We start from the raw sequence: 288,358 nt of genomic DNA on the forward strand, positions 1-288,358 counted from the left end.
CATTCTTTGAAGGACTTGAACTCTCCTCCCTCCCTAAACCAACGGCAAGCTTTTGCTTTCCAAAGTTCCTGAAAGTTTGTATTTTCTTCTGCTTCTAGAGAGGTACTTAGTCTTTAGATACTACGATCTAGATAATGGAGGAGTCCAGTCTGCGACATACTTGTGTGCTGACTGGGCACTGACACCGTCTAACATACTGTTCATTTAGAGCAGAAAATTTCCAACAGTCTTATACCCACAATACTTCCATTTGGTTCGGGGTAGGATGATTTTGCTCTGGGTCCTTTTTATTCTGAGATGAAAAGTTTCTCATTCTAGCCTGCCTACAAATTAAATTGCTTATTGGTACCTGGACGCATAGAAACAGAGCTTGCAGGGATGCTCCTTTAAAGTAAAGCTGCCCAGAGGATTCTCACAAGGGGAACAGGATTCTAAGGATAGAAATATTTTTCTTTTTTTTTTAAGTCCTACTTTTCCCTTCACAGTGGAAGCCACAAAGGAGCATGATCAAAGACTAAGTTTAGTCACAGGTATGACAGAAAAAAGCAGCATTTAAAAAAATATAGCTTGCCAAAGGCAGAACATTAATTTATGGTGGACTGAAAAAGAGAGAGAGATGAGTGAAAAGACAGTAAAACTTACAACAGAAAACACATCTCTAAATCAAGGAGTTCACTGTGCAAACCTGAAAAATGAAATCAAGAGCCTTAATGAATTGGAACAAGATTGCTTACACATTAATCATTTACAACATATATACTCAGGAAGCTACAAGCTCGTCTTCAAAAAAACTTGTAAAGAATGTTAGAGTTTTTACTTCAGCACAGAGTGTTACTTGCCTAAATTTGAAAGCTGGAGTTTCCTGCAAATTGTTTCTTAATATCACCTCTCCAAGAAAAGTGATTCAGTTTCTATTCCTTTCCTCTTTCTACCCCTTTCTTTCTCCAACATAAAAATAATTAGTTGATTGATTTCTAAAATGAACAAGCTAAAAAAAAAAACTTGTTTTGGAATTATAGTCTTGTGTTCCTCACTGTGGGAATACATTTTAATTTCACAGGCTATTCAATACAGAACTGGGAAAGTGACCTGACATAAGGATAGCCAAGTTGTATGTATGACAGTACAGAAGGTAAAGACAATGCATTAAAGACATGTGGAACTGCCTAGGGGCAGTTTAGAATTTAGGTTCAGCTATAATGCTATCACTGGACTGAGAAGTTATAGAGGAGTCTCACTTGGAGGCATAGCCTGTATTTTATCCTGATCAGTTTGTGAATTTGGCAGCCACAAAATCTATTGATTATCATGAGAGTGAAGTCTACCACAGTCACATTCATACCCTTGCATTCATATTCTGTGACCCACAATCCCAGTTACAGAAGGATGCAAGAGACTGACTGTTGTTCCAGAAGGGATGTTACTCTTATCTGTGGATATAAAGTGTTTTTCTCAGATACTCTTTCCTCTCTGTGGGCAGTTTAAATCAGATTAATGACTGAAAGACATGTATGGTAAAACTGAAGAAGCAGAAATAACTGGAAAAAAGATTAGCCTAGATAAATGAAAATCAGTATTACGCAGCCATTAAGCATTGAAAAAACAGTGTAAAGCACTGTAAAGTCTCCAAGCAAAGTTATCATATACCCACTAAAATCATAGAGAGGACATAGAGCTTCACCAATCCTCTAAATATCAAGAATTTACTGAAGATTGAAGACACAACAATCATCTATTCCTAAATTGCAATCTGAAGTTATTTTACTTGTTACAGAGAAAAAATTGTCTCAAAAGTTAAAAATACTATGCAAGAGCAGATAATATCCCAAATCAATACGTTATCACAATTAAATATTAGCAGTTCCATTTAAAGTAAATAGTGGACTTAAGTAACCAACAATTGCCCAGAGGCAATTGTTAGATTTAATAATGTGAAAAGTTTATTGGGTAGAATCAATAGTCTATGCCAATGACATTTAGAGCACTGAAAACGATGGACTACTTTATCTCAGATTGCCGAACCGCCTTTACAGGTGCATTCTTATTTTAGAACACAAAGTCTACTAACTACCTTTTTGTAATCCTTAAGGTTCTTTAAAAGTTGCAATAGGTTAGATTAAAAAAACAAGACTAAGAAATAGTAACAAAAGCAGATAAGCCATTACCCCTCCGCCCCTTTTAGAACCAGTGAATTTTTCAAAGCTGACCAGATCTGGTTTAACAGAAGGGTGACAAGTTTGGGTTCACCACCTTGCAAGGTTTTATCAACAAGGCTTTATATTAGTCACTATGTTAGCAAAACAGCTCTGTTCTGGGACATACGACTCAGACTTAACACCAGTTTTCTAATATGGTTCACTGCTGCAGATGCTAAAATCATTCACAGAGCTTAACCAGCTAAAATTTGGGTAAGATTTATTATAGTTTAGTAGTTCTTCAATAACTTAGACAATTTAGATAAAGATCTATTTCTCTTAAGCTATTATTACTATATATAATGCAAAAGGAATATATCTCACTGTGTTCACTTACGTAATTACACACTGAGTTCCATTTTAAAGGTTTTCAGTAAAAATTTTGTAAACTCATTTATTTGAAGGATTTGACTGGAGGAGAGGGCAAGTTTCTTATCTTTCCCTTTGCTTTCTGAACACATTTGGACACCAGCGCTATTCATGTGAATATGGCAAGCAAGATTTGGCTAGCAAAAGAATTCCATTAGCAGTGAAACGCCACAAAGATTATGTCTTAAAAAGGCTGCAGATAGAGAATTTCTCCCTTGTAATATACAGTGGTTTTTCCCAGTGTTTTCTTTGGTTCCTTCTTAGAATCTATTTTTCATGAATTTGTACATACTGTGGAAAGTTATTTTACAGTTTTAAGTTTAATGACTAATCCTTATTTACAGGTATTTTAATTATCTTAAAATCTTCATCAATACTGTTTACAATTCATAGCTTTAGCAAGTTCATTGATGAATGTGTCCCCACCTGTTTTTGTCTCAGACATGTTACACATATTTCATACCTTTACTCTCTCTTACTAAGTGTTAATTACCAATCATCTCCAAAATTGTGCCCATCTGTGTTCACAACAGACTGATAATGATATACCCAGGCTTAGCTACAATATTCTATCAGTGGTCTCAGAATTACTTTAAGGCAGCCACTACCCTGCTGCTGTTCAGTGATGCCCAGTCTTAAGTACATTGTCCTTTCCTTTGCCCTGTCACTAAGCAAAGGCACATCTAATTTGCTCTCTGCTTTCTCTCTCAGCTATTACTATTTTCCAAGTTTTCCCTTGTACTGAACTTCTCATTTTTTTCCAAGGACACATCAGTTTATATTTTTGCTCTCCATTCAGTTACATTCAATTTCCTGTTTCCAAGATTTTTAGATTATGTTGTATTATTTCTTCCTACTCAGTGTTTGTAACACCTAACTTAAGGGAATCTGCAAATGCTGTTAATATTTTTAATACAGCTTCTCTGAAATCATTGGTCTGGGATGTTCATCAAAACAGACAAGTTGCTTTCTTCCATACAAGAATAAATTAAACTAAATGCAAAATTAGCTTGGCCAAACTTGGACAGTAGAGTCAAACAAAAAACGTACATTAGAAGCTCTCACAAAAGAACCACCATAAAACAAGAACAGCAGATGCTCAATGAGAAGATGGACACTTAGGCAGGATTAGTTCTGCCATTTCTATAATGACATGAAGTGAGAGTGAGGACAGAACAAGTTCTCTACAATCCTTTCATTAGCCAAACATATTTCCTGGTCCTATCATGTCAATAATCATAGCATTAAGTTGGACACCTGCATGAGAAAGTGGGAACTACAAGGCATCTTTCCCTACTTTCAGGAGGAAGCTTTTGCAAAGAACACTGCATATGGTAAAGTAAAAACTCTGCAGTCATTACACTCTCCATGAAATGAATGGCTTGGGAAAGAGACCTTTAATGAAGAATGAGGTAGAGGCTGAAGCTGTTTACAATGACACTCATGACATTAACAGATCGTTTTAGCTGTGTGTTGCCCAGACATCCTTGGAAATTTACAGCTGGCAATTTCCTCCAAATGCCTCATTCCCTTCAGCCTCACTCAACACCTGCCTTCTCTTTCCCTTTGCCTTATTTCCTTTAGCTGTGTTTCTCTCCCTTCCCTGGTCTTTCTGTTTACAAATGCTGTATCACCCAATAAAGACATTATGACACTAACTTGATGTTTTTCTCTTCTTTGTATGACAACTCCTGCTTTCAGAACATCAGTTTTCTTAGGTGCACACCACCTAGCACTAGTACACCACCCAAGGAAACAGTCCTGCTTCTGAAAAGCCTCAGAAGACCAAATTAACCATAGCTAATGAAGATCTACTGCTAAAGAAAATTTATGGGAAGGGTGTCCAAAAACCCAAAAAGCTTCCAATAGGAAAACAATTATTTGCATAGAAGGTAAAAGGAAGGAAGAGCACTACATATCACTCTAGCTTCATGGTAAAAGCTAGTAAGCACTACTTGCCCATCCACATAACCTTTACTTTGTGACAATCCCAGACTACAGTGGCCCATTCCACCACCCATGAACAGTATGTTCAGGGATTAGACAAGCATTCAAAATGTATTAACTGCCACAAATTGTAGGGCCCTTGTGAAGAACAAGCAGACTACAAAAGCTTATTTATTTAATTCTGCCCCTACACTTTCTACCCCCACCCCCATCTTGGTTTTGTGGTTTTTGTGGGAAGCTAAGATTTCCTCAGAAAAGGTAGAAAATAGCTCCTTGCCCCTAGGGAGTAATATTGGTGATACTGGTATACATTCATCCACACTTGGAGAAAAAAAAAAAAGATCAGCTCCGAGGACCCAGATTTCAGAGACAGTTAAGTTACAAGGGTTTGAAGCGATGTGAAAGATCAGTGTATTAGATCTGTAAACACTTCTCCAATATGTCTCCATGATATAGTATGTAGTAGTACAGTACAAGACAGCTAATTATTTCAGCATGTATTTCACAGGCCACAAAACTTTCTTGACAGTACTTTTTAAAATAGAAATTAGTGATGTAAGTCAAATGAAGAAAATAATTTGATCGCATCAGGAGTTAAACTGCGTTCAAAGAGACCACAAGTAAGCAACTTTTTCACATACAAAAATACTAGTGAAGAATTACATACACTAATACGTAACTTCCAAGTTTTTTCAAACCACTCAGGTTGGAAGGGACCTTAGGACATGCCTGGTCCAACCTCCTACTCAAGGTAGGATAAACATTGAATTCAGAGAAAGTTGCTTGGGGCTTTGTTGTGCTTAGTTATCTTCACAGTAAAGAACAGCCTTCTCATCTCTAGGAGAGAGTACTTCAGTTTATGCCTATTCTCTCTTGTTGTCCTGGCCATGCTCTCAATACTGCTCACTCCGTCTTGTAAGCTCAACTTAGTGACTGGGGGCTGCTAGTAGGTCTCCCCTTCAGGCTGAAGAAGCCTGTCTTCCTCAGTCAATCCTCCATTTTGGTAGCTGGCCTCTGCTGGCCTCGCACAGAGTTTTCAACATCTTTCTTATACTGATGGACCAAAACCCAGGCACAGTGTTCCAGATGCAGCTAACGAGTGTCAAGTAGAGAGAAATAATCACTTCACTTGATTATGCTCCTGTTGATACAGCCTAGTATGCAGTTAGCTTTTATCACTACCAGGGCACACTGCTGACCTGAAACCCAAGCAAATTTTCCTATTGATTTCAGCAAGGCCTAAATACCAGACTGAACATCTAATAAAGGAGCCAACAGACGTGGAACAGTGGTAACAAAACAGCAAGCATCAGCTTACAACAACTACCGATAACACGTCGGTCAGAAAAGTTGAGATCCATATATACTCATCCTTTTAAAAAAACTGCTTTTTACATGATTGCCCTCAGTTTCTGAATGAGCCTTTACTGAGCTCCTTACAAAAGTGAGATTGGAAGTATTCTACTTTCTTATGCTACAGCATATTCAGCCACAGCTTGCATAAAGACAGGAGGATTTCTTAAAAAAGATTAAACTGTGTTATTTGAGATAAGCAGAGACAATGATACTGCTTCCTACTACAGAAGAGCTAGGAACTATCCCCCTACTCAAGCACAGGATTTAGCTAACAAACTTGCAAAACTAAGCCCCATTGTATTTGTTACTACTGCAATTTACTAAAAAACCATTTCATTCTGGGGCACGACCAACAGCTGATGAAAAGGAAAAGCTGCATCTACTCTTCTGTCTTAAAAGAGAAATGGTTAACATTCGGTTTAACAAAGTAATTTCAAGGATTTAAACTCTTTTCTCCTGCACAAAAAACAAACAAAAGAATAATAAAAAAAAAAGGTAAATGAATCTTCAGCACAAGCCAAAGGAGTTAAAAAAGAATGTGACTTTTTGGTCTCTTAGATCAGTTTGTTTTGAACACCAGGGCTAGCTAGAACATCAAAACATACATAGAGACACTGTTTATTCTAAGTGCTAGAGTTACAGTCCTGTTTTTAACCCATCAACAGCTTGCTATGTCTATCCATTCTATTTGAATCACTTTCAAATTCAATCCCATCAACTACAATGCTGTCTTCAATTATGTGTCACACTGCAAAAACTACAGATCTGTTAATTCTTACACAAGCCAACCCACCAGAGCAAGATAAACAAGGTGAGCTAAACAAAGCCCTTTGTTACCATTGTGACAAAGATGTTACAGGATGCAGTTATTTTCATGTATGATAAAAAAAGTGAGTGTTCATATTCCAGCTCTTCAAATTCTTAAATGCTGCAAAAATTTTCCCCAGAGATTTGACTTATGAATTAAGTACAGAAAAAAACCCCACAACCAAACAAGCAGCCCTCTGATGCGACTGCTCTAAAACAACTATTGCTTGTAGAGAAAAAAAGTCTCAAATTTACAGTTTCCATTTATAAAGAGCAGAGTAATTAATAATTTGTGAACTTACTAACTATGGAGACATCATATAAACATGGGTCACAAAGCTTCTACAAACACCTTCTTGAATTAAGACAGTGTCACCTGACATATGACTTTCCATCACACCTCCTCCTGCCCCCACCTCTCCAGCTGACCTGCTACTATCCTGGTGGCACGGCTATTTCTCCAGTAATACATCACACAGGACCTAAATTGGTATCACAGGGTCTTGCATCTCCTCAGCTTCTGCCTGAAACATAAATGTGTATTTGGATATAAGCGTTATTTCTCTAGCCTTCCCAGAATGATATGGCAAGAAACCCCATAACAAATCCCACAAAATGAAGACTGAGGAATTGGAATCCCCACAACCACCATAGTTATGAGAACAATGTAAGCACATGTAATTATAGCTTATTTATTGATGTTATCATTTGCATACTACTAGACATCTTTTGGTGATTAGTACAGAAGCTTAACCTTAAAAATGTTACTTTTCACAGAAGGAATGGATTAAAGAAACATAGGGAAAAAAATACAGGTTTTGAGCACAATCCAGTAGTTTCATGGCCACACACACGCTATGTGTAAATGTGGAAAGTTAACAGGCTTCAGAAATACACAGTTTAAGTTTCCTTTTGGTGACTTAGTAGCAACAGCACAGTCCCTGACTGTTGAGTTCCTTTCTGCTAGGGTACAAACTTCACACCAAAGGTAAGTTTATTTATACTAGTTGATATTTTCTGCATGATCCTGCCCTATGTCTTGCAGTATTAGTACTAGCGAAGGCAACTATACTGAAGCTAATTTTCCTATATAGAAGGAGCCTAGTGTTTCTACACTAAACTTTGATTTATTGATTTAGCTTTGACAGACTTTCCCTTTGGTGATTCTCTACCAGTGAGGAAGTGCCTGTTCAAACAGGAAACACATCACATCATTGCTCAATACCTAGTATTAATTATGTAAAATGTCCTCCTTTTTTGGACTGTGATCTCAAAAGCAGCCTCAGCTAAAGAAACAAACACCCTGGGGAACAAATAACCTCCTGCTACGGACAGTTTAAACCTTTCCAGAAGATCAGTACTTCCAGATCTTTGCTGCACTTCCATTTTGAAAAAAAACCCAACCAACCAACAACAAACAATCCACCCCCAAAAAACCCACCAGAGAAAACCCAAATATTTTGCCCAGTTTCTCAAAGACTACTGCAGGCTTAGTTTTTTCAGTTCAGGAAAGAGATGAGGACAATGTAAGAAGACTTTGGTTTTGTCATTTCAGCATTTCTGAAAGGATAGGCTTCTTGGTGAAGTCTCAAGCTTAACACACACAAGAACACACTATTTTTTTTCTTTTAAACTGTGCAAAAGGGCTTAAGACTAAGCTTCCTGCCCATACATCTGCCCATAACACAGGTGACCACCATCTCACAGTGCTACAGAGCAAGTTTGCTTTGGATGCTACCAAGAGGACATAGCATTCTACAGATCAGAATTATCATTTCTGTAACAAGTTTCCCTGACAGTGTGCTGCTGTCCTAAGATCATAATAAACCCCAAGGTTTTGCTTCAGACAAGGTGATGAAAACTGCAAAGCTTGTTCCTAGAAGGACATTTAGATACTTTGTAATATTACCCTCATCATAGAAACGTATCATTTTCATAAGATTTCTATAGCTCCTATTTTTTCAAATAAAAAAATAAGGTTTTGAAATGCACACACAGGTACCTAGTACCTTCACTGAACACCAACTGTATTACAACATATTTGTATATAATACACAACTCCTAGGAGTTTTTCCACGAGACAGTTGGTAAGCACATTCTTGTGCTCCTTTGGGTAGCAATGAGACACGCAACCACAGCCTGTCGAGTTTGTGCCACCGCTGAAAAGCCAGTCTCCGCCCTGGGATCATCTCTGTTCTCATCTGGTAGACGAGCATTCCTCACAGTTCAAGATTTCTCTTATCCATGGGCAAATCAGCCTTGCCTGAACCAGACCTTGGAAGGCAGCTGGGAAAGACTAAGGAACAGACCTGCTGCAGCAAGCTGCATACCCCTTGAACAGAGGCACCGTAGAGGAAGGGACACACACACCACCCTTCCAACCTGCCCAGGCCTTGGTGGCAGCAACAGGACCGCCTGGATAGGGCTAAGCCAGCACTCAAGCACTCACCCCTCGCTGTTGCCCATTCTGCCCACGCAACCCACTCGCTACAGCTGAGCATTTTTCCTCCCGCCAGCCTCGGGACACCAAAGCCCACACCCGTGGGCTCAGCATCCGCCTCACCGATCGCCCCCGCGCCAGAGGAGACCCGTGAGGTAAGGCCCGCCATTGCCACACGGCGCCACGCCGCCCCCTCAGACAGAGCCCTACCCGCCCGGCGGTTGCCCCCCTTTCTCATCGCCTCGGCGGTAACGGGACCTCCCCAACGGGGCGAAGGGCCCTTTTCCTCAGGGACCATCACCCCCCACCTCCCCCAGTGCCACTCAGGCACGGGCCCATGGCTCCCAACGGTCTGCCCGCGAGCTACCGCTGCCACTCCGCCCCTTCCCCCCCCCCGCCCCACCGCGCGCTCGTTCCCTCCACCCGTCCCGCAGCCCTAAAAGCCGCGCTCAGACACGCGCGTCACGCCGAGCCGCCGACCAACCAGAGCGCAGCAGCACCTGCGCCCGCGGTTTGCGAACTGAAGGCGGGCCCGTCTTTGAGTGACAACTCGACTCGGCCTGTCAGCCAGCAGCGATCCGCCCTCCCGTCCCCCCTCCCCTTTGCGCGCAAAACTCTGTCGGAGAGGGGGCGGATCCCTCTATTTTACAGCCCCCCCCCCCCCCCGCGACCGCTCGCTCCCTCCGCCCCTCCGAGGCACGCAGCGGATCGACAGGCTGTCCGCCCAATAAGCTCGGCGGCTGCTTGCGCGGCGGCATGGCTTGGGACCAATGAGAGCGACAGTTGGGCGGAGGCCCGAGGTTTCCAAACGCTCCGCGGCGCCATGGGCTGAAAACTAAACCGAGATGGAATCTCCCAGTCTGAACCGGTTTGAGCCGGTTCCGAGTCTGTGGCATTAGGAGGGGGAGAGGCGCCGCGCTCAGTCCCTGCTACCACCGCTGCCTCCGCCGCCGTGCGTGTGACCTGCTCGTACGGGAGCCCGCAGGGGGAACCGCCGGCGCGGCTGAGGGGGCAAAGTTTAGTGCGAGCCGGGGGGGGTGGGAATGGGGGTGAATTGAGCGCCGGCCAGGCCTAGGGGAGGGCGGCAGCAACAGGAGTAGCGAGAGACCCAGCCGCACGGGCCCGGGCCTGGGCAACCAGCGACGCGGGAGAGAGAGCCAGGGGCCCGCCGAGCCGGAGCCAGGGCAGCCAGGGCCACGAGGAAGGTAGAAGTTTCCTCCCCACCCCCTACCAGGGGCCTTGGGCGGCCGGAGCACCGCGCCGACCCCCGGGGCGAGAGGAGGGCAGCGCGCCCCGTCTCCTGCGCGCCCGGCGGCGGGCGGCCTTGCTCCAGGGCCGAGGGGAAGGCGCGGAGCAGTGCGCCGAGGGCAGCGCCCGCCCGGGCCGCAGGCTGCTGCTGGGCGCGGAGTGCAGTCAGGCCAGGGCACGCTTGCTAGGGGGTAGTGTGGGGAGGAGAGGAGTGGCGCTAATAATACGTACCCGACAGGGAGGAGGGTGCGCTCGTCTTCTTACCCCCCCCCCTTTCTTAGTGGATTTTTTTCTTTTTTGGGGGGAGGGTTATTTTTGGAGTTTTGGTGTTTTGTGGTTGTTTTTTTTTTTTTTGGCGTGTGGTTAGAAACTTCGCTCACCCACCCCTACTTTTTTGAAGGAAGAGGCTGTAAGAAACACCTAGGTAAGCAAGCGCGCCGGCTGCGGGGAGGGGGGGGGGGGCGTGTGTTGCTGCGATGAGTAGCGCGGTGGGGGGCAAAGGGGAAGCGGGAAGGCTACGGCTGTGCGGAGGGCGCAAAGTCTTTGCTGTGGAAGGAGAGGCGTCACGGGCTTCGGGAAGAAACCCTGGGGGGGAGTGTTTAAAACGGGGTTCGGGGCAGAAGCATCCTAGGCCTGGCCGAAGGGAGCGCAGAGGCTGCCGCTGATGCTGGGGCCGCGGGGAAGGCGGCAGGGGGGGCCGGGGTGCCGCTGCTGGGGCACACGACGGGGGCCCGCCCCTCGTTACGAGGGGGCCGGGAGGGGGGGTGGTTGGGATCGGGTAGGGACAAAACGAGGGACATAATCTGTAAATTATTAGGAGTGGAAGTTTCCAGAAATATTTTTGTGTGTCTGTGCAGCAGTATTGAAACGTCCGCCCGCATCACGTGGGGGCCCTGTATAGAGCGCAGGGCTGGAGCCGAGGGAGGGAGCGAAGGGAGGGGCTGCGCCGCCGCGGGCCCGCCGCGCTCCGCAGGGCCCCGGCCCGCCCGCCCGGGGCGCCGCCGCTCCTTCCTTCGGCACGGCGGTTCTGCCCCCTGCCCTGCGCCAGCCGGGGCGCTGCCCGGCGGGCACCCGTGGCCTTGCGGAGGGAGCAGGGGCAGGCCTCGGCGCTGGGTGGGTGCGAATTATTTCGGGGGCGCTCCGCGTCGGGCGGGGCCATGCCGAAAATGAATGCTGCGAGGCGTAGGGCAGATGTTGGCGGAGCTGTTTTACTTCATCTCGTACGCGTCACACACGTGCGTAAAGTGGCGGGGGAAGGAATCGTTTTCGTTGCGGTTGCTGGTGTGTGAAGTGTAGTGCGGATGCGCTGGTGATGTGCTCCGTTTCGTGTCGTGCAGCTGGAGGAATTTACAAGTGATGCAACTTAATTCGTTGGAAGAGGGTAGCGGGGCGGTAATTCACTTGCGTTGAGTAGCGGAATCACACGTTTAGGGATGGGGCAGAATGCCTCTCCTAGGTTGTTTTTTTTTAATAGCTTGCCCCCAATGAGCTTTAAGTAGCTGGGTTGAGGGTGCTCTAGGGTTCATTGTGAATATACAACATTTCTTACTATTACAGTCTATACTGTTATTCCTGTGCACTACTAATGCTTCAATTAATCGGGTATATCATAGTAAGATAACTGTTGTGTTAAACTTAAAGGTCCAGGGTCATCGACAGTTGGGATAAATATGTAAACAGCGCTGTAAATGCAGTTCTTTTGACCTTCGGTAGATGTCAGATTCATGCCATGTTGTAGTTGAGGTTATTTTCTTAAACTTTTTCCTCTTTTGTTTCTGTTTCCCTATTTATTGGCAGTGTTGAGGAATTAGCGGTGGCTCTTAGGCATGAGGTTTAAGCCTGTTCAGGCGTGATGGGGAAAATAGTATAGAAGTATAGTAAAACCGAGATTATAAGCTTCACGTGGGTACGTTGTTAGGGGTAGGAAATCGAGTTGATTGCAGTTGGTATTGACCATGAAGCCGCCATTTCTGTATTTCAGTTTGCGAGTAGGTAGGTCATTTTGAAGATAATGCTGGGAGTGGCGAAGGGCCCTATTCAAAACATTTCCTTTCTGCTTCCATGTGGTTAATAACTCCTCTTCGTCACGTGGCTCCTCGTTTGTGCTCTTAGGGCTGCGTAGAAAAACACCGAAAGAGGCTTAAATCTGAAGTGAATGGCCCTACCTGAGGAACGACTGATTTATGACGTTTATTGTAGTTTCAAAACTGCTTTCCCAGCTCACGGTTTAGCCATGGAGGCCAGATGTGAACAAAAAGGGGTGTGCCTGAAAGCACGCGTGTCTGGTGGGAGTTTTAACCGCTCTAAGCTGGAGAGCGTTATTAATTGGTGCAATTTCTCCCTGGTAGTGCTGCTCGCTGCCCCTCTGCGAGATGAAATTCTTCAAGTGTCCTTCTGAGTTAAAAGGTTGAAATCAGCCTGCCTTGCTGTTTTCTTTCTTGCTTTCATTCTTACCATTGCAATTTTGAAAACTTTAGGAGTTGGGACAGGGGAGGAAGGACAGATCGTGTTCGCTTTAATTTATTTCTGTTTCTGCTTGATGTTCATTTCCTTCTGTTTTTCCAGGTAGGTGTTGTAAAAAGACTGACTGCATGTTGAGATGGAGCCATCAAAATGATTACGTTAGCATAGTAACACTAACTAAATGAGTTTTTTTACTTCAAAATACAATTAAAATGTTTGTTTTCTGAAATTAATGTCTGTGTAGAGGTAAATGAAATTGCTTGACAGTACTTGCAAATACGCATTTCTAAACAAAGGTTTTCCTTGTCTGTATGCTGCTATAGGACTTTCACTTAATTAGTAATTACTTGGGTTGAGGCACAGGTTTGTCTTGCTCTTTACTTTTGACTGTGACTTAAAATATTTAAGGCATAAAACGAATTCTTACTTACACATGAAGTTATTTAGTAAGAGCAGATCTGACTTCTAGCTTACTATAATGAACGGGTTGGCTGGGCCTATTGGGGGTGTTTCTGGACGAGTTTCAGATTGTATCTTTCTGACTATACAGATAGCTCTAGTGTAACTTTTTGAGCGATCTTGCAATTTGTCCAGACTTCTGGCTATTATTCTAGTGAGCCAGTTTTACATGCAATTTGTAGCTTTACGAAAGATCCTGAAAAGGAGGGCGAATGGCAGGATAGCTGCTGTAGAGCAGAGGGAAGGAATATGTGTTACAGTTGCCAGTGACTGTGGGAAGAGGGCAATGCACTTGATCAGGTGCTTCCAACTTGGGGGGTGGTGTGAAAAGGCTAGTGTATAATTTACCATCCACGATTTTCTTGCTTTTTTTGCCATTGCCTTTATCTTTCATCGGTGTCTGACTGGTAAGCATCTTACATGCACACTCACAATCACACCTGGCTTCCTTTGCATAATATCGAGGCTGCTATATTTAGGACAAAGAGTTAATGCATGTGTGGCTGGTTTTGTGGGACCTGAAACTTCCAGTAGAATTCCATTTCCATTTGAGGTGATCTAACATGCTACATGGAGTAACCTGCTGACTTAACAGTCCCATTACTTCATTTTCTCAAAGTGCCTTCAAACAGTCAACTTTCTTATTTTCAATGATCATTTTTTGCTTATATGTAGTTAACTTGTAAGGTTTTTTTCACCAAGTATTTGAAAAATGCCCTCTGGCTCATTTCTTACCGTGTATGTAGATCACATTTCACTTCCGTAACCAACTTTTTTTAAGCTTTCTGATCTTCTAAATGTGCCCGTTGACCTCAGAAACTCAAAATTTGACTGATCTTCTAAATGTGCCCGTTGACCTCAGAAACTCAAAATTTGACTGAGATTGCAAGTATGGGCTTTAGTTGTAATGATGCTGGGTATTTCTACCAGCAAACTGGTTTTCACGTGTTTGGGGACTGGTACGGTTTGATACCTGCTTTGAAAAAAGTTTTAGTTGCTAATGATACAGACCATTGGCTAATCAGATTGTTATGTGTTATAGCTGCTGAAGACCCTGAAAATTTAGTTGGGGTAGTGATGTGTGAATTTTTCAGGAAGGGTTTGTCCTGCTACTTGCTTGACAATTGAAGGAGTGTTGTATTCAGTGCTATCTAGTACTGTTAACATAGCTCATCTCATTCAAATGAGATGCTGAAGTTGAAGCACTTGCTTTACAGCTACATCTGATAATAATTTCTTATTAATTGATCGAAAACTTTTTTATTTATTCTGCAGTAATCTATGCCAGCAATTATGACAATGTTAGCAGACCATGCAGCTCGTCAGCTGCTGGATTTTAACCAGAAACTGGATATCAATCTCTTGGACAATGTGGTGAACTGCTTGTACCATGGAGAAGGCGCGCAGGTAATGTGGACTTAGCACTTATGTTTAGCCTTGTAACAATCTGAGCAAAATTAATTTACTTCAATAAAGATTAGCAATATTAGTGAACTTACTCTGCTAGTGACTGGAATATCACTGGTAATTCACATGCCCTGGTTTAAAGGCAAGCCTCATGTAAGGAACATCGAAATGACACTTACAAAAATGTTAGTTCAGTGTGTGTTCCTTTCTAGCATGCCTTCTGCTGTTGAAAGGTATGGGCAAGTACAGTTTGGTAAGGGCACTTCTGCTTGCAGCTCCCCTTTTCTAACTTGGTTCTTCAGGAAGGTCTGAGTAAACTGTAATTTATTACCATGGATTGTGAAGCCATGAATTTAATGTTGGTTTCACTGAAGGATTGTATTTAAAAGAAAAATCTTGGTGATGTTATTACTGCATTTGTACTTATAAAGAAGCATGTCACACATTTAAGAGAACAGTTTGTCCTTTCTTGTGTCTAGGATTCCACACCCCCCCTTACTGTTTGTCTGCACAGGTTCTTCTCGCACTCTGGACTTAGTGTGGGCTGTGAAGTCTTAAGTTCAAATTGGGGGAAAGCGTGCATTTGTGTGTTTGCATATATTGTCTTGAAAGTGAATCTGGTATTGCTTTTATCTATTTCTTGAACTACTTTGGAAATAAGACTTAAATGTTGAAAGCAAGTATTGCTACAGGGGTGGTAGCATAGTTCCTCTTCTGGCAAATTTTAATTGTTCATGCTTAACAAATTGGGAGTTTCAGTGTCAGGCATCTTTTACTAAGATGTTCTTGCACAACAATAAGAAGTGAATTAAAATGAGGCAAAGTAGCTGATGCTTTTCTATTCCTTCCAGCTGTTAGAATAAACAATAATATACTTGCTTTGTGTATCTCTCTTTAAAAAAAAAAAAGCTTTTGTAAGGCTTATTAATGTGACTTCCTACAGGTTCTGAAATACCTAGCTGTTTCTTGAAATATTTGTGTTTTGAGTTTCCTAAATTCAAATAGTTACTAGCTGTAGTTTCTTAAATGTTCATATGACAGAAAACTGCTTGTAACTTTTGCCTTAAAAGTATGGACTTCTGAGTCCTTGTTTTGTAAGTGGTATGTTTGTGTACTGTACTGCCTTACCAAATAGATGGTGCTTACAGTACTGCTTGGTTTGAATGGAGTTTAAAAGGTTGGGAAGGTTTATAAGGGGAATAGAGGATTAACACTAAATATAATGATCAAATTGCCATTGTTCTAGTATTGTGAGAAATTGCTTCACTTTAAACAGCTGGGTATAGTCTCTGGTATTTAGCAAATTAATGCAATAAGAAGCAAAAATTCAAGAGGTGGTGCTTAACTGGTGAAAGTGCATTATGATATAAACCTGTTTCAAATAAATGTACTAATATTTGTCACTTTAATGAAAATTTGGTTTGCTATTTTAGTACTTTTCCAAAGTGGAGGCATATTTCAGTGAGCCTGTGAGCTCTCACCGCTTCCAAGAAGTTCAAAAGTTCCTGCAGGAAAACATGCATCTCTCTGGAGCCTGACAGCTCAAATCACGACTTAGTGTGACAGGAAAAATAGAAGTTGAGGAAACTAAATATTAAAATTAGGAAATGAGCTGTGGCTTGCCTGGAACAGATGAGGGTAGTGTTAGGGTAAAAAAGGTTTAGAATGCAGGCTGGATGACCCATGCTGAACTTGCTTTCAGATTCACCGGTTTCTTCCTCCTGCTTAATTCTTATCTCTGCTTGCAAAACTTTTATCTGCTAATCTTTATGAGGCAAGAAAGAGCTCTTTTCTGTCTTAGACTTCTAAAATTTTTTCTGTTCTTAGCTTTTTTTGGTATACTTCTGAAAAGATAGGATATCTCCAACCCCCCCAGTGAAACACATGACTAAGGAGACTTCAGACAACTTGTGGAAGTTTACCTGGACTCATCCCAGACTCTTAATTCCATTGGTCTGTTAGACCTTCATATGTCCAGAAGGATTATTTGCTAACTGATTTTCTTTTTGGTGGCAACCACACAGTGAGGTTTCAATCGTGATTAAGCATTACTGTTAAATTTATACTGTTTTTATGAAACTACAGGAATTGATGTTCAGAAAAGGAGTTAGTGGGTATGAGAGGAAAGTTTTCAGTGTTTGGGAGAAAGATATTGAGCATCTGTATTGTTGTTGGTGTTGAAATTTGGTCCTGTGATATGTCACCAGTATTAGAAGCAATAAGGAAGCCTGTATAAAAACACAGCCAGGTTGAACCTAAAGTAATATAACTGTTCTTTCCCTCTTACACTAAACTGCATCAAAAATCCTAGTGTGTTTTTTAAATTTTTTTTTTAAGCTCTGATGTCATACTGTGAGAATATGGTTGTACTGCTTTTGGACTTGAATATTTGTGTGGTACTCCTCCACATCAAATCTACAGGGACTTACTTGCTAGTCAAAGTCAGTATCAGACTGGGAACTGCTCCACTATGCTCAGCTATATTAAGTAGGGATGCCAGTATTACACAGGTATTTTAGACATCCTTGTTCTTTACTGTTGTAGCTTTCAATTTTAGTTTGGTAAATCCTATACCCAATTTGTCTTTCTTGCATTATGGGTATATAGATTTGGGGTCTTGATGGGGTTTCTGTCTTACTGAAAATACATGTTTTCTTATAGGTGATTAGCTCAAGTATTGTCTTATAGCAGACTAGAAATCTGCATAGCTGTAGCAAGTTGTAACTGATGAAGTTAATCCTACAGTAAAGCTTTAACTGCTTTGTAATTCCATTGAATTGGCTTTACAGTGCAGTGGATGAATGAACTAGGTTCTGTTAATTGTGATGTAAAATGTTCATCTTGTTGGCAAGACTGTCTGATACTTGTATGTGATATAATTTGCAGCAAGATTGGTGAATACACTGCATTTTTGGAAATGGCTAACATCATTTGGCTCCCTAAAAAAAAAAAGTGTATGGACAGCCAGGCTTTTGAAAAGGATAGCTGAAATGAATTCAGTTATTTCGGTGTTTAATTGCTTCAGATGAGGTTTTGCAAGTTACTGAAACCGTGGAAGAACAAACCATTAGCATGACCAAGTCCTTTCATCCCTCCCAGTCATGTGGAGGGGATGCATCAAGGGATTCCTCAGAAGCAGGGATTGGAGACCTCTAATGCTCTGCTCTGTGGTTCTTCAAAATAAAATCAACAGTTCGTACATCAAAAACTTCGCAGCATGATACAGTACTCTTCAAAGCTGTCATTTTATGTGAATGCTTTCAGTAGAACTAGAAAGTTCGGGTGCTCTTGAAAAATTTTATCTAGATGGCTTTATTGAATGGGAGAGAATGTCATTCCCTAGTGTGTTTTCCCTATAACGTGTGCTGTTCTCACATGTTCTTTGCTGGTCTAGACGAATCATTCGGTATGGAAAAGTGGCAGTAAGTAAATGACTGTCTTGCATCAAGGCCTTTTTGGAGTTTGATTGTTAACAAACTTTAATTGTCACACAGAGGCTTAAAGGACTTGTTGCTCCTTATTTGAGTTCTACCTAACTTGGATAAGTGATTTAAAGATGTGTTATATATTGGTGTCTTCACTGACAGTATATAATTTCTTAAATAATCCAATACTAATACTTTTTTTTAATCAAACTTGCTTTTAGCAAAGAATGGCACAGGAAGTCTTGACTCACTTAAAAGAACATCCTGATGCGTGGACAAGAGTTGATACTATTTTGGAGTTCTCTCAGAACATGAATACCAAAGTAAGAAAATTAACTTTTATTTATTTGGTTTTCCTCTTTCTTCCATTCATAAACTTTGAGGAAGGTATCTCATTTTTAGCCATACACTTTCTTGATTCAGGCCCCTCTTTTTTTTATTGTCTTATTCCCAAAGTTGGCTTTAAACAAGAACTGTAAATGGACAAAATACTTACACCTCCTTTTACATTGACAAGAAGTTCTCTCTCCTTTAAAAAAAAAAAGGAACAGCTAAATTGGAAATACAGGGTTTTTTCAAGGCACATACAAGTGTAATGCCAGTTCCAAAGGCTGGTGTGTGTCTGTATACATCTGAGTAATGAAAAGTCTCCTAGAGCCACTTTTTGTCCTTGGTTAAGTGCTTGGCTGTTTTTGATCACAAGAGCCATGTGCACACAACTGAGGAGAGGATTTGTCCCTAGGTATATTAAAGGAAAAATAGAAACCTTATTAGGCCAAGTTTTTTGAGCAGTCAATGAAAGTTAAGCACCCCAAACTCTTTGTAGTATGAGATTAGTCTTTAGTGATATGCAGAACACATTTGCTTTGTACTGCTGTTTTAAATTCTTCCATCATGATAGAGACTAAAAAGGGGCAGCATGATTTTTTTTTTTCTACAATTTTAAGTGCTTTACCTAAGACTTCTGAAGTTTGAACCAAAAAGTTGATCGAAATGTGTTTTCACTGTCTTTTTAAGTTGATGATTATTATCACAGATAACTGACATGCATGTTTTTCTGCTTGATACATGCTATGTTCGAACAGAACATAATCGTGTTCGGATAGTTTCTGGGATCAGGCGATACTCATGAAACAGTTCAATTTTTTTCATTGCTCTGAAGTTTAGGGAAAACCAGCTTAAAGAACTTCCTCAAAGTGCTAACCTTTAAGTAACAGTGTTTGCCTGTTTGCTTGCCTGGTAAACTTTGCTTTTTATACTGACAGACATTACTAATGTTTAAGTTGATTTATCAACAGTATTTTTAAAAACTCAAATTTGTCTTGTGAAAAATGAGATGATTAGAGGAACAGAAAGAAAGCAACAGGTAAAGAATTCTTCAATTTACATAAATTGCAAATGATTTGGTGCTAAATTTATGCACTATGACATTTGGCTTTTATGCAATCATATTTTTTCTTTAATTAAAGCTGTTAACACTACCTGATATTAATCATAATGTTCCATTATGTTGATTGCTTGTAATAGGAAGAAAAGGGGTGTCTTCCTGTGCAACTGACACAGCTAGGCTTTGACGGCAGGCCTCCACAAGGTCTACCCTTTTGATTCCCTTTAACTGAATTCTGTTCATCAATTGTTTTTGTTTCTTGGGCGGTGGGAGGGAAAGGGATTCGGTGCATAGAATAAGTAATAAGGGTACCATAGCAATTTCTACCATAGGGATCATTTCATACTTCTTTTCAGTCTTTGCTGTTACCTGTCCCTCATCTTCATAACTGAGCAGTGAATTGCTGTTAGACAATTAGAAATAAGCAAATCAAAAGCAAATGAATTTTGGAAGACTTCTATTTTGTGTGCAGTTTAAATGTGTTTGCATGCATTGTCGCAATAGTTACTTAAAAAGTATGCTTATGATAGTTCAGATGGCAAAGTTTGTAATTTGCATCAGTGACTCTTTTTGGGCTTGGTGTATGTTATCAGGGAAGTATCAAAAATTAGAACTATTGAATAAAATGAAGCTGAAAATCAAAATAAACCCAGAAAGACCCTTGCAGAGTATTCAGGCAAACTGATGAAGCCTTCAAACATAGTATGGCAAGAAAGATGTGTAGGTGAAGGTTGTATGCAGTGATTTTTACTGCTGCCATTTCATTTCATGTGTATTAGGAAGAATGAGTATTACTAGTACTGAGGAAGAGATGAACAAGACACTAGCAGAGGGCAGACTTGAAGTCATATACATACACAAGAATGAGTAGAAACCTAGACAGCATGAACCTCTTCATAGGTTAAGGCATGTGAATTATATATTTGAGCAGATAATGAGGGATAGGTGTGGCAAATTGCTAGAGGTGTCTGTCCTTTTCTTTGACTGTGTGGAAACAAAAAGGCTAAAGATGAGGTCTGACCTTAGTTTATGTCAGGATTTTCATTTAAGTTTTGTTTGGTCATCTGGCGCTTTTGTAAAATGAAAACAGACTTGCCATTCTGGTCTTAAAAGCCAAATAAGTTGACGCACGGAAAAAAGTTGGGAAGCAAAACTAATGTGTTTGGTTAGCTGTTACCTGGAAGAGCTACTAACACATGCGCCTGTAGAATTTAGAAATTTAACTAGAATTTAGATCTGGTTCAGGAAAGTTAGCACTGTGTGATATCAATGTTCATGCTTTCAACCTTGTTAGAAGCTTTTGTAAGTATGTTTTGTATTGTGAGCCTGGATCAGGTGCAGATGGTGTCTATAAATGCATAGCAGCGGCTGAAATCACTTCCTGTGAAGCATTTTGCTTAAGAATGTTTTCATACATTTTTCTATGTGAATATTCCCTTGATTTCATTTAGGTTTTATGTGAAGAAATTAAGTAAATTTACAGATGAAAGTCAAGTTGCTAAACTTCTGCTGCTCACCTTGAAGAAAAAAATACCATCCCAACTTTCTGTTAATGCATAATTATTCTTGGTACCCAAGATTTTGGAAGGTGACAGAATATTTTCCAAATGCAGGATGTACACGGGAAGCACATGGGAACTTGTGTTAGGTAGAGAAGCAAAGGGGTGTAGGTTATGCTAAGATGAGAACAGCAAAAAATGGTATTTTAATACAATGTAGTTTGGGACAGTCTACATTGTGTTTTTTAATTAAACTGAAGTTTATATGATCCCTTTGGTTGAAATACTAATGATCCTGTTTTGTATAACAACTAACCATTTTAAAGAGGAACTCTTATTCTCAGCCAAACTTTTGACTGTGAACACTTGAGTTTACCTTTCAGGCATTGATATGATTTTATTTTTTTTTTTCTTCCTAATCCACTGCAGATAAACGTAAAACTCCTCGTCCCTTTTCTCTCCTGTCTATTCATGCTAATGGGGCTTTACATATTAAAGTTCTTCGATCATACCATCACAAACTTCTTTCCCTGTTAATGTGAGTTGGCAGTAGGGACAAATGGGCAGAGGGACTGACCTTACCGATTACTTTGCAAACGTAACGGTTTCGGGTAAGAACATAGGAAGGAATTCCTGAAAGGTAAAAGGATTTCCAAGAGCTTATTCACATTTTTATTATGCTTTGACTGAGCACAAAAGTTCATCTTTAAATAGTAGAAGTAGTGGCCGTATTGGGGTGGGCACTGAAATTAAATAAACCTGTGGGTTGTCTTGCTGTTCCTAAAGTAATGCACCAGTGAAGTTTGTGAAATACTTTCTTTAGAAAGTGTCAGTGTCAGGACATGTGATGCTAAGACAACTAAGACAAATTTTTTTTTTTTCCAGCTCTTAGAGGAACGATAGTAAGCTTGAGACCATCCAAGCTGCTAAATATTTTAGGAGCCTGGTTGTGTTAATACTTGAACGTATGAGCAGTCATTTATGATGGCGAATCCATATCTGGCTGCTACTTTCTCTTCTCCAGATAGACAAAACTGTCTGCCAGAGGGCTTATTTTTTTTTTTGCCTCCCCCCTTCCCCCGGTGTGAGCATGATCAAACAGCAGGACTTAGTATAGTGAAGAATAAAACAAGAAAAAAAGAAATGCATGAAACCTCAGTAAATGGGTGAATAGACATAATTTTAATAAAACTGTTAGTTGAATAATCTTGAAGTCTTAGATGTTAAGTGTGAATGTCTGATTGAATGAGAGTCCTGAAAGTTAGTTACTTAGTCCTACAGTAATGTATTCACATTTTGTTCTTCTCCAATTTCAGTATTATGGACTGCAAATCTTGGAAAATGTGATAAAAACAAGATGGAAGATTCTTCCAAGGAACCAGTGTGAAGGTAGGGAGGGATTTTTGTCTTCTCTTAACTTTGTGGATTAACTGAGATTTAGACTGTCCCCATGTAAGTAATTTTCAGCTTCAAATTTAGACTAGTAACTTTTCATCATGTAGTAAGACCATCTGTGCTTTTCTGGATGATGAAACCATGTCTTTCCCTTTCATGATAATGGTCTCAGTGGGATGGTGAGCACCTGAAATTCTGTAAATATCATGGGAAGGTAGAAGGTGTGACTGATAAGTTTTGAAACATCATTGCTTAAGTGTTTACTGACTTACAAGCCAAACTTACCTGAAGAAGTCTAACCCTAGGCAGCTTCTGAAGTTAGCTCCTGGCTTTGAGGTAGAGGTTTTGATTCTCTGTATTTGGCACAGGAGGCTCTCTCCAGCCTATCTGGACTGCATGTGCTGCCCCACCAGTATGCTGTCATTTTTTTAGTAGACTCTGTGGTCCATGTGGTAGCATGAGTAGATTTTTGTGACTTTCTGAAATTGTAAGCTGTCAGTTACTTAAAAATAGTCTTACCTCTTAATGACCATTCATTCTTTTAGGCAGTGAGATACCACAAAGTCTGCTTTTAATTCATGTAAGTGTATATGAAGCTAGGTTGCTGGAACTGGAAGCTCAGTGTAGGGTAAACCCCAGTCTTCTGTCACTGCAAGGAACCTGGAAGTCTTAAAATAAATGCTATGTTTTGTTTTTGGTTTTTTCCTTTCCCTCCCTTATAGCTTGCACTGTGTGTTGAATTTTAGACGTTAGCTATAGGAAATGGAGGTACCCCTGTGGTGCAGGATTAGTGCTTGTTCACATAGCTCTCGGTCAAGTCATGATAACTTGGGCTTCAAAACATTAAGTACAACTACTTTAAATTCTTGACACTGAATGCTGTCACCATTCTATACTTGGCTTTTTACTAAAAGCTGGTTTTGGAACTCATTAAAGTTAATCCAAATTCCTGTGTTCTGCTGCGAGCTTTTATTAACAATGCTAAGACGTGCTTTAGATTTTTACTGCCAGTGCTTAGGTTCTGAAATTATATTGATTAAATCATAACTGTAAATGTGGATGAAGACACATGTGTAGAGGTAGACTTCCACATTTTTATGATTATTCTTCTCACCTTTCCCCTTACTCCTTCCAACTATAGGTTGACAGCCAAAGCATAGCTCGTCTTGAAAGTGGAAGTAAGGTTTCACGTTCATTCTGCTTTTGGAAACAGGCTTGCAGGCTTTTAGGGAGTAGCTTCAGCTAAGGCTCAAACACAGCTATGTCCTTTTAAGAAACTTAGAGCATACCCTGAAGTTGTCTTCTGTGTGCTTTTAATAATTTAATAAAAATAATAACTGTAAGCACTTAGTTTCATCATTTGGAAGTTGTTCTAGAGTTTTTTGGCTGTAGGAGCAGGGCAGGAAGAAAGTAAGGAGTCAGTAGTTTGAAGCTTACTACTGTCCACTGGTGAAGAGAGGTGTAGTAGAATAGGCGATATCACAGAGGTAGACTTGGTAGCTTGGAACTGAACAAGTGCCAAATACAGGATATAATTCAGTAATTATAAGTCTTAAAAAGTCATTGTCTTGGTGTAGGAGGGAGAATCAATGTTTTATCTCTAATCCATTTTCATCTGGTCTGTGGTGGTGGTGCTTGGTGGGTTTTTTTGGCTGATGACACTGGCTGGTGCAAAAGAACTGCTGCAGAGCTCATTCAGACAGTTTGATTACCTGGGAGAGAAGATGACTGGTTAAATTGAGGTTTCCTTGATTCTGACTCCAGTCATTCCTTTAGTTGACATGACTTTCCTGTGTGACATGTAACTAGTAAAATATGGGTGTGGAAAGCTGAAACTCAGTACAACAAAGTAATGCATCGTAACAAAGTAATGCATCGTGACAAAGCAATTCATGCAGGTTATAAATTGGTTAATTTTACCTTATATCTTACCTTATAAAACTTAACATGTCTAATTTGATTGTGTAGTTAGTAGAGCTGATAAATCTTAACTTTTGGTTAAGATGAAACTAAATCCATTTGTGAGAAACTACTGTGTTCCCTTTGTAGCAATAGCAGTGCTTAAGAGTTAAAGAGCAGACCTGAATTGAGCTGTCAGTGAATGAAGGTTTTTGAAACAACCTGCCTGAAAATTCTTGGAGAAATAAAACAATGTCATTAATTACAGAGCCTGAACTGTAACCTTTTTTGAGATTTTTTTTTTTTTTTTTTTTGTCCTAGCTGCACCTCAAGTTGTATGTATGAATGACTTGTTGGGCCTTGAGGTTAGCCAGGGTTTTGTTACAGCTTCTTTCTGAATGCTGGGAGGTTTTAGCTTCTGTCCTGGAATTCCAAATGGAATGGAATTTCCAAAGTAGGAGAATGCTTTCTTCAGACTTGAAACTCCATTCTTAAGTATGCTTTTATTTTAAAGTAACTTTTAGTCTTGAGCTCTTCTGGCCCTGGTACCTTTTAATGCGTAAAAAGTTCTGTTCCTCAGGTGTCATTGATTTTGAAAGTTAAGGATTGTAAGTGCTTTTGGAAAGTGCATCTGTATCTTCCCATAATTCTAAAGCAGGAATTGGGCAAAACAATTTACATTTCTAGAATACTTATATGATTATTCTGCTTTTTCTTGTTCTTGAATTTCTTTGTTTGCATTTGGAGTTAGCAGTTTGAACCAATTGCTGACCTAGTTATGTAGACAGAGGTGGAATTTATGGAACACAGAACTGGTAAAACTCAGTTGAATGGGATACCTGGCCTGTGTGTTCAACTTCAGACATGTTTAGCAGTAGACTATAGCAATAGGATAGACTTGCTCTTTGTAATGTGTTTGGTCTCCAAGAGAATGCTCTGGACTGCTCTTACATGTATACAAATGATGTAATGTGGTTACCATTCAAACCTTACTGAGGCTGCTTTAGTGAAAGGCGGGTAATATATTCCAGAACATCCCATACGGTGGTGAACTTGGCATATTACCAGAGTGGTGTACTATCATTCTCAAGAAAAAATTCTCAGTTTTTGAGGTGATACTAAATTGCTTTAAACTCTGGTACTCTGTAGAGATGATTGTTTAATAATGCTTATGAAGTATGTCATTTGATTAAAGTGCTATGGTCTCAATAGGATTTTCTTAGTGTGAAAACCTGCCTAGAATAAAGGCTTCTTGATCTTCCAATCCAGTGATACATTTCATTAATCCTGCAGTGTGAAATGAAATTATGTTCCCGTGAACAGAGCGAGCTTGTTTAGAGTGTTTTGAGTTGGAATGGTTAAGCACTTCTTCCTTATGAAACCTGAATTGCTTGTACAACTTCTCATTTTGAAATGGGGGAAAAGTGTTCAGAGAGATGCAGTTTAGTGGCTCACAGGAAGGCCCTGGAGTTAAGTATAAAGCTTCTGATGTACTGGAAGCTGCTGTAGAAGAGGTTGTTCTGTGGAGTGATCAGATATTTTAATGGAAACTTCTGGCCTGCTTCACAAAGAGATGGATGGGGTTTGGTTCTCTGTGTAATGAAGGGGGAATGAGTTAAATGGCATTTCTCTGTATGTGTGAAGCCAAGTTCTATGCCCCTTTTAAGAATTTTCGTGAGTTAGTATTTTTTTTTTTCTGCTGAAAAGCAAATAGATAATGGATTCATGGGGTTCACCACTAATGGGGAAAGATGATTCGTGGGACAATATGAGAAAACATTTTTTCTTAAGACTAAAAATAAGATTGTATTTTGACCATGTTTTGGGACTACTTAAACAGTTTAGTATAAGTGTGTATGCATACAAATATCCCTGGAGGGGACACTTCAGCTTTAGGATTTGAAAATCTAATTTTGGTTGCAAAATAATGTTAATTTGCTGAGTTACATTGCCCACCTGCTTCACTTATGCCTCTTATTCGTCAATATAAGGGGAGAATTTGCTAATTATTTATAAACTAGTGTAAACTTGCATCTGTAGCACCAGCTACAATAACTTTCAACACTTGTTAAATGTTAAATATGCTCTGTAACTGCACAAAAGGATGTGGTTGTATGTCTTAAGTACAAGAATTCATTTTGTCTACAGATGTATGGTGTCTGTGTATTCATGGTAGCATCCTGTACTTGGTCATGATAGGAACTCCTCTGAGCTCATGTTACACAGCCTAGATAAGACGTAATTGCTTCTAAAAGCAAATCCAAAGATTAAATTGTAGGATATTTCACACATCTCAAGTTTAGACTGCAGAATTTACTAATGTTGGCTAATGTGATGTTCCTCACTGTCCCAGTCCAGCTCTAACCATTGCATAGCTTGGGTCACCTGTGAAAATACTTTCCCTTCAGAAAGTGTTTCAATTTTACTGCCTGTCTGCCTCTCTGTAGAGGAGCAACTTTCATGTAAGGACTACAATACCTAATGTTCATCCAGAAATTTTCTAAAAGGCCTTGAATTAGTGTCCTTGCTCTACCCTCCTTTTTTTGTACTTTGTGCAAAAGTACTTTTTGTACTTTGCTTACCAGAAAAATGCTAACATGGCACTAGGCCAGGCCTTAGGACAGTGATGATGTCCAGCCTTTCTGATAGTTAGAACATAGTTTGAAGTTGGAGCTGGTTTGGTCTAACTGCTGTGGATAGATGCGTTCCTCACCTGTGCACTTTTCGATGTCTTTGAGCCAGCACTCAGTGCTTCTCTGGCTTTTTAGTGAACTGGTTCAGGGAGCTAAGCTGGCACAAGATAGTTTCAGAACAGTTTAAAAACTACTGAACTTTTTTGGTAACGCTGGTTTTCTACTAGCTCAGCCTCTGAACAAGTTCTTGAGCAGGTGCTAGGACTGCCAGTGCTGCCTCAGTGAAAATTTTGGAATGGAAAACAGGATCTGCTCTCTTTGGTCGCAGGTTGTAACGAGATCAGCATAGTTGTAATGTCGGATGGTCCTTGAAGAATGTTATGTGTTTCCTGGGTATTGTGGTAGTGTGTGTGTGGTTTTCCTTCTGTTTTATTGGAAGGTCTGTTTTCCAGGAATGTCTGTCTCTACCAGTTTGGCTCAGTGAAGGGTCTGAACTTGGCAACTGTGTTGTTGTCATCTTCAAGACTTGGTTCAGCTGCTTCTGTGATTGAAGGAGACCTTCTAGGCAGTTGTGTGGCTTGTGCATGTCCCGTGCCTGCCTCTTTAAAATAACAGTTCCCTTTAAGTTCTCAAAACACACTGATATTAGCAAATCCAATGGGCTGCTACCCTTGAACAGTTTCTTGGATGTGTTCTGTTGAAAAATGGTAACTAGCCTATGTGTTGATTTTTTGTCAGAATGCAGAGTTGAAATATCTTTGTTCTACTGAGAAAAGAAATGCTCTTTTAAATATGGAGCAGAAACAACAATACTTCTGTTAAAAAAAAAAAAAAAGCCATTTAAGCCAAAAAAATCATTAGAGAATTGAATGGCTTCTGCTTTTAAAGGATTAAGAATATGACTTTGTTCACTGGATGGAAGACCTTAGAAGCTTGCAGCATGATGTGTGACAACTAGCAAACTTTTTAGGTTGTCTTTTGAAGCGTGGTCACCATTTTTTTTTTTTTTTCTTCTTTGCCTCCAATGGAGAAGCTTTGGAGCAGAGCAGCTGTTTCACCTGCTGATGTCAAACCCAGATTGATGGTAGTGTAGCACCCAAATTGGAACTAAACAGCATAATACTATTGATGCAGCAAGATGGAAAATACGTAGCTGTGGAGTCGGAAGTCTAAGAATAATACTCATTTTTGCATTTCAAAAAGTAATTAGAAAGTTGTGAAAGTAGGCTTCCCTTACTGGTTTGGCAGACAGTTAAAATAGTTTGATTTCTGGCACTGCAAACCTGTTTCCATACTATTTTGGGGGCTTTCATATCTCATTTGTGAATTACTGTAAGGCTTCAGCAAAGTGTGTGTTTTTAGCTTTAAAATACTAGGCCAGGCCTATGATGTCAGACTAATGCTAGTGCTTGGTAATAACTCTTAGCCAGTGACTGACAGTGATACTTATTTTGTTAATAACCATTCTTCTGAAGTAGTGTGGATTGAACCCAGTTGATAATGATGAATAATTTAATTTGTAATTGGAACTACCTGTAGAACAGCTCCTGTCTAGTATGTATCTAATGGCTCAAAGTCTAGACCTAGTTTTTCCAGATTTCATGAGAACGCAAATACCAAACTGTTTCTTTTAAATCCTCAGGTCTGAAATAATATAAAAAAAAGACTAATTCTGATAAAGTCCTAGGAACATTTTAAAATTGAGAATAGTATCTAGGGGAAAACAAAATCTCTTCAACATAAGGCATTCTCTTCAGTAATGTGACAGCTTTTTGTAAAATCTTCAATGTATGTGTTTTGTCTGTATGAGTCAGTTGACTCTCTTGTTGAAGAAATGACTGAAACCAGATTTGGGGTTCATGAATTTGAGTAGCAAAACATACACCTATTCTAAAACTTCCCTATAACAGGAAAACACTTGCTCAGTTTGAAATATTTGATCCCCGATGTGCTCAGATCAGTTATCAATTCAAAGCTATGTTGCAGCAGAACTATTAGATATGTTCATCTATTTCATGACTCCAGATCCTCTGTGCATGTCTCTTCTTGGACTCAGATGTTTTTGTACAGAATAGATATGTATAGTGTGATGAAAAGTCACTTGCAAAGCCATTGGTTTCCTTGTCTTTAGTAATTGATATGTTAATGGTGAGGAGGGAGCTGAAGATTAGGTGGCAAAATGAAACTTTAGGCAGTACAGCTGCTGTAGTGTGTGGTGGGTTTTGGTTGCTTTTTTGTGTGGTAGAGCTGAGAATTCTGAAGTCATCTGAAAACATTTGTAGAAGAAATACCACAAAATGGGTGATTTAAGTACAGTTGACACACTGCTAATTTAAGAAAAAAAAAAAAGCAAAAGCAATAAACCTTTATTTATTAAGAGTTTTGTAATGCATAGCATTCATGTGTGCTGTAAAAGCACTCTAGTCCAAATCTAAGTGCATCATGCTATACTGGTGAATAAAGTTTTAAGTGTAAGATTTTCTTGTAAGATTGTGCTGGGAGAACTTTGCTAAGCTCTGGCATGGGGTTTTGCTCTCAAATGTTGTGCATAGAAATTCCTGTATTTAAAATGGAGCACTTAAACTGGAGCATCTCTGAACTTTACATACAGTGAAGGTGATGTATCAAAGCTTTCCATGCTATTCTAGCTAATTTGGCATTAAAACTGGAGTCATGCTTAGAAAGTTCTGCTTATTCTTGGAGTTTACTTTTTATTAGTAAAGCATTAGTCAAAGAAGATGGAGAACTCTCTTGTTTGTTTTTTTGTCCTGCCATTTTAAACATTTGGCTGAGGCAGTAAGAATATATCTGCCAACTTTGGAGTTGTTGGGTATAATCTGAAAGTGCATAATGGGTAGAAATGCAGTTGCCTGAGGGAGCTCTACAGTAGCATTTGTAAGTAGCTGTTGCAATATACGTCGGGGTCTGGACAATGCTGGATGCCATTTTCCCATCTTCAGCCCAATACAGTATAGTGCAGCACTACTAATGAAGAGTTTCTCAGTTTCTTGTAGCCTGTAGGAAGCTGATAGGTTGATCTGGTGCAAATTACTACAAATATGCTCTAATCCTTAGTCTGTTTTCCTTTTGTTTTACTGAAATAGCTTAAGTGTAAAGCCATTTTGTACACCTGAAATACCCTCTTGCAGAATAGATACAAAGGTGGGGGGTTTTTTTCCATATAGCACACAAGTCAAGAGCGATGCTCACAGACATATGCGTATATGTTCTTTAGAGGTGTTTTGTTTTAAAAAACATGAAGAATACGAATTCAAAAATATTTGTTACTACATTCATCATATTTGGTATAGTTGAAAATGAATTCCTAACTCTTCTGCAGGTATTAAAAAATACGTTGTTGGCCTAATTATCAAGACCTCATCTGATCCAACATGTGTAGAAGTAAGTGAATTCTTTTTGGGGGAGGAAAAGGGAGGGGAATATTATGCATAACCTGACTTCTCTTCTCTTCTCCAGAAGGAGAAGGTGTATATTGGGAAACTCAATATGATTCTTGTTCAGGTAAGCTAGAGTTTAATAAAGTTCTAAATCTTGTTATGAAGTGTTTGGCTTTGTGTATGTATCTAACATATGGATGCTTCGCTTTTCAGATACTGAAACAAGAATGGCCAAAGCACTGGCCAACTTTTATAAGTGATATTGTGGGAGCAAGCAGAACTAGTGAAAGCCTTTGTCAGAATAATATGGTGATCCTTAAACTATTGAGTGAAGAAGTGTTTGATTTTTCCAGTGGCCAGATTACTCAAGTAAAAGCTAAGCATTTGAAAGACAGGCAAGTATATATATTTAAATCTCAGTAAACAGGGTAGATGTCGTGCTTGCTGCTAAATGGCTGCTCTTGGTTTGAGCTTTTGAGTGAACACCTACAGCTGTCTAATTTTATTTCTGAGACTGGGTTGCTGATTTTCCTTTGAAGCACTACTGTTGGGTGATACCAAACTTGTACACACAGATATTTCTACCGTACTGCAAGTAGCATCTGTGGACTGATGGTCCTACCGTTCTAACAGAACATTCAGCATTGCTTGCATTTTCAAGCCAGAATTTGCAGACACAGGCTTTAAACTACTTCAAAATATGCATTATTACCATGGAAATTGGTAAAAGCCAGTTGGCCTGTGAATGCCTCTATGGACACAGGTCTTGAGGAGCTGTTTTGCGAGCATAGAAGTTTTATTAAAGTAGATAGAATTGTTTATGGAATGTGGAAATGCTGAATTTATAATTTTTTTTTACAGCATGTGCAATGAGTTCTCTCAGATATTTCAACTGTGTCAGTTTGTGATGGTAAGTGTTATATCTTTAATGATATTTTTAAAAATGCCTCCGATCATGCCTAACAATATCATAAACATTAATGTTTGTTTACAGGAAAACTCCCAAAATGCTCCCTTAGTTCATGCAACTTTGGAAACTTTGCTACGGTTTCTGAACTGGATTCCTCTGGGATATATATTTGAGACCAAGTTAATCAGCACACTAATATACAAGGTACTTACGCAAAAGTTGATGGCTCATAAATTTAAATATAAGTTGCAAAAAAGCTTAGCGTGCAACATGCTTGTAATACCTTTTTTTTTTCCCAATAGTTCTTAAATGTTCCCATGTTTCGAAACGTCTCTTTGAAGTGCCTCACAGAGATTGCAGGTGTCAGTGTAAGCCAGTATGAAGAACAGTTTGTAACGCTTTTTACATTGACCATGATGCAGTTAAAACAGGTAATGTTTTTAATAAAACTGTCTCTTCAGTGTTCCATTTTGCAGAATCAATTTCTGTAGAATCTAGTTTGGTTTACAAATCTATATGCATTATAGAGCTCTTGATAAGAAGTCTCTAATAAATATTGTTCTTCAGTGATATTTATGACTTGATCAGAAGATGCTAAGTGTATTTTCCTGACTCCAGGTCATAGCTGTATTTCTGCTGCACTAATTGGTTTTGATGAATTTAAGAGGTGTTCTGAGCACTCAGGCTGTGTGATGGGGACAGTTGAGAGAGGTGCAACAGAACATGTACTGCATGACTCAATAGGACCTAAACTGACTTAACTTCTGCAAGTTGCTATTTAATTTTTGAAACTGATCAAAATGTTTGTCGTACAAAGCTGTGCTTTAAATGTATGTAATTTGATGATTACCCTCTGAGCAGTTCAGATTCAGGTACATGACTTGTAGCTTTCCTCACTGTATTTGCATCTTGAGTGAAGAGTTTCAAGGGGGGGCGGTTTGATAATTTTTTCCTCTGTTTGCAATGTTGGTCCATTTTATAGGTTCTTTAGAACAGGCATGCTTCTTTTAATACCCCTGTTCCCCTCCAGTTTCAAGTGGTGCTATAGGATTTTTACTTAGTTATATTTAAGGGCAGATTTCTGAACACACCAAAGTTTTGTGTATTAGGCAGCTGAACATTATTTCCGCCGTTTTTACAGGTGATGCTCTTGATTCTAAATGCCAGTATATCTGGCCTAAGTTTTTCCTCAAAACATCAGTTGAATGCCAAGTTGGATATTTGGCCTGTTTTGCAACCTGCAGGTTTTTAGCATGACTATTGAGTATGAATTTGATGCTAACTGTTGCGTTTATTGCAAATATTTGACACTCAACTTCTATAAATGAAGTTGGAGAACAATCAAAAACACACAAAAGCTGGCAGCAGCAAAAGTGTTAAACTTTGTTTTCTCTGTTCTATAGCTTAATAGTGTTGACTTTAAAGGAGGAGGTCTGTCATGTTGTTTTAGTGTAATGTTTTGAAACTTAATGTTACTAGGGTCAGTTAACAAACACATTTTTTTTGAACATCTTTGGCCGATGCCAGTTGGAAATATCTGTGACAGAGCAGATATTTTCCTTGTTTACAGCTGCTGTTACAAGGGGTGGAAAAAGGTTTAGTTCATGAGAACTTTTGTTACCTGTGTGTGTTTTCACCTTACTGTGCATCTTGGGATCAAGCATGAAATGAAGGAGCTGTAAGACTCTTTTGTAAGAAAGCTCTGTAAAGAGGGGATGCCACGAAAAACATGGCGCTTTTTGCCAAAAGAGCAAAATATTTATTAATAAAGGGTAGTTCCACTTCTGTATGAAATGGGAAATTCTTGATTATGTCTCTTCTTTTTTTAGATGCTTCCTTTAAATACCAATATCCGACTTGCATACTCAAATGGAAAGGATGATGAACAGAACTTCATTCAGAATCTCAGTTTGTTTCTCTGCACGTTCCTCAAGGAACATGGCCAACTTATAGAAAAAAGATTAAATCTGAGGGAAACATTAATGGAGGTAAGTTGCTCAGTTTATCTGGTTTAAAAATGTAGCAAGTGTGTTCTCAATACTCAAAGGATGTGATACTAACATAATCTCTAGATCATTGTACTTCAGGTGGGTAAGAGGGGAAAAAAAAAATACGATTTTCTTCACATGATTAGTAAATCACATGAATACAAAAAACCTGTCAAAGTACTTGCTTCCTAGTATGCTACAACAGCAGTATTTTCAGTGATCCTATACTAATACAATGGTTGAAGAATATAGGTCCTTGTGTCTCCCTCTTCTTGCTTGTTCTTTCTTGAAAGTGTTAAATACAGCTTTAAAATAAATTAATACATTCTTTTTCCATGGTCTATATGTACTGTATTTTCTGTTTAATTTTCATTTAGAGAAGGTGTTGCTTTGACTTTCATCAGTCTGTGTGAAGCAGCTCAGTTACGTTTTTATTTGGCATCCAAAGCTGGTTTCTAGGTACAGTGCATGCTGTTAGTTCAGTGCTTCCATCCTGGTGCAGCTTCTTGCCTAACTTGGCATTTCCCAAAGTTAAACTGAAGGGCTTTAAATATAATCATCAAGGATGCTAGTCTGTTTCTATGTAATAAAGACGATGTATACCAGTAATGCTTAATGGCAGAGCTCTACCAAATGACTATGCATGATTTATTTTGTATTATTACTGGTTTCGGAGGAGGACCTGGGGGCTTCAGTTATCAGCTATCTTAGAGCAGTTGCTGAGAATAAGATTTACAGTTGCCCTTCCTCTCTGCTTATTCCTTTCTTTCTTTAAGACTGCTGCATTTGTCACAATTTTGACAGTAAAGTGCAACTTCACTGTCAAAAGTACTGGGATCTATGGAAATTCAGCTAAGAATGAAGGGTTGGAAAGGCTTAAATTCTAGGTGACTACTAAACGCTCAAGTACTGCCTCGTAGTGTAGTGAGGCTAGATCACAAAGTTAGATTTTTTTTTTTTTAGTTGTGTTTTTTAAATTGTGAATTAAAAAATTTGCTGAGGGTGAGCTGTTCTGTGGTGACTTTTTTGCTAGCTTCCTCCCACTGCTGAGCTCCAAGGGGATGAAACTGGCTCCATAGCCCCTTGAAGCACCACTTCCAGTGCCCAGCATCCAGCCCTCTGCAGGTATGGAGGCGATAGGGTGAGGAACTGCCCTGAGACAGAGGTAGAAAAACAATACCGCAGTTCAAGCCTGGAGACCAGGCTCCATTGGGAGGGGGAAGTACATCTTGCAGGTGGATTAGACAGACATGGTAGATTACAGCTGATTTCTAGTCTGTTTTCCAGCTAGTATTCTCAATACATTTCTTCTGGACATAGCCCTCTACAAAAAACATATATATATATTAATAAATTGGTTCTGAATATCAAATTGTACCTCATTTAGAAGATGGGCTTAAGAGGAGTATCACTTTTTTATTTTAAAAAGAACAACTATCAGCAGTTCCCCAATAGTTTCTGAACTTGTAAGTAGTAAGCTTTCAAAATAACTGTGAATTGGGGGAGCACAGCTCATGTCTGTACTTATATTGAGGCTTTCTTAGGAAGACCTGTGTAAACAGCTGAAGCTGTTGCATGTCCTGTGCAATTACATGTAAGTTGGCATGTGGTTTTTAGGTATTGGCTTCCTCTCTTGTCCAGCATAACTATGTGAAATTCTACTTTAAAAAAAGGCTTTTGTAAGAGTCAGTTCTGAATTACTTTCTGTCTTGTATAGAATGATGAAATGTTCAGCAAAGTTCTTAGGCTGGCCTAAAATGGTTGCAAATTTCACTCTGTGAGTTGTAGTGTAATAGAACGTAGTTATACAGGTACTTCAAAAAGTTCTGTGTCATTCTAACCTGTTTATTCCTGCGCTTTGGGTGTAGTAGATCATCTGAAATTGTTCCTCGGATTCATTGGAGCTGTGTAGGCTAGTGAAGGAAGCTACATAAATTATTGTAAGTGGAATTACCAAGAAAATTGATGTGTATAAGACTAATGTGTGGTTGTTTTTAATCCCTCTCTTGACGCTGTAGATACAGATGCTGAATCAGGTCTTTACCATCTAAAACACTCTGAGTTGCTGTAGTACCTAAGCTATGAACATGTCTTCAGATTTCTTTGTTTCTTTCTGTTTATTCACTGGTGGGTTTGATACTTTCCACCAGGGGACTGAAAATTAAGCTAGGCAAAAAATGTTTGGCTATGTAGTTCTAATTTCTGTGGTCGGTATCTCAGTCTGTCAGAATTGCATCAGTGGCCTTCCCTTCTCAGTCTGCTCTGGGTGTTCTGTCAGTGAAGAGGTTGAAAATGTTCTGGTAGATGACCTCTGTAGAAAGCAAGTGAGCAGTATGGCTTTGGTTGCCTTCAGTTCTTCAGGGTGTAAGGATCCAGAACGAAATAGCAGTAATAGTCTTGAGAATAGCAGTCATTTGAACTAGCTGTTGAAGGGTTTTTTGAGGCGCTCAGACAAAATGTGGAAGCTCCAGAGGCTGTGAGTTTGATACAAACAGGCTGATTTGGCTATGGGGTTCTTGAAGATGTCTTCAGGCTACTTTAGATTTAAGAATTGATACACACTTTGAAAACTCAGTAATTGACAGGGTGCTTTGTTTGAGTTGCTCCTCCGGTCAGAACTCTCTTGTAAGTAGTGTCATTGCAATGTTAATGCCTCTTTGTTCCTAACTTTTGTGTTAATTTGGCATTTTATCAGTATTTGAATAACAGGGCTTGAAGCAATGTGGTTTTATCTGCAGGAATAATTAGTAATCAGATGTTTAAACCACACTTTTTCCAGGCTCTTCATTACATGCTATTGGTATCAGAAGTTGAAGAAACAGAAATTTTCAAGATTTGTCTTGAATATTGGAATCATTTAGCTGCTGAGCTCTATAGGGAAAGTCCATTTTCAACATCTGCTTCTCCATTGCTTTCGGGAAGTCAACACTTCGATGTTCCTCCAAGGAGACAGCTTTATTTGCCTGTATTGTCCAAGGTAATCCATGCTTAAGTAAAAGTACTGTAATGATTTAGATACTGTTCCTGAATGTAAAGATTTTGCTTCATGTAAGGGATGACATCAGAAAACTTTTCTTGCTTTGAGTAGCTGGTAATGAATTCAACTCCACTTATTTAATGTGCTACAATTGTGAAAATACTTTAAGATGATACCAGTATATGGCAGGAGTATCAATATGGCGTTTCAGGTTTTTTTAAGATGCTTATTATGAATGTAAAACTAATTAAAAAAAAATCTGCATTAAACTGCTTTTTTAAACAGATAGACTGGAGTGTTACAGTTGGACAAAAATGTGTGTGTATGGAAAAAGTGATCTTCAAAAGACCCCTAATATTACATATGCATTTTGAAGCTCTAGAAAGTATGCTTCATAGGTTGCGGGTTTTTTGTTTGGGTTTTGGGTTTGTTTTTTTTCTTACTACTCAGCTTGTTCCTGGGGAGAGAGAAATCAGCAGGCTCTAATCTTAACGGCTTTTTTGTTAACATGCGTCTATAGAATCTTAATGTGAGCTAATCTCATGAAGTTCTGGATATATCCCTAATACGTGTCAGATCGCCTGACCAGGGTGCTTTGGAAACACTTGTGGAGCTATGAGTGTATTTTCATGTTACAGTCTGCCTCAATTTTAACTTTTCTTTGCAATGTACAGGTTCGATTGCTAATGGTTAGCCGTATGGCTAAACCTGAAGAAGTCCTAGTTGTGGAAAATGATCAAGGGGAAGTAGTACGAGAATTCATGAAGGATACAGATTCCATAAACTTGTATAAAAATATGAGAGAAACATTGGGTAAGTGTACTAGCTGGTATTCTTGTGCTATAGGTCTGTGCAGCTGCCTCAGCAGCATGTATGTTACAGAATGTTAGCCTATGATCTGAATTGTGTGTGGGTGAAATCATTAGCAGTGAGGAGTAGTATACAAACTTAAAAGAGAGGAGGCAGTGTTGGTCTGAATTTTTCTGTTTTAAGCATGTAGTGTTGTAGAAGTAGTTAATAGTAATACAGGTTAACAGTAATACAGGTCAAGTAGTAATACAGTTGGCTTTTCCCATTGAACAACACCTTTTGATATTCCTTTACCAAAATGTTTCAGATCCAATGAAACTTTGGTTTTGTCAGAAAGATGTTAAATTGGAAGGATTTTTCTAACTTGCAGGTTATTACTTCACTTGTAGTCTTGTGTAGACCAAGCACTCCGTAGCAAAACTGATTTCTTCTTTCATTAGGTCTTCAGAATACTTTTAAAAATTTTTATAGTGTTCTTAAACAAAATGGAAAATTCTAGCCTGAACTTAAGCTTCAAAAATCTTTTCCAAAGGTAGTGCTGAGGTCTTATAATGATCTTGCGTGAAAGTACAAAAGCTACAGTTAATTACATGTGTAGGAAAAAAAAAAAGGGAAAAATGCAAGTGCACTGAAAAACATCAGAATCGGTATTTCTATAGCATTTAATGTAGAAAGTATATTTTCTTTTTAGCATGTGTATGCTAGTATACTGTCTTCTTCAAAAGTCTCATGTTCAACTGTGACCATTTTGCCAGTGAATTGATAGTCCCTGTGGATTGTAGTGATAACTTATGGGTTTTCTGAGGCAAGAAAAAAATTTCAGTCTCATAACTGCAACTTGAAGAGGTAGAGGGGATTAGAATTGTCACATGTTTAGGACATCCAACCTTCAATACTAAATACTTTTCTATCAAACGCAAATGCTGTAAGGGAACACTGAGTGTTTAATAACGGGCTTATGAACTAGGAGTTGGAGGGGAAAAGCTGTGTGATGCAAAGTGGTTGTGGAACTTTTTTTATTCTCACCTTTGTACTTGTGATATAGGTACAGCTAGTGTTAGATTAATTGTTCTAGTGACTTCTCATATGGAACTTTTTTGTTTAATTTATTGTATTAAAATCACTACTGTACCTCCTGAGCCTTAATCATGCTTGCAGGTACAGGTTTGTTTATACAGAAATGCAGATTTAGTTAGTATTTGATTTCTGGTATTAACTATTGCTTATAATGTATTATCTTTAAGATTCACTTTAAAAAAATAATAAATGAGTGTGGTAGAAACTGTATGCTGTGGCACTGTAAAAATGTATTTCTTAATCTGGCCTTAAATCGCACTTGCTGGGATTTAGAATTTTATATTAGAGACACTAATCCTATTAAGGGCTGATGCAAGTATCGGAGTTGTGATACTTGAATCTTCCCACCTAGACTTGTTTAGGAGCACTGTCTCCACTTTAATGGTGGGTTATTGCAACCAGCAGACTTAATGACACTGAAATAAAGAGCAAAAGGAAATGGGTTGACTTCTTAGACACTGTATGTCTCCCATAGGTAGCCAATCCCGTATTCTCTATAGACCATGAGTATGTTTGCCTTTTGTTAATAATTTAACTTAGCAACTTTACTGATTCAATTCGTATGCGAGACCTTCATTGACTTAAACTTGCCACATCACTTGCATGTGGTGTTTTGCTGAGACCTCTTGGAACAAACAAAAATTCTCAAGAAAATTTATTGTCTGTCTTTAAAATACAGTTTTAACAAATATTTGTTTAAATTTTTAGCTTGTTCTGTCCATGAGTTCAGGGAAGAAGCATTGCACTTAACTGATAATTTAATTCTGGTGGTGGTGTTTTTAAAATAGAAGAATTTAACTTTGCCTGTGGAGTTGTGGTCCAGGTTGTTGCTTTAAAACATGTTGATGTCTTTCAGTTTACCTTACACATCTGGATTATGCAGACACGGAACGAATTATGACTGAAAAACTTCACAATCAAGTGAATGGAACAGAATGGTCGTGGAAAAATTTGAATACCCTCTGTTGGGCTATAGGCTCAATCAGTGGTGCAATGCATGAAGAAGATGAAAAAAGATTTCTTGTTACAGTAATTAAGGTATCATGTTGCAAAACTAATATCTTTGTCACCTGTCATAGTTTATGCTGAAGAAACTAAATTTACAAAAATACTGCTGTATGTTCCTAGTAAGCTACCTTGTATGGCAAGCAAGTTGATCAAGATTAATTTAAGGAATAATCTCGTATCTTGAATTTAAGGCTGGTAACTTCTTTAGCTGTGAACAGCACATTAATCCAAGTAGCCTCTTTGTGGTGAAAACTTTTAAGGGGTAAAATTTAGTTTATGGTAAAGTACTTTTCTTTGGGGGTGTGGAAGAGATGGAAAGGCATTGCTAATGAAATAAAGGAGAGTGGCAAAATAACCCACATTTTCAACTAGCTGGCACACTGCCACTCTGCCCTCTTCCAAATATTCATTGACCAAAATGAAGTTTTGGTAAAAATGTGCACAGAAGAGTGCAGGAAGAAAACATTCTTTACGAGAGTAAGTCGTACAAATTTGTGCAGAATATTTAGTTTAATTTCTTCTATTTGGTATGGAGTCTGTATTTTTATTGGTATCAACTGCTTGATCAGAATTCAATAGTGTGAGGCTTGTTGAAGTCCCTCCTGCAGAGATCTTTAGTTACATTTAATATGAGGATTCCATAGTTGAAAACACAGTGTTCCTGGTTTGGTTGAAACTTAAATAATTGCATTACCCCAATCTTAACCCATCTGGGTTTTTTGTTTGGTTTTTATTTAGACTTTGAACTTGAGGATGGCAACCACCTTCCTTTATACAGATCCTTGTAGGATTTTTATGCTTTGTCTTGTAGTGCTTTTAGTTTAACTGGACAAACTTGGAGATGAAACTGAAAGTATGTTATTTTGTAGGATCTCCTGGGACTCTGTGAACAAAAGCGAGGAAAAGACAATAAAGCCATTATTGCATCAAATATAATGTATATAGTAGGTCAATACCCACGGTTTTTGAGAGCTCACTGGAAATTTTTGAAGACTGTAGTCAACAAGCTGTTTGAATTTATGCATGGTAATTATCTGGGGTTTCCTTGCTGTTTCAATTACTAAAAAAAAAATTGCCTATACATGCACGTGTACAGGGGGAAAAATACAAAGCAGTAACTGAGTTGATTTAATTTAGAAACCCATGATGGCGTCCAGGATATGGCTTGTGATACCTTCATAAAAATAGCACAAAAATGCCGCCGACATTTCGTTCAGGTTCAAGTAGGAGAGGTCATGCCATTTATTGATGAAATCTTGAACAATATCAACACAATCATCTGTGACCTTCAGCCACAACAGGTATGTTTAATTCAGTATTGTGGATAGTTCTAAAGACTAATCAAGAGTTGTTTCATATTGAAAGGCAGTAGTGGTTTTCCAGGCTTGAATTGTATTTCGTAGTTTTTTGTTAGTGACGGTATTATGGTATCAATAGTATGATTGGGTTGCCTTACTGAGATCTTGGTCAGAATGCTTGGAAGGAGAATTAAAGTGCATTTAGTTGGAATTTCAATTGCTGGAATGTTTTAACAAGTAAATAAGATGGTGAATCTGGTTTTGTGGTTCTAATTGGAGAAATAGCAATATCCTACTATAATAGTATACCTGTAGCTGTGAAGGGGGGGGGGGGCAGGGAACAATCCAAAACTGCCTTTGTTGAGGAAGGGCACAGCTCGTGAAGTGCGAGGGTGGCGCACACATGCGAGACACACTGAGATGTTGCAATGATGTACTGAAACTTTGGGCAGAGTGGTTGTGGCATCTGGAAAAGGGTACTCAAACTTTGAGTGATGTAGTCGGTTCCACAGTTTAAACATGTCTGGTAATACGTAGTTAAATGGTGTGTGTCTGAGGTTCCTCACTTTGGGATATGATGGCAAAATGAGGAAAAATTAGGATGCATGTCCTGGCATTTGAAGGGAAGAGAATGGAGGTTTTTTTCATACATGATGGAAGTAAGGTGAGAACACAGAATCTTGTAAAGTCAGGAGAGGAAAAGGGTATTTAGACAGTGAAACCCATTTTCAGCCTTCACTATATGTTAGTTCAAAACAGTGTGAAATTTTCCTTACCTCTTTTTAACCTTGCTATTTAACTTCTTGTTGTTGCTTCAATCAGGTGCATACATTCTATGAAGCAGTAGGATACATGATTGGGGCACAGACAGACCAGACTGTGCAGGAGCATCTGATAGAAAAATACATGTTGCTACCTAATCAAGTATGGGACAGCATAATTCAACAGGCAACAAAAGTAAGCTCATAAATTTTAAGTGTGTGCTGTGTTCAGGTGAAGAAAACCTGCTAAATGTTTCTCTTACCCTGGGTTTATTTTTCACATGGCATGACGTTAAGTGTACATAGCTGTGGTGGACTTTATTAAATGATGGCTAAAGCAGTGATTGATGTGACAGTAAAAGTGTTGTTTTGAGAGAGGAGACTTAAATGACAAAATAAGTACTGGTTTTAATCTGATTTAAAGGACAATTTCCTGTTACTGTACAGAATATGTTTTAGTAGTTTTTTCCAAGGCTCCCTTTCATCTGACTTAGAAGTGGGTTGGTTTTCTGAATAACAGAAAAAATAAAATTCTAAACATACTGTTCACTCTTCTTCCTTTCTCCTCCATCATTCTCTTAAAGTACGCTGTTGTTTGTTTCTTTTATGCTTCATTTCTTTCACTCTCTTCAAAATATTTTACCTCCACACATAAAAGAACAACAGTCTTGCACTGCACAAGAGATCAGTCCATTTGGAGTTAACCTAACTAAGATCCTGAAACTTAAGCAAGCTTGAGTTAATGTTTCTTAATTCTGGCTTCCTTCTTAAAACAAGAACAGACTGCCTATCCTTTGGACCACTTCTGTCTGTTTTCATCTTGCTAATCTCTCCTTCTTAGTTTGTTTTCTTTCTTCAGCTAGAGTAATGCTTGTACCACCGTGGCAAAAATACTTCTGCAGAAGAGCAGAATTAAAATCAGTTGATGTTTTATCCTGACTGTTTGACGTAGTGCCAAGTGCCATGAAGTAAACTGCATTATATTTAAAGTCTGTAAACTTCAGTGATATGTTCTTTAATGCAGTGTGTAAGATAAATTATTGAAACTTACACTTTTATATTGAAAGCTCAAGGGCAATTTTATTCACTAAACAAAATGGACTTTTAACTTTTTTAACAGAATGTTGATATTCTAAAGGATCCTGAAACAGTTAAGCAGCTTGGTAGCATTCTGAAAACCAATGTAAGAGCGTGTAAAGCAGTTGGCCACCCCTTTGTGATTCAGCTTGGAAGAATTTATTTAGATATGCTGAATGTGTACAAGTGCCTAAGTGAAAATATTTCTGCAGCTATTCAGGCTAATGGTAAGAAATTCCATGTTCTTCCTGAAAATGGGGGTTAGCGCAGTGTATGTCATCAGGTTTCAGAGTGTGTTCCAACTAGGCTAATTTTACTGTCGTCACTTTATTGTTTGGGAAAGTGGAGAACGACTGAAAGTGCTTGCTTAGATCTTTTGTTAACCAGATGCTTTATTCAAATAAAGAACTCCTGATTTTAGAAGGAGAAAAAACACTATAAACAAGAAATTTTAGCAGTGATGCAAAACACTTTAGTTACTTAGAATTAATAGGCATCTTGCTGAGACAAAGTTGTAGCATGTATTCCTTCCGCTTACTCTAATTTTGAATATTAAAAGACTATCTTTAAATAGAAGCTCATTCATTTTTTCCCCAAAGATGTTGGCAGGGTTTTGGTATGATATTGTGCTACTAAATAGCTTTATTACAGAGAAGTAACTGTGCAGTGAAGGTGCCTGAAAGTCATGATAAACCAGGCTTGCAGTTACTGAGAAGGAATTATCAATTGCCTAACCTATTTTTACTAGATAAATTAGGGCCTAGGGTATCTCAGTAGAATGTACTTCTGTAGTAGTTCATTACAAGATGAAATGAGTCAGTTATTGAGTCCTGTGTTATGACCAGTTTTCTTGCTGGTGCAGATGATGATATTTGGAAATGTGAATGTTAAATAAAATCTGGTAATTGAGCAACTGGTTTACCTTGAAGTAGCTTCTCAGAATTCAGAATAAAATTGGCTGAGAAAACCATACCTTTTGATTCTGCAGCTCTAATGGCCAGAATTTGTCCTTGTCGGAAACAGTGAAGTTCAGGAAGCAGTTGCTAGGACTGTAGTCCTGATGTGCTTCTTGATCAGTAACTACTGTGACTGCAGCTGCCTCAGAGTATGTTTTTACAACTGCCAGGGATGGCCCTGATGCCAGCACGAGGGATGCCAACTTTCTTTTTCTGGCCGTGCTCATCGGCTTTTCCCGTGCATGTACTGTAGTGGTTGTATGGCTGTGCAGTTAATTAGATCAGGTTTTGCTGATGAGACGAGGTTGATTTAGGGTAAGAAACTGAATGAAGGATAAGGCTTCTTAAGGATAAGTGTGGAGTTGACACACAAAGATGAGTGGAAGGATTATTTCTCTTAGATGAAATCAGGAACTTTCTTGTTCTCCCCTGTCATCACTTAATGAGAACCAGATGTAAGCTCAGTCCACGTAGTTAAGTGAGTATGTGTGATTTCCCTAACTTGAAAAGTAAGTTGCAGCTTTGTTTTTGAACTCTAACTAGGGTACTGTCAATAGTAGTTTTGTAATGCTAAATAGCAACTTGGACCTATGGAGTTAGAACGGGGAGGTGGTAGTTTTTATTTGCACGATATGCATAAGAAGTCTTTAATAGCCTTTGTAGTCTGGATATAAAAATCAAGCATTCTCTGTAGCAATTTAAGTTAAGCTTTTTGTTACACTTTACCCAATTAACTGAAGCTTCAAAACTTTTCAGGTGAAATGGTAACAAAGCAGCCCTTGATTAGAAGTATGAGGACTGTAAAAAGGGAAACTTTAAAACTAATTTCTGGCTGGGTGAGCAGGTCCAATGATCCTCAGATGGTAAGTTACTCATTTTATACAAATAACTTGTAAGAGAGAATTAGGAAGAACTCTGGGTTTTGTTCTGTTGTTGACTGAATTGATTGGTCACAGGAACTTGCTTCAGGAGGTCTGTAAAATATAAAGGAGAAAGTGTGACCATACAGAGGTAAGCCTGAGCTATGTTTGAGATACTTCAGTTAACTTTAGCTGAGAGTAATCTTAAAGGGCATCAAGGAGGTTTAAGAGAACCCTACCAGAAGCCCTGCTGGATGGATACAGAGGGTGGGGGGGTTTAATGGAAGTATCATGTATTTCAACTTAGGAAAACTATCTCCTGTAAGTGAACGTTGCTATAAACTGTATGCTAGAGACTCTGTTCAATAACTGCATTGTTATAACCATGGCATGCTTTTTCAATTAGGTAGCTGAAAACTTCGTGCCTCCCTTGTTGGATGCCGTTCTCATTGACTACCAGAGAAATGTTCCAGCCGCTAGAGAACCTGAAGTACTTAGTACTATGGCTATAATTGTAAACAAGCTGGGTGGACACATTACTGCTGAAATACCTCAGATATTTGATGCTGTTTTTGAGTGTACATTAAATATGATCAACAAGGTATTTATATTTAAACTTTGGATAAGGCATCTCCCTACTGACTGAAGACCAAAAAAATGGGGTTTTACAAGAGTACTGGTCTTGGCTGTTGGTACATCTCTAAATGAAAGATCTCCTTTTCTTGCAATGAAGGGAAGCAGTACATAGTGAACGTAGAGTTACTACACAGTTTTCATCTTATGGAAACAAAGCGGGGGTTCATGCCTTCTTTCTGTGAATATCATTTCCATATGTGGTGTCTTGTGGTTCATCTCCCTGTGTTTTTGCAGTCACAAAATGCATTTGTGGCACTTGAAAAGATTTCTGCTCAAAGGAACATACTAGTTTTGAAATCTGGCTATCTAGTTGGATCTCTTAATCTCATTGCCTTAAATTTCTCTGCTTAGCTCTTGATTAAAGTCATTAGTGATTTTTCTGTTCTGCGGACTTGGAATGTCATGCTTCAGGAAGCATAAGTGTACTTCAGTTAAATGTCAGTGTAGGACTAACTGCTAAAATTAACAAATATTTAAAATTTATGAATGTAAGTACTGATCAGTCACTTGGAGTATTTCCTCACTAACGCACTTCGTATGCTATAGTGTGCAATATGTATTTGCGCAATACTTGGGCACTACCGGCTGAATTAGTGCTACTTTGCAATAGGGTGTAACCCGAAATTGTAGCCCTGTAGCAACGCAGGTTCTTAACCAGTGTTGAGACCATCTGTCTGTATCTGTGGACTGAGTAGTGATTAAGGTTGTGTACTGACAAAACGTGGCTTAGCCTGTCAATGTTGTGTAACTCTAGAAGATGGTCTTACTAAGCTTTGGTGGGGAAAACTGGGAGAGAAAGTGCTCTGAGGAATGTAAGCTTTGCTTTGCATTTAAGGTTATTTTAAACCTGGTATCTGAATGCTGCTCTATGTCAGCTATTGACTTGCTCTGCTTAACAGCAGATCTTATGATGGACCTTTAGGAAACTTGACTTTTCCCCCCGCCGCTCTCTTGTTCTAGGACTTTGAAGAATATCCTGAACACAGAACAAACTTCTTCTTGCTGCTCCAGGCTGTAAATTCTCATTGCTTCCCAGCGTTCCTGGCAATTCCACCCGCACAGTTCAAACTTGTTCTGGATTCTATTATTTGGGCTTTCAAACATACAATGAGAAATGTTGCAGATACAGGTAAATGGAAGTGTTTAATATGCAGACTTTGTTTGCAGTGTTGGATATCTTTCTGGTAGAACGACGTTTTCTTGCAGATTTTTCTTTAGTCAAACTTAGCATTCCAGTCATACGATACTGTACTGCATTTGCACAAGAATAATATTCTTCTGTCTCAGCTTCAAGTTGTCAGCCAGGTATCCATGAATGGGCTGAAATACTTGGATGCTGTTTCACTCCTGTAGCTGTAAGAGAGCACTGTTAAGAGTTTCTGCTTGCTTTCTTTTCCATGTGAGGGTTGGCATGTTTCTGAAATGGCTGAACTGATGCAATAACTCACTGCTGCTAGAGCTGGTGTTACAGCTCTACTTCTGTAGTGCTGCCTGCAGTGTTTGACTTAATACCTCAGTAAGACAGTTGCTCAGGAACTACTGAAATGTCCAGCAGAAAAGCAAATGTTTGGGGTGGGAGCTGACCTCACGGTCTGGGAGTGAGCCCACGGCATATGGAAAGGGAAACAAATGCCTTAGATTGTTAAGAAGTGGAATTATGCTTCCTTTAGACAGCAGCAAGCTGTTTAAACTTAAGATGAAACTTCATGGTGCAGCTGACAGACTTGAGTAATTAAAAAGCCCCCCAGAATGACAGTTATCAAGGGAGACTAGGAGAGGCTGTATAAAAGTCTTAAATTTGAAAACCATTCTTTTTTTTTAACATCTTGGGCTTGGTGCACTACCTTGACTACTGGATTAAAAAAAAATTGTTGTGCAGCCACTTAGGTTTTAGCCAATTGTCTTGTATCGGTGTTTGGAAGGGATGGGGATAAAAAGTACCTTTCAGTTGCATTTCACTGAATAAAGTAATTGAAGCTTTCATGGCATTCTAAAAACGAAAACATTTTCCCTTCTTGAATCAGCAAACACTTCTTTTGGTAGAGGGTTTCTCTCACCTTCATTGGTACCAATAGAGTGGTGCGATTGGTTCTTTATGCTTCTGTCATCTAATAATACAAATAAAATCGGCATGCTATGTAACTGTGGCTGTAGTCCTCTAGTGGCTACTTGAGGAAATGCCTGAGAAAACCATTACACAGGTAGTGCTTGTCTTTTCAGTGCCTATCAGAATTTCTTGGTATGCTTGTGTCATCGTGGAAACAGCAGAAATATGCACAGAGGTGTTCTAGTACTGTTCTGGTAGTAACCTAGTGTTTTAATGCATATTTTTCTAGGACTTCAGATACTTTATACTCTACTACAGAATGTTGCACAAGAAGAGACTGCTGCCCAGAGTTTCTATCAGACATATTTCTGTGATATCCTTCAGCACATTTTCTCGGTTGTAACAGACACCTCGCACACTGCTGGTAAGAATGCATATATGTGAGCCGGTTGATGAAAACAATCCTTTTGAACATCAAAATACTGTTACACACGCTGTTCTGAATAATAACTGCACACGTATGACTTTGATCTGTTCAGGTTTGACAATGCATGCATCAATCCTTGCATATATGTTCAACTTAGTAGAAGAAGGAAAAATAAGTACTCCATTAAACCCTGGAAATCCAGTGAGCAACCAAATGTTTATCCAGGAGTATGTCGCAAATCTTCTCAAATCTGCATTTCCTCACCTGCAAGAGTAAGTGTGCTTACTCTTTTTTAATTTTTAATTTTAAAAAATCTTTAAAAAGATTTTTTTTTATTTTTTTAGCACTTTGAAGTGGGTTCTTATGTTTTGAAATACTAACTGATGTTTTTACTGTTAGTGCCCAGGTTAAGCTGTTCGTAACAGGACTCTTCAGCCTAAACCAGGATATTCCTGCCTTTAAGGAACACCTAAGGGATTTCCTGGTCCAAATCAAGGTATGTTTGGTGTGCGTTTTTTCCTCAAGAAATGAAAAATGATTATTCAGCAGGATGATAAACTGTTGCAAAGTACTTGGGACAGTGTTCATTCAGTGTTTGCTTAGGAGATACAAGTTATTTTGCAGCTGTTTAAAATGTAGTGAGAACTGTCAAATGGCTTCCATGACTCTAGTGTATCATGTAATCTATTTCAGTGTGATTTTAATCCAGATTTTGTTTCAGTTCTGCTTGGGACATGTTTTGAAACTTGCTAGAGTTTATTTTTCTAAAGATGCTAGAATTCAGGAAGACTGTAGGAAAGAGTTTGTTAATTAGTTTTGAGACTGCAATCATCAGGTATTTCAAAATTGTAATGATACTGCTGTAATGGTGATACGCTCCAAACGCTGGGTTATTATAGCATCCCGTTCTGTAACACAGTGAAAATCTTTAAAATATTTTGCATTCCTTTATATTAATTCTGACCTTAGGAACAGAAAGCAAAACAAGCAAATAGGCTGGCAGGGAATGTGGAGGAAAGATGTTTTAAGTCGTTCTGGGTTTTGGAAACTTACTACTCCGCCTAAAGCATTTGACAATAAACTAATGATTTTATGTGAATTGTACAGGAATTTGCAGGTGAAGACACATCAGACTTATTCTTGGAGGAAAGAGAAACAGCCCTTCGGCAGGCTCAAGAGGAGAAACATAAACTTCAGATGTCTGTACCTGGCATCCTTAATCCACATGAAATTCCTGAGGAGATGTGCGATTAAAAAAAAATAAAATAAAACACGTTTTGCAGTTTTCTTTCTGTACAGCTACTTTGTTGTGATAGAAGAAAACAGCACTTGGATATTTGTTGACCAAAATGATGCCAATTTGTAAATTAAAATGTCACCTAGTGGCCCTTTTTCTTATGTGTTTTTTGTATAAGAAATTTTCTGTGAAATATCCTTCCATTGTTTAAGCTTTTGTTTGGTCATCTTTATTTAGATTTGCATGAAGTTGAAAATTAAGGCATTTTCAAAGTAAATACTTCATGCCCATTTTGTGGCTAAGGGGAAAATAGGCAAAACATAACTTGTAAAAGACTATATTGCAAAATAATACAATTTCCTGTAAGAGTATCAATTTTTAATTCGGGATCATTTTCTTTCTAGTCTGTCCTGCAGTCTAGGAGAAAAGGCAATGAGTAAAACAGATTGAATTAATTGTTAAGCAGAGGATTATAGTGCTGCATTTGTTTTGATCAGTTAGCAGCTTTTTGGACTGAGTGGTAAGGCTAGGCTACATGTATTTGCAAGTTGTATGGCAAGTCTGCAGCAAGATCATGTGCATATCATCCCATTGTAAAGCAACTTCTGAAGAGTATGGGAACACAGTACAGTTAGTTATTTTTACACAGTTCTTTTGTTTTTGTGTGTGTGCTGTCGCTTTGTCGACAACAGCTTTTTGTTTTCCTCAATGAGGAGTGTTGCTCATTTGTGAGCCTTCATTAACTCGAAGTGAAATGGTTAAAATATTTATCCTGTTAGAATAGGCTGCATCTTTTTAACAACTCATAAAATAAAAAAAAAAAAACCTCTGGCTTTTGAGATGACTTATACTAATTTACATTGTTTACCATGCTGTAGTGCTTAAAGAACACTACTTAAAAGCAAAATAAACTTGGTTTACATTTATTTTTCTTTCTTCGGCTTATTCTTTTATTGGATGAAAATGCTGTGATCATATTTAAGATTTGTATCCTGAAGGCGTAGGAGAAGTTCCTTGAGATCTAGATAACTGTTGCTTCTGGCTTGCCTCATCTCAAGGACTTTGGCTGTGCTTGAAGTTAACGTGAACTAAGTTGGGTTCCATTTGGAAGTACAGTAGCTGTTCTGACTTACCTCCGTGAATAAATATTCCATACTACGTTACTAAAAATGCCAGGAGTAAGGTACTCTTGCGCGCGCTCTCTCTCTCTCTGGACTCTTTGCAACTTATTTCAAAGAGGTATTGCACTGTATCTTGACTAAACAATTGATACTAGTACATGTTAACACATGTAGACAAGATCTACAGTTATTTTTCTACCTAAAGTTTTGTAGTTAAATGATTTTCACAGATTTATGAAGTATGGATATGAAAAGCAGTATGAACACTAAGATTGTGTACAGTTTTGGCTTCCCCATTTTTGTAACATCTTGTCTCTGTTTTCTAACAGTTGATGTTAAGCTCTCCCAAAGTTTTTCTGTTTATTTGGTCTCTAATCTTAAGGTTGTTACTATGATGCGAAGTATAGCCATTCCTGCAGAGCTGTAAAACAAGGTTAGATGGTTGTGGAGGTCTTTTATGTAAGTTTGGATACTGTAGTTAACTTTGTGCTGTGTATTCCTTTTGAAGTAGAAGTGCATGAGTTAGCAGTGTTCATGTAGAATTTATCTGTGACCAGAATGTTTCCAGTCTTAAGTATTGGTCCCTTTCTGTTGGTGAACATCTCTCCATTTGTTTTACTTGGCTGGCCCTAAAAAAGCATAGCTGCTCCTATATGAAGATCGTTTGGCAATATAAAAGTTGTGAGCTGGCAGTTGCTCTTCTGGAGAGAGGGTTCCTCAAACCCTGCATGGCTAGGACTTATAATGCAGCCTACCAAAATTATTAATTATTTTGATAGTTACAGAACTAATTTCTTTCTCTCCTTAAAGCTCACGGTTTAAGCTTTTTTTTATGTCTTCCTGTCCTGTTGATGTATAGCTTTCTGTTCCACTCTGTGAAGGCGGTATCAACTTTAGCAGGCAGCTTAAAGTAAAATATTTGAAGTACTGTTGAAGGACACATCCGGAATGGATGTTAAATGGCTTATGACCAGGCTGACTTGCAGCATTATAGAGCTACAGATTATCAAAAGCTGTGCAGAGAAGTAAGAAAATCTAATTAAAATGGAAATAAATACCACCAATAGTGTGATGTCAGAATGATCGTATCCCATGAGTCACAGAACTAAATATGGAATTGGTTCTGACATGCAGAGGCATTAACAGTGCATTGAAAATAGTTTTAAACATGCATTAAAAAAATGCATGTAAGCTTTTATGGACGTTACTACTTTCCATATTTAAGATTCAAGTTGGTCTGAGGCTCGTGGTCTAGTTGTTTACCGAAGAATTAAATCTGACCTCAAACAACAAATCTGAAATGTATTTTTAAAGTTGATTCAGAGAAGAGTTTGTCTCATTATTTTGAGAGCTTTTTGGGTTATCTAGTAACAAAATTTTAATCTTAGTTTTTGCTTCCCTTTTAGATCTAAAAACTTAACTGTGGTCTCGACTTGTTATCTTAAGAATTGGTGCCTTTCACTGATCTCTGCAGATGCTATAAAAATGCAGCTTATGCAGAGTTCTGGATACCATTAAAGATTTGACTTGTGTGTGTGTGTGTGCATATATCTAGTGCAGTTATCCTGAATGTGGAAAAAAAAATACAATAATGTACATCTAAGAAAGTTCTAGCTCTAATGCACACTCTGTAAATTAAAATATATGGATAAAAAGCATGAACCATCATATAAACATCTACGTAACTTGTAATTATATGTAAACCAATGTTTTGTGCATATTTCTATACAGATTTTTTTAAAAAAAACCCAACTATGTACTCCAGGTACATTCATAAATACAAATATTACAGGGTGTTTTCTGTGTTTACATGAATTGATTGCCTGTTAGCTGATGAAGACACCCCCAATTACTTGTTTCAGGCTGCCATGATGTGTTTGCTACTGTAACTGAAGAAGATTATTTTCCAAAGCATTTTAGGTTAGTTTGTTTTGTTGTTTTTTTTTTAACTAGAATAACTTGGTGTGTGTTAATCTGATTGGTTAAGTGAACTATTTTCCAATAAAGCTAATATTTATGCAAAAAAGCTTTAGAAACGCTCATCTCTCAAGGAAGCTTTAAGAGTTACTTTGAATTGCTTTTAGCACTGGAAAGGCAGTAAGACTTCAGCTGTGGGTTTCCTAATAGAAAAAAAAAATTAAGAAAATATGCTGAAAGTAATGCATTAAAATGTAGAGAGGCTGGCTAAAGTGGGGAACTTGCATTAGTGCTGTATTGTGACTAGGGTCCATGCTGTCCCATAGTCCATTTATCTTTGGATAAATGGTTATTACTGATCCAAGACTTCTGGTTCTGTTTGTATTTGCTGGCAGATACGTCTAGACGTTTTCCCTTTCTCCCCACTTACAGGTTTGTCTCCAACTGTTATGGAGCAAAATTGAAATGGAGATAGCTTTTTAAAAGCCATTTTGGTGCCAAAATTTAGTAAAAGAACATACCTCTCCCTTTGTCTGCTCTTCATGAATGCACTTTTGCACTTGGTTTCTTGAGACTGAATTATTTTTAGACTTTTGGATTTAGGAGACCCTTGCTTCATTGTCCAAGGCTGATTATGGCTGGCAGTGTTCCCTTGGGGAAAAAAAGTTTTTTTTTTTTAAAAACGAAGGATTCGTTTCTCGGGTAAGATTTCACATACAATGCACCTTAATATCCTAAAGCACATGAAATCACTGATTTCATACGGCTGCTTTTGGTCTTTGTACATGTTTCCCTAGCTGGGAGTGCTTGATTGTGCTGTTAAGCGGGTGCAAGAAGATAGAGTGCTAAGAAAAGACGGGATTGAGGAGGAATGTTTTGGGAGTTAAGAGTATGGATGAGAATGACAAGTCAAAGATGAAAATGAGACACGCTTTCACTTTTATTTACTCCTTTATGTTAAACAGCACTTTTTTGTAGGCAGTACATTGGGTAGTCTCTTCCAGGTTGCCCATCAAAAGATGTCAAGGGGCCTGCTGGGTTTTTTTTGATTTATCTATTATGAGCACCTTTTAAATCTTAGGTGTTTTTAAATACTGTCTCGGGTTTTTTTTTCTGAGTGTTGAGAAGTCTGTAGTCTTTCATGGATTGTGTAATTTCAGCAAAGACTGTCGGGAAGAATTGGCTGATTTAGGTTGGAGGATGGAGGGAGGAGTTGAAATTCTTTTCTCTGATGGGGACTACATAACAAGGTTAAGCGTCTATATGTGCTGCAGAGAGCTGACTGTAACCCACTTGTTAGTGCTGCTGGTTATCTTAACAATGTGTGTATTGATAACCAGGCAGTAATGACCAATTTTCTCTTGTGGCATCTCCTTAGTGTTAGATCTGGCTTGAGCATTTTTGCATCAACCTTCATAACTGGTTTTAAGAACTTCTCAAAGCTTTGCAATTAGCTTGTGAACTCTTGCCCCACCCCAAAAGCTTTACCTCGGAGCAGTTTGCTTTCAGGGTTCACTTGGAATTTGCAACTGTGCAATCATAAAAGCATAGTTCTCCAAAGGAACATTGTAAACTTATTTTACCAGTAAAAAGTCCAAAAAAGGTCCAAATGTACAAAAAAAAAAAAAGCTGTCTGCATTCTTTGACTGGTAAGATGGTTCAGTTGCTGATGGCACTGTCATGCTCAGAAAAGTAGCTGTTGTCTTGCTTTCAAATCAAAGGGATGACCAGTCATCTGACAACTACTTTATAGAATGAAATAATCAAAATGAAGATTGAAAACCCACTGTGAGAGGTATTATTACCCAAATGAGGTTGAGAATGTGGGTATAATCCTCAGACTGTTTCGTCTGGAAAAGGCAGTATTAGACTAGCAGCACTGAATCTCAAGCTAGTACAATCAAATCTCCATCAGACCTTCATATGTACAGAAGTACTCAAACAAGAAAACTTCAACTGAATTACTAACTCAGTTTACAATTTAAGAAACAGGCTCCAAGATGTGGTCTGAAACAACTCTAAAGTGGGAGCTTGCCCTGTTTACCTGGCTGTACGGTGTGATTCTTGACATATCCGATAGCTGGCGATAATGTTTGTTAGAAAGCAGACTATTGTCCTACTAAAGTGCTGAGCGGCCAGTTACCTGGATTTGGAGCAGTGTTTAACATAGCTTTGTGGTGTAGTGAGCATTATCTAATCTTGCATGATACGGTTTTGACTTAATAGGGCTATGAATTATTTTGAGTGTATTCTGTAATATCCGGGGTAAGTCAAACTTAACTGAATTTGTCTTCAGTGTGCTGTGATACCAAGTCTAGTTAGACCTGAACCTTGTTAAAAAGTTCAAAATGCTAATACAGCAATGAAAGTCAAGTGCTGAAACTTCAGCGTGTGTAAATGTAAACTGATTCTGTTGCACTTCAGCCAAGTTTCATTTGGTAATTTTACATTAATGCAGGCACAGACTGACTTCCCTTAGTGAAATTAAGGATTTCCTAGGCACTGGCTTCCAACCATTCCCAGCATCGTTCCAGACTAGAGGTCACTAACGGCTGGCTGGGGTTCACCCTTTTGACACCATTCTCTGTATAGCCGACATTACTTGCTTCCCAGCTGTCATGGCTCCCATCTCCTCTCAGCATCTGCAGAAATCACTGCTAGTTTACCTTTCACTGTAAACAGTGGCAGCAGAGGAGTAAGCATGTGATCCATTTGGCTATGGCTGCTACAGGAATGGGAACCTACAGCAGAGCAACAGAAAAGTTCAAACAAAAAATAATTCGGTCAACCCCCATCAGACAGCTCTGGTTAAATTAAGTTGACTGATATGTTAAAAAAAAAGTTTCAGTTAAGTCTTTCACATTCCACAATTAACTGTTCTGAGGTCAAATAACCAACCATATGTGTTCATATAGAAAATGAAGGCTTAAAAATACAAAGTATGAGCCAGGCTAGGAGAGGCTGAAGTGTCCCAAAGAAGGAACAGGGGCAGTGACCAGTCTTACTACTTCAACCCCTAATCAACATCAGGGTTGTTGGTTTTGTTCTGGTTGGTTGTTTTTTGTTTGTTTGTGTTTGTGGTTTGTTTTTTTTTTTTTCTGGTGAATGGTTAACTGCATCTTTACCTTAAAGAAGAACAGGACTACAGTATTAGTTCAGTGCCGGGACACAGTGCGATGCTAATTTTGGGAAGTATATGCACATATGTTCTCAAACTCTTAATCCAGTCCTAAGTTTGGATTTAGAATTTTAGTTTTGCTCAGGTCTTGCATTTATCTAACTTACTCTTCTAGAAAAACTGTGCTGGCAGTTTACCAGAGCAAATATCTCCAGATTAGGAGCGCTGCAGTTAAGGGAAGGAAGGAGGGCCTCCTGGGGATCAAACAACCTTGCAAAGATGGCACATGAGGGAGAAAATAAAAGTAAAGAGGGGGAGGAGGAAGAAAAAAAAAAAGGCAATGCATAGAAGAGCGGGAGGCTGCTGATCACTGTAACCAGGCCAGTGATAGCTCCTGTTCTCTTCTGCCTGGAAGGTAACATTTAATTTAAAAAAAAAAAAAAAAAGGGGCAATTTCATCTCTATTAAAAAATAAATCCTTGTGTGCAGTAAAAAGAATTTGGCTGGCAACATTCCAGTCTGCACAAAAGTAGGAGTGACTCAAGGTCACCCATACGCTCCTGTTGTATTCATTGAACTTGGCATGTGATACTATGCTTCAAAAGGCCCCTTCCTTGTGAAATAATCTCTGGTGTTTACGTGGCACTGCAATCAGATCAAAGAGCTGATTTGTCAGAAAAACAATCTTTTAAGATGTTTTTGCATTTAACTTTGGTACTGTTATAAAATGTACTGTAAGATCTGTATAAGGAGGGAAGTGGGGAAAGAGAAGTGCAAATTCAAATCAGATTATGCAGATTGTGGAACTGTGCTTTCTATCAAAAAAATGTAGTCTTTTTTCCAGATGCAGACAAGTCAGCTTGTATCATAAAGCCACTGATTCATTCCATGCTAGCGGGAATACCTGTGCCGTATGATGGTAAAGGTTAAGGAAGCGAATAAGCATGACTTCTTGGAGATACAGGGTTTGTATTATTTTGGCATCACAAAGTTAAGATGCTGTCTAAGCTTCTCTTTGTACAGCTCTGGCTTTCAACTTCAGTAATTTCAGTTTTAATAATGGTAAGAAGCAAACAATATTCCAGTAAATGAAGATTGATAGGATTCAGAAAATAGCATGTGGCATATTAGGAAGACCACTCATGAAAGCCATGGAAAAAATGACTTAGAAAAGGAAGATAGTTGAAATAATCTCAGACACATGAGAAGACAGCACAACATCAAGTGAAAACAGACACTGTATATACACAAGCTTTGAAAGCAGTGCTGTAGAAAAGAAAGGTGGTTGGTACTTTAAGTAAGGCATGAGCAGAATGTGAGAATTCAATTTTCTGGACTGCTCTTTCATTCTTCCATTATACAAGTTTTCAGGCCATCTGGAAGAGATCACACAACCAAAAAAAGCTTTATAGGGTCCGGTACATCTGTGCCATTTCAATAACTAAACCACCACAGCTATGTCTATCAAGAGAAAATACATTGTTTAGAAAAGATTATGACTGTCAGGAATTAAAACATCTTTAAGTTACACATAACATGAAAGATCAGTAAGAAGTTTCAGGGAAGTTTAGTTTGTTATTTATTTGCAGTTGTTCTCCTGTCTCTTGTCCTGGTATCTTTTGTTATTCTCAGAAATCCTGTTTGAAACCTATTAACATATGATGTGAATTAAAGTGACATAGAACAAGGAATCTATGTCTTGCATATCATCTCAAGGAAGTTAATTTTCTGTATTAGTTTAATTTAGTAAATGGGAATTTCAGCAGGGAATACTTCAGAAAAGTTATTCTTGTTGATATCCCTAACTTGAAAGTGTTTCAAAAACAAGCACTGACAAGAAGTCTGGATGAAGATCATTCTAGCATATTCCTGACTTGTCACAGTAGTTGTAGCTGAAGTGAGGTCTGCTGCTGACAATAACTGGTCTCATTTCTAAACAGCAGTGGAGGTCTTTGTCTTAGCTTAATCAACAGATGCCTTGAGGAGTGTTAGGAGGAGAGAATTCTGTGCACTTTAGTGTGAGGTTACATATACAGCCAGCAGTGGTGTTACCAGTCTGCATAAATATGCTTGTGGAAATGCAGTTCTGTATTTTTTAAATTTATTTCCATAATGACATCAGATTTCTATATTTTTTCTATTTAAGTCAGTCACTGGGGAACACAAAACAGCTGCGTTGTTTTCCTATTTTGGCAATTTTTATTTACTTTATACTTGGCTATACTGCATCTGCATTGCGGCTATTAATAGATTTGTTTCCTTAATCCCATGTACAAGTCCGTAAACTCGAAGCACGGGTAATAATACACTAACTTGCCACTGGGTGGTACTACAGAAGTAAAAAACACTACATGATACTAGAGAAGTACCTACTTTGAGGAGAAAAAGCAGCTTAGATCCATGTTCCAATTACATGTACAGATTGCAAAAAAAGAGGGTTTTCTTGTAGGGAAAACTGCTGTTTGCCTGAAAACTTGTCTTTCAGGGCTCTGAATTCTTGTTCAAAATGTGCCCAAGACAGTTATCTGAAGTGGTACTTGTAGTCAGCATAAATGATGTAACTTTAAGTGAAGTTCCTTCGTTTTATTTTTTAAGACAGACTGTGTCTTTTCAGGCAAATGCGGTATTTCCAGCTATTCACCAATGCGGCACTCGCCATAAGGCATTTATTCTATATAATAAGTACCTGTCCAAAGGGGAAGGAGAGGGAAAAAAAAGCATGAGGTAAAAATAATTTAATTATTTGCATACAACGCTACCGTAATACTCCAAACCGTTTTCGAGGAGGCCGGGCGAGGAAGGGCCCACGCGTGCCTGTCGCAGACTCAGCGCCAGCTCCCCTCAGCCGGGGCTGGGCGGGAAAGAGATGGCCGACGCCCCTTCCCTCCCGCGCCCCGCCGGCGGAAAACGCCGATAACTACCGAAAGACCTGAAAACCCGCCTCGAAATCGGAAGCTTCCCTTTGCTACGCTGCGTGCCCGGACGGCGCCCGCCGGAGCTCGGCGCCGTGCGCTAAGCGCTCCCTTCAGGCCGGAGGTCCCAAAGGGCCTGCGCGCCAGCCCGCCGCGCTCCCGGAGGCCGCCTCCAGCTGGGCCAACGCTTCCAAACAACGAGAAGGGAGTAACCGGGCAGCCCTCAAAGCCCGCGGCCCGCTCGGTGGCGAGACGGCCGGCTCGGCCGCGGGAGACGTCCTCCAGGAAGAGGCGAGCGCGGCGGGGAAGCGAGGCGCGGCGGCAGCTCGGCTCCAGGGCTGCTGAGGGGGCGGGCAGGGGGAGTCCTCCGCCGGCGGCCGCTCGCTTTAGGCCGGCGAGGCCGCTCCTCCGTCGCTGTCACGGCAGCGTGTGCGCGTTATTGGCGGAGATTTCCCCCCCCCCCCACTTCGCGGGAGGCGGGAAGAGGGCAGGGAAACGCGCTTCCCGCCCTACCCCGGGCGCGCGCGCGGAGCCGCAACGGCCGCCGCCATTTTACCCTCCCGGCCCCGGCTCCCGGCCCGCCCCCTTCCTCCTCCTCCCCGCTCGCTAGCCCGCCGCTCGGCCCGGGGTGGGAAGGCGGAGCGAGAGGAAAAGAAGGAGGGACTCGGCCACCTTCGCCTCCCGCCTGGTCGGAAACTGCCGAGCTGAGCCCGAGCGCCCTGTCCCCCCTCGCTCCCGTCCCCTCCTCCTCCTTCCCCCTCAGCAAAATGGCGGCGCGTGGAGTCACTGGGAGCCAGTGAGTGACTCGGCTTCTCCTCCCCGCCGCCGCCGCTACCGCCGCCGCCACAGGCTCATTTGCATTGATCAGCCGCCCCATCCCCCCCTCCCCCGGATCCCAGACCGGCCCCTGCCCCCCCCTTCTCTTCCTATTCCTTCCCGCCCCCTCCCTCCCCTCCCCCCCGCTGACCCCCGCCCCGGCCCCCATCAATCATCAATCAGCAGCACCGAGTGGATCAATCAATGGTCGGGAGGAGGCGGCGGCGGCGGCTGCTGCTGTTAATGAACAATGTGTGAGAGCTGCGCCGAGCTGCTGGAGGTGTTAAATGAGAGTAAGTGCGGCCGCCCTCCCCCGCTACCCTCCCCCCAACACTCCTCGCCCCGGGCCGGGACCCCACGTACCCTCCTCTACACGGGCTGGGTTATAACCCCGCTTCATCTCCTTCCTTACCCCCCCACCCCTTGCCTTCCCCCGCTCGCCGCCTGGCTCGGGCCTCCTAGGCGCGGGGTTACCTCTCTCCCTGCAGGGTGGCCTCTGAGGGAGAGCCTGCCCTGCTCTGCGGCTTCCTTCCCCCTTCCCTCCTCTCCCCACCGGGGCCGGGCGACTCGCGGCCTTGGGGAGGGTGCGCCGAGGGGCTGTCCCCTGCCGGGCCTTCCGCAGAGGCCCCCCCCTTCCCGCCTGCCCCCCGGGTGTCTGCGTGTGGGGCCGGGCAGGGACCTGACCCCGCCGTCGGCGTGAGGAGCCCGCTCCTCGCCCTGCATCCCCGGGAAGCCGCAGCGGGGCCTAGCAGGCTCCTCGCTCGGCTGAGGTGGTGCCTGCGAGCCGCTCCGGTAGCTGCTGAGCAGCTGGAGGCCGGGCCTGGGCTGGGTCCCTTTTAAGCAGCAGACAAGGCGGCTCTGAGTGATCCTGCCTCCCCCCTCCCCCTCGCCTGTCCGCGGTGTGCTGTGGCGGCGGGGGGGAAGGGACGCGGCGGAGGTGGGTTTCGGGTACCTATTTTTCCCGAGGCGAATGCTAGACTGTGAGGGGACCGGCGCCTCCAGGAGCCCAGCTCGGCTTTGCGAGGGCCGGGCTGGCGTGTGTGTGTGGGAAGGATCTCCCGGGTGTTTCGCATCGGGGGTGGTCTTTTGCTTCCTTCCGAAGTTTCCTCTTTACAGGTGTTGCTTAAACAGCCGTGAGGGTCGGAGGGGTAATACAGCAGGTATTCCCCTCAGCACCGCTGAAATCCGGTTGCATTTTGGGAACGAAATCCCCTTTACTCCTATGCAGCAGGCCTCGTGTATCCCTTGGAACCTACTCTCAGCTCTCCGTGGCAGGCAAGGTACCTTCCCTGCTTCACAGAGGCTTGTCTCTGTGCACTGCTTCATGAAACAAAGACTAAAAAACGCTATTTGTAGAGATGCTGAGGAATTTAACGAATTTACCAGCTGAAGTTTGTGATTAGCGGGAAATTTAGCTATCTCAAATCTTAAACATTTTGCCTGGTTGCATGCTGCAATCTGCTTAGAGGTAAATCGTGTTCCAATAAAGTGAAGCACAGAATGCTTCCTAGGACAGGATTTGGGTAGAGTTTTCTTTTTCGTAACTCTTGTGAGGCCCGAATGTATGTGATCGTTGTTGTTTCCTAAGATGTGTGAGTAGATACTGTGGTAGTTGAATGTTGGCCTCTTTCTTGCTAGGGAAATACGATATTCGTGATGGCCAGTGTTTTATTTGAAAGGTAAAAATGTATGTGTAAAATGAACGTTCAGGAGAGCCCAGAGGCTGGAATAAATCAGATTAAAAGGTTAACATCAGAGAACTGTTGGGTTGTTAAAATTGTTTGCCAAGTTTGCTAAGCTTGTAATTCCGATATCTTGTTTTGAACTATTGTTGTCATGTTTACTTAATTTAGCATTTATATCTTATCTTTCTCAACTGGATACGTGGGGAATATGTTGGTATTATAGACTGGATGCTTATTTAAACAGTAGGTTCAAAATAAGACTAAACTATCAGCAGTATACTGATGACAGCAGTTTGTTGGAGGAGATAATTTTGCTTGGTTTTGCTGGATTGATAGATAATAATTGTTTAAACTTGGTCAAGATCGGTAAGATCCAGTGGAAAAAAGTTGTAATGTTAAGCATGATGTATCAAGAAGTCTCTGAAATTCCATTGTTAATTTATTTTTAGAACCATTTTAAGGTAATTGGGATTTAGGCAGCTAGATATTCCCTTATAGGTAAAGCAATGTCCTAAATCATGTGAACAATTTTTTTTTTTCTTTAGGGTATGGCTAATTTAGTGGGTCTGTATAATTTAAGATACAAACTTGCTATTTATGAAAAATAATTTTGGCTTTTTTAGTCAAATTTGTTAGGGAAATTATGCACTGCTATTGCTATATAATTAACTTCCAAAAATGCTGTTCAAATAACATTAGGTTTGGTTTTCCATTCAGAGAAGCAAGCACACTTTAAGTAAACATAACTATTTTGTGTATGTGTTTGGATATGAAGGCATATATGATGGTGCATTGTGTGTGCTACCTACATTCTCACTGTATGAGACTGCGCTATGAGGGAGGTATGCTTTCTATTACAACTTCAAGTTGCGTTCTTTGCACTTCTTAAGTAATGATTAAAGGTAGCATACAAAAATAATGTCAAGCTTTGTTTTTTAAAGCACTGCAGCAAAAATGAAAAGTGGTAGTAAAGAATGAGGTCATGCCCAAAATGTGTGAGCCAGAGACTGCCAGCAGTTTCCTTTTCTGCCCGCTGAGCATTTGGGATCGCCTCTTCACTGAAACTACTGAAACAGTGTTTTGAAAGAGGTCCAGGAAGCATAATCTAGTTTGTTTTAGAAATTTCTTGCTAAACTAAACATTTTTACACAGAGCACATATTCCCCTTTGTCTTAGTTTACCCTAATGTTTACAAAATACTTACTTGGTATCAATTGTATGACAGGTCACTTAGTGACTTGACTAACAACTCTTAATGTATTATTTTGAAAAGAACATGTTGGAAGCTCCAATTTTCTTCAGAAGTAGCTACCAATTTATGGATGTCAGAAGGATGGAATTTAGCAATTCTGCAAACAGCCAGGCATATTCTTATTATAAGCACATTAGCCCCACTGTAAAGTGCTACGATATTAATCCACACCCCATACCAAGGTGCAGAGCTGGAGCTTTTTGTCTAGCAGTGACTCTTGTGTAGGCCCAGGGCTATGTCTTGCTAGAGCTCATTGCAGAAGTCCAGATCCTTAGGCCTTGTAACAGGTAGTCATTGGGCCTGCTTCTGTGGGTCTTGTAAGGGCTGCCTGACATCTTGTGGAACTAGAAACCTGTAGTTTGACAAACTTATTTTTTGGCCAAAGGGTCTGTATGTATGCATATATTTATATATATTTAACGCAAAACTTTGTCGCTATGCTCAAGTATGAGAAGCAGGCAATGTTTTTGGACAGAAGCAGCAAGATTTGTGTTTCTTTTTTTTTCCTCTTGCAGCGTCTTTATTTCCAGCGTTTGATCTAAGTATGAAACACAATGAATTCCCTGATCTTGAAGTTATTTCCTGAGAAGTAGTAGTAGTTTCAAGGTATGATTTGATCCAGGAACTCAGTAAAACACAAATTCCTCTATGAAATGCCTAGGCTTTAAAGCAGTCTTTGCATTGCAAGACAGAAAGTTATTCACTCAGTCTAATTTCTCAGTGAGTGCTCTGGGTATGTTAGCATCACTTAGTGTTTTCCCAGGCAGGGGTTTAATAGGAGTAAAGTCTGAGAAGTCTGGTCTGGTTTCTGAATTAATCTTCTACAACATAAACACTTTTAGTAGCCTTAAATAGAAAAGAAAAAAAGCCATAATTGTTTACCTTTTAAGATCAGGGCAATCTTATTTACAGAAGACTTAAGAACAGATTCTCATGGCGTTAATTATGGGGGCTCATTTAAATGTACACACTTTCTATAGGAAAAAATGCATGGAGGACATTATATGCTTTTATGTTAACTTACAGCATTCTGTATCCCAAAATGAACCCTGATACTGACACACTGTACATTCCTTGGTTTCTTCAGATGCCAGTTCTTGTCAGTCTAGGAGGGATTATATTGAGTTTCATTTGTTCTTTAGTAATATTTACATTACTGTGATGTCCAGGGGCCCCTGATTAGGATAGTTCTATTTTGCTAGGCATTGCACAGATATGCAGATAGTCTTAACCCTAAAGTAAGCCAGAAAATACAGAGAAGTAACATTAAACATGGATTTTTCTGTCTCAGGTCTTTTACACCACAGATTTGCAGGTCACTGTGCCACACCTGAAGCCATGGTAATAGTTTGAGCTACCTGTAGAACCATGCTGTCACTGGATGCTTGCACAGGCTTCACTTGAAAGTATAGAGTACATGATGCTCCATGCTAAGTGTTTCTTGAGTGTAAGGTGGTGGTTGTGTGCCTGGGACTGCCACTTCTTAGCTTAAAAGACTGGTCCCGAGTCAGTTGTGCTTGTAGTCCTGGCAGTGATGTGTCCCAGAGAGCCTGATGGGGCTTGGTTGCCTAAGAGGCTTCCCTTTGGGACTGCAACTGGTGTTGATGTACGTTGACTTAAAACTCCATAGATGATTTTGGTTTGTTTTGTTGTTCTTGTTTGGTTTGTGTTTTACAAAAGTAAGAAAAAAATCACAACATGGAAAAATAGGTTTTATTATATAGTGGCAGTCATGGGTTTGGGTAACGTTGGTAGGCCTAGGTTATTGCCAGTTCTTGGTTTCTGGGAACTACATTTGTTTTCTTCCAAGCGTTCTGCTTCACTTTCTTCAGTGATCACCTCTTTAGCCCAGATTTTTTTTTTTCCTAGCAGCTCTGAAACCTTGTAAAATCAGTTCACATTGGTGGGTAGAGGCTTCTAGGTATTATTCTACTACACAAGCTTACAGGCCATTTTTCTCATTACATTTTTCTCTTAAATCTGTAATAAAACACAAACCCAAAACAAAAAACCCACACAGTGTACTCAAGCATGAGAAATTGATGTCGACTAATAGTAGAGTTTTCTGTGAGTTATCACTGTCAGCTGGCTTATTTGAACTGCTCCAAATATGATCAGGTCCGCAAAACACTTGAGGTACTGGAGTGTTTCACTATTTGTATAGCTTCAGGATAGCCCTGAATTTAGATGCTGCAGATGCTTGACTCAACTCCTTGTCACGTAATTTTGGCATTTAGGAAGTACAAAGAGTAGACTTAGAGGTTGAGTGAGGCTATGTTTACCTCGAGGTAGGTAAAAAATTGAAGTATTCCAAAACATTGCAGCATTTGCTTTGCTCTTTGGGATCTGGAGAGGATTAATATTTTATGCTGTTAATATTCATGAGTTATTTTAGATATTGAGTATATGTTATAATAAGATTATTACAAATATTGCATAATTAACATCACTTGGTCTGCAAGAACTGCTGTCACTTGTTCAGTGGCTGCCTGTAAGCTTCAGTATTGATTATTTGACTACCCCTAGTGTTTTATGCAGATCTAGTATTACATTTGACTGTTTGATGATTCCTCTTGTGCAAAACTGCAAAAGTTGTCTCTGTTAACTTAAATTCAGTAATTGTTTCATGTTTACTTTTGTCTTTGACTCTTTTTAAAGGGATGAGCAGCCAGACTTAGAGGAAAGTTAAAATAACTTTCCCTTTATTGCCAAATTGCAATTAGCATGGACTGTGGTGAAGTGTTACTCCAAATGAATCAGAGTAACCAGAGGAAAAAAAAATGGGAGGAGGAACTTGTATCCTTTCTAATTGTGAACTTTCTAAATCCAAAATGAAGGTGACACTAAGAGCAGTTTTAACTTGTTTGTAACTGTAAAGCAGTTGAAGGAAAAACTCTGTGACTTTAATAGCTAAAAGACTTCTATTTTTAGAAAGGTATTTCGGCTTTTGTTCTGTAAAGTGATTTTTGTTCATGTTATTTGATGTGATCAAAAATGATTTTGTCCTGAAACTTCCTGTTCAGGCTGCTGAAGACTGGTTCTTTCTCATTGCTCAAGCTGCTTGATCACTGATGCTGAAGATTAGTTACATAAATCCCATTCTGCTGAGTTTTATTGTGAGTTATGGACTGTTGACATGTATTTACTGAGATCTTTGTATATAGGGAAGTCTTACGTGGGATAAGTACTTGTTACTGTGTCCTTAAAGCTTAAGAAAGCCATGGAAGCCAACATCCTTACATGAATTACCACATGTAATATTAAGGAAATTAGTCCCTTTGTTTCTATAGTAGAAATTCTCAAATTTTATGCTGTAGATGCTCTCCACCTGCCTAATAAGGGGCATGCACAGACTCTACAGTTACATTCCTGCTTAGTTATGTGAGTAACTTCAATGAAATTCAAGAAAAACATGCCTTGCCTTTTTATTATTTATTTTTTTAAAAGATATTTGACTGGTGTAGAACTTGAAGTCATGATTCCTTGTGTAGGAAAGCTTCCTGTTAGATTTTTTTTTTTTTTTTTTTTTTGGTCCCCCATACCTTTTTGGTGCTGTATGGCTTTTCCTCTGTAAGGATACTATTCAACTTATGGAAAACTCAAGCAATTCCTGAGATGTGTCCAGGATGATGTATTTTAGGCTATCCTGGCTGTTGTCAGTGTCAGTTCTTGGGAGAGACTAGCTGTTCTAACTGCTCTGAAGTGCGCAGGTGAAGAGGAGCGTGATGGGGCTTTGTCGGTAAGAGGGTGTTCGGGCTAGAAATTTCGAGCTGCGGTTGAAGGGGCAGTACCTTGGAGAGCAGACACTGGCCTTATTTCCCTCTGCCTGACTTGGAGGTGATGCTTTGGCTTTTGGAGGACCAAATTTTGTCTTGTGTGGAAGGGCTTGCATGGCTTCAGGGGGATTATGATATTCACCCTTTCTTTTAATATTGTACAATTCCTTTTTGCTTATTTTTCTTCCATGTAAAACAGATCTTTTCATTGCTAATACCGACTTTTCACTTTGTGGCTTTTAATTCCTTGCTACTTTGATTTCTCCACATCACTGCAGTTTATTTCTGTCTTCCTGTGTTCAAGTAACATTGACTCAGAAAAGCAGACCTTGCTTCCTGGAATCATGTTCTGTGGACAAGTGATGAGCCGTCTGCAATTTGGTGTTTTAGAGATTGGAAGGGGAAAGCAGTGTTTGCTATGTCGTTCTTATTATTTCTTGTATTTTTTTCTTTGAGTATTTAGTTTCGTCTAAATACTTGATCATATTCATAGTCTGTCCTGCACCTCATTTTTGTTGCAATTCCTCTGTTAGCTTTCAAAGTTGCTATTTTTCTGTGCTTGTGATTTTTTTTTTCCATTTCTCAGTTTCCGTTCTGCTTACTTGTATGCTCTTTCTGTTCTTGCCTCTATCCTCCACTCTGCTTAAGTCTTCAGTGTTGCTTTATGTATAATTCCGTGTCTTCATGCTATTCTGTTTCCTTTAACAGGCTTCCATATACATTTTATTTTTTGCCTTTCCAGTATTCTCTTGATGACTGTTCAGGTCTCATTCAGAAAAGATGAGAAATCACAGTCAGAAGTTGCCTGTGGATGTTGGCAATGCTGCACTGGTGTCTTGGTGCTTCCAGCAAGTCCTACTGAGGCTCCCGCTGTAGGAAAGAGAGTTTCTTAGGGAAAGAAGGATTCTCTGTATAGAATGGCTTTTATGATGTATGTACTTTTTAATTTTTTTTTTTTTAATGTAGCTCATCTGTTTTACCAGCTCAGGTAGCTACTAAGTAAAGATTTTTGCGGGCTCAGCTGTGTGTTTATAGTTGTCAAGATGCTGGGACAGCCTGAAAAATAATCTTACCATCTTCAGGAGCGATTGGTTGTGATGACTACTCAATGCTGCTTATACTAATAGCATGCTGCAATCAAACATAGTTGTGGCCATTTAATTTCTGTTGTTTAAGCATATGTTGTGGTAATTTTTTTTTTTTCATTTTGTGTAGCAAATAGGCAGTTTCTAGAAACTAATCTGTGAAGAGGTAAGAAGCCATTCTTTTCACTTTCTTCCATTCCTTGTATCAGAATTGATTTGCAATCTCAATGCTAAACATGGACATATAACTGTGAGGATCTCTGCGGTTTTCTTGACACTTGGTTAAAATACCCAGCTTATGTGTAGTTTTACAGAGTTTACTTTTGGTATTTTCCAGATCTGGCTTGTGTGATGAAAGGTGAACTTCTTGAGGAAATTTGGTGCAAATACATTTCAGCTATTTTCAGATAGTGTTAGAATAGGAAATAATTGCCCTTTTTATCTATAAGTAATTGTATGTGTACGTATAGAACTCCTCTGGGAGATTTAGTGCTGGGACAACTGGTTGAAGACGTTGAAACTTGTGAGAAAAAGTCCTCGTGGAAAAAGTGCTTTTGGTGTTGACCTTTATTTAGCTAATGTGTAGAAGTTCTGTAAATAAGACTTCAAAAAACACATGGCAATTGAGGCATGATTTCTACATCAGCATCCACGCAGATCATTGGGTTCCTGTCTGGGAAGTGAGTGGCAAAGCTTTTTTTGCATCTTTTCACACTAGATTGATGAAGCCACCATTTTATTAATTGACTTCACTTGAGAGGTTTTTAATCTATGTAATGGTGTACAAAACCAGGGAGAAGTTTAGGATGAAAACTAAAGCAAAGCAGGGCACTGTGGTCTTAAATATGTTAGCCCAAAGGCTAACAATATACACTGCTCTTAAGTAGTGTATACATTCCTTAGTAGGTGAGCATGTGCTGCTTCCATACCTGCTCTGCTAATGAGCAGGCAAGGATGATTTCTTGTAGTTGCTTTTTAGCAGCTTCATGAAAAGTAACTGAAGCACTGGAGCTTGAAAAATTTTGGTGACTTTGTTTTTCTTGCTTCTTCTAGCTATAGAAATGCATCACTTCTAATTTCTCATTTTGCATAAAACTAGTGCCCTAAAAACATGAAGTATTTCTCTACACTTACAAGAGTAGAAGTCCTGCTTTTTAAGCTGCAAGTGGATTTTCCCTGAGAAGGCAGACTGTTAGCCTCTTACCTCTTCCTCTGTAAGAAATCATGGGTACAAGAAGTGTATAAATTGGTGTAAGTGTGTGTGCGTTATGCTGTGTTGTGCAACATTCATTGTCTTTTATCTCTCTCCTGTGCTTCTCAATTTATTTTGGGGGGATTAGATAATTTTTAATGAGAGCTTAATTTCATTTTCAGGAAGTGGTCAGTTGCCAGTTCATTATTTGTGACACTTAACTATTAAATTCTTCCTAATTTAAGTTACAACACAAACCCCTTTGTTCTCACCGCTAGTGAAATTATTTAAGTGTATGTGTGCAAACTGAAAAACTAGTATTTTTTGGAGTTGTCTTCTGCTGGTAGTCTCTGCATTTTGCAAATCTAGTGATCAGTTTTCATTCTGGGCATCAACAAAACTGACGATGCTTTCACTTCTATGCTATTTCTGCTTATAGAAGCTTGAACAGTGCTGGAAATAGATAATGGCATGCTTTCAAGGGAGGACAACTCCAGAAAAGCTGAAGAAGGGCCAGAATATCAAAATCGACTGGGGAATTTGGGAAATGGTCTGTCTGTAAGTGTACATAGTACAGCTTATGCCACCCTTCTCAGTCGCCTGGTGTTTTCGGACAGGAGGGGTATGGTGGAATTACATTCCAGGCTAGCAGTCACTGGTCAATACAAGAGTCTGAACAACTTCATTTTTCCTTCTTGGAACTAGTATAGGAAAACACTGGGGAGTGTGAACTCAAAAGCTTGGGAAGAGTAAGTTCTTTTTCTTGGTTTAAGGATGGTTCAGTGCAGTAAATTCTTTTGCTGCATTGGCCACTCTCTGACTTCTTTCACAGTTAAGTAAACTAGCAATAGCGTATTTTTATGGTTGAACTAGTTTTTTGTTTTGTTTTTTTTTCTTCATCTTCAAAATTAAACTTTTACCACGAAGTATTTCAAGCCATAAGTCTCAATGCTTTATCTGCTCATGTAATATTTAAAGTAGATGCAGTCTGATCAAGTTGTTCAGATTTGAGATGGGTTGTCATCACTATCTTGGAAACTCACTAAGTCTTAACAACAGGGCCAGTTTGAATCTTTCCCAAGTGAGTTGGCTTCGTGCATTGTGTTTAGCCATAGTTCGAGACATTGACCCATGTGCGCTTGCTGATACGTGACTTGCAAGATACTAGTTTATATCAAAATGACATCTGTAAATATGTTTCCTGATTGTGGAGGGGGTGCTTGTCATGATATTTATCTGCAGTCTTGGAGATGCTTGCATAGACCATAGACATTGCCTTCAGCCATCTCTTATTTCTTCCCGTCTACTAGCTTTCAGAAGAAAACTTACATGATTATGCTTTAGCCAATAAATTACCGGCTACACCATGTGTTTCAGTGAATTATTAAATATACAATATCTAGCAAAAGTGAGTGCAAAATTTGAGCATATGCTTGAAAGTTCTGAGAGTATGCAACTTTGCTGCTTGCCTATCCTTTTTCAATATTTTACACTTTTTGTGAAGGAGGGTTGCTTGCATCTGTGTTGATGAAAACAAGTAGTGCCTTGGAGTTCAGGTGGTCAGCAAGCTTTTCTGGGGCTTTCAGTGAACTGCTTGAAGCTCCATTCAGTATAATAACCCTTGCCCATTTATCGATCTTACCTCCTTGTTTTACACAGGCTCAAATATACTTTGTAAGAAATAAATTAATTATACTAGCCTCTCACAGATTTTTGTCCCTAAAACCTGGCACAGAGTCATTAGGTGCTTTTGTTATAAATCTGCTGGTAATCTGTTGCTTCTTACTGGCTATGGTGGCTCGGTCGTGGGCTCTGGCCTTTTCTTTCTGGTTGTGGGGGAGAAGCTGTTGTTGTTTTCTGTAACTGATTCATAGTGTGCCAAGTAGTACAGCTGAACTAATTTGCAAGGTTCTCTCTTGAAAATAGAATGCTTCCTGGAGTACGTATTTTAATTTTTGCATTCCTTGCTACTTTTAATTAAGACTGATAGAAAACCTCTTTAGCTTTTGGAACCTTGTTCATGCAATTAAATCTTTGTTCTACTTAGAAAATAGTTTGGTAAACTTTGGGTTCTGTGTTTTCACCTTAAGTATTTTTAAGAAGTTCAGAGCTGGAGTATTTAGAGAAAAATAATTCAAAGCCAGAATCATTCAAGTAGTGATCTATTATTTTCAAAGTTAATATGTTATTAAAAGGAAAGAATGCAAGTACTCCATTTTAAACTGAAGGTTAAGCAATTCTTTATCAGAACAGTAGTTTCAGCATTGACAGCGTCAGCTCTAGCTTTGAAATTTACTTTGGGGTAATTAGCAATAGGAAATTCTGATTTTATGCAGTACTTGTCCAATCCTGTTTTGATTCCGTAATAAACTTGTAGTGGCCCTTGTCAAACTATTATGATGGGCAGCCTGACTTTGCATCTAGTAGATGTTTTGGTGATGTCAAGTGGACTTGATTGTGTGGAAATACTACTTAAATTGAGCTGATTTTTTTTTTTTAATTAGAAGAGGAACTATAACAACTTTATATTAAAGATTAAAGTGCAGTCTTCCCAAAATTGTAATGTCTTATCTTTGAGTCAAAGACAATTTTCAATACGGAGTTAAAATAGGACTCTGAAATAAGACTACTACTATGTGTTTTTTAACTCCAGTGAGTGGCATAAAAGCTTTGAAATGGCTTTATAGGTTTTTTCCTTAGTAAGTGTAACATTGCCTTTCCCTGGAGAGGGAGGGCTGCAATATCTTTATTGCTGAAAATCCCAAGATAATAGAAGCATTAAGAGGTACAGTACAAAGATACCATAGATCTTTTCATAGATGCCTTCCATCTGACATGACTAACATTGAACCAGAGCTGATAAACCCTGCTGGGCTCAGGCTCATCCATGCTGCACCGCCAGGCTGCTGCTCCGCTCACTCAGGCTTCCATGGAAATGCAACAGCCTGGAGATCACACTGGTCTTGAGCAGATTTTGTGCGTTCCTGCTGTGCAGTGCTGGGGTCAGAGAGCCCTTTCAGAAGCTGTTGAAAAGGGCAGTGCTGAGACTTCTGGTCTTTTTGGGCTAGCAAAGCCAGAGCAATGAGCAGGTTGGCCCATTTTTATAGCCATTCATAGCCACATCATCCACAAGCTGATCTTAGATCGCTTTATACCAATGTTTGATCACAAAAGCCATACCTGCGTTACAGACTATTTAACTGATATAAGCTCATTCTGCTTGTTAAATTTTTCATGGTAGTCTTACACTTTTCTGTATCCATGCCACTCCGTGCTGGATGTGATACTGCTTGCTTCTCCCACCTTTGGCATAACCTGACCTGAAGCATGTATTTCACACTCCCGTTTAGGCCAGATCAAATTTCTACTGCTAGAAAGTACTGCATGGATTCAGTATTTCTGAACTTTGAACTGTGGCTAACTGTGGTAACAGTGTGGGCTCATGCAGAGTAGTAACCTAGGCTTTGCTTTGTCTGAAAGTTGCAGTGCTGCTTCTGGATCTGAGCTGGCTAATGAAGCAGTACAGTTGTGTTTATTTAGATTATAATTCATCTGGATATTTCTGGGTAAATTGTCATCTGATAATTGAGATTTGACTGCATTTAAAATAGTTTCATGTGGAACTGTTCTCCTTGGAAGCAGTTGCTGTGGCTTGTTCTCTTCGGGAAAGTGAAAATCGTAAGATGTGCTTAGGGATTTTGGATTTTGGCTTAGGCAGATGTCTGTGGCCATACTAAAGGGGGCATTTTAACCCAAAGCGGTCATGACTTAACATGCTGAAAACTTTAGGAAGGCATCAGTTTTGAAAGATGACAGTTTTAAGCTTCATACAGCTTTTCAGAGTCAGCTTCTGCTGTTTTGGTCCAGACTGCCTTAGCACATTACAGTAAAAGGAAAATAGGTGTTTGCTGGAGAAGACGAGGGACATAGGATGGAAAAGGACATATATGCTAGGTGAAGGGAATGAGATTCAAAGAGAGAGAACTTGGTGGTGTTTGCAGGGAAACAGGGAGATAACATAAAGATAGCAGTGACATAAGGTCAGCTGATTTGCCCTGTTCTGGTGAAGTTATATCTTACAAGCGCTGTCTATCTGAACATACCAAGGCTTGTGCTACTCCAGTATAACTATGCTATGCATTGGAATACTGAATTAAAACTCTTCAGGCCTTTCTGATCTTGTGGTGGCTATGCAGGTGCTGAATAACCCCCAGATGACTGATTTTTGGGGATAGTTGGGGGATCATTGTAACTGCTTTTTCCTTACTCTTTTGAGTAGCTTCTCTATTTCCATTTGTAAGAAGATGGTGTTGTTTAGACTTGCAAACCTTTGTCAGATTTGTTGAAATTCCTTTTATGTTCAAAAGATTAAGTGTCTGACAGAGACCAGTAACTTGATCACAGGTTGTTTTTCTAAGGAAATGAGACTTTAGAAGGGTTACTAATTCCTGTCTTTAAGCTATTGTATTGTCTGTGTAATATTTGCTCTGTAGCCTCTGTATACTTTGCAGTCAAAAATTTGCAGCAAAGAAATAAATTTATGAAGTTGGAGCATTTATAAATATAAGAAATTTAGAGTTCAATTTAGACTTAAAATTAATACAGGTGTGTTACGAGAGGGAAGTGGGTATAGTTATTAGTAACGCTGTGCTGTAGTGGTATGATGAGGGTGGGCACTGACAACTCGGTATCGTAAAGATATTGTAAAGGCACTCGGAAGCATCTTAATGATACGATTATAGAATTTTTTACTACAGTATGTTGGGTGACAGATCTGATACTTTTTCCTACGTTAACCTGGCGTTTGAACAATATTTCTAACACTGAACAGTTAACTTGCTTTTTTTATAGTTTTGGTACATTCTACAATAGCATTTCAGGACTTGTTACTATGTATATCTAGTCAGTATTCTGGGACACTTTTGTTTGGTGGGGACTGAGGAGTGGAAAGGAGACTTTTTCCTTACTTTTTGAAGTTGTAGAAAAGCTATTGCCATTGAACTCCAAGTTGACACTGTCCTTTTAGATACTTGTCAAAGATGGTTTTGTAAAGGTCTGGAAGAACTCTGAATATATCTATGGCAGCCATGAATCCTTTATAATAAAAAAGGAGTAATTCTTACAGATGAAAGTAGAAAGGCAATGGGAGACACCATGCTCTGTGGTTATCGTCTTTCTTAAAATCGTAACTAAATCATAAACAAAAAGAACCCCCCTACCAATAACAGAAAACATCTCAATGCATATATGCATAAAAAAATTGTGTTGGTTCTCTGTGAACAATGGTATTATACAGAAGATTATGTAAATATTTCTTTCAAGATTAGTATTATTGTCCCTAATACTGTTTCATTTAGTGTATGGCGCTTGTTTCCTCTATTTAGTCTGTATCAGGGAACAATTTCCTTGAATATTGTCCATTTTGAAAGTGATCTAGTATTTCCCATGGTGAGCTGATATCAGATGAGGCTTGGGGGAGGAGGGGAAGGGAGCAGAGTCTGTATGCAACTGTACCTCGTTTACAGTTTTGAATGTGTAGAAATTACAGTTATATATCTATTAAAGAGTTTTCTATTGTTTACTTTTTACTATTTTATGTTTCTGAAAGTAGAGAAAGTATACTTAAAAAAATTATTATTTTTATGTGCCATTTGATTTCGTACTTAGTGTAATAAGTGACCTTTGGGTATAAGATATTCCTTGCAAGTCTAGCATGATAGTTGTCCTTGAGGTCTAATTACAGTCTGTTCCTCTAGCTCTGAAGTTCTTGCTAAAAATGCACTTATGATCTGAGCTTCGTTTGTTCACAGTTGAAATTATATTGCCCCCTTCTTTGCAGTTGATTTATATTTTTCTCATCTTCTATAATTTTCTTGGTTTAGCAGCTTTATTAGTAGGGTTTTTTCTTAGCTTGGGAGATCGTGTTGTTTCTAGTACTATAATACACTTCTAGCAAATCTCCCTTTTGTGGAAGATTTAAAGCCAGCCAAGTAAAAAGGGGGACTGCGGAAACAGCAAGGAAATTATCTTTTTTCTGAAATGTTTTACGTTTTTATTTTGACCATAGTGTGTTTTGGCTTCTTGTCAGCTACTTGAATAAACAATTACATTTTAAGTATGCCTGATTTTTTTTTTTTTTAACAAGAACAACTGAAAACTTCTACACTAGAAGATAGTAAAAAAAAAAAAATAAATCAAGCAATAACTATTACTTTGGCTTAGTTAAGCAACTCAGGTCTTTCTTATATGGTATTACTGTGACAAAGAGATCTCTAAACTATCTTGTTGAAAAGAATCAGTGAAATGAGACATTGCAAGTATGCTGAAAGATCCCATTTCCTACATTATATTTGTAGAATATGTTTAGCTGGAATTTAGCTACATACTAGTCTTTCTGCTGGTTTGTTCTGTCTTGGGTGGATCTGTTTAAGGCCTTCACTGTTCTGTTTTTTCCGTAGTGTAATAGTAACCGCATCTTCAGCTTCTTTGCCTATAGATGAGCAGTATTAGGGTGAAATTACTCCAGATGGGGTGGGGCAATTTTACATCTGCAGTCACTACACAGGTGTTTACTTCTCTCAGCCTCACACTTCCCTTCCCAGTCCCCCTGCTTAAATAGCTGCCACCCTGAGCGTTCAGTGGCTTACAAAGCCAACAAAGTAGTGGGTAGTTTTTGGTTAGGTTGCTAAGTTGAATTTGCTCAGTTCCCAGCCTGGTTCTCCGGGCTCCCGCAGGAACGCTAATGATTGTTGGGAGTAGTTGAAATGCATGGCTATGGATGCTGTTAGTAGTGCACTTGAACTGGGTTATGTTGATCTTGAAATTGGATCTAATGCAGGGAAAAGGTGTTCATGTGCATGGAAAGTAAGAGGGAAAAGGAAGGACTGGAGGGTAAGAAGGTCTAAGAGGCTTCTGAGAAGAAAAAATTGCTGGGGCAAATTTAAGGAAGAAGAAGAAAGTTGAGCCCAGAGAAGTCAGGAGTGAATTAGGGAAGTAACATTGCTGGCTTGTGAGTGCCTGGAGAAAGGAGCAGCCACTGGAGATGGGGGCGAAGGAGCTGAGCCTAGGATTGTAGTGCCGCTGCTGAGAGATACTAATAGATCATGGAATGACTGGCTGTAAAGCTCTGGAGCACAAATTATCAATTCTTATTGATGAGAGTACGCAAGCTGCCACTTTGATGTACATCAGATGCTCTCAAAGCACATAAGTATGCCTTAGTGCATCCTGTGGGACTCACTGCCTTAGGTATGCAACTAGGGGAAAGTCTTATCCACCAAACCAATTTGCAAGAAAGGGGCTTGTCACAGTAAAAGTTTTTGAAAAATGTTTGACATGTTTCAAACCCAGCAGTAACAATCACTGGAAATGTGGGAAACTGGGGAGACAGCAGCTTAAGGAGTACCTGAGGCATGTAGGATGCTTGAATATGGGAAAGAATAGAAGGATATGCTTTATTTGCAGATGAATGTATCTGTTTTAACTACTGGCCCATTCAAGGTAGAAGAAAACTAGTTTGAAAGGGGAGAGAGACAGACATCAATTGGAAGTGAAATTATATGCAGCGAGGGAGTCCTTACAGAATGACTAAAATCAACAAATGCGCAGGAGTGATGAGTGCAATTATTCCTATTGCTTTTCTGTCTGTACTTTTTGGGTTCATAACCAATTGTTGCTGTACTTGAAGCTGCATGTGTCCTCAAAGAGAGGTGTATCAATCAAGAGTATCCGCAAAGTTGATACTCATAATAAGACAGGAACTTGAAAGCCTAAGATTTAAATGTTGGTTCTGAGGACATGAATTAGCTGAACTGAAAAATATCATTTCTGCTAAGGATCAAGAGAGGGAGCTTCAGTTAAGGTCCAGAAGGAGCAGCCCTGCCAGTCGTGTCGCTACCTCTTTTGGTAGTCGCACAGACTTAGATCAACTCAGTGGAAAACTGCAGCCTCAGCGTGGTTCCCCCTGTTTTGAGCTTCCTGAGTATTTTCAGGAACAAGAACAATACTATTTCTAGGTACAGAAAACAGAAAGGAAATCATGTATGTAGCCACTATATTAATTAGTAATGATTAGTAAATAAGACCACTTGAAGTTGGTCTACAGGGGAGATGCAGAATGCATGAACAGGAAGGTAACAGGTTTCTCCAACTAGTGCATGTACCTCCCTATTTTTTTTGACCTGGGGCATTCAGTATTTCCGTAACTCCTACGTTCTGCACATTTCGCATAGCAATCATACCTTTTAAGTGACCAGTTTACGTAACTTTCAGTTCTTAATTTTTTCTTAGTCTCATAGAAGGAAATTTGGGAGCATTTCAAACTATTGCAGTGAAGAGGCTGCTCTGGGAATTAGGAATTACTGTGCTACTTGTTAGAGTGTGTGTTTTTTAAGTAGAGTGATGTGGGGATGAGAGAAATTTTATAAATGTATATGTAAGATCATACAAGTTAGAATTAGGTTTGCTACAAAATTATTGTCAACGGTTTTTCTGTGAAATTTGAAGAAATTAATCTTGGCAAGACAATGCTCACAAAAGTTGGGAAGCAAAGGTTTTGTGAACCTTTTATGCTGGGCAAGTCTTTCCTTAGATACTATCTGTAGTTAAGGATCTGTCTTTTTTTGTAAGCTCGACCTAAATTGTTTAACAGAGTTGTTGGTTTCTTCAGCGCTGTGCTTTGACCTTCAGAGGGTCCTGTGTCATGGTAATTTGTGCTTTTTAAAATAAAAAGTAGTATCAAGTGATACCTGTCTTTTAGGTTGCTTGTCAATTTTGGACTTTGTCCTGTGTTATGTAAAGTTCTTCAAAGCTGCCTGAGAGTGAGATTGAAAAGTGGTTTTTAAAGTTTAATGATATCCTATTGAGAGACTGATTTTTGCGTATGTTTTTATTTGTGTGTGCATATATATGAAAATATGTGTGTGTGTGCACATGTAATGTTTTATGTCAAAGAATGCTTAAGTATTTGTTTGTTTGATTATTCTCTGAAGTGGTGATGTTCTCAACTTTACTTTCTGATCTGTGCTACCAGACTTTCATTAGCTTTAGTTTTTGTAGACCTATATTGATAGATCATATAGGGCCTCATAAGGCTGAGGCTGGAAAAGAGGTGGAGGTAGGGATTCTGAAGAGCTTGCTTCTGTTACGGAACCTTTCCCACAAGCTCGCTTGTGAAGTAGCTTTGTAAGCATGTAACACTTGAAACTTCATGTAAAATGTGGAAATGAATACTTAATTTTGTTATAAATTAAATGGTCAACTTAAGCAGCACTGACAGTCTCAATTTGTATAGCAATTATATAGTTGCAGAAGTGTATGGAAGTTTAGGTCAAGGAGGAAATGAGAATTGTGCATTGATAGTTGGAGAAAGCTATGTGGCCAGTAGACAGAATCCAGTGCTCTAATATGTAACTAGTTGATGCCTACATGCAGATGTGGACGACTACTGGTTGTTTGGCTTATTAGAGTGTATGAGCATTTTTTGGATAGAAGTGGGACATTTGCTAATACCTCATTTAAATAGTTGGGGTTTGAATTCCGTACTTAGCTGTTCTGGTTTCTGTCTGTAATAAATGTGGTAAACGTTCATCATTTCGCCAGTTAGTGATTCCTTACGGTTAAATGTTAGTACAGACATGTCTAGATTTGAAAGTAATAATCATCAACTTAGCTAGTCTGAAATAACTTCATTCATATGCTGCATATTGCTCTTACCTTGATAGTATTGTTGTGGTGGGGGTTTTTTGTTTGTTTTTGTTTTCCCAATCTTTATCTGATCAGGAAAAGGAAGTTAAGGTCTCATGGTCATCTCAAAATGCAGACTCTTAAAATCTGAAAAAAACTAACCTCAAAACCCTCGAACTGGTTAAATGAGTAAAATTATTGAAGAAGGCTCATATTTGAAAGTGCACATCAATCAGTAGTTCCCAGTGAAGCTTATGAAGAGTATTTCCTATGAAGAAGATTAGAAGGGGCTGTTCTTAATCACTGATATTCACATCACTATTTAAGAATACTATGCAGTTTCTGTTTTCAAGTTAGCTGCATCTAAACCTTATCTCTGTTTACTAAAGCAAAAAACATGTAGATTTGGTTGAGGACTTCAGTTTCCAATATGAAAAGGTGATTTATTTGGAAATTGTGCATTTTCATGCTGAAAAACTTTTCATGTAAAGTTACTGTAACTTGATTAATGGTGTTTATTTTTAGAAAAAATATCTTTTTATTTTTCATGCTATCAAAGGTAATATCTAATAAAATAGAGCAATTGCACCTTTTTGGGGGGCTACTAATATGTTTATGTTTTTGTTTTCTTTAGTATCAGACGTTGAAGGTGCTGATGGGTTGCAGCTCAGAAAGGAACATGCCCTCAAGATATTTGCTTACATCAATTCCTGGACACAAAGGTAACTTTGGAATGTGTTTGAGTGTTGATGATACTGGATCTCAACAGTAGGTTTCCCTTCTTTAAAAAATACAGTTGAGTGAATTACAATGGGTAAGTTATTAATGTGTAGCTAAGTGATACTCGGAGAGTAAAGGACACTTTACTACTTATGAAATAAAAATAAACATGCTACCTGGTGCATTTTGGGCAAAGCATGTTTTGAATTTGATTGTCATTCTGGATGCTGTAATAATTGTGTAGCAATAAATAGCTATATTGCAATGACAAATAATGTGTGGTGCTGCTTGAACATCAAATTTTTTGACCATTTTCTGTGGGGGCAGGGTAGGGTAAGAAGAATTTAAGAAAATATCACTTTGAATAGGACCATCATGTTAAATTTTTCTCCATGTCCTAATGCTCTGAGTCAAGGTGACAAACGATTGCAGCCATAGCTACTAAACTGACAAAGAAGATTCTTTGCACTTAAATTGACTACATTATTCCTTTTAACCTATTATTTAAATTACTGTTGTTGTTTGGGTTTTTTTTAAGGCAGTACTAGCTATTCTGCTTAACTTAAGCTACTTATTTTTTTTCCAGCACAAGAAATTGTATGGATATTAGTTTTTAGAATGAATCTACAGTAAGGATGTTTGGAATTCAGTTTGCAGCAGTGGTCACAAGACCATGCTGAATCATAAGAAATATTGGGAAAAGCATAGAGAGTAAGTTGGAAAACGTTATTCTGGCATTTAGAAGACTCCAAAAGAAAAGAAGGAATGTCACATTTTGGATAGTTGTGAAAGCAGAGTCCTTTTCTTCCTCATTCTGTCCAAAGGCGGCACTCAAAGCAAATTTGTTATCTTCTGCAATATGCTATTAGAAACAGGGAGGGAATTGCAAATCAAAATAGACAGCGGCAACAGAAACCAGAGTCCTGTCATTTCTTGACAGGTCCTAGTTCCCAAGTTTGTCTGAGAACAATTGCAGCCTAGTAATTTTCCAGGTAATCATCTGTTCAACAGCTATAGCGTGATAAATACAACCTGAAGAAAAAATAAAGAGTGGGTAACATTTAACTCTTTATTTTCTTCTGTGTGTGGTTTTTTTTTTTTTTACTTTCCATATTGTATGGTTTCATACTCTAAAAGAGTATGGAACACAGTCCATAACCTATTCAAAGCAGAGTCTAGCGAAGAGGCCGCAGGAAGGTGTTCTACTTCATTTAATTTCATGTCCCCTTTCTAGTCTGTGAAATGGGCTTTTGAGAGTTCTGCTTGTTGTTTTGTGTTTGAGGCCTTCCTTAAGGAACTACTTTTTATTTTGTTACCTGTAGTTTAAATCTCTCTTTTCTTTCAGAAGATCAGTTGGCAACTCAGCCTGTAGAATACCTTTTTCTTCCACCTGCATGTAGTGTTTCAATTTTCTGCTGGAAATTGTTGTGTTCAAAGAAGTTATATTTGTAGCATACTCATTTTTTCATAGAGCTTTAATTTTTGGTGGAGCTCTTCTGTGAACACATTCAGCTACATGAAGACTTAGAGATTTGACACATACCTCTATCTTGAAAACAAACGTGCCTTTGCCCAGTAGAGGATTCTGCAATATCGGTTGGCTTTCAAATACAGATATGTGAGAAGTATTCGCCAGACTTTGTTTTCATTATTGTTGAGAATAATTTGTTACAGACAAGCAGGGTAGTAGTTTGTAGGCATAAGTGATGGACCTATTGTACATAGTTTTCTCCAAGGATAAATGCTTGAGGATACATGTATTTTTGCCCACAATTCATTGTTGTAATTTGTTAATATGAAAATACATTTATGAGTAAATCACAAAATTTTCAAATGTTTTTCAAATGGGTGAAGACACTCCACTTACACAATATTAAAAGGATTTTTCTTCCTGGATAGTTGGAAGAAAAGGTTTTAGATGCTTCCATCACTGTATCTGTGATGGAATTAGAGAATACTGAATGTTATCTTTATGTCTAACCCACTGAAAAAAAAAAATCTGTATTCAGAATGTATATGCTTTAAGAGCTGTAGCTCAAGGACATGTTTGTATTCCCTCAAGAGAGGCAGCACCCCCTACCTGTCATAGTTCTGAGTTCTCTGTCTCTTTTTTTCTTACAAATTGCAATTTATTAAGCCCAGTTTCTAGATTAAATGCTATGCTTTGCAGAAGATTTTTTTTCATCACTACTTACTGATGATTTCTTGCCCTGTCTTTTTCCTGCTAATTTCTTTCAGAAGTCATATGTGTAATTTTAAAATTATTTTGTATCTGAGAACTGATTGTTCTCCATGTAACAGGGGAAGGGTCTCCGCTGCAAGACAGCTACCAGTGTATATAGCAGTTAAATAATTTGGTAGACTTTGAGAAAGAGCTGAGTCCACCTCAAAGATTCTGTTACAAGCATGTAGCCTTTAATTTTAGTCTTCATTGAAGCACCCTTGCTTATTGCTTGCTTTCTTCTCTACGTTCTCCAGGATTTAGATCCTTTTAGGGGAATATCCTCTACCTTTTGTTCAGAATGAGGAGATTGCTTGTTTGTATGGAAGAAGCAAATGTTCTCAGACAATAGGTTCTAGGCTATCTGTCTTGGGGGAGGTTTATGTACCCAGAATTTTCTGACATATATAGTCATGCTTGCCCACAACTAGAACTGTATTTCAGAGTTTTCTAACTTGATGATTTGATTGATTTTTCTTCTTATATTGATAAAGTGGTGGTGTATAGCTTTTCCCCTTGTTCTTTTAAGTTTGTGAGGTATCAGTAGATATTCAGAGGAATAATCTCTGAGGCTACATAAGGAAAAAAGTAATGAAGATACTTGATAACGTTTTTTCCCATACGGGTAAAGGGTGCCAGTGTGCATGGGGTTTCTATCCAAATGCAGATAAAGAAAGTGATCTTAAATACTCAATTAAAAATAAAATTATTTTGCAGCCCTACTGATTTTAAAATAACAATAATTAGTTCTTACACAGCTGACAAGCAAGACAGGTGGTTTATTGCAATAAATATCAATAGAGAAAACCAGATGAGGAAATGGATTCAGGAACATACTGAAGAACGCTGCTTCTGTACTAATACGGTGACCTTGCCCCTAAGATTTCTTATGTATATTTTACTCACAGTGACAGCAGCTAAACGGTAACGGGGAGTTCACAGTTTCGGTGAGCATTTGGAAATAATGGGATGTTCATAAGGTTTAAGGAGGGCTTCTTGTCTCCCACTTGCTGCTGGGTAGAGTCTGTTTCATTTGGATTTTCCTACTTTTATGGGTCTGTCAAATATTTAGTTGTTTAAAATGTTTTAATGTGAAGAGTCCTTTTGGTCAGTTACCTGTTCTGATTTTAGCTACTTCAGGAATTTTTATTTTTTTTTTTCCCTCCCCCCCCCCTGTTTTCTTACAGGCAATGTCTGTGCTGTTTCAAGGAGTATAAACATTTGGAGATTTTTAACCAAGTAGTATGTGCGCTTATTAACTTAGTGATTGCCCAAGTTCAAGCTCTGCGGGACCAGCTCTGTAAACATTGCACTATTAATATAGATTCAACATGGCAAGATCAGAATAATCACGCTGATGAGCCCCTGAATGTAGAAAGAGAGTCTCACGAAGAAGAAAATGGAGAACGGCAAAAATCTATAGAGAAAAAATTAGATTCTGCAAGAACTTGTATTCTGACAGAGGAGGAGTCTGCAAAGAACACTGATGCTTTTAGCTTATGGAGCACTGATGAGAAGGAAAAGTTGTTGCTGTGTGTGGCAAAAATCTTTCAGATTCAGTTTCCTCTGTACACTGCTTATAAGCATAATACTCATCCTACAATAGAGGTATATCTTATCTTTATATGTATATTTAATTATTTTGTGAAAGGTTATTTGTTCTCATTAATGAGTAGACTGTGCGTGTTTGGTGATAGTTGCTTTCGCTCAGGATGGGCAAATTCAGCTCTCCTGTTGACTTCAGTAGAACTTTTCAGAGAAACTTTTTAAATGACACATACTCTTACACTTTCTTTAAAATATGCTTAATTGTTATAGGTAATATATTAAGTGTTGGATGGAACTGTACACTGAATTATTGTACTGTTTAAATAACAGGAAGGCAAAAAGGGGACTATAGCGAAGCCTTTCTTCCAGAAGGTAACCCATTAATAGTTTACTAATTTCTTTTCATTACAATCTATGGTTTTAGAAGCAAAGCTTCATAAACTAAACTTTGTGCAAGACTGAACTTATTTGTTAGAACAGCTGTTTAATTGACTGGAATAACTGAGCTCTACACAAGTACTTTGTCCTACAGTGCTGATTTTTCTCTCTGACATTTGTTATGGCCACCATTCTCACTTTCCATATTTTCTTCTGAAAAAAACCCACCAAACAAAAAAATTCTCAAAAATCCTGCAACGTTTAATTCACAGTTTCTGAAATAAATATGATGGTGTTACTGTTTCAACTAGGAAATGCTATAGTTCTTAGCTCGAGGTTTGATCTTGGAACCTTGGAAACGTTGTGGTAGTCTAATAGCAAATAAACAGTTCTTTTACAACACTTGTATGCAAAGAAGATACATATTTAGCTATGTGAAGAAAGCTTCTATCCAACAAACTTTTGAGAAAATGGAAGTGAAGAATTAAACTGCAGCTAACCCAGCCTTTTATTTTTTGTTTAGAGAGTTTTGGGAGTTCTGTTGGAGCTCCGAGTGGTTCAGTTTGCTTTTCAAACTTAAGTCCAAAATGAGAAGATACCAAGTTATATAGAATTTTTCGTTATCTATGCTAGGGTGATCACAAGATGTAATCAGTTCTTGTTGAATGAATCCTGCCATATCTGACAATAAATCTAGTGAAAACCTGCAACATAAAGGGTTTTTTGGGTGGGCTAGATTTTGGTTTCTTCTCTTATTCCAAAACGTATGGCATAAGTTAACAGGGGTTGTTTCACAAATAGATGTGTATAGAAAAATGAGGCAAAGTTAGGATTTGTGCATTTCAGGTTTCCCATCATTCATTTTGGCCTGCCTTTTAAAATTTTGCCATACCTAAATAAATCTGTAGTTCAGCCTCTGCAAGCAGGAACTGTAGAGGGTAGATCTATCCTGTCAGTTAAAAAAAAAAAATAAATAAAAAAATCAATGACTGCTTAAGTGATTTATCTTTTGTACTCCTGTGGGATGCCTGCTGAAACTATCTTCATAGGAATATGCAATGAACAATTCTGGAACAGCTTTTCGATGTACAAGCACGCTTGCTTCTTTTAAATGACAATTTCATGTATTTTTTTTCTTCTCTTTCAATTTCCCTTCCAAATGATAAAAAGAAAATCTCAAAGTGCCTGGTGAGATTTCTTTTTCACTTGATGTGCAGCCATAAAGTGATTTGGACACAGATGTGCTATAGATTGCTGCACTGTGACTGGCTATCACTCTAGACATACTAGTATATATCATATATGTATATCATACTAGTATATATCATTTGAATTATTGAATGCATTCATTAGCTATCCTAAAAACATAACTTAAAGGGAAGCTGAGAATGGAAAACACTTTCCTGAGGTACAGACAAGTGAGGGAAAAGTGTTTGGGTTTTGTGCTGTGTGGGGGGTTTTTTTGTTTGTTTGGTGTTTTTTAAACTTTTCTGCTAGACTTTTTGTGTTTCCAGGTACGGATTACAGAGGTATGCTAGCCTGCCATATTTGTTGTGTACCTTTTTCCTTTTTGGAGGGAGATTTTTTTTGTTTGCATTTAAAAGATCCCAGCATCAATCATTTTTCTCACAAATGGAGTTTTCCTATATTTAGGAAGCACTAGGGTTCTGTTATTCCAAAGTGGTAATGTTAGCTATTTTAATGTCAAGAGTTTCTGCTACCATGAGTAGCTAATTTACTGAGGTTTAGAATTTAATTTTGGAGTTCAGTCTAGAGCACATCTTAGATGAATTGAGACAAGTTATTTGTCCCGGTAATGGGAGCATTTTCTGTTTTAGATCAGGCTTGGACTCAGTCCTCAAGGAATTGTAAAGTAAAAATCCCTGGTTTAAGTGTTATCATCTATACTTGCAAGCTGAACAAATTCCTGAACAGACCAAATCTGCCAAGAATTTGTTGGGATAAGCTTGTGTAGCTCTCCCTCTAAGCATTTCTTTTGCCCTGGAAAAAAAGGGGAATTTTCTGATGCAAAACAGACTCTGATCTCCACTCAGAGACTCCACTCCATTCAGAAATTTCTTCTTCCAGATTCTTAAGATGAATTTACACAATTTCATTGAGTTATCACATCCAGTGAAGTTTCACTTTGCCTAGAAACGACCAATTAGCCTGTCATTTAAAAATTGCCAATGTAAGGCTTTCACATGGTATTATTACTTTCTGGTAACAGTTAGCAGTCAGTAGTACTGTTGGCTTTTGCTCTGCATACACCTCCAAGATCTTTGTTCGACAGCAGACAGAAGACAAGTCTCGCAGTCTAGTGCTCTTATCAGGTGCTTGCCAAAGCAGTTTTACACTTGACCATCTAGCGGAGAAGAAAATCATTCATATGAAAGTAGCTGGTTTTCCCTAGTTCGGGAGTTTACAAAGTTGGATGAAAATGAACAACAAAGCAATATAGAAGGATATCTGTCTGCCTGTTTATGATTGTATAGAATTTGTCCTTAAATGATACAGGCTAAGAACTATTTTTGTCCCTTGTGCATTTACAACGTTTCTAAAGTGAGAGAGTGAAGACCATGGGAGCCTGAGCTTGACAGCAGAAGCTGCCTTGTACCCAGTGGCCTTGCGGAGGGCAGAAATGTCACAGAAATATGCTGTATACAAGGACAATGAAACTATATTAGTAGTTTCATTACATGTGGAAGTAAATCAAGCTCATTAACAAGTATATAGTCTTGTTCTGTGTAGAATGAATATGTATGAATAGGTATGTTCTGTATAGACAGAATATTTGTCTCAACTTTTCTTAAACTGATGAGAAGCCTAATGGAAAATGTCTGCGAAGTGTGGATTCCTAAAACACCACAATTAGTTGCAGTCAGAGGTCAGCCCACTTCAGGACATAAATATTGAAAAAAATCTGTGAAGATAACATCTGGAAACACACCGTTTGCCTCTGTTGAAATCTACCACTATCTTTGGTGCCCTGAGAGAGAGGCCTTTCTGTCTATTTTTCATCCTTAACAAAATTAACTCAAAATATTTTTATAAACATGGTTGGTTGGGTTTTTTTGAGATATGTTCATACTTTGGCATTAGTTAATTTTTTTTTTTATGTATGAGATATCTTTTAAGAAATGTTGCATACAGGGTAGTTTAAGACTGTATGCCCTATTCTTTCCCTACTTTATGCAGCAACTGTAATACCTAGAATGGACACTTTATAGGGTTTTTTTTCCCCTCTTAAATGGAGACTCTTAAAATCCTGTAGAGAAAGAAGCAACAATGTAAAGTGTGTGCCTGAACTTTGCACTGTCTCAGAATGAACAGTGAATCTGAAGGAGTTACCCAACCGTTTAGCAGTTCCTGACAGAGGATGAAATGAAAGAGAAAAAAAAGCAGTTGTCTGTAGCTGTAGTCCCTGATTCTTTGGAATCTTACTATCTCTGCTTCTCCTTTTCAACTAAATATTTTCTTGGAAGATACCCCTAATTAAGTGCCCTCCACCAAGGTTGTGTCCATGTCAGACCTCAGCTGGTACATTTTATCTAAGGTGGTGTTGGTTTTAATGCCATTTTAGATTCCCATGAGGAATTCTCGTATTTCCTTATAAACTTGACCTTAAGAAATTCTCAGTCCCTGTTCTGTTTCACATCTGCAAGAACAGACGTCGTATTTCCAGACTCAGTCTCTTAACCGCAACACTTCGAAGTAAGCTTTGCAGAACTTGCGCGACAGACCTCCATGAGTTTTTGATTTCTGTATTCTAAGACCTGTAGTTCACTTGACAACAACTCTATATTAAAGAAAACTAATGAAATTCCTCACACTATTTCTGCAGTTTTTATGAGCAGAGCTCTGAACACCTTTTCTTGCTACTTGAAAACATACCACCTACTGGCTTCAAAGCTGTTTTAAAAATAACTGTTAGAGTATCACGAGTTCAGGCATGACTTAGAGTTCAGCAGAAGAAAAAAGAAAATAAATGGTTAGATATAATAAGAGCATATTGAATAATTTAAAATGTTTGTATCATACTTAATCCATCCAAAATTGCTTGCCTCTAGCATCCTCTTGTACAGTTTTAAGAAGCTTATTCCTACACAGCTATTTGAAATATATTCAGGAAACTTCATTTAAAAACTTAATTTTATGTTAAACTTACGTTTGATTTGTGACTATGAGAACTGTGTGTTTGGCGTGGAGGGATGGGAAGGAGAAGAATGTGTGCTGTAACTACCTGCAAGTATCTATGGCAATGTTGTGGTTTTACAGTCAGGTTTATGAGCTCTTCAGTGCCCTTTTGCCCCCAGCCCTATGCAAGATACACACAATATGTGTAACAACCCTAATAAAGAAAATTCCTGCTTTACACTGCCCAACAAGTGGATGTTGTGACCATTAAAAAGTAAAGCTATTTCTTCCAAACCCTTTTCAGTTTAGTACTTCTAGAAAGTAAATTTCTTGTTGCAGCAAATAGCGAACAGATTGATACGGTGATCCAGTTCCTTCCTCCTCTTTAGTTAGCTTAATACTATAAAGAGTATTACACACTTATTTTATATGATGTGTTTTCTTATATATAAAAGAATATAGTAGTCAAAGTTAAAGAATTTTAATATTCTGATGGGAATGAATGATTTGACAGTTTAGCCCCTTAAGTCATTGAATGTAGGCTTATAGAACATCCTACATTTCATCTAAATTCAGATGTTCGGGTATATGTCTCATCTTTATGCAAAAATCGCATTCAAAAGCACCTAGATCGGTTCTGTTCTGTAATTCTCAGGCTGGTGTGCGGACAGTGTAGCAGACTATCCCCTTTGCAGTATTTCTGTTGAAAAAATTGGTCATCCGGAGGGGGGTGGGTTTGAAAAAGGATCTGGTAATCCGGCCACTGAGAGCCACTGCTGAGATGTTATCCTAAGTGTATATTTCTGTACTCATACATCTTAACAAAGGTAAAACGATGAACTGGAAAAGTATGTTTTGTAATGTAAAAGCAGAGCAAAGCTCGAGCTTCTGTCATCCTCTAAATTAGGGTTTTGGTTTTTTCTGTTAGTTGACTATAATGTCTGTTAATGGTCAGGTTTTTGTTCTATAAATGCCCTTTTATTGCTTCAGTTAATTTTTTTCTTCTTTTTAAACAGGATATTTCTGCTCAAGAAAGCAATATATTAGGGGCGTTCTGTGATATGAATGTAAGTTGTCCATTTTTAAATAGGTGCATATTTCCTAGAAACATAAAAGAACCATGTTTGCTCTTCTGTATAGATTTGTGTTATATTAATGTAGCTTTTGAATTTCCTGTGTTTCTAAATGATCTAGTATTGATTGCTCAAATTCTTCTTCTTTTTTTTAATATTTTTAGGATGTAGAAGTACCATTGCACTTGCTTCGTTATGTTTGTCTGTTTTGTGGAAAAAATGGCCTTTCTCTCATGAAGGATTGTTTTGAATACGGAACCCCTGAGACACTGCCATTTCTTATAGCACATGCATTTATCACAGTGGTATCTAATGTAAGTATTGTCTTTAAATTGTTTAGTGTTAAAGACAAGAAGTAAAAGGACAGAAGTCTGTAAGAATTCTGTAGGACCAGGGAGTGAGAAGAACACTGTCAGATTTTCCTTGTTAGGAATGTGAAGTTTGCTGGTCCACAGAGCATTTCATTATCCAAACTCTATACATCTCCTGTAAGCACACAAGTAGTTTTGCAAGTCTGTGCCTAGATAGGAAGATTGTAGCAGCCCCAGAAAATACTTACAAGAATGCTGTCTGAGGTCATTTCTGTCCCTGAAATTGTGTTATGGAAATGTTTTAAGCTTTTTCAGGCTGTATTAACGTTTTACCTGTTTCCTATGAGGCACAAAGGAAAAGCTTGTGGATTTCTTTTCTTCTAAATTTCCTCTGATTTTATATCAGTATACATATTTGAAGCATAGAGGTAATTATCTTTTGTTTTCATGTAGTTTTAGAATACACACATTTCATCATTTCTGCATTTTGAAATAATAGTGATTTTTGACTAGCAGAAGTAAGAATTTATTTTAGTGGGGATTCGAAGGAGATTGGTGATAGAAATAAGAAACAGTCTCTGAAGAAGGTCGTATGAAGACTTAGGGTAATGTGAGAATGTGAAGTTGTGATCTGTCTTGTGGATGTTACATATAGACAAAAAGGAAAACAACAGTTTGTTACGCCTTGTATGAAGTGAATTTAACATAATTTTGACATTGATTGCAATTTTAAATACTTAAAATCAGATCCTTCCTTCCACACATCTTCCCTCCTACCTTGTTGCTATTACTGAGCAGCCAGAATGATATTCTAAATAAGTATTGAAATACGTTTGCATAGAAGGAACCAGTGACTGAAATAAAGCTAGTGCTGTTGATCTATCTCACTTCTGGTCTTTTTAGTGTAATGGTTCTTAACTTGTAGGTTGGAGGACAAATGAGTAAGGCCATGATATGCTCTGTTCTTGTAAGGTTGCACAGGAGGACTGCTGCAGGACCTCTGTTAAACTGTGGAGATATGTTCTCTTCTGGCCCCTTCTGTATGATCTGATGAGCTTTCAGGTGGTAATCTGATGAGTCCTTCATCTCTAGCTGCTGTTGGTGCAGCCTGCAGTTTTCATCAAACGATCCATCTGCTGAAAATTTATGGTCTTGTAGATTACTGTGACTCAGAAGTAAATTTTGGTCATGGCACCAAACATTTGTGCATGTCTGATTTTTGTTTTATTTTTCATGAGAATGGGCGAAACTGAACTGAACAGTGAGTGGCAGCTCCCTATCACACCAGTGTTTTTTTCAACAAGCATTCTGACTGCAAATCTTTCCTAGATAACCCATACCAGCGCATGTTTATAAACTGCATCTGCCTTTCTTCTTTGTCCTTTTTTGAAGTCTTTCTTTTTCTCGACATAAATTGTTTATTTTCCTTATTCTTAGTGATGTGCCCTAACCCAGAATACTTCTCAGCAAAGTTTCTCCTTTCAGATAATTACTGATCAACTTTGCATTTATCTTTTGTTCTAGTGGGTAATACATTTAGCTGTCTCTTTCAACTGTGTTAGATGAATCCTATGGTTAAACCTGCCAGATAAAATGAAATTCAACCCAAACCATAACTAGTAGAAGTACTGTTTCTTCCACCTCTTCCAGCATTGTATCTTTTATCAGTCAGCTAGAATCTTTCTTTTGAACTCTGTGTGGCTTTGCTAGCAGATCTGTGTGAGTTAGAGGAAAACTGTTTTTTTAAAAAAATTACCTTCAGATTTTTTTTTCTGTCAGTTCACTACGGAAAGTATAAGAAAATGTTTTGTGTAATGTACTTTATTCACCCACTTTCTGCGTTTTGGTGCAGTGTACTTGTCAGCAGTGCTTCTGACTTTCAAATGCAATATGTTTATTAGTTCCGAATGAGGCAGCTAATTTTTTTTGACTAAATACATTTTACCTTGCTGATCTTAAAAAAAAAAAAAAAAAAAAAGAAAAAAAAAAATATTTTTCTCTACCTCTGTAATGATGCGCAAGCTTCTAATTTTGATGTAAAGTTTCTCGTTCCCTGTTTCTTTTTATATCATCTCACAATCTAATTCATATAACTTAGGTAAATATAAATAATGTAATAAATGTTTCTGACTGTGAAGTGATATACCAAACTCCAATAAAGCAAAAAGAAGCATTCACAAAACTGCATTTTTTTGTGAACAAAATATGGGTGCTTAAGTAATAACTCTGCTAATTTGAATTGTTTTTATCCCAGTGCATTTGAGTGTATGGGATTTATAGATAGTGTGAGATTTATGAATGATCCTGTCAGTAATAGCTCAGTGAACACCTCTGCAGTGTCAGCTGTTAACTAGTTCGCAAGGTGTAAAGCCAGGACCATAGTGCGTAGTAAATCTTAAATACATTTTCACAGTCGTACCAACTCTTGAGAATGGCAGTCAAGTAGCCATGCTGGAATTTATTGTAAAGTCTGTGAGATGAATGAATTGTTTAGCTACTACCTTAAATGTTTCAAAAATATTTTTAGAAAGATTGTGGTGTGGATGAACCAATCAAGTTCTCATTAAAAAGTTAGGCTTGGTAATAAGGTCCAGGAAGTAGAATAGTTGAAGTTGGAAATAGTAAACTGAAGTCAAATAATTTGCTAACAACTGGTAACATTCAACTTTTAGCAGATGAGGCTGCATAGTGGTGTGGAAGGCATTTGCTCTGTTTCTTTCACGAAGGAAGGTGAATATCTCATTAAGTGCACTCTACAGGTGCATGTCAGAGAAGACCATTACCACAAGTTAGTAAAGTCTGCAGGGAACTGAGCTACTTGTTTGTGAGTACTGGTGTCTTCTTTATAGAGAGGACATTAAAATTACTGAAAAGATGTTTCCTTGAATTTTTCTATCCAGCAAATTTCGTTTGAGTAAATGTCTTTGTCAGACAAACTTGATGTTTGTAATAATAAAGCCAGCAAATGTAATATAATGCAATTTACTTCACACAGGGAGGTGTCTAGTTGCCACTCTTTTTTTTTGCTTCAGCTCACAGCGGTGCAAGATGCTTTCTTAGCAACCTGTATTGTGGTAGGACTGACTGTTCCTTCTCAGGATATTTCTTTGCTGTCTTTTTTAGTTAAATACTTGGTTCCTCCTTTCTTCCCACATTTCATATTCCATGGTATTTGCTCAGTTAAACTACCTGATGTTGTGTCGGTCTCCTTAAAACGTTAACAGATGCAGCAAAATCCGTGACCTACAGCTTGTTCTGTGGAGGGTTTAAACCTCACTGAAAAAGCCTGTCATTACTTCATTCTGTAGCATTTCAGTTTTTGTGGATGTCGTGGAGGAATAACTGCCCTCTCAGTGGACATGAATTAATTGAAGTAATGCTGATTGTTTCCAAAAAAGTTGGTTTAATTTTACTGTATGAAACTTCAAAACTTAAGTCAGAAGTAAAAACTGTTGAGACACACTGCCTTTTAGAAATTAATTACCTATGATAAAGAGCAAATAACAAAAAAAAACCCAAAAAACAAAAACCTCTGAAGCTTGAGAATAGAGCAGATGCAGCAAATACGTTGTCTTAAAAGCAGGTGGAAGCAAAAAAAAGTATGATAGAAGTTGTCGGTTTTTAATGTAACTTTATATATGTTATGTCATTTTATTTAAATAAAACTTAGTATATTTGTTTTTGAGATCATGATGAAAGTTACATTTTCATTCATAACGTGAAATTATCCATTAATTCAATTCTGAGAGTGAGGTTGTACGTAATGCACATATAGAGGTGAATGAAATGGCTTTAGAAGTTTGAATTAACACAGAGTGGAAATTACTATGAACAATGAAAGCTATAGAAACATTTCCTACTTTTATTTTGCAAAGAAATGTATTTGCTTTTGTGTTTGATACTTGCATATGAAAAAGAGCACATCCTTGTGTTAAAAATCAAATTGTGTAAATGCAGTAGTATCTTTGTCATCCTTGCAATTCCTTGTCAAAATGTTTTTTAATTCCTGTTTCTAGAACAAGCATCTTCTAGTTACTCTTTCTATCTTTGGAATGGTAGCATTTTTTTCTTCTTGAGACTGCCAATAGGATCAGAAGCTTACTCCAAATGTGGTCTTTTTTGTAATTTGAAGATTTGGCTGGTTTGTCTTGCAAAGTAGGTTAGTATTGTTACTGTGTAGTGTTAGTTGCATTGTAAAAAGTAAGTCTGAAAATATTTTTTTCAGAACTGACTGAAAAAGTTATTTGGCTAATTCCAGAAATGTTCGAAATAAATGCTGGTGACACAGTTTTACTACAGCCTAATATTTTTCTCTCCTGGCAAGGAGGAGTATTTAGATTTTCTGCATACAGAGTTTTCCAAAATCATGGTGAGAAATTAGTCCTTAGGCAGAATTTATTGCATCAGTTGCAAAGATTAAACATTCTTTTAAGAACAAACATGGAGTTCTAAATTGACTCACTAGCTTTGAGTGACTGATGGTGTTAGCTATTCACAAGGTTTGTGTGGGCACGTGATTAAAATTGTGTGAGTAGTAGTAGCAGCTGCTAATGTTTCATCTATGCTAGATCCCTTACCTGGCACGTAGTTGTCTTTCTGTAACAGGTTTAACAGGCTCAGCATTCCTTTTTGAAATGCAGATGGAACTTCTAACTTTGCCTGTGTAAGTAGTTTGGTTGGTCCTCTTTTCCTCACAGCAGTGTTAAATAGCTGTTTCAGGGTTGTGGTTTTTTTTTTCCTGCATACATTTTCTTCCTGCATACAGTTTTGCAAAGGTGGTAAAGGCAGAATGGTGAATATGGGAATGCAAATATGGTAGTAAAAAACTGTGCTAAAACTGTGCTTAATCACTGGTTATAAAACAGAGTTTTATTTTATAGGATATATAAACCCTAAGAAGCAAAACATCAGCACAAGTCAAATAATTTTACTTGATTTAGGAGAGAATGGAGTAATTTGCTTGTAGACTTTAAAAGAAAAAGGAAAAAGAAACTCCACAAGGCTGAGTAGCAGTTTTTCCTACTGAAGAAACTACAGAAAATTCAGAAATGAGACATCTGGGCAGTATGATACTATTTATACAAAGTTTATATTTTCCAATTGACTAGAAGAAAAGATGCAACTCCTGTTCATAAGTCATAGAAACGTTCCTCAGATAACAACTTTGAAAATGAGAAAATTAAGAACTTGAAAGAATTGAAGTTGAATGAAAAACAACAACAAAGCCTTTTTTAAAGTGGGGTTGCATGTGCAAATGTACCAGCAATATTTCATTTTTTACCATTCTCATTAAATGTCATTAATGAAATTTTTATCTATTTATGTTTTTGCATTATAGATCAGAATATGGCTACACATCCCTGCTGTCATGCAGCACATTATACCCTTTAGGACTTATGTTATCAGGTAAATTTTTAATTTAAGAATTTTTCTCGTGGGACTTTTTGACAGCACCTATTTATAATTTCAGCTGATACACTTTTAATTGTTCAAGTTGTTGCTCTGACTGTATCATTTCAACACAAAGAGTGAAGGTAATGTTTAGAGCTAGTTTGGGCAGCTCCTTACATCTATCTGATTTCAGTATTAATCAGATCAATCTTGTTAATAGCATTTTAGTGTGATATCCAGCCCCATTCTGACATGTCATGTCAGGTTCAGTTGTAATACAGTTTCACATACTGCAGTATCTTCATAAAACTTTACATAAAATCTGCAATGAGTCAATGTAAGTAGAAGAGCAGTATGTAGTCATTGAGACTTCATATACTGAGTTTTAACACTGCTTCACATTTTGATGTTCTGTATTTCCAGCTGGCAGGAACTGAAGTGCGATCAAAAGTCTACTCGCACTTTTATGTATCTAAATATATCCAGTCCCAAAGATTTTCTTTATATCAAGCTGCCTATCATGAAAAACACTCTAGAATTAAAGTACTTATAAAAATATGTAATTATACAACCAATTTATTTTTATTGGCTTTCTCAGACAATAGGAAAAAATCCAGTGAGCTGCTGATGAAACGATCTTGTTTATGTGTCTCTGCCCAGAGGTGGAGGGGTGTGGTCACAGCTAGCTCTCCTTCCAATGGCCCAACATTGAACTTTTCTGGTGCAGACAACCTAAAAGGGCCCTGCTCTTGCATGGGCGAACAGCTCCTCCAAGGTTCTGGGTGTCCTATAACTGTAATACTAGAAATGTGCTTACACTGGTCATAGCTTACATCCTGGATAGCAATAAATGTGCCTTTACAGATTACATTGTCTTAGCTATACCAGTATAAAATCACACTCTGCACAAAAATAATTACGTTAGCAACAAAAAAGTGCACAGAACAATGAGGCTCAGAACTATGTTTTGTATTTTAAAATATTCTGGTTTTAATTGTAAAGAATTTTGATAGTAAAAACTTAGGTACTGGTTTGGCTATTGGTCTATCTTGCTATAACATGGTGTCTACCAAAATGATATCAGCAGAGAGAAGAGTATTCTGATCTTTTATTAAAATGTATCACTCGAGTTACAGTCCAGCCGTGTGCACTCCTTTAATGTTGATGTGCTATTTTTGAAATCTTATAAAGGTGATTATTAATCATGAAGCAGTCTACGAAGGACAGGCAGAGGATCTTCAAGTTCTTGTCTCCGTACATATTCTGTTAATGGTTGTTCATGTACCTGGGAATTTGGTTCATGAGCCTTACCTATCTTCTTGCAATGTATGGAAATTAAAAAGAACATAGAAGGATCAACAATTAGAGATAGGCTGATAAGAAGGAACTTGGGTGAGACAGAATAACACAGCCTGCAGTCTTTTCTGTTAATCCTCACTTGCTTGGGATTCTTAAAGCATTTTCTGTTTTATAACTGTAGGTGTAATTAAGGTTACTGGAATGAATAGCAGTTGTCTTTTTTTTTTTCCCCTCATCTCTTCCTCTTTACCCGTAGAATATTTGCATCTGATTTAAAATGTGATTTGTCAGCAGCTTCTTGCCATAAATAATGCCCTTGTGTCAATCGGACCAGTAATATTGATACAAGATACATCTAAGGAAAACACTAGCAGTTTAGAGAAGGAAGGAGATATTCTCCCAGTTTCCGTTTTTCACAACTGAATCCTGATGGGAGGTCTGGGATTTCTCAACATTATGAAATCCAAAAATTTGTTGGTGAAGATGCAGTTACACAGTTGGACATGAAGCTTGGAGGCCATATAACAAAAATAATCTTTAGTGCTATACGTTTATATGGGACAGAAGTTAACACAGATGCCTTTGGTAAAAGATGACTTTCTTGATGTATGCAGCTCACCCCATTTGGTTGTCAGGCTTCCAGATATTGTCTTAGCAGCTTGGGTCTTTAGGTCTCCATCTGCTTTTTACCTTAGTAAAAAGAAAAAAAGCAAACATACTCCTGGGCACAGCAGCACATTACTTTTGAAACAAATCCTGCAATAGCTTCTGCTGCTATGCAAAGTAAGAAAGAGGGCTTGCAAAGTAAGACAGAGAGTTTTAGTCTAGAGTGAGCCCTTGGGGCTCTAATTGACTCTTAGTCCAAATTGCTGCTTATGTAGATTCCTTGCAAGAACTTCATTTTGGAGTGATGATCAGCAAAAGCAAAAAGAGAGATCACCTGACTGGCATCTTAGTAGCATCTGTTATCAGATGAGGTTAACCTTTATGTTCCTGTTCTGTGGTTATTTCTACTAGGAGCGGATGAAATGGGTAGCAAAGTGTGTATTTGTGTAGAGGAGACCACTGCTGGAATTTGCAAAGATCATGGACACAATCCTCTCATTATTGCTGCTACTAAAAAAAGACTAATAAATGTTATTTTCTGGTTGGGGAATAGAGCACTAGCAATCATAGCTTGCCTCTGAAGGGCCTGTGTTTTTAAGCAGTTTAGGAAAGAAACATGCTTTGAGTAAGGAAACAAGGTGGTTTTGACCTCCTCAGAAGGGAGCTTTTATTGCTCCTAATACCTTAGGATTCTGCATTTCAAATTGTAAAATTCTCATGAAAAAAAGAAGAGACTTACTGACTTAAGTGACTCAGGAAAATAAGTCATAACTTACTGCAATTATAAATGAGGGCAAGTTGTTGATGATGTCTCTTTATAAAAGACATTGGTTCCAGCTGACTTACACCTCAAGATCAGACATGAGAGATGCTCTACATGTTTCCAGATATTGAATGCCTCAAGAAAGCAGTAGCTATAAGCAGTGGTGTTTTTGAGGACTGTGGTTTTCGATGGCAAGATTGCTGATTGAAAGTGTCATGGATAGTTCTGTCCTTTAGAAAGAAAAAGACTAGCGATGAAGTCCTTTATGAGAAGAGATAAAGTTATATGTCTGATATTGTAACTGCCTCTATAAACCGCCAAGAAAGTGCTGGTTAGCATGAAGGAAAAGACTTAAAATTCTTTCTTCTACATCGCACTTGGTATCACATCCTAAACGTTCCTCTGGTAAAATCTGAGAGCTGTGTGTAGCATTAGTGCTGACCAATATCATATTTAGTTCTAACCCTTTCTCCTTCCTTCTCTTTTTCCTCTCTCCCTCTTCAAGATGGATCTTGAGAGATTTTTTAATGAAGGATTTGTGTCTCTGCCCCAGTTAGGGAGAAAGAGCACATGGAGAGGAAATTGCAAGTGGCAGCTGATCCTGTGTTAGCCGTATAGTCTCAGCACAGGACACAAGCGTACGCAGAGGAAGTGTAAGCTCCAAACAGAATTGTTGATCCACAATGCTCCCTGTGGAATACAGTGAGAGAATGCAACTGAAACAATTCAAATTACTATTCTGCTTAAAAATATTTTTCTTAAGACTTTGGGGTTTATGGGAGTGCTTGAGACCACTCCTTGCTACTAAATGTCATGAAAAACCCTTGTAATAAGCCTTGAAGTTTTCAATTGCCAAAAAATATTTAACTCCTCCAAAAATCTCAAAATTTATGCTGTAGGTACAAAGAATAGACAGGAGAAAGTCTGTTCTCCAGAAAGTCAGGAGACAATAGCCAGGCACTTCAGTCAATTCTTCCTATCACTGAGGAACGCTGACTCATTCTGCTAGATCTCCCTTTTGCAGCTGTGGTCCAAACGAGTCATATTAAAGGAAAAAAGGTTCTTTCACAGCTGAGTAGCTGAAGTACTGAAGCATAAGATGCGATTGTATGTGCTACATTAACATGGAGCTGCACATTTAAAACTGAACTCTATCTGTCTCCAAATACAGGAAATTTAAATAGTTTCAGTAGACGACTAAAACTGGTTGGTTTTTTTTTTTAATTAATGTATGTGTATATGTGTTGCTTAAATGTAGATAATATATAGTCACTAATTATTTTAAGTATGCCAGGCTGGCAGGACAGGTATTCCTGTAGACATATATAGGCTATCTTTTATATATATGTATACAAAGATGTATGTTTCTTTTCAAGAGTCTCATTTAGGCAAAAATGTTGGATTTACTAGATCACACAGGTCCTGACGTATTGTTCATTTATTCCTCTAGACTTAATGCTCATCAGTATCAAAATGACAAAAATTCAGGCATTTAAAAAAGTAATGAAGGACAGAACGGAAGCCATTATTAAGCCATTATATGAATCAGTCACATATTCACATTTATATACTATATACAGTTCTGATTGTTCCGTCTCACAGATAATGACAGAACTGCCTAGGTGATAGGAAGGGTGATGAAGAAGGTAGGAGATTAAAAATTACATTGATAGGAGGAGAGACATAGTCTGGTATTTTTTTGACAGGGAGATGGCTGTTATACGAGTGATATGAAGGCAAGGAATAAGGAATGATAATTCAGAGTTTTTCAAAAACAAGAAATAGAGAGCATGCAATACAGTTGTCAGGTTGCAGAATTACGAGAAAGGAAAGGAAATTGTTTTTCATGTGAGCGTAATTGTGAAACTAACTGGCATAGGTTAATGAGAAAGCCGAAAGTATAAGTAGAGGTAAATTAATTCACAGTAGTAGATAGGTTCATCTTTTTTTTTATATATGGGATAAATCTTTCATCTGCTTTTAAAGTGGCTATTTTGGGCTACATAGACCTTTTGCCTTGCTCCAATATCGCTGTTCTTTGTAAGGCAATGCAGCAAATTTACAGTTAGTCAGTGTAAGGAAAGATGTGTGTTAAATGCCAGTGCTAGCTAAAGATTTATTTTTTGTTACTAATAATGTTCTACTGGTAAAAGCATGAAATGGACCCAGTTTACTGCTACAGACAGGCTTAGGCTGCTGCGTCTTTCCAGAGACAAGAGAAATGAGGCTTGGCCTACTCTGCAAGTTCTGTAGTTCTAATCCTGGTAGTAAAGATATGATTATATTTGATTTATGACCAGCGTAGTAGTGCCAATAAGTTTTCTAGTGTAGATGCAGTTATACTTGCAAAGACAAGTATGCTATCTTCTACATTTGTACTGTGCCTGGTTAGAATAACCCAGTTGCATTAAAAAAAAATAGGATGTGGGTTAACAAGTAAAGAATGTTCTTTTCTCTGTAACTTTCTTTAGGGCCTTGGCAAAACAGATTATACTGTTTAAGTACTTCTGTAGCTGTGAAAGTACACCTACATGGTAGTTTCCATTATTACAAAGTGGAATTTTTTTAAAACCCCTGTCTCTTAATGATACTGTAATACAGAAAACAACACAAGTCTGTCTCAGGCTTGGACTAAATACAGTAAACGCACTGAAAGAACTTTAAAAATGTTGTACTGTGAATTTTATGAATGAAAGTAGGTTTATACTGATACTGTTGCATTAAAATAAAAACTGCTTTTTAATATGAACTAAATTAGTGTAGTTGCTTCACCAGACTCTCTAATGTGAGGAAGATTTCAGGTGCAAGTCCTGTTACAGAATCTAGTGAAAACAGAAAAGCACCCTTCTTTCTGTATATGTAGATCTGTGTCCATTCCCACCTGTCTGTTGCATACAAGCACTCTTCGTCTGTCTTGTATAGAATGAGACAATGACTGTAATTTATTTGAGGTCTTTAGAAATCCTTCACAAAACGGTTGAGTATGACTTGATGTGCATTGTGAACACTGAAGAGCTAGGCTGAATATAGTTTGCATATAACTATATTAAATTCAATTCATATAACGTACTCAACTAGGGCTGAATATAGTTTGTGTATAGAAATGGGGAGATAAAAACTGGTCTGTGGTTGCTGAGAGTTACATTGAGATAATTATGTTTTAACATGGACCAATGCATTTTTTCAGCAGAGTGTAACTCCTCTCGCCTGTCTGTAGGTTGAAGACAGGCCACTGGGTCTGGTTTGCTGCTGAACTTTTTCAAATGGGTTTTCCCTTCTCATTGCTACTTTTCTTTTGTTTAGAAATCATGGTACAGAAGCATTACTTTCTTGACATGATCTGGTTTCCAGTGCTCCACAGGGAGAAGATGAATTTCACAATTAGTAACAGTGAAATGGTGATCTGGTTGACTTGGCTCTGAATAGTCCTTCTTTTGTCCTACCATTACTTATCTGTGATTCCTGTCACAGATCTACAGCCTCTATGATTATTTGCACTGAAGTCGCTTTTCTATGTTTGACAATGTTAAGTATAATTTAAGTGTGTTTATTTTAAGACCTCTACACAAGAGCTGTGAAAAAGGGCCTCAATCTAAATAAGAATCAGGGCCTGTATTTTTGCTTTTTAAAAAAACATTTACTGATGTTTATGTGAAGTAAATGCAAAGGAATGGTGCATAAATCTAGTTAAGTGTAGTTTAATATCCCTTGTGTTTTTTACAAGGTTCGGGCATCTATTTGGCTGGTCTCCAAGGACAGATCCAGGCTTAGGCTGTCAAACAAATGGATTTTTAACACATTTATGTGTAGTTAAATCTAGTTTGGATGTAGTTGCAACTTCAGAATGCTGAAGTACAGCAGAAAGAATTAATTATGCTAACCTTGTATGTATGTACCTTTCACTGTACAATCCTTAACTGCTTCAAAATAAGCTCAGGAAAGCTTGTTTCTAAACAATTTTCTCTTACGCATTCAGTTTAGAAGAAACTCTCAACTGGGCCAGTGTTTTCTACATGGACTTTACAAGCATTCCGGTATAGGTTTTTCTTGGTGTGTCTCTATCTTGTAGTTGCTTAGGTAAGACTGAGGTTGCACTAGCTTCTGTAAGCTGGTTCTTATAAATTATTATTTCTTCTGCCTCCCGTTTGCAGAGGCTATCTGTACGGCAACTCATTGTGCAAGATTAGCTGACCCCTTATCTAAGATGTCTGCAGTAGGAAGAACTTAGCAGTTTAAAATTCTTTAGCGTTTTTGGTTTCTCTAGAAGGTGCCTAGGATCCTTGATGATGCCTCACACGCGTCCTTAAAGATCATAATTATTGTCAATAGAAGGAACAACTTGGGCATGTGTTCCTGTACTAACCTGTTGCGAAAGCAGTGCTGTGGCACAGGGAGTACTGATGTACAAGCACACATGGCATATGGTTATGGCAGAAAAAATGTGCGTGTACTGCATTTACCCTAATTGTATCAGAACATGATTGCATGATTATAATTTCTTTCTGTTCGGTGACTGAGACCACAAACTATATTCATCTTCAGAGGATTCGCACTTTCAGAGCATGCTGTTTGTGGTCCATTGACACTGTTTCCAGGAATTCAGTTTTAAAGTATATTAATATGTTAAGTGCGTTGTGACACTTCAGTTTTAAAGAAAGTTAATAGCCATGATGCAGCTATCTGGAGAGAGGGTATCTTCCTGTGAAACAGGTATGAGGTTTAGGCTTCCAACCTACATTTCTGAAGAATTCCATGGGCTTCCTGTCATTTTGTTTTATGAAAGAAATCTGAAAAGGTTTAAAACAAGAAATTCATTTACTTCTTAAAATATTCTGCATAATTCTGTTTTTCCTTAGTGTTTTTTATTGTTATTATTAACTTTTGATATTGGTATTTTAAGACATAGTATTCTTACAGCTATTGGAAATATATATTTGCTATAATCAAGATGGTGTTCCAGGAATGTTCTAGTTTGAATCATACCCTTTTTTTTTTTTTCTTCCATTTGTAATTTATTCTAGGTATTTATGTAAACTGTCAGACCAGGAGTTGCGACAGAGTGCCGCCCGGAACATGGCAGATTTAATGTGGAGCACAGTTAAAGAACCATTGGATACAGCCTTGTGTTTTGATAAAGAAAGTCTTGATCTTGCATTTAAATACTTTATGTCTCCAACTCTAACAATGAGATTGGCTGGGCTGAGTCAAATAACAGTAAGAATTTTTTAAAAATATCAATAATATTTAGAAAAAATGTTTATTTTTGTGTTTTATGAATGACAAACTTGTTTGGGGGGCTTTTTTAATGGGTGAAAACAGCAGAACCTTCTTATATGCGGTCTTAGGAAATTACAGTCATGATTGTGAATATAGGGTTCCCTGAGAGACAAGTCTGGGTGACGGCTATGTTCTGCAGCATGTGGAACTGTAACACGTTTCCTGAACAATATACCGTGCTAAACAAAACTCTTATAACCATGTTTTGTGACAGCTGTGTTGAAATTAAGTCCCTTAACATGGCTATATTTGTGGTTTACAAAGGCTTTCAATCTGTTTTCATTTTTACCTTTGCAGTGTCTTGACTCTACTGTATTTAGCTGCTTCTTTGTATTGTACATACCTCTTTTTCCTGTTTGTTTAGTATAGTTTGTTTCTTAAGAGAGAGCATTTCTCCATTCATTAGCAGAAGACTGAATTGCAGAGGTAAATATATATAGCATCAAATAGAAACAGGCTAAAAGCAAAAAAACCTGCCCTTTACTTTCCCATGGAAATGCTCCACATTGCACCAGTCAAGATTGTGCATCCTTTGTCTGTCATTGCTTCTTACATGTGCATTATAGCCACATAGAGACAGTTGTACAGAAGGTCAGAAGTGAACTTTTTATTCATCTGAGCCTTTTCAATTTTGTGTTTCTTCTGACACTTCTGTATTTAAGATTTATAGCCCATATTGTCATGTTTGCCTTAATGCACAAAATGATGAATATGAACAAACTGTACTAGAATGAACAAACATGTTCTCCTTAAATTTTGTAGTATTTTCTCCATGCATTTGGCCTTCCCTGGTCTAACTGGTTACACAGTATCACTCAGTGACTCTCTTCATTGCTGGCTGTCAGTAAATACAAGACAAGTTTACTTAAATTTGATTTTGCTTCTCACTATATATAGAAGTAGTTGCAATTGTTTTAATAAATGTCAATTTAAAGTAACCTGTAAGTATTTCCAGTCAGATTAGTGGTGGTTTTTAAGCAAAGTATTTAATTTACATACGTATGTGACCTACTAAGTTAAAAAAAAAAAAAAAAATGTGTGAACTTCACCCACTTAGTATTAATCAAATGCTATTCTAAGGGTAACTGCATTTATTGGACTTGAATGCACTGTCCATTCAGATTGGCACTTACATGAATGAAAACATAATGCAGTTCATCCAGCAGAAATGCTAAAGCAAGATACAGAGAAAGTTAACTTTGGGGAGAAATAGTGACATGATTGTAAATATAAATTGTATACGTAAGTAATTTATATGACTTTATATGAATGCTACACTGAATATACTCAGTGCCTGCATTCTAATCTTCTGTCATAATTAGTGTAAAGCGAATGTTCAAGGGTTCTTTTTGTATAATCAGAAAACTTCAGTGAGTTGATAAAGTCTTAGGTGAAAATCTAACATATTTTTGTTTTGATTTTTCATTGCAGTGTGCTTTATTATTTATACAGTTGTGGGTATCATACTATCTGTCAGATACATTTTAAAATACAGCCATTAACTGGGCATAAAAATAACTTCCTTTTTTAAAATTTTGCATAGTTTGAGAAAATGCTCTTTTCAGTATCATTTATTTTAAAGTAAATTTCTAGTGTTTGCGTAGTTCCAATTATGTTAGATTTTTATTCCTATAAGTACTTTCCTTTGGTTTTGTACAATTGTCCTGGTTCAACTACTGATGTATGTCTTTTTGTGTATCCTTAAAAACAGAAAGTCTGAAAATAAGAACGCATCAGTTTATTTTTTCAGGCATGTAATTCATTTAAGGGAGTGTGGAACGGTGTAATTTTAAGAAGTTATATATTTTGATCTGGTATGATTGATAAATATGACTCTAAAAGTGAGATTTTTAATAACAGACATGTATTGCCAGAAGTAAAATTTTACAGTATTTTTAGGTTAAAGCAAATCTGTTTCAGCTTGTAAAAAAAGGGAATATTGTTTGTTAATAAGTTGAATCTCTCTTTTTATATGAATAGTCTCTAAAACTGCTCTGGAACAACTGAAACAATTTATTCTTCTTTCCCATTCAAATCATAGGAAATTTTCTCCTCTTTGGTTCTCTTTTTAAAGATCTTACAAAGATATCTTTGGAAGAAGCATCTTTTGATTTTTCTTGTTTGACTTTTGAGTTTGAGAAGCATTTTGTTCCGTTTCATTCTGTGTGCCTTGCCTGGAACAATTTTAATTGCCAGGTCTGTGGAACTTTGAGCATGAAATTTGAACTAAAATTTACAGAAATTTCGGCTGCCTCTTTACTGAGGTTTTCTGTCCTCTTTGCAAACAAAGTTGTGTTTACAAAGATGTAATGTAGTTCAACTTTGTTAGTATTTTCATACAATCTTCTCTATTACAGATGTACCCTCGTGACTGCTTTTTTGAAGTTTCTTTTTTTTATTCATGCCTTTGATGGCTAGAGTTTGTCAAAGTAATTTCATTGAAATGTTCTTCCCAACCAACGCAATTTCAGCTTCCTGTTTTGTATTCAAGACTTTAGAACTACGATATCTGCAACTGCAAATTTTTTTCCTTTCCTGGACTTTCATTTGCCAAAAGTTGAGCATTTAGCCTCGAAGCAGTTCTTCATTTGATTTTGCAAACATGTGTGAAGTTTCAAAGAAAACTTTTGGCAAAATTATGTGCAAAATATGTTGAAGTGTGAACTTTTCAATAGATACTTTATTTCAAAGAAAAGTTTCCTCTGGAAATTCATATGGAAAGTTGAGTGGGATGCAAATTTCTAATTTCACTCATAAGGTCAAGACTGAAATAGATTTGGTCAAATAATATCTCTGGCTTGCCTAATTGTTCCTTTCGCAAGATAAATGTACTTTTGCCATCATCGTGGAGATAGAAATTGTTGACCAAAAATACCAGTCAATCTAAACAGATTAATGTCTTCTAACACGGAGGTGTTGATTTGTGTCTGCCAAGAGATTTTTTTTTTTTCCTGCCTGACAGCTAACATGACCAGTCCTAAAATGAAACCTTTCAGTTTGTTGTTTGTGGAACCTCTTGAGACTCACACAATACATGCTGTATGGCATACAGGGATTATATTTGCTTACCATCAAATATAGACTTGCCTCCCTTGAAGAGTAGCATACACATAATGTGTCATATCATCTGACTAAAGTTCTTATTTACAAAGCAAGGTTGAACACAGACGCATGAAAGTTAATTTTAGCAAAGTGGAAGCTGGGGTGGTTGAATATGAAGTTGGAAGCAGCTACAGAAAAGAACAGCAAAATGTAAACCAAGGTGTACCCGAAGTTTTTTGTTGTTAGGTTGTTTCTCTTTGATTTCATCTCCCAGTCATCTGTGGAGGTTGTTCAGCTCCAAAATACCCTCTTCTCTCTCTACTGTTCCCTCATGAATAGGACCCTCTGTTTTCCTGTCTTTCCAGTTACAGGTGAACTTAAGTATGTGAAAATGCATACTCGTAACTCATCTGGCCATCCTTCTTTTTTCAGTTTTTCAACCCCTTTTTATTTGGCTCTGTGCATTAATGAAAATGCAAATGCAACATTGTCAGGTTTTTCCTGAACAAATGCAGTGCAAAGCATGAACAGTGCATATTTATTCTTCTTGCATTGGTTTCCTACATAGAAAGTTTAATTACCTTTGATGCCTGCGTCTTGAGACAGGACTAGCTAGAGAGATGCCTTTTTGTTCTCAGCTTTCTTTGCTGAAGACTTTGTACCTCTGTTGTACTTCATAACTAACACATTTGTGTTACATTTATTGGGCACAGGCATCTTTAGTTTCTTACAGACTTTCATATATGGTAAAAGATTGTAAAAGTATTTTATTCCCTCTGGCATTTCACAGTAACGAAACATGAAGTGAAGAAAATGTTAGGAGGTGAGTGAGAATGAGGTGGTGCAACACTATGCTGTGTGTACTTTGTTTTGCACTCTTGTGTAAGAATTCCAAAACTTCAGTTGAAATTACTGTAAAAACTGATGGAAAATTCCAATATGAAAAAGAACATCATTTGTCAAAATTCCTTTGGATAAGGGTTTTGTATGGGAAATTTGGATCAACATGTGACCGTAAATTTCTAATGATGATAGAAACAGTTCAGTATTCTTTCACTCTTTGATCCCTTTCAACACATTTTCAGTTGGGGCATGAGTCTTCAGAAAAGCCAGTGAACTTTCACTTCTTTATTTGACCCAATTCTCATTGGTCATAACAATTTCTTCATAAAGAAATAAACTGTTCACATGTTTTTCCACTCCAAAATACGTTTCATTTGAAAGTATCTATTAATAACTTATCTATTAATGTGTAATCAGGGTCTCATATCTCACTAGTTTTAATGCATATTTTCTATTTTGTTTCTTCAAAACCACTTTTTGTCATGAAAATTGTTGAGATTAGACACAAATAAATCTTTGTGTAAAGACTGCAGGAGATTAGCTGTCACCCGAATTATAGAGTGCATGTACCAGAGTTGTTTCGAGAAAGGAAAGAGTAAATATTATGACAAAGTTATACAACAAGTTTAATTTTAATTTCAAAAATTCACATTATTGTGTCTTTAATTTTTTTTGAAAACACGATGACAAATAAGTTTTATTACAGAACTTTAAATATTAAAAAAATATTATGTCCTGTAAAGAACTGAATACAGAGCCATCTCTGTATCTGGAAAGTTGATGCTGAGGGAAGGGATGGAAAAGAGATGTCAAATTTTAACAAGTTTTGTTTTTCTGGAATGTCTTGAATTTATCAGTTCAGGTACCTTTGAAAGCTTCATTTCGTATAAAAATATGTAATCTTCACTCTCCAATTTTGTAGACTTTCAACACTGATAATGTGACAAAAGAAATCTTTGCTGTTTTAGTAAGCATTACAGTAATGGGGAAGCTCATCCTAAAACATCAGTTTCCAAAGTATGTGTTTCATTTCTCATGAAAACCTATGTGCAAAGTGACTGCTACACACCTTGTTTTGATTTCTGGAGTGGGTGGAGTTTTTGTAATATCATTTAATTGCTTTAGTGAGAGAGGTTGATTAAAAAACAAAGTTGATCCTTGCCTACAAGAACGCCTGTTCACATTTTTGTTAAAGTGATTTATTTAAAAACATTGAAAGTACTAGAAAAATTTGTTTACTGTCACTAGTACTATATTTAAGTATAAGAAAACTACCTCACAAAATATTTAGATAAGATTTTAATTTTTTTCTTCCTTTTTCTAACTATAGAACCAACTTCATACCTTCAATGATGTGTGTAATAATGAGTCATTAGTTTCAGACACAGAAACGTAAGTAGGAGCATTATTATGAATACTTCAAATGCGCTATATGATTGCAGTTGTTCGGTATTGTTGTTACGGATTATAACCAATGGGGAGTAGTGATAATCCAAGGCATTTATTAGAAATATTCTAATCTGGGATTCAATACATGGTTTTAAATGGTAACTTTAAAAATATTTCTAAATGTTTCTGGATTTCTTTAATGTCTTAAAAGACAGAGTCAAGGTAGCCTTTAGAAAAATGTAAATACTGAAATAATAAATACCAATAATGGGCCATTGTCTCCATTGTGATGTATAAATAAGAACCAGCTAATTCATATCCAAGTAGTATTTTTTCTGTCTTCTCATTTCTCCTGATTATTTAGTTAACGAAGACTTGTCTTGCCATCACGGGCTCCCAGCCTTGTTATTAGTTTTCCTCGGAGTGTGTGAGGTGTGCTCTTTATTGTTTTTCTTCAGAGTCCTTATTTGTATAATTCAGGTGTGTGTAACAATTCTAAAGGGGACTCCTATAAATCTTTGAGAAGATTAATGTGTGGGGTTGTATCCTAGTGAGGAAATGTATTGATTTTTGTAGTAACTCTAAACTCTGTAGAATTTAGAGAAAAGTATGTGTTTAAGCAGTTGAAAGAACTGTTCATTTGAAATAATAGGCAAAGTATGTAAAATCTAGGATTTTACTTGTGATATACTCTTTAGGTTTATCTTGGGGTATGATACACTTATTCTGTTTATCCGAGGGGTTTTATCCATGTGTGTATCATCTGTCTCACCACAGACACATACTCGCCGCTATCTTGTGCTTATTAATGAGAAGTCTGTTACAGCAGCAGTTGGATTGCTTTTTTGTCTGGGTAGTTTTGTTATAGATGATTTTATTTTAACACCTGCTTATTGAAATCTGGCAGCAGTCAAGACCACAATACTATAGTTTTCACGTAAATAACAACTTGAATATTTGAAAAAAATTGCATTATTGTAATAAATGCAATCACACATTTGTTACTATACTATACGCTTATATATACTTATTATTTACATATTTTGTGCCCTGGGAGAGGTGCTGTGTTTTTTCCAAAGCCTCTAGTTCTATAGCAATAGAAGTAAATACTACAGGAGCGTAACACGTTGAATATGTCAGGTGCCTTGGTTGACTGGGTTATTTTCTATATTGTACTGCCAGTTTATGGTGTATTGTTACACTGGGACTGCCAAACCTCATTTTTACCTATTTCTTCTCCTCTTTCCTTCATGTTGAAAATCTGATAGTGAGGTGTTTCTTGGTTAGCTGATCTTCTGAAACATATTATGAATGAAATAGTTTTTTACTAGTAGTAACTAATTAAAAGAACATTAACAAGAAGTTATTCTGCCAGTTAAACTGTTTGATTTTCTGTGTCAAATGTAAAAGAGGAAAGTTATCGACAGGGGAAAAAAAGAGAAGGGTGCTTAAATTTCCCTGCAGAAGAGCAGATGTACTATGCAAGAACATCAGAGTTATTTTAAAGCTGAAGGAAATTGTCAAATTCTCATTTGGGATATTACTTTCTTGGCAAGGGCATCTGTAAACAGCCTGTAATTTGAAAGGAATGCAGCATGAACAGAAGGACTTCTTTTCCACTTTTGTAGTATGTGGGGTTTTTTTAAAATCTAAATTCCAGTCATTCTGGTGTTTTACCTGAAAAATTGGGTGCAAATCAGTATCAGTATTGCTGCTCATCTTCAGATGTCTTCTGCAATCACTAGTTTCTTCCAGCCGAATAATCACAAAAGGCTAGTGCAGAAGGATGGGGAAAATGTCTCACTTCTACAATTTGTTCAGTACAAAGCTTCCCTCTCATTAGAGGCTCTGTTCATGAGAAATTTTTGGATGAGAAGGCACTTATGGAGTTGGCAGTGATTGAATGAGCAGCAAAAGGAAAGCTTTTCATTCCTGTTTTCTTTCCTTAGTGGAGAAAGGAAGTCGAAGATTTATTTTGTACCTTTGTAGCCTCTGCAGATTTAGCAAAGGAAGGTATTTTGCATTATGTCTGGTCATCCCCGTTATGTGTTTTGACTTTTCCAGATGCGTTTGGAACTGTCAACCTTTGGGATTTCTTCTTCTGTATCTTGATAAGGTGGGTTTGCGGGAGGTATCTTTTTTTAAAAAAAGCGCTATCAGTTAGTCCTAGCTCTTCCCTTTTGTTTGGAAGTATCATCAGGATTTTTTAGCAAATACTTCGCAACAGTAGCTTTCCAGCTTTCTCTGCGTGGTTGCAAATTTTTCCATGGTGGGACAAGCTAAAGCATCTTCTGTCTAGGAAAACATTGGATTTCACAATTTGCACTTGAAAGCAGCAGAAAGCTAAGACAGAGAAATCTGTTTTCTAGCTGTAGGTATTTGTATGTGTTTTTAGATTTAGTTTACTTAACTGTCTTCTCTACGGTTGAGGGTTTATGGTGGCTGAATATGCGTATTGTCCAGATATGTGCAATGTCTCAATGACTCAACTTCATAATATCCCTCAGAGACATACTTTTAATTTAGCTATTCTTGGCTCTTAAGATAGAATCAAATTCTTTGCAATCTAAGGTACTGAACAGTATGGAATCTATTGAAGCTAAAAATAACAAGACTGGACAGAAGAGTCTTCCAAGTCTTTGAATAGTGATTCCTAAAACTAGTTTGCTGATGTTGGTTAGTGAGAAACAATTATGCCTTTCAGGGAGGGAAAGATTTTTTTTTTTTGTGCTCTTTGGAGTACAAGAGGAAAAAGTGGTGTGTTTTCCTTAATAAGGACACTGTCAGCTTGTGGAAATAACATGTGTAAAGAGATATTTATTTTGCTCTTCGCTTGGCAGGCAGCCAAGAATTTGAATTTCAGGATTCAGGTTGATGCTAAGATGACCTCCTGGCTCATTTAAAAACTTGATTACCCTCACTTTAAAAGCTTCCTACAGAGTAATTTCAGGTGTCCAAAATTCCTTTCACCTGTGAACAGAAAGATCTGGACCATTTCCTCTCCTTTCTTTTCCCTCTCTTTCGTTATTTATTGAGATATGAAACTGCAAGTTTTATATGGCTTTTTCGCTTCACCACTGTTCTCAGAGCTCATGTTAACTCTTGCTTTCTCAATTTTTGTCTAAGCTTACCAACTGAATTTATGGCAGCGTCATTTAAACGCCTCTTCCCCTCTTTCTATTTCACATTCCATGGATCTTCTCAGATTTTCTCTGAAAAAAATAGTAGTAAAGTTTTTCACTCAGCTCCCTAATGTTTCTTCCTAGTGGCACACACAGTAGTATAATAAATATTCAAGATTGTCAGAGTGGTTTTGGAGAGTCAAATAAGAAAATGTGTGCTCATAAACAAAAACGTGTACTTGAATGTGTGTTGGGAAGGTTCCTGTTATATCCCCTTTGCATTTCTGATCCTAAATAGTTCAGATCAGTGTTTCCCATCCATTGTTATTTTGTAGATTCTATTTCAGTGGTTTTGTTAAGAAATGTTAGTCTTCATTCTTTGCAAGCTGCTCGTTAAATGTCTACATTTTTACTTTTAAGGTTTTACGTTATATTTTTCAGTGATGTTGCTGACTTGCTGTTTTATTTCATCCTGAGCTGGTGTGTTTTTGTAGCTGCATGGTGAATTGTGTTGGGAATTGACTAGTTGGATAAATAAGGTTTTGTTTGTGGGGGTTATATTGCTGTGGGATTTGTTCCTGGATCTGGGTCATCATGTGGCTACCAAGTATTGCACCACAGCCTCAGATTAAAATGTTTCTAGGACTTTAACCCAGTGCTCTTACAGAGAGGCATTCTTTGACCTACCAGGAAAACACGTAAACTGTAGTTTCCTTACAGATAGTTTTATTTACAATGATAAACAAAATTCAAGCTCGAGTACTTGCCTTTTGTAAGTACAGTTCACAAACATCAGGTTGTATCAGAAACTGCATAACTTCCACTCTTCCCTGCAGTCTTACAGAATGTCTGTGGAAACTAATGTCAAAAGTGCTTGAATTTCATTTCTTGGAAGTAAAACAGTTACTTTTGACTGTTGTGGTTTAACCCCAGCTGGCAACTAAGCACCACACAGCTGCTCGATGTCCCCCCGGTGGGATGGGGGAGAGAATTGGAACCGTAAAAGTGAGAAAACTCGAGGGTTGAGATAAAGACAGTTTAATAGGTAAAGCAAAAGCCACGCACGCAAGTAAAGCGAAACCAGCAATTCATTCACCACTTCCCGTCGGCAGGCAGGTGTTCAGCCATCTCCAGGAAAGCAAAGCTCCATCACGCGTAACGGTTACTTGGGAAGACAAACGCCATCACTCCAGACGTCCCCCCCTTCCTCCTTCTTCCCCCAGCTTTATATGTTGAGCATGACGTTATATGGTACAGAATATCTCTTTGGTCAGTTGTGGTCAGCTGTCCCGGCTGTGTCCCCTTCCAGCTTCTTGTGCACCCCCGGCCTCCTTGCTGGTGGGGTGGGGTGAGAAGCAGAAAAGGCCTTGACTGTGTGTAAGCACTGCTCAGCCGTAATGAAAACATCTCTGTATTATCAACACTGTTTTCAGCACAAATCCAAAACATAGCAGCTACGTTGAAGAATATTAACTCTATCCCAGCCAAAACCAGCACATTGACAGACATGAATTTTCAGGGAATTAAAAGTCTAGGAAGAAATTGATTAAATCTAGAGATCATGTAGCCCAATATGTTGTTTACATTTCCAGTGTGAGAAAGATAATAGAGACAATTAAACTAGAGTAGCTGCTACCTTTACTTTTTCATTCTCTTCTCCTCCTCCCTCACCCACAACACACACTCGTGAAGACTATCATGTTCTTTAAATGACTTCTCCTCTTGCTATTGCAATTACTAAATCCATGAAAAATAGGTAACACATGTTATTACCAAGGTGAATGTTCTTGCTGCTAAGGTCTGTATAACTTAGATATCTGACTTGTACAACTGTTCTTTGTACTGCTACTTTTGTGTTAGAGGAAAAATGGTAATGCATGTTTTTCACTCTCACTGCTTCCTTCAGTATGAAGGAGGAAATTTTTTCTATAACCTTTTGAAGAACTTCTTTTAAAAGAAAATTTGGGCGTGTTTTTACTGAAAATTGAATTCTTGCTAGGTTGCCTGAATTGTAGTGGTATTGTATATTAATAGTCCTACAATAATTTGCAAATTGCTGTATGAAAAAATACTTTTGAATTACAAAAAATGCATACTATATGAAAGAAATTTTAACGTAGCTAGAAATCAAAATTAAACCCATTGAAGAATATCGAAAATTATACTTTAAATCTTTTAATGAAAAGTTATTCTAGGTTGCCCCGCTTATTGGGGCAACTCAGAACTCTGTGAACTTGAGTGTATCTGAAATTTCTCAAGGTCATAGGGCTTTTGATAATTACTAAAGTAAAAATGAAATAAATGACAATATACAAACTTAAATCTTAGGTCAATTTATTCATAGGCTGGCATTTTATTTTTATTATTTATATAAAGTTCTGGAATTGCTGGTGAGTTAAGGTGTTCACTCTGTTTGAAAGTGAGGAAACTTATCAAGGAGCTGGAAAACCACCGGACAAAAAAAACCCTTTTCTGAAATTGAATTGTTCAGGAAATGTCAGACATCTTTCACTTACACTGAAATTAGCTTTCTTTGGTGAATCCTTGAATCTGTTGTTGTAAATGTATTTCTTATTATATCGGAGAATAAAATACTTAGTGCTGGTAATAACTTTGTCGTTTTAAAAGACAGTATATTTAGCGATTGGTGTGCCCTCAGCAAAACTTTCTGGGAGGAACGAGGGAAACACAAAGGCTGCATTCTGCCTTTCACAAAGATCATCTTGTTTTTGGTCATCCTCAACAAATGTATATCAAATGGTTGTTTACCTTCAGAAATCTGAGATGTCATTTTATCACAGTTGAGCTCACCGGTAGGATAAAGAGTTTTTTACTTCTGAGAATACATCTTTTAAAAAAAGGCATTCCTTCAAAAGAATAATCCATTATTTCTCAGAAGAAAAATGTTGCAGATGAGAGAGAGAGAACTGCCATACTAATTTAATAAAATGGGAAGGAACTCATATAAGAGAGTTTTTGTTCTTTCCTTTGGAGTAGCTAAAGGACTCTGGATAGAATGTCTAATGGACACTGTGCCACTAGCAGCAGTATTTGGTTTAGAGAGACACACTGAGCAGTGTGTCCTTTCATATTAACATTGCCTCGTGAGTCTAGCAGTGTTTATCTGGGATTCATTCTGAAAGCTACAGGTTTAAAAATTGACATCCAAGACGAAATTAAGTTATTTCCAAACAAAACTACCTCCATTGACTTATGACTCGGGTGTTAAGGCTTTTGCCTCTTATGAAGGACCATATGCAATGATTTTTTTTCACGTTTCGTAAGCATCTAGTGAGTGTGCGTTCACTCATGTGACCAGATCTGTCTACCTTTTATGCGTGCAAAATGCAAACTGTGAGGCTTTCTGTGTATGTTTTGGTCATGTAGCAGGAGCACGTAAGGGAGAGCGATGTAAAACCGTAAGAAGGAGCTGGGTGCGAACAGGCCGTAAATTCAAGGAACTCTTTTGCAGGCTGCCTTCAGTTTTTAGAGTGTGTGTTCAGCGCTTGTGATTTGAGATGAATGCGTAATATTGAGTCTACCAGCTGTCTGACAAAATGACAAGTAAGAGATCTATAGGCTTTTGAGCTATATGGGCAATGCCATTATGGCCACTTGTGCTTGTCAGCACGGAGGCAGAGCATGGATAACAGCATCTTTTTAGAGCCATATTTGTTGCTAACAGGGGCTAGTAACATATATTCAAATGAATAATAAGTTCTTTTAGCTTTAAAATCCACAGAATCACAGCTCACATGTGAAAAGGTCTTAACTTCAAATTTTGTTAGACAGAAGTTCAAGCCCTGAATGAGTCTATAAAGTGCATGCTCCAAAGTTTGGTTTGGGGTAGGCCTCTTTGGGGCGTTGGGGGTGATGGTTGTGTTTTGGTTTTGTTTTGAAATGAGGCTGTAGGAAGTTAAGTAGATCTGGATTTTATGGAACAGACCTGGCTTATCTTTTTTATCCCTCTTTGAGCAAATATCCTGTCAAACTAACCTTACAGTATGAGAACTAATTTATTAATAAGCCATAAATGACCTAAAGAATCTTGTTTTCTTATTGCGGATGATAAAGATTGGCAATCCTGGAATTTTAATAGTGACTATAAATGTGACACAGATAGCAGTGGTAAAAATAATTCTTCATGTAGTCCTCCAAGACACCCGCTCCCTCCCATCCTCTCCTCGTGAAACAGAGTGCTTTTATTCCGGGGCCATTTAAACTACAGGCTGTGCTTTAAATACTGTGATGTCCTCGAATTGCTTCTGGTGCCAAAATCTGGGTAAACAAACGTTTGCTTGAAAGGAAGGAATAAAAAGGAGCTTATGCATTGGTTTCCAGACAGGGCAGTCCTTTCTGGAAGGTCAGCTTGATCTGGACGAGGGGATCAAGTGCTCCCTCAGTTTGCAGACGACACCAAGTGGTGTGGCAGCGTTGATCTGCTGGAGGGTAGGAAGGTTCTGCAGGGGGAACTGGACAGGCTGGATCGATGGGCTGAGGCCAACTGTGTGAGGTTCAACAAGGCTCAGTTCTGAGTATGGTGCTTCGGTCATGACAGCCCCCGCCCCACAACACTACAGGCTTGGGGGACAGTGTCTGGAAAGCTGCCCAGCAGAAAAGGACCTGGGGGTGTTGGTTGAATGTGAGCTGGCAGTGTGCCCAGGTAGCCAAGAAGGCGAGCGATATCCTGGCTTGTATAAGAAATGATGTGGCCAGCAGGAGTAGGGAAGTAATCGTGCCCCTGTACTTGGCACTGGTGAGGCCGCACGTCAAATACTGTGTTCAGTTTTGGGCCCCTCGCTACAAGAAAGACACTGAGGTGCTGGAGCATGTCCAGAGAATGGCAACGAAGCTGGTGCGGGGTCTGGAGCACAAGTCTTATGAGAAGCGGCTGAGGGAAGTGGGGTTGTTTAGTCTGGAGCAGAGGCGGCTGAGGGGAGACCTTATCGCTCTCTACAACTACCTGAAAGGGGGTTGTAGCAATGTGGGCGTTGGTCTCTTCTCTGAAGTAACAAGCGATAGGACAAGAAGAAATGGCCTCAAGTTGCGCCAGGGGAGGTTCAGATTGGTTATTAGGAAAACTTTCTTCATCGAAAGGGTTATCAAGCACTGGAACGGGCTGCCCAGGGAAGTGGCTGAGTCACCATCCCTGGGGGTGTTTAAAAGACGTGTAAATGTGGTGCTTAGGGACAGGGTTCAGTGGTGGACTTGGTAGTGCTAGTCTAATGGTTGGACTCGATGATCTTAAAGGTCTTTTCCAACCTAAGTGATTCTGTCATTCTGACTTTTGGAAAATTCTGTTTCCTTGTCGTGTTCTGTTCTAAAGTTTGCTTATGGGTTGGCAGTGGGTAAAGTTCCCTATCGTTATGGATGAAACAAAATGCGAATTTTGAAGTATCTGTATGCTACATGTATGTAAGTATGACCATGTAAAACACAGGTTTTTAAGTTATAAGAGTTGCTGCTTATGCGACAGAATCTAAAAATATTTAAGCAGTTTTCTTTAAAAAAATATTTCTATCACTTCTACCTTTAACTACATTTGTGAACTCAGTAGTTCTGGAATTTCATTATAAACTTGGCTTAAATAGCAGTGTTTACCAAAATCTTGCCTGTGAGGTCTTTGAAAGTTTGCACCTGTTGCTGCAGGTGGTCTGTTGAGCTCTAACTAATAAAATAGGTAGAGTTGTTGGCTACCTGTTTGCTAATGATCCAGAGGGGTGAGTGGGAAATGCTGGTATTTGGCATTAGTCTTACAGCTAAAGCAAAAAAAAAAAAAAAGCGAAATAATTTGCTTCCTACCTGAATGAATGAATGTTGAGTATGCTTTGTGTTGAAAAAAGTTTTCATATGCTTACTACAGTTACGGATATTAATTTGAAAGACATGCTGTTCTAGGGAAGATCACCGTGTATATATTATAGGCAGATGATTTTACACGTTTCCACTCTTTTTTCATCCCTAGGTCAATTGCAAAAGAGCTTGCAGACTGGCTTATCAGCAACAATGTAGTTGAGCACATTTTTGGACCAAATTTGCATATTGAGGTTTGTATAAAATTATCATTATTTTTAGTACAAACATGGAGGACTAACTTCTTGTTCTAGTAAATCTTTCCTCAATATGTTCTCACTTTGCAGATCATCAAACAGTGCCAAGTGATTCTGAATTTTCTTGCAGCTGAAGGGAGACTTAGTACTCAACATATAGACTGTATTTGGGCTGCAGCACAGGTATATGTAAAATTTTTGTAATTGCAGGAGTGATAAAAAACAAGTCGGAAAATGGCAAGTTGGTTTTGTTTTATATTCGTAAAGCTGAGTTTCTTACTTTTTCTTGTCTGTCTGTCTGAGTATTTTGCTGACCAAAATTTTAAGTTAGGTAACTGCCACCATTACTGTTTTTTTCATTAGATGCAAGAATTCACCTAGGCTGCTTTTGTACAAGGAAAAAAAATGAAGTTATATAGAAAAGACATAGTGTTTTCACTAACAATGGGGATGAAGATTGCAGGGTAGATGTAATATTTTTACTATTGTGCTAAATTGCCTTACTCCTATGTGTTGTATCTTCCATTTCTGTTACTCCTGGTGGGAACAATCAGGTGAAAATTGTGGCAGTGAAGTTTACAGCTGTGCTACAGTGCTGGTGTTAAAACCTACAGAAGGCACTGAGATTTTATTTTTTCTTGGTAAACCTGGAAACTCTGATAACCTTTTTCCTTCAGAAAGATATACTTGTTTGCTACTTTTAATGGATTGCTATGCTTTTTATGTTAGATTTTGAAATTTTTATTTAGGGAATTTGAATATAGTAGACATTTTGATTTCCTGTTGTGGGACCTGTTTTTCCATGGTTTCATTCTGCCTTTATTATTAAAAACCCTACCATTTCAGTGTCAATTTTTCTGAAAAATACATTCAAAATGAAGGTCAGAGAAATAAAATTGATCTTTTTGAACAGATATAGGGAACATACTTTTATGCAAGTTAGAATGTGAAGGGTTTTTTTTAACGTGTTCAATATTTATCCAATTTGTTTCAATCAAATACTACTGTATACACATTCTGAAACCTCTGTAGTCCATTGTTACTATAACATGCAGCTGGTATGTTAATAAATGCTTATTGTAGCAGCATTCACTCTAATGGGCTCCAACAATTTTCTGTATCAGAGTATTTAATAGTTACTTATTTCACTTACATTTTTAAAGCAATGTTTTACCTTCCTTAATGTTTTCACACATACACTAACTCACACCAGTTAGACCTCTGAATTTTTTCACTTTTATACTATTTTAAGAACTTAATGTAATTACCCAAATGCAGTAATTGTTTTACAGTTTACATGTTCCTTTTGACATACTGATATTTTTAAAACATACATGTTTGATATCAGAATTAAGTATGTCCTGATTATTTCCTGTAAAAGGTTTAAACCTCCGATACTGTTTAAAAGGCTGACAGCTTTAGACTGAAAGACTAGAAGGCCTTAAAGAATGTTTTCCACTTTTTAAACTAACTTTTTGACAAAAATTTATCTTCTCTGAGTTGAAGCAGGTATCTCAAGATGTTAACATGCATCCTTGTGTAGAACCCACATAATTTCATTCCTGTTTGAGTCCTGTAAAAGATGGCCTATACTCCATAAGCTGCCGACATGGATATTTTATGTGTCAGGAAGGCAAAATAAAATAAAGAATGAAAACACCCCTTTTGGGGTGCATATGTAGTAAACAACATTAGGAATTTTTCTTCCTAGAAGCTTCCTGTAACCATTATTTTATTTGTTTAATATCAACATCCTTACAAGCATAATGAAGCCCTTTGAGTGACTATGAAAAGCAGCACTTAACCTAAGAGGAAACATCTAGGTGCACTGTCAATTTAATGTTTAAGAAGAGTAGTTAGCTAAACACACTGTCATATTTTTTGACATCCATTACTGGAAAGACAAAAGAATTATAAATAATCCTCACACAGTTCACATGGTCTGTTTTCAGTCTCACATTAGCCTGTAATGTCGGTATCTGTATTTATTGCTGCTAATAAGGTAATCATTGCAAATATTATTTCTCTCAGGATTTAGCCTATACACTAATATTTTAGAAGTTATATTTAAATTAAAATAGAAAATAAGCTTCCGGTTCTTCTTTTCAGCAAATCTCTTAGAACTGGAACTAAGGAAGGTATTGTTACATTTGATTCCACTAAACTTTATATGCTTTACAATATAAAGATAAAGTTTAGTCAAAATTGCAAGTCTGGTGTAGTTCGGAATTACTGGACAAGCGCTTCCTGAGAATTTGTGCAAAGATGTTACAGAATCGCACAATTATTTAGGCTGGAAAAGACCTTTAATATCATCAAGTCCAACCATCAACCCAGCACCGCCATGCCCACTAAACCATGTCCTGAAGTACCACGTCCACACATTTTTTTGAATACCTCCAGTGATGGTGACTCCACCACCACCCTGGGCAGCCCCTTCCAATGTTGTTTAATTGATGCAATTATATCAATGTTTGAATTTTTTTTAAAGTTTATTTTCCTGTTCCTTTTATCTTCTCTGTTTGTTTGTACTTTGTAGCTAAAGCATTGCAGTCGTTACATACATGACTTGTTTCCTTCTTTGATCAAAAACTTGGACCCTGTCCCACTTAGACATCTTCTTAACCTAGTCTCAACTCTTCATCCAAGTGCTCACACTGAACAGGTAAAGACAAGGGGAACAAAAGTGTTGTAACAAGAAAAGAAGGATCTTAGTATATTAAACAAGCATTATGGATTTGTCTTTGCCTCTCTAAAGGAATGCATGTAAAAGTAATATTCATCAATGCATAAGGGAGGAAATTATATGAGTAAAGTTGTCATGTTTCTTCAAGTAAGCCTTTTCTGGCTTTTGAATTGTAACCTTTTCCAGGGATTTTTTAAGACTGCACAACCACTGATAGAAGATTTTAACTGCATGTCTTTTTACTCTCATGTCTGAAGCTAAAAGGTGTTTCATAAAACATTATTTTGTGCATTCATTTATTATAATGAGTTTATTTTGGTGAACTACAGCATTGGCATGTGGAAAGGTTAACAGTGGATCTTTGCATACAAAACCTACTGCTTCTTAACGGCGCTGTTATCTGGGTTTTTTTATAGACCTTATATTTGGCATCAATGCTTATAAAAGCTCTCTGGAATAATGCACTAGCAGCTAAGGCTCAGCTATCAAAACAAAGCTCCTTTGCATCTTTACTGAGTACCAATCTGCCTATGGGAAACAAAAAAGGTATGTGGTTTTCCAACAGACCTGGTAGTTCAATTTTCAGTTGTCATAGTCTCCTTGTTGACTTTGGACAAAAAAGATGTCTAGAACTTTTTACTTGAAGTACTTTTAAAAAGTGTCATCCTGGCTATTCTTTCAAGCAGAAGTTGAGGATAAAGATGATAGCATTAAGACTTTGTGAGCGCATTTGGAAAGCTTTCTATTTCAGATCAGTTCTGTTTGTATATCTAAAGTAGTATGTATTTTTCTTTTCTCTTTTTTTCAAAATTCAGAGGATGGTCCATAACTCATCACTTAACTATTCTTGTTCTGCTGAACATCTGTAACTTAAATAGCTACTTAGATAAACTTTTGTAAGGTTTTAAGTTTTACCTAGTTTTTGATATTACGTGCTATTTCTGGGTTTTTTTTTTTTACTTGACTGTGTATTTCTCCACAGTCATTACGAAAGGTGCTGCCAAGCCATTTTATTGTAGTTTCCCTTTCTTTTTCTACTGCTGATTTTTATGAATCATGGACAACTATATGCTGACAAAAAGATTTTTAGTCACTTATTTTTCCATCCTGCTTTTTTCCTTCAGAAGAAGAGGAGCTCAGAAGAGCAGCCCCATCACCTTGTAAGTATAGTTTTAGAAGTACACCACAATCTGATGCATTTTGATACTATGGTGTTTTTCTACAGCTCTCGAATTTGAATAGAAGAACAACTAGTAAAAGTTTGAAATTATGTTTTTATGAGAAGTTAATTATATTGATTAAGAAAATTACATTTTGTATAGAATCTAGAAAATTTATATAGCTGTGCTATATACTGGCAAGAAGAGACATCAGAACACAAGTTTTGTAGTAAAATGCTTAGTGTTCTAAAAAGGATTTTTAGTGTTTAGGTACACAGATTGTTCATGTCCCTTGTTCAACTGTTTGCAGGAAGAATGCTGTTGAGTTCAACATTTGAGGCAGATTTATGAAATGCTGTTACATTCCAATTAATATATATCACAAAGTAACTGTGAAATGTGGTTTTTGAACTAGGGTCACCAGCAGCAAGCCCTCAAAGTAGTGACAACAGTGACACCCACCAGAGTGGAGGGAGTGATATTGAAATGGAGGAACAGCTTATTAACAGAACAAAACATGTACAGCAACGACTTTCAGACACAGAGGTAAGAGTGTAAATCTTAGTCTGTGAATTTTGTTACTGACTTGCCTATTATTAGCTATGGAAATAATATTTTTTCTGTAATAGTTTCAAAACCTGAACAAGTACATAACACGTATGCTTACCTGCAGCAGAATAGTGGATAGGTAGAACCTTAAGTTCTGTGCAGTTTATGTAGAATGTATTGTACCTTGCCCACGAGCAAGCACACTACAAAAAAGCACCTCAGATTCCTGCATTTAAATTGTATTTCAGTAAGATCCCTCTTAGTAAGGGATTGCATGGCATATTGTTTATGTGTCACACTGTCACCCTGTGTGCAAAGCCTCTTGTGAATAAGATAATGCAAAAATCAAATTATTAAATGTGAATCTTGCTTGGAGCGTTTTGTCATTGCAACCAAATTGAGAAAGAATGAATGGAAACTTGTAGATTTGGCACATTGCCTCATAAATGAAGAACGATGTTTGAATGATGATGATGATGTTGATGATGTGTTTTCAGTGGTGTTTTATTTTTCCACCAATCTTAAAAAAAAAAAATAATAATTTCAGGAATCCATGCAAGGAAGCTCTGATGAGACAGCCAACAGTGGTGAGGATGGCAGTAGTGGTCCTGGTAGTAGCAGTGGCCACAGTGATGGATCCAGTAATGAGGCCAACTCCAGTCATGCAAGCCAGTCTGCTGGAAGCCCTGGCAGCGAGGTGCAGTCTGAAGACATTGCAGATATTGAAGCTCTCAAAGAGGAGGAGGATGAAGAGGAAGACGATAGAAGCCATAATCCCCCGAAAAGCAGCAGGAGCGCAGACCTACGGAGCAGGAAACTGGAATCACAAACAGGCATTTGTCTGGGAGATTCACAAGGGGCACCAGAGAGGAGTGGTGCAAATAATGGGGCAGGAAAGGACCATGTTTTTAACACTGACTCTGTGACACCGGTGGATGATCGAATTAGAATGCTAGATGCTTGTTCTCATGCTGAGGATGCAGAGCATGATATGACAGGGGATATGAGCACTGCTCACATTTCACAAGGGTCTCAGGATTCTTGTATAACTCACACAGGGGACTTCCTTGGGGAAACTATTGGAAATGAATTATTTAACTGTCGACAATTCATTGGGCCACAGCATCACCACCACCACCACCACCACCATCACCATGATGGGTAGGTAGCTTGACATTTCTTCTGATTCCTTCTGTAACAGAAATAAAATCGGTAGCAAAATACTCTGAGCAGAAATTTATATGGACATTTTGCTATAGTTTAGGATAATTTTGTCTAACGGAGATGATAGTTATCACAGATAGTTACACCGTAATCTTTTGTTAACATCTAATTGATGTTTTTTGTCAAGTTTTTGTATTAAATAAATAAGACAACATTTAGGAAAATATTAAAATTGTTTTGGAAAATGCTGTATTTAGTTAACGTTAAAGAAGTCAGCACAGTCATCACGGTAGTGAGACCGTCAATTTATCTGTAATTGTTTTTCAAATTCATATGAAAGTCTGCTGTTCAGACAGATGAGTCGTCCTGACTTTAGCTTTAGGGAGATGTCTACTCACTTGTAGTCTGCTATAAAGAGCTTTCTGTTTGATATTGTCCATTCTAATATTCTTCTCTTACAGGCATATGGTCGATGATATGCTAAGTGCAGATGATGTCAGTTGTAGTAGTTCCCAAGTCAGTGCAAAATCAGAGAAAAATATGGCTGATTTTGATGGGGAAGAGTCTGGATGTGAAGAAGAGCTTGTACAGATTAATTCACATGCTGAGCTAACATCTCATCTTCAGCAGCACCTTCCTAACCTTGCCTCTATCTATCATGAACACCTTAGTCAAGGTAAGAGCGATAAAAAGAAAACAGAAAAACATTGTACACCTGCCTTGGTTTTATATAATTTTTAATTGGTCTCCAATAGTTAAAATAATCAAATTATTTTAACCATACATGTGTATTTGCTCAAAGGAGCCACAACGACTACTGAGATTTTACTGTTTCTCCAAGGGATTCATTTTTGTATCACATTTGAGGTAGTTTTGTTTACCTTCTTAAATTTTTTTCCCCCTTATTTCTACTGGAGATTTTAATTCAAGTTAAAACAAATTAAGGCACTAAAAAACCTAGCAAATGTTTTTTTCTAATCAGTTATTAAAGTAAAAAGAAAGGTGGTATGGAAACGTGAGATTTTTTTTCTCACTGAAACCTTACGCGATTTTTCTTGTTGTGGGTGGATCTTACTGTGATCCCATACATTTGTCATCTTAAATGAATTAACCGTAATGGGCTGTACAGAGAATAATTTTGGAAAAATGAGTTAAAATATAACTTGATACCTTGGGGAGTTTGCCTTAAAGGGCATTTTATGCTATTTTATCTTACACTGCCAAATCTTTTAGTTTACTTCAGAGTGCAATTTCAGATGCTACTAAAACACTTCTCAGAAATTACAGAAATTATATCATCTTTCCATATTCTATTGTGACAGCTTTATTTTCTGTTTTATCCTCCTTTTAAATATAATGGAGGGTATGGTTAGTGAAGGTTTGACATTTTTCTTTACTGGTCTGGCAGAACCAAGTTTGCTATCTTCCAGCAGACAGTAAAACCAGTGCTATTTATATCTTTTACCAAAACACAGTTGAGCAAGAAGTCTCTTTTTTCTTTTTTTTAAGGCTTAACATTCCTTGTTATGTGGAACTGAGTTATAATTTCAGCCTGACATTGAAAATTTGGAAGGATTTTTTCCCTACGCTACAGAGTTGAATAAACTACTAAAACTTTGCAGTTAAAACATGCTGTAAATCAGCATATTTTTTCAATATTTTCCATAGATATTACAGGTCTTACCAATGATTCAAATTATTGTTTGAGCATGAGGCCTTCAGTGCAGATTATTTTTGACACCCCTAGTTTTGCACATGCAAATAATTAGTGTTCTGCACACGATCTAAATTTTCTACTTTGCTGTTACGTGAAAATAGTATCAAATAGTAGAAAAATGAATGGTGCCAGCTGTGGCCATGTAGAAGAAGGAAAATGTCTATCAATGTTTATGAAAACATGATGAGTTTCTAAAATCATGCACTTTGATACTCTATCATGTATAAAAAATGATGTTTGTTTTTCCTGGTTTTTAGTTAGATACAGAAAATCATGCGATATGAGAGGAATTTATTGAAATGTGCTTCTTTCTTGCTTTCCAACCATGGTAGATTATAAAGATACTTCCCTTCAGACCACAGCACTACAGAAAGACTTAAGAAATATTTTAATTACACTATGAATTAAATCTAATTAAATTAAAAAGCAATTGCACCTGCATCTGCAGTTCTTAAGTACTGTTTTTATTGCGCCTTGCCATTAGCCAAAACCAGTGTAAATATTGGCTTAACTGTCCTGTGGACTTCTCGTATGGTTGTAATATTTTGTCATCTTTTAAAAACGCATATGTGGAAAAAGGCTGCAATTACAATGTTGATGTATGCACTTTAACACAGCCAAGTTTACAAATAAAGCATGTTGTTGTTCATGTGCTTAGGGAATAATGTTCAGATTAGATAGTTCCTTCTATTTATTCAATAACGGTCTTTATATTTTGTTCAGGACCAGCAGTTCATAAACATCAATATAATAGCAATGCGGTGACGGATATTAATTTGGATAATGTTTGTAAGAAAGGAAATACCCTTTTGTGGGATCTGGTCCAGGATGAAGATGCAGTAAGTTGAATACCAGAAAATAATATTTTTTTAAAAGAAAATAAATATATACTATTCAGTGACCTTTCTTTCTACTTGCTGTAGATTCATCTCTCTGAAGGGTTAATAAATGAAGCAGAGAAGCTGCTCTGTTCTTTAGTATGCTGGTTCACTGACAGACAGATTCGAATGAGATTTATTGAAGGCTGCTTAGAAAATTTAGCAAACAACAGGTAACTTAAATCATAAATTATCTGTTTTTACATTTATCTATTTTTGCAACATACAGGAAATCCAAGTTGACTGTAACAGTTATTTAACTTTACAGGAAGACAAGTTAAACCAGACAAAAGCTAACGTGTAAAGTGGTTTTCAAGGTGTTAATGGATGTATCTGATGTTCCATTTTTCTATTCTATCAGTGTCCTGAATTTCTGATCTTGTTGCATTTGTCTGTTCTCCCTTCTGCCAGAGGTTACTGCCTTCCTACCAGTTGGTAAAATCAGGTCCACATCTTAGCCAGTTGAGTGCGTGGTTAGGTGCCTTAGCATAAGCATTTTGAATTGAGTGTTTAGATTTTACACGCAAGTGGCTGAGGAACAGACAACTTCTTTTCCACCAGGTTTGTTGTGGGGTTTAATTTCTGTGAAGAAGCAGCTGGAGGTAGAAGTAATACTTTGACCTCCGATAACTTGTTTTAATACCAGCCAAGGCTGTGAGATTGTGCAGTTTAAAGACTGGCAAAAGTGGAATTGATTTTGTTGGTACAACCAGTCAACTGCTGGACATCACCTGCGGTGTTATGTTGTTACCTTTTGCTAAGAACTGTATTTGTGAGATGAGCTACAAGTATGTGGAGATATTAATTAATAAAATAAATGTGAAGGTGCTGATACGGAAGTTCAGTTACATGCGGTTTATGCACTTGATGAGATTTCCTAGATAGTTTGAGGCAAATTTATTTCGTAGAATCATAGAATGGGTTGGGTTGGAAGGGACGTTTAAAGGTCGTCTAGTCCAACCTCCTGCAGTGAGCAGGGACATCTTCAGCTAGATCAGATTGAAGAATATTTCTGCTATGTCATGTATTTGTAGGAAAATCATATTAATTTTGCTGAAATTTCAAAAGATAAGTATTATGAAACTAAGAATTTATCTTTTGAAATTCAAATATTTTTAAGAAGAAAAATGTATACTCTTATATTTTTATACTTGCCCAACAGCTGTGTGTCCAAGGTATTACATGTAAAGAGTTTGAAGTAGGTGTAGTTCAGATTCAGAAAACCAACTGGCTGACATGCTGGTAAACTTCACGTGGCTATTTCCAGTGCTTTTGGTTAGCCTATTTGCTCACTGAACCTGAGCTTCTCAAAGTAATTTTAAAATCGAGTATTTTAATTTTGTAATGATCATCTATTGTCGTCATTTCTCTGTTTCTCCTTTAGATCAGTAGTAGTTTCACTTCGTCTTCTACCAAAGCTGTTTGGTACGTTTCAACAATTTGGGAGCAGTTACGATACACATTGGATAACAATGTAAGTAGCCCCCTGTCCCCAACAGACTAAACCAACAGAAGTGATGACATTTAGGGGACTGCTGCAAGGCTTGCTCCCTTAGTGTGGTCCAAATTAATAATGACCTAAGGTTATCATCTGTCTGCTACCTGGCCTAGTTGTATGAGCTTGTCTAACCACTCAGGCGTAGACTTCTTCATAATATGCAGTATGGTCATAATTGAGGTGAAGACTAATTTTTTTTTTTTTTTAATCCCTCCCTTTAAAATCCCAAAGGACTTGCAGACAGCACTAGACGTCCACTAATAGTGTATTGTAAAAGGTCGTAATAACTTCATGTTATGTCATTCTCTTCTGATTGTATATCACGTGCTTCTCAGTAGTAAGAAATGGGTTTATAAGAAAACCTTTGAAATGTGAAGATACGTAGTATAGCATTCCTTACTAGAACAAACTATATAACTCGCTGGTCTAACTATAGAGAACGGACTACTGGAACTTCTGGGAAAGATTACAGTGATTATCAGCAATTTTTCTTGGCCTTTTTGACATGACATTTAAATATATGCCTAGTCTGAGTTTTGGTTTAGACTTTTTCTGAATTAGGAACAGTTTTCATGGTTCTCAAAAGAGAGTGTTCTGACAGTCCTGTGCCTGAAAATAACGACATTGTGGAGCCTTATGGATGACAAGGAAGAAGAGGGTACTGTACTGGAAAATACTCCTGAATTCATGGTAGATGGAAAATTGAATGTTTACTTTGGGTTTATGTGTATGCAATTTTCCTATACTAGCTGTCTAATTTCTGTAGCTGTTCTGATCTTTTTAAGCAAACCATAATACTTTCTGCCCTTTAAATTGACACAGGTGGGCAGAAAAGGAACTTAATATGATGAAACTTTTCTTTGATAATTTGGTACACTACATTCAGGCAGTCAGGGAAGGACGACATAAGCACGCATTGTAAGTACACAACTGACTTTGAGTCTTTGATATTTTATGGTTTTAAATGTCTCTTTTCTTGCTTCTGGTGCTTCTGATGTGTTCTTCTAAGTAAATACTTTCTATAGGGACGTTACATGTTAGGGAGACAAAGGTCTGTAAAAATAACAACATTTTAAATAGCTTCCCTTTCCTTAAAAAAACCATGCAACAACTCTCATGTAATTTCTGTTAGACATTATATATTCAAATACATTTTTGAAGTGTTTCATATCATAAAACTATTCAAATGTTTCCGTTTTAAAATCTGTTATCATTAACCTTTGCAGTAGTTTTTTCTGTTTAACATATTCATCCACACTTTCCAATCTGTATGATCAAAATTAGGTATATATGTAGAAGTGGTACAATTTCTAGCTTCCCAATCCCAGAGGAATAGACTATTCACGTTTTGACAGATGCCAAAGTCAGTATGTAAATACAGGTATCCACAGTTGAAAAATGTTGCTATTTATGGGTCAAATTTTTACTTCATCATACACCTTTATATTGGACATTGCTCTAGTGAGAAATCGCTTCAAAAGCTGCTTGAAAGTGGGATGAATTGCTTTAAATTCAGGCAAAATAATACGTTGTTCTGCTCCTTTGACCGTTAAGCTTCTATCTTATAAACAGAAATAAAGTTAATCTTATTATATAGCTTAGGAAAATAGTGCTATAAAGAGGATCTATATATATCAGCTGGGATCAGAAATTCAGAGTACAAATACCAGCATTTTACACGTCAGGGAAAAAGTTAAGGTCAGATCCTGCAAGGTGCTAATGATAAAATTATGCACTTGAATTGGACTGTATACCAAAGAACCCCTTCTCACCTCTCCAAAAAACACCTTATCTAGTAATGACTAGTGTGTCACTCCACTTGTTTGGTGTGGTTCTGTAATGTGTACAACTGGAGTCTAGACTATATACTGAACTAGAAGTTCTGAAAGAAACTTATAAGGAAAAATTATGCTTTTAAGAGGCACATATATAAGTGGGAAAAAAGTTATGACAAGAAACAATTAAATAAACTTGAATTTTTATACAAATTTAAATTTTAGATACAGCCACAGTGCAGAAGTTCAGGTTCGTCTTCAATTCCTGACATGTGTGTTTTCAACTCTAGGATCACCAGATCATTTCAGTAAGTATTTGAGGTTTCCTTATGAGGGAAGCACCTCATAATAAGGCTCACATAGTTCTTAATAATCAATGTTAGCTTAAATAAATAGAGTATTTTAAACAGATACCATTTTAAATGATCTCTGATACCACTTGAAAAGAAGGAGTATTTTTTGATGAAAGCACAGGACCAATACTGGAGTTTAGATTCTGTTGCAGTTCTGTGAGAACAAATTTTTATGTTCTCTCTGCTTCAGTTTTTTCTAAATATTAGGATTGTAGTAATTACTGTAACAAAGATAATATATTCTGTGTTTGTGGGTTTTGGTTCACATCCATAATGTTTCCAGAGATCTTTTACTGGAGTGCACTGTAAGCTGTGATACCAAAAAGGACTAATTCTTTATATTTTAATACTGCCAGGAATTGGTTTACATTCCCTGTAGGGTCTTTTGCGAAAGTGGTATTCTGTATGATAGCTGATCTGTACAGATGCTGAAATCTTTTTACTCTAAAAGGTTAAAAATAGAAATCTTTTGATGTGGCTGATGGAATTCAAAGTTGAACATAATTTTCTGTGGTTTTAGTAGCCTTTGGTGGCTTTCCCTTCCATAAATTGGTTTGGCTGCTCTCTTCTTAAGCCCTTGTAAACTAATAGTCTTCAGTGTTGCCTCAGCATCAGCTCTGTACAGACTTTCAGTTGATTGTATATTGAGTTAACTTATTGAAATGACTGAAGGGAGGAGCCATTTGGGTAGTCTCATGATAGGTAGTCAAAGTTGGCATACAATGCTTGGCTTGTCCCTCTGGTCATTAGAGTAGAGTACAGGAAGGAATGAGAATTATCTGTAGCCAAGAGAAAAAAAATTCTAACACCATATTTGCTATTGTTGATAGGATAGCCACAATTCTTTTTAAAGAAATCTGTTTGGATCACAAATATTTGTACGCCAGCTAAGAAAATAAACTTACTGTTCTCTTGAAAGGAGAGGCAGTGAAATAGTTACAGAAGTATTATTTTCAACCACAGTCTCAATACCCATCTCAAAGCTGGACTCTAAGTTGTGCCCAGTAATTACATATGAACTCAGAAACAACCTGCTGTTCGGTATGAGATCCCAAGTCAGCCCACGCTACTCATTAGGTTAGTAACAATTGACAGCATTAATGACCAAACCCTATAGCTGATTGCCAGCTCTAAAAGGGGAAAAGTACAACTCCTAATGGGTAGTTGGTGCCTTTTTCTTTCATTCTTTCCAAAACCTTCTTGTCCTGACAAAAACTGTTCTGATTTTTCCATATGTATTCTTGGCTTTTGTAGAATATTGCTACATAGTTGATGTTATAAAGGGATACTAGAAAACACTTCTCTAATTTTAGGGTTGAGTTTAGAACAAGTGGACATACTGTGGCACTGCTTAGTAGAAGATTCTGAATGTTACGATGATGCACTACACTGGTTCTTAAATCAAGTACGAAGTAAAGATCAGCATGCTATGGGTATGGAGACTTACAAGCATCTTTTTTTGGAAAAGGTATGTAGAGAGTTAATTGCAACCTTATTAATTCTAATGAAAGTGTTTCTTTCCTTATCAGCACTATTTAACATATTTTAAGTTGTTTCTATGAAGTATGTGATGGTTGGACTTGATGATCTTAAAGGTCTTTTCCAACCTTAATGATTCTGTGATACGTTTTCAGTAGTCCGGGAGGGCCCTACTTGTCACGCAATGATTTTTCTCTGCTTGGAGGAAAGAGAGAAACAGATGAGTGTGAATTCTTTTCGCACTAGTATTTACTTGAGTGTTTCTTTGCAAATAGCCTGTGTTTTGTACCTGAAGCTATGTAATACTTCATTTCAATTTGAAAAAAAAAAAGTCACCCAAAACTATACTTTCCCTTATGGTATACAGCTACCTGACTAAAAAAATGACTTTTCTTCTTTTTGAGAGGGGCGTATAAGTCTCATAAATACATCCACTGAAAATATAAACGTGCAGCAGTAGAGCTTCTTGCAAGGGGTCCCATCCATTTCAACAAACAACATTACAAAATGGATAGGTTGTGCAGTAATTATTGTAGTCTACTACTTTTTCAAGGTTACACAGTTTTTGCCTAGTTTTGTAAGCGTATGAGTTTTTTGAATGGACATTTCACGTATGCTAACAAATTGTCCTACTGTTGATAAGTTAAGCAGCTAATGTTACAATAATTTTTGTTCCCTCTGAACTGTTATGGTCCAAATCAGTGGTAGAGAAAAGAGGTTTGCTTAAGCCAATTATACTTGATTTTTTGTATTGTATATAAAATTCAGAGAGTGTGATCTTTTGCAAGAATAAATTTTAATTGAGCTACTAAATTTGAATATGATTGGTAGTAACAATGACATTTTTCTGGGCTAATGAAATAAATACCCTGTAATTGCTATCCGTTCCATCACTGAATTTTTTTTTTTCCATACTAAAGTGCATTCATTTTATTTAGATGCCACAACTAAAACCTGAAACTATTAGTATGACTGGCCTAAACCTCTTCCAGCATTTGTGCAATTTGGCTCGATTGGCTACTAGTGCATATGATGGTGGCTCAAACTCAGAGGTAAGCCTAGATTCTGTGCTCATGTTTTTCTTCTTTCTGAGGGAAGGGGAAAGTTGAATTACTTACCTGCAATAGCATATCTCTTGAGAACTTACTGGCTTTGAATATCGTTTTACTGGTTTGAGATAGTGATGTCACAGCCCATAGTGGTGGTTTACAGATTGTGGTGGTGGTGTACAGATTTCTGCCGTTAGCAGATCCTTGGGAGCTCAGGACTCAAAAATTCTAAAGATAGGGCAGTGAAGTGGAGATAAAAGAGACCAATGATCCTGACCTTCCCTCATGACTGAGCACGTGTGGCTTTTGTCTCTAGAGGCAGAGATAGGAAACCACAAAGTGATACCTGTTGCCTGCATATCTCTGTGCAGTTTATCCTATTCTTAGCATAACTGAACTGTATTCACTATTGTGTTTAAAGAATGGATTTGTAGCATTTACTTTTATAAATAAGATTCAGATGACATTCTATTAGACATATTGAATTCTGACTAGAAATCTCTTGTAAAATGTGTCTCAGTTTACCTATGATGTGCTGTAGAAGTTTTTCAGTTTTTCAGTTCAGAAAGTGTCTTAAATAAAATGTTACATAGGATATTTTTCTGTGAATTGCTTTCAGGCAGTTTTTTATTAAAATTCATATTCTTGCAGTGAATACCAATAATAGTTGTGTTTTTAAGGCTTCATTTAAAAGTATTCCTGTTTGTCAAAAATGAGAATTCACTCTTTTGAATTTTAACCAGTTCACCGCATGCTTCCAAGTATGAAAATAGTTCTGTGGAAGTTACTTGATGTGTGCAGTGGTGAGAGCCCGAGCAGAGGGAAAACAGAGATATTTTTAGTAATTGCATCAAGAGACACATCACATACCACAGGCCAGAAAAGCATCACTCCCTGTAAAATAATGAGGCAATGTTTTGTTTCTGTGTATGTTCTCCTTTTGTCAAAACAGTTGTGTGGCATGGACCAATTCTGGGGTATTGCTTTAAGGGCACAGTCTGGTGATGTCAGTCGAGCGGCTATCCAGTATATCAACTCTTACTATATCAACGGTATGAATTTTTATTTTTGTTTTCCGTTTAAAATGTTGTAAACGGTATGTAGTGCTATCCTCTTTTTATTCTTGGTATTAAAATGCATAGTCCCAAAGTTGTGCATATATAATTTATTTAAACTGATATTACAGGTAAAACTGGTCTGGAGAAAGAACAGGAGTTTATTAGCAAGTGTATGGAGAGTCTGATGATAGCTTCTAGTAACCTTGAGCAAGACTCTCACTCAAGCCTGACCATTATTGAAAGAGGACTCTTAATGCTGAAGACACACCTGGAGGCTTTTAGGAGGAGGTAAGTAGCTCCCTTGATAGATTTGGATGCAGAATTTATTTATATTCCTCTTATCATAATGATAAATGAGTTAGGAGTTATTATTAATTGAAATATTAGTTTGTTTTTCTTTGTGTAAAGTAAGGACAGCAGTGGATAATTTTGAAAGGTAATATATAAGGTTTAAACAGTTAACAAGAGTTGGCCCTTGTTCTTGTATAAAGGCATATGGATGTGGTTCATGTTTCCCCATCCCTCGCCAAAGAAACTTTTTCGAAGTTATTTTAGTTTGATTTGAAAAATAGTGAGAATATTTTCCTCTTATTTTGAAAAAACAGTGAATAAAGGTGCAAGTTTTGTCTTTCCTCTCATTGTTTATCAAACATTTGTGTTAAATAGGTTTTGACAAAAATAGTTCTTCAATGTTTTTACCTGTTCTTAAGGTTTGCGTATCACCTGAGACAATGGCAGATTGAGGGCACTGGTATCAGCAGTCACTTGAAAGCCCTGAGTGACAAACAGTCACTACCACTAAGAATTGTATGTCAGCCAGCTGGACTTCCTGACAAGGTAAGTTAAAAGCCCTTTTAAAAGTACATCCTACATTGTTAAATTCCAGTAAGCCCCTTGTGCACTTTGAAAAATAAAATACGTGTTTTATTTCAGATGACAATAGAAATGTATCCTAGTGATCAGGTGGCCGATCTACGGGCAGAAGTCACCCATTGGTACGAAAATTTGCAGAAGGAGCAGATAAATCAACAAGCACAGCTTCAGGAGTTTGGCCAAAGCAGTCGCAAAGGGGATTTCCCTGGTAAGCTGTAGTACTCATAAATGTATTTTTCGCCCTTATGGGGGTTTCTTGAGTGCTCCCATTTATTTGAAATAGCAAAGAAAATGTAGATCTTAGATCTGCCAAAGGTCCTTAGATCTAGCCAAGCTCCAAGTCCCAATAGACTTTTCCCCACATTATTTTTCTTCTCGTTGTTTTAATTAATTGTGGTGTTTTCTGCAATTTGGAGATTCTGTTACATAGAGCTTTATTCTGTGTTTTGTGAAATGTATACAGTCTTTCTCTGCCATTGACTCAGAATTTGAAGTCATAATTCCAGTTCATAATTTATATCCTACATATATGTATTCCAGTCAGGTGTAAGATTTTCCTTACTCCTGCAACTGCTTTTTAATTTATGATCATCCTGCAGCAAAAATGATTATTCATCCTCTTTTGATGCTCTTAGTTTGGAATGTCACCTTGCTCCTGAGATGGTCACTGCTTGCAGTGTGATGCATATGCTTCATGTTGTTGTTCCCTTTCTTTATGTGTTTTGAGTAAATGAAAATTTCTGCTTTATCCTTTAGGAGGAGGACATTTTCTAAATCCTATTGATACTCTGTATTACAGCATTTTTATCGGTTATTGCTGTTCAAAATGCTATTGCTTTCTGAATTATCTTCTCAATGTTTTCTTTCTTTCTCATTATGAGCAAGAGTTAGTATGTAATACATATTATCTGAACAAATTCTGTGCATGAACATCTTTTTCCAACACCACTGACCATTAGTATATGTGTAAACATGAATCTGTCTTTTCATAGTTTAACAACTTTTAAAAAAAATGTTTTGATGAGACACACGTGTCAGTAAACCAGACTGAATTTTAGACATCTTAATTACCTTTTTTGAAATCCTTTACCATCAGAAGATGTTTTAGTGAAGAAACTACCTTGTTTTCCACCAAGTATAGCCACACAGCAGCAATTTTTATTTTTGTTTTACCTGGGATTTTAGAAACACATGATTCAGAAAATTCAGAATTGCAGTCCTACAGCAGCTGCAGTTCAGTAGTATTACATATGTACAATGTCTTTTCTTTTGTACAACGCCTGTGCTGATACCCGTAATTTTGTACAGTCTTTGTGGATGTTGTTTTATTTTTTCTGTATTTATTACACTAACTGTTAACATACCATAACTATGGGAAACTGGAGAATCATGAAATTTGTGTCTGTCAATTCATAAACCCAGTGTCCTTTGCTAGGTTTAAAACCTTGATATCTGTGTTGGCTGATAAATGCATAAAATCCTGTAAGCAGCTAAATCTTTTATTAACCAAACTCCCGAAGAAGTGTTTCTGCGTTGTTCTGTGCATGCCACCGTGTGTTTGGAATAACCTAGTCACATGATTTTTACTTTTTTAACTGCTAATTTTGAGAAGATAGGACTGAAACTCAGACTTGTGGTTAAAACCTGTAGCTTTACTCATCCATACCCTGTTGTGGGAACTGTTTTGTATAAATGAAAAAAAAAGAAAGGACTTTCTAATTACGTTTTGTTGGTCACAAAGATCTCTGTGAATAATGGTTCAGTGTATTGACTGTTTGTACTTAAAAACTTGGGTCATTCTGCATCATAGGAGACATGTAAGGTACACGGTGCACACTTCTGCCTCGGTGACCTTTTACTATGTCCATTTGAATATGCCTGTATTAGTTAATCTACAACAAAAAAACAATTCCTGGTTAGGAACCTGAAATGGCGATTATTTCCTCAACAGAGGTAGAAATCTGAGCGGAGTTTACCAAATTACAGTGAAAATTAGTGTCTCATGATGTCAGAATACAAGTTTTTCTCTTGTCTTTTCCTTACAGAGCTAAATCTTTTTGTCCTTAATTGGTTTTCAGTTGTTTTCTCGAGTTTTTGTTTTAACCCATGTCTTTGAATACTGTGTTACTATAGCCAGGTAATAGACAGTTTTGAAGCATTTTTAGGTTACAGAACTCCGAGCATTTCCCAAGGTTTCTGCAAGAGGTTAAAAAAAACCCTGGACTTTTCTGAAGAAGCCTCACTGAAATCCCAAACTTGAAGTGTAGTGGCAGTGAAGGCTGCTTTTCACTGGTGTGGAGGACCCAGGGCCTAACATGGGAAAAGTGTACTTGCAAGAGCAGTGGCTGAAAAACGTAGCAAACTTCAATCCATGACAAATATCTTTGTGCACCAGAATTGGTGGCTAGAGCTATATGAGTACTCTGAGGTATAAAATCATTATGAACTGTGATTCTTGGTTACTGCTTGATTGTCTGTGCCAAATTAAATTAAATACTTAATCTTGTAATTGTTCAGATTTCTTGTTCAGTGCTGAGAATTCTTTGAAGGGTGTTCTCAATTTTTTCTTTCCGAAGTATATGACATATTCAGTTCCAACCTACATTTAAATAAGATTAATCATTGCCACTTTGCCTTTGCTGACTTTATCACAGGTGTGTGATACAAAGGGATTTTGCTGATGATCACAATAATTTTCACTTACCCTTTTCTGGAATAGAGTAATTTACTACAAAATATGGAAGGCATGTTTTAATCTATATTGTGAACTCTTTTCTGTAGAAGACTGGGTGAACTGTTACTGAAAAGGTTACTTCTGAATACATGCAAGTAAATTTAGTTTAACGTAATAACCAGTTTTCATAAGGAAATTGCATTAAGTTTTTGCCTCATTTTAATTGCTATTGAAGGATGTACTATTAAAAATAAGTCTTAGCACTTTCATTAGAAAATGAAACTATGATTCCAGAAATTTACGGAAAATCGTTTTTATCCTAGGTGGCCTCATGGGACCTGTGAGAATGATTTCATCTGGGCATGAACTAACAACCGATTATGATGAAAAAACACTTCACGAATTGGGCTTTAAGGATATGCAGGTATTACCAGCATATAGATAGCAGTCCCTGGAAAAGATTGGTTGTTATATTGCTTTTCTCTTGTGCAGCTGATATATATAGTGGAGGTGGAAGGCATACTTTTCTTTGGGAGCATCCTAGAGTTTTCTGAAACTGTTTCATGCTATCCAATACATGCCTCCTGTAAGCTTAAACTGATGCTGTTGGTCCTTGCTGCTGTCAGTCTTTAAAATAATTAATAATTTAAAAAGCCTAATTCTAGTTATGTTAGCAGATGTGAAAACTCGAGGAATAAAAGAAAAATTTCAGGTTTTTTTCATTCCGAAAGGAAAACAAGGGATCAGTGAAAACAGAATCAAATATCCACATTTTGTCTGAATTGTTGAACACCGTAATAGCAGTGACCAGCTCTCTCCTTTCACATGTTAAATCCAAATGGGATGATCTGTTAGACTATGTCTTTAATTGTTAGTTAGTTCTTCTTGCTAAATGAATTGGGTTAATTCAAAAGCAAACCAGTTTTTAAAATAGTTTTTTCTCATTAACATAGATCATTTTACAGAATGGAACTATGGTGCAATCAGATGAATTCTTACGTTTGCAGCACTTGGAGGACCAGTAGCGTTCAGTTTGAATGGCTGGGTGTGTTCAATATATGGAGGTGATAACTAGTCAGCAGGAACAGTTCATCTGAGAATGGCTTTCCACAACGTGCTTGTGCCAGTATAACAAATGTCTGCTTTTCCATCCACTCAGCTATTTGTGTTGCTATGCCCTCGCTAGCACTCTTCTGGTCCTTTTGAGCCAATTTAACTCATTTTTTCTGTGAATTAGTTTTTGTGCCATTTAATTAATGTATTAAGAAGTCAGACGAGTACTAGAGTCTCCCCAGCCTGAATGGCAAAATAAGGGATGAGGGACAAGGAAACAGGACCGTCTACCGTTAACAACAGCAAACAGTGTGTGCAACTGTATGCAGCTACACCACGAATACCTTAAGGGAAAGCAAAACTAAGCTTTAATGGCAGTTTTTTTATGGCAGTTTTTATTTTTTTTATGGCAGTTGCTCAAAATGCTGCTCAAAGATTTGACAACAAAGATGTTGATGTATCTCTAAGTTCTTAATTCTGATCCTGTTGAAAACGTTCCATGGTTTTAGCATACGAATTTTTTAAATTGTCTCTCTCCATCTTGTTTCTCTCTGTTTCTAGATGGTGTTTGTATCCCTGGGCGCACCAAGGAGGGAACGTAAAGGTGAAGGTGTTCAGCTTCCAGCATCTTGTCTACCTCCTCCCCAGAAGGACAACATTCCAATGCTTTTACTCCTGCAAGAACCTCATCTTACCACTCTTTTTGATTTGCTAGAGATGCTTGCCTCTTTTAAGCCTCCTTCTGGAGAAGTGACTATGGAAGATAGTGAGGTAACTGAGAGCAGTTTTATTAGAATAATTACATTTAAGTCTTATTTAATTGGATCTATTTTTCCTACTTAGCCTACTTCTTGTGTACTCTATCCAATTGCTTGATATGTTTATTGTCTGTATATTCCCATTTCACCTGTGGTATAATCTTTATCACGATTTTTCTGATTTTCCTAACATTGTTCTGATATATTTTAAATGTTCTAAATACTGAAGAAGCTATAAAAAAGTAATTCTTAAGAAAGAATATTCATTATTGAAATAGATGTAGTGACTAATAATGAGAGTTGGCTTGAAGAAAGGTTTGTAAAGGTTTTATTGCAAAAACTCAAGTTTCATGTCTTATATGCCATAATTAGCCTGTGGGAAATTAAATAACCACTAGTATATTAGAACAAGAAGTTTATTTTTTAGCTTTATTTACACTCAAGTATTTAAAATATGCGATACGCTGTAAAGATAACGGAACTTAGTTTCTTGCAGGTTCAGTGAGACTTCAATTATCATGTTCTGTTTATGGATTTACATTAGATAGGAAGCAGATAGCTCTTTAATTAAGAATAAGTATATGTTTGGACTTTGAAATCTTATTTTCACAAAGAAGTTCACAATAAGAATGGTTGTTCTATGGTTTGTCAGAGTGCAAGGTGTGAAGAACTCCATCTCCATGCAGAAAACTTATCTAGACGTGTCTGGGAACTGTTAATGCTTCTGCCAACATGCCCTAATATGTTGCAGGCATTCCAGAATATTTCAGATGAGCAGGTAAACAAAGAATGCTTGTTTTATAAGTTTGTCTTTATTATACATGGATGCTTTAGTGTTTAGTGTTTTAGTTGAATTTTCCCCAGATAGGAATGTTAGATAGCAAATAGGTTAAGTATGCTGAGACACGAGTAAACCTACTAAACAAACCTAACAATTCTCATGAAATTAAATTGAGATGTCAGCTTAGTTCCCAAAGTTTGTTTTTATGATTTCTTTTTAAAAAACGAGTTAATATATGAGTAGTCAATACTAACTGTCACCATCTTTTGGCTTGAGTTGAAACAGCAGTTTCTTCATCTGCAACCTTGCTTCAATATTGTGACTGTGGTGGTAGTAATCCTTTTGTACTCTCCTCTATAATTTCAAAATATGGGTACTTACCTAGTTGTTTTCTTAGTCTGTAGATGAAAATTTTGCCTCTTTTAAAGTTGTTGAAATTACATATTAACAGTTTTTAGATGCTATGGTTCTTTATGGACACATGCATCAAAATTTTGGTGGAAGTCATAATTTAAAGTATAACATTTGGCTTCCTCTACTTTAAAATTGTGTGTACCTTAGCTTATAATAAAATAAAAGTTGGAGGTTTATGCAAATTTCATTGCTGAATGCACATTATTCAAATTGTTAATCATGTATGGAAATATGCTTGAAATGTTCTAATTTCAAATAATAGATGAAATGAAAAAGCAAATAATTTGTCCGTCTCACTTCAAAAATCCTCTCCTTCCATTTTTTAGATAGGTCAGCATTACATCTGTGCCTTTACTGTTTTCTGTCTTTTTTATCTTTTAAGGGTAATGACGGCTTTAGCTGGAAGGATCTTCTGCGAATAAAAAGTGCTCATAAGCTTTTGTATGCCCTGGAAATTATTGAAGCGTTGGGAAAGCCCAACAGGAGAATAAGACGTGAATCTACGGTAATAGACCTTCTTGCACAGAATATATGTTTTTCCCTCTGACCCAAAGTATATACTGATGAGTTATTTTATAGTATTTTTAATTCTTTAACTGCTTTTACAATGAGTTGTTCTTGTTTATCTTTAGGGAAGTTATAGCGATCTTTACCCAGACTCAGATGATTCGAGTGAAGATCAAATAGAAAATAGTAAAAACACGTGGAGCTGCAAGGTTTGATTTTCCTACAGTATTTTGTAATACCTAATATAGTTTTTAAAAAAAAAATATATAAAATGAAAACCCATTTAAAACATGATCTATCTTAGAGTTTTTGATCTCAAACATAAAACGTTTTAAAGTTTTTCTGTGTTAGCAGGCCTGTAAATTTGTCATAGTTGTGTACAACTATTTCTTTTTGTTTTTCATAAAATATCCAGCTGAATAGTTTATCAGATTTTTTTTAGTTATAAAGCTTAGATTGGTATCTAACTGCATTTAGTGATGTTTCTGTATTTGCTTTTTCTCACCTTGGTTCTGTAATATACCTACAGTTTGTTGCTGCTGGAGGGCTCCAACAGTTAATAGAAATTTTCAATTCTGGAATCTTAGAGCCTAAAGAACAGGAGTCATGGACTGTGGTAGGTGTTTATTCATCCCTTTTTTCCAGAATAACATAGCTCTCACTTGTAAAGACTTTCATTACTTTCAGCCTTTGTTGTAGTTACTTTTCTGTAGTAAGTGAAGTAAATGAATTCTAGAATTCAAACCACCAGAGTCTATGCAATAGCATCTTTTTCTTGAATATTTTATATACTTGGAAGAATTTATTTTCTTTTTAAGAAAAAGTCTTCAAACTTCTGCTTTTTTATATTTTAAAACCACCACTTTTATTTTTTCTTTAATTTTTTGTCCAGTCTTAAAAAATCCTAGCTTGTAGAACATAAAATTATAGATAATGGGAAAATCTTGGAGAAAAAAAAACCCGGGGTTTCATCTTTAAGAATGATTGCAACTTCATTGATAATACTATTGCATATCACACTTCCGCAAAAAAGTCAAAAATTGCCAACCAAGAAGGGGGTACTTTATTTTGGGGTTTTTTTCCTGCGTGTTTTAGAGAAGGCTGCTATTTGGAAACTTTCATTATAGTCTGTTTTAAAAGCAGTAATCTTTTAATTATCTTTCCCTCTGAAGAGGTCAAGAAATACTATTTCCCCTCATTGGCATTGAGACAAAAGTGATAGCATTGTGGCTGTGGTGTTAATAAAGACACTTTTCAATAATTAACATTATTATTAGTCGTTCTTATATAATGTCTTTTTCATCATGATTCTATTACTAGTTTGAGCTAAATTCTTATCATAATGAAACATTTTTAATTAGAGTTAATTTTTTCTTTGTATTTTCAATTCTGTGGCATTTTATTTTAAAAAAAATTGAAATATCTCAAGATCTGAGTCACATGTACATAAAAAGAAGTAAATGAACTAACATGCATATGTACATATAAAACTGCTAACACTGAAAAGCTGAAAAGAAGGCAGGTATACTTTTTATTAAAAGTGTGATAGTTTTAAACTGATTTTGATGTATTTGTTCTAGAATTATTTCGAAGTTAGAAACAAGTTGTCCTCTCTATTCAGTATATAAACAAAAGTTTTTGTGAGAGCTGTGAAAATTGATCTCAAAGAGTTACTAAATAAATCGGTGGTTTTCATCTAACAAGAGATGTTACAATATAAAATGGTATTTTTCAAGTAGTATGTATTGTCGCTGCATGCTTAAATATATTCAACTTGAAAGCGCTTCTGTATACCATACTTACTATCCCGTGCTATAGTCGAATGCAGTGCAGGAAAGGATCTTAACTGGCAGAGCTTAACCCCTATACTATTTCCTCTGTGTTATTTCATGCACTCGATAATACGATGTCTTGAATGCACCAGTTAATAGGACTAGATCACGAAAATGTCCTCATTATAAGAAGTAACTCTTTTTTAATAACCTTCCTCTTTATTGTCTATTCTGGTGAGGTTTTGCCAGTTAAGAGTTCTAGCTGTTTATCCTTTATACCTTCCTTAAGCTTTTAATGTCAAATTCCATACAAGCATAGAATTCTTTGTACAATAAATCCCTGAAAAAGTAAAATTCTTTTTCTTCTAATTCACAGTGGCAGCTAGACTGTCTTGCTTGCTTGCTGAAGCTGATATGCCAGTTTGCAGTTGATCCATCAGATTTGGATTTAGCTTACCATGATGTCTTTGCCTGGTCTGGTGTAGCAGAGAGTCACAGAAAAAGAACATGGCCAGGCAAATCAAGGAAGACTGCAAGTGAGCATGGAAAGGGCCTTCATATACCTCGTTTAACAGAGGTAAGAGAGAAACAGCGTGTCCATTTTGTGAACTTCAGAAAAATAACTCCTTTGTTGTGTGAAGCCTTTATTTTGGTAATAAAATAATGTAGTGAAAAAGCTACTAACATTAATCTATATCCTGCATATTTTCTCCTCTAAAAAGTATTTTAATTGCTTTAAACCTGGCAGTTTTAAAAGCTGGAACCAAAAGGTTTTTTGGTGACTGGTGAGCACATGAATTGAGAATTCCCAATTCCAGTGCTTTATCACTGTTTCATAGATTTTGTTTTCCAAATTAATTACTCCTTTTTTTATGGCAACCTGTTATATGGGCTGTCCCCATCCTCACTAAATCCTTTGTAAATTCCTTTAGTAAACACTAAAATAACTTACTGTGCTAAGGATATCCGAGTGAGTGTATGGTAAACTTACCTAAATCTGTAAACCTTCCTGCCAGATTCCTGCATGCTAATTTCCTAATGTAAACCAAGCATGACATTTAATCGGTAATATTTTGGCATCAGAGACACGTTCACTGTAAATCAATTGCTCTGGGGCACAGGACCAGCTGGGATTGCCAGAAAGTGTAGATGTGAACTGTGAGCTGGAGCCAAACTTCCCGTTTGTCATTGTTATACGTGGAAAGACCTTAACTATTCTATGAGTATTAGGTGTTTTTGTCAAAAATAGTTCCTAAATTGCCAAAGCTACTATTATCCAGCTACTATGATACAGGGAAATTATCAAACATATTAAATTTTTTAACATTGGCTGTGTGTAAATGTTGCTACCAGTTTCTATAACTGGTTTTAAATTTTTAATTGTCAATTGATGAGTATTTTTTTGTGACAGTGGATTTGCTATCTAAATATTTGAAAAGATTTTCTCAGACTTCAATTTGAAAATTCTGTGTAGCCTGTCATGTTGTCTAAAAATGAATAATCTAAGTGAATGTATAGTCGATAATATGTATTGATCTCCGAGATAGGCAAAATTTGTATATCTGCCTTCATCCTCAACCCTGTCTCTTCAAGCCTAAGATTTTTAAAAGGAAGTGCATAGTGCTTTTAAAAAAAGACTGTGTTTTTACTGAAAGGATTGAATAAATGGTTGATTTTTCTATTCAGTTAAATTGTCTGTCTTAGAGAAATGGAGTGAGATTTTAGCATCTAGACTTAGTCAATGAAACACAGGATTTTAGAGCTGTTTTATTAAAAAAACAATATAAGTTTTAACTATGGACATGCTATGATTTGTCTTTTGCTCTTCCTCCCTCCACACAGGTGGGTTTATTTGAGATTCACACAGTGTGTATAATTTAAAAACAGATCAAAAAGCTTGTTGTTATATTAACTGTTTTTTTTTTTCTTTTGACTTCAATTTTTAAAGGTGTTTCTTGTACTTGTCCAGGGAACCAGTTTGATTCAGCGACTTATGTCAGTTGCTTATACATATGACAACTTGGCACCTAGGTACAATATCTTTTTATTTTTGTAATAAAGCTAATCAAGTGTGCATATTTTCATCCCTGCTTTAAATAAAGTAAATAGCTCTTTCAGTTGTAATCCCCATTAACACCCATATCAGAAATTTAAGTCTATAGGTATTAGATTTGCTTTTCTTAGTCACCTCTTCTGGTAGTTATCCTACCCTTATAGGAGGAGTGGGAGAGAGGAGAGTGGCAAGAACTCTCAATGGTCAGGGAATAGGACATGGGGCAACAAAATATATATGGTATGCTCTCATAAATTCTCATGCCAAAACCATTTCTTTCTTCTGTCCGTAGCAGTTAGCATTCTCAATTTCAAGGCAGTGTGAAGGAGAAATTAAAATAAATTCAGTTTTAGGCTGCTTAGTCATCTGCCGGTTTTGACTTACTTTTCCCATCCTAATAACATTAGCTTATTACTGCTGAAATTAGCCTTTATTGAGTGTGCATGTACTGAAGGGAAAATTTTACCTTCAGAAACAGGTGGTTGAGATTTGTGTCCTTTTTGCCTTTTGTCCTGAGACATCATGACAGAGTCGGTCTGATGGTGGAGAGATCAGCTGTTTCACTGCATTGGTGGATTCCAAGTAGTGGATAGTGTGTTTTACCATGTATTTAAAACATTGTTAAGGGCATTCAGAGCATTTCAGGTTAAGGCTGCAAGTGTGCCTAACTTTAACCTCTAGTTGAGTTGCAGGAATAGTTTTAAATATATACAGTATATTTTTGATTTATAACCTTTTATTGCAATTTATAAAAAGTAAGTAAATAAGTACAAACATTTAAAATTTTTCTAAAGTGAGCAAATGTTTGTTCAAAGTGTGGTTCTCTGAAGAATACTAGCTTGCTTTATGGGTCGGTTCTTAGTTCTATTTTACATCATCTCTTTTTTGGATAAAATAAAGGGGTTGTGGGTATTTTTTCTTGACTTTTTATCTGTTGTCAGTAAAGCTTTGAGGGGGTGACTTGAAGATTTTCATAGTTTTATTATTGTTGCTGATTTTGCATGCTGCAAGAAATGAATCCTAAGATGAAAATTTTAGTTCTCTTAGTGGGTACTTAAGAATAACTGTGTTTGTTACTTGTGTGTACCTGTATTTCTAAGTGATAATCTGTTACGTTCTATGATAGAGTTCAAATGGCTTTATCTTCTTCCTCCTGTTCAGGGTGTTGAAAGCTCAGTCTGATCACAGATCAAGACATGAAGGTTAGTGCTGCAAAATAGCTATATATTATGAACTAGTAGTAACAAAAACGTATTGAAGATAACAAATTACGTGTTTGTTTTATTCCACCATTAGAGTGCTGTAAAACTGTATTCCTTGGTAGTGATAGGACTGTTATAATCTAGGGGGGAATATGCACTGGAATTCCCTTCTGGAAATTGTTTTATATGAACTGAAATTTTGTACTATAGCTATGCCTTCATCTCCAGAAGAGCTGATTTTGGTAGGAGAACCAGCTGTATTCTTCTCTTCCAAAGAGCAACATGTATAACATCATAATAGAGTCACCATTAGTCACCTTTCCTCTGGTTTACAGAAATCATTCGGGGCCCAGAATTCCTTGGAGCTCCCCCATCTATCCCTCTTGTGGACATTTCTTACAAAAGGTCTAAATGACCTGTGTCAGATTAAGTCTGTGTGAAAGTAATTGTCCAAAGCGCAGCACAGGCGTGCATTAAGTGTGGGGGTGTCCTCCTAGGCTTATACGTTGCCTTCAGTTTTTCCACTTTGTTCTCCCCTGCGGATGTTAATGTCTCTGAACTCGAGCTCTCAGAAAATGCTATGTATCACCTACCAAAGTCTTACTTTTAGCTGTTACGAAGAAAGGAACAGATATACTAGTTAGTCCAGGGAAATTTTCATGTTAAGAGATGATGCAGCCCGTTAGCAAAGTACCAGCTCACTGCTTAAGAAGTAGAGATGCAGGAAGGGATTGCGCCCCAGACTGGTAATACTCAGAGTAACCTAATTTAATTGTCATCAGTCGTACAATGGTCACTATTTAGTAAGCATACTGGTAAAATTCTGAGTTTAGGCAGTATCCTACGTGCTAGTGAGGATTTAGTCTTGTACGTTAGTATGACCGACATAAACGTCTCATATTCTAGAACTATGGAACTCTTTGACCTAAAAATCCTCTTCTGTTATACAGCGTGATTTACTTCTACCTTATTTCCTTTCAGTCACTCATTATTCCATGTGGCTCTTGGTGAGTTGGGCTCACTGCTGTTCCTTGGTGAAATCCAGTCTGGCGGACAGTGATCATTTGCAAGACTGGCTAAAGAAACTTACCCTTCTTATTCCAGAGGTATGTTAAAGGAGAAGTTAGTGCATTACTAATGAGTGCATAATGTGGAACAAGATTAACTTTAGTTTCAAGCTTCCATTAAATTCAAAACATGTTGCTTCCTGCTCAAAGTAGGCAGGATCTGACTCAGTTACTTGCAATCCCATTTAAGAAATAATCAGTTGTAGTTGAAATACTGTGTAAGATGGCACATTTGTGGTTGATTGCTAACCAGTTTATAAACTCTCATCCTTATTCTTGGCTTCTGTTTGGAGGTGATTTTTTTCATTATAATTTGTTGAAATTTCAGAGTGATGCACTTTAACGTGGATTAAATATACTTCCCTCCATTATATTACTTTTTCAGCTATACTTTTCGTCACAAAATGAGGTGAATGAGACTTGATCTAAAAAAAGTGCAGCATTAGCAAATCTTTGCTTAGCTTTAAGTAATTTTTTCTGATATAAGAAAAACTTGAAAATTGCATAAAGATATGCATAGTAGAAAATTTTTTGTATACACTAGTGGTTGCCTAAAGGGGCAATATGGACATGATGTGATAGTTATTATCTGTTTCCTTATTACTCTAGCACAGAAAAAGCTTACTTGCTGACTTCATTTTAAAACCCTGGGGAAAAAAAGAGTGCAAACTTCCAAAGCTGGATTAGAGATAGTGGATATTTTCCTTAAGAAAGAATAAAAGAAAGAAGAAAATAAGTCTTCTAAGGAAATTAAACAAATTGACCATAGTTAGGGATGAGTAAGTATAGGTTCCAGTATCACATAGTTTCCCTAATTTGCCCAGTTGTGATATTTTCTATTTTCGTAATAGGCTGTAATCTTTACTGTAGAAAATACATAACTCAAGAGACAAGGGGCACAGACAAATCAGCTTTTTTGTTAGAACAGTATCTTTTGCAGTTTTCTGTAAGTAATTTAAACGTATATTGCTTGTTGTATGTGTTTTTAGAAGGGCATGTGCTGCCTTGATAACCTGATAGATATTATGAGAGAAACTTAATTATGTACATCTGAAAGAAAAGTCAACAAAAGAAAAAAAAAAGTTCTAAATAATGTGTATAATCATTTAATTCTTTTATTTTTCATAAAGACTGCTGTTCGCCATGAGTCTTGCAATGGTTTATACAAGTTATCTCTCTCCGGTCTGGATGGAGGAGACTCAATTAATCGATCCTTTCTGCTGCTGGCTGCATCAACATTATTGAAATTTCTCCCTGATGCTCAAGCTCTGAAACCGATCCGGGTAAGAATATAAGAAATTACGAGACTTTATCAAAGATCTATTTAAACTTAATTTTGTTAATATAAAAATAAAAAATTATAGCACACATTATCATTATGTGTGCAATACTGTTTCTGATATGCTGAGATATTAAGACTTTTGGTTTAGCTGCTTCCAGAAACTTCACAGAAGTGGTTAAAGCTGTGGCACTACAGTAATTTAGAGCTTGCCTGTGCTTGGAGAAATGCAGAGGAGCATTTAGGAAGCACTCTTGTTCTGGCATTTTAGTGTCGACGTAACGCACTGTTAGGGAATCACAGCTGTGTTTTCAATATATGCCTCAATTTCCCTTTTAAATGTAGGTAAGTCCATAAATAAACTAGTACGTTGTTTTACGTGTACATAGGTACCCTCTGTTGTTGTGGCTGAATGTTACTGTTCCCCAGTCAATTGCTGCTGTTTTTATGTTGGAGTAGTATTGTCCTCTCAGCTCTACTAAATAGAAGAGACTCTGTGGATGCTGTCAGAGCTACTTCAGGAGGAGTTCTCACTGTTAATGGATGCAGGTTAATAGAGATGGTTTGAACTAACCTGGATGATTTTGCCTGAAGTCAGTTAGGGATTGTAGACCTAGCAATGCATATCAGAGGAGGCTGTGCTGACTTCAGTTGATGTAGCTAGATCTGAAGGACAGCACATGTATGGACTTATATGGCAGTGAAGTGTGAACCTGGATTTTGGGTCTGTCGAGCAGTTACTCTTGTGACCCTGTGTGGCATTTGGTTTCAGGTTAGAGTGGCTCGTTCAGTTTAAGTCTGCTTTCATTTTAAACTTTGTTGATATTAAAAAAGAAAAAAGTTAAATTAAAACAATCTACAGAAGGTTTTGCATTATTTGACTCACTTTCAGAAGAGTTTAAAATTAGAGTTGTACTAGCTAATGTTGAATTCAGCCAAAGTTGCACCCATTTTGTCTAGTCTAATATTGAAACTTTTGCAATTTGCAGTGGTTAGGATGGAGTCAATACTATTTTAATTTTTTTTTCTTAAGTGTCTGGCAGATCATCCCAATAACCATTCAAGAAAATTAATAAAAATTTCAGAAGAAAAATAGAACATGCACTGTTTCCATTGTAAAATATATTGTTCTTGTACTTGGCTTATCTTAAATAGGGGCTTGTAGAAAGTAATATTCTTGGAACAGTTACTGGGTTTACTACATTTTTTTAAATACACAGTTATTTTGTCTGATGTACTTCAGAACAAAAGCAATTTCTTTTCACAGATAGAGGATTATGAAGAAGACACAGTGCTGCGACCAGGTTGTAAGGAATATTTTTGGCTGCTGTGCAAACTGATTGATAACATACATGTCAAAGATGCAAGTCAGGTATGTCTTGCTTTGCATTCATATGAATGTTTGCTTTTTAAATTTGGGTATTCAGACCACTTTTACTTCAGTATGAGACATTTTTAGTTAAGATGCGGTGAACTGCTGTGAACAGCTCTTGGATCTTTCCTGTCTCCTGATGCGTATTAAGTAGCTCTTGGCCAAAGGAAACTTCAGATACCGAATCTGTAGAGTCAAGAAAGGGGAATGGGTATAATAGACAAATAGGGTGAACTTAGGTGAAGGTAACAGACATTGGGGAATGCTGCAATTATCTGTGAGATTCACTGTTGATAATTTCAATGTGGTCTGTGGAGGAGGTACTCGAGTATTTGACTAAAGCTGAAAGAGGAAAAAATTTCAGTTAACAGACACTTAAGCACAGGTTAGAAAACTTGTTCACAACTTTTGAAACATCTCTAAAGGGTTCAAGTTACCTTTTGGGCAAACTGCAACTGCTTGTGCTGGCTGGTGGCGCTGCATAAATCTCTCTAGTTCATTCTCAGTCTTGTGGCAGAAGTGTGGGAAAGAAAGATAAAATTAATTCTAGTTTCTCCAGAACGGAAAAGTCTTGTCCTCTCCTAACTCTGAATGTTCTCAGTAGAGGCAAAAATTTTGCTTCCTCCCCCCATCATTCCTCTGCTCAGCTTCCTTCCATGTGTGTTTTATTAATTGAATCTCTTAGCTAGGCTGCAATTCTGCTTGCTTCTCTGCATGTTGCTCAAACAAGAAATGCTAATGGGACTTTTCAGCCTTCTAACAACAAACTGTGTGTTCTTGTGAGAAACAACAATTAAACGCTTCTCTTCAAAATATTACTATTCCATTTTTTTTTGGTATGTAGATGCAGTATATTTCTGGGATCTGGAACTGAAAGAATAAATATGACTTCATTTGAACTGTACAGCATTGATTTTTAAAAACATATTAAATAAATGATTTTATAAAAATGTATTAAAATATTGTTGCAAGGATGTTTGAAAGAGAAGTTTTAATTGTCCCTGTTTTCCTGTGTGCAATAACAAAATTTCATCCAAAAGCACAACCATAGTTTAAAACTAGGCTTATAAGTTGTAATTCATGAAGTACATAAGTGTTTTCCATTTATATTCCATTTTCTTTATTTTTAATCAGACCACACTGCTTGATTTAGATGCACTAGCAAGACATCTTGCTGACTGCATTCGGAGGTAAGGTTTGCTAACAGTAATTTCACTTAGAAGTTGAGTTATATTTATTGCTAGGGGGACAGAATTTTAACATTTATTTTGTACTTATGTGTATATATAGCAGAGAAATCCTAGACCATCAAGATGGTAATATAGAAGATGATGGACTTACAGGACTACTTCGTCTTGCAACAAGTGTTATTAAGCACAAACCACCCTTTAAATTTTCTCGTGAAGGCCAGGTAAGAAAAGGACACTGAAAGACCGTGAAGAGATCAAAATAGTGTCATCTCTTCTTACTGTACTTTGTTAATTTCACTTTTTCCTGCTGTCCTGATTGCAGGGCTCAATATATGAGAGTATATCATATTACTGGCCTTAGGATGAAGGGGAAACACACAACACATATAATTCCTTTATTAAAAAGTAGTACGTAACAGTTCTAACTATATTTAATTTGAGGATAGGGTGCTCACATCCTAGAAATTTTATTTATTTTCATTTTTTTCTTTAAATGTTTTTAGTATTGATCCACATTAATTGGTTTAAAAATCATTAACAACAGCTGCTTTTTAACCATATCCTGGGACAGCTGTCATCTAAAAGTAGCTTTTAAGCTCTGCGTCTACCCAGTGGCAGACACCTGGTACAAGAACATTACATTCCACCTGTGCTTGTAAGATGGGAGAGTGGCTAGGCAGGGAAGCTGCTAAAAAATTTCTACTTCGTGTTTTGGGGCCACATTGTCTTAAAAAAAAGAAAAAGAATAAATTCACGGTGTGGAAGCTGACTTACACTGACATTTTTGCCTGATGTAAAAACTGACTTGAAGTGATTTTTTTTTTTTTTTTCCAATAGACTGTACTGAGCTTATGATTGAGCTGAGCTTTATGTACTTACATGTACTGAGCTTTAGTAAGGTTTCACCAGGAAAATAGTCCCCTGTATCCACTTACGTTGCATATATCCTGTGTGTCACACTGTTATCAGAAAATGGCCCTGAAGGTGATTTTAGTGTCCAGAAGTTTTAATAGTGTCCACATTGTGCACTGCCTAACATAAAGTAATATTGCTGACAGCATTTTAAAAGACTACTACTATGTAATTCTCCCAGAATAAGTGTATTTTAAGTATGGAGAGCTTGCAGATTAAGTTAGAGCAAGATTTTGATTCACAGAGTGCAGTGTGGAGGATGATGTAGAAATTAAAATACAAGAGGTATGCAAAGATCAGATTTATGTAGGTTGGCTATATGAAAAGTGTAAGAGGAAAGCAAAATTGATTTGAAAAATGGATGAATGTGAGCATTCACAGAATGAATGAACAGAGCAGTATCCACAACAAAATTCCCAAAAATTGGCTTTGCTGAGAGACAGGGACTTAGTACATTTTCTGTGACTAAGTCATGATCTACTGTTAATTTTTTTAATTCTGTGTAAAATCAAAAACACTTCTTAACTGCACATTATAAAGTCCATTAGTGAAGAGTTTTGTATTGTGAAACCGCACGCTTCCCTCTGGGCAAAGGCTGGTGAAAAAATATCCAGGAAAATCCACTGGCAAATACTGATGATAGTTTAGACTTGCCCAGAGGATCGTGATGCTCCGTTGGGCCTTTGCTTTCCTACAGATTTCTTCTCTTATTAAGTAAACAAAATTATTGCCTGGCAAATATTGTCAAACTTTAAAGGTCACATTTTGTTACAACAATAGATACTCGATCTTCCTTCTTTGATGTCTTTTTATAGATAAACACTGCCTACCTTATTTTACACTAAGTGGACAAAAGTACATTTTTAATAGACAGTAGCTAGCACATCTTCACTAGAAAGGTATATCTTAAGGCCACTTTGATGGTAGAGAGATATATTTTTAATAAGATCGGGGTTTTGCATTTAGCCTCTGAGCAAAATCATCTATAGAGTTCTTTGATTTCTGACATGTTGGGGCAGGGAAGATAATCAGCAAAAATACAAGATTGAGAGTGTTAATCAGAAAAAGATAGATTCAGATCTCTGAAGTTACTGCTTTTCTAATCTGGGACACCCTAAGGTGGCTGGTGTGTTGAAACACCTGTTTGAAAAGGGCTTCAGAACAGCACTAGGCTGCAGCTGGAAGCACAGTCTAAAACTCCACTTAGTAGATGCAGCTTGTCTGCTGACGAGCTGTAATCATCTACACCTGACAGGTATGGTTAGGAATGAAAAGGAATCAGACTGCTGCCCCACAAGCACTCCTGGTACAGACTAACTACCCAGAAACCAGGTATCTATTTATTTTTTTATTTTAGGCATTTTCTTTCTCCAAAGTGGGGAGAAATCTGGAAGAACTTTGGTTAACTATAGGCCAGAAGACCTCTCCATATTAGTCAGCTGTGAGCATGACACCCTGTTTATAAGATTTTATATTAAGACTGTAGGAATTTCCCTGCACACCTGAACAAGGGTTTTTATGGTGATTTTGTTGCGCACTCTACAGAAGGCCATTTTTGGAAATATTTAGAATTTAGTTATCTTTTACAGCAGTTGGCCTTTTAACATTAAAAGGCTGCTTAGCTGATTATACCTGAATGGGGAAATTCAGGAGGGACATTTTTTTAATTACTGTCTAGAAATAGTAGAATGAAGAAGAATAGCTGGATGGTAGCCTGTGCTCTACAAATGGAGGAAGAATTCTGTCCCTAAAAAAAATTCAGGAAGATATCTTTGGCGGGGGGGAAATGAAAATTCGGCAGAGGATTTCTTGTCTGATTATGTAGACAACTAAAATGACACACTAATATATTTAAGGCTTAAATACAATTTTTTAGGGTTGCAGATGTTGTACAGAATTGTTCTGTAAATGATAGAGGTATAGAAAGTCTGTAACAGTTTCTAGAAGATTGTTAATACATGACTGTCATCTTTTAAGAATGTGTTCAAACTGTTAAACCTGCTGATTGAACCCTTTTACAGGAATTTCTGAGAGACATCTTCAATCTTCTGTTCTTGCTGCCAAGTTTGAAAGATAGACAACAGCCAAAATGCAAGTCACATTCTTCAAGGGCTGCTGCTTATGACTTGTTGGTAGAAATGGTAAAGGGGTCCGTGGAAAACTACAGGCTGCTCCACAACTGGGTTATGGCACAACATATGCAGTGTAAGAACCATTATTCATATATAGCTTTTGAGTATTTTGTGGGAAACTAGTCCATGTATATTTTCTGTGGATTTTGGTTTTGTTTTGAGTTTTCGGATTTATAAAGCTCAGTAAAGAAAATAGGAGTGTACTTGTCATACAGACTCCCATTCTGCAGACTGCATGTTCGTGATGGGGATGGCTAGCCACCGTTGTGAACAGTACTGTGGTCATGGAGTTTCCGTTTCCTCCTGAAATACATCAGAAGTGTCTGGTTTTAACGACTTCCTAAGAATAATGATCTGTTAAGAATGCATAGGTAGAAACAGGGAACTGCAAAAGTGACGCGCAGTATTTTTCGATTTAAACTGAATAGTCCCACTTTCCAAAAGTACTAACGAAGTTGCCACTAACACTGCTCTTAAAATTCCCCTTGGTAGCTCTACTACTTACAATAGTAAATATCATCGTAAGTAAGATAGTGTCGCAGAGCAGATATAGACATCTTTTGCTCACCTAGCAAATGAGTGGATTTAATCACGTGTATAATTTTCAGATCCTCTGTTGTTAAATACGGGTTATTTAAAGAATGTGGTTCTCCTAAATGACACTGGCACAGAGATAATCTTGGAGTGCATTTTACATGTTTCATTGACTTGTGCTGGTTTTTAATTTCTGTTTTCCCTTTCTAACATAGAGAAACGTAGCATGTTTATACATAAACCAAAGTATATAAACCACACTGAGGTACTGTAGATGTGTTGGCTATTCACAGCACTGTCATGTTTTCAGAGTCTCTAATATCTTTGTAGTTGACTTTCAGTCTGTACCCAGATGTCTGCATACAGTGTTAATACAATTTTGTTATGCCTCTTGGCTTTCATGCTTCCTGTGTTTTGGAAACTCAATTCCTGTGTATAATATGTAAATTACCAAAATTTGAAGTTAGTTAATATTTTATCTTTGATTTGCAAATTCTCATTATGCATTTTTAGCTTGATAGATTTCCTTTCAAATGCCCGTCTTAAATTCCTGTAACCTGAGGATCTGTAATTTATTATAATCTATGGAATTGATTTAGTGCCTTACAATTCAGGAAGCAAAAGGGAAATATCATCGTAGAAATGTTTTGTGTTCTGTACTCATATGCCTGGGGCCTTCTAAAAAGCCTTCAAAGTCTCCTATGTTCAGGGATGATACTCTGAAGAATATGTTTTATGAAAATATTGGATATTTCTGTTTGCTGTGAGTATATCTGCTGCTGCTGAGATTGTCTGTTTCTCTCCAGGTGCAATCATTCACTTTTTACAGTTAATATTTTTCTCACTCCAAATCCCAGTAATTCCTAGGTGCTGAAGTTTCTTGTAACATTGACCATAGTTGCTACTTTCTTCCAAATACTCCCCTCTTAGATTGTTTGTTCCTTCCTGAGTTCTCCAGAGCCATCTGGTCTGTGCTCCTGCTCCGTGTTCAGTGTATCTCAGTTTCGTGAATGTTAATTTTATTCCAACTGGCAGAGTGCCATTGTCTCTTTCTGACATGCTACTGACACAGGACTTCTGATACCTTATTTGTTTAAAGTCTTGTTAGTCCATTGATGTGATCCAAAGATTCTTAAAACTGGATTTTTCCACTTTGCTTATCTCTGTAATCTTATTCGTCTTTAAAAATCTTAGTCTTAGGCCTGTCTGTCCATTCTTCTTAGGAGAAGTATTAAGGAAAACACTATAAATTTTCATACTGTCTTTGGTTTTAAAGTTTTAGTTTTGTGGTTCATTGGAGAAATTTTCAGTCCCGCCACTGTTGTTGTGGTGGGACAACAACAACAACTGTACAGTTGCTGTCCTCTAGTCTCACCAATTGCTGTCTCTGCCATTCTACCATTTTTTCTCACACTCCTGATTGAAGCCAGGATGCTCTTAAGAGATGGCTTTAATTTAATGCAGCAAAATAAAGTAAAATTTTTCAAAAAACCCCATCTTCTTAAAGGATATCGAGTACATTTTCCTTGGGACAGGAAAAAAAAGTTAGGGTTCTAATTAAAAATGCTGTTACTAAGACTCTATTCTGGCAGTCATATTAAAATGTACAGCTGTATACTGTTCTTCAGACTTATACTAGTATGAGTAATGTAAAGTAGTTGTAGTAAAGTTTTAACTGCAGGAGCATTTTTCTTTAAAATTTCCACTCACGTAGCTGCCTTCATAGATGGATAGAACTATTTGCTTGCTTTTTTCCCGCTTCACAGATACAGTGTTTTTAACTGAAGACATAGGGAAGCCTTCGTGCATTTTCAGCAAATGATACATAGGAAATGAACTGTTAAGTAGCTGATGTCAGCTGACTCTTCTCCCTTTTCTCAACAGGGAGGGCTTCACACTTAATGCAGACTCTGATCTTACAGAAAAATGGATTTAGATACCTTCTGTTCACAAAATGTCTTGCAGTGTTTTGGAGTTTTGCTTTCTTTAAAGACCAAGACTAATAAAAACATTCAGTTCAAAGGAGGAAAACAAGACCAGCTGCTTTGCTTTCCAGGAAGTTTAAGATAGTGTCTTATGTTTGGAGCAGAAGTATGATCAGAAGGTGGAATATAGAGAAATGAGCCGTCATTCAGAGAGGAAGAAATTCACTTTTATTTTGCTTAAAATAGAACGTGAATATTTTGGTTGGGTTAGAAGTTTCTCCTATCTCTTCCTGAGAAGAGGCTGTTTTCTGTAATGACAGTGAGAAATAAAGACGACAGACGTAAATGAGGCCCAAATTTACCTATCTAGTTAAGATCCATATGGAAGACGGAAAACTTTTATTGAAGACAGTTGCTGAAAACTCCTAGGGTGGAGAAAACAGGATCTTCCTGAGGAATTCCTTGTCCAATTTCTGAAAGTCCTTGGTCAGCCTGAAGTTGAAGGAAGATACTCCCAACTGTTCTCATGAAGTATAAAGAAGTCATCCGATTTTTTTGTAGTTACAACTTGATGAGCTGTAAGCAGAGTGATAGATGCTGAGTCCTGATGTCAGAAGGGGTGAATTAAGATGCTGCAATTTAAGGATTCCAGTTAAGGAAAGGGAATTTTGTGTTCTTCTGTCATACTCATTACTTTCCTTAGGAGGTTAAATGTGGAGGAGAGCTTTGTTTCAACTGGTTGATCAGCCCAATATAACCAGGTAATATGAGGTCATGCTACTGAGATTTGTTGAAACAGGAGAATTAAAACTCTTTCCTTCCCTAGTTGAAGCTGCAGGGCTAATACATGTTTTGATGCTAATGCCAAAATGAAGATTACAACAATTATTTGTTGTGCAACAGAACGTCTTGTGGATCTGGTCTCCGAAGATGTGAGGATCTGTTGAGAGGATGCCAAATAGTTTCCTGAATTTGTAGCTGGTAGTATGAATTGAGAAGAATCCTTAATGAGCCTTTAATCTTTGACAAAATAATTAAGGATTTAAAATGTAAATCTTAAACCCACGTAGCTTTTGTGGACTGTAAAATAAATCCAGGCTACTTTTTTGCCTTTTTTTTTCCCCTGTACAACTGAGCATATACTTCAACAGAGGTGCTGCATTATTTGTAGGACACTATGTTTTTGGAGAATGATATCCTTGGGGATGAATAGCAAAGCTAGACTCATTGCAAGCTTTTGTGTCAAACTCTTTGCATACCAGGGAAGATAGGCTGCAGTGAATTTCTTTGGACACTGGATTAGTTCCTCTGTAATTTAGTGCTTGTGTCATCTAGTTGCCTCTGCAGCTCAAATGATTAATTCCCTGTTCCATTCTCCTGCATGGGATGCTAGAAAGAGAGGCCTGTCAGTGTCTAGAAGCAGTACTAATCACTTACAAATGGTTTGTCTAGTTTGGTTACCATCTTCTTGACTGGCAGATGAGGAGAACTTTCCCATTCTTCCAATTTCTTGGCAGCCATATCAGAACAAAGCTTATTAAGAAGAGTCTGTCAGACTTGCCTAACTTGTCTAGTGCCATGCTGTGTAAGAAATAGATTGCTACATCTGGTATGAAATATAGAGGAATAAAAAGCTTACAGGAAAATAAAATGTCTTTTCAATCTGCTTCTCTAGGCAATTCACTTCTTGCTTACGCCTATTTTTCTTGTAGATGGCAGATTTCTTTGATACATATAGCTTTGAAGTGCAGTAAAAAATACTCCTTCTCTTCCTATAAAAACTCTTCCCAAGTTTATTCAAGCTTGTGTATAGCCAACCACTTTGTTTCCCTGCACTTCAGTGTCTTAACTCTGATAAGCATCTATCCGTCTTTTGTACTGGTTGAAAAAGATCTTTTGCTAGCCTGGCATCCATTATAGTAGATGTCATTCTGAAAGCAGCGTCTCTTCTGAAAAGGAAGGTCTTGCTTCATGTGTGGCTATCTCTGTTACAAAATCAGTGTTTCTTATGTGAAGGGAAGGCTCCCTAGCTTGAGTCTCTGGGTGCTGAGACTCTGCTTTGCTTTCTTTTAATGTGACACGGGTGCATAGGAAGAGGTAGTAGAAATTACGAGTAATTTTTGTGCTGGGGGAATGACTGGTGTACGTTTGGGAGCTTGTAAGTGTTGTACGTTACCAGCTATAAGCATGTTCTCAGTGGTTTAGGCAGTGCAAATGTTGTGAGCGTGCTGTGGTTGGCTTCTATTCTAAAAAAACCTGTTCTTATGTACAAAAGATGCATAGCAGCCCACGTTTAATTTATGGGTGCTCTTGATGATGAAAACATTATGTGGTTTTACCAAACTTTGGTCTAAAGGTGGAGGCTGGAAGACCATTACTACGTGTAATACTATCACTAGAAGAAGCGTAAGAGGTGATGCTTGCCATGAATAGTGCTTTGGAGAGCACAGCAAATCACTTGCAACCCAAAGTAGTGTGGCATCTAGAAAGGCTCTCTGCTGTACCGAGTGATTCTCCTGAAGTGCCTATAGTGTATTTTCTTAAAGAGCAGGTACAGTCTGGCTTGTGTCTGTAAATGTAGAATGCATAAACAGGATGTATTTTATTAATGTAAGCAGGAAGCTTTTAATTGTATTTATGCCTTTGTAAATTGTACTTCGATTTGACTTTTTTTCTGCATGTGTGACTTATTTTTTCCCAGCTTCCCACGCACCTTACAAGTGGGATTATTGGCCACATGATGATGTTCGCGCTGAATGTAGATTTGTGGGTCTAACTAATCTCGGAGCAACGTGTTACTTGGCATCAACTATTCAGCAACTGTACATGATACCAGAGGCCAGGCAAGCAATCTTTACTGCAAAGGTATGCTTTGGCGTCTTACGTTCCTTGTGTAGATTTTGGTAGAAATTTAAATTTAGAATCAGTGCAAATCCTGATCAAGTGCTTTTAAGACTTATTTCTTCATAAAGAGTATTTATTTGCTTTTTGTTCAGTTGTATTCTTTTTGCTGATGTCTAAAGTGAGAGGTTTTTTTTAAAATGTATTTGTAATGCAGTATATTCTTAAAGTGTCATTGTAATAAAACTCATATTCTCAATATGACCTCTCAAACCTGTATTTCTGTTGCTATCAACTAGATTTATTCAAGTTTGGGTTTATGTGAATTGTCTGTTGTTTCTTTACTTCTAGTTTGTCATTTTGTTAGAATAAATGCCATTCTTCTGGAATGTTTATAAAGTCCCAGAGTGTATATCTCATGCTACCACAAGTACAGCAAGTCCTGTAAATTATTATACATTGGTTAGCTTTCAGAAATAGATTATTACTTCTAGCTATTTGTTGTGAAAGAAGAAGTTTCGTTTTGGTCCCTGACATCAACAGGGCATACATAATGTGTGAAACACCCTAATTGGCAGTGACCTCAATTTTTTTTTTGTTATCATTAAGTTATTGGTAGTTGTCACTTAACTTCATCTGGTATTAGCCATTTATAAAAAAATAAAAATAATACAAAAGAGAGAAGGTGCTGGTCTGCACATGAAATGCATTATATAGAGGGTTGATCAGAACTCCCACACATCTATGAAATTGAAAAAAATTATTCCAAAATTACTACAGCCTTTTGTAATACCTTCCCAAAAGCTCCTAGCTGCAGTAAGTTTTTAGAAAATAGAGTTACTTTTTGACTTAGGTTTAGTGTTGACATGCCAAAATATGCATAGGTAGTGCTATATATATATAAGTGTAAAATACTGTTCTCTGTGTTCTTGTACACAATAATTTTTCTTAATTGTCCATAATAAAGTGGTTGTTTTTTTATTTAAAAAGATGATTGTTTCATCTTTTTGAGGGCTGTTTTTGCAAAATCATAAGCAAAAAGGTAAAGTCTTCTCTTATTAATTTCTTTTAGTATTCAGAAGATATGAAACACAAGACCACTCTACTAGAACTCCAGAAAATGTTTACATACTTAATGGTAGGTGCGAAAGAGGATATTTTGTAAAGTATCCTGTTTTCCTAAGAAAAAGAAAAAAGCAAGAAAAATGTAGTTACCATTCCATACGTAAATTCTTGGCAGCTTAAGTCCATTGTGCCTGAGTTTTGTATATGAGTGTCTTAACTGAAATAGATTTTACCCGCTTTAAAGCTGTTATTCAGCAAACCAGTTAAGCAGACATCGGCTTAATAGTTTTCATGAAGAGGCAGTGTAAATCCTAACCTAAGATAGGGTTTAATATTGGGCACCAACTATAATGAGCAAGCACCAGCTCTCAAAATTTACTGATTGTCTACAATGTTCTCAAAAAAATGTGTGTGAAGCGAATAGATGGGAATGACAGGCTCAGGTGCCACAGTCTGAATGTCCTTCATTTATTTAAAGGCTTTTAGCCCTAGTACGTTAATGCTCAGGTGGACACACGTTGTTTGCCATAGTTACAGCACTTCAGTTATGAATGATTTACAAGTATGAAAATCAAGTCTGCTTTTTAGTTACGGTCGTAGTATGGCTGTCCTGTATGGACACCCTGTGCACTTATATTACTAAATCTCTCGAGTGGTCCAGGAGCTCCCTGGATAGGCATCTCCTTGGATGCAATAATGGAGCGTCCAACAATAGACCAGTTGGAAACTGGGTAATTGACTGTACCTTCCCAATGAAGTATTTGACTAATTGTTCCAGGAGCCCTCCAGGTAGGAATCTGGGACGGTTCTACTGTTGCTTCTGCTGTGTCTAGTTGGTAAACACTGTTCCTGCAGAACTGACGGCATAGGACCGTCTTTTGTGTGGATTTAAGATATTTAAGAGATACTTCATATGTAGTTAAGGTGAATGAATAGTAATGAATTGCACAGATGCTGGGGAGGTCACGTAGGGCTCTTATCAGCTGGATTATAAGACTTTAGCAAAACGGTGATTCCAGGAGTCTCTCCAGGTCTAACTGAAGATGCCACTCCAAGGACCCTAGCAACAAACTTCCATCACAACCAAACACCAACTGGCTGTCCCGTTAGGATGTTGTGATTCCATATGTGAGCACCATACTAAGATCCCAATAAATGATTTTTCTTTTTAACAAATGCCCCGCCATGAGTGTCTGTCCACCACCATTGTCATTCATCTTGTTTCACGTGGACATTGATGTAAGGGGTTCTGAGCTGGATTCTTCGTTGGATCATGAAACAATTTGTTTGCCTCAGTTTCCCTGGTGATAAAGTAAAATATATTACTTTTGTTCATTGCATTTTCCTTGTTCCAGTATTTTAAAGGTTAATCTGTTGAAATAAAGCATTAAAAAGCAACTAAAGATTTTTTAATTCCGGAACCAGACAAAATTGAGGCAGTTCACAGGTGTTCACTGTTGTTAAAATAGTGAAACATTTCTAAAATAATGAAAAAAGAAAACTGAGGAGAGCTGAGTGTTTTTGTTCTTGGCGCTGGCTTTTGTGAAAGAAATTCATAGTCACTTTGAAGATAAATAGAGGAAAGGAATTCAGGCATGTAATGCGTGCCATGAAACACAGAAAAAAAAAAGTAGGTATTTGCATAAGTATATAATAATATAGGAACATAAAATCACATGAAGATTTACCGTTGTTAAAATCTTTGACAAAAGACCTTATTCCAAGAAAGGTAATATTTACAGGAAACACCCTCTTGCCACACATCCTTGAAAGAAAACAGTATGTGTATCGTTGTTTACAAGAACAAAGTTCCTTCTGCTGTAAATAAGTTGTGCATTCCCAGTGTGCAAGGCAGTGGAATGGGGAATGTGTTCTAAAGAATTGCTTTATACTGCAAATTCTTTTCTCTGACTGAACACATGCAGTTGAGACCTAGATGATACAGTTTTACACCATAGAGAAGTCTGAATGAGAATTAAGTACTTGTCGAGATTGAAGTCAGTAATGTCCAGAAATACATAACTACAGGCTGTTGTTCCTCATACTATATTTCGTATCTGAACAGATATGCAGAAACTGGATGTGTCACATCTTCAGCCAAGTTACTTTATTTTAAGGATTTGTTTTATTAAGTATTTACTAAATATTATTTAATGATATTTTGTGTGTGATATTTTAATAATGAATGTCATAACAATGATAATCGTTTAGTTAAAAACAGCTTTACATTTAATCAGAAACATTTAAGTACTTAAACAACTTTGTTGCCTAATAGACATATGGAGATACTGTATGTATTTTTAAATAGAGATTTGTATATGTGTGTTCGGTATATCTGTGTAGCTTCGAAATATAAGGGTTTGTGTGTTGAGTTGTTCTGCTTGATTTTTTTACCTGAAGGAAAGTGAATGTAAGGCATACAATCCAAGGCCTTTCTGTAAAACCTATACCATGGATAAGCAGCCACTGAACACTGGAGAGCAGAAAGATATGACTGAATTCTTCACTGACCTAATAACAAAAATAGAAGAAATGTCTCCAGAACTGGTGAGTTATTAAGACGGAGCAAGAGGGAACTTGAAAACTTGCAGATTTGCTCAAATTTCCTTGACAGAATTTATTAATTCATTCACAGAAAAATACAGTGAAAAGTTTGTTTGGAGGTGTTATCACAAACAATGTTGTTTCTTTGGTAAGTATTCTTTCCTTATCCTTATCTTTTCAAGGTTTTTTTAACTTCTCAAAACAGTTATTTCATTGCTTTTCTCCTTCATTGCTGTGATTTAGGATTGTGAGCATGTAAGTCAGACTGCTGAAGAGTTCTATACAGTAAGATGCCAGGTGGCAGATATGAAGAATATTTATGTAAGTAATGCCAGGCTGAGCGGTGTGCCATAGATCACAATTATAAATGGGTGCAGTCAAGTATAAATGACTGTACCATACATTATTGAATAAGTTGATGCTTTATGTATCTGTACTCTAGTTTTGATGTACTTCTAGGTTGTTATTACTAGGTAATTTGGTTGAATTGTTTCATCTTTTCAATGCAACATGCTGGTGCCATTTGGAATCAGCTAAAGACTGCGTTATAGTCAGTAATCACTTACTCCCTTCTGTGTTTTAAAAATGCTATGGCCGTGTTTTATGTGAGAGAATTGTAAATATCAAAAGATGCTATATATACACATACTATTGCTTATGAAGTTTAGACCAAAATGTTTTTAGGCTTTCGAGTTTTTTAAACAACTATTGATCCCCACACTTGGAATTTAAAGCACTTGAATTCTTTGGGACAGCTTGGAATATTGAGTACTATTTTTCTCAATTGTTTCCTTAATTTTGTGGTTGAGTTAGGAACTAGTTTTTCTGTAACGGTGTCACACTCTTCTATTAGTTCAGTTGCATACTCTTTTTGTAAATTTTTTGGTGCCTTTGACCACCTTTATTTCTTGCGGAAATGTTAATTAAACTTACTGTAAGATTGACAGAGAGGGGTTTGTAAAGCAGGGCATGTAAGCACAAGGTACAAAGATCTAAGATAAACACAAGTTCCTTCTTTTTTTGTTTATTATATGTAGGAATCTCTTGATGAAGTAACTATTAAAGATACCTTGGAAGGTGACAACATGTATACATGTTCTCATTGTGGGAAGAAAGTGCGGGCTGAAAAAAGGTATGATTAAGAATAAATAAGCATTCTTAATGTTTCTTTTTAGTGAATTACTGAAATTACCATTTGGATCAGAGTAATCCTTTAGATGAAACAAGACTATGCTTTCATTCCATTTGCTACTGTGTGGGCCTATGAGGATGTGGACCCTGTGCAAATGAGCACATAACTAAGAAATCTAGTTTCCAAAACAAAGAATATTATGTATCTTAGAAAAAGATCACCCAGACAGTAAAATGTTCATGGCCCTTTTTTAAAATGTAAATAACAAGAAATTTTTAATTAGTACCTTTTGAAATCTGTTATTTTTCCCATTTTTAAAAAATCAAATTCTTTCAGAGTTTGTTCAGCACTTCTGTTATTCACTATGCAGAGTAATTGCTTAGGTTTCATACTTAGCCCCAGATTTCTTAAAGTTCGTAGTTTTAAAATGTTTCCATATTTTTAGAAGTCTGCTAATAAAGAGAAAGCTAAATAAAAATTTTGTGTTGTGTTTATATTGCAACTAATAAATTTCTTTGTTAGAGATGGAAAAAGCTCATAGATGTTTTGTAGCTGTTACAAATGACACGGGTGAAAGAGTAACCTACTTTAAAGCCATTAACGTGAAGTTTATGAGATTTAATACAAGCTGTGTTCTGCATTGAAACTTGTCAGTGAAAAGATAGTAGCTCTGTCTAACGAGGGGGACTGCAGTGTTAAATTTGTTCATGACTCATTTTATGATGTCATTTTAGAAAACTGTCATTCATACCGTATGAGCAAATTTGATGCTTCTTCCAAGACATGACAATAGGCTAAATTTGACCTTTCTTCTACCAGTTAGACTTCCCTGCTCTAAGGCATTATGATAGCTGAATTTTATGTCTATGTGACTTAGCAACAGATTTCCCATTTTATGTTTGAAATAAATGTGTTTAAAATATTTGGGAAAATACAATTCCTACCTACTAAGCTCTTGTAAAAATCATGGTTATTTCTAATCCTTCAGGGCATGTTTTAAGAAACTACCTCGTATCTTAAGCTTCAACACAATGAGATATACATTTAATATGGTAACCATGATGAAGGAAAAAGTCAATACACATTTTTCATTCCCTTTACGGTTGGATATGACACCTTACACTGAAGATTTCCTCATGGGAAAAAATGACAGAAAAGAAGGTATGTCTCATAAAATTAATTCAACAGGCTATGTCTCTCTCATCTGTGTACCACTTTCTGTATACATAACATATGCAAACAATTAGTGATTTTCTTTTTAAGAAAATAAAATCAAACATAAGTTTTAATCAACCTATATTCCCAAAGTCAAATATTTCATTTAATATAAGAAAAATAGCCAATTATTTCTCTTTTAATACTGTTCAATTTGAATTATTCTTAAATTGGTTTTTGAAGTATGAGAGAAATTCTGAGTAGTTACATAAAGTTTGTCACTGGCCTGTTTTGATTTTGCAGGGTAATACCTGAACTTCAGCAAATGTCTGACTTAACTGCTGTCATAAATAAGATGTGCTAACTTGGAATAATTTAGTTATTAGTCCTAATCTCTTCAGTAGTGATGCTTTGCAATAAAAGCTGTATCTGTTTCACAAGAATTAGGATCTATGCTGCTTGTTCTGGGCATGGAGTTTCTGACTGTCATCATTGTGAAGTGCTGAAAAGAAAAAAAATTTAAATGCAACTACAGGAAATGTGTAATATTGAAGTTCAGATGTTTAGGAAATAACTGATTAAATATTGAATTAAATTATTTCAGGTTTTAAGGAAGATGGTGAATATTTGAAAGAAACTGAAAGTTACGAATATGATCTGATAGGTGTAACGGTTCACACAGGAACAGCAGATGGTGGGCATTACTACAGTTTTATCAGAGATATAGTCAATCCCCATGCTTACAAAAACAACAAATGGTGAGTTAAGCAAAACAAAATTTTATCATTCCTTATGTTTGAATAACTGAAACTTGTTTGCTTTGTCAGATGTAGTTGTATAGGAGATATGTGCTGTAGGTTCCCCTCAAAAGCACAAGATGTTGGAACTTGATAGGTGTTAAGTAAATTAATGTATTAGCACACAAGTTTGTTGTAGCTGTAATAGTTGTGGAGTGCCTTAGACGCAGGGGCAGCAGGAGAGTGCCATGCCAGCCTCATGTTGCAGCCAATGCTTGTTTCTTGGCATGAATATCAATGACTTTATATATAGAAATGAGTAGTAAGATTTAGTAGATTGCTCATCACTTAAAGGACCTTTAAAGGTCCCTTCTAACTCAAACTACTCTATGATTTCTATGAATAGGAATACTTAAATCTGAAGAATCATTTTAAGTGCTTATTATGCTTTATTTGCCCGTAGAGACAAACAGCGGTTGTTTCAAAAGCTGACTGTTTTGCAGGTATCTTTTCAATGACGCTGAAGTAAAACCGTTTGATTCTGCCCAGCTTGCTTCAGAATGTTTTGGTGGAGAAATGACTGTAAGTTATGACTTTCATTTTTGTCATGTTCAGCCATTAAAATATCTGTTCTGGAAACTTGCCTGAAGGATTCCATAGTGCTCACCTTTGGTCTGCCATCTGTTGTGAATGCGTATGAAACAGTTAGAAGTGTTAGCTGGGTCTTATTAAACTTTTGATGCCTTTGTTGTGCAGGTGATACTTTATCTTACGTTCACGTAGACAGCTGTTCTTCCACCATCAATCTCTTCAAAGGGTCTCCACCTCCTTTTGGGGGTGATAGACTTGTAAAGTGAGACTGCTCTCAAGCTGGTGATGCAAGCTTTCTAGTTTTTCTACGCTTTCTGTAGAACAGAAATTAAGACGATAAAGGAGAAGGGTCTTAATTTCTCCTGTACCAACTATCATTTAATCTGTGAATAGGAGTCCAGATATTTTATGTGGCTTTAAAAGGCAGCTGTCAGAAGTATAACATAGGTATTACTAATGAATCAAAATGCATTACAGTGAAGTCTCTCTCCAGAGAAGAGGTTATTTCTTCACTATATCTATTTTTTATCATCATATTATGTATTTACTTATTAAAAAATGAGTATGCAACTAGTTTAGGAATCCTTCACTTTTATAGCTTTGTTGCTCAGACTGTTGACTAGAGGAATAATTACTTTAAGCTTATGCTTATTCTGGAAAAACAGGGCTTTTTGATCGTTGTCTATGCCTTGTGTCAGTAATTTCCAGATTCTGGTCTGTGAACCTCTTTACAGTCAGATCCTTTTTCATTGGTGACAGAACTGAACTAAAAACTTGTCAGATCTGTGTACAGCTTATGCTGTTGCTCAGCAGGCAAGTTTGGACTCTGGTATTAGTAGGTGATTTTCAGGCTAATGGATCTACAGACTTAAGTAGTTTTGCCTGTTCCTTTTATTGTAAGAAGATAACATTTCTTAAGTTGATGTTTGTTTGCTTTCAGTAGTGCAACGTTTTTAAATACAGTATCAACTTTGTCTTTTCACCAGCCCACCATCCTTTGACATAAGTCTTAATGTTTTTACACAGTAGTAATACAAGTAACTGTTGAACAACACTCAAATGTTCTCAGGTTATGCTTGAATGGATAATTCTTTTATAATTATATAACATTATATAAAACACATTATTAATAATGCAGTATCTTACTAAAACAGTCCTGTGAATAAGAAAAATCCTCTCGTCTGGTGAAGAGAATATGCAGAAATAAAACAAAAAATTATTTTGTTTGGCAAATGTATAAAATACCTTTAGATGCCTGAAAAGAGGTGTCAGTGAGATGGATGAGAGAGGAAATTGCAGGAGATATAGGACACAATATTGCATAGCAACTCTGAAAAATCAGGGTAGGCCACTGTAGAAGAAAAACAGAAAGACAACTACTTTGAGCAAGAAATAAATTATCAGCAGCCTCTCTGTAAATGTCCTGAAATGGTTTGCTTGCACATTTATCTCAAACTGTCAATAACCAGGCCATTAAAAAAGCTTGTAATTAATGGTTTTACTTTCTTCTTGACAGACAAAAACTTACGATTCTGTTACTGATAAATTTATGGACTTCTCCTTTGAAAAGGTATTTCTCTTTCAAACACTTGTCATATGATTATATTTCTACTTTCATGATTTAACTCTCAAAGCAAAAATTATACAGATGTTTTTTTCTTAAAGACACACAGTGCTTACATGCTGTTTTATAAACGGATGGAACCAGAGGAGGAAAATGGCAAAGACTACAAATTTGATGTTTCATCAGAATTGCTGGAGGTACAAGTTGATTTGTTTTAACACCAACTTTAAAATACTGTAGGAAATCCTAAACATACTGGGAATCTGAATAAATGTTAGGAAAGCAAATATAATTTAAATCAGTAAGATGTCAGTCCTTTCATTTAGCTTGGGAGCGATGTTATAAGCTTAGGAGAATGTTATAAGATAGGACGTAAATGAAGATTTCCACTGTATGTAAATCTCAGACGTTTTCTCATTCTGTCCTGTATTTAATTCAGATATCTGAATCATTCTGCTTCGTATTTGTAAAAAATGGCAGAGCACTGTTTGTTTTTTTTGTGAGTGCTTATCAACATTTTGTGAACAGTCGCAATACTACAGGAAATATTTTCATTAGCCGCCTTCCTTTTCATCCGTCAGTTCCTCAGCAACTTACTGCTTTGAGGCAGGACAGAATAAGATGGTAGCTCCAGCTGTTTGTTTGCACTTCTGCTAGTGGGTTGTGAAATTCTAAGTGAAAGCAATGGAAGATTGTGATTATTTGTGCTTATGATGGGGAGCATCAGTCAGAAAAGGATCCCTTCCTCCCCGTAGTCGTAGCGTAGCCCAAGTATGAGTAAAAGGGGTAGGGAGAAGAAAAACCAGCAACAGCTATGTCTCCCTGTTCTCCTCAGCGATGAGGCCTGCTCTTAGGATACCTGGCTGTTTATATAAAGATACTATTTAAGCCACATATGGTCTGGGGAGCTGGAAAAGGCACTGCACAGGAGCAGAGTATTTCACTAGGGATCTCACTGTGCTAGATGTGTCCCCAGTAGGGGATTTGTAAGACATTCTTCTCCGTTTTTATCACCTGAAAAGTCGGTTTCCCTGATCCCTCTGGGCCAGGAGTATTGCTTTATCATCTGTCACGTGTTAGGTTCCTAACTTTAAAAGATTCTTCATCCTGAGCCAGCGAATCAGATCATGCTTTTTATCCTTCTCAGTCTTAAAACAATAATAGATTTTATCAGAGTTAAACCTATTAAACTATTTTAACGTGAAAAATCCTCAAACACATTTGGTCAAAAACATCGTTTTGGAGAAAGGAACGGGGGAACCTGGCAGGAAATCCTTTTCTGGTTAATGATGGAGAGTCAAAGCTTACTCTTCAAGAATTTATCAAAAGTTCACAAAGCTCGTCAGGCTTTGGGTCAGAACTTCAACCTTTAGACATACCTAGCTAGGCCGCTGCAAAGTCTAATTGATCTCAATTAGTGAAACTATGTGTTTAGAGAGTTTTTTGGGGTTTTTAAGTTATTATACTATTGCAGACATCAAAATATGGTCTTGAACTGTGGTTCTTTTTTAACATGTTGGACCAGTTCTCAAAATTTCAGCCTAAAAATGTGAGTAATTAAGGTGTAAAGATGAGATTACAGAAAGAGAAGGTTCTGAGCTCTGTTCTGCAGTCATACAGCAGGAGAAACTAGTATTTGCTATTGTATGAATAAACCAACTTTGAGCCAATCCTTTAAAGTAAAGAAATGTTTCCAGAAATAACTTTTCATAAGAAAAAATTTTGTTTTCTTAGCCATGGCAAGCATTTAAATATTCTTAGAAACCATGCTTATGTAGTGAAATAAACTGCTTTCTTGTATCTGATGTTAGCATTTTTTCTTCAGTGGATATGGCATGATAACATGCAGTTTCTTCAAGACAAGAACATTTTTGAACATACATATTTTGGGTAAGTTTTTTCGTAAAAAATGTAATATTAATGCTTCTTTTCTTCTTGCAGATTTTCATTATTTATTTTAATTAACAAATAAAATTACTGACTCTAGGTTTATGTGGCAGTTGTGTAGTAGCATCCCAAGCACACTCCCAGATCCAAAAGCGGTTTCCCTGATGACAGCAAAGGTAAGTACTTCACAAGTCTATCATGCTTATTTTAAATTTTACCTGGTTTACATTTCAATTCAGGCATTCTATAATTAATGGTGCAATTTTTTTTTTCCAGTTAAGCACTTCCTTTGTACTAGAGACATTCATTCATTCAAAGGAAAAGGTATTCCATTTACTTGTAAATTCTCACTAAGTAACTGCATGAATATAGTGAAAAGTATGTCTGTGTTTTTTCATTTTAAAAGCGTGATTTTGAGATGTATTAAGTACCATAAATGATACAAAGGTAATGTTTATAGAGCGTCGTTTGACACGTTTATAGTAAACACTGCACGGTGGGAAAAAACGCAGGTTTTAGCCTGCTTTGCCTCAGCAATGCGTCAGGAACAACAGATCTTGTGTTCTTGTCATTTGAAATTTCCTGGATGATTCATATCTCAGTGAGCACTTACTAAAGGCTGATGTAGAGGGAAGTGCTTACCACTGAGCAACAGTTGTGCTCATGAATTTTTAAGTTACAAATACTAGCATGAACAGCAAGAAAGCTGTATTCCATCTGAAACATCTTTATTCTCAGTCAGATTTTACTTCTTTCTCATCTGTGGTGGCATAATGCTACTAATTGTAGATGGTCTGGGATTAGTAAGAATATGTAATGTATGTGTAATTGGACAATTAGTCCAAATGTGTGGGTACTACTTGCACTAGTTAAAACACATGTGCTGTTATTTTTGTGTAGGTGCAACACATTACTAGTTTATAAGGCATTTAATGTTTTTAACTATATTCTTAAGATTCAGCGTTCTAACTGACTATTTAGAAATGTTTCAAGGTTAAGTTGCAATTTATTATTTTAAGTTACAGTTTTTTCTGTGTTTCTTTTTACAGCCTACAATGCTTCAGTGGATTGAACTGTTAACAAAACAGTTTAATAACAGTCAGGCAGCTTGTGAAGTAAGTGACTTAGGAACTCAGCAAAGTACAAACCAACTTTCTATATATTGTTTAACTTTCCTGGAGGTTCGTATCCCTGGAATATTTTGGACTATGAAGTACTGTATTTGGCATATTTGTGTACTATGAGATGAAATTCGTCCTCTCTGAATACTGCAGATTCTGGGGAATGACTTGACTTTTATTTTTCAGAAGCCTATGGTGAGACCACAGGCCAAAATAATTTTGTCACTAGAGTAGAAGACACACAGTGTCACAACCTCTTTTTTTGATTATTGCATACAGATTTGTGTAATTAAGAGGTGTTTAAATGAAATCACACAAGCGAAATGGAGAGACAGACTAAAAATATTTAAGGACTAGAATGGCAGGGACTGGAGTTGAATCCAAGGGAAGAAGGCAGTGGGATAAAAGGCTGCGGTGCAATGAAGAGGCTTAGAAAGAGAATAAGAACAACTAATGTCAGACTTAGCTGAAAACAAATTCATATAGTGCCTTGCTTGTGAAGCTGAGGATCTTGAGCCTAGAGTATAGAAGGACTGAAAACTCCTAGAAGGAGGAGAAAAAATGGAGGAATAGTTTGGGGTTTTTTATACAAAGCTTTTTGGGATGCTGCCTGAAGGGCATCTGGCGACAAAGTGGAGAGGGACTGAGAAACCGTAGACAAAGAATTCCCTGTGGTGTTGGTGAAAACAATTCTGAGATACTGAAGGAAAGTTTGTGATAGACTTTCTGTGATAGTTTTAATGTACAAGGACCCCAAAACATACTGTATACTGCACAGACCTTATTCAGTACAAATGAATTAAATTCATTGTTCTTTTATAAATTGATTCTAGGTTGTTAAATTGTTATGTAACATTCAGTATTTGGGTGATAGTTTCATTTGTATGGTGTAGACCTAAGAAGCTTAAAACGAGTGAAGACATTTAGTATAGTAAAAAAACATTCTGGTATAATTAAAAGGAACAACAACTTGGATTCTTTAATTTAAACTGTCTTTCCTTGTGAATAAAATGAAATTCGTGGAGTCAGAATACTCAGCTGCATTATTTGCTGAGTCTAATTTTGAATGAATCGTTCTCTGTTATTTTTACACATTTTCTGTTGCTGGAGGTAGTAAGGCTTTCCCACATTTTAAAATGCAAAAGGGATCTAATTCAGGAACTACATTCTTGTTTAAACCTTTTCCTGTTCTACAAAATTCTTCAGCTTATACTTCATTGTGAGCATCGTTTTTTATTCTGTTGGCATCACTTTTCAGGATAAGCGTGTCCTTACAGAGAATTGAATAATGGCATACTGAACCCAGGGATAAGAAGATGCTGGATATAAATTTATATCAATGTTTACTGCTGTTGCTCTTTATTCCTTTCTTGTCATGCACGGAAGATATTTAGATTTCCCTTGGATTAATACTTGCGTATTCCTTAATAATAGTAACATCAATTTCTCTTCAGACTTTAATATCATGCAAAAAGAAGATTGGACTAGAACAAGTTTGGAACAAAACTAACAAAGTATGTATCTTCTGCAGTGGTTTTTGGATCGTATGGCTGATGATGATTGGTGGCCAATGCAGATACTAATAAAGTGTCCCAATCAGATTGTGAGACAGGTAAGGAAAAAATGTTCCTTTTTAAGTCAGGTTACTACTTGACCCATGAACAGAAATGGACAATTATTACAACACACACAATGATTCTAAAAGTTTTTATTAATACCTGTAATTATCTTACTCTTTTCGATTCTTGCTTGTGATTTAGAGAAAGTATTTGGCCATGGGAGTGTTATTATTCTTTGAAACAAATTCAGTATTCCAGTAATGCTGTAGTTGTACAGTTAGGACCACAAAATGTCATAGTAGATACAAATTAAGGTTTCTACAACTCCCACATGATCTCTAAAAATCTGAACACTTTACATTAAAAATGTTTTTCTTCTGAATTGGTTTAACAATAATGTGTCAAGACACATACATTCGGAAAATGAAAAATAATAAATTATGTACATTCAGTACTCCTAATGGAAAGCTTCACTTCTAAACTTTTGCCTTTGGGTTTTGTAGATAGACTGAATTTTCTAATATTATGCCACAAAGTTTTATTAATACCCTGTTCTGGAAATGTTTAAAATTGAAAAAACCCTACATTAGTAGCATTTGGATATTCACAGGTACAAATACTATTAATAGTTTCACTTACAAGTGTACTTTCTTTGCAAGACATTTAGGTAAAAACTTCAGCAGTTACTTTATCTCACCTGAACCCTTCAATTGGTTTAACTTTTCTGATTATCAAAGTAATATTTCCGTGTAGAACCATACATAGTTTCTGTTTGCAACCCATTGTTAAAGCAATGTATTTCATGGGAGAACTCTATGCAAGATCTTATGCAAAGCTCTAATCCTTGATGAATGTTTTCCAAATCAAAAATTACTGGAAGGAGTTTCCTTAAAATTTGCACATAAATTGTTATAGCTGGAGGCAAAAAAAAAAAAAAAAGGTTGCCAAAAATATCTAACAGAAACAGAGGTAGAAGAAAAAACAAAGTTTCTGAGCAGCAGTCTGAAGTCATGTTTCAGTAGTGTATGGTGCACACCAATATTAAAACGTGTTTTTAGGGTCCCTCTGTAAGATCTGTTCATAAAAACCAGGTTTGACTATTTTTGTTAAAATATGATGTGTCAATGCACTAATAAATGGAATGTGGGCATCTCAACCTCAGCTGTTCCTTTGAATCATGTAGAGCCGGAAGGAGTACCTGTAGGCAAAATATTCATTGCTTAGAAAATATGTATTGACATATATGCAAAAGAATGAACATGTGGAGTTCATTTACTTATGCATTTGCAGATGTTCCAGCGTTTGTGTATTCATGTGATACAGAGACTGAGGCCAGTGCATGCACATCTTTACCTCCAGCCAGGAATGGAAGACTGGTAAAATAATAACACCTGAAAACTTCTAGTTATTGCATGCGTTACAGCAACCGCTTTTGTGTAATGAATTACTCAAAGTGGTCTTGTAAACCTATAATGGTACTGTTTAAATTGTTCTTTATTATTCTACCCAGAGTGCTCCGATTTGTTTAAAAATACTGTGGTTGGATAAGCCGGTGTCTGAAAATGCGTTGTTGGAAACATTTGTTCTCTTAGAGTAGATTTTCAGCATAGTCTTTCTTTTCACTGCCAGTAATATGCTGCAAGTGTAAATCTCACTTTGTAGACATGAGAATCCAATTGTGAATTGGATCCAGAGGCATGTAGGTGCAAATTTTCATTTTTACATCCACTAAAAGAGGTTGGAGGTGAGAGTCCAGTCCTGTGTCATATAGCTAAATCACAGGTTTTGTCAAAAAGTTGAGAAAAAAAACCTACGAGATTCTGTTTTGTTCTCCTAATTATCAAGAAAACTGTCACTTTGTCTCCGATTAAGAAATATTTATTCTTTTTGATACATAATGAGAAGATGAAAGTGGTTTTTCTTTCATCTCTTGGGTTAAGCTTGTGGTCCTTGATGATAACTTTTTTCCAGAGCAAAAATGGCTGACTTCATAATAAATATACTGCTGTAACAAAATTCAGGACATGAAGATACAGTTTTCATGGAAAAAACAGAATTCCGTTTTCTCTAGAAGCCTTACTTTAAAAGACTCTGTCACTGGTTTTGTTCAGTGATAAGATCCCACTTTCAGTAGGTGAATAAGGTTGGAAGTGCGTGTTTTCTGCCTTGTGAGGATCCTGTATATGTGTTTAGGAGACTGCCTTTCCTTGCTCCCACAGTAAATTTGGCTATAACAGCATTCTTTCTTGCAACTCAGGAAATTTGACATGAGACTCAAGAAGCTGGTTTTAAGCGACAGATCCCCTAATACTGCTTTTTTTAAGAATTCTTTTCCTGACTAGAATCTTGATTCAGAAGACTAACTTTATGAACCTTTCAACATTTTCAGTAACGGATGCTACCTGACTTAAAGTCACATTGTTGTTTAGGCTCTACTTGGCATAAAGAGAAAGTGTTAGAGATCTGAGTATGGTAGTAGGACAGAGTAAAAAAACTCTTAAGTTCTTCTGAAATTTTTTTTTTGACTGGTTCAAGAAGATTTTATGCCCCATGTATTGCATGAAATATCTACATTGGATTTCGTTTTCAGTTCGGATGACATGGATGGTCCTGTGGAAGACATCGGCAGTCGCTCTTGTGTAACACGCTTTGTGAAGACACTCTTGTCAATTATGGAGCATGGTGTTAAGCCTCACAGTAAACATCTCACGGAATACTTTGCCTTTCTTTACGAATTTGCCAAAATGGGAGAAGAGGAAGTGAGTATAGCCTTGTAGTTTTGGCAATTTGGTATGTTTATGCGTGTATGTATCTTCAAGTAATTCAATATCTGCGTATTTCAGAGCCAGTTCTTGCTTTCACTGCAAGCCATATCTACAATGGTCCATTTCTACATGGGAACTAAAGGACCTGAAAATGTAAGTTTGAGTATCTTGTATAACAAGAACTAGTCTTTCGTATCTCACATGTATGTGATCATTAGTGCTATGTCTCTTGAACCATCTTTCAGCTGTTAAATTAAAATTGCTTTGCTCATACAGTTTTCTTTCACTGTTTAAGTGAATATAGTATTTTAAAAAGATGCTGAATTGGCTTTGCTGTAAAGCAGTGTTTTCTGTTTAGTATGGGAATAGTGATTAAGTAGAAGCAATTAAAGTTCCCGCGTTATGCTACTAATGGTAACAATTTATTGCTTTACCTCTATTGTACAACTTAAGCTTTGAGATTTACTTGGTTTTTTTATTAAATAGACCACCATATCAGGCTATGTAGTGACTTCAACCAGCCTAGCTTTGGCATTTGTAAATGCAATTTAGCTTATGCAAAATGAATGCTTCGACATGAAAATCAAGGGATTAGATATTTACCTGGTTTGATTCATGCAAGTTTATTAAGTTGTTTTGGATAAAAGAGAGGACAGAATATATGCAAAACAGTGTACAGGCTCTTTGAAATTAAGGCTCAAAATGTCCACATCGAAGTTTTTTGTTTGTTTTTTTTTTTTTTTTCCTTACAGCCACAGGTTGAAGTACTTTCTGAGGAAGAAGGAGAGGAAGAGGAGGAAGAGGAAGATATACTTTCTTTAGCAGAAGAAAAATACAGGCCTGCTGCACTTGAGAAGATGATTGCCCTGATTGCTCTTCTAGTTGAACAGTCTCGCTCAGAAAGGCAAGGGCTTCTGAAAAACCAAAATTAATTCTAATCTAAGCTAGTTCAGAAAAGAATTGGAGATTTTATGGGTTTGGAGGGCGTGTTGTGGGCTTTTTAAACAGCGTAAATGAGCTTGTATATGGACCCATTATATTTTTAACCGTTTAAAAGATAAATGTTTTGTCATTGTTGGCCAAATAAAAGACTGAGGCTAAATCCTCGAACACATTCAGTTGCCCACTTTTGGATTTCTTTCTTTATTTGGTCTAAGTACAAAATACTTATTATCTTTGTTCCGTTTTATGTCGATACTTATTTTCTCTTGTATATTGTCTGAAGACTGATAATACTGAAGAATATAAACTAACACTCACAGTCCTGTATTTCTCCTTAACCTTACTTAATAATCTCCTAAGTAAAATGGTAAAGGTTTGTTTTTCTTTATTTTAGGCATTTGACTTTGTCACAAAACGACATGGCAGCATTAACAGGAGGAAAGGTAATACATTTAAACATGACTGTATAAGCCTCAAAAAAAAAAAAAGCACATTTGTATGTGTACATAGGTAATTGTAGACAATGTACTAATTTCTTAATATTTGTTGCAGGGTTTTCCTTTTTTGTTTCAACATATTCGTGATGGTATCAACATCAGGCAAACTTGCAATCTCATTTTCAGTTTGTGTCGGTACAATAATCGGCTCGCAGAACATGTAAGTATGAGAAACTATAGCTATTTGTTGAAATTCTTATCTAATAAGTGTAATGGGGTGATTTTTATTATTTTCACTGAATAAGCACAAGTCTAAGTGAGTTTTGTTTGTTTTGTTTTTAAGATTGTGTCCATGCTTTTCACATCTATAGCAAAGTTGACTCCTGAGGTATGTAAACATACTGCCTGTATATTAAATAATTTGTATTAATATTTTTCTGTTTTAAATTACTGAAATAATCCTTTGCTAATCAAAAATCTTGCATGGAGGATAATCCATGGAAGTTTTTGTGACATTAAATGAAGTCTAACTGCACTGTACATTAAGTTTTCTAAAGCAGAAATCGTGTATGCAGTTTAAGATGAAAGTTTTATTCAAAGTCAAATAACGTATTTCTAGATTCTCCACCTACATGAATTTTTAAAAAAAATTGGTAACAATACGACGTGTATGCTAGAATAGGTGGAGATACGTAATTATCATCTGGTTGTTCAAGTTTTGGGGCACCGTTTTGCAGTTCTGTGCATGCAAACACATTTCTCAGTCAGAATAAATTCCTGCCCTGGTAATAACAAAAATACTGAGAGTTCCAAATGGATTCCACATGAAAAATGTATACAGAGTGGAGAAAGTGTATGCTCACACAAGGACATTCTTGTATACTGCTGTCAGAAAAGACAAATAATCAGGAAAAATTGAGGGCATGTCAAGCACAGGAGACGTGATCATGGTTGGAAAAGCAGCACATACTAAATCATTCTCATGACAGCTTTGCTTTGTGTGATAGAATGGGCACTATCAGATGACAGTCTACTTCCCTCCTGTCGTGCTAACATTTGCTACATTTTTATGCTTTTTTTGCTTTGTGCATATACACATGCACCAGAGACGTTTTTGGTGAGGTGCAAAATATGTAATATTAGTAGTGACCGCTTTATTGAAGCATTGTTAAAAGCTGCGTGAGTCTTAGCAAACTTAAAAAGAAAATACAGAATTCATGTTAGATCCAATATGCTAGAGTAGAAACGGTGGTGGTTTCAGAGGAAGACAGTATGCCAATAATAATGACCTGTGTAAACCCTCAAAATATGATGCTTTTGGATAAACTTTTCAGGATCCGTGTTATGCAAATACGTAAAAATAATAGCTTCTCTGAATAGTGAGAGCTTCTGTATATGTAAAACAGGATAAATGGTGAATTCTACAAGGCTGTACAGCTTGATTCCCGCCCCCCCCCCCACCTTGTTCAGAATAATGTCTGGCTGTGTCAGACAATGTCTATTGTTACTCCCTTGTAACTATATACTTCTTCTACACTGATGCTATCTAGTATGATCATGTTGCCTTGCCCTAGCTATTAAAAGTGGCTTAATTCTACTGTGTCCATATGTGGGTACCGTAGAATTAAGGTGTGTCTATATATCTGTGTGGATTGTTTACAGTTTAAATAGTAAGGGATTAAAAGCAATATAAACGCTCATGTCAGAAGTTCATAGAAATATATTTTTATGCAAATGTTAGGGTTGGTTTTTTAAGTCGCTAAAAAATTAGCAGCTGAAATGAAATAGATCAAAATGGAAATTTTTATCTTTATGCATTACAGGCAGCCAATCCTTTTTTCAAATTGCTGACCATGCTAATGGAATTTGCTGGTGGACCTCCAGGAATGCCACCCTTTGCTTCTTACATTCTGCAGAGGATATGGGAGGTACAACATGTAAAAGAAAACAGAAGCTAAATTGTCTTTCTCTTGTTCATTCTTTTATGTCTATGAAAGGGGTTTAGATTTCATTGTCATCCTTGCTGCATCAATTAATGATCTTTTAGGATGACCATTTCTCTTCCAAATAAACAGCAACAGCTAATAGACGTTTAAAAGCTCTACTTTAACTTTGAATGTGATTTTCACAGCATCCTGGTTAACTGGTATTTCAGTTTAACTTTAAATTTTAGTTTAATGAGAAATTAATTGATTCATAATAAGGGTCTAGAATGCTGCTTCTAGGCAAATTCCACTGATTTTTCTCAGTTATCCTTTTGCAAGGACTGTAAAATTTTTGAAGGCCCATCGTTTTTTAGGTTTATTTTGTTGGGGTTTTTTTCCCCATTATGTACTGGTTCTTTGAATATTGGTTTGGTTTTTTTTGGTCTCTGTAAAATACTCATTAGCATTTTTTACCCATAAAATAGTGCTAAATTGAATCTAGTGAATAATTGCTGTGGTGCAGGACCGTTCTTCCTTGCATTTCTAAAGCGAGAAAGAGTCTTTTTAACTAAGGTGGCACAGGGATAAATTCCTGATCTGAGAAATAGATTGGGAATTCTACTTCAAGTAAGTGCTCTTTGAGTTCTCAGTACAATTTACTGTCTTTATTACTGTCTGAGAACAGTGTGTCCAGCCTGAAGACTGCTGAGGACAAGTTTTTGAACAATCGTTCCCTTTAATACTGTTTAAGAAGTGGTGGGGGTGGGTTTCTAAAAGATTATTGCTGTGCAGAATTGAGACCTCTGGTAAAACACAAACCTGTCTTATCCACTGAAGCACTGCAGGATAGATGGATTCCTGATCAAAAGTATTTTACTCCTGGTTAGGACCAGTTACAGGATAGCAACCAGTAGGTAATCTGGGAAAGCGTGTGCCAAATTTTTGCTAGGTGTCTGATCTGAATATGAATTAGCTGTAACTGCTTGTGCTTCAGGTAAAGAGAGTTCAGACAGCGGATCCCAAGGTCAAGAATTACATCTAGTGCTTTCTGTGTACAGGGAAGTGGTAGGTTATTAATTTCTCTCAGCAATGAGGAAGTGAGTTTTCCAAGTGAGTTTTGACAGTACATAGGTTGTGGCATGAAGTACATGTGCTTCATGCTTCAGTCAGTAGCCACAAAGTTTACGTATGTAATTTGTTAAGCAATCCTCTTTTTTATTGCCCTCCTTATTCTCAGTTAACAAACTGAACCTCCAGAGGAAGCAAAGCGATGACAGGTTTCTGTTGGAAAGCCAAGCTTTTAGCAGCAAAGTCATCAGTTCAGTTGCTGGTGTTGCCAGCATTATTATCCTTACCTTGTTGACACAGATCAGGAGATGGAAGTTGTGAGGCAGGGATGAGAGGCTCAGTGGTTAATGCACAGACAGACAGATTTAGGGTGTAGACCCTACTTTTGCAGCCACTCCAGTTTCTAGAAGTCATTAAAAAGTCGTAGAGCCATGAAGACAGTGAAAAACGATAGTCTTTTTCTTGGAGATCCCCTCCAGGTATTACGAAGAAAACTTGATGGATCAATTTGTCATTTCTAATAAAAAAACGGGGCAATTGTTCTTAATGTGTTTCTTTTTAAATGGAGTTTAAAATTTTATAAGCAGAGTTTTGGTCATGTCAGCCGCTCATATTCTTTGGGTGGATTAGAGTAGTTGGGAACAGATTCAGCAATTCAGTTACTGCCTGTCGTTCCTTAGATAGAGTTCCTTTTCCTTGTCTGGGTACCTGGACCTCAAGGTAAAAAGAAAACAGTTTTTAAAAACTAGTAAATAAACGAACTATTTTTATTGGCCTAATAATATGTCAACAAATTTTTAACTACACAGAACCAGAAAGGCACAGGAAGCTACATTTTGTCCTTATTATCTGTAAGGATTTGATAACCATGCAACAGCACTCCACAGGCTTTTCATTACCTTTGAAAAACACTAGACCAATTTATTCCTTGAAGTTGCATATTCATAAAAAACATAACAGCACGAAGCTATATGAACATATTTGCATACCACTTATGTTCTTTTGATATAACTTGTATAAAAATACTGATTCAGTGTTAAGATTTTGTGTTAGCTATTAAAAAAAAAAAAACTTGATAAAGACAAGATTGTTCAGTTTTCTAAGTCCTTAACATTTCAAGTGTTAAGTAACTCAGCCCATGCAGAAAGGGTATGTAGGGTAACTTCCTGGACTTAGACTGAACTTTTAAAAGCTCCAAACAGGATTCAAAAGCACAAACCACAGTGAAATTTAATAAGGGTTTTCTTTGCCAGAGCACCTCAGTCTTGTAGGTGCTTTGATAGCCCTAAGTGATTTTGAAAAAATATTTTGAAAGTCTTGCTTGGTAGGTAGTTTAAGTGTTTTTTAATGCAATCAGTGCATAATATCAAGGTTAATGTGTTCTTTGTGATTTTTCCACTTTTCTTTCAGGTTATTGAATACAACCCGTCTCAGTGCCTGGATTGGCTGGCTGTGCAAACACCTCGAAACAAACTAGCTCATAGCTGGGTGCTGCAAAATATGGAAAACTGGGTTGAACGTTTTCTTCTGGCACACAACTATCCTAGAGTGAGAACTTGTAAGTTAATTTAAATTGAAGAAAATTATTCTTCTGCTGTAACAAGTTACTATACGTGTGGTATTCCTGTCACAAATGAAACGCATGCTTTCGTACTTGTCTCTTCTTCCTCTTCCAGTTGTTTTAGGATTGCTGTATTTTGAAATATTAATACAACTGTGGTGCCTTATCAAGACACACTACCTGGTTTTGATGAAAACCATGCTTTGATTTTTGTATCTTGAATGATACGTTAGTAGGTTCTTTACCTTATGTGGTTGATCTACAAGATCCAGGAAAACCCAAAGAAGAAAAAGAAATAATCCAAGAGTTTCTCAATAGTTTCCATCACATAGTTGTACTGTAGGTAGGAGCAGTACTTGTTGTTCTTTAACACATCACAGAGTAATCGTTAGTTGAGTCCTTTGAACTTGTGGATCAAGGAGAAGACACTTGTGCTTCTCCCCAACTCCAGGGTGTCCTGGCTTTCTAGTTTGTTCTGCCGGGAATTACACTACCAGACTGTTGCCAAGGTCACACTTTCAGCCTTTCCTTTGTCTGAATTTTTATATAAAGGAGATTCCACAGTAACGGGCCACACTGAACTTTAATGCATTTTCTGTGGTTGAGGGAGATGTGGAAGCTGGAGGTGCAGCTTTGCAGCAGACCCCTGCTGTAAACCCCTCTCAAGAGGTAACGACGTCTTGATCAAGCAGTATGCAATCTAGTGATAGAAAACATGTGGGTTTGTATGGCTGCGATGGGATGCGTTGTGTTACAGCAGAACCAAGCAGCAGACAGGAACACAGGGTGAAGAGGCCTGGGTGCAAGTATCAACGCCACTTTTAACACGCTTTGTGCTGGTCTTACCCACTCTGGCTTTTTTCAGCTCCACTGTGAATACAGTAATACCCTATTCTGTAAAATGCATTGAAATCTGTAAATGGAACACACAATGTAATTTAACTTCTGTTTAAACAACTGTTAAGCATGTATGTCATTTTCAAAGGTGTAACAAATTTGTTTTTATTTGAAGCTGCAGCCTATCTCTTGGTGTCGCTTATTCCAAGCAATTCCTTCCGTCAGATGTTCCGATCAACTCGCTCTTTGCACATCCCTACACGCGATCTGCCCCTCAGTCCAGATACTACAGTAGTTCTTCATCAAGTCTACAATGTGCTGCTTGGCCTTCTTTCGAGAGCTAAGCTGTATGTTGATGCTGCTGTTCATGGCACTACAAAACTTGTGCCCTACTTCAGTTTCATGACATACTGTTTGATCTCAAAAACTGAGAAACTCATGTTTTCTTCTTACTTCATGGACTTATGGAACCTTTTCCAGCCTAAACTTTCTGAACCAGCTATAGCCACCAACCACAACAAACAGGCTTTGCTGTCTTTTTGGTATAATGTGTGTGTCGACTGTCCAGAGAACGTACGCCTTATTGTACAGAATCCCGTGGTGACGAAGAACATTGCCTTCAATTACATCCTCGCAGACCATGACGATCAGGATGTGGTGCTCTTTAACCGCGGGATGCTGCCTGCCTACTATGGCATCCTGCGCCTCTGCTGTGAGCAGTCCCCTGCGTTCACGAGGCAGCTGGCTTCTCACCAGAATATCCAGTGGGCCTTTAAGAATCTCACGCCACACGCCAGTCAGTACCCAGGAGTAAGTAGATTGATACCCAAAAAATAGCATTTCATTGCAAGTATTTCCCCTCTGTCAGAACGTCTGTCTTAATGGAGGAGATGAAAAGACTTACTTAATGCATCCGGTGGCAAAAGTATTATATTTTGATTTCCTAGTATAAGTAATTAATAATGCGTTTAGATCCGATTACTGTACTTCGTGGGGGAATGGTTTGGGATTTTCTTCCTTCCTGTGTAGCAACTGGAGAGCAGATGTTTCCACTGGAAAGCAGACACTGCTGTTTCCACTGTTCTTCAATATTCTGTACGCCAGCCTAGTCGTAAGAAACGAGAAATAGCCTTTAATGGTGGTCTTAAGAAGGCATGTTGCATTCCAGCGCACCAAGTTGGAGGAATTGCCAGTGAGTTTCTTCCTTGCTTTCAGTTTCTGGAGTAGGGCCAAGATGTAGCCAGTTGCATTCAAACGGAGGGTGGCCCGGTGTTCACCTTGGGAACGCTTGTGTACCTCTTGCACAATGTTGGTACACTGGGAGTCGCACTGTCTTTACAACATTATGACACTTGCAGTAGAGAGTAGATACTAGATTCAATAGTCTGTGTGTAACAGTTTAAAAACAGTTACCTTACAAAGGTTTTAAGAGGCAAAATACACATTTTTGTATGATTACTCGATGACTGTTGCTTTGGGGTCCTTTATAGGTGTATGAGGACAGAAAGAATACAAAGATTTTCTTCACTGTGTAGGGGAGGAGGATGCCTGGAATCTTCTGTGTTGAACTTCTGTCTAGTTCAGCTCACAGAGTAAATTCATACTCGGACAGCTGGGAGTAGTCCTGCTGCTTTCACTGTTTGCATCTCCCCTCGGAAGTCTCAGTTTGTCTTGCGAGGGACTGTAGTTACTCCATATGTTTAGCGGTTCCCATGCACATGGGACTTCAGCGAGTTTTAGCACAAGCAGCTTTCTGAATTCTGTTACTTAGAATATAAATATTATCATCAGAGAATGCCCATGCCCATGCTGAAGAAGATGATACTACATTCCACAAGGAAAGCCAGGAAGTTTGGTCACGTGGATCAGGATTTCCAATGCTTTTCTCTCTATGCATATATCTATATTGATATAGATATATATGTAGCAATGAGCTGTGCCATTAGGAGACATCAAAACATCTGTTTAAGGTTCATAAGGGTTATCTCAAATATCCGGGTCCTAACCCACGCAGTAAATGGTAACGGCTAGAAGCAAACCGCGTTGAAGACAGATAAGAAATAGCTACAACTTCTATGTCAAAATTTTAGTTTTTAAGAACCACATGATTTTAATTATTTAAGGTTAGAATGTTGTCTGTTGATTTTTACAGCTCTGTTAAAAGCTTAAAAAGGTATTGCCATCTAAATTTGCTTACACATGTTTATTCTGTATATTACTTAGTAGAATTAATACTGGGTAAGTAATACCAATGAAGATATAAACCATAACATACTGAGATTACTCTTAATGTAATATTTTTGTGTGTTTTAGGCAGTAGAAGAGCTGTTTAACCTCATGCAACTGTTTGTAGCTCAGCGACCAGACATGAGAGAGGAAGAGATAGAAGACATAAAGCAATTCAAGAAAACAACCATAAGCTGTTACCTGCGCTGCTTGGATGGACGGTCTTGTTGGACTACGTTAATAAGGTACGTTAGTAATGAAGTTGTGGTGTAATAATCTAGTCCTGGTTGAATAAGAATTATATTTTACCATATGTAAAGTACAATAAAAATTAGCGTTGTTGTTTTGATACTCTTTTTGAAAAAGAGTGGATACTTTTTATTCAGAAGTAAACAAACAGAAAGTTAAAATTACAACTCTCTTTTTCCCCAAAATCCATTGTTTGTGAATGTAATTTATTTTGGAATGTTGCATCATCTAAAAAGTATGGAAACTAAGCAATTATTTTAAAATAAACAGGTGTACACCAGGATGTATATTGTCAGGATTCAAAAAGAAACACCATGACAAAATTGAGTTAGTAGAGCCCTTGAAAAAAAAATAAAACCAAATCAATCAGTGTTCTAATTTGGCATTTAAGCTGAAATTCCATTCTCAGCCTACCATGATTAGTCTAGGTTGGCAGAGCAGTAATTTCGGCTGGGGTTGCTGACATTTGTTATTCCTGGGGAGAAATGTTTTTTAGAAATATTGCCTGTGGGACAGTTTTGTTGCATCTTATCTTCAATTTTTCATTTCTAGTCTGTCTCACTAGGACGTCTGAAACTGTTGCTTGGATGTTTTCAGTATAACTAGAAATTGTTTGTGTATGTAGGTCAGGTATTGGGCTTTTACATGCAACTGCTGATGGCCTTAAACACTCTTGTGAAAAGGGGAGATGGCCTGTGTTACCCGAAGGGATTCCATCCAGTCATCTGTCAGAGAGCGCAACCAGACTTCCCCAAACGCTCTGGAACTATTGTTATGTTGACATTTATTTTCTGTTATGCTTTAAGCATAACATGTTCTGATAGAAATGGTTTTATACATTTAGAAGTCCAAATTTATGCTTAAATGAACCTATTTAAATGTATCATTTGACAAACATAAACTTCTGTCTTTTGAAGTACATTATTTTCCTCAGTTTTTAGCATTTTTGCAGAAATTGTTCGGGAAGTATTGCTGTAAGGGTTGTTTATAAATACTTTTGATAACATAAAGTTAACATAAAGGAAGTTGACATCAGAGGCATTTTTAAATGAAAAAGTGGGGAAAAAAATGAAGAGTATAATTATGTTCTTTTGGGGTTTCTTTGTTCTCCTGTGATTACTTTCCAAAATACAGCAGGAGCAGAATAATTTTAAGCTTTCGCATGAATTGTGAAAAGATTATATGTATTTTTCTGTGTTCTTAATGTTTGAATTTTTTTCCTAGTGCCTTCAGAATACTACTAGAATCTGATGAAGACAGACTCCTTGTTGTGTTCAACAGAGGATTGATTCTGATGACGGAGGTAAATACTTTGTTATTTAATTACAGTAAACACCTTGCTTTCTTACGAAGTCATCACTTCCTTCCTGACAGTGTGTTTGCTGTATGTTGTTTTAATATGGTATGATTTAAAATAAAGAAGTATCTTGATTAAGTACTAGCATACATGTAAAACCTTAAAATCTTAAGGCTCATAGGAAGGACAAAGAAAGATTTACCAGCCATTTTCCATGTCAAAACAGTGATGTAAGAGGTTAAGTGAGTAAATTTGAGGCAATACAAATCTTAGTACAGGATAAAGATAACAGATTCGTTGATAGCAGTGATTTGCTAGGATAACTATAAAAGGTTGTAGCTTAAATAGGAAAGATGAGCAAGAAATAAAAGGGTGATGCGTCATCTCCTATATCAAGGATAGATAGATAGATACCATTGTGCTGAGGGTCATAATGGAGACTAAGTTAGGGCTACTGAGAAAGTTGCAACTAGTAAGAGATGTCATGAGTAGTTAAGAAATCAGTCTTGGCTTTCTTCACAGAGGGACTTCCCCTGTAACCTTTAATAAGATTTCATTTAGTAGTAAAAAGATGATCGGGAAAATGTTTGCCTGCTTCTCCAAAGGGAAAGCCACCAACAGATTATGTCGGGAGGAGTGAGCTTATGCTTTTTTGGTATCATTCTCTGTTACAGATCAACGGCTGAGCACAGTCACACAATTATTACTAGTTAAGAAGTGTGAAGGCAATAGGTTAAAATGCAGAAATAACTTAAAGGATACTCAGACGCAATTGTGATGAGTATTTCCAAACACTTCTTGAGGCATTTCTGAGGCAACTCTCCCTCTCTTTCCTAGCTCTTGTGCTTTTGTTTGCAAGGAGTGGTTTAAGAACAAATAGACTAGATTTCTTTCCGATGAAACGAAAGTAAAATGCGTTTCTGGAGCACGTATAGTGTATTCCAGTTGTAAATTGGCATTTGGTTTGTGAGACCAGGCCAGAGTTAGTTCAAAATAGGGAGGGGAAAAAAAAAAAAAGAAAAAAATAACACAGCCCTGAAGTGGGTGCAGATTGGATGTCAAGCCCCTGCCCACCAAGGGTTTCACTCTACAGATCTGCTCGTACGTCCTGCAGCAATGCAGGAGAAACCTAAAAGAGATTGACAAAAAGGTTCTGAACCGTTAGCGGCTACTTTTTAAAGATGAGTGAGATACCAGAAGACTGAAAAAGGGCACATACGGTGTTCCTCTTTTTTTTTTATTTCCCCTCTTTTTTTTTTTTCCCCCCTCTTTTGTCCTTCCTAAGGTGAGTGTAAGATCTTGGTTTCTATTCAACACTGCCATTATTGAGTTGTGGACAAGAACGTCTGTTTATTAAATATACTGGCAATGCAAAATGGGGAAGGCCGCTAGATCCTTTTGAGAACAAGAATAAAAATCCGGATTGTCTGGATGTGTTGGAAAAGGTGTAAAAAAACAAGATGCAATTCATTCTTGGCGTATGCAGAATGATGTATTCAGTGAGGGATAATGAACTGCTAAAAATCCACGGCACAAAGCAGGCGGATAGGAGGTAGCTGTAGCTGTCCAGTCAACGGGCTGTTGGAGTATGTTGCTTCAGAAGGTGTCAGCCAGCACAGCTGGAAGTTGTCAGGAGGACTTCGAGCCAACATCTGTCAAGGATACAAAGATACTTAGTCTGCCTTAAGGCACGTGGATGGACTAGGCAATGCTCTGAGGTTGATTCGGACCCCATTTGTATATGGTTTATATAAAAAATTCCGTGGAGATTTTTTATGTCACTAGTTTGTGTTTTCTGGGACAAAGTGTGATAGAAAAAGCTGGAATTACAAGATCAGTTAGACAAAAGTGAAGACACTGCAGCACTGTTTGAAAATTGAGTTTTCACGAGTTTGTTTTGAGCGTAAGCCTTTTGATTAACTGTGGTTAGCTAGCTTACATTGGGTAAAATGGGCTAAAAAGTTAGGAAGTCAGCTATAACTTTATTCATACATGAAACTTGTAAGCAGACTACGATACATACATAATGTATAAAAAGAACTTGTTTAACAGCTTAGACAACCCTCATCTGTACTAACAATGGACAATTAAGTTTATAAAGGATATGTAATGTAAGATGCAATTTATCCTATGTAAAATATGTCTAGAAATTAGATAAAACTAATGTTCAGCTTTTAGTTGAGTTGCATTACAGCTTGAAAATACCGGGCCTTATATTTTCACTGGTTCAGTGGAAGTGTTTTGTGTGGTGAAGAATATTGAATCAAAGAGTTGTCACATCCAGAAAAGTTTCCACTTAGCAGGGTGGGCCGTGTGTCTTTTTTCTTCACTATAATATAAAAATGGCATCTTGAGATTTTGCATTATAGGCAAGGAGATTACTGTTTCTTTCTCTTTAAAATACCCCAGCAGATTAAGTATCTTTTCTTACATCTTGTGCTATAATCTTTTATCTTTTAAAAATCTTTTTTGAGATTATAATCCTTTATCTTTTAAAAATACTTTTTCTTTTTTTTTGAGACTCTTGTTCATAGTAAATATACTAGTATTATATGCAGATTTATTCTATTTTTAAATATGGTTATCTTTGAGTAATCTTGTGATTACATCTAGCACCGTGTATTTTGATACATCTCTTTTGAGCACAAGACAAACGTAAAAGTGGTATCTGTCGGATAGGTAGAAACGGTGATAACAAGTGTGTTAATTAGCAACTTAAAGTTTTGGCCTTTTTTTCTTTATAGTCCTTTAACACATTGCACATGATGTACCACGAGGCCACAGCTTGCCACGTAACTGGAGACCTGGTAGAACTGCTGTCTATTTTTCTTTCGGTTCTTAAGTCAACGCGTCCATATCTTCAAAGAAAAGGTAATGATATAACTATTATGTAACTCTTACTACATTAGATAGATTTATATTTAAATGTTTCTATTTGTCCTGTATTTATAAATACATAGATAAATAAGTGTATATTATTGTAACTCTTATTATATTATTATCTATTATTATAACTCTTCAAAGGATTATGCCTGTTGTCTGTTAATTAAGTTTTGTGACCCAAAACCTAGTATTTTATCTTGCTTACCATCTGTATTTAAAAACTTGCCATACAGTAGGAGATATGATGATTAACAGTTACTAAAGTGTTGCTTATTAAATTATTTATTAACATAACATGAAACGACATTAAGTACATTTAATAGCAGTAGACCAGTGAGACTTAACAGATTTCTAGATTGATTAAAATCATGTTGGAGGAAAAAGAGATTCTTCATCAGTAAAATTCTATGCTTTATTTGATGAGCTTTTGAGACATTAACGGATTTCTATGCTTTCTGCATTTGCAGATGTGAAGCAGGCTCTCATTCAGTGGCAGGAGCGAATTGAATTTGCCCATAAGCTCTTAACGCTGCTCAATTCCTATAGTCCTCCAGAACTTAGAAACGCTTGTATTGGTAAGTCGTAATGGTGTAACTGCGGCCAGGAAGGACCTGTGCTATGCAGTTACCTGCTTTGAAATTTAAATTCCATTTTTGCAAGTGCAGACGCTTACTAGATACTCCGTAGATTGGGATTGTTTAATACACCAATATTGCCTTTGTTCCTCTGCTCAATAATTCTGGTTTTGTCAGGTGAAAATTAATATTCCTGCTTCCCCAGACATGCAGACTGTGTGCACAAAAAGTCAGCCTTCGTTTTGAGGCCAGTTTGCCACCTGATACGGGGCGTGATTAAGGAATAACACCTGAGTTCAGGATCAAATCCCAAATCCTGCAGGAAAATTAACTACCGCTTGCTCAGAAGGCTGCACAGTGGCCAAGTCTGTCTGAATAGCAGCTTTCAGTGTTCGTTTCCATGATCCAGTACTGGAAGGTGTAATAATGAAAGTAAAGCTGCAATAGCTTGTAGGATTGACTGGATTTGCTGTTTAAAATTGTAGGCGTAGACACTATGTATGTGTCTGTCTTGCATGAGAAGACCTAATTCAAAAAGTTTTTCTAGTTTAGCGTTTGGGTTTTTTAATACTATTTAATGGATATAACCTGCATTCTTATGCATGTGGATGAAGGCCTAAAACTGTGTCCAAATTACCTTTTTTTGTGTGATTTATATGCGTTTTCCCCTTATTTTGAGTGCCTTTCTCATTGTCCTCCTGACTGCTGCTGGTTGACATTTTCCAGGCATCAAACCTGCTATGTTTAAGAAGAAGGAAGGAGGGTAATTTTATTGAGCTTCTACTTTCTACAAGCTGTCACCCCTCTCACTGGTGGTTGATCTATCACTGGGCAGGTTTTCTCCCAGTGGCAGAGGTGAAGGGAATCTTGACTGATTCAGGGGTGTTCACTTTATGTGCTGTTCACAGTAGAGCCCACCTCCACGGTGCGCGCTGAGCGCAGCAGAAGTGATATGAAAGGGAGTTTGCAAATGCATGAGCCTGAAGTTAAAACTGTTTGCTGTTAAGAAATAACAATATGTAATAGCAAAAACAACTTTTTGTTTGTAGATGTCCTCAAGGAGCTTGTACTTTTAAGTCCTCATGATTTCCTACATACTCTGGTTCCATTTCTACAGCACAATCATTGTACATACCACCACAGTAATATCCCAAGTAGGTATTTCAGTGATTGTATTTTGAAGTTCTCTTACGCTATTATTACTCTGTCGTGTTCCTTGCCGATGTCAAATATTGACCTTTTTAATATATCCCTGTTTTATCCTAACTTATACTACAGTGTCTCTAGGACCTTATTTTCCATGTCGTGAAAATTTGAAATTAATAGGGGGAAAAAGCAATATTCGTCCTCCGCGTCCTGAGCTTAATATGTGCCTCTTGCCTACAATGGTGGAAGCCAGCAAGGTATGTAAATGTGTGGTCTTATAAATAGCTTTTTCTCTGTTGTTTTCCCTTTGTGTAAAAGTATTGCAAGAATCCAGTAGCGTAATGCATCTCCGTTTTCTCTGTAAACAAAGCATAATTCTTCTTCAAGATGTGTTGTCCTCATATACTCCATTCTAGATGTGCGCTCCAGAAGCACCATTTCCCTGCCCTTGGTGATACACAGCTTCATGCTCCAGACGTGATAAGAGTTTGAACCTTGTATTAGAAAGATAAAAAGCAAAACACAGATTTTGATAATCGTCCAATCTGTTTGTGGCATTGATAAAGAAAATTCAGGAAACGCCCAGGGATGGTCCAGATGCGTTTCAAACTATGTTAAGATTTATTACCAGGCAGCGTAAATAGATCCTTCAGGTTTCATTAGAGTCCGTTCCAGCGAGCCTGAGGCATCGTCTCCTTATTGTTTGGGTAAAATACAGTACCTGAAATACCGTATAGGGCTTTCAGTCTTTTGCTTTCCATTTTCCCCTCTGGGGGCTTCCTGATGGGATGCCGGCTTCGGTGGGGCTCCTCCGTAGTCACTTGCCACGACCCATTATTTACAGTTGCAGCAACGGTGGGATTCAGCTCACGTAACTTTGCCTATCTAAAAGGTCAGCGTCCAGCTCTTTCTATGGTTAATGGCGGTAAAGAGTCACCCTCGGAAGGAGACGAACGGTTGCCCTCCTTCCTGTCCCAGACACCCGAGTCTGGGTGAGGTGACTCTTCCTCTGGAGGAGTCCGTCTCTCTCCCCGTTGACCGCAGGGAACACTAAAACGGCTAGATTTTAGATAGCTAAAGTCAGGTAAGGTGAATCCCACCCTAAAAGGAATATGTATGGACAATCATTTGAAGAAGGAAAACTGGTTACTTGCCGTACAGTAACTGCGGTTCTTCAAGATGCTTTGTCCACACAGATTCTGTGGTCCTCTTCCCGTGCTAACTCCGAGTCCTGTCACAGGGGGTTCTTATCGGTGAAGGAATCGAGCGGTGGTTGAAGCCGCCATACCCCTTATGCCCTCAGGTACAGTGGTCGCAAGGACACACTGGGTGCAGGCACAGCCCCAGTGGACACTGCTATTCAGAAAGAATCCAATCTCCTGCACATGGGGCCTATGTGCACCTAGATGGGAATCTGTGTGGGCAACACATTTCGAAGAAGCACGGTTACTGTAGGGTAAGTAACCCTTCTTTTTTAAAGCTTTCCAAACGATGCTTTGTGTATTTGTGCAGCAGCAAAATTTCTGTATAACCAACGTTGGTTCTTAAAAATGCGTAGAAGCAGAAATTATCTGCAGTGGTTTTTTCCATCATGTATCCGGAGGTACCGGATGTGACGCTAAATAACATAAATATTTGAACTTTAAAAGTCATCGCGTTACATGACACGGTATTTTACACTTCAGAATGAATTCATATGCATTAGGAACCAGAAGATTTTTAAGCCTCTAAAACCACATCCACAATAACGTTTCCCTGTGGTTGTGCATGCTTATTTTTGCGTTTGTTTGTTTTGTATAGGATTGCGTTAGTTTGCCTGAATTTTTGAGACTTCCTTTTGGCTATCTGGTCTACAGACGCTGATGCCATTTTAAGTGTGTATGTCCAAAATATATTAAAATATCAGTGCACGAAACCCTTGGCACGTACTTATCATTTGGTTTGAGACGTTCCTGAAAATACTGCTTTGAAAGCTTGTAAAGCTCAGGCTTGAAAAAAATTCTGACTTCTGCAGATAGTAACTGAGAAATCACGGTTTAAAAAGCAGCAGTGTATATAAGTTTAGGTATCTGTACGTGATTTAAAATTGCTGCCTTCTTTCCTTGTCATCTTCAAGATGACACGCAGCTTTGCATCTTCTCAGTCTGTTGATTCAGAATCCTACCATAAAAATTCTTACTGGTGGGGGAATTGCATTTGCCATCCCTGCACCGATCTCACGGTGGTGCTTGCCAGGGGCTCGGTGAGGAGACACGGCTGGCCTGGGTTAGACCTGGAGATTCCCCTCACGTTTCCCTGTAGCATTTGATGAAACATTTTAGGGCAAGAAGTGCAGTAACATGAAGCTAGACGCTTAGGAAATCTGGTTGGTGTCCCGTTGCTTCTGTAGTTTAAATGAAGCTCTCTTAAATCTTCAGGGCAAAGATGATGTTTACGATCGTATGCTGCTAGACTACTTCTTTTCTTATCATCAGTTCATCCATCTACTATGTCGAGTTGCAATCAACTGTGAAAAGTTTACTGAAACTTTAGTTAAAATGAGTAAGTATGAAGGTTAAACAGCCTGAGGGTGTTGTTTTCTGTGATAACTGCCAGTGCTTCTCCAAGGAGGTTTATATTAAAAATTTTTAAGAAAAAGCAGAGCTTGTGAAACTTGCTGCATTAATTGTTCCAGACATTATTTTTATCCACAAAACTATGACGTGTGTAACGTAATGCAATCTTACCTACATGACTGTCACGCTTCAGGGCCTGCCAGAAAGGAGCTGAGGCAACCAGTGAGAATTCAGCCTCCTTGCACATTGGGAGTTTAATACAGGACTCACTGAAGCTTTTTTCGGTTGCGTTTTTGGGGTTTTTTTGGTTTGGCTGCATAAAATGGCTTTGGATCAGCTCCCGAGTCCTCTGCACCTCTGGCAATGCCATGAATCGGCATCTGCCCAGGAGCGCGCATGACCACCTAGACAGCCACAGGTAGCACTGGCTCTGTTACCAACCCGGGTTTGTTTTACTCTGTGGTTTCTGGAAGCATCACAACACTGAATTAAGTTTGTAACCATTTGGTAGTAGTTTGGTAGTTTGTACCCGATACTTGTTTCAGCTCTGCCAGTAGATACCGCCAACATTTGGGTTTCTTCCTGTCACAACGTGACCGTTTTTTGGTGTGCGAATAAGGCGTCGGTGGCTTTATCTGTCCGACTATTCCAGCCGTTCAGCTGGTTCTCTGCAGGAGCGCGTCCCGCCTTGAATCGCCCCGTGAAGTCCATGTGCTAGTCCAAAGGCACGTCGTGGGGGCGGTTGGTTTGGTTTTTTGTCTTCCTCTGCAGACCCCAGGCTAAGCGGAGATACCCAGCGTGCCAGGTGCAGATGCACATGCACAAACATCAGTGTCACACCAACAGTTACTACATGGACACACAGCCTGGGAGCCGTCTCGCTTCAGTTGTCTAAAAATTAAGCCATATAGCCAGATTTTCCTCTGTAGTCAGTGGAGAGACGTAGATTCCTTCCAAGAGAAATTTATTTTCTGATTCTGAAATACCTTATGCAGAATGAACCACCCTCTGAAAGTACTGCTTGTTTTCTCGTTTCCTCTGCCTGTAGAGGCTGGCTAGCAGGCTGTGGTTAAAGACCATGTCTAGACAAATAAAACTGGATAAGCTGAATTTTGTATAAAGACTGATGATAGCAGAATGTTCTTTTGATCCCCTGAATCACACATTTGCTCGTCGTTTGTCTTGCTCTCCTGGTTGTAACTCTAGTATTGTTACCATAGGTTGTGTTAGTTATAAAGCGCACTGGCAGTGGGTATCAGTGTATCCCTTAAGTCTTTCATGGTCTAGGTAACAATGGTGCTTGGGTTAATAATGAAGATCACCCTTTAAAAACCATATGCTCTTCTTAAAAAAGACACTGAAAGCCTTTAAGGGCTGTAGCTGCCCAGTTGAAAGTGTAAGGGAGTAATGAAATAATCTCCTTACAAACCCAGACCCAAAGCCAGCTCTTTAGGTTTTTGTACATTGCACAGAAACCCTGAAGGGATACATGTATTCATTAAACGTACTATAAAAACTTCACAGGCAATCGGTCTTTCTATTAAAAATGCTTCGAATGCGGTCTCCTGAAGTGATACGGCACCTTGGTACTGCTTTTATCAGGACGTGAGTATCTCCAACGAAATTCTCACGGTACCTTCTTTTCTCTTAAAATTTCAGGTGTCCTAGTGGCATATGAAGGTTTACCACTTCATCTTGCATTATTCCCCAAACTTTGGACTGAGCTTTGTCAGACTCAGGTAAGTGTCAGTGGGTTTGAGAACTCATGGGTTGGAAATACAGGTAAAAGACAATGAATGTGAAACGGTGATGAACCTGTAAAGTAGTGGGTATTGTTTCATCATTCAAAATACTAGTGTCTGGAATAGAAAATACCTCTGCTTCTGTTGCCCGTCATCTGACAAAACCTGGTAAATCAGGTATAAAAGTCTAGCAAACTGTATTTGATCCCAGTGTGCCCAAGGTCCCGCAAAAACTTAATGCGGCAACTTCACGCAGGACGTAGTATCAGCAGCATGGCAGTCTGTGCCGTGTCCAAAAATAACTCCATCCTGCCTCTCTGAACTTCCAGCTGTTTATGTAGAGTAAATGCTGGTATGATGAAACAAAAATTGGGAGATCTCCGAAGTCTGAGTTTTGTTGTGTGCCCACAGCAAGGAGGGGCCTTTGCGCCTCTGCCCGAGAAGCGTGTTGTTGGCTCACGTGTTAGGAGACGCTGGCCCTTCACATATGTACTGATCGTGATAAACTGGCATTCCTGTGGAATAAACTTCCTAAAAGGAAAACGTGAAATAACGACTGACAATAATTAATTTGTACAATTTACTGGTAGCCGATAGACACGAAATATTTTTATCAGTAAGAGCGGTGCAGTGTGAGTTAAGAACATCAGTGGGCCTGGTCAGATGTCTGCAAGCCAAGACAACTGTTGCAGACCGCACTGCTGCAGTACCACACTTCCAGTGGTGACTTTGCGGTGCTCTCTCTCTCTCTTCACCAGTCCGCAATGTCAAAGAACTGTGTAAAGCTCCTCTGTGAAGATCCAGTTTTTGCGGAATATATAAAATGTATTCTGATGGACGAAAGGACCTTTCTTAACAACAACATTGTATACACCTTTTTGACCCATTTTCTTCTAAAGGTAGGTGCTCTTTTAGTGGTAATTTTTATTTCAAGAAATGCAGTCATGTATGTGATTTCAGTCTAGGATACTGTTTTCACAGTTCCATTTTTTTGTGGTTTAAAAAAAAAAATACATTCTTCTCACAGGTCCAAGGGCAGGTGTTTTCTGAAGCAAACTGTGCCAACTTAATCAATACTCTAATTACAAACCTAATCAATCAATATCAAAGCCTAGAATCTGACTTCAGCAACCAGAGAGTTGAAATTTCCAAAGCAAGCTCTACTTTGAATGGGGTGAGTCTTTTCTAAGCCATTCAAGTATGGGCATCATTTAGGAGGTAGATAATTTTCTACAGCAGCTCATCAGTGCCACGTGGCAGGCTGTAATTAAAGAGGTGGGCACCGTGAGCTCTACTGGGTGCCTAAGCCAGGCTCCTGGGGAGAGCATGGGAGGCCACCTGAACCGTCTGGCTGTAACGTTAACCCCTGCCAATGTACAGGGCAGGAATCGGAGCTCTCCAGAACTCTCCCTTCCTCACGTATGCGCTCCCTAGGCATGCACAGCGTATGTCCTTGGGGCGCCCAAGCTGATGGTGGGGACCACAAGACTGGGGGCAGCGGGCAGCTGACGCTGTGTGTGGAGGGAAAGTAATGCGAAGCGCAGTAGAGTTAAATCGTAGAAAAGTTGTAACCCAGCAAAAGATTGTGTCTTACAGCGAGCAGCATGGTACTGTCATCTGCTCAGGACAGGTCTATGTTAAGGTCAGCAAACTAGTAGCAAGTGGTAGCTTTCAGTAGCGTTAAGTATATTTAGAATTTGATCTTTTGGATGTTCAGAATGTGTTAAAGCCTCTGCTTTATTGCACAGGTCTGTCTGTGTGTAGGGTCAATCAAGTACGAGTTTGAAATGAGGCTAGTTAAATGCGTTTACTTCTGTGTTTTTAGGACCTCCGAGCACTTGCGTTGCTGCTTTCAGTGCACACTCCCAAGCAGCTCAATTCAGCCCTGATTCCAACGTTACAAGAGCTTTTAAGCAAATGTAGAGCTTGTCAACAACAGAGGAACTCATTACAAGAGCAAGAAGCCAAAGAAAGAAAAACTAAAGGTTTGCCTTCTATGAGTGTCGCTCTAACAATTCTGAGGTTTTACACACTTTTACAAAAGGAACATACCGCATTGTTTCCTTGCCGCTGAAGGTGGGCTGTTTCTTGTCTCCAAGCCCCAGCGCTACACAAGAAATGCTATTTTATCATGGAGCTAAAGTTCTTGGCAATCGCATTAATTGTGTGCCAGGAAATAAGCATTTCCTGAAGTACTGTGCTTAATATGGAAAAGGATAAAAATGTGAAAGGAAAGGCCTATTAATTGGGTGTGTGGCACAAGAACAATGCGTTTTCCCTTTTTCTTTACAGATGATGAAGGAGCTACTCCTGTAAAGAGAAGACGGGTCAGCAGCGACGAGGAGCACACTGTAGATAGCTGTATCAGTGACACAAAAACTGAACCCCGGGAGGCGTTGACCCCAACAAGCACTTCGGATAATGAGACACGGGACTCTTCGATTATTGACCCAGGCACTGAGCAAGATCCTCCTTCCCCCGAGAACAGTTCTGTCAAAGAGTACAGAATGGAAGTTCCATCTTCATTTTCAGAAGACATAATGTTAGCGACGCGGTCACAGCACACGGAAGAACAGTCAGGAAATGGTAAATTTGAAGAATGCAAAGAATTTAAAGACCTGCAGACTTCCAAGGATTCCATTGGAGCCGAGGAGGACTCGGAGTTTCCTTCCACATCGATTTCAGCAGTTTTATCTGACCTTGCGGATTTGAGGAGCTGTGATGGTCAAGCCTTACCATCCCAGGACCCCGATACTAGTTTATCAATCAGTTGTGGCCATTCCAGAGGACTTTTTAGTCATATGCAGCAGCATGACATTTTAGACATCCTGTGTAGGACCATTGAGTCTACCATTCATGTGGTCACAAGGATATCTGGAAAAGGAAACCAAGCTGCTTCTTGACATTAGATGGAGCATGTCTGCTTTTAAGTCTTTTTTTTTTCCTCCCCCCCCCCCAATGCTGTTTGTATAAGTTTTGCTTATTTCTGTTTTGTGCTTCAGTTTGTCCAGTGCTCTCTGCTTGAATGGCAAGATAGATTTATACGCTTCATTCTTGGTCAGGCAGAACTCCAGTTTTGTTTCTTGGGGTTTTTTTTGGTTTTGTTTTTGGTTTTTTTGGGGGGTTTTTTGTTTGTTGGTTTTTTTTGTTGTTGTTGTTTTGGGGGTGGTTTTTTTTGTTTTGGTTTTTTTTTGTTTTTTTTTTTTTTGCATCTACCATACACTTTCTTAAAGGGCAATCAGATAATGGGTATGTTTTATGTAATTAAGAGTTCACTGTAGTGGCTTTCATTTAATATGGCTGTCTGGGAGAACAGGGCCTCCTTGCTCTGTATGATGTAATTTAAACTTATGGCATTTTTACTGTGTATAATATGGTGTCCTCTGTGCCAGTTTTGTACCTTATAATAGAGGCAGATTGCCTCAGATCGCTGTGGTTCTTATTATCAAAATTAAGTTTACTTGTATACTAAACAACCACAAGAAATTTGATTCTGTAAAGAATCCTCTTTAGCTGTGGCCTGGCAGTATATATATGGTGCTTTATTTAACAGAATACCTGTGGAGGAAATAAAGCACACTTGATGTAAAATTAATTGTTTTATTTTTATTGACATGATCAGTTGCTATTCTGTGCACTTCATTAAACTGATTGTGATGACTTTTCATTTGTTTATAATATGTTGCTTCCGTCTTTGGATTTCTCATCAAAGACAACTTGAAAAAGGAAACAGCTGTAGGAAGAAACGATGGTCACATATAGATAACCGATGGAAACCTTGGTCTTCATCGTGTTTACTGTGCCTGAACGTTCAGTCACACAGTCGAGAGGGACGGGTGTTGTCGACTCTTCCCTCTGCTACGTTAGAATGTGACATGGTGTCAGAAGCCAGTGGAACTTCACATTTCATTGTTTCCCCCGTTTTAACCTGTGGCAGTCGTCTTTTCCTCCTGCTCCATTTGCAGACTTCCTTTTTCCCCTTCTACTCTGGGGCCCACTCCAGCTGGCCGTGCTCCCTCGCTCTCCTGAAGCCTACCTCCACCCCCCACAATGCTGGAATGACTCTATTGCCTTTCCCTGTCACATTTCCTCCTGTTACTTCTGAGCAATACCCATTTCCTATGTGATCTTTCACACTGGCAATGATACTGGTTTTAGTACCCAATTAAACTCCCATTTTCAGCTTTATTTTCTAGTCGCTAAGCTCATTTTTCTGTTGTCTCGAGAACACGTCTATCCTGGCCTTTTTTCTTCCAAATTCCTTCACTCTGCCTACCATTTAATGTAGTTTAGCATCACTTGCTTCTCCATGATTCTTTTGTGACTCCTCTTACTCTCTTTGAAGCTGTTCTCATTTTTTTTCTTAACCTTCTGTAATGAATTACTTCTTCTAAAGTTTACACTTCGTATTCCCCTTTATTGGCGCTTTTATTCCTGCATTTACACTGTATTGATGCTGGTAAGTGCTTAAGTTGGCCTCATTATCCAGACATGAAGTAAGTATGTTTTCACTCTCTTTAGGAATAATTTTATTACTCTTTCTGATCAACTTCTCCACAGATTGTAACTTCAGAGAAATCATCAAACTTCTACATAAGGAGTATCAGAATTCATCTATCGAGTCTTCTACCAAGCCTGCTCACCTGTGGTTGGGTTAAGAGGTTTTTAGGAAGATGCTCCCCTATCTAAAATCTTCAGGAGATGAAGCAGCTGTTACACCCCTTTGGTGAGTACTTGCAGTTAATTCACTACAACTCTTAAAAACGTGCATCTGATTTTGGTATGTCCCCCGACTTCCCCTTTTAGCTACTGCGCTTTGTTGGCTTTAGCTTCTCATAGAGGATGAGAACACACCGTAATTCTGTTAACTCAAGAGTGGGATTCTGTCTTGCGATGTTTCTTTCCTCATTTTTTTGAAACCCCTTTTTTAAGTGTATTCCAAATATATTTACTATTTAATAATTATTTATTTATATATCAGAGTGTATATTTATATGTATTTGCTATTGATAAATATTGGACATATTTATACCCAAGTATTTAGTAATTATTTCCTAAACGATATACAGGCATGAAATACAGAGTTCTTCCTCTTCTGTCTTCCCCGAGGAGCATTACCCTCCTGGGTTCAGGCAGTCACTGACTACTGAGTAGGTCTCTTAAGTTATTTTTAGGATGTTTTTCCCCTACAGACCTTTATAGGTGATTTGCAAATGCTACTACCGGTAATTTTGTATTTTATTGTCAATTATTTTCTCACAAATATATAACTGGCCATTTTGAATCCCACTAGAGGCCCACTTATTTGATAACCAGCTTCCATTAACACGGAAGTTGCAGTTTCAGATGACCTTTCAGTGATGCAGTGTGTTGGGTCTTGGTGGCTCTCTAAACGGAGCAAGACACCCATCGTACATATAAGCTCTGTTAGGCCAGCAGTTCCCTCTGCAATCTAAACTTTGGCAAGATATTAAAAACCACGTTGATTATCCTTAATTAATGACTGAATTTAGTACTAGGTTTTTTTACTACTTTGCTCAGTTGTGTCAAGACTACCAGGCGTATCATTCTTCTTCCTGCTCTTCCCTTACGTTACTTGCCGATTTGCCCCTGCCATTTTCACTGGGAATTTTTTGCCAGTATTCAGTTTTTTGAACAAAACTAAGTGGTACCTGCACAAACTTGTCTCCTTTTCCACATCCTTGTTTCCACCGGTTTCTTCATCTTCCTCCATGTCCATCATTTTACATGTTCTGTACGTCAGGATTTGTTCCACAGTATTCCCCTCCTTCTACTTCAAATGCGTTTTCTAGTTTGTATTTCTTTGCTTTCAAGAATGCCTTTTTTATCCCCGTCTTTGAAAACCTCATCTTTAACTGGCTTCCCCAGGCGTTTAAAGCTTTTATTCTCTTCCATGGCTCGTCCCACCTCCCATTTAACCCCTTCAGATTAAGCTTTTAAAATACCTCCTCCTCCTCCCATCCTCACTGTGCATAGTCCCCACCAGCCAGGCTCTCCCTCCTGGACTCAAACTGTTAGGACCATCCTCTCTACTGACTTCTGGCTATAGCCTTACAAGTCTTGTCTTGGACATCTCATTATTTTTCCTCTTGGCTTTCTCAGAGACCAGGCTGCTGTACAGAATCTTACTACATTATGGAAGTGTTACATCACAAACAAAACTGTCTTCTGCTTGGTGTCTTCTGCTTGGTGTCTTCTTTCACATGCTCGCTAGCCTCCTTAAAACACACAAATTCCAATAAATTTGAGCATTGTTTCCTACAAACTCTCTACATGTGTCTCCACTCCTGCTGTTTTCTCTTTTGTTATACTGGGAAAATTTTAGGATAGGGAACTCTTTCACAGAGACTTACTTAGAAAACAAACTACATTTATGATAACATCATTTTCATTATGTACGATACTATCCTATCATTATCATCACATTGTTTAGTAATGGTATGCGATTCCTAATTCTGCTCCATCCAGCTCCAGGGCTGAGGATAATAAGTAGTTCAACATTCTTCATTTTTATTAAGCTCCTGGAGAGTCTGTGAGGAATATGAGAAATTATAGCACTAAAGAATAAACGGCTTTGCCAGAATAAATCATGTCCAAGATGATGATTGCCCCCTTTGTGTTATGGCTGGCCGATAGTGCTACAAATTCTCCTGAAGACTACCTCATTTTTCTCAATTTTGAAATAACTGTGTACAGCACTTGAACTTTCAGGTCAGCAAGACAACAGTAATGTCAGCTAAGCCCCAGAACAGACAGTGAGGATGGGAAGACTGCAGGACCGCTGGTGAAGCAAGAAGAAAAAATGTCCGTTTTTTGCCTGTAAGGGCAGTCAATCAGGGGCCGTTTGCGGCTGTGAGAGCCAACTACCCATTTCTTACGCTAGGCTGGCCTATCAGGAGGATGAAAAGGTAGGTACTTCACCTTTTTAACTCAAGAAAGCTTGTATGTATCATCACACTTACAGATGTGCAGGCACGAGGGAACAAGGATGCCACTGAAGAGAGCAAAGGCACATCATCTTCAGTGCACCACCCTTTACTTAAACAGGAAACGAGGGCTGGCTGGGGCTCTTCCTCCTTGCACCTCCCAGCAGCAGCTGCAGTTTCCTGGGGGTTTTGGCTGTCCACGCCTGGAAGCGAGTGATGCAACACTGGAAACACAAGTAAGTCACTTCTTTTTTTGACGTTAATGATTGGCAATTGGTCCAGTTGAATACGCCTGCTAGTGGAAGGAGACAAAAAAAATTCAGACTGGCAAGACACACAAGTAGTGGGCACATGGGCCCCTGTGATGGAAGTGGTTTTTTAGTCTGGAAGGAAAGCTGCTGAGGAGTACGTCCCAGAGAATTACTAGGGCTGTGGGGTACACTATCTGAAGAAACTTGTAATGAGGTCTAAGAGCCACTCTCTAAATACTAAATTGTCAGGGTGTCATCTACACACAAAACTGCTTAGCCTGATCTCTGTCTTAAAACTAGATTTTCTATTTCCATTTAAAGATTGCTCCTTTGTCAACCAATACCCCAAATCATTTTTGTATTCAGAATGTTAGGCTCTTTGTCCTTGAATATTTGTCCAAAAAAGGACAAAAAAACTAACTAAATTTTGAGCATTCAGAAAAAGAAAGATGCTAAAACAGGGCATTTCTCAAGAGGCTTTCTCCATCCTCTGTCTAGACACCTAAAACACAAGCAGTGCAACCCACAGTAACCAGTCTGTGCGTCCATCCCGTCACTGTGAGGGGTTTGTGTTACTACAGCAAACCTCACCTAAGTTGAAAGGGGATAACTGACTGCAAAGCCTTCAAGGAAAACCTCGCCTGTAGAAAAGAGCAGCACATCTTTATCTTCTGGATGATGGAAGTTTATGTGTGGTAGGGTTGCCCTGTGTTGGTGTCCTGTAAAAATAAAATGTGTAGGATTTAAGTTCCATACAGACTCGTTATGTTTGGCAGCATCGGATAGTGGAGAAAATAAACTGCATGTAAAATCATTTATTTTATTGAGCCAACCATGTTTTCCAAAGGCAGCTTGCCCTTTTTTGGTCAATTTGTTTCAGATTGCATACTTAATTCATACACTTTTTATGAAGCAGTTGAGAATTAAGTTATCCTTGCTAACCTCCATGTGGTTCAACTAACAGTACTTTCAATATCGCAACTACGCTCCTCTCGCATTTGTCTAACAAACAGTTGCTCGCTGCAGAAGTACAGAGGGCCATAAATGAGTTACGCGGAAGGCTTACAGAATTGCAAAAGGAAAGCGTTATTACTGTTGGTTTCTTCCAAAATAAATTTCACACTGAGGTCAAGTGAGGCCAGTGCATGCAGACTTAACAGTGGTAACCGTCGTACCAACCTGAATGACGTGACATTGTTAATTATCTTCCCCTAAAACTGCCTACAGAGTTAGAAACAAATTCAGTCTGCAGTTAAAGCAATATTAAGTAGTATTTTAAAAGGCTGTAAACTATATCCCCCACATTTCTTGAAAGATCTAACGTATCAGCAGTTTCCTAATCTGTTTCAGTTCACCTCTTATGGGAACCCCATCTCCTAGAGGGATTTGATTTTGCCACTCGATACACCGAATATTAAAGACCTGCAAATGCTTTCTATTGATTCTTGTAGCTTACCTACCTCTGATGGTAGTGCTTTACTGCAGCTGAATCATTATTACTCTCTGAACTTGCAGGTGAGCAGAGCAGAGCTCAGTGTCTGCAAGTAAAGCTGTTTATGTAAGTAGACTTACTTGCCACCTCGGTCACTAAAAATGCATAAATAATGCTTAGATTTATGTACAGTATCATAGAAGCGGGTCTTTATTCTTCCCACAAATAAATTACTTTTTTTAAAAAACAAATGTTAACAAAGTATAAAAAGTAATGCCCTAACAAAACTACAGTGCTGTTATCATTCCATATTGTCTTTGGATTGCTGCAGTAAAATATGTATTTCTTCAAAATACTGCTTCTTCCAACATTGTCTTGTACTGTCTTCATTAGAGACAGGAACTCCTTTGCACTCTAACTGCAGTTCCGTTTGAGCAGCCATATCCTTGAAATTCAAGGCAACCGTTGCATAATGTTCTGAAGGAAGAAAATATGACATGTCAGTACAGTGGTTTTTAAAGGATTACCTTTGTTGTTGCTAATTTCCTATCTGCTTTTGCCTGTGTCTGAGTGAAGCCTCTCTTCACAGATGACAACTGCTACAGCCATCAGGCTATTCTCCAAAGAGCACAGACTAAGTGAGCAAGGCTGGCAACTGTCCCGCTTGTTCCTTTTCACCCTGCAAGTGTAGCCTCTATTAAGAGGTCCTCAGAAAGACTCACCATCAGGCCAGTTTCTACACCTCCACTTCAGGACAATTCTTTGGCTTGGGACCTGTAAGAAGATAAGAAGGTTCTCCCCATTACCGTTTGAGATAATTCGCATTACGGTTACTCAGTGCTAATTGTCCCCTGGAAAATAAGGAGAGGAACGTTATCTTATGTAATAGTAGATACATGCATGTGAACAATTGTTGGGGGGGGGGGGTGTTGTTTTTTGTTTTTTTTTTTAAATAAACTTTTCATCAAGCTCTCAGCTTGTTATGTTCCTCTGTTTTGTCTTCTCTATGGGAAAAGGTCAGGCTGATGAGTTAGTGAATACAAAACAACGAAATTTGTAAGCATGACAGAATATGCCCATGATTTTCTGTTAAGCAGTCGAGCCTGCTTTAGTGCTCAAGTCAGGCAGTATTGCCCAACGGTGCCTTACAGCATGCCACCAGCTCTTGTGAGAAGGGGAGGTACTGCTCCAGCATAAGCATTAAGTCAGCCCAAGTTTGGTCTAAACCAGGCTTGTTTTCACTAAGCCATTAGGTTTATATTTTGACTTGTTTCACCTAAATAGTTCCGTATCTAATTGCAAAGGTTGACGAATATATCTGACTTCCCTTGGCTTCAATAATGGGATGTTACCACTGAAGCCAATCGCGGGCATTCTGCAGCATTTACGTTTCCAGACTGAGCCCTTTACTGGAGTTAATGACAAATTTTATTAGCTTGCACTGAAAGCCCAAATTGCCGAGGCTCTGCTTTTTTACAAGTTGTCCAGTCATCAGTGATACTTACTGCCCATCATCTGGACAGACATGAAGAGACCAAGTCTCGGCTTAGCAACTGTGAAAATGATTCTTCAGCGGTTTCAAAAATGGAGCTGAGCTCTAATTATCACTTCTTCCCTTGTATTTGCAAAAGCATTCAGCTGGGGAGAGTGTAACATTTGCCCTGAATAGAACAGAGACCATTTCTGCTGTTACACAAAGTGGTGATACAGATTTGGGAAATAAACCTTTAAGCCTGCTTTCTCACTCCTCCTAGTAAAAAAGGACGGTGCTGAGAGTTTTCTCCTCCAGCGCAGGTTGTTAGGTGTCGGCAGTGCCTGCTCCTTTGATGGGCAAGAGAAATCACACAACATAATAGCAGATTTTTGGCTTTGTGGCAGAGGAACTGAATGCGCATTAGAGAAGCTGATGCTACTTTTTAGCTCACAGAAGCAGCTGATACCCCTACCTTCCCCCCCATTTTTGTAGTGCAAAGTAGGAGCTTTTTACCAATTCTGCATATTCACCACTGACACAGCCATCAAACATCTGAAGTTTGCCTCCCTTCTCAGCTTCAATCACGGCAGGACATTTAGAAAACTTCTGTACCAACTAGCAAAAGAAGAATACATGAGTCAGTTAACGACAAATCTATCCTGATACATAATGCACCACATCATTATAAAGACAAGGGAGGTTTGCTGAAGAAATGAACTGTGATATACCTAAACATCTTTAAGCACTAACTGGGCTTTTCATACAGCACTCCACTGAGCCCTGTGGCAGTTGCAGGGGCCAAAAGGAGAATGTAAATGCTGAAAAGCCAGTGATGGCAAATGCAAAGAGCAGTAAAGACTCCAGCCGTATGCGAGGGGCTTAGGCAAAGCACATACATGTCTGGCTGATACTAGATTTGGCAATGAGCAGCAGCTCTAGGACAGTGCAAGGAAGAGAATCGCCGAGAGCCATTACTTCTCCCATTGGGATTCTAGTTTAAAGGTCCCCAATACCAGCCCAGGCTCTTTTGAAGGACACAAGCCCCAAATTAGTAATTTTCTATTTTGTACCCTATAAGCAACAATATCATCACATCCACTAGTTAATTTCTTTAAGCTGTGGGTAACAACAGTGACATTACTGAGCACTTCAGGCTCCTGAACAAGTACTTTAGTTGCCCAAAAAAAGCTAAGCTTTTTCTTACCAAAAAAAGGAATGTGATACTGAGTTGCATACAAACTACACAGAGATGCAACTTTACTTTGTTTAGTTGGCTTTTCTCCCTATGAAGGTAGCAACGGGCAAAAAAAAAAAAAGGTCTAAGCCATCCCAATAAGCTCTCATTAAAAGGTAAAAGTGGAACGAACGATGCTACTGCCACCTTCTAGCGCTTTCTGATTGCTATCGCAAGAACTTGTCAATGAGGTCAGCCTTTGTTCCTTGGCTGGAGACCAAACTGACACGCTGCCTCAACCCTTTCACATTTTCAGCTGCCTAAAAGATGAAGCTCTTCAGCAAAACTTGAGGAGCAAATTACGACAATTACAAATACTTAGTGAAGTTACAAGAAAAGGGTAGCTCATTAATCCTTTGCTTTCTGGACGATCACATCTCTCCCTTTAACGTACTTAAGGAGTACTGCATGTACTTGACAGTATGAATACGACACATTTACTACTTACACAACTACTCAGATGTAACAGCATCCTCATTAAGTTATACTGCTTTCTGAGACTATCACTTACTTCCTTAGTTGTGAAGATGCTATAAAGTTCATCTGCTGGAGAGTTGAATATTTCTCTCATAAGTATCTTCACTGTTGGAATCTTTACACCAACTATATCCAAAGGCTGTGGTGAAATAGAATCCTGTAAAGCAAACAATGGTCACGTAAATGACCGCAAGAGCAAACATTTAAAGTTCTGGAATGGCAGGACTGTTGTTACCTCTGCATTCTTAAAAACATACTGTGGTGTGAATATATCTTAATTATACAGCATACTTCCGTATTTCTCTAACAGTATTATTAATCAGGATTGACTAAATTAAGTGAAAAAATCATGAGTGCGTGATTTTCTCCAAAGACATGTGAAGCTAACTTTAGTCTGGGGGAAGTGACCCATGCAGGTGAATTCCAGCTTCACCTTGCCCAAGCTACAGCTGCTATAGAACAAGGCACTAAGGAGTACATACATGCTGCCATCCTCTTCTGCGCCTGGCAGAGCCATGCCCAGGATCTGCGAGGGGTCATTCCTCTCCTACAGTCCCTGATCACAGCCATGAGGAGGCAGTTCCACCCCAAAGGCCTTCACTTTCGCAGGTTAACACAGGGATATGCCATTGTTACCATAGCAAAACCTATAGGGACTACATTTATGGTAATACTAAATTCATACCACACTTAAAAGCCAACATACTTGCATGGTGCTCCCACTTAGTTTTCGCTCAGCAGCCAGCTCCTGACCAACAGCAGCTTTTGTTGGCAGAATCATTCCTGAAGTAAACTCTGTAACAGAGAGAAGCACTTTTCAGTATGAAATTGAGCTGTACAACCACCATGACATTGCTGGGTAAAACTGTGAAGAATGGGAGCACAGAACGGGACATACAACTCTAATCCAGTTTCCCCACCTTACCCGTATGTTTTTATTAGCAAGAAAGCCTAACAGCAATTTCCATTAAAAACACCAGCTTTTTCAAAGTTACCTGTGCCCATGAAAGAATGCACCATCTCCATGAACTTCTACACAGTACGGCAGAGAAACGACAAGCTGGGGTCCAGGCGTTGTTTTGCCAGCCAGCCATCCAGTCTGCAGGTCTTACAGTGACCTCTGTGGTCAGTGTGTGTAACGCAATACAGCCTGGGCCGCTACAGAAACTTCTGGGCGCTGCCACGTTTGACAGCAATAAAGGTTTCAACTGGTAGGACTAACTTCTTTCATCTCAGCCGGTAACAATTAAAAAATATAACCAATGCAAACCCAAGGACTTGTGAATATACTGCCACTCTGGGCAAGAAAGAAGACTGCATAAAAACATACCTAACACACTGGTTTAAATTACCTGTTTTAAGTGCTTTCAGGTAATCTCTCAGGGCCTCTCTGACTTTTGTGGTTCCCTCAGTTCTCATAAGGTCCTTCAGAACATCGCCTTCCCCTTTCTTTTTGCTAACATTTATCTAGAAACAGAAAAATTACAAAATCTAAGAGGCATCTAAACATTGAGCCTTTTGGGTTCTGGCAACAAAGGAAAGTATTTTGGCTTTGTTTACTATATTCAGAGGACAGCTGCAATTTCAAGTTCATTATCTTCTCAAGTTTATCCTACCTTTGCCAAAAATAAGCCCTCTTGGGTTTTGACTTAAATAAATGTAGTATCTCATCTCCACAGTATCATGGTCAAGTTCATCAAGTATAAACAGAGTTGCCAACTACACAGCAGAGGTTGAGGAATCTGTGGAAGCCACACTATCAACTGTGATACAGTCAACAAGGAGATTCCTTCAGTTCTTAAGTTTTTTGGAGGGGTAGGTGGTTGGTTTTTTTAAGACTACAACAAGCAGAGTTCTTCTCAAATTTGTAGTTAGTATATCGTCACAAACAGTAATTAGCAAGAAAACTGTGCACATTCCTAGTAGGTAAATTTCAGAACACAGGTAGGTCATGATTCCAAGTATAAAAAATAAACACATGAAACAAACTACCCAAGTGTAATCATCCCACTTAATCACAGGATAAATCAAAACATGATGCCTATATGTTGATTAATGCTTTATTTAAGAATTCTGAACCTATATAGCCATATCAGTATTTCACACCTACCTCTGTATCATCTACCTCATTTTCTTCTGACAGGTTAGGAATTTCAACAGATCCCTTATGTTTCTCACCAGACTCTTTCACTGTACCTGTATTAACATAACGAATTCTTAAATGCATTATTAAAAACTATTTCCCCCATAGCAAGAGTTTTATCTTGGAAATTAGTTGTACAAAAGCGTTACTTGAAGCAAGTTCCCTAGAATCTAATTTAAACGACCTAAATAGCAACCCAAAGTCTCAAACGTGTCACAGCGCTTTCATGGTGAACTATTCTCAGAACTGTACTTTCCTGTTCAGATGCATTAAGATACGTACACGCGCACAGGTACACCTTCTCACTCGGTGCAGTTTGCACTACCATCCCGCCACCGCTCTCGCCTTCAGCTGTCAGCAGTGCTAATGCTCTCCGCTTACAACAACTCACCTCTGCCAACACAGAACGTGAATCTACGTGGGGGCAGAGAAAAATAACGCTCCTCCTCTCCTAACCTCGTCCGCCCTTTATTTAGAAGCTCCCTAGAATGCTAACTATTCCTTCCCATGTATCTGAAAAGCTCCCAACATACAGGCATGTCACCAAAACACGTACGTATGTGTAATGGACAGGTATACAACTGAATTTTTTTATAAGTATGAAACTTCACTTGCACATTTTTTAGAACAACTTCCTACTCTTAGTAGCTTTACCACGAACTGCCAGTAATCACCATACACGTCAGAAGGACTTTGCAAGAACAGAAATTACGCTCTGCTTCTGCATCTTTCTGGGCAAAGGCCTGCCATCACCTACCGACACAGCTCTATGAACACGCTGGGGGAACATCAACCCTCTACCGAACTTCTTGGCCTCAGACCTTACTGTGAAAAAATGGAATCTAAGGCCTGACGGTTCTTTTTTCTTTCCACTGAAGACTCTTCCCCCTTGCCTTGCAAAAGCATCGTCATTGAAATGTATTCACTACTTAGATCATGTTAAAACCTCTTTAGCAGACAATAGCAGAAACATACAGTTCTGCCCCAAATCCAGTTATCTGCACACTGTTGTATCAGCTTAGTTGTCAAAACATATGCAACCCAACAACAGGCTTTATCAGTCCATCATCAAAACTCTCAAATTCAAATACAAACAGCCCAGTATTAAGCCTGACTGCAAAAGGGGGATTATCATGAAGGTAAGACGTAGTATTTCTTTGCATTGTCTCACCTTCAAAGCAGCTAGCTAGATCCAGCTACTACTTAACATCACTCTCCTTTCATTATTTTTAATTACTACCCTGAAACGACCACTACGCTATAGAGGGGCATACCATGCACGGATATAACCTAAGCTACTACAAGTCAAGATCACAGTGAAGTACACCAACAAATGATCAGACGTTTCTTAGCAAGACAAAGAGCGAATGACGGTTAGTAACACCAAGTGGAGTACGGTGCAAAAACCCCTTCTTAGTCGGGAGCTAAGTCAGTGAAGCACAGCGCAATACGCAAAGCCTGTTAATCCAGAAGCAGACAACCATGTCCACACAGGGAAAGGCTGAACTAGAAGATCACTCTTGGGCTTCTCCAAGTCTCCAGGGGAACCTGTTAGCTCAAGTACAAAGCCATGTGAACTAGTTAATTATACCGTTAAAACACTTCTGGGCCCAACACAAATCACATGCAGCCATCTCAATTTTTTCTTTACTGCCTTCTTCCAGCTCCAGAATTAGCACAGGCAAAACCACACAACACTGTCTTCGCAGATAGTGAAGCAAGTCTTTTTTTCAGCTACTCTCCTCAAAAACAAAGTGCAAGCATGCAGGAAGAAGTTTTTAGGAGCAAAACACAAACCTGACTTCTATCCATTCTGCTAATTTTAATACCAATTTTCACAACTCTTAAAATAAAGATTCCCAAATAGCACAAGCCAAAAGGACAAATTTGAATTCATAAAAACAGTAAAGAGACTGTCCGTCCCCCCTTCAAAAAAATTGTTAGTCCAAGGGATTAATGCAGATAGTATCTGTGCTGGAACAGCAAGTCTAATCAGTTAAGAAGGTGGTTGGTCAACATTAAGTGGGCAGAAAGTTGGTACAACTTTGCAGTTTTCGTATGACTGTAATATAAGCAAAACTATTACCTTTTTATCAAACAAACCATCAAATTATTTGTTTGAATCCCAGGGGACTCCAATAACAGACCTCAGCAAAAACAATTCTTTTGTTTCATGCCAATCCACTATTTTAGAAAATTAATAGGGAAAGCACGTCTCAGAAAGACCTACGTATAAACCCACTGTTGAAATGCCCACATTTTAAGAGAAGATACACATTTTCATAAAACTTCCATCACAAGGTAGAATAATCCATTAAAATCCTCATTACATCTTCAAACAAATGAGAGAACAGCCATTTTGCTCAATTTTAGTGCCATTAGGTACCCTTAGTTCCTCACTCTCTTGTTGCTCTGTAATCTAAATTGCTAGAAGCAATGTTTTTTCCAACATCGTCTTTTCAAACCGGCTGCAAATTTCAGGATTTGTACCATCTTGTTCTTATGTATACAGATTTTAATTGTAGCTTGAATTGCTAGTTATCCTAGAAGACTTGTAGAAGGAAGTAATCACAGCAGTTAGTATTTTTAGCAGTTCAGTCCGAACTCTCATTTCTAACTTGGAGCTCTCAGAAAACACACACTATGATGGCTATCAAATTAAGAAAAAAATCATCAGCCCCAGCTCTTTCAGAATTTCACTGTGCAGTAGAAAACTCCTTTAAGCATTCAAAGACATTATCCGCTTAGTGTAACACTGAACTGAGCAAAGTACCTAATGCAAAATAGAGTTGTCTTTAGTTAAGCCTACATGAAGGCCTAATAGAGGAAAAAGAATTTTGAAAGGATTTGTATAGAAATAGAAACAAATTACTCTATCTGCCTACTTTTACGCCTTATACACTGAAATAAAAAAAAAACCAACCAACAAAAACAAACTAACCAGTATTTAAAACCTAGATTATTTTAGCTTATCTTGGGGAAAAAAAAACCCAACCCCAAAATATCAAAAAGCTGATACCAATTATTTAAGCTGCACCTATATAAACCGCACGACACAGCATGTTTGCCTTCCTTTCTGTTAACAATTAGATCACAATTTTAAGTATGTTCTTAGTTTATAACACACTTTTGACATTTAAAACATAGTTAACTGTCAATGCAAACAAAAATAAATAAATAACAGCACTTCAAGTCCCCTGTTATTGTGGGAGCAGGTCTCAATGCCAAATCTGTTCAAATTCTGAGCACTGGTCTCAGCATCAAAAAAAACCGTTAAAGTCCTGGTCAGTCAAACCATGAAAGACAGTCACGAAGGACTGCGTTGGAGAGAGCACCATGAAAAGAAGCACAAAACACAGCCAGCCCATGGGAGCAGCCACAGCATTACCCGAAACACTGGTCCAGAGACTACAGTCCTGTTTTGGGCCACAGGGATGAAGAGGGGAAAATTAAATATGGTCCTTGGTATTCCCCCCTCCCACAGTAACGACTGAGGCTTGAGAAATAAGTACAGTATTTTGGGGAGGAACAACCTGTCATTTGGGTTTACAATACCCACGTGCAATTTTCCATGCAGGCGCTTTTTATCAGCTCTTCCTGCTTCTTACTTCAATGCAAGAGATGGGCCACAATTTGCCATCAAGTTTTAGGCATCTAATAAATGGGAAGAATTCCTTGATGTTGCTAAAACATACGCTATATGGTCAGTCTGCAAATAAAGAGCTTGCCATGGGACAAGCACAGCGAAGGATGAACCTCCAGGAGTTGCAGCTGCAAGCAGATGCAGCACAACAAAAGTGGATGTGCACACCTTCCATTACCTCAAATAATCAAGAATTACTTCTAGTTTCCTTATTCCCACTAAACAGTTTTTTCCTCATATAATTCATTATCCTCAATAGAAAGTACACTAAATTTCTGGAAACACCTGCATTTTTACACTCTTAAGACTCTCCTGTTCCCCGCTATAAACACGCATTAAGCACAGAGCTGTAATTTAGTGCACGCCAGGAAACAATTCAAGCACACCGGTGTAAGCAATACATGTTTCACCACAATAGAAGTATTTACTTCTTCCAAAGCGAAATTAATAATACTGTGCTAATAAGCTGTTATAACAGTGCTAAGAAACGTGTGTAGTACAAAAAAAGAGGGTAAAGGGGAGGGGGAAAAGACAACCTAGAGTTTCAAGATTATTTAAAAATAAGTATTTATTACAATTCAGGCATACGTATCTCCTGCAGTCTCCCTACGATTTTGATTCACTGCAGTTCACTAAAATACTCCTGCTTTTCCAACCCAAATGAGAACAGTTTATTTTCCAAAGCCATCACTCCTGACCCCGCAGAGCAAACTAGCAGAGCCAGCTTTACAAGGACCACGATAAACTCGAAGGCAACCCCTATCAATGCACGTCTTCCCAAAAAAGCTAGGGCACGGGTGGGAACATGCAGGACTGCACTCCTTTCACCTGGGAACGGCTAAGCGAGCCCGGCGGCAGGCTCCTCACTGCCAGCGGTGGCCTGAACTAGAGGAAGCCCCCGACAAACGCCTCCGACGAGCACGGGCAAGGCAGCGCCTCACCGACCTCCCCCGCAGCCCGCCGCAGGCCCCGCCGGTCCCCTCGGAGCCGCAGCCGCCCCCCGCCCCGTACCTTTCCAGCTGAGGCGCAGGTTCCACTCGTAGAAGAAGATGAGTTTCCCTTTGCGGCTGTTGCAGGACGCTTCGCCTTCCACCTGCTTCAGGTCGCTGATCTCGCAGCGCCCGGCCTCGCCCTCAACCACCAGCCCCACCAGCACCTCCTTCAGCTTGCTTTTCGACCAGCTGGTCGCGTCCCGCTCCGTCCTGGGCAGGGAAGCGGGGCCGTTAACCGCCGGCCGACCCCCGCCCCCACACACCCCCACAGGCACCCCCCTCCTCCTCCCGCCGCCTCAGCGCGAGGCGGGAGGTGCGCGCGCGCCCCGCCAACGGCCGCGCCGCGCGCCGCCCCTCACCAGTGCCAGTTGTTGACGTTGGTGGCGTCCGCGCGCTCCTCCACGATCCAGCGCGGGTCTCCCTGTCCCCACTTGGCCATGGCGCTGCCCCCCGCCCGGCCCGGCCGCGCCGCTACCACGGCCGCCGCAGCGCCCGCCTCCGCCGGCAGCCCAACCGCTTCCGCCCGCCGGCGACCCAGCCAGAAGGTGCCAGAAGCTTCCCCGCCCCCGTTCCTCGCTCCGCGCCGGAGGAGGAGGAAGGCGAGGCCGCGCCGCCCTTCCTCCCCAGCCCACGCCCTCCCCGCTGCCGGGACCCCCGCTCCTCCTGCGGGGTACAAACCGCCGCCTGCTCCGCTGCAGCCTGGGGGGAGGAAAGGCACCGGGCCGCCAGAGAAAGGGTAGTCGCTCCCTTCCAGAAATTAAGCGCGACGGTGGGGTTCGTGCAAGAGAAAAGAAAATCGATGTTCGTTAAAATAAGGACAAGGCAGCGCAGTTGGAATCGGTTTTATTGTCTTGCCATTGCACTCTTGCCATCAGAAATCACATACACTATAAGACGGCACTGCAGGAAAGTAACCTTGCGCTGCAACCCTTCTGCAGCCCCCCTAGGCTAATCCTTGCTTGTTTTCTTGCCCATCTCTTACAGCACAAAGAACAGGAATAGCAGGAATTAAAATCAGGATGTTCTTACTGGCCATTTAATTCTGTAGTGTTCCAGTGAGCGGCAGTGTAGTTCTAAAAGTTTTCTTCATCAAGCACTCTTACTGATGAAAAAATAGATCGTTGCCATCAGGCTCATCATCTTCAGGCTTTGCGTTCAAAATAATGGCCACTTCTGAAAATTTTACTCCTTTCAGCTCTTTCTCAGGTGCGTGTGTTGTATGATCAGGTGTTAAGGGAAGAGCTGACTCTTGATTCCTACCTGCCAGAAAGCAATCCTGCAAGAAAATGTTAACACAGATGAGGCAGAAAGCTACAAGTAGTAGAGTGTGGACAAATTCTAAGCAGTAGAAGCTATGTAACTTTATATATAGATTATATATGTATGTAATCTGTCTCTGAAAGCTTGCAAAGGAAGCATTGTTTTTAAGGCTGCAAGTTCTAGGAGCAGCATGTAAGAACCCTTTACTGTACACATTCCGTAAAAGATGGAAGAGAGTCACCATTCTTCTCCGGATCTCTTTCTAAGCAGGGACAAACAGCTCCTCCTCAAAAACTTTCATTACTTCACATAAGGTTTTCGGGGTTTTTTTTAGTTCCACCAGAAGCGTTCTTTTTTTGATAATTCTTTCAGTTACATGCTGAATAATGATAAAATATCTTTCACTCCACTCTTTGCAACCAAAAAGCTAATTACCTGGTTTGCTGTGAATTCTGCAGTGGGCTGGTCATCTACGTTTCTAGGTTCAGCGGCTTTTTCAGATGCCACATTTTCTTCACATTCACTGTTGCAATCTAACAGTAGCGTCTCAAGGTAATTGCATTCTGTAGCAACCTGAATTACATCTTTGTCAGCATCAGCTCCTTTGGTGTCTTCCATGTTGCTAAATGCTATTATTTCAGGTTTCCTGAAAGAGAGTTAAGAGAATTCGTAACTATTTGCAAGCTCAAGGTGTTAAGTGCCAAAAATCTTAGCCTCTCTAAAATTGAGAGCATGCGTACATGCATACACTGATCTCACAATTACGGGGATTTTACCTAGGTAGCTTCTTGTGTCCTCCGGGTTTTTTTCTGCGTAAGGCTTAACAATTTGCTAAAAAGTAAGTAGGAATTTGCCCTCGTAATTTTCAGTACAAGATTAAATGGTATTGGCTTCCTTCAACTGTAGAGTTTGTAACTTGAAATTGCAAGGGTTCTTAAAAATGGGCCTATACGCAGTGAAAGATACAAGGAAAATCCTATGTTACCAGCCACAACTTGCAATAAGCTATTTTTTATAAATGTGTGATATCGTCTTTCTACTTACACATTATTCATGCGCTCTAGTTTCTCGAAGCTTTTCAGACTTCCATTTTTGTCAGCTATACACAGATTATCAATACCCTCTGTAATTTCAGCTTGCTTCTTAACCAAATACTTTTGCTCATGCTTTCTGAAAATGATAAACACATTAAAATAAAATTATTAACTGTTTTTGAAGATTGGCTTTACAGTTGTTTTAAAACCAGAACATGAAGTAATTGTGTCATAAGTTTAATACACAACATTTATTTTCAGTATTTTGTGGGGATTAGTTTGGAGTATTTCGTATTTTTCTGTAATGGAAAATAAATACCTGCTGCCATCTCAGAAACCTTTTTGTTTTCCTCAACTATATGCTCCTGCTGCCGCTGAAGTTAGCAGCAAAACCTCCCTTGATTTCAGCATTCATGGGGTTACAGGAGACTTATGTGGGTATATTACAGCTACTTGTGCCCCCCTTCACAGTTAAAAGTTTCTGCTATCCACACTTCTCTGTTTTAAAAATATTTGTTTCTGCTGTTGCTGTGTGACAAACACAAGAAGAAACCAACTTCCAGTTGTGTAGTGTGTCCAATGTCTGCAGTAGAACATCGGGCATTTTGATTTATAGCAAATCTTAGGCAATACTCCATGCAAATACCAGTAATTTATCAGGGAAGTATTTTTCAAGTTGACATTTAAAGTAAACTTACTAATTGTAAGTCTAAATTACATTGTTAAAGTAAAACTATTTGTACCTTGTCCTTTTTCATAGCAAAAAGTACGTATACCAGGAAGGCTACGAGGGTGCAGGCTAGCAGAACACTGAGCACGATAGTTGCAATAAGTTCAGGAGTTGCCGCGTCAGGAGGGGCCTCTTCTATGGCTGCAGTAACAGACGTTGAAAATATTTTCTCCAGTTCTGCCTCAACGTTACTTTTCTGCTCCCTAAGTTTTCTGAAGATAAAAGAGTAAAATGCTGATGATTTATCAGACCTTCATTTTGGCTTGAAGAGTATTGAAGAAAATAACAGAATACCACTCTCTGGTGCACCAAGACCTTTTCCCAAAGATTCAGACTTGTCATGTCTTTCATTTGGGAAAAATTTTGTTTTCTAGTAAGCAGCCCTGGTACTTATGAAGCAAAATGCTGCAAAGGTTGGAAAATTGAACTTGCGAGGTCAGTAGCCTCCAAATCCACGTCAAGGCAGCCGCATATAGTCTTGCGGATACCAAGAGTGCTTTCCTCAGAGGCGAAGGTTCATCCATGCAGACTGCTTCCTATGACCACAGGCTCCATTAGTAATATCAGTCACAAACGATTACTAGTTTAAGAGGGGTGTTGAGTCTAGAAATCGAGCGTTTAAATAGCAGCTGCCCTTCATAGAAGGTTTATAAGAATATGCATTCATACCACTGTCATGGAATTGTTATGAAACAAAACATAAAATATACCTAAAATGTAAGTTTTTAAGCAACATTCTGCAATTCTGGGGTGAAATCAATATATTTTTAAATAATATTCTTTCTTCTTCTCTGTTTTCTATAAAACTGACTTTAAAATATATTTGCATAATTAAACAGCCTTATTCATATTTTTGACAAAATCTGAAAATTACCTTTCAATAAATAATGAAAGCTTTCCGAATTCGAAAGTCTCCATTTAAGCCTTGAGATAAGTCTCATATAAACTATTTGATCTAAGCCTGTCCAGTCCAAGACATTAATAATTTTAAGGGAAACAAAACCTAGCTGCATAGCTCTGACACCCAGAAGACAGACTGTGCCATACAGACCTTTTTACATCTTCTGCAGGTACTTCCTTGTTTACCACATCAAAAGCAGTAATTTTTACATAGGTTACATCAGTGCTGCTTCTTGCTTTTCCTTCAAACTCATTGAAATAAACATCAACAATGTATACATGCCACGCAAGTTTATCTTCCAGGATCCTGCCATCATATTAAGAAAACATTTTAAATTAACTAGGCAATGACAAATTCTTCTACTCTCGAAATTAAATGACAGACAAGTAGTATTTAATACAACACTTTGCAGATATTCACTATTTTAATCTAAGCATGTAAAAATGCAAGATTATCATCAGCAAAAGAATTAAGCTGTTAGCCCAATGTCATTGAGTGATTGAGCAGCAAAAAAAAAAAAAAACCCACATACGGTCCTTGTCTCTGACTGGTAAGCAAAGATACTTTTCAGTAGTAGATGCTATAACTTCTGTACATAGCCTGAAAATTCTTAGATAGGTGCCATTAGGATAACTGAACAATTAAGTAGAGAAAGGAAGGGTTAACAAACCCTTATATCTAGATTTCATAGCCAATACCGCATAGGATATCATGTATTTAGTCATGCTTTTCAAAGTGACATATGGCTCCTATCATGCTTGACATTATTTTTTATAAATACAGGCAGTGATACCTATAGAGTATTGTAAGTACTAAAGGGGAGGAGGGAAATTCAGTCTCATAATCCTCATTGTTCTCTCCTGCTTTTTCACAGAGAGATTTTCACACTGGATTTGACCATTGGCGCAGTTCATCCATCATTCTGATGGCAGGCAGTACCAGCTGCTTTGAAGAAAACAGCAGAGCAGCTCTAGGGTTTCCATGTGATTTTTACCAACAAGAAACTGGTGCCATAATAGTATCAACGTCACACACTCATTTTTCCACCCTTCAAAGTGATTTCCCCTCACAAGCACAGGACTCAATTTCTAATGCAAATAGATGTTTATGTATAATCCAACAAAGGATCTTGTGTCTTCATTAACACGCCAAAAAGGCCAAAATCTGTTTTTAATTGTAGTGTGGCCATCCACACATCACTAGCTAATGCCGTAGCACCGTAGGGCTGAGAACTCCTTGAAAAACTCTGCTGCTGTGCCACGAGGGGGATATTTCATCTGTAGCAAAGGTGGGTTTGGTTTGTGGCCTCTATCCTACCTGTCTCCATATCTGTGTCTTGGCCCTATTATCCATGCAGAACTTTATCCTACGCTGTTAAAAATCATAGGAACATTGAGGTGGGAAGAGACATCTCAAAGTTGTCTAGTCCAATGACCTCTTTGACATTCATCAGCTCAGACCAAAGCCTTACCTGGTAAAAACTGGTGAATTCCTGTGAATTCCCTCAAATTATTCTGAACTACATCAAGTTGAAGACCTAGCTTTTCAGGGGCGCTGGCTGTATCACCTCCTCTGTAGGCTGTCAGATGCCCATCTCAAAGGGACTCTAAATTTGTCATTAGATCTTAACTCAGAATAAGCATCACGTTTCAAAAATACCTTTTTACTTCAGCAATGTTTCTTTCAACAACGTTGATCTTCTGATTAAGTACCACCGCCACAACGTTGTAACTGGAATCAACAGTTACCTAATAAATAAAGAAATCACATGTAAGGTTTTCTAAAGCATTTGTACCGGTCTTAGATTGACTTTCAAAAAAATAAATAAAACCACCAAACCCAACCCCCTCCAAAACCCTCTGATACAAAATAATTGTCCTCTAAAAGTCAGTCTTCATGCCAACATATTTTCAAATGGAAATGGAAAAGGCAACCTCATAATTCTGGCCTGAAAGTATGTAGTAAATACTGGTGTATCTGATGGTCTCACCGTATGGTGTTAAATAATTTTTTTTTTTCCTCATTACCAAGCCTAGCCCTTCTCGTATACAGAGTTTTGACATGGAAGCAAATGAGGACTGTAAATAGCAAAATAGCAATCTTCCTTACACTGACTGTTGCCCGGGTTGTGAGTCTTCCTGTGCCTTGGTCTGCAACTTGGACTTCCAGGTAAAATGTTCCAACCTTTCCTGCTACAGAAACTGTAAAAATCTGCCCTGTATTTTCATCGATGTCAAATTCATTTGTTTGATTATTCACTAAGCTGTACCGCAGAAGTCCGTTGTCTCCTGAATCGGGATCTGTGGCCTGTGTTTAAAAAAGGTGATTTGTGAAACTCAGCTTGTGGCTTTTGGGCTGCATGTTGCTCTTCAAACATCAAGACATGAAGAGCACAGAAAGATACTCTACCTGAACTGTAATAACCGGATACTTGTATGGCACAGAGTTCGGTATCCGAGCAGAGTAGGCATTATTCAAAAATACTGGGTTTTCATTTACATCCTGCACTGAGATTGTCAGCATTGCCACATTTTGAGCAAACAGGCCTATTAAACAGACACAAGTTAACTGCAACAACAAACACCAGCGAAGCACAAAGGCCAGGCCCTGGCTTTGCAGCAGTATGACTGCTGCGTGTGAGGAACAGGGAAGAGAAAGGGAACGCAGCAGGGATGTGCCCAGAGGAGCTCTATCTCACTCCTCCGAGGGCTTCAGTGAGAGCAGGCAGTTCAAGGCAAAAGGTGACAGCTCTGCTCCTCTGTCAGCTCTCTCCAGCTGGCTGTGCTGTACCAGGCAAGGGACAGGCAGGTTCTCCTGCTGGGGAGTCCAATGCCCAGCTATTTTATTCTTTTCTGAGACCACGGTAAGGGTCCTGTGAGGGTTTGCACCCTTGGAGGAAGGCTGCTGCCTTTTCTCTGCACAACCTTGACCTTCAGCTTTTTATCTTTCACATCAGACTTTTCAGTTAAAGAGAATCATGATTCCTACGTTGGGTTTCAAATACAGAAGATGTGTTCATTTCCCCTGATTTAAGTTGGAACGTCCTTCGAAGCAAAAAGTTACCTGAACGCTGGAGTTCTGTGGCAGATGAGAGGTTTTCATTTGCTTCAATTAAAATCACATACTGAGAAACTTCCTCATAGTTCAAATTAATTGCTGTTTTCAGCTGACCACTTTTCGGATCCAATCTAAAATGACCTGAAAGGAAAAATAAGCACCTTCGTTGTTATAGCTGCCATTTCACGTCTATACCTTCTGCCTCTTGTGTCTTAGTTGCTCTTAGGTTGTTTCCATGGGTCTTCTGCTCTTAAGAATATGAAATGCAGCACTTCCACTGGCTGAGCAGCAAAGGCATCACAGCTGGGGTCCTATCCCAGTCCAAACAGGCCATAAACATGTAAAGAAGCAACATACTTGTAAAACAGAATTGCAGCTTCTTGTTGCACAACTCCTTTTTCACTGATTTCCAAGTTTTCTCTCCGTTTCTAATTATTTCCTTTTTTGTGCACCAAATGGAGTCGCAGCACAGCTGCAAAAGCTGAAGAAGGGCAGATGCCCTAACATAGGTGCAAGCGCAAGGAAACGATAGACTAAAAGTGATTGGCAGGGAAGAAGCTGCTTGCAACTTCTATTTTGGTTCCCTCAGCCTGCCAATTATCCTAAATTAAGACTACAGGAAACCATTTTCTAGCAAGTTACCACCCGCTCTTTAGCCAAGGACGATTAACAAAGTCTATGCTGAAAGAAATTCTTTGTGTACTGTCTTTTTTTAAAAAAATGACACAAGTTTTTATCCTTGCTCTCCATCTCTCCTCATTTACATACACCAACATCTGCCACACAAAAGACAGGTTATTCTGTTGTCTTAGCTATTTTAACTCGTAGGAGAAATAGTACTCACCTTTTTCATTGCCAGATACAACTGTATAATCAATCGGCTTTCCTAAAGTGTCAACCACAGTGAAAGCGTAAATTAAACTATCCACTCCTGTGTTTTCCAAAACGGAAATGCTAAAATAGAAAATAAATGATAAATCTTAATGTTAAATCTCCCAGCAGTTGTTGCACTGGCAAGCTTTGAAGTTTAACTCTTAAAGAGTGAGTTCTCTGTGGAAAATCCTGCTCCCCTCCCCTCTAGTTGTTTGCTAGAGCTCACTGACATTGAGAGTGCAGTGCAAGCCCTACCTTTCTAGCCAGACCATTTGTTTATCCTTGAGTAAAAGCTAAGGAAGAATGTTTTATTAGTGTGCAAGAGGAAAGGGACAAAGAGTCTGGCTTATACAAGCCGCATGATAAAGAAATAAAGGGCAATGCCTCACATCACGTTCACAGAACCACCAGCGTAGCAGAATTTCCTGGATGTTTTGTTTTAAAAAAAAAACAACAAAAAATAGATGTCCTTTCTTCTGTATGGAAGACTATGAAAATTAGCTTCAACTTTCAACTTTAGTATGTTTTCCACTACCTGGAAAATACATACCAGTTATATAACTTAATATGAAAGCCTCACCTGATTTCGCTCTCGTTAAACCGAGGAACAAATGGACGGTTGTCAGACACATTAAGAGTAATCATAGCAGTGTCGTTTAAAGATGGGAAGTCTTTGTCCTTAGCCATCACTGTTAAATGGATCTCTCCAGATCTAGACAGGTTTCCAGTTGTAACTATTTTCCCCTCACTCATATTTTCTATCAGGAAGAACGGGCTGAAGTTTTGATCAGGGAGGATGTAGTACTCAATAAGGCCATTTTGCCCCTGCCATGAAAGGAACACAACTTCATGTAACTATTGCTTGCAGGACCACGTTAGTTCAGTGCCTCAAGTCCCACAGTACAGGCTCACTGGAATCTCAGCATTTCCATACTTAAATGGACAGAATGCCAGAGGCATTTTAAATAACTAGAAAGAAGCAGGCTCAGAGCTACTTTGTGCTTAAGCTGTAACACAAGAGCAGCAGCAGGGGAAGGGGCCAATGGGCAGAGCCCCCCCAAATTCATTTTGATGTTCCAAGCTCCAAAAAAATTCCCATAGCAATACTAAAGAAAACTACGTGCACTGGGAGTACATTTTGAAAGGTAGGATTAACACTGAAACAAGATTTGACAATGTCTGAATGTCTCTAGTGACTTTATTTCAAGAATGAAAACTTGGGGTTAGCTATGGTAGTAGGATGAATGCTGATAAAAGCATAAAGCAGAAAAAAATTCACAGACAGTTGGCCAGTTACACAGTAAAAATGTAAAAAAAAAAAAATCTCTAATGAAAATAAGTTAAGGACACGTGTAGAGGGGGACAGTCAGAAAAGTGAGAGAGTCATCTAAAGGTGTGATGTCAACGAGAATAAGCCAAAGTCCCTTGGATCCTTTTCCCACCCTGCGGAGAAGCACAGCCTAATCACTGCTATGAGGGCAAGCCCTATTCCTGCCTGCCACAGCGGACCTGGACACATTTTACTCTGTGCACATCACTTCGCTTTCCTGTGACAAGCCATTTTGACAAACCCTTAGCATTTGCTCTACTGCACTTTGCTCTGGATTTCTGGAAAGCATTATATTCTTTTCTTCCAAGGCTCTGCAGCAGCAGGGATCAAACCCTACCATGAACATCTGTTGTCACCAAGTATCTGTGGATTTCTAATTATTTCTAGAACAGGGAGGAATAGGGACAAAACCCTAACAGCTTCAGTGCTGGAGTGCCCCAGAATTCTGAAAGGGTGGCACAGGGAAGATGAGTGCCACTCTGCATGGCAGAGGACCAGACATATCCAAAGGGTGAGTTTCATTAGGGTCTCAATGCAGATCTCACAGAGTCCAGCAACTTTCATAAGCAATTTCACTTTTTATATAAAATCATTGAGAAGGATGGTAAAAAAAGGGGCCATTAGATCATTTGCAGCCATGTAGCACAGCTGTGGCTATTTTAACCAAAATTATGCATTAAGAAATAAGGCAGCAACTGCTGCACCTATTTTGTTGTCACTTCTAGATGGTTCATCTTTTAAATTATATAATTAGTAATGATGTTGTCAAGTTGATCTGGTTGACTACTGGATATTTCTGCCTATGCCTGAACCTTTGGGCATGTTTCTTCAGCTCTATTTGCCTTAATTTTCATCTCACTATATGGAGCTGGAAGGACTTAGGCAAGGTACCACACTTCAGAGGAGTTTCGTAAGCAGACTTTTCAAGCCAGCTACATGACGTTTAGCTTTTACAAATTCTTCTGATTCAGAAGGTCAAGTAACTTCAGAGACACTAAATTGCCTAAGTCCTTTCATACTTCTGAAAGGCTGGTACAGCTCCATATAGTGAGATGAAAAATTAAGGCAAATAGAGCTGAAGAAACATGCCCAAAGACAGGGAGTACATCAGTGTTAAGGCAGAAATATCAAAAGTCCTAATTTTCAATTCCCAGTGCTGTTACTCAATCAGAATTCACTTTCTGCTACAGTTGGTATTTCATGCCTAGAGGATGGAGAAAAATACATTTGGGCTGCAGCTTAAAGCAGTGTCAAAATCAAACAGGAGTAGTTACCTGATCTTTGTCAGTAGCGCTTACAGTTATGACATGAGCACCTACAGGATTAATCATGTTTATAGAAGTGGAATTGGAATTCTGAGCCAATACGGGAGCATTATCATTCACATCAATCACTAGAACAGTCACATGAGTAGTCGCCTAGAAAACAAAATGGTTTCATGCATTTTAGAATATTTAGAATGTCTTATTTACTTATTTTTTTTATTTACATATACAACAAGGAGTATAAATTAAGACTTTGAAAATGCTGTAGTAAACTATTGTGTCAGGTTTATTTTTGTGAGCTCAACATCACAGATCCCTACAGGGTTTTAATAGGAGAGAGGCAGGAATTCAGTGTTGCAGTAGGATTCTACTTCTTGAAAGGTGTCTGAATGAGTAAGAGTAGGATGTGTTTAGGAGGTCACCATGTCCTACTACTGCTGCTAGATGCAGTTAAGGGAACCACACCTGTTCTAGTTCTATTAAATAAGTGTGTACTATCTTTTCAAATAAAAGCAATACAGCAGAACTAGAACAATTTGCTGAAAATTACTTTTTAGCCCATGAAAAATTATCATGGCACTTTACAGTACTAACAGCAGCAGGCAAGAATTCCAGTTCCTCAGCACAGGTTCGTCTGCAAACAATTCAGGGTCAAATTCTACCATGCATAATTATGAAGTATTTCAACTAACTATTGAGTGTAATACTACTCAGCATGGACAAAGGTTGCAAAGGTCCAATCCTAAACATGATTAGGTGACTTTTATTCCGCATGATAGATCTCACTCCCACTAGTTCAAAATCCACTCTGAATAGAAGAGTCACTATTAATTACAATAATGGTCTTTTACCTGATGGAAAGGAGCAGATTTATTGTTGACTGCATTCACTGTAAGGTTGTAGTTATTCATGGTTTCATAGTCTGGAGACTTCTTTATCTTAATGTTGCCATGTATTTCATCTATTTCAAATATATTTCCTTCACCACCTGAGATACATTTAAAGAAGCATTATCAATGAATACATCTTAGAAGCACATGATTAACTACACTCTTAAATTATGTTTATTTGTGTCTTGAGCTCATTAAGACAATTTTTTAAATATCTTATAGAGAATGTAGAAGAAAAACAGAAAATATTTTGAGCAGATGAGCATTTGAAATGTGAGCCAGCATAATGGGTTAAACAAGTTTTGCAGATATATCTGTCACACTCAAAAAGTAATAGTGCTTGAGGCACGCAAATGATGATGGACAGCACATTGGAGTTCTGGGGTGAATCTCTGGAAGGAAATTCCGCCAAGCCTGTGCAACTCAGAGGAGATCAGAGGTGTTCCCAGGCAGTTTTACAGTCCTCTGACCCTCTGTACGTTCAGTCTCATGTTTGCTGTTTACAACAGTTATGAAGCACTGTAACAAGACAGTGCTCTTGCCAAGATCTCTAAGGGGAGATGTCACTGAATTTATTCTGTCTCTAATGAAGGTGGACTGAGTGGCACATGGATCTAAAGAGAAATCAATTTGACTGCCAAAAGACCTGGCAGTGACTTTTTTTGATTTTGGCCACCCTTGTGCAAAGCCACTTCAAAGTCTGTATGTAAATTGGAAATAAAAGACTCTTAAAAACATATCAACTGTATACGCTTCGCTTTTGACGGTCCATACAACAAACCCAACTATTTCAACTTCTGCAGGCTTCGGTCCAGAGGGGCCTAAATTTCCATCTCTGTCAGATTTAGGGGCAGTGGCAAAAGGGGCACTCTTCCCAACTGTAATGCCATCAGCTACCACAGTTAAATGTGACAGGAAGCACGAATCCGAGCTCTCAGTCACTGCAGTTCACAAGCTGTAAATGAAAATGTAAAATTAAATTGAAGGCACTTTTTATTAATAGCCTGGGCAGAGTACTCTGAAGTAGCAGAGTAGGTGACCTGCTGTCTGTCATGGCACTTCTGCTGCAGAGGTAAAGGTGTCCAGCACAAGGCTGAAGATGACAGCTCTCCAGCAGCCCTTGATAGTGAATCAGGTCCCTGACACACCTGTGATACCATTTACATCTGCTCCTAGTAGCTGTAAAATGCTCACAGTCCACAGGCTGAGGAGAAGCTTAATTTAGCAGCATTTAATGCCTGGTGAAGGCACAGCAGGTTCTACAAGGCAGGGATGAATTAGTTCCTAGACCCTTATTCCTCATTCAAGAAAGCTTTGGGCATTTTTTTTTTTTCCCCCCATCAAAATTACTCCTGCTGATTGTGGCTACAGCAGTTGAGTAGCTAAAGATTTTTTTAAAAAATGGTTTTTAACAGAATTAACAATATGATTAAAAGCACAACGATTTGTAGTTTCTGCAAAAGAAGTTCCTACTCAATCAGTTTGAAAGCTGTATGAGCATAAATTAGTAAAATACAAAGCCAGGTGAAAGTGAACCTTCTTGGCTTATGTGGAAAGGGGTTGGGAGATAACACACAACGATAACAACAGAGCGTTCTCTTTATGCTCGTAACAGCATAGGCAGCAAAGTGACAGTTGTTCCAGTGCAGTGAGAGAACTCCTTGTTACCTGTAAGACTATAGAGAACAAAGGCATTGTCTCCTGTGTCTCTGTCCATTGCTGTGACTTTTCCAACTATGAATCCTACAGGCACATTTTCATTTACACTGAATTCAGTCACTGGAGCAAAGGCAGGTGGCCAGTCATTAACATCAATGATCTTTATGACAACCGTGCAGTAACCTCTCTTCTTCTCAGGGATTCCATCATCTTCAGCATATACCACAAATCGTAAGTTGCACAATTATTGGTAATGAGAAAGCATATAAATAAGTACTTGCATAAGGATTAAAAAATCTGGGTGAATTTTAAACTCTGGAGTATTCTTAGAAATGTAAACTCAAATTCTGAGTTCCCCTCAAAATAATTATTGAAACTTAAGGAGTATTTGGTCAATAAAACAAGTCTTTCTACATAGAACCAACAAATTCACCAATATTTTTGCTTGAAGCAAAATAAGATCATAAAAAATATCCAGCAGTCACAGCAGCAATAGAGAAGATTAACCGAGAATCCGCAAGATCTCAGTCCAGTACAGATTCAACCAAAACAGACAACACTGAATATGTGAGCTGTCATTTTCATGTTAGTTATTCATGTGCTGATGTGTTTGAGAGTTTATACGACATGAGAGTAATGAGCCTTGCTTAAATTGCATTACAGTCTAAAGGCAGCTTTAATAATACATCACATCTTGAGATACTTATGTTCTAAAACAATGCCTAAAACGTTCAAGCAATATCAAGCTAAACAAAACCAAATGTGTCACCCGTTATCCAAGGGAAAGATAAAGAGTTCTGCATAACAAAAAGACTTAAGAAATCTAAAGCAAACCTGATACTCTGTAGGTTCCTCTTCATAATCAAAGGAGGCAGTGGAATAAAGAATTCCAGTTGCTTCCTCTATCCTGAATTTTAGTCCGTTTCCACTGAGAATACCGTATGTTAGGAAACCGTTTCTACCTGTATCATTATCCTGAGCTTTCAGCTGGACAATCTGAGTAGCGGGTGAATTCTGTGGATGAAGAACAGATTGAGGCTGTCAGAGACTTTGGTTAGCTGCGATTTCTTGAATTATGTGAAAGGGGCAATAATGAGCACCGCATACAGTAGTATAGACATTTTAAAATCAAAATTGTACAACTCATTCAGGACAGTAAGAGAACCTCTTGTGTTTTCTAGTTTACAGAAAAGAACTATTTCCTCCCTCGTGTCTCTACCTACAGCAGCAATCTTCAGGAAGAAAAATCTCCATGATTTCAAACAGGCATGAAACTCAATGGATGGCCTCAATTTCAAAACCATGTTTCTTTCCAATAATAATTACTCTTTTCAAGATAAATAATCTATTTTGCCCTTTTTGAAAATGGTATTAAGATTGACAGTAAATATCAGTGTTTTACTTGCCTGGCCATTTTAGACATGATCTAAAGTTATTTGATCCAACAATTCCTACCGTGTAAATACTCCACATGGAAATCAATTTTTAAGGTTGGAAAACGTGATTCTAACTCTTCTCCATTAAACTGACATAAAAATAGGTGTAACAATTAAACCTTATCTAGCTCAATATGGACTAGATTTTCAATCAGTTGTGGCTGTTAAAGAGAATGTGTGCGAATCAGCTGGTAGTCTCAAAGGCAAGTTACGTGCTATATAAAACATAAAAATGACCAATGTGCTGCTTTTTCAAAAAGTAGCTAGCGTGTGAAAAGTGTTGTTTGAAAATTGATGAAACATTGAGGTAGATGCTTTTGCATAATTAAATGCTGTGGTTTCTTTTGTAGGCTATCGTAACGTAACAGCTGCAGACTGAAGTCTGGCTTGCTTTCTGCCACCAATTACCTAGCGTCAGGAAGAATCACAACTGGTTGTACATAAGCAAGATGAGAAACGTTGCTATATTAGACACTTTTGCCTGCTACTTCTCTGTAGGAAGCTCCCTTACAAAAGGCTAAGTGAGAGTCTGAGGTGACCAGCACATCCACTAGATTCTGAATGCACATGAATATTCTCTGTGTACAAATATGCAAAATGGAAGTGGCTGGTTTTCCTTCATGGAGCCCTTTACTAGTAAAAGATTCACTTTTCCTTCATGTCCACACTTCTAGACTATTCTCTTTGTGTACTGGGATTTTCAGCTTGAAATGAACTTTGAAACATCATATGGCAGAACAGAATGGCAAGCCTGTCCAGTTCCAGAACGTTTACCTGTATACTCGCTGAAAGTTTTTTCAAAATTATTATTATTTTGAGGATTTATTTTTGTGATTCAGTTTGGATGACATTTTCTTACCTCTTCCAAGCTTTCTTCTAGTAGAAAGAATGGGAAAACTGGAGGGAAATCATTTTCATTGATAACTTCCACAGTCACAGAAACTTCATTAAAGATGTTAGCGTTAGTCGAATCTGTTGCTCGCACATTGAAAATGACTGGAAAACCTTCAAATTTCAAATTCTTTCTTGTTCTTACGATACCAGTGGATGAATCAATAGTGAAATACCCTGTTTAAAAAAACAAACAGAAATTATTCTGTTTATTATTTTACTAGTTAAAACTGAAGATATGAACCCTTCAATGCAAACTATACATTATGTGTATGAATATCGTATGTTACAGCATTCTTCAAAGAACAAAATAGAATTCAACATGGATTTATGAAAATAGTCAGACGTATCCAGGGCCGTAATTAACAAAAATAAATCATTCAGAAGATCAGATGGGAACCAAAGGGAAGGAGAAGTTCACTCCACCACTCTCCAGTCAGAAGGTCTTCACCTTCCTCTGAAACAGTCAGAAAGTATTTGTCTCTGTTTCAGTCAGAAATTATTTTATTTCCTATGAAGTCCTGTTCTTACTGAAGGTGAAGAATTCTGCAAATAACTTCAAGGAACCACAACTTCATACAAAACACTTTACAAAAAAGAAATACTAAGTGGCTAGGTGTGATGATACAACAAAATCAGTTCCCTTCAGTAAAAAAAAAAAAAAAAAAACAAAGCACTGATCCACTTGATCTGATGTAAACTTACTCTACGCATTCATGTTTGTTATGAAAATGTTGCTGAGTTAGTTTTTCTACCAGCAGTCTTTATGCTGAATTAGGTATTCTTTCTCCAGTCACTGTAACCTTATATCTGTTCAGGTACCACCTGATCTTCCTGTAGGAGACATAAAAAAGCTGGTGCAGACAGCTCTGTGTCATGTGGCTCTAGCTAATCTGACAGAAATTCTATCATGTGCCCACACCTGATCCGTACCAGATTTGTACATCTGCTTGATACACATCCAGTATCAATGGCTGTAGAACTGAAATAAAAGCGAAAAGAGAGGGAAGAAACAATCCAAAAGCTAAGGGCTCTGCAGCGCTAGTCGTTTAACACACCCTCTTCCTTGTTATTTCACGTAAAGAGCTTACCCTTTCCATCTCCAGATACAATACTGTGTATCACGGGGACCTTATACAACACATTGATGTGTACAACAAATGCATCTGGCAACGTCTTCTCACTCAGAGGGGCAGGCTGATAGACTGCTTCAGAGAACACCGGGAATGAAATGCTGATGGGAGCTATTGTTACTGACACCTGCAGAGAAAAGGACATGCCCACAAGGTTATGTTTTCAGGTTTAGTTTAGCAGACTCCTCTATTAAGATATGCAACAGCAGAAGCCTGGAACTTTGTCAGTAAGAAAAAGTCTGATTGCTGCATGCTGAGTTTGACACATTAGTGCCCTCAAGGCAGTGAAGGTTACTGAAAAACAACCTTGCCAGTTTAGGTTCACCTCTATGCTTTCCTAAATATAGAGCGTGATTCCAGTTCATCGCATGCAGCACATTTCAAACAGCTTGTCTAGCAAAAAAAGGTCTCAGAGAGAAGTACTGATCTGTATTTGCAACAAATTCTTCCACTGGAGAATGCATGACCAGAGTAGGAGCTTGTAAGTACAATATTTTAAAATTATTATAACTGACTTTATATATGAAAAAGGTGACAGGCAGTAAATAAATAATGCCTACTGCTTCACAAAAATAAAGATAATTTATTTCTAAATAATGCCAGACAGCTGCCATCCAATGCTCTGAAGAATGATGGCTCATAAGACTACACTTTAAGGTTCTGTTGAATATAATTTTCTACATGTCTTTGCCATATACATTTCTAGTCCTGTTTTTTTTTTTTTTAATTCTGCTAAGCTGTGATATTTAGTGGCACAAAGATCACTAGCCAGTTATAAACACTATGTAAAAAATATTTATTTTATCATATTTACATTTCTCAGTCTTCAATTTAGAATTTATTTTTTCTTGTATTATAGAAAAATAAAAAGGAACACCTTATTTGCTCTCTCCTGTTTATTCTATCATGTACTTCTGTTACATCCTCTCCAGCTGTCCCACCCTTGCACAGAAGACTGCACTCCTCTATCTTCCTCCCTCACAGTCTAGAGCTTCTGTCTTTTTTTTTCTGAAATGGAAGGATCAAAACATTGATGGGTGGTGTGCTACCAATTGCTATAGCAGCATAACTCTGTAACTGTTATCATCTTGTATCCTGTTCCTGAAACAGAAGCGGGACTCTGATTCCCGTTTCACATAGTTTTGCCTCACTGATACCTATTTCCTGACGTAATTACACTCAGTTTAGAACAAAACAATCTGGGGAATAAACTGCGCAAGTAGATACTAAGGTAAAAATTTTAGTACCTTTACAGAAGTTGAAAGAGGCGGCAGACCCGAATCTGTAGCAGTGACCATCAAGGAGTGATACAGGGGAACAGTCTGTTTGGATAAGTCTCTTGTTAACGTGAGTACTCCTGTGGTACTGGAAAGACTAAAGAGGCCTTCTGAGTTTCCATCTGAAGACAGAAAAACAAGTGTTGAAGGTGTTCAACAGAGCCAGAAGAGACAAGCGACTGAATTATACGCCCAGGATTTGAGAGGCACAGGTTGAAATCCTAATCTGTATATGTGATTTGGAGCAAGACACCTGGCCTTTCTTGATTCTGCATCTGCATCACAGAAGCATTTGGGCTGGAAGGGTCCCTGTGAGGCCTCTAGTTCAACCTCTTGGCTCAAAGAAGGGTCAAGAATTAATTCAGAGCAGGGTTGCTCAAGGCTTTGATCCATCAGGTGCTGAAAGCCTCCAAGGACAGCCTTCTCTGGGCAACCTGTTCCAGTACTTAGTCATCCTCACAGTGGACTTTTTTTTCCCCTCTATCCAGTCAGAACCTGCCATTTCAATTTATGACCATTATCTCTCATTCTTGTGTCACGCAGCTTAGTTTAGCAGTATGCAAACACCCTAGTAAAAAAAAACCCGTAAGATTTTTTTTCTAACATACCTGAAATATTGTAGAAAATGCCTTCATCATAACCCTTGCTTTCATCTCTTGCATTGATATCTACCACCAGTGTACCAGCTGTAGAATTGTCTAGAAGGATCTGGTAATACGAGGGTTTGTCGAATATGGGTCCTTCTTCATTAGCGTCTTCCACGGTAGCTAAGGAAAGAAGGTTCGTGTCTGAGTGTAAACATGAGTTTTACAAGCTATTTCTTCAGCTAATATAAACCAGCACAGCTCCTCTGAATTGAGTTGAGGCTCTTTCAGTTTAACCAGATGGCAACCTTGTTTTCTGTACTTCAAAATGCTTTCCTTTGTGGATTAAATTATTTACTGCTCAAGCCATACTTTCCCACAATGGCTGCACTTCTGGCTAGCACGCTGTCACTACTGTCTGTCATGAATAACATCATTTTATTGTTTCATTGGACTCCCTTCTGTGTCCATATTCATTTGTTATCTCTAGTCTCTGTAAGCGTTGTGAGATAGGATTGCTTAGGTTTATATTTTTACATGACCTGGCACAATAGGGTCATGGTCCACAATTAGTGAAGCTGGCTGTAACAGTAACATAAATAACACAGAACAAGAAGTAATAAACTAATACTTCCAGTCATACTGAGCAAAAGTAGGGCTGCCCAAAAACTAGGATACCAACTTCTCAGAAATGTTTTATGTTGTGTTGGGGAAAAAAAAGATAGATTTTTTTTTTTTTTTTAAGGAAAAAAACCAAACAGCAATCAAGTACTGTTATTTTAACAACACCAAAAATCATTGTCAACATTTTTTTACCACTCTAGAAGCAGGCTTTCTGTAAACAAACAGAAAGAGAACTGAATTATGTCTCTGGAAATCTTTTCAATGAAAATGTTCTCAAAAAATGCCATAGAAAAATTTGTGAATACATTGACGTAAGTACTGTTAGTTTGTGTAAAAAAAATCTTAATTTTTGACACGCCGAACATTTTTTGAGAAAAATTTCATCTGCCTGTAGTGAAAAGGTCACATCATCATTTCTGATAATTTACTTTAGCAGACTGTATTACTACTGAAAGCTATCTTTATGCCTCATAATTACCCGTGCTGAAATACTCCCCAAGGGAAATGAAGGTAAATGTTTTGTGGTAAACTAGAGCTACCTGTAATGTTTGCTGTGTCCTGGAGATACGGCTCTCCAGGATTGAAAGCTTTCAGAATAAATGTATACTGGGAATGACTTTCATAGTCCAGAGGTTGAAGAGTTGTAATATTTCCGGAAAGTTCTCCAACATGAAATGAAGAAGTCTCTCCAATTATGGCATAATGAATAATGGCATTGTACCCTATATCTTCATCTGTGCCTGCTGCACTCAAAATCTAAATGAGAAAAAAAATAACCAAAAAACCAAACCCACCAGGTTTAGAGCAGAATTAAGACAGTGGCAAAACATACACACAAGACTTGTATTTACCTATATAGTGTTTACTGACTGAATTACTCATATGGCCATTCATTGCATTGCTAGAATACTGACACAGCAGATAGCAGGGCTGGTAGCAGATGTTACAGATTCTTAGGTGGCACCTCTTCCTTTGGTTCCTGTAAACCATTAGTTCACTTCTGCAAGGCAGATATGGAGCCAGAAATGGATACACTGGGAGAAGACAGAAAACCTTAAGAACAGGGGCATGCTGGATATATGCACACCACCTACAGCATCTTTAAACTTGTTGCCTGTAGGTCCTCTGAAAACTGGATCCAGGCAGTGTGGCATCACTGCTGGGGACAGGAGGGAAAGGTGGAGCAGAACAAAGAGAGCTTTAGGAAGACTCAGTGGGGTAGGCACTCCACTGTCATATAAAATGATCATGCTGTGTGATTTTACAGACTCCACAAAGTTAAAAAAAAAAAAAAATCACCAATGCATAGTTACGATAGATTACTACCACTTCTAAGTTTACATAAAGAAAACTGCAGAACAGTCTATTTATTCTTAATGCCACGTACCACATGTGGAGGCTCATTCTCTTTTACAGTCACAGAATATGATTTCTGGGGGAACACTGGTGGGTTGTCATTCACATCTTCCACAGCGACGCTTAGAACTAAGCTTGCGGATTGCAAAGGATTGCCAGAATCGGTGGCCTGTGAATAAACAACTTGTCATGAAATGTAGCACTACACTGACACAAATTTATCTTACCAGTTCAATTTCATTCCAAAAATTGTGAAACTGTCTCGGAAGACTTTCTGCTGGAGCAGTTATCACCCAATGACATTGCTCTAGCCCTGTACTTGATTAGGTGTTGCGTGCCTTTCTGCGGCTGGTATCCTCACCATATCACATGCTTTGCCTTATTTCACAAACAATTAATCAAAAGCTCAAGCCTGGATCCAGATCAAATGTGTCACGCAATCAGATGTGGCACTAATCAACATAAAACCATGGTATACAGATGCATATCTGTGATGTGGCATTTAAAAGAACATCGAAATCCCTTGCATCTTGAGGGTTTGAAGTGTCTACAAAGCAAGCTGTGAAGAGTACCTAGTATGTGACAAATGCACAGTCAGTTTTACATTGCACAAACATCCACCATAGAAAAATTCTCATCTATAGATACAGATTTTAATATGTTTCCTTGCTGTCCTCAATATGTTCCACAAATTCCTTCACTTCTTAAATCATTTGTTAGCAGTAAAGATCTCCTTAAAATATATTTGTACATGGTGGCCAGTGCTGGAACTCTTCTTTGTACGCACAATAATTTACCTGATGAATAGCAGTAAAAATCAATGAAATCAGCTAGAATAGATACCCACATAAATGTTGGATGAAACTTTATGCTTTCACTTTTTTTTTTACTTGGAAATCTGTATTTCAGGTATTTTAAAAAGGTCTAAGTACATATATTTTGAAAAAAAAAAAAACATAAGGGAAAGGGACAAACAATATGGATTGGCAAAGCAGTAAAAACAGTACAGCAGTATGGCAGCTGCATGGTCTAAAATGGACTCTGTAATGCTTTGCAGATTTCACAGTAAGCTATCACGTGACTATGACCTTTAAGATCTGATGTTCATGCATAATTTACTCACTAATACCAATTTACAAAGCAGAAAACAAAGCTCTGGGTCCACAACATAACAAACAGCTGAAATTCATTAATGAATTCTAATGCAGTTCACTAAGATTAAGTGTTTTTCTAATGATGATTCGGTATTTTCTCTTTTTTATGTTGAAATTGCATTAAATCTGTCAACTTACTATTATCTTCAATTCATAACTGTCCATCATCTCTCTGTCTAAGGATTTTTTTGTCATCAGCTTGCCAGTAGAACTGTTAATATGGAACGTTCCAGCAAAGTCGTCTTGCAGAGAGTAGCTTACAAGTGCATTAACTCCTATATCCAGATCAGTAGCAGGAAATACACCCAAGTCTAGACTAGCTGCATTCTCAGGACCTGTGTTAGAGAAAAAAAAAATAGACACACATATTTGAGCTGTAGAAACAGTATCCGAAGGAGAATTTTGATTCATTTTAATCTATGGAAGCCCATAGGAAAAAAACCCAACACAAAACACCGACACAAAAAACAAAGGGATACATAAGAACTTCAGCATTTTTCAGCATTCGAGCATTTTCACAACTTCAGCATCTCGGCATTTTTATTTTTTTTATTCTCAACTGTAGTCTTACAAGTATCTTATCTTACAAGTAAGATAACATATACTGTAACTGGAAGAGATGAGCAGGATTAATAATCTGGGGCTTTGGGGCTCATCTGCTTCATGCATTTGACAGAACTATGCACAGAATCAGCGTTAATCAGTTTCTCTGGTTACGGTTTGTTCATAGAGGAACTCTCAGGAAGTGATGCAATTTGTGAAGTGGACAATATTTCAAGATGGTAATATCTCATCAGGAAAAGAAAGGGAAATTAAATACAAGGCTTGCAAAATTCTCATGCTTGCATAACAGATGACACTTACCTGAATATTGCTTAATTTTTTGAATATTTTTTAAAAGATTTCGTATTCCTTTTAAAAAAAAAATATTTTAAAATGCAGTATACTGTACCAAAGCAACAGCTGTATTGGGTGGCACCACAGAATCAACAGCTTCTACGATGATGCTGTATAGGTCGTCTTCTCGATCTAGCCTGGCAAGAGCCACAATGTCTCCTTGGTCACTAACAGAGAACGTGTCACCATGAGATTTCAGAGAGTACACTACTTGTACGGCGATGCTTCCAGTCAGAGCCTTCACAGAGCCAACAGTGGTCCCAGCTGGTTCATCTTCTTGAATGCTGAACTCATAGGTGGAGCTATCAAAAGTCAGTCCAAAGCTAGTGTCGTTTACCAGCAAGTAGAGAGTAACAGAGGCTAATGAGAGAAAACAAATTACAATAGTGAAGTTGCTGCTAAAATAATCATGATATGTGCTATATTTCCCTAAATTTTTGAGGAACTAATAGGAAGTGACATAAACCAACATATAGGAAAGAATAATGAGAAGAAAAAAAATAAAATCAATAGTTGTAAAGATTGATACATAACATGTAAAACACGACGCCTTTTATACCTAACTAATGTTCCAGAATAACCCCACTTCACTGATCACAGCAGTGTTGCTTCAGTACAATAGAAGAGCAAGGATCACTAATTTGAAGTTAATGGGTAGGCAGGTGTTTTCCACTCCTTAAAAATATTATGCTAAATTGCTTTGTACCAAAAGAAAAGGGACATACATACAACCATATGAGTGCAAATTCTGTTGTGGCCATTCATCCTATTGTAAGAAAATCAGTTCTTTCTCCTGTTCGTGATAAATCAAAGCTAACCCCTAAAAATACATGAAAAAGTTACAGAAAATACCATGTGACTGAATATTTTTTTTGAAAGAGCAGAAACTTGTTTGAGGGTTATTTGCCAGTTTCCAATTTGTTTAAATATTTCTAATTTTAAGAAAATAAAGGAAAACTGAAAGAGAAACACACGTGACCAATATTATTTTAATACATTTATTTAGAGCGGCTACTACTATGAAGTCCTGGTTTTTGTACCATAAGCACCACTGCAAGAACTATAAAACTGTATTTCTAACCAGAATTATTAAACCAAGCTTTCTGTTACTATGATCAGCTGGGAGGAAATCAAAGGGTAAAAAAGCAAATATTCATCATTGCTGAGATGTTACCGTGGATTCTAGCCCTAATTCGTTTTGACTTGACAGCCATGGGATTAATTTCAAACATCAATGTTTGCAAAGGTTACCTTTATGTGGGGAGAAGAAAAAAAAAAAAGGGGGGTGTGTGTGAAAAGATATCATTTACCATTTGATGTAAGCTGAGGAACTCCATGATCAGCAGCAATAATTATCAGTGTAACAACTGTGTCAGCTGTGATATGGTCCAAGTTGCTGCTGAGTGTGATTTCTCCAGTGCAGTTATTTATACGGAAATCATCAGAATGGTTCACGAAGCTGTATTAAAGAGAAATCAGTATAACATTCATATTAATGACACTGGAATTATCATCTACTACTGTTACTTCTGTAACAAACACTCACCAGACAGCATTTGCCTGTTTATAAAGAATGGCTAAGCAACACGTTTTAATTGCTGTGTCATTAGCCTAAATATATATCTGCCTTTTTATTTCCAAGTATGTCCTCCTTCATGAAAAAAGACAGCATTCATGCCTTCAGTTCCCATTATATCTCCCATTATACCCCAAAGCTTTGGTCTTCCCATGAATAAAAGGCAGATACTGCACACTCAGCTGCATATTCAGCAATATAAGAAATCCAGGTGACATTTGAAGACTGCAGACCTCCTAATTCCTAATGTTCTGCAAACTCTCACAGGTAACGGGATTGCTAACACGAGAAAGTAACATGTTTAAGGTACAATGCCATCTCATAGTTAAAAATATTCTCTTTCAAGACACTAGTTTTAAACACCCACAGTTTACTGACTCATTCCTCTGTCCTTCTCAATCTATACTTTTCATGTCAAGGTGTCCTGGTATTTTCCATGATAAAGGGCTCATCCAAAAATCTTCCACGATTAATTTTTTTTATGTATAGTGCATTAGGAAAGTTAGTATTTTTTTATTTTTTCCCAGCAAACAGAAGATGTGTGAAAAGACAGTCATTCTTGGAGATTCATTTACTTCCTACTCAGAAACTCCAACGTGTTATAGAAAACTTCAGATACTCAGACAAATCTTGGCTTTTGGTTCTTGTCACTAAGTTTATCATTTGATTGCATTCTCTTTCTTATGGCGTAATCGTGATTTGATAAGCTTTAAAAGGCAGAGTAGTGACTGTCCTTTCTCCTAAGTTTAAAAATCATTACTGATTAGAGCACTTGTAAAATATCTACCAACAGGTCTTATCTTCTTATGACCAATAAAAATACTTTGTGAGAAATGAAAATACCCTTCTGTTTCTTTAACAAAAGATACTCATTAACCTCACAGAAATTTACCTGTACGAAATAACAGAATTGTTCCCAACGTCAAAGTCAGTAGCGGACACAGATAGTACAGACACTCCTTCTTTTGCTGTTGCTACACGTACACTGGCCGAGTATTGCGCTTGCGTAAACCGAGGAGGGTTATCATTCACATCTAATACTTGAATGCTGACATATGTGAAATTCTGGCACGTAACAGGAGAAAACCATAATTCAGAGAAATGCAAATGCATTTATAAATAAAAGGAAGTTGCAAATAAAGAATAATATATTGCTCTCTATTACCTGCCTTTGAGGGAATCCATTATCAGATGCCACCAACAGCAGCTCATACTTCTCTTTACTTTCTCGATCTACGTAGCCGTTAACCAAAATGGTTCCATCCTAGGAGAAGGTAATAACAGTTCACACATGGATCATTTTGATACTCTTGTACACTGAGTTCTCAAAAGAGATGAGGGCTTGAAATCCTATGTTCTCCTTTGGGCAAATACAGTTCAGATTCCAAGCAATATATGACCAGTATATCTTAGTTTTTGGATATTGACGTCTATTTCCAAACCACAGAGCACATACTGGTTTTGATTTTCATGTGTACTGGAATGGTTACTGCATACTCTTTTTACCTGATGTGTTTTACTATGTCAAGTAATTTCATGAAAAGCAGTATCTACATCTTGTTTCTAGCAAATCCAAACCCTTACCTGTTGGATGCTATATGGATTATCCCCATCCTCAGCTGATAAGTAATAAGTAATTTGTGCATTCTCTCCCTCATCCAAATCAGTAGCAGTCACATGTCCAACTCTAGCAGGAGCGCCCAACATGTAATCTGCTTCCAGAATTGCAAAACTGTATGGCTGCATCTGAAACTCAGGGTTATCATCATTGACATCCAGAACAGTGATGTGGAACAAGGCACTCGAATTAAGCCCATTCGTTTCAGAATCAACTGCCCATACCTGCCAAAATAAAAAACAAAAATGGAATTTTAGTTAACAGCATTGCCATTTTAACCATCTGATGAAGATACAAAAAAGGGTTCAAAGGAATGAAGTAGAAACGAGCCAAAGCTGTAGAGTCTGTCCCCAAATTTACTTGTAAAGTGAATCCAGATGTAGTCTCCCTGTCCAGTTCTGTGTCATTCCGTAATGAAAGTATTCCAGGGATATCCACAGTAAACAAAGTACTGTTATGAATAAAGTGTCCCTGAGAAAAGCCAGCCTAAAAAGAAAACATAGTTCACTTAAGATTAAAATGATGAATATTTAAGTTTAAAAAATAACCTCATTAATACCTGACATTCTATAAGGCTTCTCATTACAGAAGTACAAGTGCTTTGCAAGGTTTAATAGCTTTCTCTGATATAGCCAGTAAAAACTATTTTGTACAAGGTCCTAACTTCCTTGGTTAAGGAAGTTTCATTGCTGGCTCCATAGAAAGCAAGATGAAGTTTTTGTGAAACAAAATGTACTTTTCGACAACCATTTAAGAAATTGTCAGTAGATCGGCAAACCATCTACTACTACGCTTTGTTGCGAATTAATAGAGAAAACCATGTAATTTTCATTTATCATGATTACATGAATTTGGTACTTACCTCGTCCTTGTCGGTAACACCGAATGTGTAGATAGGACCACCCTTTTGTAGGTTTTCAAACACAAATATATCATAAGCTGCCTGGTTAAATTGTGGTGGGTTATCGTTGACATCTAGCACATGCACAACAACAAGTGTTTTAGTGCTGAGGCTTGGCTGCCCTCCATCTGATGCCTCTACTTCTAATTCAAATTGCTTTATGGTTTCATAATCCAGCTGCTGGCTCAGGCTGAGCTGGCCTGTGGTCAAATTGACAAGAAACACTGGCGAGGAGGTCGGGGGTTGCTGGCTGACAATTCTGTACTTCACAAGAGCATTGGCCCCAGCATCCAAATCAGTAGCAGATACTGTAAGCAGTGTCCTTCCAAGCACTTCACCTTCAGGGACGCTCACTTCATATCTACTTGATGAGAAGACTGGAGGGTTGTCATTCACATCATCAATGATGACTGTCAGATTGAGAGCTGTAGACAGCACGGGTTGGCCTTGGTCACTGGCAATCACTGTTAAATTATAGAAGCCTTGTGTTTCTCTGTCCAGTTTCTTTTCCAGCAAAATTAATCCTGAGGCATCAATATCCATTTTTCCTTCTCCACCTTTCAGAGTATAAACCACAAATCCATTAAAGCCATCATCCACATCCGCAGCTGACACGCTGGTAATATTAGTTCCAGCTGGCATGCTCTCCAGAATGGTAATGGTAGTGCTGGTTATACCAAACACAGGGCTGTTATCATTGACATCTGTAACTTTGATAAACACTGCAGCATAGTCAGTATCATTTCCATCTGACAAAGAAATATTTAGTGTATAATTATTCTGGGATTCATAGTCCAGTTTGGTTTTTGTCGAGATGATTCCATTGACATCAATGTCAAATGTAGCAGATTCCGTCAGTACTTGAAATGTAACTGGTATATGGGGATTTAAAGACTCATACTGTACCTGTGTAAGATACAGCATATTATCCGTAAGTGAATTCGAGCCAATAAAGCACTGTCTAAAAAAGAATAGTGTTTTAACTATGTCTGAACTTATCTTACTAATTTCATTCATTAAAAGTAGTAAGAATCAAGCCACAATATACATAAAAATACAGCTGGAGGGGACTGCCTTTTATTAGAATGCTACTCATACAGAAATGTGAATATGTATAATACATAATAAAACCCAGTAGAATGCACTTTAACCTTTGGTTCTGCCTCTCTTTGTATGAAAAAAATGAGTAATTAACTCAGGAAGTCAGTAAATCAAAGCACTAAAACGCATCATCTTCTCACTGCTTTGGTATCAAACCTCCCATCTGATTTCAGAACTGCATCTAAGAAGCAGCTGTCACAGTGCATTCTGGTGGCCTGTTTGAGCATTTTTTGATCAAAATGAGGAGCAAGTTCTAGAGCCTTCTTTGAAAATGCCTTTATGACAGTTCTCTGATGGGAAGTCTCTGTTTCCTAGCAATATCATGTCACAGGGTTTTAGATTTACCACCAACAGATGACTGAATATCGACCATCCTAGCCTTTGGGCTTGATATGCAGAAGAGAATACACAACAACTAGTTATTCATAACTCAGGGGGTTATAGACATTTAGAGCACATATATTACAGGATTTTCTTATAGCTATCATGTCCTATACAAGTGATAGGGTAAAGTTGTCCTTACTCTTGCTACTTCAACTGGACTGACTAGCTCTTCTTCCACAGACACGTTATACGTCTTCTGAATAAACTGTGGTCTGGAATCTCCAACTGCAAAGATTTCTGCTGGCACTGATGAACTTCTTGGAATCATCCCACCTGCAAGCAAAAGAAAACAATCTCCCAGCAGATGCACAAAATACCTTCTATCTAAACAAAAACCCTATACTTTTTCACTGGTGCTTTAAATCCTTACTGCTACTATTATGGCACTGCTGAGAGGTCCTAACCAAGATCAGAGTTTCATATATTGGGTGCTACACTTAAAATATATGAAACTGAAGACATACAATAATATTAGCACAGACAGACAAATGACGGACTGATGAATCTCTTCTGTAACTGTATTCCCCCCCAGTACCCATCATATACACATAGCCATAAATTTGAAGACACAGACCTCATATTGACCAAATCAGAGAAAAATAGGGAGGCTGAAAAACACTTTATATGCTCATGCTACCAGGAGTGGGATACCATTCCTAGGTAACATTCATCTCTGTCCTTATTCAGATCATGAATGTTCACTGAGTTCTCTGTTATTATTTTAAAACAAAGAAATGCTCAATAAATACGGCCAGGGAAATGATGTTTGTGTTGGTCGTCCTAAAAATGGCTTTGGCATCTCCATTTTAGTTTTTCAATACCCGTGTGAATGTGCAAACAAAGACCAAGTTACTCATCACATTTTACCTTCATTTTATTCCCGGTTGACTGATGACTGAATTATAAATTCCTAGCTTCCTGAATCGCTGTATTCTATGCTGTGCAACACCAGTCAATAATTAAGTTAAAGGAAGGCGTGAGATGTACGTTAATTTGCACATTGGCTTCCCATAGCCATAAAGAAAACTTAGATTTCATATAACAGTATCAGCAGAGATGCAGCAATTACTTTGGATGAATAAGACAGCTTTCTTATTTTCAACAAAGAAAAGCAGATAAAAATATATGGTATTTTTAAAATAAAGCCTGGGAACCTGCTTTAATAGCATGCCTTCAAGTAAAAAAGAAAACAAAACCAAAACTTATCACCAGAAATATCTGTGTTGACCTGTACTAAAATCCTGTCTTACCATCAATAGCTGTTATCCATAAGACAAAGTTCTTAAGCTGGTTGACTCCTAATGGGATTACTGTTTTTAAACTGATTTGTCCTGTGGATGTATCCAATTCAAAGTATCCATCTTCATTGCCACCAGCTAAGATAAAGCTTATCTCTCCATTTATACCATCATCCGGATCATCAGCAGCAACCTGGAGAAAAAAAAAAAAAAAAACTTTAGTTTCTTGTAACTAAACTTATCAAGTAACACAGAATTGCTTATTCTTGTGTAGTTTGCATGGAAAATCATTGAGGTTGCAGATAATTAGGAATTAGTTGTGGGGGGTTTTCCTCTCATTTATAGCAAATAATAGGTCTGGGTAATTTTATAAAATTATATATAAAAAATGTATAAACATCAGCTAAATATAGCCACAGTAAAATTTAGTTATGCCTTTAACTGACAGTCTACTTCCTATATGATTCCTGGGTTAAACCTCAGTAAGAAAGTTCGCTCTTTGATGCACGCACAATAGCACTCCATCAGCAAGAGTGAAATCCTGTCCCTGTGGAACTCATGCAAATGACACCAAGTTTGTACCTCAGAAAGTTTGTTTCATAGTAATTCCAAAATCACTGGAGGTAGATTTTAAAGAGATTACATCATGAGCCATTAAATCAGTACAGCTGGGTATGAGTTTTGATAGTGACTCCCTATATATCTCAGCTCCTGAAGCAATTTTTGTCTTTATTTCCCATTTTATTTGGTTAACTGGTTTACTATCTTACAAAAAGTATATTGTATCTAAAAATTATCAACAATGCTTTAGCATTCATCAGCCTTTCAAAAATTTTTATGATTATTTAGATTTCGGGACACTAACAACATTCAGCTTTCATTAAACACCTTACAAACAACTAAATCCAAGAATCTTATTTTCTGTCTTACGTTAGTGGAATTCAGAAGGGTGCACAGCATCTAAGATCAAGAAAAAAAATCCTTTATCATTTGTTCCCTGACCTGGGATACGATTAGAGCATCCAGGACACTGTGATTATGGAATATCAACAGGTGTAAGCTTTTAAAGGAAACAGATTTTTTTTCTGAACTCAGAGGAGTTCAAAAAAGATCCCCTATTCAGTAGGGCCACTACACAAGTTCAAGCAAGGACTCATGCATACATTCTACTCATTAAAATGTCATTTTTACTTAGTACTTCTAGTACCTGAAGAATGGACATTCCTGCAGTCATGTTGATGAAAATGTCTTGTTTATATGGTGTGCCTCTAAAGGTTGGGCTGTTGTCATTTTCATCTAGCAACAGTATGTTGATTGTAGAGTGTACCTCATTGTAAGGTGGCAAATGATCTCTAGCAGTAACCTTTAGAAATGGAGTAAAATTATTGTTTTGTTCAAATGCATGTTCTATAAGTAGTAAGAAGGATGAATGACAATTACAAGCTGAGTAAACTTCAAGCAAGCTGCTGGTCCATATCAGAGAGTCAGCTTCTTGCCAGGACAGATCACGTATCACCCATTGGAAAGGAGTAGGCTTATTTTTGATACCTGTAGGTGAATAGATGGTATTCTCTCCCTATCCAACAGTGCGGAGTTCCTCACAGTTAAGATTCCAGTTTGACTTATCTGGAAGGGACTGTCAGCTGGAGTGAGAATGAATGTTCCCTGGAAGCCTCCCTGCAAACAGTAATTATATTTGTTATTAAATAGGACAATCACTGAGCCAGTCCCTTGGGATGTTTTCTTCTTATTTTCCACGTGGAGAACATTTACTTTTCTGGTATAATTGAGGTTACAGTTCCAAAAAAAAAAAAAAAAAGAAAAGAAAAAAAAAGAAAAAAAAAAGCAGGCGGGGGGAGACGCAAACAACGTGGAAGAAATGTAACATGCAGGCTGAGCGCAACTTGCAGCTTTGTGTCCATTCTGCACTTCAGTATTTGGGACCTTACGCAAACCAGAGGAGTTTCAGAGACAGCTAAAATTTATTCTTTGGCTGCAGTACTTACTCCTTAAAGAAGTGAAATTAAGTTTGCTTAAGCATATTTAGATAGTCAGAAAAAAAAATCTATAGCACTACTCACCATATCTGTATAACACAAATGCATTTTATATTATATTTCAGAAGTGCAGTATTTGTAGCAACCATAACAACATTGTCATTTTACCTCATCTTTGTCAATAGCTGTTACTTGAAGAAATTCCAGCCCATTTGGGAAATTTTCTAGTACCGAGACATTGTAACTTGATTGTGACAATACTGGATCATTGTCATTCACATCTTCAATAGTAACCAGCACTACTGCATCAGCTGTTTTGAAAATATTGTCTTGCTGAGTTGCCTAGAAAACAGAGTTTGTAACTATAAATTCCATACCCTGATAAACGAGCCATTCCAGCTTAACACAGGGACATGACATGACTGCACATATTCAATTAATGATGTTTGCCTTTATTTTGCATTTTAAACGGCATGATGGAGCTTTGATACCAACTGCCCTTTAACATTACTATGAGAAACACTATTAACAGCAACATGCATTCACATATTATTTTATGAAATTGAGACTCAGTATTAACACACTGAACTCTAAAACAATCACTACCTGAATGCCCACAACAAGATACGGACATTCTTCTCTGTCAATTCCAGTCTCCACTTCCAACACTCCAGTGTCTGCATTGATTGAAAAGGTGTTGCTATAGGCTGGGGGTTTCACTGAAAAGCAACAAATTGCAATGGGTTAATAAGAATGAACCAGAAACAGCAAATCTGACCTGTCCTTTTTAGGACTGTTATCTTCTCAGCCATAGCAAAAATGAACAGACTTTACAGATAAAAGGGCTTTTTTCAGACGCTCTGTCCTCAAAACAATTCTTAGAAAATTCACTTGCACTTCAAGGGTCTCAAAATAAGCATCTCATGAGCTTTTAGCAATTCTGTCAGGAGCAGGAAAAGCTCCCGATGGAATTGATCTCTCTAGATGGTCCTGAACGGAAATTCTTCGCTCAAATGGAAGCCGCTAAACTGACCTACACTTTGAATAAGTAATTGTTTATTGGAGAAAGGTTAAGAACACCTAAACTTTTTAAAAATAGTTGGACCCTGCTATAATGACTGAAATTAAGCCAATTTCACTCGCAGAGCGGCACTGTAGTGAAGATGTATGCAAGATGTAAGTTAAGACATCTTCTGACTGTACACTGCACTTCATTATCATTCTCTTCAGTAATACAGACATCATAAATTACTGTGTGACTGTCTAGAAGAAAAAAAAAAGGCTCTTACCTAGTTTGATGCTGTAAAATACTTTTTCATTTATACCTGCATCTCCATCTTTAGCCAGTATCTTCTCTGGGAGAATAGCCAGAGGACCAAACTAGAAAACATATATTAACCTGATAAACTTTAAAAAAATACAAATAAACTTTACTTTGTTCGTTAAGTCACAATTTTGATTAAAGAAACAAGAAACATGTATTTAATCACTGGGATCCAGAAAAAATTCTCTCCCTACCATACATGCTTTACAGAGGAAAATGATGACCAAAATATTTGATTTTGGCTACACGGTGTTTGAGAAACACCAGACTACGAAGCAGTAGTCACTGATGGAATTCATGTTGAGAACATTGAATGTTTCAGTTCCGCTCCTCTCCTGGAAAAAAGTATACAAGTCTACACTGCAGCTCTAAGAAAAACAGTAATTTATTTTAAAAATAAAAACATTTTAGAAGATCTAAAATGATACCTTTCAGAGAATTAAAGATGAACTTCCGACAAAAGGGACACCAAAGATATAGCACCAAAAGCATATGTGGTTTAAAATACATTAACATGAAGATAATGATAAAGAAATAGTGATAATAAAGATGATAATTAACTATTTTAATTTTAGTGGATAACTCTGGTAGTACTATACTGTGATTTTTTTTTTTTTTTGGTCAAAAGCCTGAGTTAAACAAATACACTCCACCCAGAAATTTCCACCCTATATAGAAAACAAATATTACAATATAATATAAACCACAGTTTACTGTTCAGATTCCTAGTTTGCTTACCTAATTGTAATGAAGGAATTACACTATTTAAAACTGAAACGAAGCAGCTAACTCCAGGACTGATGGGTAGTCATCAGTAAAAGCCCTGTTAAAATGTTTAGGTGGTTTGGGTTTGGGGGTTTTTTGGTTTGGGTTTTTTGGGTTTGGTGGGTTTTTTTTTTCTTTCTTCCTCCAAACACAAGAGAAACTGTTCCTGCAGCAGAAAGTTTTATGCTTCATATTATATGTGGCCTGTTTACCTGGTACTTGGTACAGTGGATAAGCTTACAATACACCAGTTAGCACAAAACAAAGCAGCCCTCTATCTTAAGATGCTAAGTGATGAAGAAACCTTGAAAGAAATGCACTGTGGACAGGAATATCCTATTTACATTTACAGCATTCAGTGAAAAGCTTTTACCTGGTTTTCACTGATTTTTCCATTGTACGCCGACTGACTGAAATAGGGGTTCAACGTATCATAATCTTGGACATTGATTAGTAATGATACAGTATCACTGTTGTTTCCAAATTTTTCCTACACCCCAAGAGAGGGAAGAAAATAAGAAACATTGTAATGAAAGAGCCATTTCTTAGTGGAAAACACAGCAGAATATTGTTATATGTGCTTTGTAGTGTCTAAGCATTTTTAGCCTGAGAAGTCTCACCCTGTCAGATTTTACCATTTCTAGAAATCCAATTCTAGGAATAATACTATCAAAAGGTAATCATTCCGAGTTATTCATTCTATATCAGGCAGGTGTTACACGGTAGCACGTAGAATGTAGTAAAGGTACATTTGCTGCAGATGCACTATTTGCTAGATACCACAATAAATGAGGCAAAATTACTTCTTTTTAGTTCTAAAAGGAATTGAAGGCAAATATATATTCAAATCTCAAAAGAGATACACAAAAAGACTGCAGGTGCTACGATGCAGTGAAAACAGGATAGATCCACCAGAATGAATACATGAATGTATGTTAGAATAGCAGAGAATAAATACGTACAATATACATACTTAAAGAAATAACGCACAGTAAGAAACTTGGGCTGATATTTGAGGAGAGACTTAAACAATGGCTCGAATATTAAGAACGTGCTACTTCGTCTGCAGTATAAGCCAAGATGCAAACAGAGATTTTGGCTTGGGAACTCCCCGAGTTGTAAACTCGTAGAAACTGGGATGCTGTAACAAAGGAAGTATCATTGTAGAACTATTGTGGTTCTCATTCTTCTTTTAATAAATTAATTATCATACCTTTGCTTGGACTGTTAAATTGAAAAGGGTGATCTTGTTGTAATCCAATGTTTTTTTCAGCATGACATTTCCATCTCCTTCCCTTATATAAAAGTAATCGGAGTTTGGACCCTATTAAATGAATAAATCACACACTTTACATGATTAACAATGAAATACATTTTCTTTTGTCTTACCACCTTTATTATTGGGCTATTCTTCATAAAGGACCGGGAATCTCTCAAACATCACCATTGGAAAGGAAAATGCTGATCCTCTTCAACACGTTCTATTGCCTCTCCCATCAGTGCCATTAGACTTTCTATCTGATTTACCTCATCCTATGGTCAGTAACTAAAGCAGATCATGATGAATGGCATCAGCTTCCCTTCACCAGCTATAAAAGGAGCAGGGACAGCAAGCTCAGATGTGAAGATCTCCACTGCAGATACCTAAAGTTAGCTGAAATAATATTACTTCAGGTGCTTTACATACACCTCAGCAGGACCAGATATCAACAGTAAATCAAATACGAACTTTAAAAAGAGGGCAAACTGTTTCACTCCTGCTTTTAAAAAGGACCATTGAGTTCCTTAGCTGTAGCTGAAGAATGCCACAAAACATTTCACAAATGTTAAGAACCAAGATTCAGGGCTCACTGCATGCTAGGCTGATCCTGTGCTATAAGTTCTAATTTTCAGTGGTCTTTCTGATGCCAGCATTTTGCAGATTTGTAATGGTAACCGCACAGTGCAAGATCAGGAACAGGTCCCAGGCTGTATTTTATATGACGTGTAGACTGGTGTTTACAGACTCTGACATACAAAGGGCACTCACCCAAAGACTGTAAGTAATGAGGCTCAACAAAGGTGAAAAATCTTGATCCACAGCTTCCACTTTTATAACTGTGAAATTTATTGCAGATACCTAGAGGAAATAAAGATCATCAGATGCTCAGTCATAAGCCCCTTTTGGTACCCCTCCTAACCTCTGGCAGGAAAGCTGTGCCACCTCCTTAGCATATACAAATTACTTCCAATTTCCATCTTAGGTCGGAGAGCTGAATGTTTCTTCTTCACCCCAAGCCTCCAGCTGTATATGCAGCCCAGCCATTTCTACACCCATGAAAAGGTGTAGGAAAGTCCCATAAAAGCACATGTAATGATCTAATATGAGAGCGTGGTTACATTAGAACCTCCTTTGTTTTGGCCTGTCCTGGTTTCAGCCAGGATAGAGCTGGTTTTCTTCACAGAAGCCAGCGTGAGGCTGTGTTTTGGATTTGGGATGGGAAAATGTTGATAACGTGCTCATGTTTTGAGCTGTTGCTAAGTAGTCAAGGACAGTCCAGCTTCTCGTGCTGGGCTGCTGGCAAGGAGGCTGGGGGTGCATGGGGTAGGCTGGGAGGGGACACGGCCAGGACAGCTGACCCAGGCTGGCCAAAGGGATATTCCCCACCATACAACGTCATGCCCAGTACATAAACTGGAGTTGGCCGGGGGGTGGGCATCGCTGCTCGGGGACGGGCTATCGGTCACCAGGTGGTGAGCAATCGCTGCACTGGGCATCACTCGTTCTTGTACATTCCTTTGTCGGTATTACTATTGTTGTTATCATTGTTGTTTCCTTCTCTCTTGCTGTCCTATTAAACTGTTTTTATCTCAACCCATGAGTTTTTTCCCAATTCTCTCCCCCGCCTCCCTGGGGGAGGGGGGGGCGAGCGAGCGGCTGCGTGGTGCTTAGTTGCCGGCTGGGGCTAAACCACGACATGGCCCCAGAAAGACATTTAAAAATATCACAAGAAAAAATATTAACATTTGCCATAACCCACCTCTGATACTGAAGTGTTATAGTGAGTTTGTAGAAATTGTGGAGGATTGTCATTTACATCTTCTAAGGCTAAGTCACGTGCATTCTCTATCTCATTAGTCTTCGTAATGGAAGCAAAAGACACATTAGAAATGACAGGAATGAGGTAGAAGCATACTGGAACATTTAATTTCATCATATAAAATGATATCTTCAAAGAGACACCCCTTCAGTTCTAAAAACCGCAATAAAAGAGTTACACTACCATTTCTAATAATGGAGTAGAAAGTTTGTAAAAAGATCTTAAAATTAACTTTTTAAAATTTACCTTAGGTTTTCTATGAACAAACCCACTCATTCCAACTGGCACACTTAAACAAACATATCTTCTTGAACCCCCTGCATCATGTCTTTAAATGAAATAGTATTTCAGAAAATAATAATTTGCATTAAAAATTTAGACCAAAAATACAGTTGATAAAACATGTCTTTCACTTACCGTTCCAATCCTTTGGCAAACAACAGCATAGAAGAGATGGTCACTCTAAAAATTAGCAAAGAAGCAAATAAATAATATTATCAATGAACTCCTAATATGATTGTCAAAAAATGTGTGTGTCACAATTATACAAAACAACTTCTGGTACTTGAATCCTCAGGTGTGCCATGCTGAGTTCACAGTGAATTGTTCATCTGCTTCACTTACAGGAGCACACTTCACCTATTTTTGTCATTTCAATATGTTGTACCAAAAACACACTGCTTATAATATATAGCAAAGTCATTACAGATTATTAATTGTAAAGTTCATTTGGCTGCCACTCATCTACCGCTGGTAATCTACCTACCCATCCACGTACCCAACTGTTCTCCCCGAGAGAAAATTGACAGAGAATGGGAGAATATGTTTAAGAAGCATAAAAAGCCACTTGGAAAATATCCAAGTGAGAAATGTGAATGTAAAAGTTGTAAATACATTTTCATCAATTAGAAGTCTTGATTGTAAACAGTAGTTTTAAAAATATCTATGGTTCAATTCTGTCAAGTACAGTGCTACTCTGAAACAGTACTTGTATAAAAAAAAAAGCCTCCACTTAGTCTGTAGAACTACACCATTTTCATATTCAGAGGCAACTTCAGCCAGGAAAAACATTGCTTTATAGATCCCTGGCAGTCCTACAGAGCAAGAGTGGCCTAGGAAGAAGGACCTATCCTTTTGTGCATCAACCAATAAGAGGCCGATGGATCTATTCATGTGTGAAGTTAAGCGCTTATATAAATAATCATATGGTTAACAATTGCCTTCTACCAAATTATATCTGATCAATCTCACTGATGAAATAATTCATGTTACTGAGACGTGAGTTTTAAGAAAAGTGACACCTATCATAACTGCGTATTTACAACTTTCATTACAAGTGGTCTGACTGTCAGATCCTAGATGAGTTCACAGTTACAGGAAACTGAAGACATTTTACAGATATTGTAATATACAGAGAGTATGTACAGATACATAATGTAAGATACAGAGAGTCTGATGTCTATGCTGCTCTTTCTGATAAGCCACGTTTTTGGAACACCAACCTGTACTGTGAGGAAACTAACAATTAAAATTTATGTTTTAGTGCTATTTTTTTTTCACTTGTCAATAAAACCTTTATATGTAGGTTTTACATGCAGTGAAAAGAATACCTCAATAGAATCAATATCCAGCGGCTTACGAGTCCTCACTGTTGCATTATTAGATCCAGAATCATATACTAGCTCCACGTACGGTAAGTGTTCGGGGAACAGATATTCTGTTAATTTCAAATTCACATTAGGTGGGATATTTGTAATCCATTCAATATCACCTGCAGGAGAAAGCATCACAAATTAGGAATCTCTTTACGGAAAAGAAATCCAGAGGTTCATTGCACATGTATTGACAACTAGATTACTGGTTACATTTTATATTATTTTGGCATTTTGAACTAAACAGTGAGATCTGTTAAAGTGCCCTTAAGTTCTGTGCACAAGTGTATTGATGTTTTTAAAACCACAAAAACGCACTTCTTCCAATACATTCACACTCTGCAACAATATGTCCAGAACTAAAAAGCTTGGCATAATTTACACCTAAATTTCTGCCATTTTCTGGAAATAGCTTTATGCTGCAAAATTTTTTTCACATTTAGTGTGAAAATGTAATCAAAGTGTAATCAAAGTCAGGCAATGTAATCCAAATCCGCAAGAGGCTGATTTTGGGCTGCATGGAAGAGATTCAGTGTTTTCCAAACACAAGGGCCTTTCCCATCTCTTAGTTGAATCTATCAAGCAGGTAGAATCCAGTGTGAATCTGGACTCGGGCTTGCAGCTGTTAAAATTTTGACTTTGGCACAGAATGGTAAGTGTACAGCCCCTCCTTTAATCTGTTCCTATGTGTACAGAATACTGAAACACAGAACAATGCAACCTTTGAATCAATTTGAACACGATTTTCTACAACCATGCCTTTAGGAACTATGGTCTTGAAAATATTAAAACTTGTTATTTGTAATTATCATGAATCATATAAGACTCACTACAATTTCAGTAATGAGTGTATTACTTGCTTGGTTAAACACCAAATCTGTGTTTGAAAGTGTGTTTGAAGGGTATTCTGCCAAACCATCCAGTGCGGTGGCGATTTTATTAAAGTTACCTTACTCATATTATCAAGATATTTGTGTTTATGAAATAATACTTATCTTACCATGGAATACATTACCTGGATCGCAAACCCATAATCCCCTACCCCCCTCCAAAATCTGAACATCCCAGATATTTTCCATGACCTTCAGGAAACTTGCTAGCTGTGTGTGTTTCTTACTCCATTGTTTTTGTACTCCATCATTACTAATTTAGGCTAGTAAACCCTTTCTGCAACAGCCCCATCTCTAACCTCCACATGCAGACTCTTGGTCTTGGTCTCTAAGGTCCTAAAGGAAGGGAACCTTTTCTTCTTCCAATAGCAGGGTGTGTCTGGAATGCTGTCAGCTACCAGCCCGAAGATACTGGACTGCAACCGCGTGTAAGGATAAAGTCCAGTCAGATGGCAGTAAGCACTGAACAACTGCACTGTCCCGGGGCAGTGTCGTGTGGTATCACAGTATTTAGCGGACAGTGTTGAAACTGTTGGAGGAAAACATTCCAAGAAAACAAAACCTATCTTTGCTTGCTGATACACTGTCTAATCCTCCATCCAGAGGTGGATACATTCAGACAAGAAGTATCAAGCAACTGCCTAGGAAGTAATATTCTGTCCAGCGGAGAGAGCCTAACAAAGAAGAAGTGCTTGGAAAAACTGAAGCTGGTTACTTCCCTCTTGCTTAGTCATTACAGATATGTCGGCAGGTGCACTCACACATAAGATGCACACAAAGGGCCAGCCTTCTTGCTAGCTGCTTAAAAATTAAATGAAGAGGACTCGGGGAGAAAGACAATTCTTTTCCATTCTATCTCCATGCAATAGTCAGGCATGGCAACTATGCCCTTACAGCTTTGTAAGACATGTTTCAACAGGGACTGAAAAAAACCCAAAACACTGCTCTCTATCATACCTGTTTTCTGTATCGTGCTGAAAGCCAGAAGCAATGAAGATAGCCTGTGGACAGACAGCATGGGCCTGGTGCATGCTTTGATGCGATCCTAAGGGTTATGACATATCCTGAAGGGAACACTTTAGCCATAACGTAACGCTCTGCCTTGTGAGATCGCTGTATATCTGTTAGGCAAGTCAAATCCTGACTGTGGGGCCACTTCTAACAAGCGGCATAGTCACAGACAACAGTCCCAACAGTCCTACCCTTTAGCAAACAACAGTAATCTCTCTGGTTAGTGGTGGGAGGAAAAGAGGATGAAGTTATCCTCCATACCACATTTGCAATGTAAATAACAACAACAACAAAGTACTGTCTCCTCTTCTGCACTATGCTCTCTTGCAGTCACTGCACCCAGTGTGGGATTTTGTCTCCAAGGCACGATCACACTTTGTTAGCTATGCTAAGGAAGCATAGCAAATATGTGGATAAATTAATGTTAACCCTGTCAGGTTGCACAAATTAAATAATCATCAGAATAATGCAGAGTGTGCTACATTAAAAAAGAAAACTAGAATAGAAAACGCAAATACATCGAGTGGCCAGCATTGATCCTGTAATTCCCCGCACTGCAAGCCTGCTTGTTCCTCTGCTCCCCATCTACTCTCCCTACCTCCCCACCTCCTTCACCATGTGAAGCATTGAAGTACTACATTAGGGAGCAAATCAGACAATTCTAGAATAGAATCATGATCTTACCTGTATATTCATCCAAAAAGCCTGACAGCGTGAGTGGGTTGGGTGTTGTGTCACAATTTATACTTGTGGTTTCTAAAAAGAAAAGGAAAAGTCATGTACAAATGACACAGAGAGACTATTTCCAGAAATACTGCAAGGTAAAAAAGCTTATTCTATATAAAACCAGAGGCACGACTAGTTCAAATTAAGCTGAAAGAGATCTATCATGGTGGCACCTTGACATAATTTTCAGGGTTTAAAACAAGACAACATTACACAGAGTAGGTAAACATTGGTGTCTCAGACCCAATCTATCCTTGCCCCAAAAAACTCTACAATTAAGGAATTCACAACTTAAAAAGCAGCTTTCAAAAAAGAATGTCTAGCTAGAGAATTGTCCTTCCTTTGTACCCTGACCAGACTGAAACTTGCGCTTTATTGCCTGACAATATTGAATCACTGATTGCTAATTTCTTGCTGAAACATTTGTGGAAATCATAATCGAAACGACTTTTGTACCCTGGCCTTGCAAATGTTTTCTACTCCCAAGAAAACTGTAAACACAAAGGTGTTCACCACTGAAATGTTAGCAAGAATTCAAGAGCTTAGGGTAAAAGTGCATTGACAATTTTACCTGAAATTTATTCTCCTTAAACTTTTGTAGAAGTTGGCATTTTTGAAGTATATTTTTTTCCCCCCGAGAAGTGGCTTTCCTAAGTGGTTTATTGTACCTCAGTGATCTCTCTGTACATTTTCCCTGTGTGATAAAGTGTGACACACTTTTTTTTCCAGATCTGCAAACTATACACACAGAAATCCACCAGATTTTTTCCTCCTTCCCTGGCCAGAATTACTCAAAGCTGCCATAGTACTCTTATGGACACCTGTACAACTTCTGTGGTCTTCTGTGGGTTTGCACCAATGCTAAGAGCGTCCCCACTCTTCTCCTTGCCATACATTCAAAGTGAAAGTTGGTAGAAGAAATAGTGGGCTAGTTTTGCCTGGCCGGGCAGATGCCTTCATATTTGCACCACTCTATAGGATCCCATTTATAAGTGAGCAGTGGACAGATTTCTACACAAGTAACTGAACAAAACCTTAGAGAATACTTCTACAGTCAGCAGCTGCCGGTTATGGGTCTAAATTTGCTGCCTCCATCTATGAGCATTCAAAAGTCCACTTTGGAAAGCAGGGCTTTGTACTACTGAAAAAGATAAAAAAACTGGAAGCTTGGAAGTGGTTGGAATGTTACATCACAGTTGAATAAAGGAAATTCAATAATTAAATAAAAACCTCTTGTTGCTTTTTTTCCCCCCAAAGAAAAAAAATTTCCCTCAGCCATTCCTGGTGATCCTCTGGAGCTATCAGAAACAAAGGAAAGGCACTTGAGCATTTTCATCGTTGTGAAGATTCTCTAAGAAGGCTGAAGGACCAAAATTATATGACGACCTCAAGTTTAGGCACGTAGACACTGTTTCTACTCCCAGATTCTGCTAATGGATAGCACAGTTTTCACCTTCCGGAAGCCCTCTCCTTAATACACCAGAGCGAGCTTTTAATGGAGTCCTTACCACTAGAACGAATACCAGATGTAAAAATGGTAAATACTCCAATCTAATTTAGCAGAATAACAGCAGCAAGGAATTCAACTGATCCCAGCTTCAAAACTATACGTACTGGAGATTCAGCTTCAGCCTATGTATTCTATTTAATGTCTGCTGCAAATATAAAATAACTAAACCTGAAAAAGTTCAAAGAGAACTTATAAAAACCAACTGTACATACAAGAGCAGTGGTTTTCGACTTGTGATCACTAGTCCACAGACCACTTCCAAGGGCATGAAGAATATTGCTTGTTTAGATGTTGTTATTTTATCATTCAACAGATCAAAGTATTTTAAACTTCTAGGATTGTGATTTATATGAATTTAATAAATTTAATTTTGTTCAGTTTCAGTAAAAGCAGGAACAGACTTACAAGAATTTATAAAAATAACACTACTTACTTTGTGCATCGAGACAGATGAACGTAACCCAACCGATCAAAGCAAAAACCAGAGATCTAGAAAGCACCATGAGCACTGCAGAAAAAAATATCCTACTGAAGGCAAAAAACAGATGGTCGTTTCTCATATACAATATTGGTAAAGAATCATTTAATTTACCATATAAGTTGTTGTTATCTTGACAAATGCTTCAGCAAGAACAAGGCAAAAGACTGGAATAAGCCTTTGAGAGCAATCCACAAACTATATAACATGCTTATCATTTTCAGCTTGTGAGATCAAAGTCCCTTTTGGGCAATAAAAAAAAAAACAACAAGGAAATATAACTTTTTGTGTTACAGCACAAATAACAAAGTCTATTTTTATTTTAATATTCAACATAGAGATGAGAATAAATAAATCTACAAGATGTCCTGACCGATATGAAAGAAACCTACATATTCCCTGAGAAAGAAAACTATATGGGGTGTCAAAAGGCAAAGGGACCAGCATTGCCCCTTTTGATCTCATAACGATGGCAGAGCATCTTCTCATAACTCTGTTCCACAAGGAATAAGTACAGAATTCCTGTTGCAAAAAGAGTAGTTACTATTTCACAAGATGAAAGCAGACACCTCTGAAGCACGCCTAGTATTTTACAGACAGTATACACTGAATGAATGACTTCAATGAATTTTCCTGCAAAGGAAAAAAAAAAAAGACACTAAAAGTTTGCAGAGAGCTTTCAAAGACTACAAATGATACAGCTAATCACACAGTTTGTTTCAATCATTTAGAGGTAAATATACCTTTAATTCAAAGGACCAACTGATTACGCAGTAAGGAAACTGCTGCTGGACCAAGGTCTTTTCATGTTTGTGCTAGCACGTTTTGTCACCACGGATACTAAAGTAATTACTGTAACTTGAATGAAAATACAAAACATAATAAAATTGCATATAACAACTAAAAATAAAATTATCATTGTGCTTTCCTAGCCTTAAATAATTGAAATGGAAACATGGTAGCAATTCAAGCAGAAGTGATTAAAAAAAAAATAAGAAAAGGTCAATCATGGACATCATGTCTTTTGAACAAAGGCCACTTCCAGCCATGATTATACATTCAGTGGCATTATTACTAGAGCCAATCTCAGGCAGTTATTTTTCGTCCCCTGCCTGATTGTTCCCTGTGTCCGTGATGAGCAGGCCTTAGCAAGGTTGTATGGCAAAATACAGAAGACAGATCTGTGCACAAAATACCTCCTGGAAAGAAGAAAAAGACAAGTTTCCTGACGTTGTTGACTGAACAGCATCACATACCTTTGTGCTATCATAGCCAGGCCAGAGGCTATGCAAGCCACTGTTTGTACCAAAAAGTTCTTCTAGCAACCAGTCCTCTTGACCACTGGAAATATTTACATGATGGAATCTTAATCCACTAATGAAGATCTACTTTTGGATATTCTAAATCACAGCGAAGGCAAAGCAACATTTTCTGGGACCTCAGTTAGCAAGAGGCATCCCAGAGAGCTGGAAGCTCAGCGATGAGAAGTAGCATGAGACCACAGAGGACAAAACCAGAAAGATCTACCTTGTTATCTGTGGGGAGGCAGCCTTGAAGCTGAAGATCAGCTATTAGCATACACAAACCCAGTGCAAAACCAAAAGTAACTTAAAGGTCACCTACAGGCCGGTGTAGAATGAAAACTGTTTCTTGGATGCAGCACAACACTGTTATCCACTCTATAAGCTGCAAGAGCTGTTTAGCTGGGAGGGCCCTAGTCCAAGGCTGCCACGCAGGATTCTTCCTTCCTGCTCGGTTGTTTTCAGAGATCAGCACTCCAAGCCCAAAGAGAAGCATCATGACAGACTCAGCCATTGCCACGTATGTCCCATCATGGAATTAGGCCCGGAACAGAGTTCAGATGAAGTTCATTTGTTTTCTATGCTTAGCACACAGGGAAAGATGAAGATGGAGATATGCATTTAAGGCGAGATGATTTATAACACCAAGCTATAGAACAGGCAGGATGTGGGATGGTAGAAACAGTAATTTCTTCAGCTGACACTGAACAGACCATTAACCAGAATATATCAGCCCACCACCCAGCTACATCACCGAGAACAGCGTTGCTCACTGAGCACGCAGGACACAATGGAAAACAGCAGGACACACCCTTCTCCCACACCAGACTGACAAGCAACAGGCATCTACTAAGGGTGCGTGGGAGTGCACAGTCCCCCCCAAACAGAGGCTGCTGCCCACTTTCAAGAGCAGCAGCACCTATCAAATTAGTATTGAAAGCCCTTATGATTCCCAAAGCAGAGGAGCTCATGCAGTGCTGCGCAACCTTGTGTCAGCTGCTGTAGCTTTCAGGCTGGCTAATGGTTTCATCAACCTCCACCATCATGATGCGTAGACAGGACGAGACATTAACCTCAGGGACACAGCCATTCTGTGGTGTCACTTGGTCTCAAGCCTGGAAAAGCTTTTGGCTGGTTTTATTTATAGATATAGCAAATAGAGGATTCAACAGTAAATCTATTCCTGCAGATAAATTTAACATGAGTGCAGTCGCCTTTACTTCCTAATTATTAAGAAATAGAGAAAAAACTCAGAACACAGTGGTACAGTTCATACAGATCAGATTTCACGAAGAACAGCTGCAGGAGGAATGTCTTCGGTATATGCATACTTCAGTCTATGTATACTGCTTTCTTCAACGTCAATAAGAACTTAAGGTTTTACATTTGCTTAGAGTCGAGAGGGAGGTGCCTAAACCAAAGCAGGAAACTTCACAAAATTGCTCAAGCAAGCATCTGATGCACAGGAGCAGCTTCCCAACACAATACAGTATGTCCATACACTCAACAAGAACAGGAAGCAATGTTTCTTTGTTTTTTTTTAAAAAAATCAATTCCCTTCTGGCAAAGAGAAGCATCCTCTCAGTCCCTTCAAATATGCCCATGTATACCAAAACACAGAACTATGTTTACAGACTGGGGCAACCACATGTCCACATTTCTCCTTACACATCATCTTTTTATCTGGGAGCCATGACTGTGGCCGAATTTAAAATTCTGGCCTTTTCTCCAAGATTTCTGGACATCAAGCAAATAGGCACAGCTCTACAGGGCAGCAAGGGAGTTCAAACACACATGGGACAGCAGGACATACACTGTGGCCTTCCCAGTATACCAACCGCACATATACAGGACATCTACATACATCTATACAGTAATTTCTAGAAACAGAACCATGGAAACTAATCCCATTCATAGATTTAACAGACTGTTTAAATGGTATGATCAGCACTGTGGCAATGCAAGGCAAAGTTAAACATGTTTTTAACATAGTTCAGTTTGACATTTTGCATACTTGGGTCATTTGCAGGGCAGCTCACTCATGAACTTTTAATCCAGCTTCAAAACTCAATGCAGATAAAAGTTCTTTTAAGTTCTCGTAGATTTGGAGTAGCTCTGCATTCAACCATATCCTGCTCTTGACATAAAAAGCCTGTACCACGATGCTGCAATTTAATCACAAATACACATGCATGATTGAGACCACCAAACAACATTTACACACTTACTTAGTTCTTAGAAGTATCTATAAAAAACTCACACGCTTCTTAAATTAATAACATTTATTTCCATTAAACCAAGACAAGTTTTCAAAATTAATACAAGATAAAAATTCAAGGTGGTTGGCAAGGGGAAAAAAATACAGACTGCACATCATGTGTGTTATTTTTATAAGCTCAAAAATATTTGAGTAAAACAATACTGGCACATAGAACTGGCACTTTCCCACACAACAAAACCAGTGTCATTTTCCCTTCTCTCCTACTCAGTAGTTCTATGAAAACTAAACACACATACATGCAGCCTGCAACTTTCATAGCAAAGTTTACTGTGGTAATTTGGAACAATCCTCTATTAGTCACAAAATCATAGCAAAACACTTATTCTACTGCATTTTTGTACCCGGTGGATTTTATACTACTTCCTCTTTCAACAAACAACAATCAGTTTTCCAGTGTTTACTGTAAGTGCTTAAAACTGCATTACTACTTGCAAACAAGCCTGAGGCATTAATAAAGGCTTGTTTATTCAAAACAGATTAAAGCACTCCTGCAAAATTAGCACTCCTGCCCGAAATCAAAGCCACTGAAATCCAGAGTTCTGCCTGTTGGTTTCACTGGGCTCTGAATTTGCTATAGCATTGGACAAAACACACAACAAATAACACTGATTTTTTATTGTTCCGATAAAAATCTTCCACCTTGAAAGCAGTATTTTCAAGTATTGCTATCCTAGTCTTCTAACACCCACTGAAAAATTCTCAGGAAACAAGACAAACAGGAAAAAAAAAAAAGCCTGACTGGAGAGCAGTGTGCATTTAAACAATGATCTCCCTCTCCTTACCCCAATCTCACCCTACCACCGGGATCTTGCTGACTTAATTCCAAACTCACAATTTATTGTACAGCCGTGGCCTGGAATAAGCTTTCCCTGAGCGCTCTTTCTAACTGTTTCAAAAGGTCAGAATGTATTTACTTGAATTCAGCCATTATTATTGCCATTATTGCCATTTTCTTTGCTAATATGCAACTTATTTTCTAGGCAAGTTATTTAATTTTGGTAGCCCTGGATTATACATGTAGACAAACTTGTATTCTATTGCTCCAAATACAGAACTTGAAAGTGCATCTGACTTCTAAACAGTATTATTCAGGCAGGTTTCAGAAAGTAACTAGATCCAAAAGATCTACATGCACACATCGTTATAATGATTCACCTCAGTTGAAAGATGCAGAATTAATAGCATCTCTACTCAGAAATTTAGTGGCATAGCATCATTAAGAAATAGAGCTGCTTTGCGTTCTAGAGGCTGGATATTAGGACGGAAAAAAACACCGTATTGTGCAAGACGAATCAGATATGGAACAGGAATGAGAATTAATTTCACATACAAGTAAAGCAAGCGTTTCACGTGCAAGATGCAATACTGCATCATCATGGCATTCATATAATCTTTGGAGGTCTAGTCTCTACCTGCTACCCACCTTCACACGAATGGGAGCTGTGTGATATACAGAAGGAAGCCTCAGAACTGCATTAAAATTTTGCGTAAACTAGCTTAAGTCACAGGTATTGTCATGGACTTTAAATGCAAATCCCCAGAGGACCTAAAACGTACCCTCAAATACTACATGATATAAATACCCTAGGCGACTTGTGTTAATGCTGCTGACTGGATTCAGAATTCAGTAGTCTTGCTTTTTCCTTTTCAGTATTTCTAGCATACTAAAAGGCATACTTATGTTTTCCTCCATAAATAGTTAGTCTAATAATTTAACCTTGTAGATTTATAAAATATTTTCTATGCAACTTAACACAATAGCCTAAAAAAGAAATTTAAATTTAAGAAACGGTATATTTACAGTTAAAATAAGTACAGACCTTATTGGATTTGCATTCATTTATCGCACAAAATAATTTACAAGGCTTAAAGTAATAAATAAGTCACTGGAAAGCTTTCAGAGGTGTGCATTCTCCGTACGACAAGAGTGCAGTACAGTTTCAGGAAGCAGTAATGTATCCTGGCTAAAGTTTTTTCACGAGTCCTTATGTTGGACGGCCTTGACCAAAACGGGATTTTGACCTGGGTTAAGAACACATAAGAAACATATGTACATTATTACTGCTGGAATTTTAAATTATTGTCCAGTCAGCTCTGTGGTATAATATTCATTTGAAATTACTTTCACATTAAAGAGAGAAGAAGAGGGGAAAAAAAAGAAATCGCTCTCAAAATCTGTTGAGAAAGCTGCCTTTCTGCCAGGATACCTGTACCCACAAACGACATATTCATACAAAGATACATAGCTTATAGGACTGTGTTGTCAAATATCTTCTTTTGAAATCATTAATTCTACAGAAAGTCACATGCATTTTTTTAAGAGAAAAAGACCTGTGAGAAATTCCTCTGACAATGTATTTGAAGTTTCCAGCCCATCCCTTGAAAGCTGGTCAGGAACTCCACTATAAGCTCCAGCTCAAGAGGCTCACCTGCTGGCCAAATTATGACCAGTTCCAGGCTCTACAGCTGCACACAGTGTGGCAGCTTCTCAGTTCATTTTCATTTTATCCATTTAATATGTGGAAGACCAATATGCAGTAATGTAGGGTTGTTTGGTGTTGTTGGGGGCTTTGTTTGTTTGGTTTTGGGTTTTTTTGGGGGTGGTGGTGGTAGTTTTGTTTTTGGAAGGAGACCAAAGAATAGGTTAAAGAATCTTGGCTAACAGTTTTCCAGCTATCCTTATTTCACAATAAATCATACTGGAGCAGCAGTCAACCTTCCAATATAGAAGCTATAAAGCAGTTCTTCCAGCACGGAGTTTCATTCTCTTAGCTCTAGTTTAATTTGACAAAGGAAGCTTTCACACCACATATGGTTAACCTGCTGGAAGGGATGCCGATTCAAAAAAGTGTACGAAATGAGGCTTGTTTTTCTTTAAACACCCACCACCCCCACCTGAAATCTATGTTCTGCTTTTTCCTTCTATTTTAAAATCTTACCTAGCATTCTTCTCAGCATTGTTTTGTCGTGCACTGACCTGCGCTGAGGCCTTTATCTGAGCTTCAAGTCTAGAATAAATGCCTCCTGCATACTGGAATCCAGAAAAAAAAAAAAAAGTTTTGACATTATTCCAATTTAATCAGTGACTTTTCATAAAAATCCCCAACATTCAGCAGAATCTATGGCATACTTTGTTTCATTATCACAACCCGGTACTGAAACTTTTTAAACCCATCCTATTTTCCATGCTCGATTTTAAAGGCAGTGAACTTCAAATATTATTTTAAACTGTCTTCCTAAAAAATCATGCTTGGAACAAACTGAAGATTGGTAAGATTCAGTTCTTTAGCTTAAGTATTGAATAGATGGTATTTTCACTTGTGTTACATGTTTTTGTTACCAAGGCTCACTTGAATTCTGTGAACACTACACTGAAACAGGACAAATCTTACTTCTTTGCTGTCTTTTGACTTGACTCGATCAAGGTCTCCCAGTCTCATTTTTATTAAGTGCCCTGTAATCTCAGACATTCTTCTCTGATCTGTCAGAAATAAGAAAAAAAATATTTACAACAGAGGTTTTCCTTGCTACTGAATACAAAGAGAGAAGAATTAGATGCACACTTTAGTGATATTCTATTTATAAAATTAGCTTTCTTTTCAGCTCTCATAAAAATCTCTAACAACCAAGATCCTAGATCCTGATGCATAATGTAGCTTCAGCAGTGTTCTTGGCAGATACCAAAATCAGCCTGAGGCATTACACTGAGATCAAAATCTACAGGAACCGCTTTGAGGCAGAGCTTTTCAAAACAGCAAAAATGCACAAGAATATCAGGAGAGGACAAAAGGTGGAACAAACGAATACAATTATGAATAGCTTTAGTCAAAAAGACTGTGAAAGAAATAGACATGAAAGTTTATCTGCACAGACAACAAAAGGCACAGGGATGCAGGAAAAATTATTTGCATACTTATATAGTCATCAGATGACACAACTATAATCTCTGTAGGTTATATGTTGTCATTCCAAATAAAGAACATAAACCATGCTAACATACACTTATAGTGCATTTTTCCTTCTTCTCCTGCAAACTGTGAACTCCTTTCTGATATTTTCCAAGACAGTAGGCCTGATGCTGCCCATTTATTTTTCAATCTGTGTGCAAGACTACAATGTATAGTTTTACATGGTGGATTTTTCTTTCCATTTTCCTACCACAAACATTTTTTTCTCCTGTGGAATAGATGAGATTGCTAATAAAAGCCAAGCAAACCCTAAAGTAACATTTTCAGAAGGTGTTCCTAGCTTTATGAATATTTTTGTGCAGTTTGGAAGAGTCCAAGATTGCTGTGTGGTTGGAATACAGCTGATTACTACTAGCCTAGCTGAAACCTGTTCTCTTCCAAATGAGGAGCAACTATAAAAAAAACAACACAGAGTCCATTGCTATATGTGAGATTAAATTCAACCTAAAGGTTTCTCAGGAGCTATATTTTAGGAAATTAGCCATTTCTTATATGAAAGTATAATTTTCTTTGCATAATATTAACTTTATGAAAGCTAAACTCATGCAAGAACGGACCATCTTCTCTTTGAGCATCTTGGTTGAATCTTAGTGACCTGGAGGCATCCCATTTGTTCTGCTGCATACTCACACTGGTTAGAAAAGAAAGATGCACACAACGTTATCAGTAGCAGATTACAAAAAGGGATATACTACAATGTGTTCTCAAGGACTTTGAAAACTACTTACATGAATGGAGATGCATCTCGGGAACTTGACTATCAAAGAAAGAAAAGCACATTAAGTATATTTTTAAGATCAAGTCCAAAACTTAAGAGAATGCCACATCTCTGGTTTTACCTTGTCAGATGTCTTCTCCTTTTTCTGAACACTAGGTGAAGAAACCACTTTCCTTGGGTGCTTGTAGGATTTCTTTAATTTCTCCTTTCTCCCTGCTAATTGAAGGAATATTTCCTAACACCATCACAGATATTCAGAAATTCTACCCAGCTACAAAAGAATTTTTTCCCCTTTATTCCTTTACAAACAGAGTAAATGAAAAATAAGCCTTATTTTCCCTCTGTTAGTGTTGAAGGCACGTTAACATACACAGATTACTCAAATGCTTTTCTATTACACACATACAGGAACTCAAGTACATATTTAAAATGCAGAGGGGTTCTATGTAACTGCACAAGTTTTCTGTTGTAAAATTAAAAGCAAGTGCACATACAAGCTACATCTTTGACCATATTAATTCAATCAACAAGCTCTGAGCTACATCAGACCAAACAAGTTTAAAATCAAACTACAAAAATTTTTTGGTTTTTTGTTTGTTTTTCATTTGTTTGTTTTTGTTGTTTTTTCTGGTGGGGTTTGTTTTTTCAAATGTACTGGTGCATTCCAATCCTTTTCAGTCAAGAAAAAAAGAACAAAGAACTGCCTGCATTCAAACGGCGCATTACTAGGGCGGAAAGGAGAGGCAGCTTTTTGGCTTTCCATATTCCTTTTAGATCCCATGGAGCTTATCTTCTATAGAGACACAATTCTAGACACGTTCACTAGTCATTTCACTATGTAAGCAGAAAAATAGTCTGAAATAACAGCATGCAAAAATATAGTCATGTAGCTACTGCCTCTTCTTCCAACATTTATCTTCAAGAAACTTCATGAAAGTAATTTGATAGTCTTCCCTGCAAAATATGCCCTTGACCAACCTTGAAGACATCTCAGACATGAATAGTTGCAGCTTTCTGTGTTTGCCAGTGATTTTTGATGGCACTGAGCAGTGGGGTAATTTGTATGTAAACACAGAAAAACTAGAAATAAGATTCAAGTAACATTATTCTTTATTTTAAAAATTCCTAATGTTTAAAATTTGTATGCAGAAGAATTCTGCTGCCTTGAATCCCTATCTCTAAATTCCAGGGAGGATGACTGTACAGACTTGTTGTACCTGGTTTCCTGTATACTTCTTCTTCATCCCCCACTTCATCCTCAGTGACCTCTGAGCCAGTGGTATACTCCTCTTCTTCAGATAACAGTGACTGCTGTTTCTAATCAAGAGGAAGACAGTGCCACAGATTGTAAGTGAGGCTTAATTCCTAGTAAGTGATATTTTAAACCTGTCCTGAAGGAGTTGTCTTCAAATCTAGCTGCATATCTTAGCGACGTATCTGTGTGCAGTTGGGTCCAAGAACATCATTCTTAGATGTTGAGAAAGTAATTTCAAATCTTTGCTTAGAATGTTTCAATAAATATTGTTATTTATGTTTCTTCCAAGTGGTCAAACATTGTAAGAGGTTGCCCAAAGAAGCCACAGAATCTCCATCGTCAGATATTTGACTGGATATGACCGTGAGCAAAGTGATGCATCTTTGAAGTTGAATCTAACTTTGAAGTTGGCCCAGCTTTGAAAGTGGGAGGAAGTAAGATGACCACCAGAGATCCCCTGCAGCACATATCACTGTATGATTCACTGTTCAGTATCCAATGTTTTGCTGGCTATATTATTTTTCTACTTAATAAGAAAACGTATGTTGTGATAGCAAATATCTGAGCTAGCCACATAATGATAGAATACAGCAATCTACAAGTTTACTTACGGCTCTATTGAGGCTTGCTGCATCTTGCAAACTGCCTGGAATTGCTAAGATACTCACTAATTAAATACCACAAAGCACACATATTGCGGTGCAAATACACGTAGATTCAGTACACCAGGGCTAACTGCATTAATAATTTATTACAAGTTGGTCTGGAATATCTGGTTGGCTTTTTTTTGTGAACTCACCCTAATACCCAATTTCCTCCCCCTCCCTTCTATTTCTTGTACATCATAAGTAAACCACTGGCTCCAACATTGCAAGAGGTGGGGTCACAGTGAATAGTTCCCAACTATCAGCACAGGATAATGAAAATATTAAGGAACATGTTTACTTTTTTGAACATACACATATCTTTTGAAGTGAGTGATCATGACTGCCTAGTAATCCATGAGAAACGATGAAGCCCAAAACGGACTGCAAGTTCAAAAAGTTTGCAACAGGAACAGTCTTACTATAGGACACTGGGAACAGCCGATTCCAACACAAACCATCAAGAGTGACAGACGTAAATTGCTGCTCTAGCATTTATATTTAAAAAAAAAAGTAAATCACGTGACATCCTGTGCTGCTGGAAGCAAAATTCCCCATCCTCTGCGTTTGGACTGGGTCCTCAACTCTGATAAAGGCTTTTTGCAATGAAGCAGCAGCATAAAGAGGACATGAAGCATCTCGCACAAGCAATCAAAGAGACAGACACTCAAAGACTCTGATCTTGACAATTTACATTTCTGTCAGCCTAATGAACTATTAAGAACTGATGCGTGCAGTGGGGATCTATTGTTTGTTGTCATTTATAAAAACATTTAAAAGGAATTTTAAATGTTTATTCAAGCCAAAGTAGTACTTCACACATACTTCATACTTTCTTGTAAAAATTGTTACTGTACTGCACAATGTCCAAATTAAAGCAAAAGTAAGAAAATACTTCTTCCTTCAAATTAGTTAGAAAATAAGACAAAAAATCAAAATCTGCCAGTGCAGAAAAGTGAATATTTAAAATTATGAACATAGTATTTTACTAACCAGCTGTAAAGTCCAGTTCTTCAGAGAAAGAAACTGTAGTCACAAAAAGAGAAAGGCATGTAAGTTAAAGAACTAATAATAAGAAAAAATGTGAGTGGAATTATAAAAATAGGAGTGGTATGTGATAGTACAGCAATCTACACTGGTAACTCCTAGAAGGCCTACTCTCTTCTTTAACTAGAAATTTTGGTGGAATGATTAGGTGTGCAAACAAGCTGTGAACTACTAATTGATTAATGCAGTGAATTCATAATCATGTTTTAATTTGACCAACCTTAGCACTACAAACACTTACAGCTGATTTTAAGTTAAAAAAAAAAAAAAAAAGCAGTCCAGGACAGGGGTGCCAGTTACGTACCAGACTGTTACAGAGTTTAAATTTAATAGCCTCCTGCATCTGTTGTGGGACAACTTCTGACACAGTTTGAAATTCTCACAGAATCAGCAGCATCACCCTACCAGCAGGATCACTGAGTTACCCGAAGTTCCACGATGGGTGCAGAACTTCAAAACCTTATCTTTGCACAAAAGGTCTCTTTAAACCAAAGGCAGTATTATGAACGGTCTCCTTAGACTTGGCTTAGAAAGTATCTCTGTTGACCTGACATACAGAGTCATATACATGCACCATAGTTCAGGAGAGCAAAATCTTCCTTATCTGGTGGGACAGAAACCACCAAAAACACCACCAAAACCAAAAAAACACAATCCAAGTTACTACTATTCATCTATGGGCTTGCAAAAATCATGTGGACCTACCCAGATACATCAGCAGACAAAACGAAGGCAGCAATTATTTAAATATTTGCCACGTTATGTATTTTAAAAATATGACTGGATCCTTAAGCATCATCAGTTTAAGAATGGGGTGGAAAGCACAGATATATGGGGAATTGCCTCTGATACACAGAAATATTTCTGGCAGACATGGTAAAAGTTTTGCCTTTTCACCAACCAGATATTTTGTGCCTCTGCAATCCTGCAATGCTCAGCAGTGCACGTCTTCCTCCAAGAATATATGGGTTTTGTTTTTACTAAAAGTTGTCTAATGAATTCCTCAAAGTACCCTTGTAAGAATCTTTATTATCAGAAAGTGGGGGAAAACACATTAGCAGTCACTCACAGCATTGATTTCTCCAGTTTTAGGACCCCACGGCGTATTTGGTTCTACAAGCACATCACATTCAATGCCTTTTTCATCACAGAGCCCAATACCAGAATCACTTAAAGAGAAAGATGTGAAACAAAAATAAATTTTTCTATTTCATAACTTTAGAATCAGTCTCTCTTTACTTCTCATGTACCAAGAGAACACAGACCCCCAAGTCAGCCATATAATATTTTGATAACAATCCATTAAAATATAAAGATAGGAGTGAATGCTTATGGGGGTTTGAATGACTAAATGTCTGCTTGAAATATAAAAAGTACTTGTTCTTCTCTTCCCAATTTCCAACTAACCAATAAAAAATAAATTACCTTTAAAAAGGCCTATGTCACCCATTTTAAAACAGGAGAGAAATAATACGTTGTGCACATTACATTTGACGTGTTGAACGCTAAGTTATTTCAGTAACACGATACAATGTTCTTACCTGTTCTCATCCTTAGTGAAAGGAACAACAATAACATCTCTGTGATGGAGCAGATCATTCAATATTTTAGTAGTCCGAGATGGCAAATCATCCCCATCTTCATTTCCTGAAGGTAAGTCAACCACGTGATCCCTCACTTTGCAGCCCTGCGATACATATACACAAAAGATTAAATATTTGAGTTAATGGGAAGAACTGAATTCAGGAAGTACAATAACAAAAGTTAAAATTTTAAACTTTTGTGTCCCAAGGTCCTAGCCTGCCCTGGGATTCTGCAACAGTTTACAATCCTTATTTTGGAAAAAGATATATTTTCATAACACAGTCACCCCCCTGCCATGTTTTACACTCTTTTAAAAGTGAGCTAGTATTGAAATACCTTTGCGAGGGTTGTAGGATCAAATCGAAGTACTTTTTGGTTGCAACAGGGATATACTCCTGTCCCAGTCGAGCCCAGGGCGCTTGCGACACCCGGATAAAGAACTGGATGCGAATGGTACTGGCAATGGGAGAATTCAGTACACAGGAAAGACTACATTAGAATAAAAACAGAGAGAACGAGAGGTGAGATTACCTATGGGTCTCAAAAAGGATTTATTGACAGGTATTTTCCAAACTGCTTTAATCCCTGCCTCACTCCCCTAAAGTCACCCATAACAAGCCATCTACAGACAAACAAGTGAAAGTGAAAATATACTAACTTGGTTACATCTTGAGCAGGTCAACCAATTAACAGTCCCCCAAAGACGCCAATAAACATCCCGCCAAGATTTCAGTTCCTCATGAAGGCCAATTAAGTACTCATGGACTTCCCAGGTTTTGTCTCTGAAAAAGCAAAACATCAGGTTTGCATAAAGAGTCATAAATCGGTTTTGATCCTGCCACCAGGAAGATGAGGTAGAGAAGGAGCAGAACACCACATGCTCCACTGGTGAAAGGCCTACAGAAGAGTTTAGAACAGGAAGGATACAATGCGGGATAATCATTATTAAATTCAGACCATGACAGGAGAGCCTATTTTCTTTCACAACATCCTGAACTTACTAATAACAAAGAATTACAGCTTGATTCATCTCAAGCTCCATATACTGCAAATTTATAAGCAAAGATAAATATCAAGCCTGTTGGAAATCAGGAGAACCATAAAACAGGGAAAAGCCCAGTACACAGGCAAAGCAAATTTGCACATGCAAACAAGTTCGGTCATACTGCAGTTTTCTGTCTTTAAAAGTAGTATGTTGTGCAACAGAAATGCAGTATTGCCATTCTATTTTATTTAAAGACAACATAACATGTTTTTATATTTCTGCAATGCAACAGCAATCACTTAGTTAAGAATCAAAGTTTGAAAACATAAGACCATGTCGTATTGATAAATATATCTGAGACTTCTGGTCTTAAAAATATAGCCTTTGCTCCTTCCTAATGATAAAATGACACATGCTTCTTCAGAAATCAAGAGAATACACAACCTGCACTGGTACATGTTATCTTCAGAAAGAGCAGATACTGTCTTCTCACAATTTTAAGCCCTGGCCTGAATCGGTTTTTATTCTGTGTATGTCTAATCTAGACTAAGCAAGCAGTGCTTCCAAGAGGAACTTTGTTCTAGGCACCAGTAGAGGACCAATAAATATAGACTTATATTCAAGTCATTAAAGATAGGCTTGTGTCAGCTCGTAAGCCTGAATTCATTAGTGGCCAGCATCACTTTGCCTAAGGAATGAGTAAATGGATTCTGTGTAGAAAAGCAGTCACAAGTACCACAAGGCAAAGAAGTAGAACCTAAATAATCCCGAGTAACTTTAAAACCCTGCACATTTAAATGCTAGGAATTGCATGGCAGCTAAATACAGTCAGATTAAGTGAAGTAATACAATTAATGAATTTTACATGGCTAATCACCAATGACCCTAATAGGTCAGGACGGGGTCACAATATTCAGTTCTATTTAGACTGTCAGGCAGAACTTAATCCAGACCTCGGAATTACTGGTGGGAGGTAACACTAAAAACATGTTAGCTTGGGAGCTGAGAGCGAACTGTGTTTTGGTTGTTCTGAACAAAATAGATCTGATGAGAAAGGTCTCCTGTTACTAACTTCCCACTATCTTTCTTAAAGGGTGCATGTAGGGAGGGAAGGAACTGCAGCTGATCATGCACTTAACGATCTTCATTAAGACGACAACCCAGCTGTTCACTAACATGGATCAGTCAGAACTGAATTAAACATTTGTGCCAAATTAATAAGGCGTACATACAGAGTAAGTCCTGGAAGCTTCTCTGACAAATACTTTAGAACAGAAAAACAACCGGCAAAGTTTATTTATAGTACTCTTTAAGCAGGCTGAATATTTGATTTGACAGTATAAAGTCAGTCTAGAAAATACTCTTTAGCATTTCTATGCTTGCAGAGGTGGATCTATCATTCAATATCAAACCTTGTAGAAATGCAGCCTCTAATTTAATTTGTCATCAACTACACACATCTTAAAACCCTTTGATGAAAGAATTAGCTGAGTATTTTCTATTTAAGGCAGTACAACCCAACATAGCCCTCCCATGTAGTTTTTCCATTTCCATTCAGCAGCAGCACTTCTGAAAGAATTTCAAAAGTACAACATCATAATGGCCCTTTTATTTTTTTTGCTAGGTATAATATAAGAAGTTGAGGTGTTTCATACTGCTCTTCACATATCTATGACTTCATTTTGTCATGTGAGTATCTACCGATTCCTAAACATGCAGAATTTTTAAAAATCACCCAAAATCATATAGATGAAGAAATAGTTTTTAAATATATGTATTCACTACCTTATATGAACATAGACAATATTCCCATGTTGATCTATGTTGATTTTTCCTGGTACACAAGGAATTCTTCTCTCTGTTTTTTTAGTTAGCAGCTTTTTACATAAACAACACCTAGATGTAAAAAAAAAAGAAAAGGAAAGAAAAAAAGTATGAGAGTAAGAGCAGGACTTCGAAACACAGGGACTTGTCCTTACAACTGTAGTAGTAATATAAAAAGACCATACCTGTATAACGTTGCTGCATTTCCTCGAGAATCTGGATTTAGGTACTCTGGATCAAACAGTCTCTCAATCTTCTTGCAGAAAAGTTTACTATTAATGACAGCAACACAGCTTACCCATTAGAAAAAACTGAAAATTGTTTTATGTATAGTGAGACTAACGATGGTATTCTGATGATGTGCGAAGTCACCATATTTCTTTCAGAATCTAGCTTTTAATGTGATTTTCCTTTAAATTAATCTTTTTGGATCACTGGCTCCGGACCCAGTCATCTCTTATTTTTCACACAGATGTGAGGAAAGAGATCCCTTATTTTTTTTCCTCTTCTTTTGTTTGCCAGTGTAAACTGCCAGCTTCTGCCTTGACTAGAAGGCCTTTTATTAATGAATACTTCCATGAAATTACACTTATCTTAATTCTAAAAGTTATAAAGTCTTCATCCCTACTATTAAAAATCCTTTCTTACTTTCACCTTGCTTGTCTGTCAGTCTGCCCTCCAATAATTGGCCCTTATCTTGATACAGACTAAGTTGGAGTCCTTATGTATGAAATAGTTTTCTATCACAACTATTCAGCTTTCCAGACATCCTAAATTCTATGTCCAAACATCAGAGTTCACAGGATGCTGAAGCCAAACCATTCTCTATGAATTAGGAGCACGTCATCCCATAAAAGGTTCCTTACCCTAATCCTGGCTCCTGTGTGAGAATTCATGAACAATTTGTCCATGCCACACTCCTAGTGCAGCCTTTCCTGTTGCTTGTTTCCTATAAAAAGCTCTTTCCTTTTGCTTATCATTTTAATATAAAATTCTGAAGTCACTTCACGATATTCTGTGTTAAAGATACATTATATGAGAATATAAATTGTACATATATCACTTCAAACCCCTAGTGTCTTAGCTGTATTGAGAAGTGATCCAAAAGCCCAACAGCACTTCAGTAGCGTATTCCAGAGCAAAAAGTTACCTCTTAAATTTGTCCCTTTTGTCCTTCAACTCTTCCACTTCATTGTGCGTGAAGAGATCAGCAATGTGCGTGACAAGATTAGCATTGATACAATTCATGTTACATGGCGTGGCTACAATAGCATTCATATTTTTGTGACAATAATGAATACATTCTTCTACCTAGGAAAAATAGAAATGTTAAAAATTATGTTAAAGAATTCTAGACAAAGCTATCTCAAAAGATGTACTCATTGCTTCAAGATTTTTTTTAAGTATCTGATGTTTTGGAAAATATTTCACTTCAACTTAAATCTGAGACTTGTTTTTTACATTTATGTAAAGGAGACTCTGAATTAACATGACTCTGAGTTAGTTTATGTTCTCCGCCAAAAGGTTTCTGCAAACCAAAAAAAACCTCGACGTATGTTTCATCTTCAGCAAGTGGCACTCTCCAATGGCTTGTAAAAAGGGAACCGCAGTACACATTACACATAGTATTGCCTGGATCTCAACTTAAACAGCTATGTCTTCTGTGTATTTAATTGTGGGTCACCTCAATGACAGAACTTTCAACAAACGTTTTAACAAACAAGTCAGTAGATATTACTTATACAGAGCTGGAGAACCAGATCCTAAATTGCAGAATTGCCATTCATATAAAAAGGATATAAAACAAAGGTATTAATTGATTTAATAATCTTTTTTAATAAATCCTACCAGAAGTCAGATACCAATGTTACTCTAGGTCAGTCATCAGAAGGCAAATCCAAGATCCCACTATCACATTTAGAAATAACTTACTCTTGTTTTCTTGCATTGAGATTCTGCAAACATTAGGTTACTGCATTGAATAAGAAAGGTGGTAAAAATCTCAAAATGTTCTCATTGTATCATCTGTTTGTTTAACAGCCAAAGCATAACAAAGAAGCTGTTAGACACTGGTAAGTAACTGTGCCCTTACAGCAGAGAACCCTTCTTTCTTAATACTTACCAACGAATCCATTTTCAAAAACTCAGAAGAAATAAGAATTGATATGACATTTGATGGTTCTAAAAGGCAAAAAAAGGGTTTTTTAACATGATTTCTTTTGATAATTTCATATCACATCCCTCCCTCTGCATATTTAGTATGTTTTAAGTACTATTTTACCAATCGACCTGCCATTCCATCTTCGAATATGTAGAACATTTTCCATATTAAGAAACAAAGTTTTGGTTTATCCTTTAAGGTGCCAGAGTACAACTGTAACAAACTGCAATTTATAAAAAATGGAAAAGATGGCTTCGTAGGGATACAATGACTAAACAATTACACAACAAGATTAACTTCCATCTGTGGCCATCATATTTTTGCTTAACATAACCTTTGCATTGTAAGTTATAACTGTGTTCTCTGGGTTTGTTTATATTAAATAAATACATGGTAGCAAAGGCTCATAAAAAGATTTAAAACTTGCCTCAAATTCATAAAGCCAAACGTTCTTCTACCATTGTATCAGACTGCACTGAAATTTTAGAAAATATTGCAATTGTACCATTGGGGAGCAGAGGGAAAAACAAAACAAAACAAAACTCAATCATCAGTATTTTAAAACTACCACTCTGTTCTTGTTCAGAAGAGGTCTAAAGAATCTTCATTAAAAACATCAGATCCCAAAAATATATTAGACCTTTTCCACTGCTTCAACTATCAGGATGTTTCCTCAAAACTGTCAGTGTTGATAAATCAGAGACATCTGCTATATTGACCAGAGGATCTCCGTTGCAACGCTTTTCTAACAAATGACAATCTTCAGCGCAACAGTCAGAAACAAAGAGACTGGGGCCAAACTATATCAAAAACGTTAATCTTCCATTATTACAGAACGTAATAAACCTGCAACAAAATGACCTACACGCTTTCTTTTACCTAAAGTGGGCATTTCATTAGCTTCAGAATCTTTAGTGTTCCTTTTAACGTATCTTATCAACCAGTCAAAGATATGAACGTCACAGTGCACTGAAATGTCCACCTCTTCCCAGCGCTGGGCATCCACTGACAGATATTCAGCAAAGTATTTCATTTCTGAAATCAAAAGGTCTCGAGGACAAACAAAATCTTCTTTGAGGTTTTTAGCTTCATCGCACACATGGATCACCATATTTGGCCTCAAAAAAAAAAAAAAAAGCCAAACACCAAATTAGGACCGTAAGCCAATTAGAACACCAAACCCAATCAACAAAGATCTCATCTCCAAATCTGGATCACACATTGCAACACTGATGTCACTAACAGGTTTTTATTAACAGAAGGAAAACAAATGGCAGTTATTAACTACTAATACAAACTATTAATAGAAACTATTGTCAGATAGCATTGCCGGGTGATGAACACTGATGAATATCCTCTGACACATCATCAATGCAATTTAATTGTTAAGTTAAGGGACCAGAGAAAGAAAGTTTCTAGCTCCAGTCCCCAATTTTGTCACCAGTTTGTTATGGGATACTACCTGAATTACATGGAGAATTTATTTGTTTTCCCTTTTTAATTTTCTTGAAAAAAAAAGACCTAAGGACACTGACAATAACAGCATACAATAGCAATTTTCCTCTGTGGAAACTAAAATTGCTTTATTGTATATTACAAACATCTATTTCTTAAGAAAAGGTCAAAGCTAGAATCAGTAAACACTGTCTCTACAGAAAGATGATTACCATTCGTTTTCAAATAAACACATTATTCTACATGTACTTGTATAGTATGGAAAACAGGGATGCGACAGTACGAAAAATAATGATGTGCATGGCTATTTGAATTCATAGTAAAGTCTTTCATTTGCACTTTTCATTTACGGCTGTCTTTTCCCACTTTTACGTATGTCCTGGTTTTAGCCAGGCTAGAGCTGGTTTTCTTCACAGAAGCCAGCGTGAGGCTGTGTTTTGGATTTGGGATGGGAAAATGTTGATAACGTGCTCATGTTTTGAGCTGTTGCTAAGTAGTCAAGGACAGTCCAGCTTCTCGTGCTGGGCTGCTGGCAAGGAGGCTGGGGGTGCATGGGGAGCTGGGAGGGGACACGGCCAGGACAGCTGACCCAAGCTGGCCGAAGGGGTATTCCCCACCATACAACGTCATGCCCAGTACATAAACTGGAGTTGGCCGGGGGGTGGGAATCGCTGCTCGGGGACGGGCTATTGGTCACCACGTGGTGAGCAACTGCTGCACTGGGCATCACTTGTTCTTGCACATTCCTTTGTCGGTATTACTATTGTTGTTATCATTGTTGTTTCCTTCTCTCTTGCTGTCCTATTAAACTGTTTTTATCTCAACCCGTGAGTTTTTTCCCAATTCTCTCCCCCGCCCCCCTGGGGGAGGGGGGAGCGAGCGAGCGGCTGCGTGGTGCTTAGTTGCCGGCTGGGGCTAAACCACGACAACATAGAATAAATCTATGTTCACAGAACTTTTTGGTTTTCAGGGGGTTTTTTTATTAAATTGTTATTGAGCATCAATCCTGTTTCATTCCTTTTTAAAATCTGGTTATGTTTCCATTCCCACCACAGCAGTGATCTACCACTCAGAGCAACACTACGGACAGATTTATGAACAAGCTATTCCTACTGCACATAAGAACTTCTCAAACCAACCTCTAGTATTTCTGTAGCAATGTAAGGTTTCAAAATTTCTTACAGCATTTATTAGGATGTTCCCAGCTGTTTTCTTTCTGACAGTAGAAAGGTATGAGCAATTTAGACGTCTTCCTGTCTGTTCTATAATCCCCTAGATAACAAACACACAAAGATCATCTTACCCCTGGCTTTTGTCAGTGCTTTCTCCACCTTTATGTACAGGACCTTTCTCAGATTCTGAAGAACAATTCCTTGTGGAGGTTGTGCTGGGCCTCCCTTAAATGTAAGGAAAAAAAGGCTGCATTAGAACTCAAATGCCTGACCTTTTGCTCTTCAGCATCTTGGAAACACAACTGAAGTACAGCTCTCACGGTGAAGCAATGTTACACAACTAGCAACAAATCTGCTACCATAAGGGCTACTAGATAATCCAAATTCCTGCTCCGAATGCCATGCACTAGAAACGCAGACCAGCAGCATTGCTGGGTTGCCCAGACACTCGGCTGCAAAGCCAGGCGGGTCCTGTCTCAATATAAGGCAGTAAGATTCACGTAGAGTCTTCAGCATTTCCTTCTGGTAATGCAATCCATTCCTTCAGATCTCCTTGTCTGCTTTGTGGGATGTGGGTCTTGAGACTCTTATCGCATTCTGTTTTCAGGAAGTTTTGCTGCCAGGATATAACAACTTGAGACTAACTACTTGTTATGCAGAATGTGTTAGCTTTGGAAATAAGTTGCTTCTAAACAGAAGCGCAGAAGTCTCTTATGATGCATTTTTCCTAAGTTTCTCAAACACATGGCTTAAAGCAGCAGATTATACAAAACAATGCTCAAAGAAAGCAGACCATGAAATTTTTCTAGTCCTCAAGCTACATCATGTAACTTAATCCAGAAAAAAGGTCAGCTGCACTTTAGTTCAAATAGGTTATCTTCACAAATGCGCTACAAGCAGTGGAACCTGGACACAAAACCCAGCAAAGTCCAGGAGGTCTCGTCACGAAATCCAGTGAGGTCTGGGTCAAGGGTTAAGACAACCCCAGCATTCAGACATTGAATAACTCTTCTGACTGTAGTGAATGGATCACTGCAATCTGAAATGTCAATAATCTTGCTTACAAGTCAGAAAGATAATTATCTTTTTTAAATAATGGAAGTGCACATATCTGTCTTCCACTGATGAAAACCCACAAGGTCATGATTTTCAACGATTACTCCCTACTCTCAGATTTCTAGGAAGAGTTCCAGAAGGATCTTCTCCCTCTCGTGTAATGTAAGAGGCTGTACTCTTCTGAAGTAGACTACGGACCTCTTCACCTTATGGCTGAATAAGTATAGCAGACTGACACCAAAAGTGATCTGGAAGCTCTATACAGTTCAGAACACAGCAGCTACGTCCTTTAGGAAAGCAAAGTTATCATGCCAGAGGCAGAAGAAACAAAACTTCCTCCAAAGACATAGCCTAAGGACTTGCACAGTTAAGCCTTAGTAAGGCTTACAGAGAAGACCATTAATAAAAGGGGAAGATTTACTAGACAGACCCCAGTAAAACCTTGCCCCTTCAGGGCAGCCATTCCCCTGCAGCCAGATGACCCCTGCTGCCAGATGACCCCTACTAGCATTAAAACAGCCAAGGCGGGAGTCCTACATTTTGAATGCAACGTAAGGCAAGTATTTTAAAGGAAGGGCCCATGGAAAAGAATGATATGGAAGAATTCTGCCTGCAAATATTAGAAGTTTATTTTGAACACAGTGAAGTTATTTATTAAAGAAAATAAAATAATGCTGACAAGAATACGCAACACAGCCAAATTAACAGGGATGTCCGAACTTCATCATTCATTTCTGCCTATCTTTTTTTTTCCCTTCTCCCCAAAGCTTATAGTTCAACTTCTGAAAGTTAGTAATAAATACTTTGCATAAAAGGCTATCCTATATGCTTGTTTACTGCCATAATATGCATTCAGAGGGACTTAACAGCAGTTTGCCTTATAATTAGCAAGTAATAAATGAGCTTTTATAACTCAACCAAAACCAGAATCCACCTCAAAGTGAATTTGGTCTGATTGCTTTTTCTTGCTGTTACACATGTCTACAAACAAATTCAAACAGGCCCAAAATTCTTGATCCTAACAATGAGTAGATGTCAATAAATCCACTAGGAAGTAATTAAACAAAAATATTTACAAATAGGCTTTTCTGAAATCCCCAATTCTAAAATATGCAAGTATCTCACAAATATTAAGAAGGTGAGTTCACTCAAGCCTGTGAGAAAAAGATGAATTATCCTAACTTCAGATCAACAAATTACATATCAACAGGGAAAATTATTTACCCAAAGTCACAAAGAAAACAGAAAAATCTCAGGCTAGGATCTGGCAGTAGGAAACATTAGGGTACTTAACTGCATTAATACTTATTACATGTATTACATTGTTAAAAAGAAAACATGCACTAATTGTCTAAAGAGTTCTATAAGCAGAGCTAGCTTGTTAACTGCCTACTGGGAAGCTACTAATCTTATAAGTAGCCACCAGTGGGTGCAAGAAGCATTTATTCCACATCATGCACGTAACAAGTACATAATTGAAAGCTGATCAAAGTGTTTTCAGTCTAGATACTCCATACACAGTTTTCAAATATCATCTCTTGATTAGAGTTATTAAAAACATTTTATTCATTCTCCAGTGAAGGTCACAGCTGTTTTTCTTCTGCAAAGAGAAAAGTGACTAGAAAGCTGCAGCACTGTGAAGGACACCATAACAGAGAACATTTTGTTTAAATACTTCACTGTCATCTTAATTTTTCACACAGAAATTGTTTACTCACTACCGAAGCAAATTTCTCATGCAACACATTTACCAAGTCTTACAAGGCGCTGAAAACATCTCAGTCTACAATGAAAACCAGAGAATAACTATCACACAGTTAATTACAACTTCTTACAGGAGAAGTACTTAAGGAAGCGTTAACATTATGTAATTGTGCTGTGAAATACAACTGTTAGGACTGGTCCTCTTCTGCCAAATTATTACTGGGACACATAATTGACTAAGACACCTTATATGTCATTGCAAGACTCTCTTGCATCAAAAAGTAACTAGACTACGCTCCAACTCCTCTGTAGCCATCTTGCCACTGAGCAGTATGGCAAACGCAGAGCTTCTTGGCGGGAGAGAAGGGTCTGACCTCAAGGGATCAATTTCTCAGCTTTCTGCAGCTTTTCTACACAAAACTTTCTAGTTAATAACACAGCTTAATGTGATTGCGAACGGCTGTAGATTTAATAGTACAACACTGGGGACACAAAACAGGAGAGTAATTCCTCTCCCCATCAAAAATCCTGGACAGAGGATTCATTGCAAGGATTTATGCCTTTTAGAAAGGCAAGCTATTAAAAATGCCCAAAGAAACATCGATTCTTAATCTAAACTAACTGAAAGTGACTTCATGTATGCATTATATTTATGCTTAACTTTCTTTTCAAAGATGAACAAGTACTATTCCTGGGTGAACTTACCACTCAGGACAAAAAAGCATACACATACTGATTATAATCAAAGCCAATATATTTCAGAATGACTAAAAACATACCAGTTATAGTAATGGAATCCTGCCCAATAGCAGGCTCCTGAAACTCTGCCTGTGTATCGAGCAAGGAGGATTTGATGTACGTAGCTAAAGTTTCCACAGGACTCCCACCAGCGGCCATCAGGGGATTATACTGGTTGTCAACAGGTGAACTTCCACTGCTTTTCAGTTCATCAAACCTTTTTGCACACTGTCACAAGATTAAATGATAGGACAATGAAGTGGTAGCTTTCAGTACATTTTTAGTAACTATCATTTGAGATGGATATTGTATTTCACACCTTGTGCAGGTGAACAGTTACCAATATTAAACTTACAAAGCTTCCCATTTAGTCAGTGGTATCAAGAAAGTCCATAAACATACAGTAAAATACGTAAGATTTACCATAATTAAATACCCTAACAGAAAGAGAAAAAATAACACAGAACCTGTTTCAACCTTAATTACTTTAAACCCTGTGATTTTAAGCCCAATCTTCAGACGGGAAAGTAATGAGGAGAGTTTAAATTCTCATTTTGTAACTAGTTCTTTTACCATAAACATCATCAAATATTATTAAAAGTAGCTATAGTAATTGGTTCATAATTATTACTCTTTAACTTGATGACTTCCATTCTGATTTGGACAAAAGGAACTGGTGATTTCCCCTGCAGTTCCATTAACTTTCCATTCCTTGTTTTGATGAACTAGAAAGTCTTTCCATTTTGTAAACTTGTATTAATACAATGACAATTATGGGTTTGGTTCAGCAGAATCCTACACACAGGTAATTTACACATAGAAGTAAATCTACTTAATTCTACAGGTGAACCCCCTCTGACACAGCTCACCAGGTTCCATTCAAGCAGCTGTTCTTATTTATTTTGGATTGAGCTAACTGACATTGCTGCATGCCACCTGCCCCTTTGGGAGAGGTGCACACAGTGGCATCCTTCTGATATTAATGTAGTGTCTCAAATTTGTAAGAATGCCAGCCTACTGTATACAACAGATACATAAAAGCAAATGTATGCATTTACTTAATGGCCTTAAACAGGGACTCCACATATTTGAGACACTTTGTTCTTTTAAAACAGAGGAACCAGACACATACTAATCAATCATATTATCTTAATTAGTATGAGGAGAGAGCTCACCGATACTTTTGTAATTCTTTTATTTGCTTAATGTGCACGGTACCACCTGCAAATTTAAAGGTAAACAGTAAAGACCCCCTCAAGTGCCTTGCCAAGCACTTGAATGGCAGTAACATTTCACAGAAGCTTCTGCTCCCAGTCATTCACTTTTAATGTTCTAAATACAAGGTTACAGTGAGGCCCAATAGCAATGCTATAACATGAGCTGACACATCTGATTAAGTTTGCAAGAACATAAAGACAATTGGCTTGGGCTTTTCCAGCTTTGCTGGAATCACAAGAGCAAAAGACATTTTCCTCTTTTAGCTTACTTCCCCTCAGCATTTCACCAGGAAATTGAGCAATTCAGAAAAATCCACATCTTGTATGACCAAGCAGAAGGCAACTGCACTCTTAACTACCTAATGGAGATCTGTAACTCAGAATTGTAATGGCAAGCATAGAAAGTTAGCAGGTTTGCTAGTAAGTATACTACAATCTACATGAGGTTAAGTGGGTACTGCCATCCTTTCCATGACAATCTTAGGTATGCAATCTGAAATACATTAGCACTACTTTTTTTTTTTATACTCCACTTTTAAATTTTTATTTTCCAGTAATTTTTGTTCTTATTGTATATCAGTTCTAATGAAATAAAATGCATAATGTATTTCTTAATTTCAACGTTCAGGTTTTGCAGCAATAATTTTTTTTTCCCCCGATCTACTGCTCATTTAACATTTTTGATTCTTTCAGTATAAATTACTTCAGAAAAAAAAAATCCCTTCACTTCAATTTCCCTCCTTCCCTCAAATATGTTTTGCTCTTCAAGAAGTCCTGCTTAACGTATATGCATTCTTTTATCAGTAAAATCACCTCTTTGGATGTATATCCTGGAACTAGCCTTGCCACACTGTCCCAGTTGATAGGCTGAGGAACACCAATTAGGGAATACAGGATCATATCCAAAACCATTTGATTGTTGTCATACGGAAAGTTATTGTTTTCTGAAAATCCACGACTCATCTCTGGCTACTTAAGCCTAGAAAAGAAAATGTTATTAGGAAGTCTCACTGTATGGTTTGCTAAAGCTTGATCTACGTTAACTGCAGTGCTCCATAAATTACTATGGGAAATGTTTACCACAGCATTACAGTCAAGTACTAATGTTTTATTTAACAAATAAAATATACATTTGCATCTGCATCCTCAAAACCCTGAGGGGAGAAGCACATGCACAGAACACACCAACATCACCTCAACAGCAGCCGGCACTGCCCGCCATTACCCTGAGTTTGTTTCCAGAAGGGATTCACACCACTGATGCCTCCAATGCAAAAAAAGGCCTCCCACAGTCACAGAATAAACAGCCTAAGCTACAGAGGGACATTTTAAATTAAATTTACTTACATTCAAATACACTTGTCTGTTGCCCCGAACTTTCTACTGCTCAACTTCTATCTCCTCTTGCTCTATTTGTTTTGCACACCTGACTTCCACTCTGTAGAAGCCAAGCCAGGGCACCCAGCTAAGGGCAAACGACAATACTTTGGAGCCAGGAAACACACCACCTGGCTGTCTTTCAGCTCTCATCCTGAAGACCTGACTTTTGAGTTTTCCTAAGGCACTTGTAACTCCTGATTAGCTGGGATTATCAGGGCCAAGAAACCCTGCTCCTTCAGCTTCAAGTCGAACACAGAACAAAGCATAAGGACAGCAGTGAACACTTCAAAAATGCAGCTCTCATTTGAAAAAAAGTGTTACATATAGGGTGGTTGGGGTTTTTTTTCCCCCAAAATGAATTTTACGTATAGCATCAGGGAACACAGTAGAAGTGCAAAGTACTGTTTTAGCATAAGCTTGGAGAAAACTGCAGGCATTAATCAAGACTTTCATATTCAAGTAATGCACAGCCAAAGCACTTAGTAAGTACTCATATCTGGAAAGCACTTTGGATCTTTTCCAAAGTACCTTAAACAGATCACATAAATAACACAACTTAAGAGTCACATACAGAATTTTGACTTATAAAGCAAGGATTATAGAGAATTTCAGGAAAAAATACTCAGATCACAGCAGATTTAACCGATCACTTGTTACTAAAAGTATATTACACGTAGATGTTTCTTTCGCATCACCCTCTTTCCACACTGCTAAAAGAAACAATGCTTAAAATACACAGAATAGCACTGATTTTGGTTTTTACCCTAGAAGCCAGTCCAGCATTTTTTAGTTTGTTTTATTAGTAGAAACAGAAATTACAAGAGCTGGTAACTGTAAGCTTTCATCCACTCAAAAGAGCATCTGAATGAAACCATCAGTAAGAAAAAAACCCCAGAACCCACAAAGATAATTCTTAGGTTTCATATATTCAAGAAATTAAAAAAGACAAAAAATGAGGGGGGAAAAAAAAGCCACAAACACAATACAGAAGACAAGTCCAATCAGAAAAATCATAGCATTTTAACATTTCTGTCTAAATGAAATCTATTGCAAAGTGTGCCAAATAACCAGTTTTAAAGGACAAAGATCCTTCACAAACAACATAAGCCCAAATTTTCCAACTAAGACAGATGTCACTAAAGGTAAAGGTAGATCAGTCCCTTCAGTCACCAAGTCTTTAGCTCTCATCCTGACAGTACTATCAAGTGGTGTCACTGTGGTATTTCTATGGTGAAGACTTCATGCTGTCAGTGCACAGACAGATGTCAGTATCAATTATATTTAAGCCACTGCATTTCTACTGTATCTGCTGTTATGAAAAGAAATAACCAGGCCAGAACAGGTCAGCACTAGTGGCAAGCCTGAGTGGTTATACAATATGAAGCCAACTTCTTGTGCCACCTCGTATGCGTGTAGCGGCTGGTTGAATGAGGTAAGTAAATGATGGAGTATTAAAATCCTCTGGTCTTGAGCAATAAAATATGCTTAATGAAAGTAAAATTGCTAGCAATGTCAATATTGCATAAATCACCGTTTTAAGGACTAGTTCTATGATACAATTATCCTAGGTAATCAAAGAAAGAAAGAAAGAAAGGAATCAAAGAAACAAAGAAAGAACAAACTTGTTTTGCAATAGTTAGGAGCCTATAATTTAAAGGAAAAAATACAGTCTATTTTGACTGCTTTGCTGATAACAAGTTTATGCACACATCAGCACTGTGGAACGTGAAGCAACCTGACCATAAAGGGATGACAGGTACTCTAAAACGTAATAACATGTTCAGAGGGGATGAAGCCTTCTCTCTCAAATATTTTTTTATTAAGATACAGTTTTAGATATGCTTATTAGTGCAAAGATAAATGAAGGTGCATACTTAATTACAAGCAGACAGAAGTTAAGCCTTTTTATTTCTATTCTGGAAAGAGCATGGGACTCCTCTTTGTAGCTTTAAACATGATACTTAACATATGCCTTTTTGTCCTTTAGGAAATCCTCTCAGAAGTATAGTTAAAGACACACACAAGAGAGAAAACTCTCCATAAGAAGGGCAACATAAAGCCTGTAATAAATCACATAGTTAAGAAAGAAGGCAACTTCTACAGATTCTCTCCAGTTTGTTACTGCAAGTAAAGCTCAAGTTAACCCTTTCCTCAACAATGGAAACTGGAGGAAAAAAGTTTCAGAATTGTTTAATTCTGACCAACTCATTTGATATGTCCAACATAGAAAGATATGTGACAATAGGAATTTATATTAACAACTAGAATTCTAAATTACGTAGTGCAAAAGATTCCCAAATTTCATAAAACTGATACGGTTTAAGCAAAGTGTTAATTCATTATGCAGGGAATTGGTTTACACTATGGAAAGGCACCGCCTCATTTGAGACTGATCTTTTCATTTAAGGTAAAGGATCAATCTAAAAATGAAGAATTATTATCCCCTTGGACGTGTGTAACTGCAGGAAGGTAAAGGTGGTGCGGTGGGCGTGAGGTTTCATGCAGAACCGTTAAATGCAATAAAGTGACGGTGCAGATTGGGGGTGGTTGGGGTGGGAGTAACAGCAACTTTAACTGCAGTTTGTCCGCATATTTGTAAAAATAAAAATTAAAACGAGATATTTAAATTAAAAAATAAAAACGGATCCCAGTTTTGGGGGCAAGATCCTACAAGTGCAATCAGCCTCCTCATGAAATACCGCCCGGGTGGGGCCCACCCTCAGCAGCAGCAGCTGGGACCTCCGCCCGCCGCCCCGACCCCCTCCGGCGGAGGGGCCCCCCGCAGCTGCCGAGCACCCCTCCCCGCTCCGAGGGGCTGCAGCGCGGGAGGGAAACCCGCGGGAAGGCTCTCCCGCCTTCCCCCGGGGCAGGGCAGGGGTTACCTGGCGGGCTCCCAGGCGAGGGGTCGGCGGGCGTGGGGCAAAGCGGCGCGGCGGGACGGGCAACGGCTCCTTCTCGTAGCGCAACGGCCGCCGGGGCAGGCAGCGGGACCGGCGGCGCCGCGCCCCTGAGGAGATAAGCGCCGCGTCGGGCGGAGCGGAGCCCGGGCGCGGCCCGACGCGGCCGCTCTCGTGGAGGGCCTACGGCAGAGCCACCCCGGGGCTGCGCAGCGCGGCGGGACCCGCGGGCCGCCGCCGTCCCCGGCCGCCGAGCCCAAAGCGCGGAAGACGGGCGCCCTCACACGCCGCCGCCGCCCGGCCCCCACCCTCACGAGGAGGGGGAGCACGCGGGAGGGGAGCGCCGCCAGGGGGGCGGCGGCTGCCAATCGGCGCCGCGCGGGTGATGAGACCCCGCCCTCTCTCGCGGGAGACAGCCAATGGGACGGCCGGGGGGGGGAGGAATGCTGCCGCGCGGGCAGCGTGTTGCGGCTGCGGCGGCGGCGCCCCTGCCCACCCGGCGGCCCCGCCTTGTCGCAGTGCAGCGGCGGCGGCGGCAGCAGCGCCCCCTCCCGCCTCGCGCCCAGCGCCCGGTAGCCTAGCAACGCGCCGCCGCGGCCGGGGCGGGCTCTCCCGGCCTCCGCGTGACGCCCCCGTGACGCCAGACTGCGCCTCCGCGTCGTCACGAACCAGTGACGCAGCCTGGCCCGCGCCCGCCGGTCAGACTACTGTTAACATGGCGCGCGCGGCGTCACGCCTCGCACGCCAGGCGAACAAATGATGTGATGCCAAACCCTCCCTAGCTCAGTGCAACGTCGCACCGGCCCAGCCCCTCGGCTACCCCCATCCCCATCCAGGCCAGCGCAGGCTTTTTGAGCAGTACCCCAGCTTCCCACTGGAATAACTCTGATACCATTTCTTCAATAAAAAAAAAAAAAATTCAGAATCGTGATATGTCCCCACGTGCAAAAACATTTACATGAAGGAAAAATGCACAGTCCTAGCCTGTAAGAGCTTCATTTACCACCTGTCAAAATAATGCATCAGGTACAAGAATTAACCTCACACAAAGAGCACAGCAAATTAATTAACCAAGGATAGTTATTAAAACACTCTATTTGTACCCACACAAAGGCTGAGCAAAGATCAGCACCTTAATTTAAGCTTTTCCCAGGTTTTGAGCTGATTAAATATTTGATACACTTGAAGTAGAAAAGCAGTAACAGAACATCTAACTTAGACCTAATGACACAGAACGACCCAGCCACTGGGAGCAGTTCACAGCTCCTCTCAAACAGGAGAGGTTACTCTATGAACACTCAAGACAGTCCCAATCCTGCTATTTCATCCATTGTTGGTTTGTTCCCTACAGCATGTTTCATACTGCATCGTATCTTCCCAAACATTTTAAAATTACTTCCCTCGGGAAGCCATCCGTGCCTGCTAAGGGTCAGCCCAGATCCCCTTTTCCTGTGTGCAACGTGTAATAATACTCCCCCATTTTCCTGCCGCTGTCCAAAACCCACTGTATCATGTGATGCAACTTCTGTTCCTCTTCGGTATTTTGTCAAGAATCACCGAGAGAATCGTGGCCACACAGTTATTAACTGTTTTCTTCAAAAAAAACCCACCCTAAACTCTAGACTAGTACATTAAGCATACAGAAAACAAGAAAAGCAAAGAACAGTTCAGAAAGAAGGAGCAATCTAGAAGAGGAGTATATGAAATTTGAATTCTCAATACAGCATGAAAACTTCCTTTTGGGTTTCAGGTAGAGTCGAAAACACTCCCGACTTCATACCCTCCTGCAGCAATCCATAGAACAAGCTAATGCTGCAATATTGCTATATTACGACAACATTATTACACTATAAATGCAGGTTTGATAGTATGTCAGAGAACTGGCAACACAGTTTTCAAATTAACCTGTGCTGTTAGGCAGAAGTTCAGCCCTTCCCTTTTTTTAAATAGGGGGAAAAATTACCAGTATCAGTATTTCAGAAAAACCCTCAGTATCTGCAATTTTACTCATTTGATAGTCTAGAGTTTATTCAGTTACCAACAATTCAAAGGTAGTTGAATTAGCTCTTTGCATTTAAAGCATTTTCATTTCTAAAACCAAAAAAACCTGTAAAGATCCCCTTTGACAGCATAAATAAACTATGTCATTTGCTCAAGTCTTATAGTTTCATGACTACTGTGAAATTGAGGGAACTGTAGTATCTCAAAGCAGCATTAAAACCTGTAGATAAGAAAGATCCAGGAGTGCCTCGCATTGACATCATGCCTATGTTACGAGTTAAACCGGTTATACGGGTATATTCATTTCAAGGAGAGATTATTCAGCTGCTTAAAGGCAGTGTTCTGTATGCCCACAGAATCCCAGAGACAGATTTATTGTCCCAAACCTGCTTCAAATCAGTCTGCAGAAGAACCGGTCCCAGGACAAAAGGGGGGGGGGGGGGGAACGGGACAGAACACGTGTATTACTACCTGTCATTACAGTCCAAAAACATTGGCCAATCCCAACACATGGCCACACCTGCATGGATAAAAAAAACTGGAAGGGGTTACCTAAAAACATATGCTTCCCTGTTATCTATGTTTTGCGAAGTAAGTACAGTTCCGCTACTACTGTGAGCAAGAGTATTTCTACAATGGTGCGTCAAGAAAAATCACTGTGTTTGTTTCTGAGTTTGTATCTCTTACAGAAAATTTTCATTGCAAGCAGATCAGATTTATAAGAAACTGTTTTCTTTGTATTTACCTCACTAGCATAGTTCACCACGATCGGCAAGTAAGGCAAAGCAATCTTACTGCCTCAGATGCAGTCTAGTTCCACAGAAGGAAGAGTTTTTGAACCTGTGCAAAAGAAGCGGACAATTTTAATAAGTTCTACTAGACAAAGAGAGTATTTTAAATTTATTATTCAGAAACCTGAACAAAGCTTTGAATGTGTGCATGTTCATGTACTGCTAGCACCCAGAGAACCAGTCAAAACTGGCATCTGTCATTAGTTTAGATAGTATTCAAGCACAAAATGGTCAGTATACTAAACAGTATCAGTAAGATTAAAGCAAGATTAAATTAAAGCCTTACATAAACAAATGTCGTAAGTCTGTTACAGGCTTCTATGTCTGCTACAGGTATATAAGTAGTTCCAAAGAATAACATAAAGGTAACTTAGTATGTACAGATCTTAAAACAAGAGTTAATTGCCCAATGCGTAAGCTTAGCAGTATTTCAACAGCATCTCTTTTCTGATCTCGTCTTCTACATACTCCTGTTGCAGCCACACCTGCTCCTTTTAGTCTTCTCACCTTTCTAAAGTTGTGCAAGTCTTGAGCAGCCTCTCAACCAGCCTCTCTTTTTCAATCAGCTTTCATTTAGATGTTTTTTTCTGTAGCCTGACATATGGGCAGAAACACAGACAATAAAATTGTAGGACTCAGATTTTTTTTTTTTTCCTGATGCCAGTTCGTGCATTAAAAAAAAACAACAAACTTTAAAGCACAGTATATATTTTACTTCAATGAATTTTAATACCCTTCTGCAATCAGTACAATTAATTGTGAGTTAAATGACTTCTTCCTCGGAGCCTTCTTTTCCCATTAAGGTAATCACAAGATTGAAAGGATCAAAATTCTTGTCAAGATTTAGCAGATACAGTTAGCAATTGGCAGGCTAAGTGAAACTATTATAAGGACAAGTCAGATTATTAATAACCTATCTTCCTACAAAAAGAATCGTTTCAAAATAGTATGACCTGCAAGTGAAATTAAACTCAAATTAGTAAGATTTAAGGATTCCAAACAAACATCATAGTGCTACTATCTTCCCAAATTGTTCTGAGCAGGAAAACAGAAGTCTACTTGAGTAGATACTCTACAAAAAGTTTGGGGTTTATTCATTCATTTATTTAAAAGACCCCTCCTCTGATTGAAATCTTTTATTGATACAAGAAGGCTGACAGTCCATTAATTAAATCTCACAACAGTAAATTGCCTCCATGAATACAAACTGTAAGCAGAACTGTACACTTGATACCCCCCCTATTTTTCCCCTCTATGCATTTTATATTTCAGGATTGTTTGCTATTTTTATTTCAGCAACAGATGTCTTTTCCAAATATAGATAATTTTCTTCAATGCCCTGGTACACAGGGAAACGTCTCAGGAACGTGTTCTGTCTTAAACCTAGTTTCAAGTTTCTCATTTGCCCTTTAACTACTCTTTCCCTCTCCTCTGCACCTGAAGATCTAACAAACTAGTAGAAATTATTCTTTGCACCATCTCCCAATACCTGAGTACAACCAGTTGAATTCTTGCTCTAATTATCAACAACAGGCATTCAGAGATTACTTTAAAATCAAAGGTTCCAGCATAATATCCGCCTTTTTCAGCCACTCTGCCTCAGTAAAACTGTGCTCACTTCAATTTTTTCTTGTCAGAGTATTTTTGTGGTGAATAGAATTTGAAGAACTCAAGGCCAGCAAATGCGATTAAAGCATAAATACTGAAAGCTTTGCTAACACATAATGGGCGTTGAAGATCTCTGTAGAAAGAGTCAAACTGAGACTACTGGATAAATTAACCAAAGGCACGTGCCCTACTTTTACTAATACTTTTGAGTACCTTGAAAATAAAAAAGGAAAGCTATTTTAATGATAAAGACAAGCTTTAGTTATTTTATCCATTGCTCTAACCTTCATAAGCTCAACATATTATACATATATGCTACAAGGAAAAAAGTTTTAATTATCTTTGCTTCATTAAAAAAAGAAAACCAAAAAAGTATTTCAATAGAGAATTCTCAAACATCAATATGAAGAAAATACTAAACACTTGGAACAGTCTTAATGTTTTTATGGCTTTTGATAAACCAGAGCCCTCAAATTTTGTGAGCAGATGCAAAATTTACCACCTGAAAGGCAGCATAAAGAGTTAACTCCAAGACTGTACCTGAGACAATTCAGTGAGAAATGTTACTTTTTCTTTGCCACTCAAATTATGTTAAACTTCCCCCAACCCAATGCTTTCCTACTGCACTAAAGGGTAGGATAGGTATTCTGACATTCATATAAAAACAATAAAGAACAGAAGTAAGTTGAGATGCAGATGGTAGTTGATAGACTATTGATAGGCAGTTAACAGGCTACAACACAAAATGGCTAGGAGTGATACAAAGTTAATTTAACTACAGAGGGAATAACAGTAAGTGCGCTGGAAAGTGCCTGACTGCAGGATACCGTTTATTCTGATGTTCTTTTAATAAACAAAAGAGAACTGGTTAGAACTACTGCTGAAACCTCACTGCTCTTCCTTTGTAAAGTGTATTTCTCTGCTCTTTCTCACAAGTCCCTTTTTTGTAACGGCCAAGGTCTTTATGACAGAAGCCCTACTCCTTACGAAAAGCAAGCCACTTAGAACTTCTAATGATTCAATTGTGTCACCTAAATCTCTTGCAACTCTCTCTCCTTTCAGGGGGTAACTATTTTATGGTCCTCAGCATCCAGTTTTGGAGGACATCTTACAGAAATCTATCTTCCCTTTGCACATCTATTGAAGAGGCCACTTGTCAAGCCAACATTCCAAGGAAGACTGAATGTTGATCTCCAGATTTCACCAACAGTGCGTCTCTAACAAATATAGGCCAGCAGTCCCCATTTTTTTTGTTTGTTTCCTTTGTTATAAATGCCTCAGTTCTCCTCATCTCAAGATCTCAGAGTTACTGCCAGGTGGTTGGGTAGAATCACTAATGTACAGCCTTAGGTGAGTCAAAAATAAATACTACAAATTTAAGCAATCATTTCTCCATCCCTTCACCAGTCAATAGCAGCAATAACTGGTACAACACCAATCAGTGTTCCACTACAATACAGATATTCAACAAACCTTAAGTTTTATCAATAAAGCACAGTTCAGTTGCTTTGTTGATGAAAGTGCCTTAGAGTTCCTGTTTCTCTCCACTAACCACAGTGGAGTCAGATGCAACAGGAACTTTACTACTTCCAGCAAAAACAGAATCAAAACCAGCTTCCTGCTCCTCTAAAGTCACAGCAGCAGCGGATCCTCTAACAGATGTGTTGGTAAAGGCTGGCCGTTGCTTTGTAATCCTTTCCAGGTCCACCGCTTTCCTACCTCTTCTTTTGCCCAGGATTTTGATGTAATTAGCTGGCACAAGTCCTGTTGTTTGGCCATCATAACTAGCCAAAAGCCAACCACGGATCTTGGGTTGTTGTTCTGAAGAAGAGAACACAAACGCGTTAAGACACAAAACCGTTCAAAATATATTGCAGTTGAGGCACAAATACACCAAAAAGTAGATGACAAAACAGCACGTCATGCAGAGAAAACAACTCTGTGATAAAAGGCAAAGACAGATTACTTCACAAGAGAAATGACT

The 288,358-nt window shown here is 38.0% G+C and overlaps 5 protein-coding genes across 8 annotated transcripts in view; 2 read left to right on the plus strand and 3 right to left on the minus strand.

Moving 5' to 3' along the window:
• Nucleotides 1–14,565: 14,565 nt before the first annotated feature.
• On the plus strand, nt 14,566–48,568 carry XPO1 (exportin 1; the record flags this gene model as incomplete). Of its 2 annotated transcripts, XM_081997499.1 has the most annotated exons (24): nt 14,566–14,691; nt 18,338–18,439; nt 22,319–22,391; nt 30,270–30,331; nt 30,407–30,451; nt 30,541–30,722; nt 31,189–31,237; nt 31,322–31,441; nt 31,540–31,668; nt 33,067–33,225; nt 36,005–36,202; nt 36,877–37,015; nt 38,946–39,127; nt 39,967–40,123; nt 40,235–40,398; nt 41,218–41,352; nt 42,277–42,460; nt 43,946–44,052; nt 44,456–44,650; nt 45,646–45,814; nt 47,022–47,156; nt 47,272–47,431; nt 47,559–47,655; nt 48,267–48,568. In XM_081997499.1, 24 exons carry the CDS (start codon nt 14,566–14,568, stop codon nt 48,411–48,413), a joined length of 3,216 nt encoding a protein of 1,071 aa, XP_081853625.1. In that variant the 3' UTR covers nt 48,414–48,568. The 2 variants fall into 2 exon arrangements, with proteins under 2 accessions (XP_081853625.1, XP_081853626.1); XM_081997500.1 differs by lacking the exon at nt 41,218–41,352.
• Nucleotides 48,569–58,530: 9,962 nt separating this feature from the next.
• USP34 (ubiquitin specific peptidase 34) lies at nt 58,531–195,122 on the plus strand (the record flags this gene model as incomplete). 2 transcript variants are annotated; one of them, XM_081998400.1, is made up of 80 exons in its annotated part: nt 58,531–58,573; nt 77,589–77,676; nt 81,083–81,503; nt 86,975–87,025; nt 87,196–87,345; nt 92,681–92,748; nt 100,423–100,615; nt 105,894–105,955; nt 115,040–115,121; nt 115,215–115,307; nt 117,664–117,789; nt 118,227–118,356; nt 118,935–118,970; nt 119,386–119,516; nt 120,067–120,680; nt 121,145–121,359; nt 123,124–123,239; nt 123,324–123,451; nt 124,663–124,752; nt 125,599–125,694; nt 126,777–126,859; nt 128,218–128,372; nt 129,322–129,435; nt 130,385–130,484; nt 130,619–130,778; nt 131,201–131,327; nt 131,424–131,571; nt 134,361–134,461; nt 135,652–135,861; nt 136,501–136,626; nt 137,426–137,548; nt 137,676–137,759; nt 138,080–138,166; nt 139,699–139,899; nt 141,271–141,353; nt 142,537–142,577; nt 143,559–143,683; nt 144,775–144,927; nt 146,191–146,295; nt 147,430–147,485; nt 147,586–147,706; nt 150,419–150,602; nt 155,690–155,853; nt 156,902–156,967; nt 159,295–159,441; nt 159,530–159,586; nt 159,682–159,759; nt 160,476–160,570; nt 161,559–161,731; nt 162,330–162,483; nt 162,966–163,044; nt 164,570–164,623; nt 164,719–164,814; nt 166,443–166,507; nt 166,605–166,680; nt 166,781–166,828; nt 167,554–167,619; nt 169,157–169,237; nt 170,475–170,560; nt 171,775–171,943; nt 172,028–172,102; nt 172,702–172,853; nt 173,286–173,334; nt 173,444–173,548; nt 173,672–173,716; nt 175,152–175,256; nt 177,732–177,879; nt 178,895–179,529; nt 181,033–181,190; nt 182,419–182,497; nt 185,236–185,362; nt 185,842–185,949; nt 186,999–187,103; nt 187,228–187,352; nt 189,513–189,636; nt 191,310–191,389; nt 192,151–192,291; nt 192,420–192,566; nt 193,218–193,377; nt 193,685–195,122. In XM_081998400.1, the coding sequence occupies 80 exons, from the start codon at nt 58,531–58,533 to the stop codon at nt 194,293–194,295; spliced, it is 10,653 nt and encodes a 3,550-aa protein (XP_081854526.1). In that variant the 3' UTR covers nt 194,296–195,122. The 2 variants fall into 2 exon arrangements, with proteins under 2 accessions (XP_081854526.1, XP_081854527.1); XM_081998401.1 differs by having other exon boundaries at nt 118,938–118,970.
• A 5,201-nt stretch (nt 195,123–200,323) lies between these two features.
• LOC309404115 (activator of 90 kDa heat shock protein ATPase homolog 2-like) lies at nt 200,324–210,424 on the minus strand (the record flags this gene model as incomplete). The annotated part of the gene is made up of 9 exons (XM_081998496.1): nt 200,324–200,499; nt 200,745–200,796; nt 202,010–202,111; nt 203,242–203,364; nt 203,914–204,002; nt 204,560–204,674; nt 205,318–205,403; nt 210,005–210,195; nt 210,345–210,424. 9 exons carry the CDS (start codon nt 210,422–210,424, stop codon nt 200,324–200,326), a joined length of 1,014 nt encoding a protein of 337 aa, XP_081854622.1.
• Nucleotides 210,425–258,154: 47,730 nt separating this feature from the next.
• On the minus strand, nt 258,155–278,913 carry SANBR (SANT and BTB domain regulator of CSR; the record flags this gene model as incomplete). Of its 2 annotated transcripts, none has more annotated exons than XM_081997232.1 (20): nt 278,511–278,913; nt 276,522–276,708; nt 273,114–273,207; nt 271,235–271,473; nt 270,317–270,375; nt 269,345–269,505; nt 268,380–268,466; nt 268,156–268,266; nt 266,044–266,167; nt 265,722–265,874; nt 265,343–265,488; nt 264,871–264,970; nt 263,748–263,780; nt 262,073–262,172; nt 260,977–261,068; nt 260,866–260,894; nt 260,695–260,768; nt 259,562–259,650; nt 259,109–259,200; nt 258,155–258,191 (listed from the first exon to the last, which is right to left on the minus strand). In XM_081997232.1, exons 1-20 carry the CDS (start codon nt 278,658–278,660, stop codon nt 258,155–258,157), a joined length of 2,157 nt encoding a protein of 718 aa, XP_081853358.1. In that variant the 5' UTR covers nt 278,661–278,913. The 2 variants fall into 2 exon arrangements, with proteins under 2 accessions (XP_081853358.1, XP_081853357.1); XM_081997231.1 differs by having other exon boundaries at nt 260,977–261,071.
• Nucleotides 278,914–287,899: 8,986 nt separating this feature from the next.
• The window catches only part of PEX13 (peroxisomal biogenesis factor 13), a gene marked incomplete at both ends in the record, with an annotated part of 4,309 nt that continues 3,850 nt past the window's right edge, over nt 287,900–288,358 (minus strand). The window contains one exon of the mRNA XM_081998168.1: nt 287,900–288,195. Within this exon, the coding sequence (XP_081854294.1) occupies nt 287,900–288,195 (296 nt within the window). The remainder of the gene's footprint in view (nt 288,196–288,358) is intronic.

Source organism: Phaethon aethereus (genome assembly GCF_964289735.1).
Source record: "Phaethon aethereus genome assembly, chromosome: 3".
In the NCBI taxonomy this organism is placed as follows: domain Eukaryota; kingdom Metazoa; phylum Chordata; class Aves; order Phaethontiformes; family Phaethontidae; genus Phaethon; species Phaethon aethereus.